The sequence below is a fragment of the Bos indicus x Bos taurus genome, chromosome 2 (genome assembly GCF_003369695.1).
Source record: "Bos indicus x Bos taurus breed Angus x Brahman F1 hybrid chromosome 2, Bos_hybrid_MaternalHap_v2.0, whole genome shotgun sequence".
NCBI classification, from domain to species: domain Eukaryota; kingdom Metazoa; phylum Chordata; class Mammalia; order Artiodactyla; family Bovidae; genus Bos; species Bos indicus x Bos taurus.
The window spans coordinates 129,295,449-129,529,311 of NC_040077.1; the positions used below are offsets into that span (position 1 = coordinate 129,295,449).

The 233,863-nt window shown below is 43.9% G+C and overlaps 4 protein-coding genes across 14 annotated transcripts; 3 read left to right on the plus strand and 1 right to left on the minus strand.

Moving 5' to 3' along the window:
* Positions 1-10,565: 10,565 nt before the first annotated feature.
* On the plus strand, positions 10,566-112,096 carry LUZP1 (leucine zipper protein 1). 8 transcript variants are annotated; one of them, XM_027520796.1, is made up of 5 exons: positions 10,566-10,657; positions 80,283-80,483; positions 82,751-82,854; positions 103,272-106,450; positions 108,108-112,096. In XM_027520796.1, exons 4-5 carry the CDS (start codon positions 103,391-103,393, stop codon positions 108,261-108,263), a joined length of 3,216 nt encoding a protein of 1,071 aa, XP_027376597.1. In that variant the 5' UTR covers positions 10,566-10,657; positions 80,283-80,483; positions 82,751-82,854; positions 103,272-103,390; the 3' UTR covers positions 108,264-112,096. The 8 variants fall into 8 exon arrangements, with proteins under 8 accessions (XP_027376597.1, XP_027376588.1, XP_027376616.1 ...); XM_027520787.1 differs by having other exon boundaries at positions 10,573-10,657; positions 80,279-80,483; XM_027520766.1 differs by lacking the exon at positions 10,566-10,657 and adding an exon at positions 17,478-17,575 and having other exon boundaries at positions 80,279-80,483.
* A 1,406-nt stretch (positions 112,097-113,502) lies between these two features.
* KDM1A (lysine demethylase 1A) lies at positions 113,503-179,512 on the minus strand. Of its 4 annotated transcripts, XM_027520850.1 has the most exons (21): positions 179,031-179,512; positions 168,382-168,547; positions 154,044-154,103; positions 147,194-147,327; positions 143,964-144,042; positions 143,225-143,317; positions 141,861-141,967; positions 140,238-140,319; positions 137,069-137,163; positions 130,735-130,746; positions 127,398-127,540; positions 126,930-127,020; positions 125,766-125,900; positions 125,002-125,075; positions 124,118-124,229; positions 119,894-120,026; positions 117,809-117,996; positions 117,364-117,478; positions 115,691-115,818; positions 114,878-115,024; positions 113,503-114,011 (listed from the first exon to the last, which is right to left on the minus strand). In XM_027520850.1, exons 1-21 carry the CDS (start codon positions 179,385-179,387, stop codon positions 113,826-113,828), a joined length of 2,637 nt encoding a protein of 878 aa, XP_027376651.1. In that variant the 5' UTR covers positions 179,388-179,512; the 3' UTR covers positions 113,503-113,825. The 4 variants fall into 4 exon arrangements, with proteins under 4 accessions (XP_027376651.1, XP_027376670.1, XP_027376660.1 ...); XM_027520869.1 differs by lacking the exon at positions 154,044-154,103; XM_027520859.1 differs by lacking the exon at positions 130,735-130,746.
* Positions 179,513-186,982: 7,470 nt separating this feature from the next.
* On the plus strand, positions 186,983-191,096 carry TEX46 (testis expressed 46). Its single transcript, XM_027554285.1, has 2 exons — positions 186,983-187,174; positions 189,477-191,096. The coding sequence occupies exons 1-2, from the start codon at positions 186,983-186,985 to the stop codon at positions 189,672-189,674; spliced, it is 390 nt and encodes a 129-aa protein (XP_027410086.1). The 3' UTR covers positions 189,675-191,096.
* Positions 191,097-204,327: 13,231 nt separating this feature from the next.
* On the plus strand, positions 204,328-222,380 carry LACTBL1 (lactamase beta like 1). The gene is made up of 8 exons (XM_027524326.1): positions 204,328-204,529; positions 204,971-205,042; positions 206,699-206,834; positions 209,314-209,423; positions 213,300-213,457; positions 214,922-215,160; positions 218,655-218,760; positions 220,267-222,380. The coding sequence occupies exons 2-8, from the start codon at positions 205,022-205,024 to the stop codon at positions 221,246-221,248; spliced, it is 1,752 nt and encodes a 583-aa protein (XP_027380127.1). The 5' UTR covers positions 204,328-204,529; positions 204,971-205,021; the 3' UTR covers positions 221,249-222,380.
* Positions 222,381-233,863: the final 11,483 nt, after the last annotated feature.

The following is a 233,863-nucleotide window of genomic DNA, read 5'->3' on the forward strand; positions in this document are numbered from 1 at the left end:
AGTTATAACTTAGAGTTCACACTCAACCCCAGTGCATGTGTCCAGGGCCAAAATGGCATGTGGTTGTGAGGGGAAGCACAGGCTTGAGAATCAGACAGATGGGGCCACATAAGCCAGCTCTTCCATGTACTTCTTTAATATCTATAGCATATTCAAAAGCAGAGACATTATTTTGCCAACAAAGGTTCGTCTAGTCAAGGCTATGGTTTTTCCTGTGGTCATGCATGGATGTGAGAGTTGGACTGTGAAGAAGGCTGAGCGCCGAAGAATTGATGCTTTTGAACTGTGGTGTTGGAGAAGACTCTTGAGAGTCCCTTGGACTGCAAGGAGATCCAACCAGTCCATTCTGAAGGAGATCAGCCCTGGGATTTCTTTGGAAGGAATGATGCTGAAGCTGAAACTCCAGTACTTTGGCCACCTCATGCGAAGAGTTGATTCATTGGAAAAGACCCTGATGCTGGGAGGGATTGGGGGCAGGAGGAGAAGGGGACGACAGAGGATAGATGGCTGGATGGCATCACTGACTCGATGGACGTGAGTCTGGGTGAACTCCAGGAGTTGGTGATGGACAGGGAGGCCTGGCGTGCTGTGATTCATGGGGTTGCAAAGAGTCGGACACGACTGAGCGACTGATCTGATCTGATCTGTACCTCAATTTGCTCTTCTGTATAACACAGATAACAATAATGCTGGCCTCATAGGGTGGTTGAGACCTGACATGGTGTCCAGGACTGTGCATTCAAAACCAGGCAGACTATTGGGACTTCCCTGGCGGCCCAGTGGCTAAAACTCTCCCAGTGCAGGCGGCCCGGGGTTCCATCCCTCATCAGGAAACTAACCCATATTCCTCAATAAAGAGTTTGTATGCCGCAACTAAAGATTACACATGCCACAACTTAAAAGATTCTGCACTTTGCACCTAAGACCCCGCACAGCCAAATAAATAAACATGTAAAACAAAGCAGCAGCAGGGAGAACACTGAATGAGGCTGGGCCATGGTTTACTCATGAGGAATTTTTGTTGAGCACCTGCTATGTTCCAGATGCTTTACATACATTTTCGTATTTAATCTTCACCTCAGCTCTGGGAGGAGTCTGTGTCTTTATCCCCCTTCCTACAGATGAGGAAATGGAGTTCAGAGCACTCGTGAGTCACATACCAGGCCGGGATTTATCCCGTTGTCCTGAGATATTACAAAGCCAATGCTCTTCCCCAGCGTCCCCTGCATTCTGCTCCCAGGGTCACAAAGAATCTCAAGAATCATAAACTCAAGGGACTAAGGCTCAGAATGGTTAAGTACTTTGCGCAGTCATAAGTGAGTGAAGCTGACCGGTGTGATACCACTAGAAGGTATGGGGATTCTGGTGACTGGAGCTCATATGCCCTGACTAAAGGTGGCAGCCACTACTCCTCTCCTACGAACTCTCCCAGGCAGAAATATACCAGCTCTATTGACTTTGAAGAGAGGAAGGAATTGGGATTTTCTATGCAATTCCCTTATTTTTAAATGTTGACAACTGGTTTAAAAACAAACCACTGTGCAACTATCCAGACCACAAATCAAATCTGAGAGCCCAATCTGGCCCCTGGGCCACCATTTGGCAACCTCCAATCCTCCCCCGGCCATTGGTTAATTTTGGACAGCCGTTGGATCGCTCACAGGGCTCATGGTTTATCTGGGGACCAAAGTGCATGAGCAGATTAGAAAGCCAGACAGCCTGTTCACCGCTGTACTGTCCCATAGCCCATCCTGTGTCTGCCCCCTCAGCTTCCTCAGATGCCAAACTCAAAACACAGGAAGGGCTGGCTTGTGGAGGAGGGGAAGGGACAGTGCCCTGTTTACATGCCCCTGGCAAGGAGCAGATGCAAGCGCTCCTCTAGGAGTCTTCAGTTCAGTTCAGTCACTCAGTCGTGTCCGACTCTCTGCAACCCCATGAACAGCAGCACGCCAGGCCTCCGTGTCCATCACCAACTCCTGGAGTCCACCCAAACCCATGTCCATTGAGTCGGTGATGCCATCCAACCATCTCATCCTCTGTCGTCCCCTTCTCCTCCTGCCCTCAATCTTTCCCAGCATCAGGGTCTTTTCAAATGAGTCAGCTCTTCACATGAGGTGGCCAAAGTATTGGAGTTTCAGCTTCAACATCAGTCCTTCCAATGAACACCCAGGACTTATCTCCTTTAGGATGGACTGGTTGAGTTTCCTTGCAGTCTGAGGGGCTCTCAAGAGTATTCTGCAACCATAGTTCAAAAGCATCAATTCTTCAGCACTCAGCTTTCTTTATAGTCCGACTCTCGCATCCATACATGACTACTGGAAAAACCATAGCCTTGACTAGACGGACCTTTGTTGACAAAGTAATGCCTCTGGAGTCTTAGGACAGTGCATTTACCTCCTTCCCCAAGGTCCCCTGCATTCTGCTCCCAGGGGCAAGGGCAGAGAATCCAGACCTGGAGAGTATCAGACGGGCAGGGACCTTCAAGGTCATCCAGGACAACCCCAATCAGAGTACTAACATCAAAGCAGCAGTGCACGTTTTGATTGCTTGACCTTCTTCATCCCCCAACAACTTGGTGAGGCAGGAACTACCTATCCCCATTCTGCAGCTGGGGAGACTGAGACTCAGAGTGGTGAAGTGATTTACACAGCAATTAAATGGCAAAGCCAGGATAGACATCTAGTCGGTGTGACCAAGAACCAGTACCGCTAACTACCAGCCTACACTGCCTCCCTGAGCCACAGTGCTGCTAGCTGCCTGACTCCTTCCCATTCCTACCAAGTTATCCTCGAGCCTCTGCTTACACGTCCAGTGACAGGGTGCTCACTCCCTCTCTGTGTTTTTAACCACAGCTATACTCACCCAGCACCAACTGGGTACTTGGCCTTGCGCTAGGCATTTAAAAAATATTTTGTATCATTCTCTCCTTGCAACAGTCCTGTGTACTCCACGTTATATCCATTTTACAGATGAGAGAACCAAGGCTTAACATGATGAAGAAACTTGTCCAAGGTCACAAACAGACAGCCAGTGGGAACCTACTGCATAGCACAGAGAGCTCATCCCGGCGCTCTGCAGTGATCTAGATGGATGGGGTGGGGCGGGGTGGGAGGGAGATCCAACGGTGAGGGGAATATATGTGTGTACGTAACTAATTCACCTTGTACAGCAGAGGCTGCCACAACCTTGTGGAGCAACTATAATCTCTTCTTTAAAAATAGCTAGTTAGGGACAGACTGGGATTCAAATTCAGGTCTGTTCTTTTTTTCTAGCTCAGACTGAAAACTTCTTTTGGTTAGGGGGGAGAAATATCTGTCCCCTTGAAGCAGCAGCCCTTGTTCCTAGTTCTCCCAGTTCTTTTCCCCAGATGCCCTCTCCAGATATTTGAAGGAAAACATGTGTGCCCCTTGAGTCTTTTTTAGACCAGAGTCAATATTCTGGTCCCTTCAACTGTTCCCCCATATAATGTGGCTTTGGGGGATCCCTCTTACAGCTATTATTTTGTTCATCCTCCCATGAATGAGTTATGCTTTCTCCATGTCATTTTCCAAGTTCTGATCCCAAATGGGACCTCAGACATGGGCAGAATGACTTTCACCTCCTTCGTTGCATATCGCTGTTGTTGTTTAGTGGCTAAGTCCTATCTGTCTCTTTTAAGTCCCACTCTTTCATGACCCCATGAACTCAGTGGGTCACCATTTCTTTCTCCAGGGGATCGTCCTGACCCAGGCATCAAACCTGCGTCTCCTGTGGCTCCTGCATTGGTAGGTGGGCTCTTTACCACTGAGCCACCAGGGAAGCCCCACATGGTATATGCAGTCTTTCTATGAATGCAGCCGCAAACCCAGGAACGCATCTAGGTATGAAGCACTGACCGGTGCGCTTGTGAACGAGAGGGAACAAGCCAGGAGCTTCCCTGACTTCCTGGAATTTACATTCTTCCCACTGAGCTAAAGAAGGAGGCAGAGTCACAGGTCACTTAGTGACATAATCCTAGAATATCAGGGCTGGTAGGGCCCAATCTCTTTAGGCCCCTTTTTATAAATGAAGATCCTGAACCCAGAGAGTGGAAGTGACAGGCCCAAGATTCCACAGTGAGATGGAATCAACGTCTGCCTTTCTCCGAATTTCAGGTCCAGGTGAGCCCTGGGTTCTTGGGGGGAATGTAGACTGAGATGAAAATGCTTTTACCCTGGAGAATTTGTTTAACGCCCTTCCATCCTCAGAGCAGAAATCACTCTATTCCAGGTATGACCACCAGGGGGCGGAAGGACACCAGAGAAACGCACAGAAATCGAAGGCGGGCGGGTGCCTTCCTCATTCAGAGCAATTTTCTTTGGCAGGAGGGAATAATGAGGTGGGAAGACTGCGTGCTCGGGGACAGCATCAGGCAACTGTGTACATTATGGACATACACAGCGGGTGAATTCTGTCTTCACCAAGGAGACCACATAAGGGTGTTGTTAAAGGCTTGGGCACAGGCATCATGGAGACTTGGAAGGAAATCGAGCGTCCCTTCGCTGCTTTATCATGTCACCTCCCAGACAGCCTCGGACACAGAGAATGGATGCAGGATAATGTCCTCGTTTTCCAGGGCTCTCCACAGCGCCTGAGTGGCCGGTGCTGTCTTCCCAACTGGTCCCTTTTCCAGGTCGATGGTTAGCAATTCCTCCTGGCAAAGACGTCTCGGTCCGAGGGCAGGCTGAAGGTGAGACGGACAGAATCGGACAGATGCCCAGCTCAGGCTGGCAGCTCGCTCACCTCGCGTCACACAGAACCGCAGGCGCAAAGGCCCGGGGGCTGGAAACCATGGATATTTGGGTCCATGGGGGCCAAGCATGCCTGAGAGCAAAGGGAGGGTTGGAGAGGTAGGCTGGACCTTGAGGGCCACAGCAAACAATTGACTTCAAACTTTATCCTGGGAGCAACAGGGAGCTACTGAAGGGTATTTAGCAGGGGAATGACTTGGTTAGATCAGTGTTGAAAACCATCACCAGAGCTGTGAGAGGAGGAAGGGAGGTGGGGGAGCCTTGAGACTGAAAAGGAGACCAACCGGGAGGCTGAGAGACGAGACTGGACGTGGTGATGATGTCGGTGGCTGGCTTTCCACCCACTCAGAACTTACAACCAGCTTGAGTCACTCCACTGACACTGCGTGTCTTACCCAGGAGATGGTTCTCACAGGGGAAGGGACTGCCCCGACAGGAGGAATACGTTGGTTCCTACAGCATGTGTTTCCCAGAAGATCCTTGAGAAAAACAAACAGCTTAGGTTCATGGGAGAGAGGAGATCCTGGCCCAGGGTGGAGGGGAGGGGCCGTGTTGCCTAGTGGCGAGAAGTACATGCTAGTGTCAGACGCAGCTCTCTCATGTCCCAGCCTTGCCACTTCTTAGCTCTGTGACCCTGGACAGATCACTTTGCTTCTCTGATCCTCAGTTTGAAAAGAAAGTGAAAGTGAAAGTGAAGTCGTGTCTGACTCTTTGCGACCCCGTGGACTGTAGTCTACCAGGCTCCTCCGTCCATGGGATTTTCCTGGCAAGAATACTGGAGTGAGTTGCCATTTCCTTCTCCAGGAGATCTTCCCAACCCAAGGATTAAACACGGGTCTCCTGCTTTGTAGGCAGACGCTTATAGTCTGAGCCCCCAGGGAAGTCCTTCAGTTTACTCATCCATAAAATGTGATTGTCGACACGGTTTACCCTTTGCAGCTGTTGTGGCGGTTAGGCAAGATAATATGTGAAGCACCTAACACGTGCTATGAGGGGTCAGTTCTCATTTCCCCTCAAAGACAGTCTTTCCTGTAGCATAGTAGTCATTCTGGGCTTTCCAGGTGGCCCAGTGGTAAAGAATCCGCCTGCAATCCAGGAGACGTGAGTTTGATCCTTGGGTTGGGAAGATGCCCTGGAGGAGGGCATGGCAACCCACTTTAAGATTCTTGTCTGGAGAGTCCCATGGACAGAGGAGCCTGGTGGGCTACAGTCCATGGAGTCACAAAGAGTTGGACACAACTGAGCAACGGAGCACACGGTAGTCATTCTGGCTCTGCAGTGCCTCACTGGGCAGAGGTGGCTCCAAAAACAGACCAGCTTGTGCTGCACAACACACCAAATTAGGCCAAGGGAATTCCAGCCACAAGCAAAAAAGTAATGCTTTGGTTAGCCCCAGGGACACATCCTGGGGGAAATGTACCAATTCTGTTTCAATTTTTTTAAAATTTTATATTTATTTATTTATTTTCATCACATGACATGTGGGATCTTAGTTTCCTGACCAGGGATAGAACCTGAGCCCCCTGTAGTGAAAACTCAGAGTCTTACCTGTTATGCTTTTTGAAGCATTAAAAATGATTCTCAGGCTTCCCTCATGGTCCAGTGTTTAAGATGCACCTTGAAATGCAAGGGACACCTGCAATTGCAAATTGTCTTTTGCAAATCACTGACCTGATTCTTCCAATCAGACTGTAGCAATAGCTAATTCTTATACAGAATTCACCACATGTGATAGGCCTGTTATGAAATCTGAATATGCTGTGGCTCATTTATCATAAGAGCGTGGTTTTATTTTATATCACCCCCATTTTTTTAAAAAAAAAAAAGGCTTACCCTCGTGGTCCAGTGTTTAAGAAGAGCCTTGAAATGCAAGGCACACCTGGTTGACCCCTGGTCCGGGAAGATCCCACATGCTGCGGAGCAACTAAGCCGTGTGTCACAACTATTGAGCCAGCGCTGTGGAGCCCGAGAGCCAAAACTACTGAGCCCACACACCGCAGCTACTGAAGCCTGTGTGCCTAGAGCCCGTGCTCCGCTACAAGAGCCATTGCAATGAGGAGCCCGCGCATAGCAACAAACAGTAGCCCCTGCTCCCCGAAGTCTGAGTGCAGTAACAAAGGCCTTCCATAGCCAATAAATAAATAAACAAATAAATAAACCTTAAAAAAAAAGATTCTCCTTACCCCAGGGGTCTCAGGTGAGGCTCCCTATTTAAATTTGGCAGTTTCTTCCCTATTTTGTGAGTGTCAGTGTAGCACAGTCTTCCCATAGTCCCAGTCATTGTGGCAATGGTTTTGCATCTATCCTTTCCCATAATCTTTGTAGCAACTCTCTTGCTGCTGTTAAGTCGCTTCAGTCGTGGCCGACTCTGTGCGACCCCATAGACGGAAGCCCACCAGGCTTCCCAGTCCCTGGGATTCTCCAGGCAAGAACACTGGAGTGGGTTGCCATTTCCTTCTCCAATGCATGAAAGTGAAAAGTGAAAGTGAAGTCGCTCAGTCGTGTCTGACTCTTAGCAACCCCATGGACTGCAGCCTACCAGGCTCCTCCATCCATAGGATTTTCCAGGCAAGAGTACTGGAGTGGGGTGCCATTGCCTTCTCTACTGTCTTGGGTAGATACTATTTCTTGTTGTCTCCGCTCTATAGATAAGAAACTGAGGCTTGAAAAGGTTGACAAACATACCTGAGTCTGTCTGATACCAGCCCCTTTGCTCGTCACCACAACACTTATCTGCCTTGGGGGCAGGTTATCCATAAAGCACCTAGGGCACCCCAACAATCTGCCCCCCCCCAGATTACCTAATGAATAGAATGCTAAGGCTTGTCTGGACCAAAAGCCAATAAGAGAAATGACTGTGTGATACAGGGCCCAGCAGTTGTTATAAATCTGATTAAGGCGTAGTTCATTGTATTAGTTGGGGTCCCTTATAGAATACATTCCTCTGAGAGTTTAGTAAAGGGAAAAAAATTGTCTTTTGCAAATCACTGACCTGATTCTTCCAATTAGACTGTAACAATAGCTAATTCTTATACAGAATTCACCACATGTAATAGGCCTGTTATGAGATCTGAATATGCCTTGGCTCCTGTATTATAAGGGTGGGGTTTTATTTTATATCATCCCCATTTTTTAAATTAAAAAAAAAAAGAAGCACACAGAAGTTAAGTAACTGCCTAAGTAAGTGGTAGAGCTGGGCTTCAAAGCAACACAATCTGGTTCTGGGGTTTGTGTGGCTAATCAAACATTTATTGCTTCCTATATAATTTGTAGCATCCTCTTTCTCTCTTTGCTTTGACTGCCAGGAAACTTGGAGCTGTGGCTTCTTTTTTGCTCTGTCACAGTTGCTATTCTTAGAAAACTTGACCTAGCATTTCTGCTATAATTAGTCAATGTTTCATTTTTCTTGCCTCCTTCTCCACTGGCCTTTGGTCCAGGCTTTCATTACTCCTTGATTCTTGCTCTTTAATTAACCATCAAATAGGCTTGTGGCTACAATGGAAACCATCTCAAAACCCTTGTGGGAATAGAAAGGATGAAGTGAATCAGTGAGATGAACAGAGACTATTTCTTGCCCAACTGATCCAGCTGGACACAGTCAGTACCAAATGGACGTCTTTAAGCAACTTTTCTATGACCAACACCTTGCTTTGTGAAGTGGAGGTCATAACAATGAACCCACGTTGGTCCCAGTGTTTGTTAAAGAGATGCTAACTGCTGAAATAGAGAAATCCTGAGAGATCAGTGTCTGAACACTAAGTAGAAGTTGGTTCAACGTGGTACCATTCAGTCAAGCGACTTGAGTGAAACCCGGGCTGACCAAGGTTCTCCTGTGTTCAACACGTGATTTCCCAAGTTCACCTGTGTTGGCATGCAGTTGGCGTGCGTGTGTGCTAAGTCAGTCGTGTCCAACTCTTTGAGACCCTATGGACTGTAGCCCGCCAGGCTCCTCTGTCCACAGGATTCTCCAGGCAAGAATACTGGAATGGGCTGCCACACCCTCCTCCAGGGGATCTTCCTGACTCAGGGATTGAACCTGTGTCTCCTGCATTGGCAGGCAGTTGCTATACCAGTAGCGCCACCTGGGAAGCCCATGCAGTTTGCAGACAGAGGGAAAAGACAGAGCTTTGAGAAAGCATACATAGTTTTTAAGTTGGATTTGGCCTGGACATGGCACACATCGTCCTGCCCATAGCCCACTGTCACATACTTAGTTGCAAGGGGTGCTGGAAAATGTAGTCTGGGCTGCTTTTCTCTGAAGCAACTCTACACATGGAAGAGGAACATCTTTGGTGAATAGCTGGTGTTGTTTCAGTTCACAAAGACTTAAAATTATTGAACCTTTATAAAATGGCTAAGAATACCACGTGGTGTATACTATGGTCATGAGAAGGGCAATGGTCTTCCTCTGTTTACAAGGAACCATGAGCAAAATGAAGTATTCACATTTTAGACCAAACATATTTGTTCAACAGAGGAAAGGATTATGGTGGGAGAGAGAGAGTTCGTCATGCTACGAACTATTGAAGCAGAGGCTGAATTTTCCCTATGATGAAGGGTCTAGAAGGAGTCAGATAAGATGCCTCCTACTAGTCCTGCTAACTTTGAGCTGCTCTACTAGGCTCCAGGGGGCTTCCTGGGTGGTGCAGTGGTAAAGAATCCGCCTGCCAATGCAGAGAGGCAAGAGATGCAGGTTTGATCCCTAGGTAGGGAAGATGGCAACCCATTCCAGTATTCTTGCCTGGAAAAATCCCATGGACAGAAGAGTCTGGTGGGCTATATAGTCCATGGGGTTGCAAAGAGTCGGACACGACTGAGCATGTATGCAACGCGCTAGGCTCCAGAGTCACCTCTGAGCACTTATTTTGTGTCAAGTTTCAAGTGGCGTTTGGGGGACCCAGAAACAAAGGAGACGGGGTTCTGACTCTCAGGTTACTCACTGTAATGAGTTGAAATAGGACATCTGGGAAGCAGGACAGTGGAATGGCTTGAGCTCCAGAAACAGGAGACTGGCATTGAACTCCTAGCTGTGTGACATTGCAGAAACCACTTGACCTCTCTGGTTCTCAGTTTCCTCATTTATAACATAGGGACAATAGTTATCTTCATACATTCTGAGCGCTCAGAGACACAGTTACTTTAGCGCATTTGTAGCATAGCACCTGGTAGGTAGTGAGCACTTCTTTATCTGTAGCAATATTTTTATGATGTCACTTCACTTTTCCAGCATTCGGTTTCTCATCCGTAGAATGAAATTAACCAACTTCCATCACGCGATTGGAATCTCGCTGGGCTGTGGGGTCTGGGGTCTGCCGTTTCTTCTTGCATCGTACTCATTATGTCAGGACGAGAAGATCATGGACCACAACCGGCATCGTCCTGGGACACAGCAGGAACCTGAGCGAACCAGGACGCGATTTCCTGGCTGCGCTCCCGGGAAGGACGTTTGTGCTGGGTCCCATCCCCCGGCCGGTCCGCCTCAGGAAACGCGGAGAGAAAGCCAGGAACCAGGCCTGCCGGGCCCCGCGGCCCCTCCGCGCCTCCCCCACTCGGCTGCCCCCGACTGCAGGAAGCCGGCCGGCGGGAACGCCCTGCCCGGCGGGTGGGAACGGCCTCGCCGGCTTCCCAGGCCCGCGGCGGCGTGGAGCTGTCACTGCGGTAGGCGCGCCGCCTCCCCCGCCGCTCGCGCTCCCGCTGCAGTCGGTCCATCAGGATCGCAGGCAAGCGCCGCAGCCCCGGTCACGGGCGCCCGAGCCCAGCGGCCTGGGTCCCGCGGGCGCCAGCGCCCACACGGCACAGAGCCCGCGCCGCGCGGGGCCGGACTGGGGAGGGAGAGGTGGCCGAGCCTCTCTTTGCGGAGTGAGACGCTGAGGCCCCAGGGTTTGTAGGTGAGTGGTCCAAGGTCACGGCTAGTAAGCTATAGGGCGGAATTCGACCCATGGGCTGCTTGAATCTAAAGTTTGTGTCTTTAGTCTGTGGACCTTGTTCAGGTTGGTGAGGGGCTCGGGAGGGTCCAGGTTTTATGGAGGCCCGAGAACAGGAGGCCTGATTCTGGGGGTAATTGATGACCTCATAGAGGTCTGTGAACGCCTGGATTTTGTGCAAAGCATGTTGTAGGTTGCATTTTTTTTTTTCCTCAAAGTGTCTGTGACTCCAAAACGGTCTTAGCTTTCTAAGGTGCAGGGGTTGATGCTGGGTTTTTGAGGGCCTGATCCTCCTCTATAGTCTTTGTAGCATCTTACGAATGTCTCTGCAGGGGAGGGGCTTGGGATCTCTAAAGGTTCCCAGGATCTTTCTCCTGGATCTTGAGAATCTTTTTATGGAGTTCCGGGGTCTGTCTCTGAATGTGAGGTCCCCATGGGGCCCTGGTGTCTTGTCTGAGGTTCTGAGAATCTCACTGTAAGGTTCCCATGGTGTGAGTTCTAAACCTGGGCCTCATGATGCCTATGAACCCCCTGAAATTGCAGGCAAGATTCTGTGGGTCTGTCTGTGTCCATGCAGTTCCTAGGAGAGGTTTCTTGGATTTCACCAGATTCTCTAAGAGGGCTCTGACCCCTCAATCTGGGGAAAATATTGCTTTGGAGTATCCTATGTTAGGCCTTGTTCCCTCTCCCTAGTAAGAGTCGGGAAAAAATAGGAGAGAGGAGATAAAAGGCGGTGTTGTCTAGCAGAGGAATATGTGTTTGGGAGTGAGGCCTTCTGGGTTAAAATCCCAGCTTGACCACTTACCAGCTGTGTGACCTTGACCAAATTTCTTAACCTCTCTGAGCCTCAAGTCCACCTCCTCTAGGAAACCTTCCCTGTGTCCAGAATTCAATTAAGTCCCCACTCCACATTCCCCAAGCTCTCACTGCACCTGGCCTGATACTCTGTGGGATTTAATGCAGTTGTTATGAAGTAATTAATTGTGCTTAATATTTTCTTGTCCCTCCACCCACCAGTCTTTTTTGTTTGTTTTGGTTTTTGAAACCTTTTTTTTGAGCACTGCTTAAAAAAAAAAAAACAACTTTTAATTTACTTATTTGGCTGCTTTGGGTCTTAGTTGCCATATAGGACATGTTTGTTGGATCATGCAGGATCTTTCACTGTGGCTCATGAATTCTCTAGCTGTGGCAGATGGGCTTCTGTAGTTGTGGCATGGGCTTAGTTGCTCTGTAGTATGTGGGATTTTTGTTCCCGGACCGGGGATTGAACCTGCAGCCCCTGCATTGCAAGGTGGATTCTTAACCACTGCACCACCAGGGAAGTCCCTTCATCAGTCCTAAGGTCCAAGAAGGCAGGGACCTTTGCTGTCTTACACATGTTAGGCTCTCAACCATTTGTTATGAAATAAAGAAAAGAATGAAGGAACCGAGGAAACACCAGACCCTGTCCTGGAGGCAGAAAGGGAACAGAAATGAATAAGCATCGTTTCCCTCCTTGAGAAGGTCCCAGGCTAGTGGCGGGAATAATATGCATTTATGTGAGGAAGACTGTCCTAAATGTGTTAACGGGGAGTAAAACATTCATGGGGATACACAGAAACAGGAATGTGCCAAGCGGAATCATTCCCAGAAGAGCTGATGTAACAACTTCTCTTTGTGATATAACTTCAGTTCAGTTCAGTCGCTCAGTCATGTCCGACTCTTTGCGACCCCATGAATCGCAGCACGCCAGGCCTCCCTGTCCATCACCAACTCCTGGAGTCCACCCAAACCCATGTCCATTGAGTCGGTGATGCCATCCAACCATCTCATCCTCTGTTGTCCCCTTCTCCTCCTGCCCTCAATCTTTCCCAGCATCAGGGTCTTTTCCAATGAGTCAGCTCTTTGCATGAGGTGGCCAAAGGATTGGAGTTTCAGCCTCAACATCAGTCCTTACAATGAACACCCAGGACTGATCTTTAGGATGGACTGGTTGGATTTCCTCGCAGTCCAAGGGACTCTCAAGAGCCTTCTCCAACACCACAGTTCAAAAGCATCAATTCTTCAGCACTCAGCTTTCTTTATAGTACAAATCTCACATCCATACATGACCACTGGAAAAACCATAGCCTGGAGTAGATGGACCTTTGTTGGCAAAGTAATGTCTCTGCTTTTTAATATGCTGTCTAGGTTGCTCATAACTTTCCTTCCAAGGAGTAAGCATCTTTTAATTTCATGGCTGCAATCACCATCTGCCAGTGATTTTGGAACCCAGAAAAGTAAAGTCAGCCACTGTTTCCACTGTTTCCCCATCTATCTGCCGTGAAGTGATGGGACTGGATGCCATGATCTTAGTTTTCTGAATGCTGAGCTTTAAGCCAACTTTTTCACTCTCCTCTTTCACTTTCATCAAGAGGCTCTTTAGTTCCTCTTCACCTTCTGCCATAAGGGTGGTGTCATCTGCATATCTGAGGTTATTGATATTTCTCCCCGCAATCTGGATTCCAGCTTGTGCTTCCTCCAGCCCAGCGTTTCTCATGATGTACTCTGCATAGAAGTTAAATAAGCAGGGTGACAATATACAGCCTTGACGTACTCCTTTTCCTATTTGGAACCAGTCTGTTGTTTCATGTCCAGTTCTAACTGTTGCTTCCTGACCTGCATACAGGTTTCTCAAGAGGCAGGTCAGGTGGTCTGGTATGCCCATCTCTTTCAGAATTTTCCATAGCTGATTGTGATCCACACAGTCAAAGGCTTTGGTATAGTCAATAAAGCAGAAATAGATGTTTTTCTGGAACTCTCTTGCTTTTTCGATGATCCATCGGATGTTGGCAAAAGCACTTAACTTACGTAAAATATCCAGGTATGCCCTAACTCCCGAGAGATGGGCAAACTGCTCCTGGAAGAGTTCACTGACTTGCCCGAAGTCACCCAGGCCACCACAGTGGCTCACTCACTTTGGAATTCAGTTCTCCTACTTTAGGAACTGGGTTTTAATGTTGTGAAGGTCTTCCTTTAGATTCCTGCAGATGTGAGACTTTGGGCAAGTTACTTTACTTCCTTGAGCCTTGTTTTTCTAATCTGCAAGGTGGGAATAATGACTTTCCTAACCTGTATGGTGCTTGGTTTATAGTAAAAGATCTATAGGTGTTTGTTGAGTGAATGTGTTCACTCAACAAATGCATGTGTTGATGCGTGGTCTGAAATGTGAGGAGACTTTCATTTGAGGGCTGCCAAATGAAAAAGCCTGCCATTTGAGGGCTGGTAGGAGAAACTGAGGGTGGTTTTATCCCTTTCCACCCTCACTTTCTATGATCCTGTGAGACTTAAGCACTGGCCTCAACCACATTGTTCGATGCATCGTTTGCAAACCAACAGAAGTGAAGGAACTTGGGCTTGGTTAGCTTTCTTCTTACATGCGTCTTTACTGCCTCTTTTCTGATGACCAAGTAATACATCCTCCTTGTAAAAATTTAAATTACACAAGGATATAATGAGAGAAATTAGACTGCAGACAGGTTTAGGCACTGTGGGTATAAGATGCTGACAGACTGTTATTCCTTGGGAAGTGGGAATGGGGCACAGGACAGGGAGCAAAAAAAAAAAAAAATTCTTCCTGCGTAAAGGTTTCTCCTCCTGGCCTTGCCGTGGTTCCTGGGAATTCTGTTCAGAGTCCTGCCTCTGACTATAGCATTGAAAAGTTCAACTGCAGCTAAGGGCTGGGGAGATGGAGAAGGTGAGAATTGTCTGGGCGGGGCTTTCCTTGGAATGCCATGAAGAATGAGGTGGAACCTGTAGAATTTTCTATGGCTTATGAAGAGTTGGCCCAGATGTCCATTGCTGAATACACCTTGTAGCTATGTCTTCATCCTTTTTCCCCTCTCTTAGCATTCAGTAGAGTCTTTTTTGAAAATTCCTGCTATATATACACACAGGCACAGATACAAAGAAAGCAAAGCAAAAAGCAAGGAGAAAAGGTGAAGATTTCTTATTGAGTTTTTTATATTCTCCATTAAAAAATTTCTTTCTTTTGTCTTTGGCTGAGTCCGGTCTCAGCTGTGGTGCCCCGGATCTTCTTTGCCACACAGACTCTGTAGCTGCGGCACACAGGCTTCAGGAGTTGTGGTGCATGGGCTTAGTTGCTACTTAGCATGTGAGATCTTAGTTCCGACCAGGGATCGAACCTGCATCGCCTGCATCAGAGGGCAGATTCTTAACCATTGGACCACCAAAGAAGTCCCCAATATTCTCCTTTTTAGTGCATGTACTAAGTATATAATTATAATTATGAGATCCTGCTACAGCTGTAATTCTGCAACTTTTGTTTGTTTAACAATATCCAGTAGTCACCTTTTATTGGTTATTCATGAAAATCTCCTCCATTCCTTTTACCAAATGAGCTTCTCATGGTCAGGACTGTTACTTCCAGTCCACATGCCAGCACATGAGAGGCCTTACCGGGAGGTCCTGCTGGAGTAGTAACAGCAGCCGCCATATCCTGACATGAACTAGATGCCAGGCTCTGAACTTAGCTCCTTCACACGTTATGCCATTTGATCCTCACAGCCCCTGTGCCACTGTATGAAATAGGTACTGTTATTATTCACATTTTTCAGATGATAAACTGAGGTGCAGACAATTGAAAGCCCAAGGTCACACAACTGGTAGGTGGTAGAATTGAGATTTGAATCCTGATCTGGCCTGTGCCAAGGCTCAAATGAATGAATAGGTGGCTGATGGGGTCATGGGTCCTGGAGAGAAAGTTCTATCTTCAGAACCTCCCCTGTATGTCCTGGGTTCTCACTTTCAAGTGTCTGCAATGCTTGGAATCAGCACATAGGAGGGACTTAGTCAAGGCCCTTTCTTTGCCGGCAGCAATCCTGTGGCTGTGCCTTCCTTTCATGGGAAGTGGCATTTTTCAATCTCTTATTCTAAAAATAAGCTGCAATTTGTTAGGAGCCCTTGAGGACCAGCCCAGGCAATTCAGAACAGCCATTTGCCTGTCAGCCTCGCAGGAAATTAATCAGAACCCCAAAGCCTTTTCCCTCTTCCCACAGGCCAGCACTCTGGAAACGCCCAGTGCCTTGCTACAGTTCTGCTAGAAGACTGTGGGGGTGTCAAGGGCAGTTTAACACAGATCCATCTCTCTGTAAGGAAAATGAGAGGAGAGAGGTATGAGGGAGAACCAGGTCAGCTCTGCTGCCAAAGATGAGAACTCGAAGGAGTCCCCAACCTGGATGGGTGCTGAGTGACAGAGACACCCCTGGGTATCAGCTGTGACTCTGCAGAATCCACCGGGGGTCTAGAAACTGGAGTTCCTATCCCAGTGGCCATGCTGGGGAGGGCCCCTCTCAGAGTGTCTATTTCTCTCTCAGCTCCTTAAAGTCTCCCACTATGAAATGATTGAGTGTATCATCACTAGGGATGCTATCTGGTGTTAGGAACTAGAAACAGTATTGCTGATAATAATAATAACAGCAACAATAATAAATAAGAATGGCAGCTACATCATTTGTGGAGCACCGTGGTTGGTGCTTTCCACACAGTGTCTTCTATGATTTTAAAACAAACAGCACAGTGACTGTCTTAATATGCCCATTTGACAGATGAGGAGAATGAGTTTCAAAGAGAGGTAGTATGGGCCAGAACATGGATATATCATCCCAAGGTTTTCTGACATCAGAATCTGAGCTCCACAAACTTATGTGTGGGTTCTGAGCTCAAGGAAGTGAGGAAGTGCTAAGAAACAAAGGGGAGGTCAGTTTGACATAAGTTAAAATGTGTTTGTGCCCACATAAGAGTTAACACAATGCCATGGGCATTCAGGGAAGGGAGAGTCAGCTTCTGGCTAGGGGAAACTAGGAGGAGTTGTAAACTGAGATGAGACAGTAAGGGCAGAGCATGAGCAATGGGCAGATATGGGAAAGCAGTGGGTGTGTGCTAGGGGAAGTTTGGATAAACTGTGTGTGTGTGTGTGTGTGTGTAAAGGTAGGAAGAGATCAGACCAGGCCAGGCATTTGGCCTTTATTCCATAGGCAATAAGGAGCTTACACAAGCGATGTCTCAAGAGACCAGCTATGCTGCTGCAGTCAGAGAGGAAGAGGGCCTCCGTGCATCTGTGTCCCGGCTTGTGAATGCAACTCTGTGCCAGTACGTGGGAGGGCACCAGCCAGGAGAGCGTCTAGAGCTGTGTCCTGTACCATGCTGGGGCTAGGTCTTGAACTCCCTTCTAAGGCCCCCCTCCCCACTTCTCTGGGCCCCCAGGGTGCTTTGCACATAGTATAGTTCCACAGGAAAGTCACAGTATTATTGGAGGGCCCTTTGAGACCATCTGGTCATGGCCCCCTCCCATTTTAAAGGCAACAGGAGGGAACGCAGACAGCAAAGGACTTCCCTAGGATCACACAAGGAATTAATAGCGGAGGTGGGGACTGGAACCCACCATGCCTTCTGAGTTCAAGCTGAGTTCCTTTTCTACATTTTGCTGAGTAATAGAAATAGTATTTGTTGAGAGATTACTCCATACCAGGCTCTGGGCTAAATACCTTTACATGGATTATCTCATTTAATCCCACAATCCCCTGAGAATGCCCCTCTTGAAAACAAGTCTTGTCTTCCATTTCGGTTTGCCACCGCGCCTAGCACAGGCGCTGGGCACTCTAGCTAGACCGGCAGTAGAAACTTGGAATAGTTCAAGTCCTAGAGAGGGGGGAAAAGGCAAGATGAAGGGGCGGGACCGTCGATCAGCCCCGCCCCTCAAAGAAGCCACGCCCTCCAGGACCCTGACGTCACAAGATAGTCCCGCCCCTCATTGTCAGTCCCGGGAGCCGGAGGAGGCGCCGGCCGCCGGGAGCTGAGCGCCGGATACCGTGGCGGGCGGGAGTGCGGGCCGGAGCCGCTGAGGTGAGGAGTCCGCGCTGAAGTGGCGGGAGGGCGGCGCGGGAGGCCGGGCGGCCGGGCTGGCGGGCGGAGAGAGGAGAGCGCTCAGAGGGGCGGCTTGCCCCGCCAAAGGGGGTCGGGGCACCCAGGGGTGACCGGGCAGAACCGGCGGGCGCACCCCGGCGAGGGCGGGCGCGGGTGAGGTGTGTGGAGTTGAAGTGGGGGGTAGAGTTTGAGCGGCATTTCGGAGAAAGAGCTCCGAAGGGGACATCTCTGGAGCCAGACCTTGAGAATTCTTTTAGAGTTGAGAGATTTTTTTTTTTCTTTTTTTTTCTCCTTTGGAGGGTGGGGGGGGGTGGAGGGAAGGTTCTGAGAGACTTCTTGGTGGGAGAGCGAGAATCTGAGGTTAAAAAAAAATGTTTGGGGCCAAGAGCTGAGGGGAACGTGTTTGAGGGGGCAGAGGAGGAGTTTGGGGGTCGAGTTTGGGAGTTGTGTGTGAGGGGGTGGTGGTGGTGGGGAGACGCGCGGGGCGCAGGGGCCCGGTGGGGGGCGGGGAGCGGCTGGGCCGGGAGGGGTAGGGGGGAGCCGGGACCGCCGGGGAGGGGGGCTGCGCGGGGCCCGCGGGCACCCGGGGAGGAAGGAAGTGATCTTACAGGAAGAGCCCGGGAGCTCCCGAGGAGGAGGAGGAGGAGGAGGAGGAGGAGGAGGAGAGATTTGGGAGCGCGCGGGCCGGCTTGCGGGCAGGGCTGCTGGGCCCGGCGGCGGGGGCGGGGGCGCGGGCCGGGCGGGGGAAGGGCTCCGCCGCAGCCGTCGGTCGGCCCGCAGCGCCGGCCCCGCGCGCCCCGGCCCGAAGCTGCTCTCGCGGCCAGACCGCTGGGCCGGGAAGGAATTCGAGGCATTCGCTTTGTTTAAGTTGCCAGTAGACAGTCCTCAGGACTAATTAATGGTGGAATCTGCTGGGGGACGCGGGCGAGCCGGGCCGGGGCTGCCCCTCGCCCGCCCGCCGGCCGGCCGGCCGCCGCGGTGAACTTTCCGCAGCGCGCGCGGCCCGCCTCTCCGCGCACTGCCCCCCCTCCAACCCCGCGCGGGGCGGGGAAGGAGCCATGGCTTCCCGGAGCGCAGGAATGAAGTGCGGTTTCTGGGGCCGGTGGCCTCGGGCGGCGAAGGCTGCTGAAGGAAGCTCGGCGTCCCCGGGGCGGCCGGGCTGGGGGTGTTCGGAGCCGGGAGTAGAGAGCTCCCTGGGGTGCCTGCGGTTTCTGTTAATAACCTTGGAGGAGGCTCTGCGAGCCGAGAAAGACCATCTTGCTTTGGAGCATCTGTTTCTTCATCGCGTCAGCCCCTTTCCTTACGCTGCAGAGCTTGTTGTGGCTTGTTTCGGAAATGCCGAGACCAGTGCTCACACTTGAAGGGTGGGAGAGGGGAAGAGAATAGGCAGCGCCCCCCCCCCCCCACCCCCTTCCAAAAAAAAAGAAAAAGAAAAAAAATTCCCTGCAGTGTGATCTCCAGAAAGCCACAGACACTGCAGATTCCCCGTCGCACCTCCACTGACATGAATGACCTTGAATGAAAGGAATTGTGCCTCTAGTGCTTTATCTGTCGAAGGAGAAAATACCCTCTGGACCTCCCTGCCTTTTAGGGATATTTCGAGAGGTGGGGTTTGTTCAGGGCATTTTACAGACTGCTGCACTTCTGGCCTAAGGAGTTGAACTGGTGTCAGTGCCAGGGGAATTCAGATCGCCTGTTAAGATTTTACTACCTAAGATTAGGGAGGGAGGTGTTTGGATTTTAGGGGGATGTTTCCCTTAGGAGGATCTGTACAGTATGTTCCAGATGATTTTCTGTTACTTTGTGTGCAGCCTTGGTGGCATTCATGTGGTTAAAATGAATAACCCCCATAGAAAAAATTCTTTTCTTGTTAGAAATAATTATTTTGCTCAGAATTCCCCTTGGGGCAGATGAAGGTTTTGCTCAATTTACTCAGAAGAATTTTCCAGGTTTCTAAAATTAAATCACTTCTAAACATAGTAACTGAAGTTTGAAGAACTGGAAATGGTGGGATGGGAGGAAAGTATGAACAAGGCAGAAAATAGGAATTGTAAATTAACTTTGATTAATAGATATTTTCTTACTCTTAAATAATTGAAGACCAAGAAAGGGAACTAATCATGTGCCCAGTAATTGTACTGGGTGATACTGGTCTCCTTTAGTTTTCACAACAATGCTGTGAGATGGTAGTTGGCATCCCTGTTTCACAGATGAGCAAACTGAAGCTGACTTTGCTAAGTGTGTGCGTATAACTAGTAAGAAGTGGAGCTGGAATTCAAACCCAAGTTTGTTTCTAAGGTCCACTGTGCATATTGGGAGTTGGAGTTGGGAGCCAGGAGCCTAGTTTCTAGGCCTTTGAGTCAGCTGCTGGGTCACCATGGATCCTAGAATGAGTCAATTAAGTCTATTCCCCGATAATACTGTCTTCTGGCAATGTTGTCAGTAAGTTTTGAGATATATCTTTTTTTTTTTGATAGAAAGATAAACATAAGGCTGTGGTGGTGATATATGCAGTAGGTGCTTAATTTTTTTCTTGTGATGGAAGCATTTGTATTAAAATAGCATAGATTTCATTGATGTGATGGAAGATGATGGATAGCTAATGGTCCTTCTGCTGTAGAGGCCATCATTAAGGTGACATTCATAATAAAAAATGGAGCCATTTTTCATGGAACATGGCTTTTGAGGACAGTATTAGTTTATGAGTAGAGCATACACATTACATACAGGTAGGACCCAGATAGTCAAGCTGAAAGATGTGATATAAACTTTGATGCACATAGTAGATGCTCAGTAAATATTTGCTGGATGAATGAATGCATGCATTCTCTTGTTAAAAAAAAAGTCAGCTTTATTGAGGTATAATTTACATACAATAAGATTCACCAGTTTGAAATGTACAGTTTAATGAGCTTTGATAAACACATACAGTTGCGTAATCACCAGGACCACCTTTGTTTGTTTAAACGGTGTGTTATCTCTTAGCTATTGGTTAGCAGAATGATCAGTTGGGAATGTTGTGAAGTTTCTATGTTTAGAATCAATACTGGTGAGATCAGAGTGAATACTAGAGAGTCAGCGTGCCAACTGTGTAGGAAACAGCGGGAACTCTAAGTGTTTAATGGTGAGGTGGATGAGAAGAGTGAGAGGCAGAGATGGGGACACTTGTCAGATCAGCAGAAAGATGAATTCATGAGGAACCAGGTTTTCATTACTTTTTAGGACGGGGGTATACTGTGGGGAAAATAAAAATTACCTGAAAATTTGTTAATGACTTGAACTTTTATTTTTGTATCTTTTTGGAAATGGTAGCTCTTGAAGTATGAAACTTAACATCTTTGGCTATACTTAAGGAGTACTTTACACATTACGGTTGTTCAAATAATTCTGAAGGGTGCGGATGCCATAAAATGATTAAAGGCCTTGCCCTTCCACCTGCGATAGAATATCCTTAGTGTTAATCTCTAACTTGTTTTAGCTAATTCCACAAAGGGAATACATTAGGTAGGAATTGCATCTTGCTGGGGAAACATAGAGTGTCTTTTTCTTCTCTTAAGTGTCTTTTTCTTCTCAAGTCACTGCACCTGTCCCAATCTGCTTTAGGACAAGTCTCTGTCTTAGAACAGAGAAGGCAATAGCACCCTACTCCAGAACTCTTGCCTGGAAAATCCCATGGATGGAGGAGCCTGGTAGGCTGCAGTCCATGGGGTCGCTAAGAGTTGTACACGACTGAGCGACTTCCCTTTCGCTTTTCACTTCCATGCATTGGAGAAGGAAATGGCAACCCACTCCAGTGTTCTTGCCTGGAGAATCCCAGGGACGGGGGAGCCTGGTGGGCTTCCGTCTATGGGGTCGCACAGAGTCGGACATGACCGAAGCGACTTAGCAGCAGCAGCAGCAGCTGTCTTAGAAAATGCTTGAAACCACTTTATCTGAAGTGCTAGAAGACACGTGTTTATCTTTGACCCCCCTTGTATTATTTTTTTTCCCCCACTGCACGGCATGGGAATGCAGGATATTAGTTCCCCAACCAGGGATTGAACCTGTGCCCCCTGCAGTGGAAGTGCAGAGTCTTAACCACTGGACTGCGAGGGAAGTTCCTTTCTTGTTTTTCCTTATCCATGCTGTTTCTCTATGTTGACTCTTATATAATTCTCTTCTCCCACCTTTGAATCTTGAGAATGGAAACCCATTTGACCCTCCATATACCATTGCTGCTGCTGCTTAGTCACTCAGCCATATACCATTAGGAAATGATAAATTAAAATACAGTCTACCAACTCCACATTTTAGGTGGTGATAGAAAATAATAACTATGAGGTGGTCATTATCCTCTGTACATGAGGGAGCTGAGCTCAGAGCAGGTACTGCCAGAGCTGGTGGGGGCAGACTTGATTTCAGCTCAGATATGATTGATGCTCAAGTTTAGAATCTTTCTGTTTCATCACACGGTTGGTTTGGAGTTGGGACAGCAAGAGAAGAGCTTGAAAATACCATATAAAAATAAAAGTTAAAAGATAACAAGCATTGCTAAACTTCTTAGGCATTGCTATTTTCATCTATTACTTTTTAATTTTTTTTAATTTCTAGAGGTACCTCCTTACATTCTAAGGAATTTATAGCTTATCTTTTATTGCATAACTCCCTTTCTGGACCTTATTCTTTATGAACATGGTACTTTGTATTCACTGGTTGCTTGACTTACCCTTTCCCCTGTATTATGTGTTTCTGAAAACTTCCACCAGGTTAATTTGTCAGTCAAGTCCTTCCAAGTATTTGCATGTGCTCCTCTGTTGCCATTTTATCTGGATAGAGTAATATTTTTAAAACATGTTACTAAAAACTTGCAAAAAAAATTGAAACATTATTACAAGTTTTGATTGAAGTATGTAGTATTTATATGTAGGAAAGTACATTTAAGAGTACAACTTGACGATTTTTTCACAAACTGAATATACTCATGTAACCAGCACGCAGATCAAGAAACAGTGTTACCGGGACCTAGAAGAAGCCCCTGTTGAGTTCCCTTCAGGTTCTTGCAGCCCTTCCACCCACCAAGGGTAATCAGCATCCTGATTTCTGTTAGATCCGGTTTTGTACTTTTGTGAAAATGGAATCGTACAGCATATACCCTTTTGGGTCTGCCTCCTTTTATTCAGCAGTATGTGAGTATGTAGAAACCTTTATTTGTTTATTTGGCTGTTCTGGGTCTTCATGTTGCTCAAGGGCTTTCGTAGTTGGGGTGAGCGGGGGTTCCTCTCTAGTTGTGGTGTGTGGGCTTCTCATTGCAGTGGTTTCTCTTGTTGCAGACCACAGACCCTAGAGCACACGGGCTTCAGTAGTAGTGGTAGGTGGGCTCAGTAGTTGTGTGGAACAGGCTTCGTTGCCCCTCAGCATGTGAAATCTTCCTAGACCAGGGATTGAACCCATGTCCCCTGCGTTGGCCAGCGGATTCTAAACCACTGGCACACAAGAGAAGTCCTGCAGAAACTTTTAATGGTTTTAACTTTCTTTGAGACTTAAATAAGATCCAAATTCGAACTTTCTCTTGGCCTGTAATGCTTTGTATAACCTGGCCCCTGGGTACCACTTCATCTTACGTTAGTTTCATGATCTGTTACGCTTCTCTCACACTAGCTGCTTATTTATTTTTAAACACAAGTTCTTTTCCTGTCTCAGGGCCTTTGTACATGGGGCTCTTTCTTTCTTGAACACTCTCTCCCCTGCACTTTGCCTGGCTGTCTCCTTCCAGCCTCAGCTTATGATTCAGAGATACTTTCCCTCATCATCTTATCTTGCTAGTCCTTTCTCGTTATTCCCTGTTACTGGCGTCTGTTGCCTCCCTTTATAACACCTGTTACAATTATAATGATATATCTGCTTGCCTGATCATTATCTGTCTTCCCCAGTAGACTTCACAGGGCCAGGAAACTCATCTGCTTTGTTCACCTAGTACGTAACACAGTGACTGACATGTAGTAAGTATTTAATAAATATTTAATGACCATATTCACAATTTAGCACATTTATTTCCACTATCTTTTGTCCTTTTCTCTCTTTTGCTGTTTACTTATTTCATTTTTCCATCCTTCAGGGCTCAGCTCAGTTCCTCATCTTTGAAGTCTGTCCTGACTTTGCAGTAGTGTTTCTTCTCCAAAATTTTGACATTTATTGCTGATACTCCTCAAGTTCTTAGTTAAGTCACACTAGCTTGTATCTCCTTAGTCAGGTCAGAAGCTTCTTACTTTCTCAAAAATCTTGTGGCTTGTAATGCTTGTACCCTTCGTGTTCTTGGTTAATCTGATTAGTTCATATCTTAATTAATTAATTTGATCATAAGGTTCTTGATCAGAAGCGGGGTTTGTCTTAACTGGTACTCACCTCAATTCCTTTCACTGAGTTTTGGACATACTAGACCCTCAGTAGAGTTTTAGGTGATTGATCATAATGATGCTTATGTATAGGTAACAGTTTAGTTGCTTAAGCTTATTAACATTTTAATGAGAATTCTGCTTTGTGTTTTCTCTAATCAAAAGGCTGAGATGCCCCAGTTGCTTCAGGTGAGAAGGTACACGAGTCCATTCATGGTGCAGCTCCTTCTTTGGAATCTCACTGGCAAAAAGTGTACAGTTTCTTCTTGGAGTGACCCTTAATCAAGTGTTTGTCTAATGCTCAGATTAAGCTCTTAACTGAAATGAGATATTGGGTATACACCTCATTTGAATTACTTTGTTGAATAACATTTTATTTTGATATCAACAAAGAAAAATGTAAGCCACTTAAATCTGTTTAAAGCCACCTTCTCTGACTTGCCAATAAGCTCTCTCAGTAGTTATTCTTTTTTATTAAAGGTAGAAAAATGGGGGACTTCCTTGTTGGTCCAGTGGTTAAGATGCTTCCAATTCAAGGGGATCCCACATGCTTCTCGGTGTGGCCAAAAAAAGAAAAAAAGGTAGAAGAATGTATGTATGAATTTCCTATGTATTTACTTTAAGCCAGTTTAAGTGCAAATTTGAATTAGTAGTAACTGGGAGAGTTTAATTTAATATAAGTGTAACACAATTGTGTGGTAAATATAAATCTGTTTTAAGAGATACCTACTATGTATTCTAAGTTTCTTTTCTTTTATTTTGGCTGCCTGTACGACTTTGGGGATTGACTAGGGATTGAGTTCAGGCCCTCAGCAGTGAAAGCACAGTCCTAAACCTGCTGGACCGCTTGGGGATTCCTGATACTATGTGTTTTAAAGCAGTGATCATTTGACTTTTCTGATGGAACTATATCAGAAGATTATAGGGTAGCTTAATAATTGTTTTTTTGGAGTTATTGGACAGAGATGTTTAGGAAGTTTTGAGACATTGGAGTGATTTTTTTAACTTTCATCATCTTCTCACTGTTGCACTATTCTTTGGCAATTTAGAAATATTTTATGAAATCAGTCTATTGATTGATTTCTATCAATCAATAGACTATAAAAGTCTATAAAATCAGTCTATTTTATCTTTTACTCCAATTAGGTCAAGATAATAAGTATGGGTGAAATGCATTTACATTTATCCATACTTCAAAACAGTAGTAAACTTCAGTAATCAGAAGTTTCTTTTGAAGTGTGAAGAAGCAAATGATAAACTGTGGTGAATTCATTAAAACATTTTTTTTTTCAGAATATATTACGAAGTTAGTATATATTCAACCTAATCTCCTACACTTTACACATTCACTGTAGAATTGTTTGTAATGTTGGCTTCTAAGCATCATGAGATCTCGAAGTACATTTCTGAATCATTAGATTTTATTCAAATAAAGCTTTATTAATGTGGTTTATTGTTTTCTGATTCTTTGACAGATTATTCATTTGTGTCTTATTTTCATACTTTGTTTTTGTTAAATAGCACCTTACCTTATAATAAGATTATGTAAAACTCTATGATTTCAGTTCTGTAGCCTCAGAAAGCCTTCATTTCCCTATTTTTAAGATGGTGAGAGTGGTTGTGAGGATTAAATAATTGAATGTATAAAAGTCTTTCCTGGTGGCTCAATGGTAAAGAATCCGCCTGCCAATGCAGGAGACACGGGTTTGATCCAGACCTGTGGGTTGAGAATATCCCTGGAGAAGGAGATAGCAACCCACTCCAGAATTCTTGCCTGGAAAATCCCATGGAGAGAGGATCCTGGTGAGCTGCAGTCCATGGGGTTGCAAAAGAGTTGAACACAGACTTAGTAACTAAACAAAACAAATGGATAAAAACACTTAGATCATAATGTTAGGGTGGGTCCCTCGTGGCTAAGATGGTAAAGAATCTGCCTGCAGTACAGGAGACCTGAGTTTGATTCCTGGGTTGGGAAGATCCCCTGGAGAACAGAATGGCAACCCACTCCAGAATTCTTGCCTGGAGAATTCCATGGACAGAGGAGCCTGGTGGGCTACAGTCCGAGGCAACTTAACACGCACGCAGTTTACCCAGACTGGTGTGAACCAAATTAAATTTTCAAGAGAAATGGATGTTAATAACCTTATTAAATGCTGTTCCTTCAGAGGCACTCAAGGGAGCAAATAAGGAAGCATGATAGTTTAATGGTTCAAACTGAAAAACTTTAGTCATTATCCACAGTACTATTTTCCTGCTTTACATAGATCCAGTACTAATTCAGATTTCTAGTTTTGTTACTATGTAGTTTTTTAAAAATATTAATTTTTATTTGTTTGGCTGCATTGGATCTTAGCTGTGGCATGTGGGATCTAATTCCCTGATCAGAGATTGAACCCGGGCTCCCTGCGTTGGGAGCATGGAGTCTTAGCCACTGGACCACCAGGAAGTCTGTCTGAAGGGTATGTGTAAGGGAGTATGACTGCTTTTTAAAAACAGTTTCCAAAATGAATAGTTATATATTTATTTTAATGGGATTTCCAAACTGAAATATTTGCTATACTTCTTTTGAACTTATCTATAGAACATATTTCATGTCTTAATCCTGTTAAGTCTTCGTTTGGGGGAATTATACTTAATTTTTGGAGATAAGTCTGGTGAATGAAGTGAGTAATCAACATTATGTTGGTTATAAATGAGATGTAATTCTCAAGGTGGAGACTAGGAATTTTTGCGTGTATGAGGCTTGTCTTTAAGAATCTTAGAAATGAAGTTTCAAAAAGGTTTTGAGCCTTGGCAGCACTGTTGAAAGCAAAACTTGCTTTCCAAGATGACTTGTATAATATTACTCATTTCGACCCTCTAAAAATAAAAATAATTACATGAACTTATTTAACTTGTATTATGATTGAGTGGAAACTCTCTCTAATGAAAGCATTATCTTATATTAATATTAACATGGTTTTATTTGTAGCCTTTTAAAAATTAATCTTTTTTTTTTTACTAAAAAACGTTTTTGAAAAGGGGGAAAAGGAACATTTTTAATGTGCTGAGAGTCAAATCAATATGGGAACAGATTTGAAATTACTTACAATAAAAAATTCTGAAAGAGATGGGCATACCAGACCACCTGACCTGCCTCTTGAGAAACCTGTACGCAGGTCAGGAAGCAACAGTTAGAACTGGACATGGAACAACAGACTGGTTACAAATAGGAAAAGGAGTACGTCAAGGCTGTATATTGTCACCCTGCTTATTTAACTTCTATGCAGAGTACATCGTGAGAAACGCTGGGCTGGAAGAAGCACAAGCTGGAATCCAGATTGCGGGGAGAAATATCAATAACCTCAGATATGCAGATGACACCACCCTTATGGCAGAAAGTGAAGAGGAACTAAAGAGCCTCTTGATGAAAGTGAAAGAGGAGAGTGAAAAAGTTGGCTTAAAGCTCAACATTCAGAAAGCTAAGATCATGGCATCCGGTCCCATCACTTCATGGGAAACAGTGGAAACAGTGTCAGACTGTATTTTTCTGGGTTCCAAAATCACTGGCAGATGGTGATTGCAGCCATGAAAGTAAAAGATGCTTACTCCTTGGAAGGAAAGTTACGACCAACCTAGATAGCATATTCAAAAGCAGAGACATTACTTTGTCAACAAAGGTCCGTCTAGTCAAGGCTATGGTTTTTCCAGTGGTCATGTACGGATGGGAGAGTTGGACTGTGAAGAAAGCTGAGTGCCAAAGAATTGATGCTTTTGAACTGTGGTGTTGGAGAAGACTCTTGAGAGTCCCTTGGACTGCAAGGAGATCCAGCCAGTCCGTTCTCAAGGAGATCAGTCCTAGGTGTTCTTTGGAAGGACTGATGCTGAAGCTGAAGCTCCAATACTTTGGCCACCTGATGTGAAGAGTTGACTCATTGGAAAAGACTCTGATGCTGGGAGGGATTGGGGGCAGGAGGAGAAGGGGACGACAGAGGATGAGATGGCTGGATGGCATCACCGACTCGATGGACATGAGTTTGGGTGAACTCTGGGAGTTGGTGATGGACAGGGAGGCCTGGCGTGCTGCGATTCATGGGGTCTCAAAGAATCGGACACGACTGAGCGACTGAACTGAACTGAACAATAAAAAAATGAAAGGTATTTTCCCACTTAGCAAGGCATTATTTGTATAGACTTTCTGCAGAGGCTAAAGAGTTCAGATAGAAAAATGACAGCATTTTCCTGTTTTTAAAAATGAAATCTCTACTTTCATCCAGTTTCAAGCATTTAACTGGAAAAGTTTAATGCTAAACAAGATAATAGAAGCAGTTTTTGACTCTTTAAACCTTGAAACAGATTTATCACAAATACCCTGTCTATTTCTAGTTACCTGGGATAATTTATCTGGTTTAGGCCATCTGAGTGATTTATATCTAATATCAATGAATCAGCAGCTATTTAAGTCTTATACGTGAAAATTTTTCTAAGGATTCTTTCTTACTGAGGACTAATAATAAAACCTTGCACTTGTTGACTGTCTTCCAGCCACTGTACTTAAGTGCTTTTAATGTCTTTATTTAATCTTCCTCTTAACAACCCTTTGGGGGTGGATCCTGTTAATTATCGCCATTTAATAGATGAAAAAGCCTTAAGATACGAGCTCAGTTTGCCCAAAGTCAACACAACTGGTGAATGCCAAGCTAGGTTTTGCCTCTGTCTTTGCTCTTGAAAATTACATTGCTTAAACCAGAAGACGAGATGATTTTATGAACTGTGTGCATTTCAGATCTTTATTCCCTGAGTAAATGAGGTCAGCTTTGACTTATGTTCCTTAGGATAGGAAGAATATCATTTTTAGGTCTTGATAAACTTAAAGATACAGTAAATGTCTTTAACATGAAAGACTGTTATGGAATATACAGAAGCTAATTAAAGATAGAAGATATAACCAATGTAGTCAGGCTGTTTGTGTAACAAAGTAATGGACCCTGGTAAGTTTATGTCAGGAATACCAATTTTAATGCTTTCTATCACAGCTGTCCTGGAGTGCAGTATGGGATGGTTTTAATATAATTTGATAAAATTATGTACCGCTTGCTGCTGCTGCTGCTAAATCGCTTCAGTCGTGTCCGACTCTGTGCGACCCCACAGACGGCAGCCCACCAGGCTCCCCCGTCCCTGGGATTCTCCAGGCAAGAACACTGGAGTGGGTTGCCATTTCCTTCTCCAATGCATGAAAGGGAAAAGGGAAAGTGACACGACTCTTAGCGACTGCATGGACTGCAGCCTACTAGACTCCTCCGTCCATGGGATTTTCCAGGCAAGAGTACTGGAGTGGGGTGCCAGTGCCTTCTCCAATGTACTTCTTAACATTTGCTAAATTTTTTTGAGGCGGGGGTAGGAACTTGAGGACTGGTGATTATGTTAGACATTTGTTTTTAAGTCTCCATCCCAAGGATCTTATAGTAGTATGTTGGAAAACTAGATGGGTGGGTAGTGAGGCAGTTAATGGAACAAGGAGAAATAAGGAAACAGGGATAAAATTTCAGATTATAAAGAGAGGTAAGAGGGGTGGGATCTGAGCAGAAATATTGGAAAATAGTAGTCGTTCTGCAATCCACAGGGATGCAGAGAACCTTTAGAGAAGAGGAATGGAGAGGAGACAAAGAACACAGGTTTCAGTTACATTTTTGGCCAGTTTCACATTAAATTTAAAAGCCAGGAATTTTGTGAATTTTATTCATTTTATAGTTCTGGTGTTATATTTGATCCAGGCCTAATTAATGTGGAGGAAACAAAAAGACAAAGGAAGTGCAGAATGTAGCCTGTGTTCTTAAGGAATTAAAAAATCTCATCGGGGAGACAGTATGTAGTTTTTAAAATAGTTCTGCAAGTCTTGGAGCATATATAAATGCCAAAATGGGGGATGTAGACTTGTGGTTCCAGAACTTGGGTTTCATAAAACCAGTCATATTTCAAAAGAGGTTTTTGTTTTCCAAGTAAGGACATGAAAATGAAAAACAATTTTCTCATCTAATACCACCATTTTGTAAAAGATGAAACATTTTAAAACAGAAATGAAAGGGCATCATCTCAGATGAAAGGAGTTTTTTATATTGAATAATTTAGCCTCATGAAAAGTTTACTTTGGTGGGTTTTGTGTGTGTGTGAAAATGCCATTGGGTCTATTGTACAACAGCACTGCTCTAGGAGGTCTGTTATGCTACTAACATATCAAAATGATAGGTCCTAGTTTACTGAGATGAGTCTGGGCTGAAGTAGTCAGTGAGCTTCATGGAGGCAGTTAGACTGGAGTTTACTGTGATGGAAGGGCTTCCCTGAAGCTTAGTTGGTAAAGAATCCTCCTGCAGTGCAGGAGACCCTGGTTCCATTCCTTGGTCATTAAGATCCCCTGGAGAAGGGATGGGCTACCCACTCCAGTATTCTGGCCTAGAGAATTCCAGATTGCAAAGAGTCAGACACGACTGAACGACTTTCACTTACAGTGATGGATGGATAGGATTTGAATAGGCAGAAAGGAAGGGGATAGGTTTCTAGGCCTCAGCAAAGCAAGAGCAAAGACACTGAGGTTGGAACAAACTTGTAATATTTATTGTTTGATCCTATAATAGAGTTTAGATTATGGACGGGGAGGAGATAAGATTAGTGAGGTAGTGCTCAGTCAGATTATGAACAGTCTTGACAGTTATACTGAGGTGTGGACTTATCTTGCCAACATTTGGGAATCATTGAAAGTTTTGAATAGGACCATGACTTGATAAACTTGGAATTATAGGCTGATTAATCAGGAGTGGCTTTCCTTGTGGCCCAGCTGGTAAAGAATCCGCCTGCAATTCAGGAGACCTGGGTTCAATCCCTGGGTTGGGAAGATCCCCTGGAGAAGGGAAAGGCTACCCACTCCAGTATTCTGTCCTGGAGATTTCCATGGACTCTACAGTCCTTGGGGTGGAAAGGAGTCAGACACAGTTGAGTGACTTTCACTTTCATTATGTAGATTGTTAGAAAGGAGGCTAGTTAAGAATTGTTTTAGAAATTCATCTGTGAACACTATTGAGACCTGAATTTTGGGAGTGAAAACTGAAAGAGGGGGATATGTTGGAGAGAAGTTTTGAAGAAGGAAGAGATAGGACTTACTGCTGATGTAGAGAAAGAAAGAAATGATAACTCTAAGATGTTAGGACTGGTAAAACTGAGGAACATTTGTGATGTTAACTGATGTTGGGGAAAGGGGCAGGATGTAGCCTTTTGCCTCGAGTTTTCTGCAGGCTACTTTACATCTATGTGTTTTTACAACTCCATTTATTTGAGATTTGTTGAAAATCTGATATTGCCCTGGGGTTGAATTGGAAGGTTTCCTCTATTATGGAAGTAGTAATTACTGGGGGTTGGGGGGAAGGTACGTTTCAAAACACTAAGTTCTTAGCTATGGACATTATACCCCCAAAATAACATCATCATTAGATTATCAAGTGCAACAGAATTTTTGGAACACATTTTTCCTTTAGAATTTTTAGAACAGAATTTGTCCTGTGTATATTAGCAGCGTAGCAATAAACTTGTTCACCTTGGATGGCTTACTTTATAATAATGTTAGTTGAAATAGTCTTCCAGTTTCTGTTGTAACAAGTTTTAGTAGAATGTATTACCTGATATTTCTTTAGCATCTGCTGTGTAACATACTTGCTGTCTAATTCTTTACAACTACCTCATGAAATAAGTACTGTTATTCTACTTTATAGAGGGGGAAACTGAAACTCATAAGGGCTTAAGAAATATCCCTGGGGGACTGGTAGGGTTAGGACTCTAGATCACCATGACAGAAAACACGTGTTTGTTCAGTTCAGTTCAGTTCAGTCGCTCAGTCGTGTCCGACTCCTTGTGACCCCATGGGCTGCAGCACACCAGGCCACCCTGTCCATCACCGACTTCCAGAGTTCATTCAGACTCATGTCCATTGAGTCGGTGATGCCATCCAACCATCTCATTCTCTGTCGTCTCCTACTCCTGCCTTCAATCTTTCCCACAATCAGGGTCTTTTCAAATGAATCAGTTCTTCACATGAGGTGGCCAAAGTATTGGAGTTTCAGCATCAGCATCAGTCCTTCCAGTGAATATTCAGGACTGAGTTCCTTTCAGATGTACTGGTTGGATCTCCTTATAGTCCAAGGGACTCTCAAGAGTCTTCTCCAACACCACAGTTCAAAAGCATCAATTCTTCGGCGCTCAGCTTTCTTTATAGTCCAACTCTCACATCCATACCATGACCACTGGAAAAACCATAGCTTTGACTTGATGGACCTTTGTTGACAAAGTAATGTCTGCTTTTTAATATGCTGTCTGGGTTGGAACTTTTCTTCCAAGGAGCAAGTGTCTTTCAATTTCATGGCTGCAGTCACCATCTACATTAATTTTGGAGCCTCCCAAAAATAAAGTCTGTCACTGTTTCCACTGTTTCCCCATCTATTTGCCATGAAGTGATGGGACCAGATGCCATGATCTTAGTTTTCTGAATGTTGAGCTTTAAGCTAACGTTTTCACTCTCTTTCACTTTCATCAACAGGCTCTTTAGTTTTTTACTTTTTGCCGTTTAAGTGTGGTGTCATCTGCATACGTGAGGTTATTGATGTTTCTCCTGGCAATCTTAATTCTAGCTTGTGCTTCTTCCAGCCCAGCATTTCTCATGATGTACTCTGCATATAAGTTAAATAAGCAGGGTGACAGTATACAGCCTTGATGTACTCCTTTCCTGATTTGGAACCAGTCTGTTGTTCCATGTCCAGTTCTAGATGTTGCTTCTTGACCCGCATACAGATTTCTCAGGAGGCAGGTCAGGTGGTCTGGTATTCTCATCTTTTTAAGAATTTTCCAGAGTTTGTTGTGGTTCACGTACTCAAAGGCTTTGGCATAGTCAATAAAGCAGAAGTAGATGTTTTCCTGGAACTCTCTTGCTTTTTCATTGATCCAGTGGATATTGGCAATTTGATGTCTGGTTCCTCTGCCTTTTCTAAATCCAGCTTGAACATATGGAAGTTCACAGTTCATGTACTGTTGAAGCCTGGCTTGGAGAATTTTGAGCATTACTTTGCTAGCATGTGAGATGAGTGCAGTTGTGCGGTAGTTTGAGCATTCTTTGGCATTGCCTTTCTCTGGGATTGGAGTGAAAACTGACCTTTTCCAGGCCTGTGGCTACTGCTGAGTTTTCCAAATTTGCTGGCATATTGAGTACAGCACTTGCACAGCATGATCTTTTAGGATTTGAAATAGCTCGACTGGAATTCCATCACCTCCACTAGCTGTGTTTGTAGTGATGCTTCCTAAGGCCCACTTGATTTTGCATTCCAGGATGTCTGGCTCTAGGTGAGTGATCATACCATTGTGGGTCATGAAGATATTTTTTGTATAGTTCTTCTGACTATTCTTGCCACCTCTTCTTAATATTTTCTGCTTCTGTTAGGTCCTTACCATTTCTGTACTTTATTGTGCCCATCTTTGCATGAAAAGTTCCCTTGGTTATCTCATTTTCTTGAAGAGCTCTCTAGTCTTTTCCATTCTAATGTTTTCTTCTACTTCTTTGTGTTAATCACTGAGGAAGGCTTTCTTATCTCTCCTTGCTACTCTTTCGAATTCTGCATTCAAGTGGGCGTATCTTTCCTTTCCTCCTTTGCCTTTCACTTTTCTTCTATTCACAGCTGTTTGTAAGGCCTCCTCAGACAACCATTTTGCCTTTTTGCATTTCTTTTTCTTGGGGATGGTCTTGATCCCTGCCTCCTGTACAGTATCAAGAACCTCCATCTGTAGTTCTTCAGGCAGTCTATCAGATCTCATCCCTTGAATCTATTTGTCACTTCCACTGTATAATCATAAGGGATTTGAATTTTAGGTCATAGATGAATGGTTTGCCCTACTTTCTTCAATTTAAATCTGAATTTGACAATAAGGAGTTCATGATCTGAGCCACAGTCAGCTCCCGGTCTTGGTTTTGCTGACTGCATAGAGCTTCTCTTTCTTTGGCTATGAAGAATATAATCAAATCAATCGGATTTCGGTATTTTGTGTCCTTTATACTATTCTGTTCTTGAATTAGACAGACCTCTTAAGAATAAAAATAAAGCATGGGTTGGTTGAGAGAATTGATTAGGTAGTGACTCAGATTAGTGAAGTGCTCCCCAGATTTAACTGTTGTTATCTACCCTTTTCCATCCTGTCTGTGTGGGTGGGGTGGGGTGGAGTCAGCTTAAAAGACCAAATAGGGTCTAGTCAATCATACTCACTTATATCTTGGATAATGTTCCTCAGGTCCTTTTGTAGAGTGCTTAGGAAATCCTTATTAAGAACAAATGTTCAATTCAGAAAACAAAAAAACCCCAAACTTTTGAAACAGTTCAGCAAATTGCTAATCTTGGCAAATGAAATAAAAGGAAGTTTCAGGGCCCAGCTTCTGGGAAAGTGGGACTGAAGATCATTCTACTTGGAAGCATAGTGAGCACCGGAGACACACTGTTAGTGATCCTCAGCTCTTTTTCGGTCTGTTCCTCTCTTCATTCCTCTGTCAAATGCAGCCATAAAATTCTTTAGCTTGCTCTTCTTCATGTTTGCCATTGATAATTATTCAAAAATTCTATTTTTACTGTCTCCTCAACATTATACATCTAAGCTTTATCCATTTACACCTCATTTCTGGTGTTCCTTTACGAGCTGCTTCTCCTGAGCCTGGTAAAACCTGTGCACAAATGTGAGCTGAGTCCTAGGCTCTTCTTCTTTTCTCCCAGTATTTCTCCATCTCCTAACCCATAACTGAAAACTCCTCTCTGATGAGAAGAGTTATTCCTATTTTTGCTGATTGAATACAGGGATAGATTACTATACGTATTTCTGGTTCTTCACTTTGCCATTATTTGTGGCTTTTGATTTTTCAAAGCCCCTACCGTCTGCTCTCTGCATTTTCATTGCATTTGTCTGGTGACTCTTAGGATCCACATGAATTACTTGTCCTCTCCATTCCAGTCCCTAGTATCCGCTTTGTTTAGTACCTCCCTCTTAGCAGTTACTCTCTTTCTCTTGTATTTTTAGCTTCACTGTTTAAAAACAAACAAACAGATGTTTATTTCTGGGTCTTTGCTGCGCCTGGGCTTTCTCTAGTTGTGAGTGGGTGTCCTCTTCACTGGGTGTGTGGGCTTCCCGCGGCAGTGGCTTCTCCTGTGGAGCGTGGGCTCCAGGGCACGTGTGGGCTCAGTAGTTGTGGCCCACGGCTTATTTGCCCCGTGGCATGTGGAATCTTCCCAGACCAGGGATCAGTCCCATGTCCTCTGCATTGGCAGTTGGATTCTTAACCTCTGGACCACCAGGGAAGTCTGGCTTCACTCTTTATTGAGTCTTTCCTTTCAGATTATAAATACACTGAGGTCTTTGCTATCCTAAAACAGAGAAATAAAAATCCCTTTGCCTTTCTGTGTCTTACAGTTACTGGGATTTTTTTCTTTCACTCTGAAACATCTTTAAAAAGGGGGCATTTTGTATGCAGCTTTTTCTTTTACGCTCATTTGCTTATTCTTTAACATCTTTCCTGTCTTGTTTCTGTCCCTAACGTTTTATTGTAAAGACCCTTTCAGAAGATCCATTGTCCTTGTATTCAGGCATTTTCATAACCTTAATCTCTTGATCCTTAATCTCTCTGCAGTATTTAAGATATTGATCATCTTCCTCCTTGAACCTCTGTTCTTTGATTCAGAGTTAAAAAAATGTGTTTGACCCCATCGAGCCTGGTAGGCCCGCTTTACTCAGAACTTGGCTGCTTGTTGAGGACTCTGGTGTTCATCTTGCAGCCTCTACTGACTAGCAGAGAAGGGGCGGAGCAGATTGGCACTGTGCACCTTACAGAGCTCTGTACCTTGTGGACTTTTAAATAAATAATTGATTTGACTTGCCAGTCATCCTGTCTCTTTCTCTTTCCCTGATTCTGCTTGCATGTAAAATGGATTCTAGTCTTGACTCTGGTTATACTATAATACCAAAACAAACATATCTCTTTTACAGCAGACTTTTGGAAAGAGTGGTATGGATTGAGGTCTCTGGTAAACTCATGTGAGATTTGAAATGCTCCAGAAAATTTGGGAAAATTGAATGAAAATTAATGAGATGAATGAGAAAAATTTTGTCTTCTTTCTTACTTGAGAATGATTTTCATGAAAAGTTATTTCTAGAAAAACAGATTGGCTTCTATCACAGCCAAAATAACTATACTGAGAATGTCAGTAGAGTTTCTAAGCCCTGCTTTTTAATATTTTCAGGAGAATTTGCTATAGTAACACTGTGCTGTTCTCTGGAGCTTATTAGGATTTTGACCTGACTTTGCCAAGACAGTTTCAGAAAGTTGCAGAAACAGCTGGGAAGGAGTAACCTGAGTACATATGGGTTAGCCTAACACAGTTAGAACTGGACATGGAACAACAGACTGGTTCCAAATAGGAAAAGGAGTACGTCAAGGCTGTATATTGTCACCCTGCTTATTTAACCTATGCAGAGTATATAATGAGAAACGCTGGGCTGGAAGAAGCACAAGCTGGAATCAAGATTGCCGGGAGAAATATCAATAACCTCAGATATGCAGATGACACCACCCTTATGGCAGAAAGTGAAGAGGAACTCAAAAGCCTCTTGATGAAAGTGAAAGAGGAGAGTGAAAAAGTTGGCTTAAAGCTCAACATTCTGAAAACTAAGATCCTGGCATCTGGTCCCATCACTTCTTGGGAAATAGATGGGGAAACACTGGAAACAGTGTCAGACTTTATTTTTTTGGGTTCCAAAATCACTGTAGATGGTGATTGCATCCATGAAATTAAAAGACGCTTACTCCTTGGAAGGAAAGTTATGACCAACCTAGATAGCATATTTAAAAGCAGAGACATTACTTTTTCAACAAAGGTCCGTCTAGTCAAGGCTATGGTTTTTCCAGTGGTCATGTATGGATGTGAGGGTTGGACTGTGAAGAAAGCTGAGCGCCGAAGAATTGATGCTTTTGAACTGTGGTGTTGGAGAAGACTCTTGAGAGTCCTTTGGACTGCAAGGAAATCCAACCAGTCCATTCTAAAGGAGATCAGTCCTGGGTGTTCATTGGAAGGACTGATGCTAAAGCTGAAACTCCAAAACTTTGGCCACCTCATGTGAAGAATTGACTCATTGGAAAAGACTCTGATGCTGGGAGGAATTGGGGGCAGGAAGAGAAGGGGACGACAGAGGATGAGATGGCTGGATGGCATCACCGACTCAATGGACATGAGTTTGGGTGAACTCTGGGAGATGGTGATGGACAGGGAGGCCTGGCGTGCTACGATTCATGGGGTTGCAAAGAGTCAGATACGACTGAGCGACTGAGCTGAACTGAACACAAATATAGTAGAGTAAATTTTTTGAGATGATATGATTTTTTTGAGAAGGAAACAGTACTGAGTAATGCCACTTTTTTTTTGTTTCTGCTATATTAAATGAACGTTGAAGCCTTGCATCCTGTTTGTTTGTATTTTTTTTTATCCTTAGAGGTTTTGAGTCATTCTGTTCTCTGATGTTTATCACCTTTTCCTGAGAGGAAATGGAATTATTTAGCCCAGAGAGATGATAAAGAACTTTGGACTGGGTCTGGAGGTTTTGGCTGAGTCTTTGTCATTATCTAGCTCTACAAATTTGAGCAAGTTACTTTATAGTTTGGACTTCAGATTTGTCAAATGAGAAGCTGGAATAATTAATTTCTAAGAAGATACTACCATTTAATTTGAGGAGTTTTGCAATATGTTGTTTGACATGTAAGAAATACAGTGTGGCATGGATTCTTTGTGGTAGGTATTATAGCTGTCTTACACACGAGGACCTTGAGGCACAGTTACGTAACTTGTCTGTGCTCCTCTTCAGAGTGACATATTGTCTGTGACCAGCTCCTGGGTCCTGCATAGCTGTCTCTGTTACATGTTAATTTTATAATGCATACGGATGATGGCATATGGTGCTGGGAACAAGGTAGAATTCAGGTATTTGTTGCATATTTGACTAGGTCATTGAGTTGCTTCCTTAAGCCATGTGTTATAATATTCTAACATACTTCTCATTACATATTACATTAGTATAGAAATATATACTCACAATTGTTATCCAGTACACCTCGGTTTGTAGTTCTACCATATTATATTTGCATAAACTTGGAAAAGAACTCCACTTCTGTGCCTCAGTTTACTCATCTAAAAAATGAGGTTAGTGTCATCTGCCTCATGACGTTGTGAGAAATAAAGGAGTTCACGCGAGGGGCTTAGACTGACACTAAGTAGACATACAGTAAGTGCTAGTTATTGTTATTATGCTTTTAACTTTTCCAAGGACTTTAAATAACGTTTCCTTCACACATTACTATGAAAGGGGTAAACATACGGAGTCAAGCATATTTAGTCATGTTTTACAAATAAGAAATTCATGAAGAAACTTGTGTAAGGATATGATAACAAAATTAAATGGAATAAAATTTAAAAGAGTATTTGACGAAGAAATTGGTTTGAAATGAGTGTCCCAATAGTCGCCTGTTTTATATAGGTTGGACAAATCTGAGGTGTTCGGAATGGGAAAGAAAATCATTCCCAGCTACTCTTTTTCCTTCTGGTCCTTGGCTGTCTTCCTGCTGTTAGAAGGGAGCTGAGGAGGATGTTGCTGCGTCATTCCTCGGTCCTAGTCTAGCCATCTAGCAAGCTGAGAAACTGTCTGATTTGCTGCGAACTGAGAAAACAGCTTACCTTTTCTATGAGGGAAAACAAGGTGAAATGAGTGGGAGTCGCCAGCAGGAGCTGCTGGCTGTGGTGAGTTGTTTTCACCGGCTTAACTCTTGCACTGCTTCAGCTTGATACCACATCCCACTCTTCTGTCTGCGTCAGTTTCCTGCTCTGGTTTAAATCTTAAGGGCGTCTGTGTTTCCCTTCCCTCCGCCTTACATGGCTTGTTATCTCTCAGCTGTCAGCACCTGATTTTGCTGCAGTGTGTACCACATGAGCTCTGCATTGCTGTAACCAGATCGTGGTCAGGCTTGCCCTTTCCATCTTTTTGATGAAAAGATTTCTTTGCATCTCTCACTCGGGTCTGCTGTAGTCTGCTGTAGCTTTGGAGCCTGTTTCCTACCTCTTGGAAAAATCGGAAGAGAAAAGAATTTTCGAGAAGTCACCTTGTTTGGTGGTGTTTCATGGCTAGGATTTCTCCTGTTAACCTTTACTTAGGTCTAATACAGAAATTGGGGGCAGGAGGAGAAGGGAACGACAGAGGATGAGACGGCTGGATGGCATCACCAACTCGATGGACATGAGTCTGAGTAAACTCCGGGAGTTGGTGATGGACAGGGAGGCCTGGTGTGCTGCAGTTCATGGGGTCTCAAAGAGTCGGACACGACTGAGTGACTGAACTGAATACAGAGAAACAGTGTTTTCAGCAGATGTATGTTGTGCTTGTTCATGTAAGAGACCACTGCTCCTAGTCACTGGAAGTACAGAGTATAAACATGGAAGCATATTGGATTAGACTGAATAATGATTAAGGATAGATGAAGCAGATGATCCGTGTATTGGAAAGATCCCCCTGGAGAAGGGCATGGCAACCCACTCCAGTATTCTTGCCTGGAGAACCCCATGGACAGAGGAGCCTGGTGGGCTGCAGTCCATAGGGTCGCAAAGAGTTAGACATGACTGAAGTGACTTAGCATGTATACATGCATAGATGAAGCAATATATCTAGAAAAAAAAAGCTTTAGGATCAAGCAGGCCTGGACTTAATTCCCAGTTCTGCCTTTTTATTACCAGTGCTACTCCAGGCAAATTGCTTTAACTCCTTGAATCTTAGTTTTCTTATATACAAAACAGAAATGCTAGTAATACGTGGTCCTGAGGGTTTCTTTTCCTTTAATTTATTTATTTGGCTGCACGGGGTCTTAGTTGTGGCACATGGGCTCTTCCATGTTTATTGCAGCATGCAAGATCTTCAGTTGCAGCATGTGGGATCAGATTCCCTGACCAGAGATCAAACCTGGCTCCCCTGCATTGGAGTGTGGAGTCTTAACCACTGGACCACCAGGGAAGTCCCCTTAGGGTTGTTTTCAGGATTAACTGAGAGAATGAATTTATGACACTGAGCAGAATGCATAGGTATAGTATTGTGAGCTGTTACTAACTTTCTGAAGTTGAGTTCCTCTTTGAAATCATTAGGACTTAGTTCAAGTTTGTTGTAAAGATTAAATGAGGACAGAAAGATAGATAGCTGACATAGATTTTACATGTGCAAGAAACAACTGAAATACTTACTATAGGCAGTATTTCTTTGGAAGAAACAAATTAAAATGCTGCCCAGGGCATACCAACACGAGTACCTAGTCAGTGCTACTTTAGCGGTCTGTTTAGGATTCTTTTGCTGTGCTGAGCTAAATATGTGCATTTCTAATGGTATTTTGCCCTTGATTCATTGTTTCCTCAGTTTGTCTCAAAGTCCAGTCCCTTCTTTTTTATACATAATCATATTCTACTCATTTTCAAAGATCAACTTAAATTTCACCTTTTGTTGTGGTTGTATCCTGTTGTGTTGTAATTATTTGCTTACCTTTGTTTGTATACTTACAGTCTTATGAATATCCTGAGAACAGGATATTTCTGAATTCCCACCTTTTTAAAAACATAATTTAAAAAATTTATTTATTTTTGGCTGCGCTGGTGCTTTGTTGCTGCGTGGGCTTTTCTCTGGTTGCATGAGTGGGGACTGGTCTTCATTGCATTGCTCGGGCTCTGCAGTGGCTTCTTCTGTTCCGAAGCACAGGCTTGAGGGCACCGAGTTTCAGTAGTTGTGGCAAGTAGGCTCGAGAGTTGTTCTTGGGCTCTAGCCCCAGAGGCTCAGTAGTTGTGGCCAATGGGCTGAGTTGCTCCGTGGCATCTGGAATCTTTCTGGATCAGGGATCGAACTCCAGTCTCTGCATTGGTGTGTGGATTCTTTACCACTGAGCCACCAGGGAAGCCCCTGAATTCTCGTTTACAACACATGCCTTGCTCAGTAACTACTGAGACTGATGCATTAACCTTGTGTTGGTATTTTTCTTTTCACAACCCAAGAGGGAATGAGTGGGGATTTCACTTTGATGTTTCTCTGTGTGTTTTAAAACAAAACAAAAACATATACTGATTTTATTCACAAACCATAAAATTCACCATTTGCAGGCACGCAATTCACTTGTTAAAAAAAAAGTATATTTACAGAGTTTGTGCAGTTGTCGTCACTATCTAATTTCAGAATATTTTCACCACTCCAAAAAGAAGCCCCATGCCCATTAGTAGTCACTGTCCATTCTTTTCTACCTCCAGTCTCTGGCAGCCATAATGTACTTTATATCTTTATGGATTTACCTGTTCTGGGCATTCCATACAAATGAAAACATACAACCTGTAGACTTTGTTTGTCTGGCTTCTTTTCACCTATCACAGTGTTTTCAAGGTTCATCTGTATTACAGCTTGTATCAGTGCTTCATTCATTTTTTTGGGCTGAATAGTATCCTGTTGTATAATATACCACATTTTGTTGATCTGTTCATCAGTTAGTAGACATTTGGATTGCCTTAACTTTTGGCTGTTACGAATGTTATTGTACAGGTTTCTATATGGATGTAAGTTGTCTTTTCTCTTCAGTGTATACCTAGTGTAGAATTGCTGGATCATATGGTGACAGTAGTTAACTTTCTGCAGAGCTACCAATCTCTTCACAGCACCTGCACCATTTTGCGTTCCCACCAATAATGTGCAAGGATTCCAGTTTCTCCACATTCTCGCAAGACTTGTTATTGTCCTCCTTTTTGATTGCTTATAGCTATATTAGTGGGTGTAAAGTGGTGTCTCATTGTGATTTTGATTTGCATTTCCTTAATGACTAATGATGTTGGAGCATCTTTTCATGTGCTTATTGGCTATTTGTTTATCTTTGGAGAAATGCCTGTGCAAATCCTTTGCCCGTTTTAAAATTTGTTGCCTTTTAATTGTTGAATTATAAGAGTTCTCTCTATACTTTGGGTACTAGTGTCTTATCACGTATTTGCAAGTATTCTCTGGGAGTTTTTGGATTTATTTGCCTAGAATTCTTTGCCCATCTCATACATACATATGATATAGTAGAACTAGAGGTCCTGAAAGAGCATATGCTGATTGAAGTGGTTGCCATACTACAGGTAGCACTGCAGTTAGGTAGTTTTAGAAGCCTTGGGTTACAGGAAAGATAGCATTTGACTGGGAACTGGGGAAATTTGGGTTTTAGTCTTGGCATTACCACACCCAGATAATATGACCTTGAGCACATCATGTAATTTTTCTGGGTCTCAGTTTTCTCATTTTAAGGTGGTTCAGATTAGATGATAGTTATTAATCAGTCCTGAATATTCATTGGAAGGACATGCTGAAGCTGAAACTCCAATACTTTGGCCCCCTGATGCGAAGACCTGACTCATTGGAAAAGACCCTGATGCTGGGAAAGATTGAGGGCAGGAGAAGGCGGGGACAACAGAGGATGAGATGGTTGGATGGCATCACCGACTCAGTGGACATGGGTTTGGGTGAACTCCGGGAGTTGGTGATGGGCAGGGAGGCCTGGTGTGCTGCGGTTCATGGGGTTGCAGAGAGTTGGACATGACTGAGCGACTGAACTGAGCTGAATTAAGGTCACCACTAAAGTTTGAGTTGATAAGGTCCTTGGGGGCACATGCATTGTAAGTCAAACTATATTCCATCTCACTTGTTCTTAAAAAGATCTACAAGTTTTTACATCCCTGTCCTGTTTTATGTTTTTAATGTCATATTTTATATCTTCATGTTTATCACTTCGTGTTTATTGTGGTAATAGTTGCTTTCTGCCACTTACCAGTGTGTTTTCAGTGAGACCTGCTCCACAGTTAGGTGAGTTTTTCATGTTTTCATGGGGGAGCTGAGCTCCACGTTGTCCTCCTCCACGTTGTCCTCTTCCACTGTCTTGATCTCCCTTTATCTCATTTGTTAACACATAACTCTTCTTCATGTTGTTACTTTTGCTGGAGAACTTTTTTTCTCTTTGATCAGGACCCTCTCTTTCTTTAAAATTAGTTATAATTAATTCTGACCACCTCCAGTCGTATTAATAAACCCTAGGTTTCGTTAAAGACTTTATAGCTTAAAAGAGACCTTCAGAGATTTTTTAATCCAGTGTTCTCTATTACAAATGAATTAGAGGTTCAAAAAAGTTAGGTTTATGGATTTAACATCCCATGTGCTGGGTATTTACTATGATCCTGGCTCAGGATGTTTGACTAGTTAGTGGCAGAATTGAGATGAGAATTGAGGTGTCCTGGACTCCAGTTCACTACTGTTTGTAGAATACTACTTTGTCATGGATAATTAAATTGGAATTTAGTTGAGATGTAGTATCAGGAATTTGTTAGTATTTCAACTAAATCTACAATAATTTGCCTCCGAATTCTGATTCCTAATTAATTTGGATCTTTCTGACCCAGGGATTGAAACCTGGTCTCCTGCAATGCAGGCAAATTCTTTACTGTCTGAGCCACCAGGGAAACCCAAATAATTTGTAGTATCAAATAGAACTGGCATATTTGTTACATATTTAAGATGCACATTGATGCATAGTTCTAATTTTTAATCATGACTGCTGGAAAAACCGTAGCTTTGACCATACAGACCTTTGTCGGTAAAGTGATGTCTCTACTTTTTAATACACTGTGTAGGTTTGTCATAGCTTTTCTTCCAAGGGGCAAGCATCTTTTAATTTCATGGCTGCAGGCACCATCTGCAGATTTTGAAGCCCAAGACAATAAAATCTGCCACTGCTGCCTCTTTTCCCCCTTCTATTTGCCATGAATTGATGGGACCAGATGCCATGATCTTCATTTTGTTTTTGTTTTTTGAATTTATTCATTCATTTTGGCTGTGCTGTGTCGTTTTGTTGTTGCACGGACTTTTCTCTAGTGAGTGGGCTTCCATTGCAGTGGCTTCTCTTGCAGTTTCGGCTCCCAGGCTCTAGAGCACAGGCTTAATAGTTATGGCATATGGGATCTTCCCAGATCAGGGATTGAACCTATGTCTCCTGCATTAGCAGACAGATTCTTTACCACTGAGCCATCAGGGAAGCCCCCATCTTCGTTTTTTAAATGTTGAGTTTTAAGCCAGCTTTTTCACTCTTCTCTTTCACCCTCATCAAGAGGCTTTTTAGTTCCTCTTTGCTTTCTGCCACTAGAGTGGTATCATCTGCATATCTGAGGTTCTCCTGGCATTCTTGATTCCAGCTTGTGATTTGTCCAGCCTGGCATTTCATATGATATGCTCTACCTTTAAGTTAAATAAGCAGGATGATAGTATACAGCCTTGACATACTACTTTCCCAATTTTGAACCAGTCTGTTGTGACTTTCACATAAGATTATTCCATATCTGGTTCTAACTGTTGCTTCTTGACCTGCATACAGGTTTCTCAGGAGACAGGTAAGGTGGTCTGGTATTCCCATCTCTTTAAGAATTTTCTAATTGTAATCCACACAGTCAAAGGCTTTAGTGTAATCAATGAAGTAGAAGTAGATATTTTTCTGGAATTCCCTTGCTCTCTCTGTGATCCAGTGAATGTTGGCAATTTGATCTCTGATTCCTTCCTCTATGTTTTCTGAATCCTTTCACGTCTGTAAAGTTCTCGGTTCATGTACTGTTGAAGTCTAACTTGAAGGATTTTGAGCATTACCTTGCTAGCATGTGAAATAAGTATACAATTGTATGGTAGTTTGAACATTCTTTGGCATTACCCTTCTTGGATTGGAATGAAAACTGATCTTTTCAAGGGCTGTGGCCATTCCTGAGTTTCCCAAATTTGCCAACATAATGAGGGTAGCACTTCAACAGGATCATCTTTTAGGATTTGAAATAACTGAGCTGCAATTCATCACCTCTGCTAGCTTTGTTCATAGTAATGCTTCCTAAGGCCCTCTTGAGTTCACACTCCAGGATGTCTGACTCTAGGTTAGTGACCACACCATCATGGTTATCCAGGTCATTAAGACCGTTTTTTTGATGTTCTTTATATTCTTGCAACCTCTTATCTCTTCTGTTAGGTCCTTAGTGTTTCTGTCCTTAATCATGCCCATCCTTGCATGAAATATTCCCTTGATATCTCCAATTTTCTTGAAGAGATTTCTGGTCTTTCCCATTCTATTGTTTTCCTCTATTTCTTTGTATTGTTCACTTAAGAAGTTTTTCTTATCTCTTCTTGCTATTGTCTGGAACTCTACATTCAGTTGGGTAGTTAGTATTATAAGTACTCATATATCTTTCCACCTACATTGGTGGTTCTGGAAGGGTTATTCACAGGTTGTCAGTAGGTACCCAAGACCCTTTAAGGGGATTTGCAAAATCAAACTACTTTCATAATACTAAGATATAATTTGCATTTTTCACTGTGGTGACATTTGTGCTGATGATGCAAAAACAGTCAGTGGTGGATAAAGCTGCTTGTGTATCAGCACAAATCAATGTAGCAGTATCAAATTGTAATAGTAATAATTGTGTTTGTAACATACTTGCTGTAAAACAAAAATGCTGGTTTCACTTAAGAATATCCTTGATGAAGCAGTAAAAATGATTAATCTTGAACTTTGAGTAAACATCTTTTTAATATTCTATGTGATGAAATGAGAAGTACTTCCTTGCATATCAAGATAGCGTGATTATTTGAGGAAAAATACTAGTATGAGTGTTTGAGTTGCAAGCTAAACTAACCTTTTTCATGAAACATCATTTTTACTTGAAATTGACAGATTAACTGGTTATTCAGATCTGGGTATTTGGCAGACATTTTCTTGGGAATGAATGAAATGATGCTTGTTGCTTCAAGGAAAATGACTGACTATCTGTTGTCAATGATAAGATCAGAACTTTCAAGCAAAAATTAGAATTGGCGTAACTTTTTTTGCCTTGGTGAGCTTGGCAGCTTCCCAGTCCTTAGTCTGTTCTCTTTCTTTGGCTGCTCTGTGGCTGTGAGTGGGCTTTCTCCAGTTGCACTGAGTGAGGGGCTGCTCTCTAGGTGCGTGTGCAGGCTTCTCAGTGAGCTGGCTTCTCTTGGTGCAGGGCACAGGCTCTCGGGTGCATGGGCTTCAGTACTGCGACATGCGGACTCAGTTGTGGCACATGGGCTTAGTTGCCCTGCAGGATGTGGAATCTTCCCAGACCAGGGATGGGACCCGTGTCCCCTGCACTAGAAGGGGGTTTTCAACTACTGGACCACCAGAGAAGTCCAGTGCTCAAGTCTCTTCTGATGAGATTGATGGTGATAATAACAAAAGTGATTTTTTTTTTTTTTTTTTTGATGTTGTACAATGAAATGTGCAAGAGATCTGCATATCTGTCAACTTAGTGAACCAGTATTTTCCAAATGATCAATGCATGGTTTTTTAAGATCATGCCTGGGTAAAAGATCCATTCAAACTGCAGGATAGACCAATGGATTTTAATGTAACAAAGTATGAATAGCTGATATATTTGGCTTCAGACTCTACACTGCAACTAATGTGTAAGAAAATACCACTTGTCAAGTGGTATTATCAAAGAAGAATTATCTCTAATCATCTTAAAAGACTTAAAATACTCAATTTACGGGTACATATTTTGTGAAATTGGATTTTCTTCATATACTTCAAACAAAATACCTTAAGACCTGAATGCAGAAGCAGATGAGAATGGAACAGACATTCAAAGAAATTTGCAAAAGTATAAAAGCCAATGTAACTCTTACTAAGTTTTTTGTTTTTGAAAAGTGTAGTTACTTTTCATAAAAATATCTTATTTGTGTTAACATATAATGAATGAGCTTGTTGTTACTTTAAAATTGACACATGTTTAAACACTGTCTCAGTTTTCATTTCTTAGACAGCAAATATACGTAGATATAACTCATATAAACAAAAGTCTTTTGGGGTCTTTGGCAGTCTTTTTAAGAGTGTAAATGAGTCCTGAGATAAAGAAGTTTGAGAACCACTAACTCAGATTCACAGTTAATATTTTGTTAACATTTGCTTTATTTGCTTTTTCCTGAAACACTTGAAAACAAGTACATCATGACTTACACCACCAAAATACTTCTGCATTCAACAATGTCTAATCATGATTAGTTCATGTTCAGATCTCTCCCTTGGTCCATAAATGTTCTTTGCAGCTTTCCCTCCCCTTCAGAATTCACTTTAAGAATTTCTTGTTACATTTATTGTTGTGTCTCTTAGTCTAGAGCAGAGATTAGCAAACTTCTGTAAAGGACCAGATGGTAAAATATTTTTTTTTTAATTTATTTAAAAATTTAAATTTTTTAGTGATTAAGTATTTTTTACTTTGTGGATCATACTGTCTCTTGCAAGAGAAAAACAGCCATAGACAAATGTGTAAATCAGTGGGTATGATCGTACTCCAATAAAACTTCAGTTTGAAGACCCTTAATCTAGAACAGCCCCACTCTTTTTTTTCCTGTATATGTCTTTAACAATGGTTTTCTTTTTTAATAGTAAAGGCCAGTTATAGTGTCCTGTAAATTGGATTTTTCTTATTGTTTTCTCATGCTTAAATTCAGGGTAAACATTTTTGGTGAGAAATATTACATGGATGATGCTGTCCATTTCCCCTTGCGTCATATTGGGAGGCACATTGATGATAAGTGTGATCTCGTCATTGTAAAGGGACCTACTTAATCCCCTTTGTAAGTAATCTGTGGGGTGACTTTGAGGCAATGTGAATATCTTTTCTTCTACCAAATAGTTTTAGGATCCACTGCTGAGGATTGCCTGAATCAGTCTTTTTGTTTTTGTCTTTTTGTTTCGTTGTTGTCATTTGTCTGTGCTGTTTGGCTGTGCTATCTTATCTTAGTTCTTTGAACAGGGATCGCACCTGGGTCACAGCAGTGAAAGCACTGAGTCCTAACCACTGAACTACCAGGGAATTCCCTGAATCAGTTATTACTATGGTGGTTGTGATTATAGTTCTTAATAACTGCTTAAGTAACAACAGCGATAAAGATCAAATTGTATTTTCAAAATTCTCATGAGCTTATTTAGAAAGCCCTATTCATGTATATTGTTCTTGTGGTTCTGTGGTTTAATTTCCCATCATAGACTATCTGTGGGAGAGTGAGGCTGAAAGATCGGGTTTGCATGTGTTTTGCTGAACAACTGCCTTCTAGAAACAGGATTTCAAAGTATCTTTTTTCTTCCAAGGCTGCTTAAGAAGAAGGGACTGGTCTAGTCTAGACTAGAAATTGTCTTTGCCTAGGGTAGTTTTTCCTTTCCCTTACCTCTTTTGTCATTACTTCTTGTGATGTAATGGTTGTGAATCGTATGGTACTCTCTGGACCAATTATATGTTAAAGCTTGTATTGAAAACCAGCCAGTAGTTATAGCTTAGAGAAATGCACATATTAATGTTTTAAGAGAAACATTTTTTCCCCATCAATTTATTAGGAAAAATCTCAAACTTAATGGAAAAGCTAGGCTTCTCTGGTGGCTCAGTAGTGAAGAATTTGCCTGCTAATGCAGGAGACATGGGTTCCATCCCTGGTCCAGGAAGATCCTACATGCTGGAGAGCAGCTAAGCCCATGCACCACAGCTACTTGAGCCTGTGCTCTGGAGCCTGGGAGCTGCAACTGCTGAAGCCCAAGTGCCCTGGAGCCCATGCTCAGCAGCAAGAGAAGCCACTGCCGTGAGTGAGAAGCCCTGTGCACCGCAGCGAGGAGTAGCCCTTGCTCACTGCAACTGGAAAACAACTCACGCAGCAATGAAGACCCAGCACAGCCAAAAATAAATAGATAAATAAGTAAAATTATATATATATAAAAGGAAAGCTAATACAATAGTCTTAAGTAATACTCATATCTTTTACTTGGATTCATTAATTAACTGTTGGTTTTATTATACCTGCTAAGTCGCTTCAGTCGTGTCCGACTCTGTGCGACCCCATACATGGCAGCCCACCAGGCTCCCCCATCCCTGGGATTCTCCAGGCAAGAACACTGGAGTGGGTTGCCATTTCCTTCTCCAATGCATGGAAGTGAAAAGTGAAAGTGAAGTCGCTGAGTCGTGTTCGACTCTTAGCGACCCAATGGACTGCAGCCCACCAGGCTCCTCTGTCCATGGGACCTTCCAGGCAAGAGTACTGGAGTAGGGTGCCATAGTAGTTGTGAATCTGTATATATATCCATTTTTTCCTTAATTACTTGATATCTGCAGATATGTAACTCTCTAGAATAAGGACACTTCACTCCATAGTCACCATACCATTATTACACCTAAAAAATTATGTTTCTAATGTGTAATATCAGTCCAAGTTCAAATGTACTAAGTTTATATGGTGTTTTGCAGGTAGCTGCAATAAGTTACATTTCATTGATCAAAAAAATGAGGTCATCTGACTGTCAGGGAGGGGATTCAGGTCTTTAGCTTATGATCAAGTATTGGATCATTGAGAACATCAGTCATGAACATGATAAATTAGGAAAGTAAGAAATTAGGATGATACCTCATCCTAATGCTGGTGCCTGGCTCATAGTAAGTACTTAAAATCTGTTGACTTAAAGATAAATGGAAGGGCGTGTGTACGCAATCATTTATTGAGTGATTCTAGTGCATTTAGTCCATTAGGTGCTGTGGGAGATAAAGACGTAGAAAACAGTATTCACACTGTTGAGAACTACAGTATTAGCTGAGAGGAAGCTCTCTAGTTTTTTTTTTTTTTTGGTTAATGTTTATTGACTGTTTTCCATGTGCTGGGTAGTTTTTTAGGCACTGGGATACAGTGGTGAACAAGACTGGCAAAGTTCTTGCCCTCGTGGAGTTTATATACTAGTTGGGAGAGATAAGCAGTAGACCTGTGTCATCGAAATAATTTCACATAGACATAAAGGAAAAGAAAATAGCTTGATACAGTAGGAAGTAATGGGAGGAAGGGAGTATACGTTTAACTAGGGTTGTCAGGAAGGCGTCCCGAGGAAATGACATTCGAACTGTGACTAGAATTGCAAGGAGGCAGCAGCCATGGGAATTTCTGGAATTAGAAGCAGAGGAAGCTGAAGGTACAAAGATCCTAAGGTTGTAATCGAGCTGGCCTTGGTGAGCAGCCAAGGAAGCCGGTGTGTAGGGAGCAGAGAGGGATCAGAGAGAGTGTTGGAAGAATATGATAGGAGATGAAGGCAATGACCACATTGTGTAGGGTTTTTATTTTAAGTGATAGGAAACCATTGAGAAATACAAATTGTACTGTTTAAAATAACTGAAAGATTTAGGTCATTGATAATGGCCTGATTTTAATATTAACTTGATATATCCTGAGGATACTGCCCTCTACTTTCCTTTATTGAAAAACTCTTACATTTATAACATGGTACTGGTGGAAATGCAAAGAAGCAATAAGTCCATACTGCATCTTAGTTGGACATTGTACTTACATTGTGGTTGGAGTAATAGGGTGTAAATGCAAAAAATATGTCTGTGTAGTGTATAAGAGAACAGTACATCTGTCATATATATGCTGAACAGCAGAAGGTGCTCAGGAAGGGAGGGGTTAAGGTACAGTGGGTGTGGGAGAGCTGCACTGAAGAGGTGGTATTGGATTTTTTCTTCAATAGATTTGACCCAGGTGGAGGTAATTCCAGGCAGGGGAAATGTCTGAGTAAAGATGTGATGTGAGCAATTGGTCCTTAGGAAATAATGAGTAGGTCACTCTTCTGGAGAAGGAAAAAGGTAGTGGCATGCTTAGGGCCTGGGATAACAGACTAAGGAATTTAGACTGTGATCTGTTGTTGTGGGCGTACCTCACAAATCTGATTTGTGCTTTAGTCACTTGTTTGCTGTTTATTCAACTAATATTTATGGTCTTCTGTTTGCACTTGTATTCTGTAAAATTGTAACAGCCTTGATCACTTGTAGATATAAAATTGAGTTGTGATTCTGGTACATAGATAGAGAAACATGCAGAAAAATGAATGAACCAGGGAAAAAATACTTTTAAGTGATCTTATTTCTATAGGCAAGTTTGATGGAGTGGGATTTGTATCACTAGTAAGTGCTGAAGAGTTAGTTATAGGATTTTATTGAGTGATGGATTGGGGGAAATGTTGGAACTATAAGAAGGCTGTGCCGATGTAAAAATATGTTGCAAGATTCCAAATCTCATTGTTATCTTTATATTCTGAATCTTGATAGAGCAATGGTTGTTAACATTTAAGGGGCTGAAAATAAGACAATGGTGAGCCTAATGATGAGACTTTCTTATCTTGTTCGTTATTTAAAATACAACCACAGGGGCTTCTCTGGTGGTCCAGTGGTTAAGAATCTGCCTTGCAATCAATGCAAGGGACACAGGTTCAAATCCTGGTTGGGAATTAAGAACCCACATGCAACTAAGTCTTCGTGACACAACTAGAGAGTCCGTGCACTGCAGTGGGAGATCCCGAATGACACGACAAAGATCCCACGGGCTGCAACTAAGACCCGACACAGCCAAATAAATAAATGTTAAAAAAATACAACCATGTGTAACAAACATGCAGTCCCAATAGCTCCTGATCTAATTGATTCCTTCCCTCTCCCTCCCCTTTTCCTTCTCCCTCTCCCCATATCTCCTACCCAAGCCCCACGGGCTTTAAAAAGGCATTTATCATTCCTTACCAATTGCATTGATGTCATTGATAAATGCACTTTATGGCATTAATTAGGACCATTGCTGTAGTCTCTTATTTAATATTATTGAGAGTCTTGTATATTTTCTTTTTAGCTTATGGAGCACTGAGCCAATATAGGCATATGCTGATAGTGTTTATTGGCTTTCCTAAGAATTATAGCTTTCATGGCTGGAAGAAATCATCTGGACTCTTTTTTCCACTGCATTTTATAGATCTGACAACTGTTGTTCCTTATCCGGAAGGAGGGAATTATTATTTGGATATAGAGGAGCCTGTCTCTCCCCTCCGTGCATTGTAATGAAGTCATTGTTGGTCCTTCTCAAAACATAGCAAGGTATTGATGTTCACATCCTAGTTCTCTGTTATTAAAATGGCAGCCGAAGAGATAAGACTTAGACATAAAAAGATTAACAGTGGGTAAGAGCCATGAAAGAGTTAGTTGCTCAGTCATGTCCAACTCTTTGCAATCCCATGGACTGTAGCCCACCAGGTTCTTCTGTCCATGGAATTCTGCAGGTAAGAATGCTGGAGTGGGTAGACATTCCCTTCTCCAGAGGATCTGTCCAACCTGGGGATTGAACCCGGTCTCCTGCATTGCAGGCAGATTCTTTACTGTCTGAGCCACCAGGAAAGCCCAAGACTTAGATATAAAAAGATTAATAATGGGTAAGCCATATCCTTTCTTTATTAAGGATAAACTAGTTGGAGTTTAGGACATTTACCTCTTTCTGCACTCCAGCTATAGTGGGACTTTTAATAATGCTGGCCTTATTGGTTAATAGTCTTATTTATATCAGGTGTTTATCCTGTCATCAGGTTCAAATTATACTAGTAATTATCTTTGTATAACATGTTTTATATATATATGTATAACATAATATGAAGCAGGGCAAAGGCTAAGAGAATTTTGCTAAGAGAACAAACTGGTCATTGTAAACACCCTCTTCGAACAACACAAGAGAAGACTCTACACATGGACATCACCAGATGGCCAATACGGAAATCAGATTAATTATATTCTTTACAGCCAAAGATGGAGTTCTGTACAGTCAGCAAAAACAAGACTGGGAGCTGACCGTGTCTCAGACCATAAACTCCTTATTGCCAAATTCAGACTTAAATTGAAGAAAGTAGGGAAAGCCACTAGAAAGCCACTGGAAAGCCATTCAGGTATGACCTAAATTAAATTCCTTACAATTATACAGTGGAAGTGACGAATAGATTCAAGGGATTAGATCTGATAGACAGAGTGCCTGAAGAACTATGGATGGAGGTTCCTGACGTTGTACAGGAGGCAGGGATCAAGACCATCCCCAAGGAAAAGAAATGCAAAAAGGCCAAATGGTTGTCTGAGGAGGCCTTACAAATAACTGAATAGAAGAGAAGCGAAAGGCAAAGAAGAAAAGGAAAGATATACCCAATTGAATGCAGAGTTCCAAAGAATAGCAAGGAGAGATAAGAAAGCCTTTCTCAGTGATCAATGTAAAGAAGTAGAGGAAAACATTAGAATGGGAAAGACTAGAGAACTCTTCAAGAAAATTAGAGATACTAAGGGAACATTTCATGCAAAGATGGGCACAATAAAGGACAGAAATGGTATGGATCTAACAGAAGCAGAAGATATTAAGAAGAGGTGGCAAGAATAGTCAGAAGAACTACAAGAAAGATCTTCAGGACCCAGATAATCACAATGGTGTGATCACTCACCTAGAGCCAGACATCCTGGAATGCAGTCAAGTGGTCCTTAGGAAGCATCACTACAAACAAAGCTAGTGGAGGTGATGGAATTCCAGTTGAACTATTTCAGATCCTAAAAGATGATGCTGTGAAAGTGCTGCACTCAATATGCTAGCAAATTTGGAAAACTCAGCAGTGGCCACAGGCCTGGAAAAGGTCAGTTTTCATTCCAATCCCAAAGATAGGCAATGCCAAAGAATTTTCAAACTACTGCACAATTGCAGTCATCTCACACACTAGCAAAGTAATGCTCAAAATTCTCTAAGCCAGGCTTCAGCAGTATGTGAACCATGAACTTCCAGATGTTCAAGCTGAATTTAGAAAAGGCAGGGAAACCAGAGAGCAAATTGCCAACATCCATCAGATCATCGAAAAAGCAAGAGAGTTTCAGAAAAACATCTACTTCTGCTTTATTGACTACGCCAAAGCCTTTGACTGTGTGGATCACAACAAACTGTGGAAAATTCTTAAACAGATGTGAATACCAGACCACCTGACCTGCCTCCTGAGAAATCTGTATGCAGGTCAGGAAGCAACAGAACTGGACATGGAACAACAGACTGGTTCCAGATTGGGAAAGGAGTACATCAAGGCTGTATATTGTCACCTTGCTTATTTAACTTATATGCAGAGTACGTCATGAGAAACGCTGGGCTGAATGAAGCACAAGCTGGAATTAAGATTGCCAGGAGAAATATCAATAACCTCAGATATGCAGATGACACCACCCTTATGGCAGAAAGCAAAGAATAACTAAAGAGCCTCTGGATGAAAGTGAAAGAGGAGAGTGAAAAAGTGAAAAAGCTGGCTTAAAACCCAACATTCAGAAAACAAAGATCATGGTATCTCGTTCCATCACTTCATGGCAAATGGATGGGGAAACAGTGTCAGACTTTATTTTTGGGGGCTCCAAAATCACTGCAGATGGTGATTGCAGCCATGAAATTAAAAGATGCTTGCTCCTTGGAAGAAAAGTTATGACAAGGCAGCATATTAAAAAGCAGAGACATGACTTTACTGACAAAAGTCCATCTAGTCAAAACTTCGGTTTGTCTAGTAGTCGTGTATGGTTGTGAGAGTTGGGCTGTAAAGAAATCTGAGTGCTGAAGAGTTGATGCTTTTGAACTGTGGTTTGGAGAAGACTCTTGAGAGTCCCTTGGACTGCAAGGAGATCCAATCAGTACATCCTAAAGGAGATCAGTCCTGAATATTCATTGGAAGGACTGATGGTGAAGCTGAAGCTCCAATACTTTGGCCACCTGATGTGAAGAGCTGACTCATTTGAAAAGACCCTGATGCCGGGAAAGACTGAAGGCAGGAGGAGAAGGGGACAACAGAGGATGAGATGTTTGGATGGCATCACCGACTCAATGAACATTGAGTAAACTCTGGGAGTTGTTTATGGTCAGGGAGGCCTGGCGTGCTGCAGTCCATGGGGTCGCAAAGAGTCAGACTCGACTGAGCAACTGAACTGAACATGTTACAGTTTTTGAAGTGTTTCTATAGGCGTTATCATGTTTTCATTTTAGGGCACCATTGTTGGAGGGGCAAGAGAATTTGGAAAGTGCACTGCTTCTGTGATTTCACTTGCTTTATATACATTTCTCCATAGTAATGAATTATGTTTTGATTCCATTTTGCAGTAAATCCAATATTTTTATTTATTTAAGTTATTTGCTGTACTGGGTCTTACTTGCAGCACTCGGGATCTTTGATTTTTGTTCAGCATGTTGGCTCTTTTAGTTGTGGTATGCAGAATCTTTAGTAACGGCGTGTGGGATCTAGTTCCTTGACCAAGAATCAAACCGAGGCCCCCTACATTGGGAACCTGAAGTCTTAGCCACTTGGCCACCAGGGAAGCCCCAACCCAATATTTTTTAAACCGAAAAAGCTGTATTTTCCATTCCATTTTTAAAAATTATTCAAAGGGAATTGAATGAACTTGATAATTTTGGTTTTTAAAAGCTGAAGGACTGAAGAATTTCTTAGGTGATTTTTTGAGTTTGAATTAAAATATCCTATTTAACACTCATGGATTCGGCAAATGTGTATCACATGTCTTTTATGTGCCAGGCTCAGTACAGGGCGAGGGAGATATTAGTGTGTGTGGGTTGTGGGGAGGGGTGTGGTGGGGCCTAAGAGTCAAAGTGTTAGAATGAAAAAAGCAAGAATTTACAGTCAAGCAGAGGGACTTCCCTTTTTGCTTATGGGTTTCATCCCTGGTTCCAAAAGACCCCACGTGCCTTTGGGCACCTAAGCCGGTGGGCCACAACTACTGAGCCTGCGCTCTAGAGCCTGTGAGCCATAACGAGAGAAGCCATCTCCTTGAGAAGCCGTGCATGGCAGTGAAGAAGCTACGCTTCCACTTGCTGCAGCTAGAGAAGGCCCACACACAGCAACGAAGACCCTGCACAGCCCAAAGTAAGAAATACAGTAAAAAGTTGGGTAGACCTGCATTCAAATCCCAGCCTGCTACTTATTAGTTGCAAATTGCTTAACTTTTTAGTTGCAAATTGCTTAACTTCTTGGAATATCCATTTTCTAGTCTATAAATTGAGGATAGTAAGACCTATTCTGTAGGGTTTTGGATTAGGGTGATGTTTATAGGGCATATAAAGTATGTGCTCTGTAGGATATTGTTGCACATAATGGACGAACGTGTGGTGAGAGCTGAGTTTTGACAGAAAGTGTTTGGCTGACTTAATGTAATAGAGTAAGGTGATTTTGGCTGCCAGCATACTATGTTCTGCTTTGTCGAAACTTGCAGCTTTCACGTTGGTGTTTGCCAGCACTGTGTTTGACTTCTCACATGACAGGAGTCAAGTCATTCCTATGGAGTGTAAGTCATTTGGAAACATCTGTAGCCTAGACCTTTGAAAACTCTATTGTAGTTTAGCTGGAAAAAAATCTCACATTACCATTGGGTAATGAAAGTCACATGATGGGGAGCCTCCCTGGGCTGACACCTAGATTCAGTTTTCTGAATGATGTAACCATTGAAAGGAAGAAGAATTATCACCCAGGCTGTAAAGTCCTGTGACCGTGAGTAAATCGAATAGGATGAAAGACCAAGAACCTGCTTTGTTTTCTGAAATGGTGCTGTTTTATAAACATTTATTGAGTACCTACTATATGCTAGGCACTGTTTTGGTGCAGGGAATACAGTGGAGGGGGGGGCACCCCCTTTTCTAATAGAGCTTACCTTCCAATGAGGAAGAGTGTAAATAAATGTTAAATATAAAGTGCAGTGAATCTTAGGTGATGCTAAGTACTGTCGAGAGAAATAAAGCAGGAGAAACAGGTTGCAGGTTAGAGAAGGGGTGCCTATTTTCAGATAGGATGTCTCTTTTTTAGAGACTTTTACAATTGATTTATTATTTATTTTGTTGGATCTTAGCTGTGACATGTGGGATATAGTTCCCTGACCAGGGATTGAACCAAGGCCCCCTGCAATGGGATTTCAGAGTCTGGACCGGCAGGGAAGTCCCAGGTTTAGATAGGGTGTCATGGAAGACTTCCTGGAGAGGTCTCAGAATGAAGCCAGTGAGTGACCCTCTACGATATGGAGCGAGGCTCTTTGATATAAGGAGTGGAAGTAGCACTGACTTGAGAAGTTGCTTTAGGAGCTCGAAGGTAAAATGACCTTAAGTGATTGAAATCAACCCGTATTTATTCTCAAGAACCTGTTCAAGGGAAGGAGCAGGTTCAGTTCTATTGAAAATCAGCCTGCATGCTGTCTTTGGAATATATATTGTAGGTTGTACCACTTAAAAAAATGTACACTTTGGTGTCTAGGAAACCTAACAATTCCTCCCACCGCCCCCCCCCCCAATAGTATTTTTAAAAGTATAGTGTTTGTATCATCTGAATCAGGATACAAATGGGAACAGACAATAGAAATTGGACCTCCACAACAGGTCCAATTAACCAGAGTTTATGTGGATGGTACTTGGGAATTTGCAATTTTAACAAGTAATTCCATATCCATACTGAAATTTGAAAATTACTGTTCGTTACCTTGTTGATAGGAATCATCTTTATTTCCGGCTTAGTGGGTGGGTAGGCAAGTCCTTGCTTAGTTAAGATTCATTACTTTTCATAATTTATGCTGGAGTTTCCGTTTCCTTTTATATTGATTTAATTCTTGTCAAATCTCTGGTAGACTATAACTTCCATATTAAGATATGTTGATGAGAGAGCAGAAAATGAAACTCTTTTCCTCTTTGCTTATATTTTTTGGCATTTTCACCATCAGCCACATTGCTGGGAAGGAGCACCCACTGAGCAAGGAGAACACTGAGTTGGCTATGTAGACTGATATGATTTAGAACAAAGCTTGCTTACACTCAATAGTGTTTTCAGTTTCTATTAATTGAACATTAGAGTTTTTACAATTTTATTTGGTTGTGTTGGGGCTTAGTTGCATCATGTAGGATCTTTCGTTGTGGTGCGTGGACTCTAGTTGTGGAATGTGGGCTTAGTTGCTCTGAGGCACGTGGGATCTTAGTTCCCTGTGCAGGGATCGAACCCATGTCCCCTGCATCACAAAGATTATTCTTAGCTGCTGGACCACTGGGGAAGTCCCTCTAATTATTTATTTGTGATTAAAGTTTTTTTAGAATTTCTTTCATAGGTCTTTAAATCTCTAATATGCAAAATGCTGAATGAAAGAGAAAAACAGAGTGAGGATATTGAGAAAGTGTTTAATACGTCTAATGGTAGACACTCAATAAATAGGGTTTCGCTGGTGGTTCAAACAGTAAAGAATCTGCCTGCGATGTGGGAGACCCAGGTTCTTTCCCTGGGTTAGGAAGATTCCCTGGAGAAGGAATGGCAACCCACTTCAGTATTTTTTCCTGGAGAATCCCTTGGACAGAGGACCCTGGCTGGCTACAGGCTTTTAGAAGTCGTCTTTTAAAAATATGCCCTCTTCCCCCAGAGGATTTTATTGTTCTGTTTAAGGGTTCTTGTAGCTGTTCCATCCCTGTGTTTGACTGATTTTTAAAAACATTGGTGTGGGTACCCGGCTGAGCCAGGTCTTGGTTGTGGCGTGTGGAATCATCAGTCTTCATCACAGCCCGCATGCTCTTTAGTTGCGCCACATGGGATCTAGGTCCCTGACCAGGGATCGAACCTGGCTCCCCTGCATTGGCGTGCTTAGCCACTGGACCACCAGGGAAGGCCCTTGGTTGATTTTTGACTTTGCCCATCCAGTGATGAGGAGGCCCTATTAGTGTGTGAATGGCAGTACATATTGTGGCTTTTAGTAAAAATTCCCCAGTGGCTCAGTGGTAAAGAATCCACCTGATGGTTCAGGAGATGCAGGAGACGCAGGTTTGATCCCTGGATTGGGAAGATCCCTTGAAAGAGGAATTGGCAATCCACTCCAGTATTCTTGCCTGGGAAATCCCATAGACAGGAGCTTGACAGGCTACAGTCCAAAGGGTTGCAAAGAGCTGGATGTGACTGAGCACAGAGCACAGAGCATGGAAATTTAATATTTAAGAGACAAGCTCTTAAAATTAAAGGCGTTTGGAGGAGCAGTAACTGGCCCTGCGAATTGTCCTGCTCCAGCAGCAGAGGAGAGTTCTCAGAGTTGGTCTCTGTTGGGCACCTTTTTTTTCCTTTCCTTCCCCGTAGCCACTTGACTCCCATAAACTCAGTCTTCAGCAGAGGTATGGTGTGGCGTAAGAGTCCTGAGTTGGGAGTCTGGACACCTAGGTCTTAGGTTCAACTTTGCTCCAAGCCTCTTATTTCCTTTCCTTTGGCCTTATTTTTCCCATTTTTAAAATGAAAATCAGGAAATTCCTTGGCAGTCCAGGAGTTAGGACTCTGCAATTCCACTGCAGGGGTCCGGGTTCCATTCCTGGTTGGGGAGCTAAGATCCTGCACGCCACACAGCACAGCCAAAAAATAAATAAAGTGAAAATCAGGACTGGATAATTGACCCCCAGAGGTCTTTCCAGCTCTGATAGTTCTTTGATTTCATGAATCCTAGAAGGGCCACAACTTGTACTTTGCTCTCACAACATAGGATTTTGCATTGGAACTTTACCACAGTGAAGGCTTTTTTTGTTTGTTTTTTTCAGGAATAATGTTTCTGAGAGTATACATTTTATAGATAAGCCAGTTTTTGTTTTGTTTTAAAGAGATATGTGCATGCTAAGTCGCTTAGGTCGTGTCCGATTCTTTTTGACCCCATGGACTGTAGCCCACCAGGCTGCTCTGTCCATGGGATTCTCCAGGCAAGAATACAGGAGTGGGTGGCTGTGCCCTCCTCCAAGGGATCTTCCCAACCCAGGGATCAAACTTGGCATCTCTTAACATTTACGCACTGGCAGGTGGGTTCTTTACCACTAGTGCCATCTGGGAAGAGATAGTAAAAGGTTAAAAATAGGAGTTAGAGGACTTCCCTGGTGGTCCAGTGGTTAAGGATCCACTTGCCAGTTCAGGGCACTCAGGTTCCATCCTTGATCCAGGAGGATCCCACGTGCCGTGGAGCAACTAAGCCCACATGCCACAACTACTGAGCTTGTGCTCTAGGCGTAGCTACTAAGCCCACATGCTGCAGCTGCTGAAGCCCGCGTGCCTAGAGCCAGAGCTCCACGAGAGAAGCCACCGCAGTAGGAAGCCTGAGCCCTGCGGTGAAGAGTAGCCCCACTTACTACAGCTAGAGAAAGCCCTCTCGCAGCAACAGAGACCCAACACAACCAAAAACAAATAAAAAAATAGAGAAGACTTAAAAGTTGGATCTTTGGAAAGTAACTGTCGTGCAACAACAGATGCTTTGTTAGGTCCATAGAGGGTGGCTGAGTATTGTGGCGTTCTCCTGATGCTATTGCAGGGAAAATGGGGCCATAAGGAAGTTCAAAGTCCATGTTAGTTTCCATCTCTAGAAAAGGCTTCCCTGATATCAGGGCTTCACGGATAGCTCAGCTGGTAAAGAATCCTCCTGCAATGCAGGAGTCCCCGATTTGATTCCTGGGTCAGGAAGATCCCCTGGAGAAGGGATAGGCTACCCACTCCAGTATTCTTGGGCTTCCCTGTAGCTCCACTGATAAAGAAGCCGCCTGCAATGCAGGAGACCTGGGTTCGATCCCTGGTTTGGGAAGATTCCCTGGAGAAGGGAAAGGCAACCCACTCCAGTATTCTGGCCTGGAAAATTCCATGGACTGTATGGTCCATGGGGTTACAAAGAGTCGGACATGACTGAGCAACTTTCACTTGGAAAAGGAGTGCTGGTTTATCTCCAGGACACGAGAGGAGGAGAGCTCCTGATGGTTCGAGCCCCTCTCTCGGCACTTTGTAGTTCCCTGGTAGCTCAGTTGGTAAAGATTCTGCCTGCAGTGCAGGGAACCTGGGCTTGATTTCTGGGTTGGAAAAATCCCCTGGAGAAGGAAGTGGCAATCCATTCTAGTATTCTTGCCTGGGAAATGCCATGGACAGAGGAGCCTGGCGGGCTACAGCCAGATGTGACTTAGCGACTAAACCACCACCACTCAGCACTTTATGACTAGAAAGTCTGTAGTTTAACCCTGACTTGTTTGGTTTAAGTTATGGAAGTTTGTTTCCCCTAAAAATGTCCCCTAAAAATTTCAACCTAGGACAGACTAATGGTTCTTGTGGGATACTCAGGGCTCTTTGGGTATGCATTTGTCCCCAGAGGAGTCTTGATGGCTATGTTGTCAGATGATAAGGTACAGCCTTACTCTGTGCTGGAAACCATTCACCCTTAAGCTTTATTTTTCTAAGTGGGTGGAGTTCCTTCCATTTCTGCCTGAATGAAAAGCATGTACCAACTTCCTGATCATGCCCTGTCTTGTCCTTCATTTTTTCTTTGCTTTTCATTACTAGCTGCAGCTCAGCCCATCGTCCATTTGTGGCTCAACACCAGGCAGGGGCCACAAAGCTTTGTACATGCTTGTTGTTAGAAAAGAAACTTTAAAAGCTTGAGTTGGAAAAAGGGTTTAGGTCTCTTGCTGCAGTCACAAGGTTAGGATGAAGAGAGAAGCTGGAGAACATGGGGAGACTTGGATCCAGTAAAACACTCTGGATGAAGGATTTGAGGACATGGAATTTTGGGTTGCTGACAGGGCAAAAATAGTTGAGGAATGCTCCCGATTTGATAAATAGGTTATTTTTAGTTTGCTGAAAAAGTAATTTAATCAGTGTAGTGGAATCTTGCAGTTGTGTTTGTAACCTAAACTAATCGGCTTAGGTTGTGCCAGAAAAGTGTCAGGTGGCAGGCTCATTTCCTCCTCACTTCTAGTGTTGCCAGGTTTAACTCCTACAGTCCTGTGTGTGGACTTCAGGACAGTGGTTGTTGGGTGGAACCAGGGGGAGGGACAGCTACTGCTGATCTAGCTGCTAGTAGAGGAGAGAGAATTGTGAGGTAGCTTCCTGCCCTAATGCAAGCTCCTGGGCTATGGAGTGTCTGCTGTGGGTGGCATGCAGTGCTTAAAACCAGTGATTCCTTGTGAGACCCCCAACTATGACTTTGGGTGGGACTGACTTAGAATCCAACTTGTTTTTTTCCCAATTTGGCATTCTGTTTCCATTTCTCTGGTTCTTGGTTACTTTATCCTGCTTTAAATTATTTTTAGTGGATTTTGAGCTCTCAGTTATCATTCACTCAGTTCATTGTTATCGAGTTCCCACTCAAATGTGTGCCTGGGTTCATTGCAGGTGCCGTGTCCTTTCGTGTTTGTTTTTTAGAGACTAGATTTTATTTGTTGTTCTGTTTAGAATGTCAACTTTCTAATTACTTAAAAGTATTTAATATCTTAAGTAATTTTAAAAAGTTTAAATTTTTAATTTTGGGAAAGGCAGTTTATGTAAATTACAAGGTCAGAAAAACATGGTCCACTTTTGGTTTGGGTACTGTGTGCTCATTTATAGGAGACAGACCTTCCTAACTGGAATAGGTGACCCTTGCTCTTGAAGAATTTGCTGTAGTGAGGAGAAAACGTAGACAGTACAAATTGTTGAAGAAAATATAAAAACAAGTACAGCCTAAATCCGCTGTGCATCGCTGCCTGGTGCTGCAGGGGTGTTGGCTAGTAGGTTCACACCTCCATGCGGAGCACGTTTTGCTCTTACCCCTTTAGCTTTACACACAAGGACATTAGCAAGAAGCTTTTGAGTATGGCTGTTTGTAGACATGAGATTTTTCTCCTTAGACTTGATTTATTTTTTCTTAAAACATAAAAATAATCCATATGACTGATTCTCATAAGGACAAGGAAAATTTAGAAGATAGTCAGCTCCATAAAGCAAAAGCAGCTAGGGGACTGATACCGCGCTCGTTTGGAGAGGCCCGGGGAGCAGAGTGGTGATGCTCCTGTTTTTCCTCCTTCCGGGCACTGAAGAAAGAGGCCACATAAGGCCTCTTTTGTTGATTTCAGTTTACCTTGGGTTAGAGAATTAAGATAAGAGCCTCAGTTTGCTCATTATAGTAAATGGATTTGATAATAACCTCCTTATAGACTTGTTATGAGGACTAATTGAGATTATGGAAGTGAAAGTACTTTGAACTATGAAATAAGGTATAAATATTAGAAATTATTAGGTATATTATTTGGGGGGGAGGAGGAGTCCTGGACTTTTGAGGCCTTCTGGTAGGACATTGCTAGGGAGCCTTTGGGTTATTTTAGAATCTGGACTTTCTTTAGTTGGTATCAATAAGGAAAATAATATTATTCAGTGTTTTTTGAAAGGGGTCTATATGCGGGAGATGAATCATTCTTATAAGTCTAGTGGTTACGATTCCTGGTTTTCATCCAGGTGGCCTGGGTTTGACTCCCAGTGTGGGAAGGAAGAACTTTTGGGGCTTGCCAGGTGTGCCAGCTATTGGTAAAATGCCTGCCAATGCAGGAGACATAAGAGACATGGGTTTGATCCCTGGGTTGGGAAGATCCTCTGGAGGAGGAAATGGCAACCCACTCCATTATTCTTGCTCAGAGAATCCCATGGACAGAGGAGCCTGGCGGGCTAGAGTCCATGGGGTTGCAGAGTCAGTCAGACGTGACAGATTCTGAGCTATATGAGTACATGTATACTTACAAGAACAAAAGTACAGGCACTCATAATTTGCAGCTATTTAACTATTGAACATTTAATGAATTATTATTGTTTGCCAGATTCTATGCATATGCTTCAATTCAGAAACAAAATATATAATCCTGGCCTTTCAAGAGCTCTAGGTTTGGTGGGAGGAGATAAACCCACCAGTAGGTAATTACAGTACAGAATGATAAGTGCTATGCTAGAGATAAACCTAGGGTCCTTCAAAAAGGCTTGTTCTTACTCGATCCCTCTCACCTTCCTCTCCAAACTGCTTAAAAATTTAAGAGATCTTAGCAGGGCCTCGGAGAAGGCAATGGCAACCCGCCCCAGTACTCTTGCCCGGAAACTCCCATGGACGGAGGAGCTTAGGCTGTAGTCCGTGGGGTCTCGAAGAGTTGGACACGACTGAGCGACTTCACTTTCACGCATCGGAGAAGGAAATGGCAACCCACTCCAGTGTTCTTGCCTGGAGAATCCCAGGGACGGGGGAGCCTGGTGGGCTGCCGTCTATGGGGTCGCACAGAGTCACAGGGTCGCCACGACTGAAGCGACTTAGCAGCAGCAGCAGCAGCAGCAGCAGCTCGGCCTAGAGTAAGGAAGCAGTTTGTGGAAGGCCACGGCCATAGCTAGTCAGAAATGAAGCTGGAACTAGAATCTGAGTTGTCAGGCTCACTATCTCTTTCAGCTGTATTTTTTTTTTTTAGCTCTGTCAACATTGACTTCGATTTTTCCTCCTTTGTTCTGAATTCTTACTTTTAAATTTCAAAAGTACCCCTCACCCACTCCCTGTACCACGATCTTTCCAAGCTTCAGTTTTTTTTTTGTTTTTTTTTTTATTACCTTTTCTCACAGTTACTATTGAAATAGAATTAGGAAGACCTGGGAGTCTTAAGTTTGAGCTTGTTCAGGTGGATCCCGTAGTTGGTGATTGACAGGGAGGCCTGGCATGCTGTAGTCCATGGGGTCGCAAGGAGTTGGACACGACTGAGTGACTGAATTGTTGAGGTAGAAGAATGTTTCTTACCATTGGTCGCACATTAGGATTGCTCTTAGAGCTTTTATAAAATACGACACCTAAGATTCTGGTTTTTACTCCAATATTTGTTTGTTATTGAATATATCTACGCTGAAGTACACAAAAATACTCAATGATTTTTGTATTTGTAAGCAGTCATGTAAGGACTACTCACATCAAGATATGCACTGGATCAAAATACACAACATTTTCAAAACTCCAGAAGGCTCCCTCATGCTTCTTCCTTATCAATTGAGTAGGTGAAGTGAAGTTGCTCAGTCGTGTCCAACTCTTTGCGACCCCATGGTCTGTAGTCCCCCAGGCTTCTCCGTCCATGGGATTCTCCAGGCAAGAATACTGGAGTGGGTTGCCATTTCCTTCTCCAGGGGATCTTCCCGACCCAGGGATCAAACCCAGGTCTCCTGCATTGCAGGCAGACGCTTTACCGTCTGAACTGAAGAGTTTAGAGGCTGTCAAATGGACATGACCTATAAAGGCAATTTTGATGGTTTTTACGTAGAAATGACCTCTAATGGAAGAGAACACAAATGGGAACTATTTGAGATACATTTCTATGTAAAATGTAGTTTACACATAATTCAGCATTTTAAATGAGCACTCTGCAACCGAGACCAAATATCAACAAATCTACATAGGAACAAATGTTACTCCTGCTTTTCTCTTCTATATCAAATGTCCTGAAGACTTTGTGTCTCTCTGGAGCGAGGCCGAGTTTCTGAAGGCACATTCCAGTATAAACATCATCGATGGGGTAGAGAAGGACCCGGTCAGTTACATTGTACAGTCTCAGGGCCAGGTGGCTGGAGTAGAGGAATCCGCCTCCTCCTATATAAGGCGGGTACATGCCAGTGTCAGCAACTTCTGGGATGTAGTACTTGAGTTTCTTATCCCGATGAGGTCCAGCATTATGAATCACGTCACCAATAAACAAATCTTTGGCTTTGTTCCTGGATAAGCTATTCAAGTAATTCAGGAGATGATGGGTGTTCACAAAAACATCATCATTGCCCTTGAACATGAACTCAGCATTCGGGCAGGAAGTGCTCACCCACCTAATGCTTCTTCCTTATCAATTACTGGCTGCCTAAGTAATCACTTCCCTGTGGCTCAGACGGTAAAGAATCTGCCTGCGATGCAGGAGACCTGGGTTCGATCCCTGGGTCAGGAAGATTCCCTTGAGAAGTAAAAGGCTACTCAACCCAGTATTCTTGCCTGGAGAATGCCATGGACAGAGAAACTTGGTGGGCTACAGTCCATGGGGCTGCAAAACGTAGGACATGACTGAGCGACTAACACGCTTTCAAGTAGTCACGTATTCTGACTTCTGTCATCATTGACTCTTTGCGACCCCATGAACCGCAGCACGCCAGGCCTCCCTGCCCATCACCAACTCCTGGAGTCCACCCAAACCCATGTCCATTGAGTAGGTGATGCCATCCAACCATCTCATCCTCTCTTGTCCCCTTCTCCTCCTGCCCTCAATCTTTCCCAGCGTCAGTCTTTTCAAATGAGTCAGCTCTTCACATCAGGTGGCCAAAATATTGGAGTTTCAAGCTTTAGCATCAGTCCTTCCAATGATCTCCTTTAGGAAGGACTGTTTGGATCTCCTTGCAGTGCAAGGGACTCTCAAGAGTCTTCTCCAACACCACAGTTCAAAAGCATCAATTCTTCTGTGCTCAGCTTTCTTTATAGTCCCTCTCACATCCATACATGACCACTGGAAAAACCGTAGCCTTGGCTAGACGGACCTTTGTTGACAGAGTAACGTCTCTGCTTTAAATATGATGTCTAGGTTGGTCATAACTTTCCTTCCAAGGAGTAAGCGTCTTTTAATTTCATGGCTGCAATCACCATCTGCAGTGATTTTGGAGCCCAAACAAATAAAGTCAGCCACTGTTTCCACTGTTTCCCCATCTGTTTGCCATGAAATGATGGGACCGGATGCCATGATCTTAGTTTTCTGAATGTTGAGCTTTAAGCCAACTTTTTCACTCTCCTCTTTCACTTTCATCAAGAGGCTCTTTAGTTCTTCTTCACTTTCTGCCATAAGGGTGGTGTCATCCGCGTATCTGAGGTTATTGATATTTCTCCCCACAATCTTGATTCCAGCTTGTGTTTCTTCCAGTCCAGCATTTCTCATGATGTACTCTGCATATAAGTTAAATAAGCAGGGTGACAATATACAGCCTTGATGTACTCCTTTTCCTATTTGGAACCAGTCTGTTGTTCCATGTCCAGTTCTAACTGTTGCTTCCTGATCTGCATACAGGTTTCTCAAGAGGCAGGTCAGATGGTCTGGTATTCCCATCTCTTTCAGAATTTTCCACAGTTTATTGTGATCCACACAGTCAAAGGCTTTGGCATAGTCAATAAAGCAGAAATAGATGTTTTTCTGGAACTCTCTTGCTTTTTCGACGATCCAGCGGATGTTGGCAATTTGATCTCTGGTTCCTCTGCCTTTTCTAAAACCATCTTGAACATCAGGAAGTTCACGGTTCATGTACTGCTAAAGCCTGGCTTGGAGAATTTTGAGCATTACTTTACTAGTGTCAATATGAACTTCAAAGATTGATTCTCCAACCTAAGAATCAGAGATTCTGACAAGAAAAAGCAGATATGATCTCTTCCTTGTTGAAGTTTTTTTGTGGGGAACTGTAGATCTGAGATTTTCTTTTTTAATTAGCTGAACAAAATTGAAGATTAGAAAATAGGTCATACCAGTTGAGATACTTGAGGTGTAATGAAAGAAAACTGTAAGGGATTAAAAAGTTAAATTTGCGCACAGCATAGGGAGCAAATGTTAAAATACTTATACTGGCCAGAGACTGATGTGCCCTAAGGGTGGACAAAGTAAAGTACAGCAGGTAATGGTTTCCTACATGAGGAAGCCCTAGGGTGGTTCCTCCTAGTTTTTGCCAGGTGGTTGGTTCAGTCACCAAGTTGTGTCTGACTCTCTGTAACCCCATGGACTTGCAGCACACCAGGCTTCCCTGTCCTTCACTATCTCCTGGAGTTTGCTCAAACTCATGTCCATTGAGTCAGTGATATCATCCAACCATCTCATCCTCTGTTACTCCCTTCTCCAGCCCTCAGTCTTTTGTAGCATCAGGGTTTTTTCTGGTGAGTCAGGTCTTTCTATCAGGTGGCCAAATTATTGGAGCTTCAGCTCCAGCATCAGTCCTTCTAGTGAATATTCAAGGTTGATTTCCTTTAGGATTGACTAGTTTGATCTCCGTGCAGTCCAAGGGACCAAGAGGCTTCTCCAGCACCACAGTTCAAACAGTTGTCTCAAGGACCTTCTAGCAATTAGCCATCACATGACTCCACCCACCAGGGCTGCGTTGTTTAAATTATTTTAACTAACTCTTCAGCTGTAGGTGCTCAGTGGAGTTTTTGTGGGAAAGTGATAATGTAGGTCACTGGCATGGACTGAAATGTTAAATCCAGTTCAGGAAACCTGGGGAAGGTTAGAGCATAGGGTTTGAGGTGCTGTGGCCCAGATTATTGAAACTAGGAGGACCCTTGGGTCTTGGATTTTACCCATCTCTGCCTCTTTCTTAGGCTTTTTGTTACAGAGAGTTTCAAACTTAAACAAAAGGAAACTTCATAACAAACTCCCATGTACCCACACAGCTGCAAGAGTTATAAACTTATGGCCATCTTGTTTCATTTTTATAATTTATACCCTCATCCACTTGACCCCATCCTGTATTATTTTGAAGCAAATTCCAGACATCATATCATTTCATCTGTAAGCATTTCGATGTGTATCTTTAAATAAAAGTTAACTTAAAAAAAAAGTAATCTGGGAATTCCCTGGTGGTCCAATGGTTAGAATTCCATACTCTCATTGACAAGGGCCTGGTTTCAGTCCCTGGTCTGGGCACTGAGACACACACCCCCGCCCGCCCCCCACCCAAACTGCACGGTGCAATCCAAAAAACAAACAAAAAAACCAACCAAGCAAACCCACATTTTTAATTTCATGTCAAAAAGTTAATAAGAATTCTTTAATATCATCGGATATCTAGTCATTCAACTTCTAATTATTTCATCAATGTAATGATTCTGTTTTGTTTTTTTTACAGTTTTAATGTGGTCCATACTTTGTGATTGATATGCCATTTAAGAATCTTTTAATCCATAGCTTCTCTCCACCCACCCACCCTGTTTTTGTTCTTTTTTTTTTAATACCAGAGTGTCTTTGCTATATGTTGCCACATAACACAATTCAACAGCATAAAACAATATGCATTTATTATATCACAACTTCTGTGGGTTAGGAGCCTGGGCAGGGCTTAGCTGGGTCCCCTGCTTCAGGATCTCATCCAGGGCTGCAGTCAGGGTGTCCTCCAGGGCTGCAGTCACCTCATCATGTGCCAGCTTCAAAGTTCTCTCAGTGGTCATTGGCAGGATTCAATTCATTTGGGGTGTGGGACTGAGGACCTCAGTTCCTTGTTGATTGGTGGGTGGTTATGAGCATTCTGAGTCGCTTCAGTTGTGTCTGACTTTTTGTGAGCCTATGAACTGTAGCCCACCAGGCTCCTCTGTCCAAGGGAGTCTCCAGGCAAGAATGCTGGAATGGATTGCCATTTCCTTCTCCAGGTGATCTTCCTGACCCAAGAATCAAACCTGGGTCTCATACATTGCAGGCAGACATTATACTTTCCACATGGGCCTCTCCAGGGTAGCAACTAGCTTCATCAGACAAGAGGTAGCAAGAGAGTGAGTGAAGAGTGAGAAGGAGAGCGAGACAGGCAGCAAGAAAGAATTTAGTCCTTTGTACCTAATCTCAGAAATGACGTCTCATAACTCTTGCCATATTCTGTTTATTAGAAGCAAGTCATTAGGTCCAGCCCACACTCAAGGGGAGGAGCCCCCACAGAACATGGATACTAGGAGGTAGAGATCACTGGGAGCCAATTTGGAAGATCACTTCCCTTCTAGAGATGAACTTAGAGTCTAGGTCTGCTGACTTTGCCTTTTGACCATGTTATTGATGCCACTGGGGAGAAAAAGTGCCTCTAACCCCTGCATTCCACTTCTATCCATGTAATAACTGTTATGCAATTTCCTTCTATGATAGTCTGATAAATGTCGTGTTTATTTATGTCAGTAACCATCGGCAGTTGTTAAAAATCACAAGTAGGATAGGTTGATTGGCTCAGAGGTTGATCAAGGTAAAAAATCTTAAGAAATGAACTAGTCACCAATTCTTAAGAAAATACTGACTGTGTTTCACATTGTACCAGGCTTAGGGAGCTACAAAAGGAATATGAAAGGATAAGATAGTATATACTTATTGTGTGGAATGGACAGTAAGTGCAAAAAATGAGAAATCAGCATGGAGTCAATTCAACCAGTACTTTTTGAGTTCTTTCTGTGTACAAAGCTCTATGTTAAGTGCTATGGGGAATGTTAAACTCAGTGAGACATCCTTCTGCTCTCTCCTTAGGAGATGATATAAGATAAAGCTATAATGCAAAGCAGACTGGAAATTGCTCAAGTAGAGAGATGAAGTGCTTTGAAAGATAGGATGGAGAGGCTTAGAATATCCAAGCCCTTTGAGATCAAGTCTAATGTCTTTACCTTTTTGGGGACATGGAGCAATTTAGTCAGAGAAGTTCAAGAAACCTTGCTAAGATAAGGAAATCATGTGGAATTAGAAAGAATATAGGTTTTTCAGGTGCCAGGGACAGAGGGACTTGGGTTGGAGATAGGTAGCCTTGGGTCATAGAACAGAGGACACCGGAACTGGGGACCTTGTCAGTCAAACTTACCCCTAACCTGGCCAAAGGTAAGCTCTACCTGCTTTGTGGACCTATCGTGTACCAGTAACCGCATGTTAGGTGTGCAGAGCACTGTCACACGCACTGTTGCGTGTGATACTGCCACTCTTGTAGGCATGGCAGATTGTTGTTTCTGTCTTAACAAATGAGGAAACTTTGAGTAAAGTTTTTCTGAGTAAGAAAATTAGAATAATTCTCTACAAGGGTCCAGAACTAATAAATTGGAGAAAGACTAGGACCTAGGATCCCATCACCCTCTGTACATCCCAGTGTGTGTATATGAGTGTTTTGTTTGTTTTTAATACTGAAGACATTGGCTTGAGACTTGTTGGCAGGCGTGACTTACTAAAAGAGCATGATACAGAGACATAGCCTCAACTGCAAGAAGGAGCTTGGAGGGGGTCATGGGAGACCCTGGCAGGGAGCCTGACCCGTTTCTTCTCACTCAGGGGTCCTCCCTGCCGTTTTAGATGCTGCTTGGTTCCACCTCTGGCCCCACCCACCCACCTTTTTTAGTACTACTTTAAAACTCTTTAGGTTGGAACTGGGCAAGTAAGTTTCTCAAGCTGCTTCTCCTTTTCTTGGTGCGCATAGACAGAGGAAAAGAGAAACTAAATGAACTTGGGCAGGGGATGTAAGGTTTAATCAGAATGGTAATGAGAAGAAAATTGAATTAACATTTGTAGCATGTATTTCGGAGAAGGCGAAGGTACCCCACTCCAGTACTCTTGCCTGGAAAATCCCGTGGATGGAGGAGCTTGGTAGGCTGCAGTCCATGGGGTTGCTAAGAGTCGGATACGACTGAGCATCTTCACTTTCATGCATTGAAGAAGGAAATGGCAACCCACTCCACTGTTCTTGCCTGGAGAATCCCAGGGACGGTGGGGGGCCTCATGGGCTGCCATCGATGGGGTCACACAGAGTCGGATACGACTAAAGTGACTTAGCAGCATGTATTTGATGCTAGGCCTGTGTGCTTAGGCACTTATATAACCCTTACAACAAACACTGCCATGAAGTTTGGATATTATCATTTCTGTATCCACCTGAAAACAACTGAGATCGTGAGATTTAGCCTCTGACCTGATAGGAGACTGAATTATAGTGGGAACCCAGATTCCCAGCTCCTAAGACTAAGTGTGCTCTTCCCATTATAGTGTGTTGCCTGGGGAGCAGGCAGGGTGGAGAGGGAGTGTGGAAGAAAGACAAAGGGAAGTGCTCTCGGGGCTGTAGAATGGAAACAGACTTCTTGTTGGGGTAGAAATAATGACCCCCAGTTGTGCCTTGAAGTTAAAATGGCAGCAGAAAACCTTTTAAACACAGGCCTTTCATAAGAAAGCCCAGTACGCTGTTCCTGACGGCACTTAGTAAAAGAGTATAGAAGCGCAGATGCGGTGCACACGTAAACGGAAACTCATGGGGACTGGGCGTTTAGGAGCCGGTCCCGAGGTCATTTAGGCGGCGTCCTGACTGGCCGTGAGGGCGTCAGACTTCTGGGTGACTGGCAGCGTGTGCATGCGGCGGTGCTGCTTGGATGAGTAACACAAGAGACAAAGCAACTCTTCAAACAGAAACAGAACAACTCTTCTTCCTCAGCCCCACATTCTCTGTAATCCATCATCTTTGCTTTCAAATAGCCAAACTTTTCAAAAAAAGTTGTCTATACTCACGGCCTGTCTCTACTCACTCAGCTCCAGTCTGGCTTCTGTGCTTATCATTTCAGTGCAACACCTCTTACTAAGGTCACTGATGTTCTCCATGAAGCTGAATTCAACACTTTCCGTCTTTAATTTTCTCAGTGAAGATGACACTGTTGACCACCTGGTTTTTTCAGAAACAAACCCTCTCTTCTCTTGGCTCCAGTGACGTACTGTCTTCCTTGTTGTTTTTGCAGGCGCATCCTCCATTCCTCAGCTATTAAATGCTCTGCTCTCCCAGGCCCTCCTCTCTCCTTGTAGTGGACACTCTCCCTGGGCGATATCATCTGCCCCATTGACTTTAGTCGCCACACCTCTCACACATGACTCATAAACGCATGTCTCCAGCCTAGATCACTTCCCTGTGCTGAAGACTCATCTATTTATTGTCAGTCAGTCTCTGTTCTAGACCTTGGGGATACTGTGAAGGGCAAACAGAAGGCGGTGGTAGGTGTGGGGAGGAAGAGACAAGCAATAAACAAATAGACAAAGTGTCAGACAGGGTTGAGTGTTAAGGTGAGCATAACTAGGGTGATAGGTTAGAGGGTGAGAGCTACTTTAAATCGGCTGGTCAAGTCTTCACAGAGGTGGTGAAATTTAAGCTGACTCTTCAGTGACTAAAAGGAGCCAGCTTACAAAGGGAAGGGAACAGTGCAGAGGCCCTAAGACAAGAATGAACAATGTGTGTGCAAGGAACAGGAAGTGAGGGGGAACCTGGTGGGAGATGAGGTCTGAGAGGAAGGGGCCAGATCATGTAGGGTCTTGTAGGCCATGATGAGGACTTTGGATTATACTAAGTGAAAGGGAAAGCCATTAGAGATTAGAGTCTTGATCTGATTAAATTTTTAGAAATTTAATTCACTATTATTTGGTGAATGGGGACAGCCGGTAGCAGGGAGACTTAAGGAAAGGCTATTGCAGTTGGTAGGGTCAGAGTCTAGGTGTTTGGACCAGAGTGCTTATTTGGAGTATAGAGGGCAGAGGGACAGACTCCAGAAAATCTCAGAGTTGATGGGACTTGGTGGTGGATTTGCATGTAGCACGTGAGGGAAAGAAGAATCCAGGATGATTCCAGGTGTTTGGCCTGGACAGTTGGGTGGATGGTGTGGCTGTGAACTGAGATGGGGAAAGAGGAATGGCGCTGGGGAGGGAAGAGTGGACAGTGAAGACCAACAAGAGTATAAGAAGCTTTTCACAAAAATGGCACCGAAGGTGAAGAAGGGAGCCCCTGCCCCTTCCAAAGCCAAAGCAAAGGCTGTTAAGGCCAAGAAAGCAGTGTTAAAAGGCATCTACAACCACAAAAATAGAAGATCCAGACGTTGCCCGCCTTCCAGTGGCCCAAAACACTGCAGCTAAGGAGGCAGCCCAGATATTCTTGGAAGAGCTGCCCCTTGGAGGAACAGACTTGACCACTCACTATGCCAGCATCAAATCCCCACCCCCACCCCCCCGGCCCCCAAATGAGCCATGAAGAAGACAAGACAGCAACACACTGGTGTTCACTGTGGATGTCGGGACCAACAAGTGCCAAACTCAACAGGCTGTGAGAAGCTCTAGAACACTGATGTGGCTAGGGTCAACACCCTGATCAGGCCTGATGGAGAGAAGCCATTTGTTTGATTGGCTTCTGACTATGGTGCTTTGGCTATTGCCAGCAAAATTGGGATCATCTAAACTGAGCTGGCTAATTCCACATATAAAAGTTTTCATTAAATTAAAAAAATACATGAGACTGTGGATTTGATGTTGATTAGATGTCTGGGTAGAGATGTCAGGTAACTTGTTGGATATGCTACTGGAGTTTGGGGCGGGGGTTGGTCACTGCTGAGGAAAGCTTTTGCAGCCATTGGGCTTCAAAAGTGCTGGGACTGAATGAGGTTACCCAAAGAAATGAGGTTACAGATAAAGAGGCCCAGGATTGACCCTTGTTGAGTAGAGGAGGAGCCAACAAAAATGAATTAACAGTGAGCCAGTGGAGTAGGAAGAAGCTCAGGAAAAGTATGATATCCTGGAATTAAGGAAGAAAGTGTTTTGATGGAGAAAGAGTGGTTATTTGTGTTAATGCTGTTTAGAGGTCAAAGAGATGGTCTAGAATTCGGCAACATTGAGGCCTTTGACCCTTATGAACAGTCTGGTTGCTGAGGATAGAAGACTGGAGTGAACTGAGAGGAGGAAAGAGGAGGAACAGAGAATGTAGACAACCTTTCAAGAGAAGAGACATTGGAGCTGGAGTGGCGGAGGAAGTGAGCTCGAGAGAGAGTTTATTCTTTTTTTTTTTGGTCTTGTTTTTTAAGATCAGAAATTCTAGAATCTTGCTTCTCAAATGTGGTCTCGGACCTGGAAGTGTGAAAGTAAAAGTGCTAGTCGCTTGGTTGTGTCGGACTCTTTGCGACCCCGTGGACTGCCAGGCTCCTCTGTCCGTGGGATTCTCCAGGGAAGAATACTGGGAGTAGGTTGCTATTTCCTTCTTCAGGGGATCTTCCCAACCCAGGGATCAAACGCAGGTCTCCTGCATTGCAGGCGGACTCGACCATCTGAGCCTCCAGGGAAGCCCATATGTGGTAGTACTGTGTATGATCTGTACATAGCTCACTTGACACATGACTCGCTATTTGAGTTCACCAGTACCCTTACTGGCCTACCATTGGAGAAGTCCACTGATCATGTGCTTGGATGTCACAGCAGTGTCACATTGCCGCACGAATGTCTACATACTTCCTCTCAATTGCTGTACCTATACTGGTACAGAAATAGTCAAATGGTTATTCCAGTAGTCATGTATGGATGTGAGAGTTGGACCATAACAAAGGCTGAGTGCCAGAGAATCAGTGCTTTTCAACTGTGGTGTTGGAGAGTCCCTTGGACTGCAAGATCAAAGTTGTCAATCCTAAAGGAAATCAATCCTGAATAAATATTAGAGGGACTGATGTTGAAGCTGAAGCTCCAGTACTTTGGCCACCTGATGCAAAGAGCTGACTCATTGGAAAAGACCCTGATGCTGGGAAAGATTGAAGGCAGAAGGAGAAGGGGACGATAGAGGACAGGATGGTTGGATGGCATCACCAACTCAGTGGACATGGGTTTGAGCAAGTTCTGGGAGATGGTGACGCTTGGTGTGCTGCAGTCATGGGGTTGCAAAGAGGTGGGCGTGACTGAATGAATGAACAGTGACATCATCCTGCTAACAGTTGGTGAGCCAGTGCCAAGTTTGTGGATCCGACTTCAAGTAGCTAATTTCTTGAGCTTGTTTGTATGCTGGTGGACGTGAATCTTTAAAGAGAGAAAACAATGATGTAAGAGGGAGTGGGGACAACTGTATATGAAGCTAAGAGGAAACTAGAGCCATAGTAGGTATGAAAGGTTGTACTTTATATACCAGTGGAGACTTCATTATCACAGTAGGAGAAGCAGAATGCTGGTGTGTGGTTAGATCTGAAGTTAGGAAAATCATGGTCTGACTGTTGCTTCTTGGTTTTGATACTGTTTCAGATTTGACTGGGGAACCACCTTGATATCAGCCTGTATTTAACAAAAGTTCCATTTCAGCAAGGATACATGCATATCAGATAAAGAACATAGTGAACTGGATACTACTGAATGTTTCCTCTTGGTGACAGGGTTATTAGCTGCTGGGGGCTGGAGGTTTATCGGGAGGGAAAAAAGATGTGAATCATCTTGGGGAGTAGAAAAGTGAACCTACTAAGGGAAATGTAGCAGGATTGCTGGCAGCTTTGAGAGAAAATTGTTGGAAATTTGTGGTGATCAGTTTAAAATCTTATCAGTCAATATGGTTATATTTTCTCTAGAGATACAAGTTAGGTTATAATTTAGATGCTTTGGTGTTGGCCTGGAGAGGTTGTTAGTTTGGTTTAACAAGGGCTGAAGTTTTACTGGTTGAATATGAAGAAGGAATGCATAGGACCAACCGTGAGGGAAGTGAGGGCACAACGGGGAGGGGTGTAATTCCGTTACGTTACTTAACCTTATATCAAGTCGTATCTGTTTAGTACTGATAATTGTCTGTTTCACAGAGTTGCTGTGAGGATTAACTTCGTTCATATAAATGGCCGCGAGCAGGGCCTGGAACATCGGGTGCGCTGGGGCGTCAGTGATGTGCCCTGTTACTGCTGCTTCTGGACCACAGGACCCGCCTCCTTTCTGATCTCTTGGCACCATCTTTACCTCCTTCCATCTGTTGTTCATACTGAAGTCAAAGTGATCTTCTTGAAATGTGTACACATTTCAAAAGTTATCTCTTTTTAACACTTAGATGACTTAAGCTCTTTGGATAAAGATGCAAACCCATAATTTGGGCTCCAGGGGCTACATGGTAGGACTCTCTCCAAATGTCTCCTGCCTCATTGCGTCTCTTGTAGTTAATGTTTCTCCCTTCTTTGGTTACATAGATTTACTTTAGTTCCGCTAGCTCACTGTGCTCCCTCTTCTACTTGGAACGTTCTCACCCTGATTGGAGCTTTTGTAGACCTAGGCCAGCGGGTCACTTTCTATTAATGGTATTTCATGTATTTTGTATTTTATATGATTCTTTAGTCCCTCCCACATGGTCTAGCAGTTAGGATTCTTGGTTTTTACCTAGGTGACCAGGGTTTGACTCCCAGTGTGGGAAGGAAGAACTTTCTGGGCTTCCCAGGTGGCGCTAGCGGTAAAGAATCTGCCTGTCATGACAGGAGTCATAAGAGACGCGAGTTTGATCCCTGGGTTGGGAAGATCTTCTGGAGGAGGGCATGGAAACCCATTCCAGTGTTCTTGTCTGAAGAATCCCATGGACAGAGGAGCCTGGTGAGCTACAGTCCATGGGTTGCAAAGTCCAGTCAGAACTTAGAAAAGTATCATATTAAACAGTAAATGCCTTGAAGACAATCTGTTTCTACTCACTGTTTTATTCCCAGTGCTTGCCCCAGAGCCTAATGCATTATCAATCAATATTTGAATGAATGAATGAATGAATGAACAAAGTACCCATCAACCTCATGAAGGTTTGTGACATTTGGACTGTGGATCAGGACTGACTTTTCTTTGGGTGAGATCCGAGAGCTGATTGCTTAGAGAGTTATAAAGGAGAGGAGAAAGTGTATTTTGGGACAGAAATAGCTAGGTGAGACTCCACTTATCAGTTACCACTTATTAGCTCCATGACTTCGAACCTTTAATTTCGTCTCATTTATAAAATAAGCATGATGGTATTTTCCTGATAGGGTTCCTGTGAGGATTAAATTAGGTGACAGAAGCATTGGGTTCCTTGCTTCTTAGGTTGGTTTCTGTGACTTGCTGTTTAACTACATTCACCGTTGTTGTTGTTTAGTTGCTCAGTCACGTCCAACTCTTTGTGACCCCATGGACTGTAGTCCGTCAGGCTCCTTCAGTCCATGGGGTTTCTCAGGCAAAAATACTGGTGTGGGTTGCCATTTCCTTCTCCAGGGGATCTTCCCGACCCAAGGATCAAACCTGCATCTCCTGCATTGGCAGGCAGGTTCTTTACCACTGAGCCACCAGGGAAGCCCATTTGCCATTACTTGTTACAGTCCTTATGGCTCCTTGATACCCTAATGATAGACTTCTAGAGGTTAAAGGCAGCCAGCATGTTCTTCTGAAGCAGTCAACTTTGTTAAAGCAGGTGACTAACCAACAATTTCAGGCATGTGGTTCGGTTGCTAAACCCCACAAACATGGGCTAATTGCAAGGAGGCCTAGTCTCAATTATAACCTACTAGTTAGGAAAGGAAGCAGAAGAGCCAGGTGGCATCCTCCAGGGCCTGCATTTAAACAGAAATGCTAATCGCAAGCTAGTCTTACCAGTTGTTTGTTAGTAATAAGTTCTTAAGAGCCTAAGCCCTTTCTTTTCAATTCCAGCCTGTATTTTTGACCCTTTGTTGGGCAAAGCTTCTTTAGTGAAGTGAAGAAAAGCCCTGTAGCTCAGAGGTGGGATGACTAGATACCAGTCCTGTCTCTGTTTCCTAAAAGGTCTCCTAAAAGGGTCACACGGCTCTCAGTCTGTTTGCTCATCTGTCATATGGAGGATAAGAGAGTATCTTCTTCTCATCTTAAGAGTTTCAGGAGTAATAAGTTATCCTGGGAGGAGCAGAAAAGGAAAGACATTATTCGAGCAGACATTATCCTCCATCAGAGATAAGTGTTGAAATCTCTGTTATTAACACAGTTTAAGAATTAATCACAGCACTTGAGAACAGAGCACTTGCACTGGACTCTGTTGCCTGCGGGTAGGTGGCCCAGGTAGGAGGGCAGGGCTTACGGAAACTGACAAGTCTTGCAGCTGAACTGCAACATGATGACCTCAGTGGGGTTCTGGCACGAGGCTGGCTGTCGCCAAGTTGCTCTCTTCAGCTCCCAACCGACCGCCGTTTGATTGGTCCCACCCCATCCTGCTAGGAGCCTGTTTCCTAGGTTGGATTTTTGTTGAAGAGACCACACAGGGCAGAGAAAGGTTAAAATCCCTCCTGACTTTTTTCACTAATAATCCTGAGAATGCCACCTCAGCAGTTATAGGGGAAAACATGACTATCTCCTGGCTTCTCAGTACAGACAGTGGAGCATTAGATTTGAATCTTAGGACTTTGAACAGTATGGTTGTCTCAGGTTTACATTTTTTCTCCTGCCTTCTCATTTTCCACCTTTATACTTTCTTTTTTGCTTATGTTTGAAAGGCCACAGGAGGTTAATTAGTTGATGGGGGTAACCTGGTCCAAAAGAATTGCAGGTAATGGTTTCTCTGTGATCCTTAGTCATTCTGGTTCTCTCTGATAACCTGTTTTTCTGATAACAGAAAGTAATCACCGCATACACTTAGGTGAAAGGCCTGAGAGTGAATTTTCTAGAGACTGTGGATGACCCATTTATTTCAGTTTGAATAATTTCTGTTGATCTACAAGTTTCATTGAGTCTTTTCTGTGTAATCTCCATTCTCTTCTTAAGCCCACTCATTCAGAGAACTTTAAAATTTCAGATCCTGCATTTCTATTCTAAAATTTCCTTCCCCCCTCCCTGTCCGCCCCCCCACCACCACCCCTCCCCCGCCACCACCAATTTCTCTGCTTTTAATAGCTGTTACAATAGCTGCTTTAATGTCCTTGTTTGATAATCCCAGCATCTGGGTCATCTTAGTGTTGCCTCTGTGGATTTGTTGTTGTTTCCTAACTCTTGCAGATGGTTTACTTCTTTCAGTTCTTCGTGTAATTCGGGCTTGTGTCCTTGGCATGGATGCGTGTGAATGCTATGTTATAGAGACTGTCCCCATTGCTGTGTTTGTTTCAGCAGGCAGGCGCCTTGGGCAGACTTCAGTTGCACGTTCCGTCTCATGTGCGGCGGGTGGCTGTGCACGGCTCAGTCCGGTCCTTTTGTCCTTAGCGGAGGTCCTTGGATTCTGCCCTGTGCAGCTGTGGTTCAGGGTCAGCTGGAGTCCGGGCAGAGCATCAAGCAGAACCTGGGCTCCATGTCTGGCTGTCTTCTTCTTGGTGTCTGCGGCTGCCCTGGTCTCCGTGTCCTCCGGTTCCCATGAACAGAAAGCCTTGGGTTTGATTTTTAATTGGAACTTCAGCTGGACAGCCCTCAAGTCAAAGCTCCAAAAGTGGGGAATTCATGCCCTGCCAGTCCTTATTAAAGTGTTTTGGGACAGAGGTGATACACATTTAAGAGAGTTTTGTTGTTGCGTGAAATGACTCACGTATTATAGGTCAGCAGCATTTCAGGTGGTGGTGCTTCTCCTGGCCCTTCAGTCCCTTCAGGCTTCTGATGCTGGCTGTACTGTGACAGCGGAAATAGTGCTGTAGGTCCGCACATTACAGCACCAGCTACATCTTCATGCATAAGCACAGGGCGAGTGGCCCACAGGCCGTCTCTTCACCCTGGTTTTGCCGCAGAAGGAGCAGTGTGCTTGGTGTGCTGGCTGGTTGCAACTTCACCATTCTCCTGACGGAGTTATTAATACTATAATGCGTCCTGTGTTTACCCACGATTCTGACCTTGATGCCTTTAGTCATGTCACCGCAACCTAGGTCTGAGCCCAAAGAGTAAGAGAACTTTACGTTCAGCAATCAAGTGAGGATGGACTGATGGTTTCCTTTCTGTGGCTTGTTAGTTATCTCAGGTGGACTCAATGTGTTCACTTCAGCCAGCTTTGCTGCCTTGGGCCAGTTTCTTCTCCTTTGCTGACTCCTTTTCTTCTCTGGGAGATGAGGCAGTTGGACTCCCTGATCTGTAAGTGTCCTTTTATCTCTTTTCCTAGACAGATAGCACATACACGCAGAACCACCACCATTAGCACCAACAGTAACAGCACAAAGCACCAGAAGAAATGCCTCGGGGAAGTGGCCTGGCAAGATCTGTCAGGGCGGAAAGGCTCTGAAGAGGCAGCGCTGAAGAGTTGGAGGATGTTTACAGTTATCCTTTGTTTCTGGGGACAGAGGACCAGTACACCGAGGATGGAAGAAGTAAGTGACATTCAGGAGCAAAGGAAAGAAATCATTTGCCCTTAGAAATAAGGAGAGAGTCTGTGTCAATGGAAAACAAATGAGGATCATCTGGAGTTCCTGTTTGCTTGCTTTTTGGCAGGGTATTCCATCCTGTTTTGAAGAGACGGGCTCCTAGGCTTTATTAATACGCCAGCAGGTTTGGCTGGAGGTGGGGGCAGCGGCTTCAGTAGAGGCGCTGCTGCCACTGTTAGGGCTGCAGAGACCATGGTGGTGACAGACCAGATTTATGTGGCCATTTCTTGGAGTTTAAAATGTTTATGTAGGAAAGGTTCTAGGCTATGCAAAGGAAGGGATGTGTATGTGTGTAAAAAGGGTGGAGGGGGCAGGACAGAAGGTCTGTGGGCCAGTCCTGCTGTTTGAATAGCAACCACACTTAATCTGCTTAGATTGATTCTTTTTTTGAAGCCCGCCCACCCAAGCCATCCTTCAGGTGCTGCCCTTAATACAGGTCCTTTTTCTTCTTCTTTTCTAGCTGTGTTCATTGCTTATCAATAATTCTCTCTTAGGTCTTATTGGCTTGAGACTTCAAGCCTTCATCTTTTTAAAGGCCATTTGGGAAAAGCTATCATTTTATTACTTCTCCATCTTTATTCTAGCCTTTCTCCCCAGGAGGATGGAGGTACAGGCAGATTCTGTATATTTGAATGTGTTATGGGGTTGGTAATAGAGGTATGGAAATTGGATTAAAGGGGACCTAGCAACAGAAGAAGGCAATGGCACCCCACTCCAGTACTCTTGCCTAGAAAATCCCATGGACGGAGGAGCCTGGTAGGCTGCAATCCACGGGGTCGCTAGAGTCGGGCACGACTGAACGACTTCACTTTTCTTTTCACTTTCATGCATTGGAGAAGGAAATGGCAACCCACTCCAGTGTTCTTGCCTGGAGAATCCCAGGGACGGGAAGCCTGGTGGGCTGCCGTCTAAGGGGTCGCACAGAGTTGGACACAACTAAAGCGACGCAGCAGTAGCAGCAGCAACCTTGCAGGGAGGTCACAGGGTGGTCTGTGGGGGTATGCAAGGGAGGGGTGGGCAGCTGTGATGAAAGGAGGTGCCATGGGTGCAGGACCACGTACGGAAACCTCTAAGCTTGCCACTAGCTTAGAAGCCATCTTTCCATTCTTTCTTAAGACCGGGATAGACAGATGTTTAACCCAGATCTTCCACCTTCATTTACTCTTCTCCAGAGTTGGGGTAAGATTCAGTGGGTTAGGAGGCTTTTCAACTCTCTTGTAGAAGGTTTGTTACAAAACTGGGGGTAAAGTTTGCAGGCAGAGAGGCTCTATTTTTTAAATTTTGTTTTATTTTCTATTTGGCTACTCTGGGTCTTGGCTGCTGCACGGACTTTCTCTAGTTGTGAGTAGGGGCAGCTCGCTAGTTTTGGTGCCCAGCCTTCTCCTTGCAGTGGCTTCTCTTCGTGGAACGTGGGCCCTAGGACACATGGGCTTCAGTAGCTCAGTGGGCGGGCTCAGTAGTTGCTGCGCATGGGCTTACTGGCCCCGAGGCACGTAGGATCAAGCCCATGTCCCCCGCATTGGCAGGCCGATTCTTAACCACTGGGCCACCAGGAAAGTTCAAGAGGCTCTCTTTTTGTTCTGATTGATATTGGCTGGTTCAGGGCTGTTTTGAGAACCAAGTCTAGAAGGTACTCCAATGAGAGTCAGCATGGTGACATGACTTTTGTAATTGGACAGTCTTGGATTTAAAGTCTCTGTCACTCACAACTAAGATGTTGGACAAGTCACTTGTCTTGTTGAAATTTAGATTCTTTGTCTATAAGGGAGTAACATTATTGTGGTATTGTCTGGTGTAAAACGTAAAACATATTGTCCAGGGTGTGGTGGATACTCCACAGATGTTTGGGTTTTTTTCCTTGCCCATATTCCAGAACATCTGATTTTTAGTGGAATCCCAGCTTCAGCCCTAAGCAGTTATGTGACTCACTCTTTCCAAGTTTAGTTTCCTTCCTTAAAATGAGGGCATTGAACTAGATTTCTGAGATCCCTTCTGGATGTAAGCTGTCATATGAATGTTTAGACCATTGGGGAATGTATAGGTTTGTTAATTTCAGGAATGACAGTGTAGTCTTGGGACCATGCCATCCGATAGGAAAGGGGAAGTTTCCAGAGCCAGATGCCCCCTCTTCCCTGAGGAGGGAGACAGGCTCAGCCCAGTCTTGTGCGATTCACATTTTACCTCTCTCTGCCTTCTATTTATATTCTCTCCAGGTCAAGAGGCAGCTTCCATTGCAGTATAGTGCGTGACCGTGTCCACGACAGCAAGCATCGGGAGCAGGCAGAAGCATTGACAGGAAACTTCAGTCCCCTAAATGGTAAGTGTGCCACAGTGTGCTCAGCCACACTGGGGCGAGGATGGTAAGTGTGACACAGTGTGCGCAGCCACGCGGGGCGAGGAGTAGTTTCTGTAGTCTCTACAGTTTTTCCACCATTGTGAGAGAGGGAGGTATTTATTGATGATCCCTTCTGAACCAGGTACTGTGCTAAGCACCTCACACGTTTTCTCACTCAGTCTACCAGCCAGTCTACCATTTACTGAACACTTACTATATGAAAGACATTATATCCCTTAATATTTACACCAAAGTGTGAGGTAAGTGTTGTTATTTTCACCACAAACAAATGAGCTTTGAGAGGTTTAAGTAACTTCTCTAAGTTCATACAAGTGGCCGATGGCAGAACTAGATTTTAAACCTGGTTGTTTTCATTTCACTAAGTTTCTCTTCTGAGCACGTCACTTTTTGGTTGAGGGAGTGACTGCCAGCTAGTTCCTTCCTAGCCCTTTCTGGATTCTGTGTCCAGTGTTTTATTAGTGGTGTTGAATAAGGAAGTGAGGGTACTGATGAAACAGAAGACGCTTGAGCAGAGTGGCCAGAGGACCTCATGGTCTTGGTCCCTATGGTAGCTGTCGACTCATTAGAGTGGGGTTCTCTGGAAGGTGGGGCAATGGGGCAACCAGAGGGTGAGTCTGGGAAATGGGTTCTACGCATAGGAGTGGCTGGACATAGGAAAGGAATCTTTCGTGAGACTTCTCAGTCTCACGGGAGCTCCTGGAAGCAGGCACAGTTATGGACAGGACAGGCTCTTCTTGAGAGAGTGGGGAACTTGAAGACAAATTCTTGATCTGTTAATTGGTTCAGGATTCTTGTTCTGTTCCTTTCCCTGGAGCATTTTTCCTACCTCAGGGAACTGGGTAGGTAATGAAATTCATTTTTGGTTGGGTGGAGTGGCAGTCAGTACTCATTTGTTCATTGATCTTTCTGAGGGTGCTTTAGTCTCTCTTTATTGGAGCACCCTTTTTTTTTTTAATATACTTGGTGAATTTGGGAGGGGGGAGTAATCATTTTCATCAATAAAATTTATTACACGTACCTCTCATACATACTTTGCCATATACTGCGCTTATGTCCTGAGGGTACCACTTACCGCATGCCTAGAGCTAAGTATTCAGCATTGAACAAAACAGAAAAAAATTCTTGTTCTCAGGGAATATACTCTAACGGGTCAAAACATTAAAAAAGTGAATAGTTAGATACAGTAAATAAGTAACACCTACATGTGACAGGTGCGCAGAAGAACAAGAGCGGGCTAAGGTGGCAGTTGGAACTGATGAGGAGCGGAGAGACTGTTACTTTCTGTCAGGTCATCTGGAAAGGTCTCTGATGAGGTGATACTTTAAGCCAAGATCTGAAAGAAGTGAGAAACACACCCAAGGAATTACATGGGAGAAGAGCATTCCAGGCGGAGGGAAGAGCAGATGGAGAAGCCCTGAGACACAAGCGTGAGTGTGCCTGTCGCAGGACCAGCGGGGCTGGAGAGGAGTATGGGAGAGCGTGTAGGGACCGGACAGAGCAGAGCTGGCTGCAGCTCACCCCGGGCCCGAGAGCTGGGGAAGGGCCTTTGCACTCAGGGCATTTTATTCTGAGATAGGAGCCACTGAGGAGTGGACAGCAGGAGAGAGACATGACTGGACTTGTTTGTTTTTTGTTTTTCTTTTTAATAAATGCTTATCTATTTGGCTGTGCCAGGTCTTAGTTGTAGCACTCAGGGTCTTTTTTGATTGTGAATGTAGGATCTTCAGTGGCGGCATGTGAGCTCTAGTTCCTGCATCAAACCTGGGCCCTCTGCATTGGGAGCGCAGAATCTTAGCCACTGGACAACCATGGAAGTCCTGACTTAGGTTTTAAAAGGCTTACTCTGTTTCCCGCTGGGGAATAGACTGTGGAGGATGGGGGGAAATGGGCAATGGCGGAAGCAAGGAGACAGGTAGAAAGCTTCTGCCTCTGTCAGTCGTCAGGACAGGGATGAGGGTGGCAGTGCTGCGTGGCCAGAAAGGAATGGATTCTGGATGTCGTTTGAAGGCAGAGTCAAGTTCTGACTGTCGCTGTAGATATGTTTGATTTATCTGGAGTTAACCCTTAGGTCACATGGGCTTGAGAGTATCATTAGAAACTTGACAGTGATCCCTGGTAGAATTCTAAAACAGATTAAGCAAAGGATAAGAGCAGAGAGAGGACCCTGCAAGTCACTAACTCATACGAACTGATAATTTTTTTTTTCCTTTAGGTTTTGCCATGATTTTGTGTAAGTTGTAAAATCAGCACAAGTTTTTTATTGAAGTATTAGGGGGGTGGGAAATCACACCATCCAGGGATAATTAACCATATATCCAGCACTTTGATGTATATCAGGGCAGTTCATTTTTTGAAAAGGCTCCTAGGCTGGACTGGGGGTTCAGAAATGTGCTAAAAACGTAATGTGTCTAAAGTGCTGAAATTAGGTATTTAACATTTTCTCATGTGACCCCAAGACAGAATTTGGGGCCAGCTTGCATGTAGGTGATGTGCAAGTACTGGTTAATAGATTGATGTTTATTTAGAGGGATTGTTTTTAATGGCGTTCTGGAGGGCTTTTCTTGGTTATATTTTATTTAACAATTTGAAAATCAATTTGGATGAAGATACAGAAAAGATGTACTTGTTAGATAAACAGTGAATGCTTATAAATTGGAAGGTGTAGAAAATATTTAGACAGTTGAAACTATTGATCGAAACTGACTTTCAGGTTGAAATTAAAAAAAAAAAGGTAAATAATGTAACTGTAAGATGGATCAGGTCAACCAGAGATATTAAATGGAAAACTCCAGAAATAAACGGAGACTTTCCTGATGGCTCAGCAGGTAAAGAATCTGCCTGCAGTGCAGGAGACGCCAGAGAAGCAGGGTTGATCCCTGGGTCAGGAAGATCCTCTGAAGGAGGTAATGGCAACCCATTCTGGTATTCTTGCCTGAAAAATTCCATGGACAGAGTGCCTGGTGGGCTATAGTCCAAAGGGTCACAAAGAGTTGGACACTGCACAGAAATAAAGAATTTATAACTTTGAGTTGCCTGCTGTTCTGAGTAATGTGAATGAATCCTTGACCCAGCCTTTATCCAGTTGACTCTTGAACAGTGCAGGCTTGAGCTGTATGGGTCCATTTTTATGTGGATGCTTTTCTATAGTAAATACTGCAGTACAGCATGGGCTGCAGTTGGTTGAATCCATAGACCCAGAACCCAGGATGCAGAGGAGCTGAATATATGGAGGGCCAACTGTAAGTTACACACAGATTTTTGAGTGCTTAGAAGGTCGTTGCACCTAACCCGTGTTGTTCCAGGGTCAAGTGTATAGCAAAGACATAGTACATATAGGGTTTGGTGCTGGGTGTGGTTTCAGGCGTCCACCAGGGGTCTTGAAACATATCACTTGTGCATAAGAGGGGAATTTTGTATCTACAAGTTTTAGGGCTGTGTACTTTTGTTGGAGGAGGGGCTGTCTGAACAGACTTCAGAAAACTGCAGTGAGAGATTACCAACTATCAGAATGGGGCAGGGGAGGCTTGGAAGAAAGAGGCAGAGGGAAAGGGGAGAATTCTACATGTGCTCCTCAAACATTACCACTCTAGCCTCTGCGCTTGCTGTGAGATTGCAGGGGCTTCTGTGCTGCGCCAGCGATGCCAGTTCACCTGCCCTGCTGCTCCCCTGCGCCTGGCATGTCAGTACTGCCGAGTCACTTAAAGTCCCCAAGTGCATCATTGTTTTACTCGCCTGCCCTCCCTCCCTTCCTCTCTGTAAATGATTGCTTTATACCTTTTTTGTACCGCTGTTCAAACTGCTAGAAAGACAGCAGTAAAGAAGAGGTCCACCCCCCAAAAAACCCCAAACCATGTTCCTGACCTCGTAGATCATACGATCTAGTAAAGAGACAGTAAGCAAATACACAAAGAATTAAGTGGTAAAATGTACTGAGAAGAAACAGGTAGAGTATCTTGCCATAGAGCTGTCTGAAGATGAAATGAGTTGCCTTGGGAGGAAATGAGTATCCTTCCTGTCATTAGAATTGTTTGAATAGGAGCTGAATGACTACTCGCTAGATAATTTCTTCATTGAGTGGGAGGTTGGATCAGATGATCTCTAAATCCTATCCAACCCGGAAAATGTCTATATGCTAGTTGGGCTCCCAACCCCAAGGTTTGCATGTCTAAAATATGCATATCTAAATCTAAAATCCAAAAATGCCTGTCTAAAATGAATTTATGATTCTGGGAAAAATAATTTATTAAGTTCAGTAATTAAAGAGAAACACTCAAGAAGTGATGGCGAGATGTGGATAGCCGAAAGTTTTAAGACGGGCAACTAGGAATTGTCAGGAGGAAGCTGCTTTAAAATAGTTCTCCCATTTTCCTTTAGATCAGGGACTTGCAAACTGGTCCACAGGCCCACTGCCTGTTTTTGTAGGTAAAGTTTAGTTGAAACACAGATTCATCATTTGCTTATGTACTGTGGATGGCTGCTTCACACTGCGATGGCAGTTGAGTAGTTGGACAGAGACCTTAGGGCTTACAAAGCCTAAAATACTTGTTGTCAAGCTAAGTCATATACTTATATGGATACCATCAAACTTGAAAGAAAAAATTTGCAGATCCTCTACTTTAAATGACTGTTGGGAACAGGAAGTGAATCATGGCAGCTGTGTTGGGGGAAAGGGCAGGCCAAGTTTGACTATGTACTATTTTAGACCTTCCTGGCCCACCAGGACAGGAAAAAGAGCCAGCTTCCAGAATGCTGGATAGAGCCCCTTGGAACTAGGTTCAAAACCTTTGGCAGAAAGGGGCTCATGAGAGACAGTTGGTGGGGCATCTTGCTAGTATGAGTTGGAGCTGAGGGAGACACTGGTGGGGAGGGGGAAGTTGGCATTAAAGAATGGTCTCCCTGTCCTGTTCCTCACTTTCCCATGATTTCTGAGGCTTAATATACATAATTTCCTTCCCAGACCCACACCCTTGGGCACAATTAATTGCTTCTTCTAAGCTCCCAGCACACTTATCAGGTGGTGAAATGTATTAAGTGGGGAAAAAAAAAAAAAAAAACAGGAAAAGAGAACAAGGATCCAGAAGAGTGGGTGCTGTGTTTTGTGAGATGGTCAGGGAGGCCTCTTTATTCTTGTTTTATAGTTAGGTCTAGTTTTCTGATTCCTTAAAGGCAGGGGTTGAGTTTTAACCATCTCTCTCTAGCACTTGGCTAGATGGTGGGTTCATCATGGATGTTCCATAGATGTCTCCAGAATAAATGAATTTTAACTGGAGACACATACTTGATGGGGAATGCAGTAGGACTGGAAGGAAAGGCATCTGTCTCTTCCCTTTGTGGATGGTCCTGGAAGAGTAAAGCATCTCTTTCTCTGGCTATTTGTAGGGCTGAAAGGTCAGAGATAAGTGACACTAACCCCATTTTCAGTCCATTTCCTTGTTTTCCCAGGGTGGAGGGCTGATGTTAGTGAGTTGCTCTTTTTAGGAGGATTCTTCCTAGTGAAATTTCAGCAATATGTGAACCGTGAACTTCCTGATGTTCAAGCTGGTTTTAGAAAAGGCAGAGGAACCAGAGATCAAATTGCCAACATCCGCTGGATCGTCGAAAAAGCAAGAGTTCCAGAAAAACATCTATTTCTGCTTTATTGACTATGCCAAAGCCTTTGACTGTGTGGATAACAATAAACTGTGGACAATTCTGAAAGAGATGGGAATACCAGAACACCTGATCTGCCTCTTGAGAAATTTGTATCAGGTCAGGAAGCAACAGTTAGAACTGGACATGGAACAACAGACTGGTTCCAAATAGGAAAAGGAGTTCGTCAAGGCTGTATATTGTCACCCTGTTTATTTAACTTATATGCAGAGTACATCATGAGAAACGCTGGACTGGAAGAAGCACAAGCTGGAATCAAGATTGCCGGGAGAAATATCAGTAACCTCAGATATGCAGATGACACCACCCTTATGGCAGAAAGTGAAGAGGAACTAAAAAGCCTCTTGATGAAAGTGAAAGTGAAGAGTGAAAAGGCTGGCTTAAAGCTCAACATTCAGAAAACTAAGATCATGGCATCCGGTCCCATCACTTCATTGGAAATAGATGGGGAAACAGTGGAAACAGTGTCAGACTTTTTTTTTCTGGGCTCCAAAAACACTACAGATGGTGATCGCAGCCATGAAATTAAAAGACGCTTACTCCTTGGAAGGAAAGTTATGACCAACCTAGATAGCATATTCAAAAGCAGAGACATTACTTTGCCAGCAAAGGTTCGTCTAGTCAAGGCTATGGTTTTTCCAGTGGTCATGTATGGATGTGAGAGTTGGACTGTGAAGAAGGCTGAGCGCCAAAGAATTGATGCTTTTGAACTGTGGTGTTGGAGAAGACTCTTGAGAGTCCCTTGGACTGCAAGGAGATCCAACCAGTCCATTCTGAAGGAGATCAGCCCTGGGATTTCTTTGGAAGGAATGATGCTGAAGCTGAAACTCCAGTACTTTGGCCACCTCATGTGAAGAGTTGACTCATTGGAAAAGACTCTGATGCTGGGAGGGATTGGGGGCAGGAGGAGAAGGGGATGACAGAGGATGAGATGGCTGGATGGCATCACTGACTCGATGGACGTGAGTCTGGGTGAACTCCAGGAGTTGGTGATGGACAGGGAGGCCTAGAATGCTTCGATTCATGGGGTCGCAAAGATTTGGACATGACTGAGTGACTGATCTGATCTGATCTGATGCATAGGACTTTCCCAAAGAGCTTTTGCTGACCTTAACCTTTGCTGTGAGGTAGGTGGGGTTGATAAGGCATGGAGAAGAAAAATGAGTCTGCCAAAGAGGGTAGCATTCTAAAAGGAATGTGGTCTTTGGAACTTGGGTTCACCATCTAGCTGTCCTGCTTACTAGCTGTGTGACCTTGGGCAGGTTTGAGGGTCCCTATTCCAAAAGGTTACTGTGTAAGCTGAGTGGTTAATGTTAGCTGCTGGGCTGTGTCCAACTCTTTGCAACCCCATAGACTGTAGCGGGCCAGGCTCTTCTGTCCACGGTATTCTTCAGGCAAGAATACTGGAGTGGGTTGCCATTCCCTTCTCCAGGGGATCTTCCAGACCCAGGGATTGACCCGGGGTCTCCAGCCCTGCACGCAGATTCTTTACCATCTGAGCCACAAGTAATAGTAATAGCTACTATTTGTTGTACTTGTGTGGGAGGCATTCTGCTAAGTGCTAAGTGCATTCCATGCCAGGGGATTACCATATTGTCTTTGGATGGATGAAAAAACATCAGAGAACTAATTTATTCAAGTAGATAGATTAGGGATTCCTAGAGAAAGCCTGTATGCTGCTGCTGCTGCTGCTAAGTCACTTCAGTTGTGTCTGACTCTCTGCGACCCCATTGACGGCAGCCCACCAGGCTCTGCCGTCCCTGGGATTCTCCAGGCGAGAACACTGGAGTGGGCTGCCATTTCCTTCTCCAATGCATGAAAGTGAAAAGTGAAAGTGAAGTCACTCAGTCATGTCTGAGTCTTAGTGACCCATATAGTAACTACTTAATATATAGTTGTGCTCAGTTTGAGACTGTCCTGTATTTGTTCCCTTTGTATCTGTTACTGGTCTGTATATAATCAGAACTCCTCACTTTGTAAAAATGCTGAAGAATTTGTAGGGAAGTGATTTAACCCAGTGCGAAGAGTTCTGGGTAGAGTCAGGAGACTAAAGTCCTTGATTTTGCTAAGTTGCTGGAGAGATCTCGAGTCTCAGTTCTTTCATTTTTAAAATTAGAGGATTAGGCCAAACAAGCAGTTTTATTTTAAATAAAAGAGGTAGAACTCTTTCGTTACAGTCATGTCGGGGAAGCCCAATATGTTAGGACCTTCCCTGATAGCTCAGTTGGTAAAGAGGAGTCTTACCAACTCCTACCATTGCGGGAGTCCTGCGATGCAGGAGACCCTGGTTTGATTCCTGGGTCTGGAAGATCTGCTGGAGAAGGGATAGGCTACCCACTCCAGTATTCTTGGGCTTCCCTGGTGGCTCAGCTGGTAAAGAATCTGCCTGCAATGTGGAAGACCTGGGTTCAATCCCTGGGTTGGGAAGATCCCCTGGAGAAGGAAAAGGCTACCCACTCCAGTATTCTGGCCTGGAGAATTGCACGGACTGTGTAGTCTATGGGGTTTCGAAGAGCCGGGCACAACTGAGCGACTTTCACTTTCACTTTCAATATGTTAAGAAACTAAAATCAGTTTCTTTGGTTGACAAGAGAGAGGGGCCCTGACAGCCTGCTCAGACCTTTGCCCACCCTTTTTCCCCAGGGTGGGAGTTGCCGAGTCCAGTTTGAAAGTCAATGGACTGAATGATATTTTAGCTGAATTTTGGCTCTGAAATCACTTTCTAAGGAGAGGAAGAAGATCCAAAGTATTTTTTGCTTCAACTTTCTCCAGTAGTGAGAGTCTGTGTGAATGGTGTGGTGTTCTGGTATTTATGTCCTATTTCCATGGCATAGACCTGAAAGCCAGATGGGTCATTGCCCAGCAGGGAGGAGTACTGTGCAGGTGGCTTGGGGCTTGGGAGGAGACCTTCCAGAGGATCACCACAGGACCTGATGTCTGTGCTGGCTGCGTCTGTTCTTGTCGGTTTTCTGCATTGTAATTCACGAGTAACTGACTCCTTGACATCATTTATTATTATTATTTTCTGTTAATGGTTATTGCCAAAGGACTGATCAGCTATTTAATAATTAGGGGGCACATTCAGCCATTCATTCATCAAATTTTAAGCATTAATTATGTGCTAGGCTTCTTGCTGGGTGCTGAGAATACAATGATGAATAAGGAACAAGTTGGAGAGATAAGATGAGTAAATAAAACCTGAATGCATTGTGGTGAGTGCTGTGGTGGGACCAGCACAGCAGACTAAAGTGCATGAAAGTGGTGCCCGATCTCGTTCAGGGTTTCAGGAAGGACATGCTCCAGGAGGAGGTGCCTACGGTGGGATTTGAAGCAAATAAGAAGGAATGATTACCAACCTAGTGAAGGCCTAGAGGTGAGATAGAGTGCACGGTTTGTGGAACTTGGAGAATGCAGAGCCTATGTGGAGTTTGAAGATGAGGCTGAAGTGATAGGCAAGGTGGATTGTGAAGGACCTCACATGCCATTTGGAGAAGGAAATGGCAACCCACTTCAGTATTCTTGCCTGGAGAATTCCATGGACAGGAGCCTGGCAGGCTGCAGCCCACGGGGTCACAAAGAGTTGGACGCAACTGAGCGATTCACTCACATGCCATGCTGGGGAGTTTGGGTTTGGGCTTTGCCCTGAGAGCAATAAGGCTGTTTAAAAGGACTTTGAGTAGTGGTGTGTGATAATTTTCTGTTGATGTTTGCTGTATAATCAGTGCCTGCTGCAGTCCATGGGGTCGCAAAGAGTTGGACACGACTGAGTGAACAACAGCCACAGCAGTGTGTGCTCAGCTGTGTAGTTGTGTCTGACTCTTTGCCGCCCCATGGACTGTAACCCACCAGGTTCCTCTGTCCTTGGGATTTTCCAGGCAAGAACACTGAAGCAGGTTGCCATTTCTGTTCCAGAGAATCTTCCCAACACCTGATATCAAACCCACAACTCTTGGGTCACCTTCATTGGCAGGCAGATTCTTTACCACTAGTGCCACCTGGGAAGCCCGACATATTCCATGGGTTTAGTTTCTTCATTCTTTGATTCATATCAGAGTCTTGAACAAAACATGTAGGTGGAATTAACACTAAATCCAAATGAATTTTAAAAATCAGTTATTCCTGGACTCTACTAATTCAGAATTCTAATTTATAGATGGGACTGTACTTAAGTTTAACATTTCCCTCTTCTGAGAAAGGGATTTGTTTATGAAAAATGTAGTATAAATTAGTATAAATAAGACATATTGAGGAGAATGTTTCAGTTTGGGATAAGCTGAACAGTTCCTCTCATGAAGTTCCTGTCTTTAAAGTATACAATTTAATGGCTGTCTATCATATTTATGAGGATAAGTTGTTTTAAAGCATTTTGTTGAAGCATCATATATCATTTGTCCTCCAATAACTGCTATGCCAATATAGATCCTTTGTATCTATTCACTTAAAAGTGATTTATGGCCCATACTTAGTTCAGTCCCCTGTCCCTCCACCCTTCGTATAAAATTGGTAGTTAAAAAATTCATAAAGCAATTATCTTTCAATTAAAAAATAAATTTTTAAAAATTGTAATTTTCTTTTTTTTTTTTTACTGTCGTTTAGTCTCTAAGTTGTGTTCAGCTCTTTTTCACTCCGTGGACTGCAGCATGCCAGGCTCCTGTTCTCCACTGTCTCCCAGAGCTTGCTCAAATTCATGTCCATTGAGTTGGTGATGCTATCCAACTATCTCAGCCTCTGCTGCCTCCCTTCTCTTTTTGTCTTCAGTCTTTCCCAGCATCAGGGTCAGTTCTTCGCATCAGGTGGCCAAAGTATTGGAGCTTCAGCATCAGTCCTTCCCATGAATATTCAGGATTGATTTCCTTTAGGATTGACTGGTTTGATCTCCTTGCAGTCCAAGGGACTCTCAAGAGTCTTCTCCAACACCACAGTTCAAAAGCATCAATTCTTCGGTGCTCAGCCTTCTTTATGGTCCAACTCTCACATCCATACATGACCACTGGAGAAACCATAGCTTTGACTACGCAGACCTTTGTCAGCAAAGTGATGTCTCTGCTTTTTAATACACTGTCTGGGTTTGTTAAAGCTTTCCTTCAAAGGAGCAAGCATCTTTTAATTTCATGGCTGCAGTCACCGTCTGCAGTAATTTTGGAGCCCAAGAAAATAAAGTCTGTCACTGCTTTTACTTTGTCCTCTTCTGTCTGCCCTGAAGTTACAGAACTGGATGCCATGATCTTAGTGTTTTTAATGTTGAGTTTCAAGCCAGCTTTTTTACTCTCTTGTTTTACCCTTATTAAGAGGCTTTGTGTGTGTTTTTTTTAACTGCTGTTGTTTAGTCTCTTAAAGTCATGTCTGAGTCTTTGAGACTTCAGGGATTGTAGCCTGCCAGGCTTCTCTATCCATGGGATTTCCCAGTCTAGAATACTGAAGTGGCCCAAAGATAATTTATAAGGTCCTGTAAGGTGGTCAGCCCTGCCTGCTTCCTGTTCATTCACAGTCTGCCATTCTTCCCATGTACATGTGGGATTTCTTCCCTCTCTTCTTCCACAGCAGTTTTAAAAAATAAAATACTGGAGTGGATTGTCATTTCCTTCTCTAGATCTTCCTGACCCAAGGATCGAACCTGCATCTCCTGCATTGGCAAGTGGCTTCTTTCTGCTGAGCCACCAGGGAAGTATGAAAACGACGTGTGTGTGTGTTTACATTAATGTACTTGGTTGTGCTCGGCTTTGGTTGCAGCATGTGGGATCTCCCATCTTCGTTGCTGTATGGGAGCTCTTTTGTTGTGGTACGTGGGGTCTAGTTCCCCGATCAGGGATTGAACCTGGGCCTCCTGCACTGGAGCTTGGAATCTCAGCCACTGGACCACTAGAGAGGTCCCCAAACAAGTGCTTTTGTATGTGGAAATGTTGATGGGAATAAGGAAAGAGGTTTCTTTCTTATAAAAGTACCACTGAAGGGGTGTTTTACTCTCCATTCTTGAGAATGAGGAAGCCTGTAAGCTTGGGGAAAGGAGAAGGGGAGACTGAAAGAACCAAAAGTGAGAAGACAAAGACAATATACAGGGGAGCCAAGTGGTGGAGAGGGAAGAATAATCCTGGAGTGGGCATGATCTGAGAGGCCCAGGGAGGGAGACCATTTCCAACACCTCTGACCTTAGTGTTTGCAAAAGCTGAACATGGGCTCCACCTGGTGGCTGTAGGCTTAAAGTATAATTAATGGGGGAGATCTTGGGGTTGGAGACAGGTAGTAACATTTGTCATCTCCTCAAATCCCTCTTGGGCTTCCTTGGTGGCTCAGATGGTAAAGAATCCACCTGCAAAGTGGGAGACCTTGGTTCAATCCCTTGTTTGGGAAGATCCCCTGGAGGAGGGCATGGCAACCCGCTCCAGTATTCTTGGCTGGAGAATCCATGGACAGAGTCTGGCGGGCTGCATGTCCAAGAGTCAGACATGACTCAAGTGACTTAGCATGCATTTTGTTGTTGTTAAGTTGCTCAGTCGTGTCTAACTCTTGGCAACACCATGGACTACAGCATGCCAGGCCTCCCTGTCCATCACCATCTCCCGGAGCTTGCTCAAACTCATGTCCATCGCGTCGGTGATGCCATCCAACCATCTCATCCTCTGTCGTCCCCTTCTCCTCCTGCCTTCAATCTTTTCCAGCATCAGGGTCTTTTCTAATGAGTCAGTTCTTCACATAAGGTGGCCAAAGTATCAGAGCTTCTAGCTTCAGCATCAGTCCTTGCAGTGAATATTCAGGACTGATTTCCTTTAGAATTGACTGGTTTGATCTTCTTGCAGTCCAAGGGACTCTCAAGAGTCTTCTGCAACACCACAGTTCAAAAATATCAGTTCTTTGGCGCTAAGCCTTCTTTATGGTCCAACTCTCACATCCATACATGTCTACTGGAAAAACCATAGCTTTGACTAGACAGACCTTTGTTGGCAAAGTAATGTCTCTGCTTTTGAATATGCTATCTAGGTTTGTCATAGCTTTTCTTCCAAGGAGCAGTGTCCTTTAATTTCATGGCTGTAGTCACCATCTGCAAGCTTCCCTGGTGGCTCAGAAGGTAAAGCGTCTGCCTGCAATGTGGGACACCTGGGTTCAGTCCCTGGGTTGGGAAGATCCCCTGGAGAAGGAAATGGCAACCCATTCCAGTACTCTCGCCTGGAAAATTCCATGGATGGAGGAGCCTGGTAGGCTACAGTCTATGGCGTTGCAAAGAGTTGAACACGACTGAGTGACTTCACTTTCAGTCACCATCTGCAGTGATTTCGGAGCCCAAGAAAATAAAGTCAGTCACTGTTTCCATGCAATGCAGGAGACCCCGGTTCAACTCCTAGGTTGGGAAGATCTGCTTGAGAAGGGATAGGCTACCCACTCTAGTGAATCCTTGAACATCCCTTGTAGCTCAGCTGGTAAAGAATCCACCTGCTTTGTGGGAGATCTGGGTTCGATCCTTGGGTTGGGAAGATCCCCTGGAGAAGGGAAAGGCTACTCACTCCAGTATTATGGCCTGGAGAAGTCCATGGATTGTATAGTCCATGGGGTTGTAAAGAGTCAGACATGACTGAGCAACTTTCACTTTCACTGTTTCCATTGTTTCCCCATCTATTTGCCATGAAGTGATGGGACCGGAAGCCACGATGTTAGTTTTTTGAAAGTTGACTTTTAAGCCAGCTTTTCACTCTCCTCTTTCACCTTCATCAAAAGGCTGTTTAGTTCCTCTGGACATGGAACAACAGACTGGTTCCAAATAGGAAAAGGAGTACGTCAAGGCTATATATTGTCACCCTGCTTATTTAACTTCTGTGCAGAGTACATCATGAGAAACTCTGGGCTGGAAGAAGCACAAGCTGGAATGAAGATTGCTTGGAGAAATATCAATAACCTCAGATATGAAGATGACACCACCCTTATGGCAGAAAGTGAAGAAGAACTAAAGAGCCTCTTGATGAAAGTGAAAGAGGAGAGTGAAAAAGCTGGCTTAAAGCTCAACATTCAGAAAACTAAGATCATGGCATCTGGTCCCATTACTTCATGGCAAATAGATGGGGAAACAGTGGAAACAGTGGCTGACTTTATTTCTCTGGGCTCCAAGATTGCTGCAGATGGTGATTGCAGCCATGAAATTAAAAGACGCTTATGCCTTGGAAGGAAAGTTATTACCAGCCTAGATAGCATATTAAAAAGCAGAGACATTACTTTGGCAACAAGGTCCGTCTAGTCAAGGCTATGGTTTTCCCAGTGGTCATGTATGGATGTGAAAGTTGGACTATAAAGAAAGCTAAGCGCTGAAGAATTGATGCTTTTGAACTGTGGTGTTGGAGAAGACTCTAGAGAGTCCCTTGGACTGCAAGGAGATCCAACCAGTCCATTCTAAAGGAGATCAGTCCTGGGTGTTCATTGGAAGTATTGATGTTGAAGCTGAAACTCCAATACTTTGGCCACCTGATGTGAAGAGTTGACTCATTTGAAAAGACCCTGATACTGGGAAAGATTGAGGGCAGGAGGAGAAGACAGAGGATGAGATGGTTGGATGGCATCACCAACTCAATGGACATGGGTTTGGGTGGGCTCTGGGAGTTGGTGATGGACAGGGAGGCCTGGCGCGCTGCGGTTCATGAGGTCGCAAAGAGACTCGACTGAGCAACTGAACTGAACTGAAGAATGTCTTTTAACATTTCTTGTAAGGTGGATCTACTGGCAACAGATCCCCTCAATTTTTATTCTTCCTCCAAAGTGTTTATTTCATCTTCATCACTGAAGGACGATTTTGTAGGGTACAGAAATCTAGATTGGTGGTGTTTTCTCTCAACATTTAAAACATTTTACTTTACACTCTTCTCACGGGGTTGATTTCTGAGAAGCCAGGTGTTACGTCTTATCTTTGTTTCTCTATAGGTTAGGTATTTTTTCTCTGAGTTCTTTCAGGATTTTTCCCATTTATCTTTGATTTTCTGCAGTGTGAATATGATATGCCTTGGTGCTTTCGTTTTAGTGTTTATCCTGGTTGGTGTTCTGAGCTTCCTGAATCTGTGGTTTGCTGTATGACCATTCTGGAAAGTGATGTCACTGTTGCTTCAGATTTTTCTTCTCTTCCTTTCTTCTTCTGGTAGTTCCATTACATTTGTGTTAAACTTCTTATAGCTATCCCACACTTATTTTTTTCCCCGTTTTTTTTTTTCGCCCCTCTGCTTTTCAGATTTAGAAGTTTCTACTGACGTGTCCTCAAGTGCAGAGACTGTTTACCAGCTGTGTCTAGTCTACTAATGAGACAGTCAAGGACGTTCTTCATTCTTTAGTGATTTTGACCTCTAACATTTCCTTTTGATGCTTTACTATAATTTCCATTTCTTTGCTTGCCTTACCCATGTGTTCTTGGATGTTGTCTACTTTTTCCATTAGAGTCTTTAGCATATTATAGTTTTGAATTTCTGTCTAATAATTCCAACAGCTTTGCCATATCTGAGTCTGGTTTTGATTGTTGCTCTGTTTCTTTAAAAACTGTATTTTTAGTTTTTAGTACACTTTGTAATTTTTGTTGAAAGCTGAACATGATGGGGAAAAAGCACTTAGGTGAGTAGGCCTTTAATGATGTGGTGGTCAGGTGTAGGGGACGTATTCTCTTGTTCCATGATTAGGTCTCAGTTTTCAGTGAGCCTGAGGCCTCCTGGCTGTGAATTTCACAAGTGCTTCTCATTGTCGGGTCTGCATGCCACCCCTCTCCCTACCCCACTCCCTAGGTAATACAGGGTGGCTGGAGTTGGGCATAGTCCTTCCTCCATGTAGAAGGTTAGAGGGAGCTGGAGTTAGGTATTTTCCTTCCCCCAGGTCAATTAGGTTTGGATAAGAGTCCAGTAGCTGTGACACTGGTTCCATAATGGTTAAATTTACCCTCCTCCAGCTGGCAGCACGAGGGGATTTTTTTTCTCCCATCTTTACTGTGGAACCTGGTACAGCTCCTGGAGGTACAGCTCACAAAGTGTGGTGCATCCCTCCCCACTGGGCACCACAACCCCCCCCCCCCAAAAAAAAAGAACTGAGACAAACTGCCTGTTGGTTTTGACTCCCAAAGCTGTCCACACTGAGCCTCCAGCAGACTCTCCGTGCAGTTTAGGTTTTCCTACTCTGTTACTAGTTCCCATGGAGGTTTCTACCTATGCATTTATGCTCCGGTAAACTGTGATTCTCTGTATCAGCTTGTCTGTCTAACTTGGGGGAAGCAGTTTTCTCTGAGACCTCAGTTCTCTGATGGATCTGAGAAGAGTTGTTGATGTTGTTTGTTCAGCTTTTTATTGTCAGGAAGAAGTGATGGTTTAAGAAGCTCCTTACATGCTGGGCCCAAAACTGAAATTCTACCCTACTTCTCTATGCTTTTTACTTCTTTTGTGCCTTAACGTTTTTAAAAAATATTTTTTGTCAAAAAATGCATAAAATGTGTCATCTTAACCATTTCTAAATGTACACTTTATTAGTGTTATGTATATATTCACATATATATTCAGCCGCGAAGAGATACCCCACGCCCAAGGTAAGAGAAACCCAAGTAAGATGGTAGGTGTTGCAAGAGGGCAAACACACTGAAACTATACTCACAGAAAACTAGTCAATCTAATCACACTAGGACCACAGCCTTGTCTAACTCAATGAAACTAAGCCACGCCCGTGGGGCAACCCAAGACGGGCGGGTCATGGTGGAGAGATTTGACAGAATGTGGTCCACTGGAGAAGGGAATGGCAAACCACTTCAGTATTCTTGCCTTGAGAACCCCATGAACAGTATGAAAAGGCAAAATGATAGGATACTGAAAGAGAAACTCCCCAGGTCAGTAGGTGCCCAATATGCTACTGGAGATCAGTGGAGAAATAACTCCAGAAAGAATGAAGGGATGGAGCCAAAGCAAAAACAATACCCAGCTGTGGATGTGACTGGTGATAGAAGCAAGGTCCGATGCTGTAAAGAGCAATATTGCATAGGAACCTGGAATGTCAGGTCCATGAATCAAGGCAAATTGGAAGTGATCAAACAAGAGATGGCAAGAGTGAATGTCGACATTCTAGGAATCAGCGAACTGAAATGGACTGGAATGGGTGAATTTAACTCAGATGACCATTATATCTACTACTGTGGGCAGGAATCCCTCAGAAAAAATGGAGTGGCCATCATGGTCAACAAGAGTCCAAAATGCAGTACTTGGATGCAATCTCAAAAACAACAGAATGATCTCTGTTCGTTTCCAAGGCAAACCATTCAGTATCACAGTAATCCAAGTCTATGCCCCAACCAGTAACGCTGAAGAAGCTGAAGTTGAACGGTTCTGTGAAGACCTACAAGACCTTTTAGAACTAACACCCAAAAAAGATGTCCTTTTCATTATAGGGGACTGGAATGCAAAAGTAGGAAGTCAAGAAACACCTGGAGTAACAGGCAAATTTGGCCTTGGAATACAGAATGAAGCAGGGCAAAGACTGATAGAGTTTTGCCAAGAAAATGCACTGGTCATAACAAACACCCTCTTCCAGCAACACAAGAGAAGACTCTATACATGGACATCACCAGATGGTAAACACCAAAATCAGATTGATTATATTCTTTGCAGCCAAAGATGGAGAAGCTCTATAGAGTCAGCAAAAACAAGACTGGGAGCTGACTGTGGCTCAGACCATGAACTCCTTATTGCCAAATTCAGACTTAAATTGAAGAAAGTAGGGAAAACCACTAGACCATTCAGGTATGACCTAAATCAAATCCCTTATGATTATACAGTGGAAGTGAGAAATAGATTTAAGGGCCTAGATCTGATAGATAGAGTGCCTGATGAACTATGGAATGAGGTTCATGACATTGTACAGGAGACAGGGATCAAGACCATTCCCATGGAAAAGAAATGCAAAAAAGCAAAATGGCTGTCTGGGGAGGCCTTACAAATAGCTGTGAAAAGAAGAGAAGCAAAAAGCAAAGGAGAAAAGGAAAGATATAAACATCTGAATGCAGAGTTCCAAAGAATAGCAAGAAGAGATAAGAAAGCCTTCTTCAGCGATCAATGCAAAGAAATAGAGGAAAACAACAGAATAGGAAAGACTAGGGATCTCTTCAAGAAAATCAGAGATACCAAAGGAACATTTCATACAAAGATGTGCTCGATAAAGGACAGAAATGGTATGGACCTAACAGAAGCAGAAGATATTAAGAAGAGATGGCAAGAATACACAGAAGAACTATACAGAAAAGATCTTCATGACCCAGATAATCACGATGGTGTGATCACTGACCTAGAGCCAGACATCCTGGGATGTGAAGTCAAGTGGGCCTTAGAAAGCATCACTACGAACAAAGCTAGTGGAGGTGATGGAATTCCACTTGAGCTACTCCAAATCCTGAAAGATGATGCTGTGAAAGTGCTGCACTCAATATGCCAGCAAATTTGGAAAACTCAGCAGTGGCCACAGGCCTGGAAAAGGTCAGTTTTCATTCCAATCCCAAAGAAAGGCAATGCCAAAGAATGCTCAAACTACCACACAATTGCACTCATCTCACACGCTAGTAAAGTAATGCTCAAAATTCTCCAAGCCAGGCTTCAGCAATATGTGAACCGTGAACTTCCTGATGTTCAAGCTGGTTTTAGAAAAGGCAGAGGAACCAGAGATCAAATTGCCAACATCCGCTGGATCATGGAAAAAGCAAGAGAGTTCCAGAAAAGCATCTATTTCTGCTTTATTGACTATGCCAAAGCCTTTGACTGTATGGATCACAATAAACTGTGGACAATTCTGAAAGAGATGGGAATACCAGAACACCTGATCTGCCTCTTGAGAAATTTGTATCAGGTTAGGAAGCAACAGTTAGAACTGGACATGGAACAAGAGACTGGTTCCAAATAGGAAAAGGAGTTTGTCAAGGCTGTATATTGTCACCCTGTTTATTTAACTTATATGCAGAGTACATCATGAGAAACGCTGGACTGGAAGAAACACAAGCTGGAATCAAGATTGCCGGGAGAAATATCAATAACCTCAGATATGCAGATGACACCACCCTTATGGCAGAAAGTAAAGAGGAACTCAAAAGTCTCTTGATGAGAGTGAAAGTGGAGAGTGAAAAAGTTGGCTTAAAGCTCAACGTTCAGAAAACTAAGATCATGGCATCTGGTCCCACCACTTCATGGGAAATAGATGGGGAAACAGTGGAAACAGTGTCAGACTGTATTTTTCTGGGCTCCAAAATCACTACAGATGGTGATTGCAGCCATGAAATTAAAAGACGTTTACTCCTTGGAAGGAAAGTTATGACCAAGCTAGATAGCATATTCAAAAGCAGAGACATTACTTTGCCAACAAAGGTTCGTCTAGTCAAGGCTGTAGTTTTTCCTGTGGTCATGTATGGATGTGAGAGTTGGACTGTGAAGAAGGCTGAGCGCCAAAGAATTGATGCTTTTGAACTGTGGGGTTGGAGAAGACTCTTGAGAGTCCCTTGGACTGCAAGGAGATCCAACCAGTCCATTCTGAAGGAGATCAGCCCTGGGATTTCTTTGGAAGGAATGATGCTGAAGCTGAAACTCCAGTACTTTGGCCACCTCATGAGAAGAGTTGATTCATTGGAAAAGACTCTGATGCTGGGAGGGATTGGGGGCAGGAGGAGAAGGGGACGACAGAGGATGAGATGGCTGGATGGCATCACTGACTCGATGGACGTGAGTCTGGGTGAACTCCGGGAGTTGGTGTTGGACAGGGAGGCCTGGTGTGCTGCGATTCATGGGGTCGCAAAGAGTCGGACACGACTGAGCGACTGATGTGATCTGATATATTCACATTGTTGTCCAGCCAATATCTGGAACATTTTTTATCTTGCAGAACTGAAACTTTATACCCATTGAACAAGTCCCTTTCCTCTTTCCCTCAGCCTCTGGCAGTCACCATTCTATTTCGTTTCTATGAATCTGACTATTCCAGTGAAGTGAAAGTGTTAGTTGCTTAGTCGTGTCTGGCTGTTTGCGACCCCACTAGGCTGCTCTGTCTATGGGATTCTCCAGGCAAGAACACTGGAGTGGGTTGCCATTTCCTTCTCCAGTGTATGAAAGTGAAAAGTGAAAGTCAAGTCGCTCAGTCATGTCCGACCCTCAGCGACCCCATGGACTGCAGCCTACCAGGCTCCTCCGTCCATGGGATTTTCCAGGCAGGAGTACTGGAGTGGGGTGCCATTTGCTTCTAGGCTACAGTTATTTTCTCTTATAAGTTTTTAAAGATACTATTATCGTGTCTTATTATCTTCTACTTGACACTGACTTAAAAGTTTCTGCTGAGAATCCAGTTCAGTTGTTATTTCTTTCTTCATAGAATATTTTCCCTTTTCTCCCCCCAACTTACTGCTTTTAAAAAGATCTGGTGGTATTCTGCCATATCCTTATGATGTATAAGTGCAGATTGTATTTTTATCCTTCTTGGGTTGGGAGTTTGCTTCCTGAATATGGAACAACTGGTCATGTGAACGAGGCATTTTTCTGTGTCTTTTTGCTATGCTGCCATTGGTGGCATTCTTCATTAGGGTGAAACTAGGCATCAGCCATCAAGAACCAGTGCTTTCCTGCAGGTTTAGTCAGATTTAGTCATTCAGTAAATTTGAATACTTACCATGTTCTAGGCTCAAGACTTACATATGGGAACTCTTGCAACTGGGAGCTGAGGTGGAGACTTTAGATTTGCCGCCTAACATGCTTTCTGCTTTTCTTCTGTAGACTGAGAATGGTCTCCAGCTGCCAAAGAAGATTGTGGATGCCAAGAGAAAGGTAACCGTTTCTCATCCCCTCGAGTGGAATTGGTTGCCTCTGGGAGCCCACATTGGCTGGCAGTAGACATGGCTGAGTTTACAAGCTACAAAGACACTGCTTCCAGCCGCCACCTGCGGTTCAAGTTACAGAGTCTAAGCCGCCGCCTTGATGAGTTGGAGGAAGCCACAAAAAACCTCCAGAAAGCAGAGGATGAGCTCCTGGACCTCCAGGACAAGGTGATTCAGGCGGAAGGCAGCAACTCCAGCATGTTAGCTGAGGTTGAAGTGCTGCGCCAGCGAGTGCTGAGAATTGAAGGCAAAGACGAGGAAATTAAGAAAGCAGAGGACCTCTGTCAGCTGATGAAGGAGAAGCTTGAAGAGGAGGAAAACCTCACCCGGGAGCTGAAATCTGAGATTGAGCGGCTTCAGAAACGGATGGCAGAACTGGAGAAGCTAGAGGAGGCCTTTAGCAGGAGTAAGAATGACTGTACCCAGCTCTGTCTGAGCCTGAACGAGGAGAGAAACCTGACGAAGAAAATCTCCTCTGAGCTGGAAATGCTCCGGATCAAAGTGAAAGAACTGGAGTCTTCCGAGGACCGGCTGGATAAAACTGAGCAGAGTTTAGTGTCGGAGTTAGAAAAGCTGAAATCACTAACTCTGAGCTTTGTAAGTGAGAGAAAGTACTTGAATGAAAAGGAGAAAGAAAACGAGAAACTGATAAAAGAACTTACTCAAAAATTGGAGCAGAACAAAAAAATGAACCGAGATTACACCAGGAATGCTTCGAATCTTCTGGAAAGGAACGACCTACGAATTGAGGATGGTATCTCTTCCCCACTGCCGTCCAAAGAATCAAGAAGGAAGGGCGCTCTGGACTATCTAAAGCTGGCAGAGAATGAAACAAGAAACAAGTCAGAAAACGAAAAGAACCGCAATCAGGAAGACAACAAAGTAAAAGACCTTACCCAAGAGATTGAGAAACTTAAGACACAAATCAAACATTTTGAATCCTTAGAGGAGGAGCTTAAGAAAATGAGGGCCAAAAATAATGATCTGCAGGATAATTACCTAAGTGAACAAAATAAAAACAAACTCTTAGCCAGCCAGCTGGAGGAGATAAAGCTACAAATCAAGAAACAAAAAGAATTAGAGAACGGGGAGGTGGAAGGGGAAGACGCTTTCCTGTCCGGCAGAGGCAGGCACGAGAGGACTAAGCTGAGAGGCCACGGGAGTGAGGCATCAGCGAAGCACATGGCCCGGGAACTGTCCCCCCAGCATAAGCGGGAAAGGCACTGCAACAGGGAACTGACCCTCAACAATGAAAACCCTCTGAAGAACAGGCAGGTCTCCTCTCCCAGCTTTACCAACAGGAGGACGGCCAAAGCTTCCCACGCAGGGGCAGGTGCCGACAGTGGGGCTCAGGAGACGAGGAGAACCGAAGACCGGTTCACGGCTGGCTCCTCGCAGAGCGAAGGGAAGAAGTCCAGGGAGCAGCCGCCGGTGCTCAGCCGCTACCCGCCCGCCGCTCAGGAGCACAGTAAGGTCTGGAAGGGCGCTCCCAAGCCAGGTACTGAGAGTGGGTTGAAGGGAAAAGTAGAGAAGGCAACGCGAACGTTTAGTGATAACACCCATGGATCTGTTTCCAATGACGTGTCGGGGAGAGGCGACAAGGCTTCTGAGACCTCCACTGAGGCCCCCTTTGGCAAGAGGGGGCAGGTGCCTGGCAGTGGAAGTCAAATAACTCAGGCTGCAGATGCTGGCAGTTCTAAAGCCGTTGGAGCCCTGGCCACATCTCGACGATCTTCCTCAGAAGGGCTTTCTAAGGGGAAAAAGGCCACCAGTGGCCTGGAGGCTGACACCAGTTTCCCCAGCTCCAAGACTCCACCTCTATCAAAGTATCCTTATAGCTCCAGAAGCCAAGAGAACATCCTTCAGGGCTTTTCAACCCCAAGTAAAGAAGGAGTTGAACAACCTGTGGCAGTTGTGATGGAAGACAGTAGTCAGCACGAGGCCCTGAGGTGTCGAGTCACCAAGTCCAGTGGCAGGGAGAAGCCAGACTCGGACGACGACATGGACATGGTGTCTCTTGTTACTGCCAAGTTGGTGAACACGACCATCACTCCAGAGCCAGAGCCCCCGCATCAGCCCCAGTCGAGAGAAAAGGCCAAATCCCGAGGAGCGGTTAGAGCCTCCCTGTTTGAGAACGATAAGGATATTGGAACAGAAAATGAATCTGGGAAAGCTGTCAGAGCCTCCGCCAATGCCATGGAGCTCCCAGAGGCCAATGGCTCCGGGGCAAAAAGCCAGCGGCCCTTCAGCCCCAGAGAGGCCTTGCGGTCTAGAGCCATCATCAAACCTGTCATCATTGATAAGGATGTGAAAAAAATCATGGGAGGATCTGGAACCGAGGCCGCACTGGAAAAACAGAAATCTGCTTCCAAACCAGGGCCAAACAAAGTGACCAGCAGCATAACTATCTACCCCTCGGACAGCGGCAGCCCGCGAGCCGCTCCGGGCGAGGCCGCGCGGGAGAGGCACACGTCCACAAGCAACATCCAGGTCGGGCTGCCGGAGCTCGCCTCGGTGAGCAACCACGTCAGCTCCCCCTTTGAGCTCTCCATTCACAAACATGACATCACCCTGCAGCTCAGCGAAGCGGAGAGAACGGGAGATGGGTCCCTGAAGAACAGGCCGGAAACTGTCGTCTCTCGGAGCAGCATTATAATCAAGCCATCGGATCCGGTGGAGAGGAACAGCCATGCACCCACAGTGGAGACAATCAGGTGGAAAAGCCATAGTGCCCCTTTGGAAGCAGGCTCTCCGGATGCCAGGCACATCACTGTGCGCAACGCCTGGAAGAGCAGGCGAGACTTGAACTCTTCAGAAGACTCCCCAGCTCGAGTAGGTAGACACGTGGAGTCTCCCAACCCCCACACCCAGAGATCGTCCTCAGACTGTTCAGACCCTGAACAGCCCGGCTCGTACCTTTCTGAGCAGGGCACTCGAAGGGGCGGAACCTCAGGGGAAGTGCCCGAGCTCGCCTCCAGAAGGACCCAGAGCAGCCTTGCTGTGTCGGAGGTGTTCACGCGGCGGAGTCGGGCAGGGGACGCCGTTCCGGCTGAGGCCTGGAACCACTTGGCAGGCACGGTAGGTCCCGCTTCTCCCCCTTGCCCCCTTCTCCTCCCACCTTCCCCCTTTCCTTCTGTGCTTTCTTCTTGGTTCTCCTCTGCCCCGGCCTGTGTGACTCGGGATGCTGGAGACTTTGGGGTTAGGAAACACTGAGCAAGACCTGAGTGGTCCAGAGGACTGCTGAACATAGGGCGGATTGGGCCGGAGAGAAGAGGGAAGTACCTTGAAGAAGGTATTTGGCAGAGAGCAGCATGAATTTCCAAAATCCTCTTCCCCAATTTGTCTTTTCCGTTTGCCTCCATACATGAAGGGTACAGGAAAGGAGAGATGTGGCCTGTTCACGCAGTTTGCTGGAGCAGCCAGAGGCGCCGGGCTCCTGGCCCCGCAGAGGAGCACGTGGGCTACAGGGAGGCGCTGGTGAAATGGGGAAAGCCCCGCGCCCTCTCTGTAGGCAGAGGCAGGCCGAGGCAGGGAGCTCTTTGGCTGCCTCTTCAGTTTAGACCACAGAGTTTTGCCAGCCGCTGGCATGTAGGGGCTGAGGAGAGCTAGGGCTTCCACTGGGCCTATGGTGATAAGCTTTATGCCCGAGCATCACTGTCCCCCGCATCTGTCTAGCCCATTACACCACCAGTCTGAGGGCAGGGTTGGTCGGCTCCATGTGGCCTGTTACTGAACACAGATCCAGAATCTCCCCTTACCTGAGGGTCAGAGCGCCAGATCAGCGTGTGGTGGGAACCCCCCGGGAGTCTTTCAGATGTGAGTCCTGTGATGAAGAAAGACATCTTCAACCCAAGATATTGTTCTGTTCGTTTAAAAGGTAGGGGGTGACTGTATTGAGTTTAAAAGCCCAGGCAGTCTTTACAGTACCGGACAAAGCCCTTCTCCACCCAGCGTCTCGTTCATTCTCTCCAACAGCCCTGGGGTGTGTGGAGGGCGATATTATTCCTCTGTTTTAGACACAGAAGCTGAGGGTCAGAGACACGAGGTGCCTCACCCGAGGCCACCCAGGTGGATTACTGGAAGAGCTGAGATCTGAATCCACGGTTCTGACCTCTAAACCCAGCGCTTGTTCACCTTGCCAGCTGGACCTTCTCACTCACACTTGCATTCTCTGATCTGCATTCACTTGGGTGGGAGGACCAACAAGAACATTCCAAAGGCAGAATTCTGCGAGGAGTGGAGATGGTTGGATGAAGCTAAGCTTTGGGTGTCTGAAAACCGTGGGTGAAGGGCATGTACGGGATACGGCAGGAAAGGCACGCGAGCCTTTGGTAGTTTGTGGGCGGCAAGTCGGATAAGAGCTGGCCATCTTCCTTCTCACACCTCCCTGCCTGTCCACTGAGCACTTGGCCCTGACCCTGAGAGGTAGGCAGCCTGCACGTGCAGCCCTCCAGGACTGCTGGCCCCTGTTGGGGGCACCGCCTCAGTGCCCCTGCTTCCGGCGCTGTCCATCATGGGGTTCCCTTCAGCTGTGGGCCTCCAGTCTACTTCGGGAGCCCTGAGCAGCTCGGAACTGGCACAGGAGCTTGTCTGCCGGCCTCCCCTTGCCAGCTCTGCTGCGGGCTTTCTGTACCCCATCTCCCCCCGCAGGGAAGGACCATGGGGCTGGGTGTGCGGGCGTCTTGATCCTCACTTGGGTTGTCCTGTGAGGCTGACTTTTGTCCTGTTGGCACAGGAGGAAGGGGATGACTGCACCCTCAGCGTCTACAGACGACTGCACAACTCCCTTGAGAGGTCTGAACTGTCCGTGACGCAGGGGCCACCAGAGCCTGGGCGCACGCGGGCTGAGCAGCGGCTGCGGCCCACCAGGCCCTGTGCGGAGGACAACTGAGCCGGCCGGGCGACGCCTGCCGTCCCCTCTGCCCCTGCTTCTCAGCTCATCCACCTTCCCGCCCTGAGGAGGAGCCAGGCCAGACCCCAGGCCTTGGCTGGGAGACTGCGGAGAGCCTGGGTGTGGCCCCTTGCTTGCCAGTTGGCCAGAGGGGATCAGAAACTACAAGCTGCGTGGCCACCTGGGCCCAGCCTTCCCTGATGCATGAGTTTTCTCTCCTTGTCCCCGTCCCCCAGGTAGGATGGGCCAGTCTGGCCCCCAAATGAGGAAAGACCTAGAAAACCCCTTGGATCCCCACCACACAACAGCAGCCAAATCTCTTCCCAGCTCCTCAGTGGGATCTGTGTCGTAGGGCAACCCCTTCTGTGTGGTTAACATTCTGATTCCTTAGTATCCTCACCGCATCCAAGCTCACTCATTTGCCCAAGGGGCCTGTGCACCCACCAGCCATCAGCTCCATCTGGGGGGCCTCCGTTTCTTCCCCTGTGGCATTCCTCAGACTTTTACAGCAAGAGAGATCTGTGTCGCCTCTAAGGGTTTACGGAACTACCCTTTAGGTTGATGTTTCTCTGACTTGTCCCCCTGGCTGACCATCGTTTTCCAGGGGCAGAGCACACGGGTACCCTACCTGCCTACTGGAATGGCATCATCCCTCGTCACCAACCCCGGCTCTCTGCTTACCTTCTAAGGCACCCGGGAGCGCACGAGCCTCGTGTCTCCTTCCCTGGGCACCACCGTGCTGCTGGCCCGGCCTGCTCTTCTGCGGCTGGAGACCTCAGGCTGACTGCGTCATCTCCTCTGGAGTATTCCCAGACTCCACTGGGCCAGACCCAGCATCCTCTAGAGGCCTCCTAGGAAGTGCCAGCGTGGGGGAGAGTGGACAGGAAGAAGCGATTTCCCTTCAGTCACTCTACAAAGCAATAGCTCCATGAAAAAGGCGTGACCTTTGTTCCTTCTCCTGGTCCCCCAAGGAGGAGGTATCACACTTTACCAGGCTGATGCATCCTACCAGAAGCGGGCCCCTGAGCACTGCAAACCAGCGATTGTCGTGACGACTTTGGAGGAAAGGTAAACATGCCCATCGAGAGCCCCAGGCTTACACGGTTCAGAAAGCAGCAAGCCTTTCAGGAAGCCATGGAAAGAAAAACGGAAAAAAAACCTGGTACATCCTTGTACCACTCCCCTGGGGAAGAACCATGTATTCTTCACACTGCTTTTTCTATAGCATTCTATCAGTTCAAAGCGATCCCTTTTCAAAGGCTACCTTTATGAAGCCGACACTTCCTTCGTAAGGAAAAATTGGATTGGAGTAGAAGTTGAGAAAGCTATTTTCTTCATGGCTTTGTACTTCCTCCTGTGTGACCTTGGGCAAATCATTGTCCTCTTGGGGCCTCAGTTTCCCTATCTATAAAATTAGTTCTTTAAAATGGATGGTCTCTAAGGGTCCTAAACGTGGCATTGTAAGTTTTGTTTCCACCCTGTAGGGGGTTAATTCTCACTGTTGGAAGGTATTGTCCAAATGGGTTTACATGTGTCCTTCCCACTGCCTATGTTTTTCTGGGCCTTATTCTTTCCAGTTTCCTGTGTTTTAATGTCGAGAGGATGAACTCAGAGAAGTTACCTTGGCCCTGTTTTTCCAGTCTGTAAAATGGAAGGGTTAGATTAGATGGTCTCTGTGGCCCTTCTCAACACCAACCTTGCCCAGTGCTGCACAGCAGGCCATGTGCTTTCCATGACATGAGCTGGTTTATCTCCGGTTCCAGTGCTTCTTGAATCTTCTCTGCCTCCACTCAGGGTGGGAACCAGCATTCACCCCTCCCTTGTCTGCATCAGGTTTGGTGATCCTGGAGGCGGCTTGGGGAGCACCTACCTGACTTTCACGGACAGGAGTGTTTTGCTCATACTTCATTTCCCGGAGGTTTGTCAATCCAAGGGTTGTAATGTGGTTTGCCTTTTCTCCTCATCGCTGCCTCAGATGCTCAAGATGCTGTTTTCAGAATCTCTTCCTGCTGCTTTTCCTGGGTCAAGGCTGCAACTCCTCACTTGTAGCCTCCCTGCCACTCTTCACTGGTCAGCAACCCTGAGAGTCCAGAGGAAACAGACCTCTGTGGTAGTCAACTGAGACTATAGATGTTAGGTCTGTGGCTCTTTACGGGTGGAAACAGGCACCAGACCATGCCGGCAAAGGTCTCGGCAGTAATTCTTGTCTCTTTGGGCGTCTGGAGCCCTGGATTCTGGTGCTGTAGCTCCTGGTGCCAAAGTCTGGATCTTTCCACAGTTCAGCAGCACCAGCATCTGCCACCGCCCAGAATGCTCTGTGGGAGAGGGACAGCCGTGGTGCCCTCTTGCTGGGGCTGCTGACTTAAACTCTGAGTGCAATAGGGTTTGATTGTACAGTTATTTCAGGATAAATAGTTTCCTTATTCTGCACACTTTCTAGAGCCCGCTGTAAAATATATTTTATTTTTAAATGTCCTCAACATTGCAGAAAATACTACTTGTAATAGCAAGTGAAGGCTAGAGGCGCAGTTCCTCTGCGCTTCAAATGGCTGGCAAGGCTGGCTCTCAGATTCCAAAGTTGGAAGGCCCATTTCCGAAAAGCAATCTAGGCGTGACTGTCTGGCCCCAGACCTCACCATCAGAGGTCCTGGAGGAAACTTCCAAGTGGGAGACCTAGGAGTTGAATAATTGTCTTATCAAGCCAAATATTCCCACTGTCCCAGCCAACACACCCACTTTGTACAACCAGTCTCTTCCACAGCCTGGCTCTGACTCGGACTTTTCCTGGCAGATGTGTGGTTGCGGGAGGCTCCTAGGAGGGTCGGGGAACCTGGCACTCCAAGAGCTGCTCGGCTGGAGGAAGGGGCGCTGGAGGCAGAGCTGGCTACACGCAAGGAGCTGGTCTCCGCCACCTGCTGCCGCCTGTCTCACCACTCGTGACATGCGGAACAACCAGAGAAAGAAAGGGTGGGGATGGTGGACAAGGAAGCCGTGGCTGTTCTGCTTTTGTGTGGCAAGCAAACAGTTACAGGGTGGGTTGAAGGGCTCTGCAGTGGGGCCAAGGACTCCAACCTCAGCCACAGGCGAGCTTGCACATAACATCATCCTCTCACGGGGGTGGGGGCGTCTGTACTGATCTTAGACTTGTCATCTCGGGGTAGTTTTACTTCTTTACATTCAGTGGGTTAGTGCCAAGTGCTCCCACTCCCCAGGAAAGGACTGGGGACCCCCTGTCCGGGTCCCCAGCTGCCTTTGTTGGTGTGGGCTTATTGTTAATCTGACAGGACTGCTTTGGAAGAGCTGCTTTTAGGGATTCCCTTTTAAGTACCCCAGGTTGGGAACAGGGTTCTCACAGCCAAGAGCATAGGAAAGGGGCCCTATTTTCCTGCTGCTTCACAGCTCAGAACATGTACTGAATGGAATGTATTTTTAAGAGAATAAAGTCTATTTTTTTTTTTTTTTTTTTGTATTTTAAAGATGGGAGGGCTAGGGAAGTAGCCCTCAAATAAACGGTTATTACCTTATAGGCCCCCTCGCTGGGGACACACCAGTGTGGCGGTCTACACCTACTCGCTCAGACAGGTCTTCTGGCCGCTCCCTTGCCCCTTGGAGGCTGGTGCAGCAGCTTCTCTTACATTCCTGCTCCAAGCACGGGACCGAGGAGGCCAGACCCTGTCACTGGAAACCAGGGCAAAGCCATGAGCAATGACTCAGGGCTCCTGGGGTGCATGTGTATAGTTGAAGCTGCCTGTCTGCATGTATCCTCTGGCTCTAATGCGGTCTGTTGGCTCTGCAGCACAATATGTAACCAATAAAGCTCCCTAGTTTCCACATGCTCTGTGTGAGTGTGCGTCAGTGATGCCATTCTCCTTGATGTCATCTGTGTACAACTGTTGCTATGCATTGGTGCACCTAGTATATTTCACTGTGTTTTACTGAAAATATTCAGCCAATTACAGATGTCATTAAGGACTGGAAACATAGCTGAGGCTATGGATGTTTCCTCAGACTCATGTAAGTGGAGTTAGAATCATAAAGCAGTTATTTCATTGCTGCATTTTACTTTTAGGCTTATCTGTCATCAGATACATACAAAACCACCATCTGTATCTCCCAGGCTGCCTGTGTCATTAAATAACACAAACTCTTTAAAAAGCATGTATCACTACATCAGACACCTAAGCCCCTGAGGTTCATGAACACAGATGTTGATGGCAAAGCTAGGGTTCAAATATAGGTTGTATTCCAAAGTCAGTATACTTTCTCCTCCATGTTCTCAGCTTTACGTCATGGTTACATCACTTGTCCTAATCCTGGTGTGCAAATTCTCCCATGGTTGTCATTCATTCCAACTAGGGAAAATGCCCTCTCCATCTCCACCTTCTAGTCAGACTATAATGTCCTTAAATCTTACTAAGGATAAAACCTCATTTAAACTATTCTTAGGAAAGAATTGACTAACAGGAGTAAAATCCAACTTACTGAAGCAGATTATGTACCTACACTTAACGGTAACATTGTTTGGAGCCCTTTGGAAGAAACAGGTGCAGTTCCTTCTTCGTAAAAACATTTTAACCTTACATGGCGAAGATGACTTTGCAAATGTGACTAAGCATTCTGACACAGGAGAGGTGATCTGGGTGGACCTTAAATTAGAAGTATCCTTATAAGAGGGAGACCAGAACAAGATAGCATGATGATGGAAGCAGAGATTGGGGTAATGTGTTTTTAAAATGGGGAAGGGGCCACAAGCCAAGGAATACAGTCAGTAGAAGCTGAAGGAGCAAGGAAATGGAATATCCCGACAGTCTGCGTAGCTGTTATCTAAACCCTTGATCTTAAACTTTTTTATCAGTACCTTGGAGAGACATGGAAAGTTAGCATATACCCATGGGAGGGAATCTAGGGGAATAAAGCCCGAATGGTCTGCCAGAGGCCTAGCCAAACTTTGTGTCAAGGCCTGTGTTTTATCTTGAAAATTCATTCAGCTTCCTAACACCCATATGCATGACCTGCAGGTTCATACCCCTGGCACAGGGTCACCCCACAGTCCCAGTGGGGGTGAGTCTAGCCCCACAGATAAGCATTTTGCTCCCATGTGAAACCCTAGGTCCTGTCTTCTGATCACACCAAACCACTTTCTCCTTTATCTCATTTTAACATGGATAAACTTGGCATTTTCAAAGGAGTAACAGCTTTAGAGAGAACTCTAACCCCAAGGGGAAACAAAAATCAGTCCTGATTTTCTATGAAGTTTTATTCTCAAAATATAAAAAACCACCACAGACAAAGAGACTAAGACGTTCTCTCCCAGTACTTGCTTCCCTCAGTCCTAATGAAGAACACAGACTCTCATACTAATGCAACAAGTGCCTCCCTGGCTCTAAAGTCACTTAGAGGAGGCAACCTCCTCGGCCACCTGACCATCATGGGCTTTGCTTTAGCAGCTGAACTGGAGCCCAGATGCGGGGTGAGTTTCTCAGTGGAATCTATATTGCTAGAAGAGCTTTGCTTATGCAGCCAAAGACACGCGCACAGGCTTCTTCCCTTAACACGTCTGTCTCACATGCTCGGGGACTGCTGTGCAGGGACGCCGGGTGTGGCCTGGCGAGGCAGGGTGTACATGGCCCCCAAGAACTGGTCTGCAATTCTTCCTGCTTCTCGCAGCCCACTCAGCAGAGCACCATGGACTGTGGCTGGGTAGTTACGGATTGTATGTTCTCCAGCAAAGAAGAGTCGTGGAATAGGCTATTTCAGGAAAAAAAGTTAGAGAAAATCAGCAGGCTGCAAGTATGCCTTATTATTGTATTTGAACTGCCAAACTCCTGTTGGCCTTTGAAGGCTCACTACCTCCGTTCCATTACTGGTCAATCATCCCACCAAAAAGGGTCTCTCCCTTCTTAGCAGGCAACTCCCCAAAGCACAGAGAGGTAGAGATGGGGCACTAAAACTCAGTGCAGCCTTATTCTAGGGTGATGCAGCTGGACTTATTTATCAGTTTAATCTGGGGAACACCCAGTTCTGGAGCTTCCTTTGCCTGAGGTAGCGTGTACTGGGGGCATGGTGTCCTGACTACTCTGTACCACAGAGAACACAGTACTTGTTCTTATTCTGGGACACCTGCCTCAGTCTAGAGCAGACCTCACTCGCCACAGGGTTCTGGGAAACCATGACTGTTCATAAAGACCTCAGGTTATTTCTCAGGGGCATCTCCTGGAGCCCCCTAAGTAACTGGGATGCTGCAACAATCCTATGAGCCAGTACAAAATGGGGCACAATTAAAGATTAAAACACACAATCTGAATGAGGAAAAAGTAACTGGTCTATACTTTGGACTCTTCCATTCTGAACAAAGACTAGACAAAGCCAATAAGTAACAAATCAGACACACAAAATATTTCTCCTCCCTTCCCCTCTGCTCTTGAAAGGTTTGAGAACAGATTAAAAATCTGAAGAAAATCTTTTTTTAAAAAATTAAAATCTTAAAAAAAAACAAAAAAAAAACACACACGAAAAAACAAAACAATCAAACCAGTAGCACTATTTTTACCCCGAAATCCTGGGATACTGGCCTATTTCCAAAGAAGCTCAGGTAGAGTTTGCCAGTTTCTCACCTGTGGGGCACCTGGAATTGAGGGGCCAGGAGTGATTGGCTGAGCCATTAAGTCATAGTCATTTCCAGATGATCCTGCGGCTACGTAAGAATAGGAGCCTCGGGCCCAGGGATCAGCACGCCAGCGAGATACCACAGTTTCCTTGGGCTAAAGAAAAAGATAAGAGTGGAAGTTATTACTGGACACCAAGGACAAATCATGCATTTCTGAAAGGTGGAAAAGCTGTGATGGGCTGGGATACAGTGAGACATGAGCGCTGGCCAAGTGATGAATGCTGCTGCTCGGAAACAAAACACAAATGCCTTCTTAGGCTGAGAGGAGGTTCCAGGCTGCCTTTGCTATGAATCCAGAGATCCACCTAGGGCTTGACCTGTATTCCCCTTTGATTCTAAAATTCACATGAAGCATTAATATGCCTCATCTCAAAGGAATCATAAGAGTGTTTCAATGGACTAAATAATAGGAAAGAAGTATCAAGATAATCTCTTAAAACTTCCTTAAGGGAGTTTGGCCACTTTAAAAGGTGGTTGGGGAAGTTGGGGGGCAGGTGAGGAGTGTGATTTCACACACAGAGACAACAGACAACACAAGTGAGCAAAGGCAGCACACAGCCTTCTCAATCCCCGGGCCCATGCACTGGGGGGCTTTTCTCAAAACTACTTGGGACATGAACTCTACACAGTAAACCCAGCACACACTTGATTGTGGCTGAAACTGCCCTGACCAAGAATCTATGCTGCAACTGGAGATCCATCAAACCCTGCTGTAGTCTTACGGCCCCAGATCCCTGACTGCCCCGCCCCGCTTACTCACCTGGGGCACCGCGCTGCTGCCAAAAATCCCCTTGAGAATGGCCAGGCATCGGCCAACAATCACATCATCACTTATGTTTTCCATGATGCCAGCAGCTTCTCCCGCCACGAGTGCCAACAGTATTGGAGCTGAAGAAACAAAGGACGATTCTAGAGTCCTACAGACTTTTTCCAAGTACTTCCTTGTCAGGTCCCACATTACTCGTGGCTGTTTGAAATATGACGGCCAACAGACTAGATATGCACCACGCATGTTTCTGAACTAGCAACTTGAATCCTGCCCCCTGAAGGGAGCTGTAAGTGAAATGTGACTCATGTACTTCACTGCATGTAACCTAGCAGAATACCGAAGTCCTGAAGATACACTTCAGACCCTGCTAACAAGTGGCCCTTTATTTAGGCACAGAATCCTTCAAGACATCTCCATGACCAGGGCTGCAGCCTCTTAGCTGTCGTCCGAGGCCTTCCATACTCACCATTACCCTTCCTCACCCATTTCATGGCCCAGTGTGCAACAGGCTATGCGATAGGCACAGTATTAGATGCTGGGGATATAAAAACTACAGACCCCAAAGAGCAACCAAAAAATCAGATATATAATTACGAACTATGATAAAAGCTACGAAAACACAGACTAGAGAGAAAAGAACACAGGACATCATTTACATTTGAGGCTGTGGGGACAGATGTATCCTGGAAGGTCTCTTTGAAAGAGTCATTTAGGTCAAGACTGAAGGCTGGGTTGAGTATGCCAGGCTGGCAAGAAAGAAAAGGAGAAAAAGAAAAGCAGCCCAGGCCCAGGCCCCAGTACAATGCAGAAGTAGCAGACAGGATGCTGCATTTCAGGGTTCCGGGGGAGCAGACAAGTGTGCCTGGAGGCTGGGGAAGGGATGGACAATGAGGAAGCTGATAGAAAAGAAGGGTTAGATTAACTACCCTTCATGCTGGCCATGAAAATGAAAACCATCAAAAGAAAGAAGCAGGCATAGCAGTCAGCGGTTACTGGTGACTGGACAGGTATGCACAGGTAAGAGTGGCTTGGACTGGGAGGTGGGCAGTTGAAAGAGAGAGCGTTCAGCGGTCGTTGGAAGCGCCGTGCCCAGGGAGCAAATGAAGGATGAAGGATGGCCACGTGCAGGATGCTTCGGTATCAGGCAGTAAGGAGTGATGGCAAGAACCAGGGTGGCAGTCAAACTGGGTAATCCGTGTGTCTGCACCGTCAAGGCCAGGCCTCCTGAAACTGCTGCACAGCATGTCTTACACCTTTTTCTTAGAATGAGGTAGTATCTAAATATACTTTTCTTTCTTTTTTTAAAAAAAGTTCTAAATAAAGCTAAGAGCAACCCAATTACATAAGAATATAAAACAAGAAGTGATCAAAGACTCGGGCAGGTCAGACACAAGCACCTGAGCATGAGGAGTTCACGTTTTCCTTCCCCAGAAGCTCTCCCGGGGCTGGCCCCTGGCTGAGCAGAGTCCTCCTTCCTACGTTTCCTCCTGCGGCGCCGGGGCTCGCACCCTCACTCCTCTCCTTACTGCCCCTTCCTGAGGCTGCCTACCTCCTTACTATGCATACTTCCCACTAAGCTGTGCACTCCTTGAAGGCGAGTATAATATTACTGATTCTCTGTTCCTATAATGATGTGAAAAAGATGAAAACTAGAAAGCGGTTACCTTTATAGAGGTTCCAGAAGAGGAAGAGTTCACCTCTGCTTGCAGTTGTGCTGCCAACATGGCCAAACAAATTGACGCTTGGGTCCCAGAACACCCGGTCAAAACACAACACGACCTGTGGGGAGAGGAGCACATGAGCTGGTGGCGGAACCCAGAGAACAGGGCTGTAAGCACAGCTGTGTCCCAAGAGGGAAGTACTTCTTCCTCAGAAAGTTTCCTCTACTCGACTCTCAATGTAAGTTTAGAAGTCCCTATTATAAATAACCACTCAGGAGGACCTTTAGCACTCGCTTCTCTAGGCCTGGGGTTGAGAAGTGACCTCAGAAGGCAGGCCTCGTGGATGCTTGGATATATAATTAGGACGTAAAGGGCATGAACAGACAGCCCTCACCCTGGCATCAGAGTGGTGCCTGCGCACTGGGAATGTAGAGAGGTGCCCAGTTACCTTGTTGAGGTTGCCAAACCCCATCCTTTGGACTGCAGATGTTTTCCACTCAGGAAGAGGCGGCACAAACTGAACAGCTGGTGGCTGCTGCTTCAAGACGCCCAAGGGAAGGGTACAGAGGACCGCGTCACACTTATAAATGAAGGTCTGGCTTGTGGATCGGGTATTCACAGCTATCACTTCGCAGCCTAGAGAGGTTGGAGGGAAAAGGCTTTCTTGGTGATAGGATGAGACTGACAAGGGCACTGAACATTTCGTGCACAGCAGACTCCACATGCTGCCTCAGGCGGCTCTTACTACCTGTCTATGACATCAGTTCTACTCATTTTTTACAAAAGAGAACTGAGGCAGAAGTGAAGTAACTTGTCTGAAGCCATATAGGTAACAAGTGCCAGGATTCAGACCCAACAGTCAACTTCAGAGTCCTCGAACTTCACCACCATACCACCCCCACACCTTCTTGACTGACCCTAGTGCTCTTCTGTACTAACAATACCTTATCATTTACCAAGTTTTATAAATTTAGACCAAAATTAAATAAGAGTAAAATGCCTATTCCAGCAGAAGCAATGCCTCTCCACTGCGGTTAGGGAGCTCCTGAGGACCAGGAGGCCAGTGGCGCCCGCAGACAGAAGACCGCTGTGCTGGCCTGGGGCGCAGCCTGCACCAGAGCTGCTGTGCTCGAGACGCACCAGGGTGTGGTGCTGAGCCTGCCAGGACGTGAGCGAGCTCAAGGCTGACCACAGAAAAGGTGCTGTAAGTCGGGTAGTGTAGTTTTCTCTCAATTGTGTTCCATTTTTTTCCTCAATGAATGCCTCTTCACATAATTTCCAAAAAATACACAAACAGCTCAAAATAAGAATGAGTGCTCCATACGCGCCCATCTTCTGTGGCTGCAGAATTAAGGGAAATGACACAAGAAACTAGTCTCACTATTCCCCACCTGCCTGAAAATGGCTATTTAAAGGCCGCAGATCTTAACACCATCAGCTAAAAGCTGCCTCTGAAGAAAAAATCAAATGGAAAATTGTTTCCTTTGTTGTTTAAAAAAAAAAAAAAAAATCTGTGGTGATCTTAGCAACTCTAGAAAAGGGGCCATGGAGGGCAAGATTGGTGGCCACATCTCCACTTGTCATGAGAGTCCATACAGAGGGGGATCAACAAGCTTTTCTAAGGTGTTCAAGTAAATTCCAAAAGTGGTTGGAATGACGGGTTCTCTGCACTCCAAATGAAATGTATCCTGAAAGCAGCAAAAATGAGCACAGAGACCACTGCCATAGGAATCAAAGGGCAGTTCAGGCTCCGAGGTCAACCTATCAGCAAAACTGCTCCCAAAACGAGAAACCAGCCTAAGCAGTTAGCCCACCTGAACAGGAAAAGCCAAAGACGAAGGTGCAGATGGTAAAATGCAACGGGTGGCTCTCAGTGGAGCCTCGGGGCCCAATTCCTGGTATTTAAGAATCTACTTAGCTAAATTAGACCCAAACTCACTGGATCTAAATACCAAACTAATTCAGCAAATCTTAAAGGAAATCAACCCTAAATATTTATTAGAAGGACTGATGCTAAAGGTTCTGAAGCTCTAATACTTTAGCCAACTGATGCAAAGAGCTGACGCACTGGAAAAGACCCTGATGATGGGAAAGACTGAGGGCAAAAGGAGAAGAGGGTGGCAGAGGATGAGACGGTTAGGTAGCATCATTGATTCAATGGCCAAGACCTTGAGCAGATGCAGGAGATGGTGGACAGAGAAGCCTGGAATGCTACAGTCCATGGGGTTGCAAACAGACATGACTTAGCAACTGAACAACGGTAACAAACAAATTCACGCTAACTGCTAATCCATTCAAACCAGAGACTCTGAAAACTGCCCCATTTTCTGCTTTGTACTATGATGGGGTCAGAACCTCTAAAGGCTCTAATGGCTCAATACTTTTGTAAATGAAAAAATTTTAATTCAGGAATCATAGCTTATAAAACATTCTATCAGGAAAAGTAACTAATGTTTTTTCAGTAGGTCAAACTCAACAGAAGACCAGTACTGCATTTCAGAGTAAGAGATTTATCTTACTAGTAGAGACTTACCTGAAGCTGTGTAGCGAACCTGCCGAACTGCAGTATTCAGTTTAATGTCCAGGCCTTCTGCTAAAGCCACAGGCACACACGAGTAGCCATTCCTCACCGTCAGGTGGCTGCCAGTAAACTCAAAGTCATCATCCTAAGGAGGACAGAAAAGGGCATTCTTTCACACTTTCTTAGTCTAACTGATGTCATTTGTACTGAGTCCTATAAAACAACACTGGAAAAACACAAGCTTGTGAAAAGTTAGTATTCTAAGACAGAAACTAAAGGACAATCCCTCAGTCTTCAACTACGGCTGCCCCAGGAAACTGAAGGGAAAAGGGAAAAAAAGCCAAAATGTCGCTTACGGCTAACTGTGGGCAGTGAAATTAGGGCATTTTCTTTTTTCCTGAGACAGACTTTCTAACATCAAAGCCCTACACCACCAAGCTCAGACTGTCCCTAGAGGGCAGGAGAGGGAAGAAAGCTGATTCAGTAAGTTCAGATGATTAGCTACCACAACAGTTATCATTTTCACCTGCACTACAGATTTGGCAGGACATTAGGATCACCATCCTAATTACATTTTCTGCTACATTAACAGCGAAATCAGTTTTCATGCCCTAAACGTACAAGTTTTAAAGTCGAGGAAAACTTCCAAAACTAAAGTTGGTCAAACTAGATGAAGGCAATACAGGATTATAAAGACTCGCTCAAGATAATCCATAGAGTGAAGAAGTCAAGATTTCACCTGGAAGAATTCCCAAAATGATTTCATGTCTCTGAATTTACTGAAAAATCTTCCAAACAGAAAAACTTTTGAAGGTTATTTGATATTTCTAATTTCATTAAACTTCTGGGAAAAACATACCACAGTTCTTAGGAATTAGATAAAAAAATATATTGGGTTGGCAGCAGAACACTCACTACTTAAGTGACTGACTCATCTGTTCTCCATATGGATCATCACCTACATTCAACTTGAAATTAATATATATCAAAACTTCAAATGATAGATCAGTGACTAGGATAGGAGTAATTCAGTATTTACATGAAAAACCATAAGGAAACTGGAAATTCTGCAAGATATGTACCACTAACAAGTCCAATCCTTACCATAACTCAAATTCTAAAGACTACGAGGACATGCTCTAAAGATGAGGAAGTCAAAACAATTTTACTAGGAAAATGCATAATGAAAATGAAAATATGTAGGTAAAATATAATATTTACTCCTATACAATCTTCATTTCAGTTCAGTTCAGTCGCTCAGTCGTGTCCAACTCTTTGCAACCCCATGAATTGCAGCACACCAGGCCTCCCTGTCCATCACCAACTCCCAGAGTTCACTCAGACTCACGTCCATCGATTCAGTGATGCCATCCAGCCATCTCATCCTCTGTCGTCCCCTTCTCCTCCTGCCCCCAATCCCTCCCAGCATCAGAGTCTTTTCCAATGAGTCAACTCTTCATATGAGGTGGCCAAAGTACTGGAGTTTCAGCTTTAGCATCATTCCTTCCAAAGAAGTCCCAAGGCTGATCTCCTTCAGAATGGACTGGTTGGATCTCCTTAAGTCTGGCCAAAGTCTCAGATTTAGAGACTGGTTCATTAACATCTAAGAAATGCTGTGATTTGTCACAAGTTCAAGACTAAATCACACTGAAAACACCTAAAAATAACTTAACAAAAGATGTGTAAGACTGGTACACTGAGAACTATACCTAAATAAATGGAGAGACAGACCATGTTCAAACATTTCAAGACTCACTATTGTTGAGATGACAATCGTAGAAGGTAATTTTTATAGAAACTGATATGCTGGTTCTAAAATTTTATAGAGGTGTCAACTTAAAAAATGTACAAGCTGCAAGTTTTATCTGAGGCAAAATGAGGATTATAGTCAGGGAGGCAGCACTTCAGACAGCTCTGAGAAACCGCTTCAGAGAGGCAGGGAGGAAAGCCGGCACACACTGATTCTGGTAATTGGGGAGCACATGCAATCAAAGCACGTATTTTTTACAGAAGGTTACTGCTGGTCTCGTTACTGCGAGTCCCAAGAAGCAGACATCACCATGAAGCATTCAGTACTCTTCAGATACGAGAAGATGCGAGTGTACGTACTTGCTCAGTTGTGTCTGACTCTCTAGGACCCCACAGACTGTAGCCCGCCAAGATCCTCTGTCCTGCCAGGGATTTTCCTGGCAAGAATACTGGAGTGGGTTGCCGTTTCCTCCTCCAGGGGACCTTCCTGACCCAGGGATTGAACCCACATCTACTGTGTCACCTGCACTGGCAGGCAGACTCTTTAGCTCTGAGCCATCTGGGAATCCCAGAGATACAAGAGGTAGGCTAATCAGCTCTGGAAAATATTAACTATCTGAAGACCTGTTCTGCCAGCTTTTCCCAGAGCACAGAGTGCCTCATTTCTGCTGTCTGCCCTAAACTCCTTTCAGAGGGTGTTGAAAATTAGCTGCAGCAGCACAAGATTTAATCCTTGTAGAGGCAGATGGCAAGTGCTGATTTGTAGTTGAGAGATCTGAACTAGTCAAAAACACTTTCAAAAGAGAACAAAGGTGAAGTTCTACTTGATTTCAAATTGTCCTATAAAGCAACCATGATAAGGACAGTGTGACAGTGGCACGGAGAGAGACAGTTGTTGAATGGAAGAACTGATTTTCAACAAATGTGACAAATGAAGAAAAAAGATGGTGCTAGATTAATAAGATAACCATATAGAAAACTATGAACTACGCTCACCTCTCACTATATACAAAAATTAACTGAAAATGAGTCATAGACCTAACATAAGAGCTAAATTCATAAAACTTTAGGAAGAAAATAGAGAATCTTTGCAGTCCTGGTTTAGACAAATATTTTTCAGGATACAAAAAGGACAAAGCCTAAAAGAAAGAGTCGACAAATAGGACTTTATAAAATTAAAAATATTTCTCTTTGAAAGATATCACTTAGAAAAGGAAAATGCAAGCTGCAGACTGGAAGAAAGAATTTTCAAACCATAAATCTGACAAAAGAATTATATCCAGGATTTTAAGAACATAATGAACTCTTACAAGAGAACAAACAACTAGATTTTTTAAAAGTAGGCAAGAGATCTAACAGCCTTTTCACCAAATAACTGACATATGAATGGCCAATAAGCACATAAAACGGAGAAGGCAATGGCAATCCACTCCAGTACTCTTGCCTGGAAACTCCCATGGATGGAGGAGCCTGGTAGGCTGCAGTCCATGGGGTCGCTGAGGGTTGGACACGACTGAACGACTTCACTTTCACTTTTCACTTTCATGCATTGGAGAAGGAAATGGCAACCCACTCCAGTGTTCTTGCCTGGAGAATCCCAGGGACGGGGGAGCCTGGTGGGCTGCTGTCTATGGGGTCGAGCAGAGTCGGACATGACTGAAGCGACTTAGCAGCAGTAAGCACATGAAAAGATGCTTCACTTTATTGGTCATCACAGAAGTGCAAATTAAAACCACAATGAAAAATTACTAACCAACCTTAAAAACAGTTAAAAAATTTAAAGCTGACAGAGTATCAAGTGCTGGTGAGGGTGTGGAACAACAGAACTTATGTACACTACTGTTGAGAATGTAGTTTCGAAAACACTTTAAAAATCTACTTCCCACAGTAAAAATTTTACTTCTAGATATTTACCCAAGAGAAAGACATGAATGTTCATAGTAGCTTCAAGTATTTATAGCCAAAAACAAAACAACCTAAATGTCTAAATATGTACCAGTGAATGGATACATTGCGGCATATCCATTCAATGGATATGATATTACTAAACAACAAAAGGAGCCAACTACGGAAACATACAACAACGAATCTCCAAATGTAAAGTCACACACAAAAGGCTACGGACAGTGCAATTATGTGCTGCATGGTTCAATTTACATGTAATTCTAGGAAAAGCAAAACTGTAACGACAGAAAGCAAATTGGTGGTTGTGCAGGGCCAGGAGCTGAAGGGCTGGGGACTGAATGCAAAGGGGTGAGAGAGAACTTTTCAGGATGACAGACACGTTCTATATCTTAAAATGTGGTGGTGGTTCATAACCATTTAAGTTTGGCAAAATATCAAACTGCTCACTTAAAATAGGTTTTATTGTATATACATTATAACTAACTAAAGCTGTTTAAAAACACACATCAGATAAATTAACAGTCTCTCTTAGGAGCCTCTCAGAGACATGTGCAACAAAATACATGGCAAAGGAGTTTTTACCTGATCCCAGTGCTTGAGGGAGAGTGTGGAGAGAGGCGTGGCATTAGCAAACTCCAGATTTGCAAAATGCCAATCAAGTATCTGTCTGTCTCTTGATGAGAGATATACATCACTGCAAAATGACAACGAAGGAGCTCAAGGTTACTAAAGGGCATTACTACCATTCTCAATGGGCTGATGTTGATGATATCAGTGGGACTATGCCTTATGTGAAGAAATTCTAAGTCAAAAACAGGATCTCATCTGTCTTATTAAACCCTTTATTGCTAGTGCCTAGGAGCAGTGCCAAGCTTCCTACATAAAGCAAAGGCCTAACTGTAATTCGGATAAAAAAATTAGTCTGGAAAAAAGTCTTCTTTATACTATTTACCTTGTATTATAAAAGCTTACTTGTATCCTTTTTTTGTGTGTTTTGTATTTTGAATAAAGCATTTTTTAAAAAAGCAAGACGGGTGGCATCCCTGACTGGAGAAAAGAGCAATGTATGTGGATGCCGGATGCCACATGGAGCACTTGTCACCATGTAAGGGTGCACTGTCAGAAATTAAGTGTAACACTTTTCTGATCCTCAGAATTTTGAAATTTAAAGCAATACCACTTTCTACCTCACTCAAAGACAATTTGCATTCAAATATCAAATCTTATGGGAAAAAGCTATCGTTTTAAGAAAGATACCTTGATTTAAGCATCTAGGACACTCTTACATATTACCATATAAGAACAGAGTATTAAGGACCCTGTTCTGCATGCACAGACACCTTCCATTCATGAAATAGTCTACAATGCATTCACTGAGCATACATAGGAGGCCAGGGTCTTTGTAATCTTCCTTCTAAATTTAATGGAGAGAAGAGTAAAAGCTATCTGTTGGAGCATTTATTTACCTTGGGGGATTGGCTTCCAACTCTTGAAGTTTTTCTTCTAGTTTTCCTTGTGTCTCAGCTAATTCATCATATTCCTGATGGAATTAAGAGAACCAGGTTGGTCAGGATGAGTCAGAGATGCACCTAGTTATTTGCAACACAGAGGGTTAGGCCTGCACCACGCCCCTGTTCAGGTCAATTACAAGAGTGCCTTCGCCCAAGGCTGGGTCACGATGCACGTAACAGGGGGGTGTGGTGGGGGAAGAGGATGAAGAAGAAACACACTAGTATGCTACACAGGAAGGATAAAAAAGAATAGTGACTGTCACTTCTCATGCATTTACTGTGTCTCTAGTATGAATAAGCCCTTCAGATCCCTCTACAAGTAAGGTAGTACTTAAGACCATGTCACAGATGAGGTGACTAAGGCGTCGAAAGTCACATGGCTAGGAGATTCTAAGTTAAGAGATTTCAACCAGACGGTCTGACTCCAATAACTCTGAAGTCCACCTTCATTAACATTACTCTAAACTGTCATGGATAAACTATCACGGAGGGCTAACCTGAGATGCAGGTAAGCTAAAGGATGATATTGTGAAAACAAGGTAGGAATTCTGCAGAAAAAGCAGACAAAACTAACCCATTAAGTCCCCAGGGCTCCTGTGTACCAAACCCTCTTCTTACTATTCTAGGCACCTGTCACTGGCTAATGGCCAAAATTTCCCAGATCTATATGATCACTTAGGATTCCAAATAAAATCAGGAGGCATGTATGTACATCATACCTTACACAGGGCAGTTAGATCCCTGTGTTTGCTTTTCACTAAGAACTCAGCAGTGATATCTCTGGGTGGTTTGACTTCAGATGCTTCTTTGTATTGCTGATGGAGTTCCTTAATTTTCTCTTTTAAATTTACCATCTAAGAGAGAAAAACACAAATTTGCCATTACAGACAGTGACATAATTCATCACCAAAGCATGTACTTTGGCTCCTCCCCTAAACTGCTGTTATACCAAAACAGGGTTACACTGCAACATGTATGGAATTAAGTACCTCTTCCAAATGATGATATTTAAAACAGGAAAAAATCCTACATGGCTCAACACAGAGGCATCAAATCACTATCAAACAGGCAGGATTGACTCTGTCTTCCAAAACAAATGGAAGAACCAGGAGTATCCCATTAATAAAAATAATGTCCCCCAAATAAAAATTAATTCAAAATTTAACTACCAGGTAAAAGAAACTGTCACCAATAAAACAGTTTTGGGAAACAAATTATCATGATTTGTCTTTTAAAAACGTAAAAGGTCAAATCATCACATCAAGAACCTTAAGGAACCATTCCCAATGTCAGTTCTTCCAGGTTTCTGAGGGGAAGGTTAAAGCCTGAGACTAGGAGCGCCACACCAGCTCTCGCCGTTGGTTCTCTGCCACTCTTCTCGCGTCCTCCACACCACAGTTCGTGAAGGAGGTGTGCCAGAGACCTCTTCATTTGACAAGATAAAGACATGAAGCACAGTCGAAGAGGGAGGCCAAGAGCCCAGCCAAAAGATGCACCCAGATTTTGCAATTATAAAGCCCCCAAGTTTGCAGCTGGCAGGATGCGGAGAAACAGTTTCCCAGTCTGGAGCTGGGGCTCTGGAAGGTGAAATACACAAGGGCCCCCTTATTCGTACCACTGAGGAATATCCTCATATTGGCACCTCAAGTGAAATCCTTAGGCCAACGAATTATGATCCTGGCTACTGACATGTTGTCTTCATCAGTGGGAACTTGACCCCAGCACAGCTGATCTCCCTTTTCATCCTAGACTCCAGCAGAGGGCACTAGACCAGCTTTGCAACAGTCAAAGGCAATCTGTTACAGCAAAGATCTGTTTCTCCCAGCAACAATTATCAATAATGTCATACTGAAAGACTGACAGATAAAAATACAGAATTTTACCTTATTAAGAAGTTCCTTCAGTTCCTCCTGAGTTTTCACTATCTTCTTCCAATGTTCAATCTGTTCATCTTTGACATGCTTTTCTTGTAACCTGAAGAGACAATATATGTGCTTTGCTCACACAGCTACCCGTGCTGTGTAAGACAGGTGCCCATCCACAACATTTGATGGTATCAAGGCCCACTAAAATTTCTAAGACTTTGGAATAAGGAAGTTGGCTGGTGGCAAATTATTTTGTAGGTTATTTAAGTACAATCAATTCAATACCATAAAAGATATGAATTTTACAATTGAGAGAGCCTTAAGGATCATGTATGGACTTATTTTAAAAAGCTTTATTTTTAGATTTAACTATCATATGAAAATAAGTGAAAACTAGCTCAAATAAGACTTGATGGAAACTTAAAATACTACCCAGCAATCTATAAACAAAATCCACAATACAATAAGCAGTATCAAAGTACTTACTGAATGACAACTTCCAATGCCTGGCCAAGGGACACAGGCTTATTATTGAGGACGTTGAAGTCCAGTTGATGACTAAGGTAAGATGTAGCTTCTAGCAACCGGTTAAACTCTTGCTCTACCATTTCATCTTTCTCTTTAGGAACCTGAAAATTCGAAGTAGGGCAGAGTTGGTCCTTACAAGACTAAACATAGCCATCCATGAAAACACAAATGCTCTACAGTTTAAAAGGTCAAAATATGTATCTCAAAGGAGAGGCCTTTGAGGACAATGATTCAAACTATCTTTTCTATGAAGTGGTCAATTCCATTAAATGAGATATGAAATGTTTCAGCCCAGATATTCCCTATTCTCATGATTTGGCCCTCAGAGCTGGAACTCCACCTCTATGAACAGCCACAGGATTCACACTGGTGGTGAGTGAAGTCATGTGGAGCACAAGGTGCCCTGGAGCTGACATGCACTGAGATAAGCCGGGCTGACATGCAGACAACACACTGGAAAAGTTCTGGAGAACAAAGACTGTCAACACACCCAAGCACCTTGTAAATAAGGGCAGGATGAAAAAAATAAGAACAACATGGTATCTGCTTCCCCTCTAAGATAACAATTTCAGATAGGGGTAGTGAAGACAGAAGTGAAATTCATGGCTATTAATAAGAACACAATAGCATCTTAATTCTCAGAGTACTAGTGTTTTATGGCACCAATTAAGTTCAAGGTTGAATGTCCAAAGCTCTTAAGACTACGAGTAACTGAGGTACCAAGTCTGGCTCACTATTGTGGGGGAAGAGAACAGATTGCAAAGCAGATCATTAAGCTGCAAGAACATGCTCCTAAATCCCTGCTGTGCCCCTGCATAGTGATGCCATCAGTTAGCTGACACAAATCCCTCTGCTAATACTCAATTCAGCCCCAAAGTAAACTGTATCTGCAGTTCCACTGCTGAATTCATGGGGACAGTGAGAAGAATAAAGTATGTCTAAAGAAAGCATCTCTTGCCATAATAAGTTAGGCATGGGAAATGGGTTTCCAAATTTGGAATTTGACTTTACAATCAACCTAAAATTGGTAATAAGGAACAAAATACGAAAGTCCTAATAATTACTAAGGTGAGGAAGAACAGAGGTAATTATTGTGGATCAGACCATCACAGTAAAACTCTCACTTCTCATCTGAAACACCTTCACTTGTGCCCTTCACAATTAAACAGATGGTTTCAAAGCACTAGCCTCTGCCCTCTCAATGATGAGCCAACACAAGTAACTCTATCAGATGAGCCGTGGTGTGGCAAAAAGAATATGGTGAGAAGTAGAATCTGCACCAAAACAAAGGGGAAAGGATGGCAATTCTCCTTCCAAACTGTAAATATGAAAGACACTATAACTGACTCAATCAAAATAATATTTTAAAGCATCAAGTTCTAAAAGATTACACATGGAAAACATCAGGAAATCTTTATGAATTAGAGAATCCCCCTGAGCCTGAGAAATAGATACCTGGGAGAATCTTCTGGTTTATGTTGAGAAACAAGGCTGTGAATCAGGCTCTGGAGCTTGGTACCATTTATGTATCAGGGTGGTACCTGGGACTTGGTGGATCAAACACACCTGACCTACCCCTTCAATCCCACAGCCAGAGGGGGGCTCTTGGTGACATCCCTACTTGCTCTGTTTTCACAGCTACCAGAGCTGATGGAAGTGATCTTGTTAGGAATTTCATTTACTGTCCCATCAGTTACTTTTCCTCACCGACATGATACAGTGAAGGTCAGTTCAGTTCAGTTACTCAGTCGTGTCCGACTCTGTGACCCCATGAATTGCAGCACGCCAGGCCTCTCTGCCCATCACCAACTCCTGGAGTTCACCTAAACTCATGTCCATCGAGTCGGTGATGCCATCCAGCCATCTCATCCTCTGTCGTCCCCTTCTCCTCCTGCCCCCAATCCCTTCCAGCATCAGAGTCTTTTCCAATGAATCAATTCTTCACATGAGGTGGCCAAAGTATTGGAGTTTCAGCTTCAGCATCAGTCCTTGCAAAGAACACCCAGGACTGATCTCCTTTAGGATGGACTGGTTGGATCTCCTTGCAGTCCAAGGGACTCTCAAGTCTTCTCAGTTCAAAAGCATCAATTCTTTGGCGCTCAGCTTTCTTCACAGTCCAACTCTCACATCCATACATGACCACTGGAAAAATCACAGCCTTGACTAGATGGACCTTTGTTAGCAAAGTAATGTCTCTGCTTTTGAATATGCTGTCTAGGTTGGTCATAACTTTCCTTCTAAGGAGTAAGCATCTTTTAATTTCATGGCTGCAATCACCATCTGGAGTGATTTTGGAGCCCCAAAAAATAAAGTCTGCCACTGTTTCCCCACCTATTTCCCATGAAGTGATGGGACCAGATGCCATGATCTTAGTTTTCTGAATGTTGAGCTTTAAGCCAATTTTTTACTCTCCTCTTTCACTTTCATTAAGAGGCTTTTTAGTTCCTCTTCACTTTCTGGCATAAGGGTGTATACAGGTCATATACAGAGAAGCTTAAAACAAAGCTGAAATTTTGCTTGGTGTTAATTCCCTCAATGATGTTACAAAAGATGATTCTAAAAACTCTAAATCTGGTGCTCCTTTAAAAAGGAATCAATTACATTTTCAATATGAAACCTCCATATTTATGAAATCCTAACTGATCACAGATGCAATGTGAAGGACTGCTCTTCCTGGAGTACAAATGGTGATACTTCTATACATGGCTTCTAAAATGCCTAGCAAGAGGATGCTATAGCAGCAAGGGGGGCCAGATCACATATGCCACTACAATAGGGCAGAATGTGCCAATACATATGTGTGCAAATGGTACTGATTAAAGCTCTTCCAGTGCCAACTATGTGGCTTGCTTTAGACAAGCTTTAATCTTTACAGCTAGAGTGACAGTCACATAGGGAAGTTCATACTGAAAAAGTACACAGCACTTCAAGGCTCAGTAACTGGGTTCCAGGGTGTGTGGTAGAGAAATATTTAAAGGGACACTGTCAAGGTTAGAGGGACCAAATTTGACCTTTTTTCTTCCCTCTGTTTGCTGAGCAGCCCACTTGATTCATTACACTTTCCCCTTTAGCCCACCCATGCCACCACAAAAAACTTGACTTTTTACATGCGCTTTTAATGACAAAAACTCAAATGGCACCAGTCCAACATATAGGCGCAACTCTACAACAACAAACCAGTGTGAATGTATGATGGAGAGGATCTCTGGAAGCGAAAGATTTAAGTTTCAAGCTTTTAATGGGTTATTGTAAACAGTGAGGAAAATGACTTGAAAAATTATGAAAAAAAAAATACCTTGACAGTGTCCTTTTAACCAGTGCAGCAGAGAGAGAAATAAACTGTAAATAACAGCCCAACAGCCACGTCAAGTTTAGTTTTGTGAGACAGCTGTAAAATCAAGGCTTTAAACACATAGCATGACAGAAGCATTGTTAGCTCAGAAGCTGCAACCACCAGAGAAATAAGGAACAGACTGTACAGAGACTAAAACGGGAGTCAAGGCAGAGAAATGGGCAAAAGAAAGGCACTTTTGGTGGTGGTGGAGGGTAGGGAGGTCAAGGGAGATGGTGCCAGAAAGCAGAGAATAAAGTAAAATTCAATAAAAGAGAAAAAGAAAAACACTGAACAGTAACAAGAACAACAGAATCAAACAAACAAACAGCAAACCAAAAGCTCACTGCCACGTCTGACCGACACCAGAATGACACGACTGCAGCCCTAGCGCGTCTCTCTGACTCAGGGGTCCAGTCAGCAGTAAGGCCCCATCCGTCATCTGCTAGTTAAGCAGTTATTGGAATGTTGGCAGTGAGACCACGGATACCTTTGATACCTGGACTGTCTTCCCATTAATTTAAAAATTCCACTTTGAAATTAAATAAATTATTTGGAAAAGAGTAAATAAAATATTTGTCCATTAGGAAATTAATACTGACTGGGAGAAAACCAAAATGTTTGATGTATTTAAACCTTAAATCTGTTTCTAAAATTAAGCTAATTACCTATGTTCCAGTTGACTCAGACAATGAAAGAATTTTAGCAACTGACTACCTTAAGCAGTCCTTAAATACCGTTTCACGTCATTTCTTTCCTTTTGGTGAGAACCCTTGAACTCCGTTAGTTTCACAAATAATTATGAAAGGATGTTGAAATATTGGCAGTCTTTAAATACAAGTCTCAATAATTTTAGTTTAGTTTGAGCATTCTATTCTAGACTCTTAGTTGCATTCTGAGAAAGGAACTCAGCAAATGACTACCAGAGTTATTAGCAAAATGTCTGCTGGCAGCTGGATTTCTCTATTACACCACAGTGAGAACACAAAACAACAAACCATGTATTCTTTTGGGAAAGAATCACTGATACAGTTTTCTAGCAAAGAATCAAACAAAAATGCTATCACTTGAAACAGATTTTGTGATTCTTCAAAACCATTTATTTCTCTACAAAAGTCTCCAAATAAATGGTTCCAGATGAAAAATTTGGTGAGTCTCACTCCTGTAAATGGATTATAATCCTGACTGTTTTGGTCCTGTAGATTATACGGAGCATCCCTGAACATGGTCATGGGTTGGGGAGACCATGTGACTGGCCCATGCAGAATAAATTTTGGGAAAGCCAAGCAACTTTTTGGACAGGGTCCCAGATTCTGCAAGAAGTCATCGCAAAGAAAAGATAGCTCTTAGTTCTATCTCTGGTTGCATTCTATCATTACAAGCTTGGTAGGTCTTCAAAAACACTGCCGATCTGTCACACTTCCAGTCTGCATAAGTTCTCTAGCAGCAGAGCAAAAATGGGGTTAAGGTACACCTAGGTTCCAGGTACTGAAAAGTTCTGACATTTAGCAAGAGAAATTCTCAGGAAAAAGTAACACCCTGAAAAAAGTTGTAATGGCCAAATCCGGCCAACAGAGGTTACAGTCAGTCTCCACCTCTCCCATCTCCATGCACTTCTGTAACTACAAAACGAAACACTGGTTCCTTTGGTAAATCGTGGAAGAACAAATTTACATCTGAGGGGTTTCCAACTCAGATTCTGAAATAGCTAAGGGAAATGAAAGATAGTTGTTGACCCCAAGGGAGAATAAGGCAAGGGGTATATCTGTAATCTAAATATTGGGTAGGCCAAAAAGTTCATTCAGGTTTTTTTGTAACACCATACAAAAACCCAAATGAACTTTTTGGCCAACTCAATAAAATTCAATGTGATTCTATAAACGGAGACTGCTGCCTCCCTCCCGTTCTCTCTTAAGAATAGGGGATGTAAATAACTGACCTTCCTAGAGCAGGGACTAAGCCATATGGAGACGGAACACATGGCATGTCTAAGGAGTACACTCTAGCAATTCCTAGCACATACGTGCTCAGTAAATTCTTGTTAAATGAATAAATTAATATAGTTTGGAAAAGTAAAGTCAGTATTGTAACTATATTTGAGGGAAAAATAACTATTTTGCAACTTCAAAAACATTAAAGAAGGGCATGAGATTTTTACATAAAAAGCGGAGACTGGCAGTCATGATTTTCAAGGGTAGAGAAAGACTGCCTTAAAGATACCAAAGATGTTTCCAAAAAGGATGAAAACTGAAAAGGCCAAGACACCTGTGTCAAAACTATAATAACCTAGACACCACTCTATATGAACACAACTGGATACCTGGTAAGTTACGATAGGTACTGAGTGTACCCAATCAGTGGTATTTATAAGAAGCCTGGTATGCATTACCCTTCAAGAGTTACCTTTCTTCCTCTGAGCCATTCCCAAGTAGAAAATCAGGATCTGTTTCTCCAAGTAGTTACTGAGCCTTTGGATCTCACTTGATAATAACAACACACACATACCCCTCTCTCTCACACTCATGACTCAAAAAGAGCTGAAAACAAAACAAGAATCTAAAGCCCCTGAGTTACTAGCTGGTGTATAGGAGATGCAGAAAACACTCAGCCATTTCTCTAGTCTCCCCCACAATCCAGGTTTTCAGACTTCCCACTGGTGACTCCCAAAATGCTACTGAAAACATGAATTACCCTATTTTCCAACCTTATCCATTCAAAACTAATTACAGCATAATTCAGAGTATGACTCCATCATCAATTAATAATGACAATGAGCAAGGCAGCTGCTTCATTAACTCTGACTGTTTTTATAGGCTTGGAAGATACTTCTATTAGTTCAACATCCTAGCTGCCAGTGTAAGACCAGAGAGAAGGGAGAGGCAAGCTCTTTCAGGGATTCTTGTGACTGTGATTAAAACAATAACAAGGTAATGTAACAAAAACTACTTACTACATGATGTTTTTCCTATAGCAGCAAAATGCCTGGATATGGTAATATGTTCCTAAGACAACACTGTTGTTTACTCACTAAGTCATGTCTGAGTCTTTGCAATCCCATGGACTATAGCCTGCAGGGTCCTTCTGTCCATGGGACTTCTCAGCCAAGAATACTGGAGTAGGTTCCCATTTCCTTCTCCAGGGGATCTTCACAACTCATAGATTGAGCTTACAACTCCTGCATTGTCAGGTGGGTTCTTTACCACTGAGTCACCAGGGAAGCCCTTAAGACAATATTACAAGTGGTATTTATAACTGAGTTTGCTGCTGCTCTTGTATAGGATGAAGTACTTAATTTTTGTGTACTAACAAAAGAACCATCTAATTACCCTCTTTTCTACTGATGCTATACAGAGAGAATAGAGCAACACATCCCGTTTTGTACAACAGTTTACTAAAGAAAAAGCAATGGCTGAGTGAGTATTCTAGGTGGGCCTCCTTAGAGTAACAATTAAAAAAAGTTCTTTTAATAAAAGAAGGAGACTCAGCTGATGCAGTCACACTGACAGAACTGCACACCTCTCCTGCCCCAACCTTCCCTGGGCTCTCAGCCAGGCAGAACGGCATTAGACACCAGAGGAAGTGGGATGGATTGGGACCCTGGAATTGACATATAGACACAACTATGTATAAAGTAGATAACTAGTTAGAACCAACTGTATAGCAAAGAGAACTCTACTCAGTGCTCTGTGGTGACCGAATTGGGAAGGAAATCCAAAAGAGGAGATACATGCACACATGTGGCCGATTCACCCTGCTGTACAGCAGAAACTAACACCACACTGTAAAGCAACTATATACCAATAAAACCTTTTTTTTTTAAGTTAAAAAAAAAAAAAAGCTAAAACACCAGACAAGAGACCTGACTCTACAATTTATTGACTATGGTGACGTCAGGCAAACACATGTGTGTGCTTTAGATTCTTCCCCTGCAAAGTGAGGAAAGGAAGCAACCGAGTGAGATTCCTTAGATTTCTAAAGCCATGAAACATATCTGACTATGAGTATAAATTAATCTGGCTATAAGCCAAAAGCCAGTCTGCTAGTCAATAGGTATCCATTCGTCCTCTGAACTAGATTACTGGGAACAGCAAGATACAGAAACATTAACAGGGCAAGCAGAACTCAAAGCTACAAAGAAATTCTTTCCTCAAATTTAGTAATGCCTGAAGAATCCTCCTTACCATTTAGCTGCATTACCAAATACAAACCAACCAAGAAAAATCCTGTAAAGATCAGAGCTGAATAACAACAAAATGCTGAAAACCACACACCAGCTTAACAACTGTTTACTAGAATGCTACTCAAAGAGCTGGTCCTGGTGAGATAAGGAGCTTATGCCAGAACATAAACTAAAGCAACATTTCTTTCACTGAGAAAACTCCTGCTACCAAAGCCATGTGAACTAACACTGTGGTTAAAAGGATGCAGTTTATTTACATTCTGGTACAAGATATTTCTCTCATCCCATATCAGTAACCAACAGTTCATGAATTGGCAGCTGGTTGTAGGCCATATTTGAGTGAATGTTGCTATACTATGGGCTTCCCTGGTGGCTCAGATGGTAAAGAATCTGCCTGTAGGAGACCTGTGTTTGATCCCTGGGTTGGGACGATTCCCCTGGAGAAGGGCATTTATTTGGAAACAAATGTTTTCTAGAATGTTTTACAGCTTATCTAATACCACAAAAGCAGACCATTCCTCTGGATATCTCTACTAGGGGAAAAAACCTCACATTTTACTGTTAGAAAGACTAAATGAACCTGTTCTACATTCGGGAAAATCAAAAAAAAAAGATAGTGTCTCAAAGACTAGTGATAATCTTTGGCTTGGATTCCATTACTTCTTGAGGATATAATATCAACTTCAAAGACCTTGCTTCCGCAATTCAATTCTCTATATTATTGTCTATCCACCTAAAACATCTATCTGGTCATGTCACTTCCTCCGCTCTCAACAAGACTGGATAGATGAAACTAGACTGGAAAAATGGGAGCCTTTTATAGTACTCTTTCTACATTTATATAAGTTTGAAAATTTGTGTACAAGTCCCACCTGACTGTAGGTCTTATATGGCAGGGACTGTCTTATTCATCTCTGCATTTTTTTTTTTTTAACAGATCTTTGCAAGTAATAGAAGTTTATAGAATTGCTGAATTAACGTCTACTTCATCTTTTTCTATTTTATTGTTAGAAGGCTGCTTGCCCTTTTCCCTCACCCCCAGAAAAGCCCTAGAAGTAAATTTGGATCCAGAACGGTGGGGATGGGAACCAAAGCATTCCCTGAAAGTCTGTACTTCTCTGATATGAACCCTATAAAAAAGTCTTTTCCTAAAGGTAGATAGTAAAAGGCGAGGATGTCCCACAGGACCTATGACAAAAAATTCTAGAGTTGGAATATTACCACTTTCAATAACAGTAGCTACACTGCCATATACATAGCAAACCTTTTCTTCCTTGAAATATAAAGGTGACAATGTGTTTATATTCTGAGAACTACAGTCTCTTTTACTCCTAACAGGGGAGCTGGCAAACTTCCACTGAAAACAAACTTTTGAGTTTCACAGACCCCTAAAAAATTAGAACTGACACATAACCTATCAGGCAGTTGTTAAAACACTCCCACTCTCCCATATTAAACATCACTTTCATGTTACTGCCATGCTAACTATAGGAAGCTCCTATCTGGGCTTCCCTGGTGCCCAGTGTATTCGATCCCTGAGTTGGGAAAATTTCTTGGAGAAGGAAATAGCAACCCACTCCAGTATTCCTGCCTGGGAAATTTCATGGACTGGTGGGCTACAGTCTCCTGGGTTGCAAAAAGTTGGATGTGACTTAGTGACTAAACAACAACAACAAATGCCTCTGATAAACAAATACTTTAACCTACCTAAGCATCAATTTAGTACTGCCATTCACTATTAGCCCATCAGAAACCTGATCCTATGAACATAAAACTGAAATCATGAAGAGCACACAAAGCTAAAGCACATGATGGGAGGCACAACACAAAGAAATGAAGAATCAGGTGGTCATTCTACAGGTCTCTTAGGGTATAGGTGGCCACAGCCAAATAAAAAAATTAATCACTTGGCTAGCCTAACTTTCATTAAGTATTTAAATACCTAAGCAGCTATTATAACTCCATCCTATATAGCTCAGAGTTAAGAATCTGAATAAAGCCACATTATTTCTACCCTCAGTTCATATTTGTATGTGTGCATGTTCATCCACATATTTTTCCAAAATTGCTTTCAACTGAACCAAAGAAATTGCATAAAGTTGTTTGCTGTCAACTTACAGCTTGTCCATTCGCTTCATAAAGTGGGCATTTTTGCTTGATCTTGGCCAGTTCCATATTTACTTGTTTGCTGACCACAGCCATGGGATTCCCTCCTAGAAAAAACTTCAACAATTAAATTCACATACTTTATGAAAAGGCAACAAAAACTTCAAAGAAAAAATATTTTTACTCAAATTTTAAAATATTAAAGCTTAGGGTATATGAATTAATACCAAAAAAATGCCCAAAGTAAAACAAACATATAAGCATAAAGAAGAAAGCAAAACAGTGTGTGCGTGTGTGCTCAGTCACTGAACCTATTACCAAAAATTAGTTAACATTACAGATCATGAACTCCTTATTGCCAAATTCAGACTTAAATTGAAGAAACTAGGGAAAACCACTAGACCATTCAGGTATGACCTAAATCAAATCCCTTATGACTATACAGTGGAAGTGAGAAACAGATTTAAGGGACCAGATCTGATAGAGTGCCTGATGAACTATGGACGGAGGTTCGTGACATTGTACAGGAGACAGGGATCAAGACCATCCCCATGGAAAAGAAATGCAAAAAAGCAAAATGGCTGTCTAGGGAGGCCTTACAAATAGCTGTGAAAAGAAGGGAAGTGAAAAGCAAAGGAAAAAAGGAAAGATATTCCCATCTGAATGCAGAGTTCCAAAGAATAGCAAGGAGAGATAAGAAAGCCTTTCTCAGCAATCAATGCAAATAAACAGAGGAAAACAACAGAATGGGAAAGACTAGAGATCTCTTCAAGAAAATCAGAGATACCAACGGAACATTTCATACAAAGATGAGCTCAATAAAGGACAGAAATGGTATGGACCTAACAGAAGCAGAAGATATTAAGAAGAGGTGGCAAGAATACACAGAAGAACTGTACAAAAAAAGATCTTCACGACCCAGATAATCACGATGGTGGGATTACTCACCTAGAGCCAGACATCCTGGAATGTGAAGTCAAGTGGGCCTTAGAAAGTATCACTATGAACAAAGCTAGTGGAGGTGATGGAATTCCAGTTGAGCTATTCCAAATCCTGAAAGATGATGCTGTGAAAGTGCTGCACTCAATATGCCAGCAAATCTGGAAAACTCAGCAGTGGCCACAGGCCTGGAAAAGGTCAGTTTTCATTCCAATCCCAAAGAAAGGCAATGCCAAAGAATGCTCAAACTACCGCACAGTTGCACTCATCTCACACGCTAGTAATGTAACGCTCAAAATTCTCTAAGCCAGGCTTCAGCAATACGTGAACCGTGAACTTCCAGATGTTCAAGCTGGTTTTAGAAAAGGCAGAGGAACCAGAGATCAAATTGCCAACATCTGCTGGATCATGGAAAAAGCAAGAGAGTTCCAGAAAAACACCTACTTTTGCTTTACTGACTATGCCAAAGCCTTTGACTGTGTGGATCACAATAAACTGTGGACAATTCTGAAAGAGATGGAAATACCAGACCACCTGACCTGCCTCTTGAGAAACCTATATGCAGGTCAGGAAGCAACAGTTAGAACTGGACATGGAACAACAGACTGGTTCCAAATAGGAAAAGGAGTACGTCAAGGCTGTACATTGTCACCCTGCTTATTTAACTTCTATGCAGAGTACATCATGAGAAACACTGGGCTAGAAGAAGCACAGCTGGAATTAACATTGCCAGGAGAAATATCAATAACCTCAGATATGCAGATGACACCACCCTTATGGCAGAAAGTGAAGAGGAACTCAAAAGCCTCTTGATAAAAATGAAAGAGGAGAGTGAAAAAGTTGGCTTAAAGCTCAACATTCAGAAAACGAAGATCATGGCTTCTGGTCCCATCACTTCATGGGAAACAGATGGGGAAACAGTGGAAACAGTGTCAGACTTTATTTTTGGGGGCTCCAAACTCACTGCAGATGGTGACTGCAGCCATGAAGTTAAAAGATGCTTACTCCTTGAAAGGAAAGTTATGACCAACCTAGATAGCATATTCAAAAGCAGAGATACTACTTTGCCAACAAAGGTCCGTCTAGTCAAGGCTGTAGTTTTTCCAGTGGTCATGTATGGATGTGAGAGTTGGACTGTGAATAAAGCTGAGCACCAAAAAACTGATGCTTTTGAACTGTGGAGTTGGAGAAGACTCTTGAGAGTCCCTTGGACTACAAGGAGATCCAACCAGTACATTCTAAAGGAAATCAGTCCTGGGTGTTCTTTGGAAGGACTGATGCTAAAGGTGAAACTCCAATACTTTGGCCACCTGATGCAAAGAGTTGACTCATTGGAAAAGACTCTGATGCTGGGAGGGATTGGGGGCAGGAGGAGAAGGGGACGACAGAGGATGAGATGGCTGGATGGCATCACTGACTCGATGGACGTTGAGTCTGAGTGAACTCCGGGAGTTGGTGACGGACAGAGAGGCCTGGCGTGCAGCGATTCATGGGGTCGCAGAGTCGGACAACGACTGAGCGAATGAACTGACAGATCCTTCTAGATTTTATGTGCGTAAGATTAGACATTACACACAAAAGGATCATAACACATGCACTGTTTTATAATCATTTTTCAACTTAGCAATAAATTGTGAACATAATTTCATGTTAATATGGAGCTACAAATTTTTAGCAGCTGGAGAGTTCTTACTGAATAACAATTTAATCTTCTAATCTGCAGTTTCTAACATTGTTACCCCATACTGAAAATGTTTTGAACACAATATGGTTCACTTGTCTATTTTCTTTAGGTTAATTTCCTAGAACTAGATTTGCCAGGGCAAAATCTACACACATTTTAAATTATGCACATACTGATATATCTTTTCAGAGAACTGTTTGCCAATTTACCTTTCACTAACACTGAGAACAGGCTTCCCAGCTTGTGTAGTGGTAAAGAATCCACCTTCCAGTGCAGGAGACACAAGAGACACAAGTCTGATCTCTGGGTGGGGAAGATCCCCTGGAGAAGGAAATGGCAACCCAGGCCACTATTCTTGCCTGGAAAACTCCATAGACAGAAGAACCTTCCAGGTTGTCACAAACAGTTGGACATGACTGAGCGACTGAGCACATACACGTAAGACTAAGAACAGAATCCAAACCAATGTATTTAAAAACTGAATCTATGACTTTATAAGATTAAACCATTTTATGAGTCTCAGACCCTGAAATCGTAGCACAAAACTAAACTACTTACCAAGACCTGTTACTACCATGGCTCCAAGGTCAGCTACATAGTTTCCTTTGCGAAATGTAGCAACTCGTCCACCCACACGATCCTGTTTTTTAAAAATTAAACGGCTAAAATTAATTCTAGTTTAATCATAATAACCTGGCAAAGTACCATCTCAGGCCTCTTTGATAACTTAAAAAGAAAAAGGTGTAGAGTTTACATGGGAGTATGATGTTAGCTCAAAGAGGAAATGAAGTTTAACTATTTGAGGGAATGGGAGATAATGACACATAAAAGGAACAGAATTAAGTGCTATGAGATAGGAAAAAATTTAATAGCCAGAAGATATCAGTTATAGGTACTATTTAGCTCTCAACCCCAATGTCTCTAATACCACTTATTGTACAGGCTGAGCAAGGGCCACCCACAAAGAAAATACCTGCACACAAATTTCAACACTTAAGGTCATTTTTCTACCACCGTGTTCTGACTCTTGTCCCCCAGTGTCAAAGTCAGGTGTGACTGATTTGATAGACAACTTCTCTGAGAAAGGCCTCTTCAATGTAGCCTCATGCCCAAGGGCAGTGTCTACTGAACATGAACCGTTGACAATACCTCTCATTTCTAAAAAGGCCCAAATGTTATCTTTGCTGACTGGAGATTTTCAAATATAGGGAAATCTTACTGAGCTGCAGCGAAACCTCAGTCATGAGTTACGTGAGTACTCTGTAAACTCCAGACCAACAAATGAAAAAAAGCAAAACAAGACAAAAACCTATACACATGGGTAGGAATCATAATGATCCTCCATTATTCTTTACTGTATTCTCAGTACATAGGATACACAGGCACACAGATATTTTCCAATTAAGGAATAAAATATTATTTTTAGTAAGACTATCACAAATTGTTTATTTTGATTTCCCCATACTATCTGAAAAGAACATTAAAAAAAATTAAATTTCGATTGTACTGCACAAAACATTTTGAAAGCTTTTATAAAATTTTAGATGATTTAGGTTATGTGAGAAGTGTTTTGTTGTTGCTATTTTAAGTGGCAGGAGCCCACAGAGGTCTTTAAGCCACTGAAAGATAATTAAATCTCAAACATTACTCATGAAAATGATTTGAACAGTGATGTCCTATTGGGATACTCTTTTTTTCTACTCTGTGCCATCATCCTCGTCCTCCTTCAGCTTCCATTCCTCTCTCTGGACTAATGGTAAAGAGCCAGAATCTTGGATTTACCAAGGCTGTAAAAGACAGCTGCTGCCTGAGAAGCAACTCCTCTCCCTTTACTATCGAACAGAATACAGCCACCACTAAAAGTAACTGCATTCTATAAAGGGTATTTCAACAAAGCCCACAAATTGAAAGTTGCTAATTGTAGGAAACAATGACCTGAAAATATACACTAGAGGGCTATATAGATTATATAAACTCTAAATACTCACTGAGCCCTTTTCAAAGTCTTATTGTCAAAAATGCTTTATTCGATGTAGTTATTAACACCATCAAAATACTTTTGAGTATTATTTAAATCAATTTGGTTTAGTTCAATTTGTATGATTCCTTAATTTACCACAGATAATTTCCTTACCATATTTTCATCAGGTTGGGCTTCTAAACCCAAACTAAAATTCTTACCCTGGCTTCCAGAAGTGTGACATCCATTCCAAAACTCTGTAACTGACGAGCTGCTGCCAAGCCTGAGACCCCAGAGCCTATGATGATTACCTTTCCTGTCTTCTTAGCTGAAAATAAAAAATGAACAAAAATTAAAACACTGTTACAGTTTTAATATTTTTATCATTTTTTATCAAGAAAATTTCTAAATTCTTTACGTTATGATGTCTCACAAATAATTTAGTTATTTTCAAAATAGGAAAACTATATGAATACAAATTAACAAATATCTGAGACTTATACTTTAACTCAATGTTTAAAATTTATAAATGGAATTCTTTACCTTAAAATTTACTTTCTCATTACTTCAGTCACATGCTTGCTTCAGTGTCTGTGATCCTTGGTAAACTTATTATGCATAATCTCCCACATTTACCTCACAATTATACTAGGACAATTTGAGCAGTCAACCAACTGATTCTTAAAGCTATTTTCTATAAGCTGTACTTCTGCAGTCCTTCCTTTTCTTAAAAATTATTAAAGCAGAGGGGACTTCTCTGGTGGTCCAGTGGTTGGAACTCTGTGTTCTCAATGCAGAGTTCGATGCCTGGTCAGGGAACTAGACCCCACGTGCCACAACTAAGAGTTCGAATGCTGCAACTGAAGATCCCATAGGCCACAACCAAGACTAGGCACAGCCAGATAAATATATACATTGTAAAAAATTATTAAAGCAAAAAAATAAATGTATTATAAACAGATGTGTGTGCTTAGTTGCTCAGTTGTGTCCGACTCTTTGAAACCCCATGGACTGTAGCTGCCAGGCTCCTCTGTCTATAGGGACCAGGCAAGAATACTAGAGTGGGTTGCCAGGGCCTCCTCCACAGGATTGTCCCAACCCAGGGATCGAACCCAGGTGTCCCACATTGCAGGCAGATTCTTTACCATCTGAGTCACCAGGGAAGTGCAAATAAACAGATAGATGTATTAATTCTCAGATTATCCCTATCTTCTGACTCCTGGCAGACATTATCCAGACACCATTAAAGGGGTAAACAGCATTAAAAAAAAATAAAAATGCAACCCTATCACTGCATTAAAGAACTGCTCAATGAGAGAAAACAAACCTCCCACTTTCATAACTGATTTTTCATTTTTAATAAACTATTTTTGTTTTTTCTTAAATTGGAAATTCATCTCTTTTACCAAGTATTTATCAAACCAGAAATTATAGGAAATTCATATTTATAAGGAGATTTTAGTTTAAATTTGACTTATAAGAAGATAAGCTTGGGAATATTCTGGCTCTAAATATGGATCAGAAATCAAAATAAAGCCTCCTGGAATCTAATCCAAAACAATGAAATTCATTGGCTAGTCCTTACTTGGGAGGGGCTTTATCCTCTTATAGATGCCGAAGTTGATAAGACCATGACGCTCTAAATAACTGTGAACTCGGTGGACAAGCACAGTATCACCTACAGAAAAATGAATTTAAATACATGTTTATCTTTTTAGCACTTTAAATGGAAAACTCTGATTCTTCTTTATTTCTCCATCATGAAGTCATTCTATTCATCTTTTCCATAAGCTTCAAGTCATATGACTCCTTTAGGAAAGTGATTTTGAGAACTGTTAAGTCTGTGTGGTAGTCCAAAAAGCCTATCACACAATCTTCAATTTTTAAGAATGACATTCCAATACAGATGAAATGAAGGACAAAACCAACCCTTTAAATAGCAGTAGTATGCTCATTTACTTTGGGAAAATCTTTACAACACCATTGGTGGCAAGTGGCAAATGAAAAAGCCAAATATACAGCCAATTGAATGCCACCAAAGTGCTCTGTGGATTAAAGCTGGAACACAGGTCTAGAGAGATTATTAGCAATTTCTTGAACTCATTCACCTGTCATCACAAATAAAAATTCAGAAGAACAATTACAAACACACAAAACAGTTTTGCTAAAAGGCTCACTTTTGCACAGCACAGGCGTGAAATAAAATGAATATATGTATGAAAATTAATTAACAAATTCAATATCAAGGAGCCATGAGCTTCTGCAAAAAAATATCAATTTTCACAATCCAGTTCAAGATCAGTCCTATGGAACATACTACTTACTGTTGTAAGGCGCTTCTAATTGTTGGAGAGTAGCTTCAAATGTCAGCTGAATCTTTGGATTATCCAACCACAACTGCAACTGTAATCGAATGACAGAAAATTGTATTACATACAAATAGACATACACTATTTGATTGCCTCAAATATGGGTTTTCCTTTCAATGAAACAGTAAGGGTTTTATTTCTGACAAAGAAACTAATGAAACACAAAACCATGGCAAATGAGGGAATAATTAAAGAAGCTGGGAAATATGTGGCCTACCAAGTAACTTGTCAAAATCATTCAGCTTGGGAGCAACAAGGATTTAAACCTGGATTAGATATCTCCAGAGATACTGAGTTGATACAAAATTAAATGATCATTTAGATATGTGGTGACGTGTGTGTGCAAAAGATAACTCCTCAGTTATTAGCCTGCACAACTAAATGAATTGGTATACCATTTACTGAATGAGGGACACTGAAATAAGAGATCATGAGTTGAGTTTAAAGACAATAAGAGGAGCTGAAAGACTGGCATCTAGATACACAGCTGGGGTTCAGAGAGTTGAGGTTTAGAGCCTCTTGCTTATGGGAATAACTGAAGTCAAGTGTGCAGAAGAAGGGTTCCTAGCAGGAAAGAACAGGGGAGAGAGGAGAGGACCTTAAGGACTTCCAACCAGTTCACATAGTTGGCCTGTTGTTAAGGACAACCCTACAAATCATTCAGAGAAGACAACAACCAGGGAAGCAACAGAAAAACTAGAATACTGTGTTAAGCTAAGGAAGCTGTGTATTTAAGAAAGGAGTCAATTATTTCTAATACTGCTGAAAAAGCAGTAAAATGAGGAATGACAAATATTAAGGTACAATCAATGGCCTCTAACATGAATTCTCTTCAAATTGAATACATACCTACAAAAGGCAAGACCAGCGGAATACTATCATATTTAAATCTTAGCTAAAAGTTAATAAATACTGCTCCATCAAATTTCAAAGGAGTTAATGTGTAAATAAATTCAGTTACAAAGAGATATGACCAAATTCATATGGACCCTCTGCTTTTCTCTGTGGCTACTGTCAAAAGGAAAATGGAATTCCTCAATCATGCCGTGGGCCCAAGCCCATCAAACTTCAACATAAGCCTTTTTCCTCCTTCCATCTTATAATACAAAGCTCACATCACAGGTTCTAGTTGAATAATTCTAAAATTGTGGTTTTAAAATCTGGAAGCAAAGGATGCAATTTAACATGAGACAAGTGACACAGTTCTTATAGGAAAGAATAACTTAAATTCTGTTTTATAGCCAGAGACCACAACTTTAAATCTGCGCTTAGTCCTTCCCCAAATCTGGACTTCTGTCACAGGGAATGAATCAGAGGAAACAGAGATCGCTATAAATCTACCACTGAAATTCAAGTAAAAGTGAAAACTTCCCTCAGGTGAAACAACAAAATGACAATTTTGTCTGAAATCTACTTAGAACAAATGTTAACAAGCTATACACAGAAGCTGATTCAATTATAAGACAAATCAGCCTCAAAAATGCACATTAGGACTTTTCCATTCACTTTTTTAAAAAATCACCCAATTTTTTCTTCACAAAAAGAACCTTTATTCACTACTACACAAACCTACCAATCACTCTAGCTAAATGGCATCTAACAATCCAAATTTAGCAGTAGTTCTACAATCTAATGGTCAAAATAAAGATGTTAGTGGTGAATAAAAAGACATCTCTGAGTATTTATTCAGCTATATCCAAAATAGCTGAAATTCAACATGAATTTCTTCTACTCTGTTTCACCGGAGTATAACTAATGGAGCTTCCCTGGTGGCTCGGCCAAGCAGGTAAAGAATCTGCCTGCATTGCAGCAGACCCTGGTTCAATCCCTGAGTCGGGAAGATTCCCTGGAGAAAAGAATGGCTCTTGCCTTGAGAATTCCAGTATTCTTGCCTTGAGAATTCCACGGACAGAGGAGCCTGGCAGGCTACGTCCATGGGGTCGCAAAGAGCTGGACATGACTGAAGTGACTAACATTTTCACTTTCAGAGTTTAACAAATATGTTCTGACAGTATACAGTTAAAGAATTTCTGATGGGACTTCCCTGGTGGTCCAGTGGCTAAGACTGTGTTCCCAAAGCAGGGTACCTGGGTTTGATTCCTAGTCAGGGAACTAGATCCCACAGGCCAACTAAGACCCCAGGGCAGCCAAATTAAAAAAAAAAAAAAAAAACAACTTCAGATGAATAAAGAATGTAAAAGAAAAATTCACAGAAGAAATATGAATGACTAACAAATATGAAAAAGCCATCAGTCTAAGTAATCAAAGAAATGGAAGATAAATGAAATGATCTTGGCCTACTACAGCAGCAAAGATTATCATCAATCAGACCATAAAATCTGCCTGCAATGAAGGAGACCTGAGTTCAGATCCCTGTGTTGAAAAGATCCCCTGAAGAAGGCAATGGCTACCCACTCCAGTATTCTTGCCTGGAAAATCCCATGGACAGAGGAGCCTGGTGGGTTACGGTCCATGGGGTCGCAAAGCGTTGGACATGACTGAACAATTAACACTTTCACTTTCACTCAATGAGGGCATTAACTGGGTCAGGTTCTCGGGGAAGTAATCTGACAACATGTATCAAATCTTAAAAAGTGTTCATACTTTTTGAGAAAGTAGTTTTCCTTCTAGAACTCTATCTAGAATTCTATCATAAGGAAATAATCAGAGATGAGAGTCAACAATGTATAAAGCTGTTCAGAGCTTCACTTTAATAAGTAAAATGGACATTTAACTGCCCAACAGTTAAAAGTATGACCCACCTATCAAATAAATATTACACAGATATTAAAAACAATCATTTAGCCAGAGGAAGATGATGACCCAGATGAGCAGAACAGAATAAGGGCTTCTCTTATGCTGAGAAGGAAAGACAAAGTGATTATTTTTAAGTATATTTTTAAAAAGCTTATAAAGATTCTTATTGTGTGTTTATAAGGCTACTGAAGAATGAAAAGAATCCAAAGAATGCATGGAAGGAGGATCTCAATTTTGTAAGAAAAATTATATACATTTAAAAAAATACCTAGAGGAAAAAACCTAATTTTTAACAGTGTTTATCTCTGGATAATAGTATTATAGATAACTTAAAAATTCTTTCCTCTCTACTTTCCCCCCTGTATTCTATATAAAATAATATGTACCTTTTAGAATTCAGGTGGGAAAAAACTAACAAGGAAACTTACTGTGCGATTTCTAATGAACAGAAAAACCTTCTGGGTCTGCTGTGGTCCACTGATGATATCCGGAAAACAGGCTGCTTCTTGAGAAGTCATCCGGTCATGAGGAAGTCTACTCTGGAAAGCTGCACCCTCCACACCTAGCAAAAAAAAGCAACGGGTTTCTGGGAAACGTGCAAGTGAATATAGAACTAGGGATAATGATTATGCCTCAAATTCCTTTTCTGCCTGAAGAACTTCTGTAGCGCTTTGGCTTGTTCACAGACTGATCTCACTTCCTTTTTAAAAAAAAAAAAACAAACTTTCAATTTGCTCAAAAGCTGAAACACCCTTAAAAAGTAGTCATTCTTTCGAGCTTAACATTCCTAAAATCAGTTTACTAATGAGAGAAACAATATACGTTAAAAAACGTAACAAGGCATTTAGAATCTTTTCTTCATCCACAAAAAGCTTTAAAATACTTGAGGACACTCTTAACTAAAATTAGCACTATTAACAGTATATAATAAAATTTAAAACTAAAGAACAAGAGTAAAGGAGAAAAGACTAACAAGAAAGCAAAAGAGGCTATGGAATGAAAAACACAATCACATACTTTTTTTAGGACAACAACAGGGAACATGAAGAGGATCTAACATTTAATAACGAACATATGGTCTCATCAACAGCACCATCCACTAGTTCTCATAATTCAACTGCTGGCAAGCAGTGAGAGAAACGAAGGCGACTACAATGAAGAGACAAAAGAAAGCAAGAAATCCATCTTTTCTGGTAGAAACACTATAAATGCCTTACTACTAACTGCAAGTAAAATATGTTACTGCATATACTATATTAGTCAGTTCAGTTCAGTCGCTCAGTCGTGTCCGACTCTTTGTGACCCCATGAATTGCAGAACGCCAGGCCTCCCTGTCTATCACCAACTCCTGGAGTTCACTCAGACTCACGTCCATCGAGTTGGTGATGCCATCCAGCCATTTCATCCTCTGTTGTCCCCTTCTCTTCCTGCCCCCAATCCCTCCCAGCATCAGAGTCTTTTCCAATGAGTCAACTCTTCGCATGAGGTGGCCAAAGTACTGGAATTTCAGCTTTAGCATCAGTCCTTCCAATGAACACCCAGGACTGATCTCCTTCAGAATGGACTGGTTGGCTCTCCTTGCAGTCCAAGGGACTCTCAAGAGTCTTCTCCAACTCCACAGTTCAAAAGCATCAATTCTTTGGTGCTCAGCCTTCTTCACAGTCCAACTCTTCACATCCATACATGACCACTGGAAAAACCACAGCCTTGACTAGACGGACCTTTGTTGGCAAAGTAATGAATGTCTCTGCTTTTGAATATGCTATCTAGGTTGGTCATAACTTTCCTTCCAAGGAGTAAGCGTCTTTTAATTTCATGGCTGCAGTCATTCATCTACAGTGATTTTGGAGCCTCAAAAAATAAAGTCTGACACTGTTTCCACTGTTTCCCCATCTGTTTCCCATGAAGTGATGGGACCAGATGCCATGATCTTACTTTTCTGAATGTTGAGCTTTAAGCCAACTTTTTCACTCTCCTCTTTCACTTTCATCAAGAGGCTTTTTAGTTCCTCTTCACCTTCTGCCATAAGGGTGGTGTCATCTGCATATCTGAGGTTATTGATATTTCTTCCAGCAATCTTGATTCCAGCTGGTGCTTCTTCCAGCCCAGCGTTTCTCATGATGTACTCTGCATAGAAGTTAAATAAGCAGGGTGACAATATACAGCCTTGACGTACTCCTTTTCCTATTTGGAACCAGTCTGTTGCTCCATGTCTAGTTCTAACTGTTGCTTCCTGACCTGCATATAGGTTTCTCAAGAGGCAGGTCAGGTGGTCTGGTATTCCCATCTCTTTCAGAATTGTCCACAGTTTATTGTGATCCACACAGTCAAAGGCTTTGGCATAGTCAATAAAGCAGAAATAAATGTTTTTATGGAACTCTCCTGCTTTTTCGACGATCCAGCGGATGTTGGCAATTTGATCTCCGGTTCTCTGCCTTTTCTAAAACCAGCTTGAACATCTGGAAGTTCACGGTTCACATATTGCTGAAGCCTGGCTTGGAGAATTTTGAGCATTACTTTACTAGCGTGTGAGATGAGTGCAATTGTGCGGTAGTTTAAGCATTCTTTGGCATTGCCTTTCTTTGGGACTGGAATGAAAACTGACCTTTTCCAGTCCTGTGGCCACTGCTGAGTTTTCCAAATTTGCTGGCATATTGAGCGCAGCACTTTCACTGCATCACCTTTCAGGATTTGGAATAGCTCAACTGGAATTCCATCACCTCCACTAGCTTTGTTCATAGTGATGCTTTCTAAGGCCCACTTGACTTCACATTCCAGGATGTCTGGCTCTAAGTCAGTGATAGTACTACATATACATATATATAATTTATTTAACAAGTATAAGTCTTAAATTGGGTATTAAATTGAAATTTTTATAAGCTGGGGGTTAAGTACATCTTTATAAGATGTCCTAAGAAATACATTTCATATATTTTACTTTTATTTCTAAGATGATCTTCCCCTGCTAGTCCAGGGGTTAGGATTTGGTGCTCTCTATCTAGGGTGATCTTATAAATATACACTTAACCATCAGCTTCTGCACATATCAAGACACAATTTAAAGAGTTTAAAAATTCAGTACCATTGAAGTAATTATGTAAGTAATAAAATAGGTACCAGATATCCATATTTAATCATTTAAAAGCACAAAAAAAACAAGAAGTTGAAAGCACTGATGATGGAAGCAACACTAAAGAAAAGGCATTGGTGAGATCAGGAGAACAAAGAGAAGAAAGCAGGCAAGGTGGGGCTCAGAGAACCACAGTTAAGCTACTGAGGCACTGTTTCCGTAAAGACATCTAAACATGATTTAGAAAAAACAATGATTAACAAGAGGATAAGCAAAAATGCCCAATGCTACTGTACATTAGGGAATGCTGTTCTTGGAGACAAACATTAAAACCCATTCATCCACAGTAAGTAATGAGGGCACAAATAATGTATTCACAACACTAGATCAAATTAACAATCCTCATAGTCAATGAATCACAACCTAAAATTAAAGACTCTCAGGGAAATTATTCTCTAAGAAAAAAACAAAGAATAACGGCCATACTGTGGAGGGTACAGCAGGAAATCAAGGCATGAAAAGAAGAAATGCTGACTATCAGAAGTAAACTGACAGTTTCTGTAAACTGAAAGTTTCCAATACTTTACAGCTTCCAAGTCCCCAGTCCTGTATTCCGAAATCATAATAAATAAACTAAACGAAAAATAAAGCCAAGTCTAAAAACATGTTACATTTATAAGAAATATTATCTACTCAATTACCCTGAGTATTTGAACCAAATATAGGTTATATCTTGGTATATTTCACGAGTGTATACTATTAACAAGAAAACCAATGAACTCTATAAACTTTACTTTTCCTTCCCCAAAACAGGTTAGTTTTCTTTCTTAGTTATATATCTTCTATACATATGTTTAATAAGTGGTCCCTGACTATCAATGCCATTGCAAAATACTACTGTCATGACAGCCAGAAAAACCATGTGTGGGGGGGGGGGGGGGATGGGCGGGGGGAGACCCACTAAATTTTACATTATATATGGTTTCTCATTCCAAGTGTTATCAACAGAAATCACTTTAATATAGTTGTCTAATTTGAGAAATCTGGAGAAAATGTAACAAGAAATTTTATATCAGTCATGAGTTTTAAATTATCTTTAACAAAAGGAATTAAAGAAGCCCAAAGTTGTAACATTAATGTACATGTGGAATAACAATATTCTCCATCCCTAACTTCTGCATAATAGCTAAAAAAAAAAACACCCAATTATTCTTAAAGTTAAAGTTTTAAAACATGAAAAACGGACTAAATTACTAAAAATCTCAGTAATTACTGCCTTCCTTCTAGCTTTTAAGGATGAGACTAGTATTTCAGAGAAGGAAACCATTATCAAAATCAAGATGAAAAGTACAAGATTTAAAAATCTAACTTTTCCCCAAAGAAACAAAAAATTTGGAAATTAAACTGCTCAGAAGCTAAATCAAAACATTCTTTCTTTTACAAATATTGCAAAATGAACAGACTGCTATCTCCTTTAACGGGGAGAATCTTACAGAATACAATTGTCTTTAACAATATCACTATTAAAAGTATCAGTAGTACACACAATTCACAAGTAATTTACACTTGGCTCTGGAATAGTTTTATACTTTGGTGTCTGTGTGTACTTAACAGAGCCTGGTATTCTGGAAATTCAGAATGTTTCAAAGACATTTTTAAAAGCCCCAAGGTTGCCTACATACCAGTCTTGCCCTCTGTTTGTCTTACCACTTCAACACAGGATATTTCCAGCATCACCTTTCAAAATGCAGTCATGCTAAAGCTTAACTGCCCTGTCTAAGGGTCTGACTGGCTCATACTTTCTCTGAAAACAAAGTAAAAGTAGTTACATATTTAAGGGAATGACTTAGACCTTTCTGGATCTATTAATTAGACAGAAAAAGGGAGGGGGAAAGTGAGGCTCTAGGACCTCCATTCCATGAAACCATTTCCCCCCAATTCTGTTAGAACACAGGCAGCATCTTGAATAAAGTAACAGAGATATGACAACAGAAAAGAAAAGAAGAACTCCATGAGAGTTTCTTGGCTTTCCCACCTTCATTAAAGTAGATAAAATTTACCTATAACTAGATTTCTAGCTAAAGGATGGAAACAAGAGCCTGCTAAGAAGTACATATGAACTTCCTAAAATTAGTAACTACAGAGGCACCACATGTTAGTGTTAGTCAGTCAGGTCTGACTCTTCAACCCCATGGACCGTAGCCCGCCAGGCTCCTGTGACCATGGGATTTTCCAGGCAAGAATACTGGAGTGGGTAGCCATGCCTTCTCCAGGGGATTTTCCTGACCCAGGGATCAAACCTGGGTCTCCTGCACTGCAGGCATATTCTTTACTGTCTGAGCCATCAGGGAAGCCCTGATGCACTATATCCAGTCTACTAATAGCTTAAAAATAAAAGAATAAAAAGACAGAAAAAGGAAGAAAAAGGAGAGCATTTCTTACACTTTAGATTTTTAATTTTTAGGGTAAATGCACACTTTAAATGATTCTATGAGGCAGAGTGTAAGGAACAGTATATGCATAAGAAACAAGACCCCTGGGTTCTCACTCCTCCACTGCTGGTATATTCCCGGCCGAGTCATTTAACTTTGTGTTTCAGGACCTAAATGATAAAACAGGGGTGATACAAATACCATATGTTTGAAGGCAGAAAACTAGGTAAGATGACCTCAAGTTCCCCACTAACTTTTAAGGTTTAGGATGTAAATACCAACTTGATGTGATTTTTTAAGGTCAAGATATGATATTGGTCCCAAGATACTCATGAAGGTCACATGGTTTTGTTAAGAGAAGAACACTGATTATTTATAAGCATACTTTTCTAACTCAGACTGATCATATCACAAATGCATGCTTCTGAACAAGCTGTACAAGATAAAGATCTAAAGAGACCTTGACGGGTTCAGAATAGTCACCACCATTCCTGGAAACACCTAAAGCTCATGTTCTACTAGTATTAAATTAGTAGCACCAGTTTTGTATGGAAGTCTGCTTTTACTTTCAGCAATACAACACACTGTTTTCTTAAGCGAAAGAGTAAATTTATTAATTATTCACGTAAAAACAAAAAGCAACAAGAAAACTCTATTTCTTCAAGATTAAAAGTTCTAAAAGCTATCCCTGCTCCTCGGCAGTTCCATGGAAGATCCAATCATGCATCATTTGATGAAAAGCATTGTTGAAGATTCATCTGCCAGATAAATGAGAATTTTAACTCCTCTAAGACAACCATGTACTGATTATCAAACTTCAATTCTTTGGACAGCATTTAAAGAAGTCTACTTCTAACATTCTGGATCCCCTAGATACTACCACTGAAGTATCTTTGATCCAAGAGAGTAAAATACAAATATTCCCTGGACCTGCTGTACACAAATTGTAATAATTTTGAAGTAGATTTAAGAGTTGAAAAGTGACAAACTCCAAAAATGATACCTATTCCAAGTCTATTAAAATGTACATGCAAAATAGTTTTGAGCACTGGCATATACAATAACATCCTTTAAGAGGTAAAGGATGAAATCCAGACAACTCTACTTTGGATTCCTGGAACAAACTTTAACTGTTCCAAATGGGCCCCTATAAATCATTTAACCCTTTACTTTTTCCTAAAAGTTAAAAATCTCATAGTTTGGTCTGAAAATAAAGAGCACTTTGAGCAGACTTTTTTAAAAAAATTAATTTTCATGTGAGAAACAAAATGTTTAAAACTGAAAAATTAACTATGTAATAATGTTAGTTGAAAAAACTGTATCCAATACCACTTAACAATCATTTCTAAAGAGTCACTTGCCCACATAATTCCTTTGACTAATCTTAGAATGCCTTTCCATCTTATTTTTCAGTCTATGGCTTCCCCTCTCTGTGTATTATTAAGTTATAGTTCTGTGTAAAGGTCCCATGATTCCTAAGCTGTGTTTTATATCATGTTTGCTGTTACTATAAAGTCTGCTGGGGAGAAAAGTACCCGCCATCTCCTCAAAAACATGAAGAAGAGTGGAGGGCTGAGATCGGCCTGAGGACTTCAAAAGATTTTGCTTGCCTTTGTTCTGGCTACACTTTCTATTATACTACTCTATCCTGTGGCTTATAGTTCTTCCCTTGCGCTTCTGGCTAAAATGTGGGTACCACAGCCAAAGACACTAGCAAGCATCAATCCCTGACTTGGCGGCTCTTGCTAAGTGGCAAGCATCTAATGCCACCCTCACCTGATGCTTGGCCGTCTCCATACCCTCCAGAACTGTCGTCTTGAAGTCCTCCTGCTTGCCCTGTGGAAGGAAAGAGGAGAACTCAGGGACCTTACTCCATAAATTGAGATAATATCTGGACATATAGTTGGGATAATATCTGGCCTAACAGTTGGTGACTCATGACTTCACCACCAACTAGTAAACCCATATTCAGAGAGCTCTTTCTTCTGGAATCAAGGCCCAGGGAATCACATTATAGTCTTCCAAATTCTGGTCAGGAAATGTCAACTTTGCATACTGATTCTTGTTGAAAGGTAGCAGAACAAAGTACATAGTATTTCTCATTGCTAAATCCTTGATGTCAGTCTTAACAGTTAAGACTGGATGGGGAAAAAGGGCTTCCAAATGTCTTACTACTTATTGCTAGACTGAGAGTGGGTGTGGTATGGGCTCTAGGATCTGGAGTTGCAACAATTTAGCATTCGCTCAATGTCTCTTAAACTTTACCTTTCTACCTAAAAAGTATATATATATACACACATATATATATAAGAAAATAAGCAAAAGATGTAATTTTAATGAGAAATTCTCCCCTTGACTTCAAAGAAAGGGTATTAACTACAAGATTCAGTTCCACAAGAAGTTTCATTCGCTATACATACTACACAGTGCCAGATGGGAACATGCCAGAGCTTCCTTAGAAAACTTTAAAACACAACATAAGACAGCTTGTAGTTATATGCCAAGTACTGGAGAGAGACACAAGGGGAAAGGCTGAAGCAGGGAAGATTGTGGGGGAGCATCTACCTCAAGCTACACAATAAGCCTGCTAAGAAATTTTCTGTATTAATTAATGTACAAATAGCTTCAAGAAAAGTATCACAGCTTGAAAGTTCAATCTGAGAAAGTTAGATCATCTTCAAGACTCTTCCAAAGTCAATCACCAAGACAGATGTAATGGTCATCTTAAGCTTCCAGCCACCTGATACACTATGGGAAAACCAGTGTGATCTTTGAAGATATGAGACACCATCCCCCAAAAATCTAAAACTTGACAAGCTTCATTCAACAGTTTAAAAAGAATCTCAACTAGAAAGCAGACTGAGTATTCCATCATTTGAGTTGAGAGAGCAGGAAAATACAACTAACATTACCCCCTTACTGTAAGAACGATCCTATGACTGTGGTAACACTTTCATCTTAAGTGTATGAAGGTATTCAGACATAAATGATTTTTTACAATGTTATAATATGCTGCTAGATGATCTGCTTTCAAAGGAGAATAGAATCTCATTCTAAAATTATTTCACATTGCTCTTGCATGAAGAGTGTCCTTTAGGTTCCAGAGGATTATGCTTCTCAGACAAGTTACAAGGTGTGTGATCTATTATTTACAGCCTTTGAAAAAGGGCTTATACGTATGAAGAGATAACTTCAATTATGAAATCCAATCTGTAAACCTATCTTGAAAATGCAAGCTCTACATTTAATATTTTAAAGTTTAAGTAAAAAAATGCTCATTCTTAATAAACACAGATTAATTAATTTAAAAAACTTTCAGAGTTGAAAAGTTTCTGAGTAAAAATTATTGTCATAATTTTGTTTGGTTCCAAAATAGAACCAAACTAGATCAGAAAATTAAACTATATTTTAGAAAAGAGAGGAAAGGGGCTCAAAACAATGAAATCATTTCCAAGAAGAACATTTAGGTATTAGAAATAATAATATAGCTCTTTCGCAAATTATGTTCCTGGATTAACAAAGAATGAAAATAACCATCTCTTGTCATGATGGCATCTGATCACTTCTTAATAAGTAAAAACAAAAAACACCTTCAAGCCTGCCATTAAGTATTAATTATTTTAATCCTTCCTATTTCTATGATTTTCCTTCTTCTCCCACTACATGTCATACAACATGCTATGTACTTTATTGACCAATTTTTTCTATCAATGGTACTTCATAGAAATATGGAGTTCTTACCCCTGACTTATGTACTCAGAAGGTCAACAAGGTAAGGCAATCTTTTTGGTCTTCTGGTTTTGAAGAGTAACTAACAAAATTCTTATAAAGACACTGTTTTCTTTTTTTTTTTTTGAGACTGTTCTTTGATTAAAAAAAAAATTGTAGGAGAAACAAGGAAAATATTCAATATCCTAGAAAGATTTTTAAAAGGTATCTCTTATAGCAGCAGTCAAAAAAAAAAAAAAAAGAAGTGAAACTCTGGGGTATTACTTAAGCAGAAAAACAGGAGAAAACCAAGCAGAAGGTGATATAAACATGTAAGAAATGATGAAAAACAAAAAGTGCTTTAAATTAGGTAAATGAACAATACATCTCTTGACAAACACTGATAACCTGTTTGAAAGTAAAGATAAGGTTGCTGTTTTCTCTCTAATCACAATATACTCATGAGTATTGTGATGGTGAATACTTCTCCAAGACAATGGAAAACAGCATCATCTTTATTAGTGGTATTCTAGGCCAATTCTTCATCTTCTTTTTTTTTTTTTTTTGCACTTTACTAGCTCTCAGATTCATTTTGCCAGAATGCTATATAATATTTAAAGCACAGAATCATGCAATACAATTGGCATAAGAAACAGTTTTATAATTACATATTAATTTCCTTTATTTTTTAACAGAGTATTAATCATTTCATTAAGAAAATACACACAAAAATGGGGCTTCCCTGGTGGCTCAGATGGTAAAAAAAAAAAAAAAAAAATCTGCCTGCAAAGTAGGAGGACCCAGGTTCAATCCCTGGGTCAGGAAGCTCCCCTAGAGAAGAAAATGGCAACCCACTCCAGTATTCTTGCCTGGAGAATTCCATGGACAGAGAAGCCTGGTGGTCTATAATCCAGGGGGTCTCAAAGAGTTGGACATGACTAAGTGACTAACACTTTCACACAGAAAAATGTTTGCAGCTAACTTTCCATCCAAGTAGCGTCTCTGACTAGAACACGTAAAATGCTGTATTCATTTGTTCTTTGGGTCTTTCGGGCCTAGAACTTTTCTTCTTACAGTGGTACAAAGACATGGAACATCAGGCAAATATGGTTTTTGTTTTCCATGAGCTCAAATCCAAAACAGAAGACAAAATACACAAAGCAACTTTTTAATATTAACTTAATTTGGCATTCCTGCATGAGAATACTTCCTGTTGTTTTTACCTCACTTCCCTCCACCACACACACACACAATTCTCAAGTCTGAAGCACAGACTCTTAACACAGTTTATTTGTGCATATTTTCTCCAAGTTGAAAATCTTTTCGGTTTATTTTACATAGCAGTCTTTCAGTCATCCTCTAGTAAATCTGCAAATATGTTAAGTTATTCTTGAAAAACAGTGAAGTATTTTAGTTATAGTCACACTACTGAGTATTTTTTCATCTTAATTCAAGCTCTCATCTTAATTCAAAACTGTTAATTTAAAATTCATACTCTTACAACATCTTCAGAGGAAGTCTGTTGCTTCCAAATATTTTCATTTAGCCAGGCATGGAAGTGAGAATTACTGGATTATTGTTCCCATTAACATACTAAACAACATATTCATCATATTTTGACTAGTTTCTTGGAAACACATTGATAATTTTTATAAACATTTTGACAAACTTCTAAATCTTAGAGGAAGCAATCGTTTTTAAACAGAAAATCAATTAATCAAAATTTTACAAAATTTACAGAATAAAAATGACTGCCAAGGATTGACTTCAATCAAACTAGCAAAGGAAAAAAAAAATTTTCAATAAACCATCTTTGAATACACAAGTGTCTACTATATTAACACTCAAGTTGAATTTCTTAATAACCTCACAAATTTAATGTTTACTGAAAACCCAAACAAAAACTGCCATGCACAAAATCAAAGGTAGAATAGTGTGTGTGTGTGTGTGTGTGTGTGTGTGTGTGCGCGCGCATGCGTGCACCCGCGCGGGCACAGGCACACTCAGTTGTATCCAACTCTTTGTGACCCCATGAACTGTAGCCTCCCAGCCTACTCCAGGGGATATCCTTGACCCAGGGATCTAACCTGAGTCTCTCCTGCCTCCTGCATAGGCAGGCAAATCCTTTACAACTACACTACCCGGGAAGACCTGAGTGCCTACTTTCAAACGGTTTATGATCTACTTGGGGAAAGATGAAAAAATACCCAGAAACTTTTATTTTTTAAGAGGAAACAAGTACAGACTTGGGGGAATCATTGAAGCTTTTCTGAACAAACCCAGAGAGATTTGGAGAGACTGGGGGTGGGGGGAGCAGTGAAACCACTGGCATGGGCCGAAACATTTACAAAAGCAAGGAGAAAAGCAGAGATATGGTATGTGCAAAGAACTGCACACAGCATGCTGCTTAATGAAGGAGATGATCTCAAAGAGCAGTGGGAAACACACAGGATAGGCAAAAATGTACCCACTTCAGGGCCAAAACTTAAACTTGGTCTTATTAGTAATGCAGGAGAACAGTATGATTTTTACCAAGAAAGCAATAAAACAGTGACATTTTAATTAAACTAATCTGGTCACTTTGTACCAGATAGATCAGAGGGTAAAGGTGATCTAGATGAAGGAGATTCAATAGAAAGACTACTGAAATAATTTGGATATGAAGCAAAATCCACTAAAATTAAAAGGGAGACAGTAAAAATGGATGAGGCATATAACAAGTTGAAGAAACTGTGCACAGGAAGACACGACTTTTCAAGAGATTTGATGAAAGAGATAAGGGAATTTCAAGATGACTGCAAGCTTCCAAAGTTCAGGAGAATGGACTTCAGTAATAATAAAATGTATAAACAGTAAATCTGGGAGACAGCTTAGTAAAATTAAATGGGCTCAGACAGTAAAGCGTCTGTCTACAATGCAGAAGACCCAGGCTCAATCTCTGGGTGGGGAAGATCTTCTGGAGAAGGAAATGGCAACCCACTCCAGTACTCTTGCCTGGAAAATCCCATGGATGGAGGAGCCTGGTAGCCTACAGTCCATGGGGTCGCAAAGAGTCGGATACGACTGAACGACTTCGCTTCACTCTAAAGATGGTGGGAAATTAAAGACTGGAGCTCACAAGTGAGAATGGGACTAAGAAATTTTAAATTAGCATGGAGGTAAAAGAGTCTGAAGCAGCTATATGTTAATCTCATAAGGAAAGACACAAAGAGGAACTGGTCCATGTAAATGACAAAAAAAAAAATTGAGAAAAATTGAGTTATTGGTGACCAGCACCAACCACTTCATGCTGCCTTTCTGTCCTTGCTTTAGTGAGAGGTGGCTTAAAAATGGTATATACTATTTTCTGCTAACTTTTCTACTATGATTTTCAGCAGAAGAATAAATGATCTATAGCAGCTGAAAGAAATGTAAGGGCTCAGAAAGGTAGATCTAAATTAGCCTAAAGGAGCCTCAGGGGTTCCTTTGAAGTACATCAAAGGTATTTAAAAACACCTTTTTCCAGGGGTCATGTATGGATGTGAGAGTTGGACTGTGAAGAAAGCTGAGCGCCGAAGAATTGATGCTTTTGAACTGTGGTGTTGGAGAAGACTCTTGAGAGTCCCTTGGACTGCAAGGAGATCCAACCAGTCCATCCTAAAGGAGATCAGTCCTGGGTGTTCTTGGAAGGACTGATGCTGAAGCTGAAACTAATACTTTGGGGTCTACCTCCTGCGAAGAGTTGACTCATTGGAAAAAGACTCTGATGCTGGGAGGGATTGGGGGCAGTAGGAAAAGGGGACAACAGAGGATGAGATGGCTGGATGGCATCACTGACTCGATGGACATGAGTTTAAGTGAACTCCGGGAGTTGGTGATGGACAGGGAGGCCTGCCGTGCTGCAATTCATGGGGTCGCTAAGAGCTGGACACGACTGAACGACTGAACTGAACTGAACTGAACAATGACCGATGGAGAAAGGAATGGCAATCCACTCCAGTATTCCTGCCTGGAGAATTCCATGGACAGAGAAGCCTGGTAGGCTACAGTCCGTGGGGTTGGACATGACTGAGCGACTAACACACACACAAAACACTGATCAATACTCTCCAACAAAATTAACCAAAACGAAATCTCCAATTAGAGCAGCAATTCTAGGGTTACACTGTTATTTAAATTAATGAACTAAGAATAGATAACCTTAAAGTCTGAAAAGCAAGAAAACTGCTGCCTGAGGTAGGAGCCTGCCTGGGATTTTTTCACTGTACTACTGGGAAAGGTGTAGCACAGATTTGCTCCAGAACTTAAACGTGGGATCAACTGAGAAGCTCAGCAGCAGGGATCCTACATAGAAGAAAGTAAAAGCCCTACAAGCTAGGGATGAAAGCAAAGCTTTTAGAAACCAATTGCAAGAACTGAGTTCTTCACATGTTATTTCCCTCCACATTGCATACAGCAGATTTTCCTTATTTTGTTGCAAAATCTTGGTTTGTAGTTTACTTTTCAAAATGTTGCAAGGAAAATCTACAATTTGGATGCTATGTTCCTCAACTACCAAGCTTAATCTATGTCCGAGTAGTTAAAAACAAAGCTTATTTTTATAGTTATTTACCTGCTTTTATAAAGGCCAATATGGAACTTTATTCTGGACCGGCCATTAAAAGAACCATTATACCTTTACACAACTGATAACCATGAATGTATTTCCCAATAGGAGAATTCCCTTTTCCTGCTCAGGTAGGTTTTTCAGAATTCTGGCTATCTGCACCTTCCTGGGTTATGATTAGATTAAATTATACTTCCATCTGAAGTATAATTTGAGTCTACGATACTATGAAAAACATACAACTTCTTAGAAATAAATTAATCATATGTACTCGTCTATCTTCAAATATCAGAAAATGCTAAAAAAAATAGCAAAAGTAAAAACAATCCTACTTTCAAATGTTTAAAACCTCTGTGATCAGCAAATATGGCAAAATTTAACATGTTATATCTCAATAGTTGATACATAGGTTTACATTGTCAAGATTTGCCATTCTTCTGATGATTTAACATATGAAAGCTTAAAGAATGATCTATCTTGCAAAGAAAGATCTATTCACATTACTGAAAATGGGCTTAAACACTTTCCAGTTTCCAAAAGTGACAGAATATATATGTCAACCTAATCCATAACCTCACCTGATTTTTTCCTGATTAAAATGCCAATCCAATGCAACTAGAGATTATCATACTAAGTGAAGCAAGTCAGAAAGACAAATACCATATGACATCACTTATATGTGTAATCTAAACTATAACACAAATGAACCTACCTATGGAACAGAATCGCAGACACTGAGAACAGTGTGGTTTTTGTGGCAGCCTTAGTGGTTGCCAAGGGAATGGGGTTTCAGGGCGGATGGACTCAGAGCTTGGGGTTAGCAGATGTAAGCTGTTATATACAGAATGGATAAACAATAAGGTCCTACCGTATAGCATAGAGAACTATATTCAATATCCTGTGATAAACCATAATGGAAAAGAATACTAAATAAAGAATATACATATAACTAAACATATATATATTTGTACGTATAACTCAATCACTTTGCTGCGCAGCAGTAATTAATACATTGTAAATCACCTATACTTCAATAAAAATACCTCCACCAATCCACTTTATTCCTGGTTCAACTCTGTGTTTAATAAATTCAAGATGTTTGTACACAAAAGTGGAGTGCATATGTTCTCATCTGATCCTCATATCAAGACCCATTTTGCAGATGACAAAATCCTCACAAACTATCCTGCTCTTCTATTATCCATGATCACACCAAATAAACCATGGCAGCAAAAAGAATACAAGGAGATTATAAAAATAAAGTTGTTCAACTAAACAAATTACTGTTTTGCATTAATAGAAAATAAAGCAAAATAATAAAATAAAATCAGTCATTAAGAAAAGCAGCACAATCTCTAAAAGACCAAATGTAACTTGGTAGCATCTCATTCAAAGGTTCTTATCAGCCAAAAGCAGTAAACAGTTAAAAATCAAGGCTCTCAAACTGCTTCATAAAAGCCTAATTTCATTCTTTTATGTTTAAAGTACAACTTCCAAAATCCAATTTTGGGAAAAACATCTGAAAACAACTTCTGAGATCTCATCAAACTTTGAATACACTTTTACTGTATTGTTTCTTCATTACTGTCGATTAATATATCTATAAACCTAAACTGGACTATGAATTTTTTGTAGGACTTAGTCTTCAGCCTTGAACCCTCAGAATCTAGCACCATGCCTGGAATAAAACATTATAGTTTTACAATTAGTGTATGTAAAATACAGAGAATGAGCAGTTGCACATTTGAGGGAATCTTATTTTGTGTAGAAAATGTCTCTGTAATACATTTTTCTCCTTTATACTACCAATCCCCTTCCTTGTTGGGTTTGTTTGTTTTTTAATTCTTCCAGTAAGTAAAGAAGAATCTGAAGACTTCCTTCCTTTCCACCCTTTCTGCCTCTCTCTCCAAATTCTTATTCTATAATGTAACACTTAAGGGTATTTTGCCATTGACAATAATACAGCTGTATCTCATATCAAGCTACAAATTATCTAAGAGTGGGGACCATGTATTGGATAGTAATATACACGTTGGTCCATTTTTAGTCATCTCTCAAAATATAAAAATTTCGTTGAATTGATCTAGATTACCTTTTCAGGCTGTGACATTTTCCCCCAAATCTCTAGTAAGTTATTCTGGAGCATAGTTCCAAATCAGAACACTGAAATGATGCTATACAAAAAAAAAAAAAAGGCAAGAAAATTAATCCTAGGTCTATTTTCTAAATGTATGCATCACACGTCATATGATAAGAAAAATCAAATGATTTCAGGCACTTAGTTGACACTACAGGCCAAAATGGCAACATATACAACTCTTCAGGAATGAATTTCCTAGCAACTTCTATTAAATCTATAAAAGAGGGTCTGTTGCTGGGTATGGGGGCTGTGCACTTGTAGGCATGGACAGAGAGAAGCCTGGGATAAGCCAGTAGAGAGCACTTATAGCACAAAAAACAAAAATATTCACCTGAACTCTGACCGTAACTATCCATGCTGCTGAATCCAGCACTTTTACTGATTGCAATCAGTGTGACTGCCTCACAGAGAAGATGCCAGGGCATGTTGTAAACAAAGAAGAACAAAAACCTAAGGACCATTTACAAACATTGGGACTGACCACTGATTTTTCCTTTTGAAGGAAGGTCCATCTTCAGCTCTTCTCTGGTCAAATTTAATTGTATCAAGGTCTAAAGCATGATCCAAAAGATTCTGTCTTTTGGATTTTTGCTGAACCAAATAAAGCAATTCACCAAATATTTGGTCATCAATCTTTTGTCATATGGATATTTTCATTATATTATTACTTGTGATCAAATTTCACTCAGTTTTAAGCTAAATTCGTCAACCCATAAAGATACATTTGGTATATTTTCTATAAATTTAGTGGGTTTTTTTGGGTATTTTTACTACTTAAGGTTACATCTCCTTTTGTGTGATTTTTAAAATATACTTTCAATCTACAGCATGATTATTACAAGATCAAGGTCCTCAAATTATTAAAACTACACAAAATTGTCATACCAGTCTCTCGTGTCTCAATGTTTTATAATTTGCTTAATAGCTTACATCTCTTTCAAACACACACACCACACACTTCCAAAATTACCAGGTACAATAAAGAGAAATACTTTCCTTCCTGTTCTTACCAGAATCCTTAAACAAGGAGGTAAAGTGATTCTTCCCAGTCATTTAGAGTAGTCACTGACCAGCAAACAATATCTAACAAAATTGATTTAAAGAGTTAAACAATGGTTAATGGAAGGAAGCCTTCGAGTTTCATTATAGAGTATTAGCGTAGCACTGAGTCTGGAAAAATGGTACCCAAAAGACACATGCACACACATACATATATTTTAAACATACTTCTGATGTTTCTATTGAGAAATTCATTACCGTGAAGAAATCTTAAGACAGGCAACTTAATAACATATTTTAAATTTCATTTTATTTTAGAATACGTTTCCATAAAAGGGTTTGGGTTTGGGGAATAAAAGTCTTAAGCTATATACAACTAAGCTACCTCTAACCTCAAGAGTTCAGAGTTCCTAAACAGTAATCTCAAACCAGAGTCCCTAAATAGTAATCCAATACAAAATTTAAATCCAGGAACTACTAGTGAGATTTTCCTGGAAAATTTCAATTGCTGAAAAGCAGTGAAGGGGAAAAAAATTATGTTTTTGTATGAAAATAAAAAACAAAGTGCTAGCAAATTAGTTAACATAGTAAAACCTCACTGAGGAATAATCTAAGGTACAGAGGGTAACAATTGATTCAAAAGGGGAAGAAATCTTTTCTCCAACAGAAAGCTACTTTAACAGAGGGGCAATTATTTTAAATCAGTATGTAAACTCCAACTGAGATTTCATTCTATTTTATCAAAGCTCTACTATTACATGACACCACTAATAACCAAACATGCAATGCCAAAGACAATCTGTTCAGGCTGAGTTGCCATGACTCCCCAAAACACAAACCACTTTTATCTTGATAGAAAAGGTTCTAGAAAACCAAATAAAACCATCATTTGTTAAAATATATTCAGAAGTGTACAGCAAATGTAAAAATAGATGGGAAATTTTTAAGAAAATAAATTAGGTGAATTTTAAATATAAGCAGCAATATTTAGTACAAAAAATACATTTACCCAAGTAACTACACGGAACTACATGCCACATTAAGTTATAATTAAAAACTGACAAATCTACAAACAATGTTTAACCCAGAACAGAAAGCTTTTTTCCCAAGTAAGTTCAAAGAGAAAAAAACCCAAACTTTTATTTTTTTGGTTGGGGGGAAGGGGCACATGGCACATGCTTGAGGAATCTTAGTTCCCTAGCCAGGGATCGAACACAGGCCCTGGCAGTGAAAGTGTGGGGTCCTAACCACTGGATTGCCAGGAAATTCCCAAAACCCAAACCTCTTATTTCTACAGAAATTCAACTTTGATATTGACAGCATTTTTCTTCTGATCAAGATCCAGTAAATTAAATTACTAAAAAGTCTAAAAATCATCTCTCCAATCCCAGTCTCTTTACTCCTTTACTTCCCCTTTAAATAGCAGATAGGTTGATTTTTCCAAAACATGTATTTTGGTAAACATCCTTTACTCAAAAGACCAGTGCTACTACCTCTGACCACATCCTCCCAGAGTTCAAAGGACATTAAGTTCAAATTCCTTAGCCTGGTACCCAAGGCTCCAACCTCCCTTTCTAGCCTCCTCTTAGAACTCTCCTAGAGGAATCTTCTCCAATCAAATCATTTGACCCACTGACTTCAGAATATCACATTGTGATTTCATAATTAACAAAATAGCTTATTCTAAAGATTAACACTATGGAAAGCAAAGCAAATTTTCTAAACATGTTTAAAAATTGGTAAGAATGAAATGTATTCAAACCTGCTATATTTTAAGAGACTAAGTTAACGTCTTGTTGTTGTTGTGCAGTAGCTAAGCTGTGTCCGACACTTGAGACCCCATGGACTGTAGCTCACCGGGCTCTTCTGTCCATGGGATTTCCCAGGCAAGAATACTGGAGTGGGCTGCCATTTCCTCCTCCAAGTTAATATCTAGTTATCACCTAAAATGACTGAAAAGATTTGGCACAGAACCAGACCTAGGGCTTCTCTGGGTGGCACAGTGGTTAAGAATCCACCTGCTAATGCAGGAGACACAAGTTTGGTCCCTGCTCTGGGAAGATCCCACATGCTGCATGGCAACTAAGCAGGCACACCACAACTACTCAGCCAGCGCTCCAGAGCCCAGGAGCCACAACTACAGAGCCCATGGGCCGCAACTACCGAAGTATGCCCTAAGCCTGTGCTCCGCAACAGAGAAGCCACCTCAATGACAAGCCCACGCATCACAGTGAAGGGCAGTCCCGCTTACCACAACTAGAAAAGATGGCACTCAGCAACAGAGACCCAGCACAGCTAAAGGTAAGTAAACAAATCTTCATATATAGATATATATATATACATACACATATAAAGAATCAAACCCACATTGTCTCTCAAGATTTTAAGATACCCATAGGACAAAGCCACCACTCATTCCTGAATGAAAACTTAAGTGACAGAACTAGTTCAGATAGGACACGAGATTTGGAAAACCTGGACAGTTTCTACGTATTTGAACTCCCCTGATAATATTTAATTATTCACCATGAGGACCCAAACTATTTCTAAATTCTGCAGGCCAGTAAGTTACCACTACTTTCCCAGGGAAAGTACTTTGCTAATTCACCTTACAATGTTTTAAAAAATTTAAGTTGTTTTAGAGGAAAGATAACTACTTTCATAAGCACAAATGGTTAGAAGTTTTGGCTGTAATCAACAAACTTCTGAGCACTGAAGATACCCTAAACTTGAGAAAATAGACTTTAACTTTCTCCAAATTATTAAACAGTTTAAAACTTGTTTAAACTAAACCACTGGATTAAAACGAACTAGAACATAAAGGCATAACAACAGTTCCACAGATCCTAAATCCCTTTGCTAAGATATTTACTTTTTGTAGAAACAGTACCTGACATTTATGGGAAAAGAAAGCAAAATAAAAAACCTCTTTTACAAGAAAGAAAACCCTAAGACTTGGTTTAAAATTTTCAGAGGATTAAGTGTGTATCAACTTAACCAGTAAATCAGCTTCTTCCTGGAGACACCGACAACCACACGAAAAAGAGAGGGAGGCAGTATCAGAGATATCAGATTATCTGATTATTACCACGTGTTGCATAAGCAAATCTACAGCAAAGGCAGAAGAAAAGAAAGGCAAGAATCAAAGAAAGTTATAGAAGAAAGGGGCAGAGTCAAAGGGAGAGTTGGGAGTAAGGACAGAAAGAAGGGGAGAGAGCTAAATGTAAAAGACTAGAAAGAAGAGGAAAAATAAATCAACAAAAAGAGAGGCAGTGTTGCTGAGGTACATTTGCCACAGGGACATTACTCCCATATGCCACTCCTAGGAAGTAATTGATAAGTCATTTTAAGAAAGTTTTAGGAAAACCATTCTTAGAAAATTTGATTCTTAAGAAGAATTAAACCCAGAATCTTTTTCTAAATGCACTCAAATTGTATACTTTCATTACACTTACTTACAATTATTATAAATTATAAATTTTTATTTTTGAATTTTAACCTCAGAAACTGTTTGATAAGTTCTAAGTTTAAATTAATATCTGATTTGTTACACTCTCAAGTGATACATCAGTATTAATCCCTTTAAAAAAAATACAGTAACTTCTGGGTATTTATATAACATAATAAAGGAGAAAAACAAAAACAACCACAAAAAAACTAAAAAAAATGATAAAATTTCTTAAAGATAGTATGTCTTAATCAGGGTACCTATGAAAGTGATGCAACATACAACAGATGGGATCTGAAACAAGTACTTTATTTTTAAAAGGTGCAGAACTAAAAGAATTGGTGAGGTGAATGGGCCTGGAGCTGATACTGGAAATACAGAAAATATTTTAAAGAGAAGAACTAGTAAAAATCCAAAGTCAAGAGGAGTTAATGAAATACCTTTAAAGGCAGAAGATATGAAATATTAACTAAGATTCTACTTTGGCTGGTCTTGCAAAACAAAAGGGCATTCCTGATTGGTCTGGGTATCTTCAGCAGGACTCATGAAGGGATGTTAGTGAGAATTTTTAAAGATGTTTATAGCTCTGAAAACAGTACCATAGACTCCAGCAATCTTTCCAGGTCACAGGAAGACTGTGACCTTAGAATCTCTTCATAGCCTTTTCTCACCACATTCTTTTGAGTACAGGGCTCAATAACTAAACGACAGGCATTCAGGCCTTTTCTTTTTGACTTTAGACTACATTTTACATTCGTTCACCAGAAAGACCCTCTTCAAAACTGATACACACCATGACAGTTTTATCAGAAAGTATCTAACCATAAAGTAAGTGGCACAATTTAGCTAGAATAATTTCTGAACCATTCTACCTCTAAATTCTGAATCAGAGTTACCAGTGAGAGGTTTGGTTCTTTGGGTTTGACTTTTGTATGTTTTCTCCAATTGTTCATTTTCTCCAACTTTCCAACTGCCTTACATAGCCATTATCCTTTTACCCTCCTTCTTTACTTTCCTCCTATATGTACAAATGCACACAAAAAGAATGTCAGTACCATTACGTATGTATATGTATGTGTGTAAACATGTATATGCACATATACACATACTAAAATACACACGGCCAATATCAGAGTATAAACCAAAGACATCAATAACATTGCAGAATAAGAGTAAATTCATTTATTCTTATTTCTAAGATAAAACAAAACTGTGGTTAGTTACTACAACTCACCAGATGGTTCCTCGGGCTCACTTTCATTTTCTTCCTCAGGTGGGGCTTGAGGGGGTGGTGGAGGAAGCTTCTTTTCCTTCTCCGCTTTAGCATTTCTCTCTTCTTCTGAATAATACTCGTCTTCTGAGAGGTTGGCCAAACTTTCATCCATCTCTCTATACTCTACCTATATGGAGATTATACCAGGGAAAGCTAAATACAGTGGACGTCTAAAGTCAGAAACTCAATTTGGAACTGTAAGTAAATGTGAATTGCTTTCTATCTTCAATTTTAAAAGGAAATAAGCAAATAACAAAGAACAGGTGAGCTCCTAACAGGTAACCGTTAAAACAAAATCACTCATGAAACAATCTTTTGTCAGTTCAGATTTAGCCCAAACTAACTTTCACATCATAGTACTGAAATTCAAATTAACGACTCTGAGGCTCTCTGCAACTACAAACTGTTTGTGCGTGCATTTGTATGTACATATATGTTATGTTCACATACTGCAAGTTTCAACAACAGACTAAAATAGTCCTCGGTCAGACAAAAATACAGTCAACTAGAATAACAAGTCCGTCCAATGCCAATGTGTACTTCTAACTACTGTTCCATAGGAAATAGGGAAAAATAGGAAAACAGCAAAAGAATTTCAGAAACCAAATCAGAGGTGCGGATGGTGGGCAGGGAATAAAAGCTGCAAATGGCAACAGTCAAAAACAATAAACAGGTACATATGCTTAAAGAAACAACACTGGTGACTCAAGAGAGTCGAATGATCACAGCAAAGAATCCATATGAACACAAACTAAGAAGTAAGTCATGGGGAAATGGAGACTACAAGCCTTACTACTAATTAACACTGGTTATAAAGAGGAAATCCAGTCACAAGTAGAAAGAGGAAGCAGTCCTACTGAATGTTTTATTGTGGGGTAGAGCAATTTAGGATAGCGAAGATTATTATCGATCTATCTCTCTGCTAAAATGTGTAATGTGATATTACAAACAGTCATCAACCTTGTTCAGCTCAGTCGCATCCAACTCTTTGTGACCCCATGGACTGCAGCACAACAGGCTTCTCTGTCCATCACCAACTCCCGGAGTTTGCTCAAACTCATGTCCATCAAGTCGGTGATGCCATCCAACCATCTCATCCTCTGTTGTTCCCTTCTCCTTCTGCCTTCAATCTTTCCCAGCATCAGGGTCTTTTCAGATGAGTCAGTTTAAGGTGGCCAAAGTACTGGAGTTTCAGCTTCAGCATCAGTCCTTCCCATGAATATTCAGGACTGATTTCCTTTAGGATGGACTGGTTTGATTTCCTTGCAGTCCAAGGGACTCTCAAGATTCTTCTCTAACACCACAGTTCAAAAGCACCAAATCTTTGGCGCTCAGCTTTCTTTATAGTCCAACTCTCACATCCATACATGACTACTGGAAAAACCATAGCTTTGAAAAAAGACTAAAATAGTCCTCAGTCAGACAAAAATATAGTCAACTAGAATAACAAGTCTTGTCTAATGCCAATCTGTACTTCCAATTACTATTCCATAGGAAACAGGAAAAACACCTTGGAACACTGTCAAATCATCATTTCGACTCCCATCCCAATAAAGATTTCAAGAAGCCACAGAAACAACAGCTCTCTATCCTGGATTCAATGAAAAGACAAAATGAATAAAATAAACAACTTACTGGCTGTGGAGACAGGGCAAGGACAACATGGCTTCCACATAAACACAGCTAACTTATTAGGCTTCTGAAATGCGAAATCTTGTGGATCAGAGAGAGTATAATCTATTTTAATTTTTAAATATCTCTGAAATAGCTCCAGATGGCTGGCTGCTATTATTTTTTTTTTAAATGACATGACCACAGATTTGGGGAGTCAGTAGCTAAGGGAGTAGACATAAGAGTTTTACTGAAAACATGGATTGGATTAGAAAATGGAAACAATTATGGATAAATTGAACAGTTTTGATGTGCTCCAAGAATCTTATTTAACACATGAATTTATCTATCAAACACTAAACATTGAGAACACGGCACAATGGAGAAAATGATTGTAAATGAGTCTCTCTGTCCTTAATAAGCTGAAACTCTAGTGGCAAACAAAATAAACTTGATCAGGTAAACATCTCATAGAGATTTTACAATAAAATCTCCCAGAAATGTAGATACTTGGCTTAAAGCTCAACATTCAGAAAACTAAGATCATGGCATCCACTTCCATCGCTTCATGACAAATAGATGGGGAAACAATGGAAACAGCGGCTGACTATTTTTCTGGGCTCCAAAATCACTGCAGATGGTGACTGCAGCCATGAAATTAAAAGACACATACTCCTTGGAAGGAAAGTTATAACCAACCTAGACAGCATATTAAAAAGCAGAGATATTACTTTGCCAACAAAGGTCCATCTAGTCAAGGCTATGGTTTTTCCAGTGGTCATGTATGGATGTGAGAGTTGGACTATAAAGAAAGCTGAGGGCTGAAGAATTGATGTTTTTGAACTGCGGTGTTGGATTCTTGAGAGTCTCTTGGACAACAAGGAGGTCCAACCAGTCCATCCTAAGGGAAATCAGTCCTGAGTGTTGAAGCTGACAATACTTTGGCCACCTGATGTAAAGAGCTGACTCATATGAAAAGACTCTGATGCTGGGAAAGATTGAGTGCAGGAGGAGAAGGGGATGACAGATGATGAGATGGTTGGATGGCATCACCGACTTGATGGACATGGGTTTGGGTGGACTCTGGGAGTTGGTGATGGATAGGGAGGCCTGGCATGCTGAGGTCCATAGGGTCGCAAAGAGTTGGACACCATTGACTGACTGAGCTGAACTGAAACTTTATCCTATTTGACTGAGATAAACTACAGAACAGACCTCAGGGTAATGGGTAAAGCAGCAAGGAGGGGAAAAAAGTTTCAGAGAGGGAAGGGGTTAGAAAATGTAATATATGTTTACAGTATGTAGCCTCCTTTCTCCTTTTACCCCTCAACAATGCTTGACCCCTCTGTCTCCAAAATTCAGCTCTTTAATCCCCCTGTGTATCAGTCCAAAACATTCAATGAATAATCACTTAACAAGGGCCTACTATGGAACTGGGCAATATGCAAATTCTGAGACAAAGACCAACAGTAAGATCCTCTCTACTGCAGTAGTTCAGCTTTTGCCTAAGACATCAAGCCCTTTGAAGGAAAAAAGAATACAAGATTAAAGTTAAGTTCTGATACTCTGGACACCTGATGTGAAAAACCAACTCACTGGAAAAGAGCCTGATGCTGGGAAAGACTGAGGGCAGGAGGATAAAGAGGGGACAGAGGATGAGGTGGTTGGATGGCATCACTGACTCAATGGACTTGAGTTTGAGAAAACTCTGGGAGATAATGAAGGACAGGGAAGCGGACACGACTGAGCAACTGGTCAACAACATAAAATTCTATTTTGTAAAAAAGGATTTTTCCACTTGCTAAAAAAAGTTTAAAAACCATCTGAAAGAATCATACAAACTCTAAAAAATAAAAACTGTCACCCTGAGAAAAAGAATGGATGCTGTGAACACAAACAATTGGGACTCATTTGTGTGCTGTGCTAAGTGGCTTCAGTTGTTTCTGACTCTGTGTGACTCCATGGAGTATAGCCTGCCAGGCTCCTCTGTTCACGGGATTCTCCAGGCAAGATTATTGGAGTGGGTTGCCATGCCCTCCTCCAGGGAATCTTCCCAACCCAGGGATCAAACCCGCATCTCTTAAGTTTTCTGCACTGGCAGTTTGGTTCTTTACCAGCGGCACCAACTCAAAAGACTGAATGCTCTGAACACAAAGGATTGGGAATCTTTTATCCTTAAGTAAAATTCTCTGCTTATTTAACTTGTATGTAGAGTACATTATGTGAAATGCTGGGCTGGATGAAGAACAAGCTGGAAACAAGGTTATTGGAAGAAATATCAATAACCTCAGATACGCAGATGACACCACCCTTATGGCAGAAAGCAAAGAGGAACTAAAGAGCTTCTTGATGAAGGTGAAAGAGGAGAGTGAAAAAACTGGCTTAAAACTCAACATTCAAAAAACTAAGATCATGGCATCTGATCCCATCACTTCATGGCAAATAGATGGGGAAACACTGGCAACAGTGACAGACTTTATTTTTCTGGGCTTCAAAATCACTGCAGATGGTGACTGCAGCCATGAAATTAAAAGATCCTTGCTCCCTGGAAGAAAAGCTGTGACAAAACCTAAACAGCATATTAAAAAGCAGAAACATTACTTTGGGGACAAAGGTCCATCTAGTCAAGGCTATGGTTTTTCCAGTAGGCATGTACGGATGTGAGAGTTGGACCATAAAAAAAGCTGAGCACCGAAGAATTGATGCTTTTGAACTCTGGTGTTGGAGAAGACTCCTGAGAGTCCCCTGGACTGCAAGGAGATCCAACCAGTCCATTCTAAAGGAAATCAGTCCTGTATACTCACTGGAGGGGCTAGGATGATGCTCCAATACTTTAGCCACTTGATGGGAAGTAGCCAACTCACTGGAAAATACAGATGCTGGGAAAGATCGAAGGCAGGAGGAGAAGGGGCCGACAGAAAAGGACAAGATGGTTGGATGACATCACCGACTCAGTGGACATGAGTTTGCACAAGCTCTGGGAATGGTGAAGGACAGGGAAGCCTGGCGTGCTGCAGTCCATGGGATCACAAAGAGTTGGACATGACTGAGAGACTGAACAACAACAGAACCTCAGAGGTTCTACAACTACTTATACTCAAGGACAAAAGATGCCCCAAGAGGCAGATATGAGTCAGAAGGGTACTTGTTTTTACCTGTACACCCATGACTCTCAAATTTACATCTCTAGTCTCTTCTCTCCTCCACACCCTCGCAACAGTGATTCATTCACTTCCCAATCACCTTAAAGCTCATCTTTTGTTTTAACAGTTTTTCCTTGTAATTCACCTAAGGACACAACTGCCAGATTAATTTTTCCAAATATGTTATATTTCACACAGTTTAACAGATGAATGCCCAAACTGTCATAGCAGCGTAAGAACTCTCTGGCTCTAGCTAGTCAAACTTACCTCTAATCATTTTCTAATATACTAGTCAAAATCATCCCTAAATTCCCTAAAAGCTACCCTCACCAAGGAACACCTCCTCTGCAAATCACTCCCTAAGTCTTCCACACTCACAAATATATCTTTCCCTTCTCTAAATTTTCATAGTACTTACCCTTCATAATCTAGCAATATTGTCTGGTAGAATTTTCTGTGATAATGGTAAAGTTGTGCATCTGTGCTTCCAATAAGGTAGCACTAACCGTGGCTACTGAGCACTTGTTATTGCTGTTTAGTTGCTTAGTAGTGTCTGACTTTCATGACCCCATAGAGTGTAGTGACCAGGCTCCTCTGTCCATGGGATTTCCCAGGCAAGAATACTGGAGTAGGTTGCCATTTCTTCTCCAGGGGATCTTTCTGACCCAGGGATCGAACCTGCACCTCCTACATTGGCAGGTAGGTTCTTTACCACTGAGCCACCAGGGAAGCCCCTCACCATGTGGCTACTTAGGATTAAATTAAAATTAAAAATTCAGTTTCCTCAATCTACTAGCCAGAGAAGGCAATGGCAACCCACTCCAGTGTTCTTGCCTGGAGAATCCCAGGGACGGGGGAGCCTAGTGGGCTGCCATCTATGGGGTCACACAGAGTTGGACACGACTAACGCGACTTAGCAGCAGCAGCAATCTACTAGCCACATGTTAAGCGCTCAATAGCCACAACTGCCCAGTGGCTACCATACTGCACAGTACAGATCTCTACAACCTAGACCCAACTCTATACAACACTCCGACTACAATCCCTCTAACTTATCTTGCTCCTAGAAAAATCTCATTTGCAATTAAATTCTTTTGCCCACTGTTTCCAACATTCAGTTGTCCACTCTGGATTTCCTGTCTGCTTTTCAGACCACTTCCTATTATATTCCAAGCATTTCTCACCTCCTTCTCTCAGCTCGTAGCACTTAATCACTGGGTGCCAGACACTGAAATAAGCATTTTGTTTACATTATACATAAACCTAATAATGTTATAGATAGATTTATTTTCCTGAGGAAAGGGAATCAATCACAGGAGGATGAGTTAATTCCAGAAGTTCATCCTTTTCCAGACTACTATAAAAAATTCTGTCCTTTCTCAAGGCTCAGCTCAAGGACGCCATTCCTTAAGCTGTGTGTTGTTCCCAAAGCCTCAGTCCAACCCAACAATTTCAAACCTTAGTTTGCCATAATGTTAGCACACACATTCAGAGGTAAATTTACTCTGAAACTAATGAAACCTGAGCATCAGGGAACTTCAGTTGCCTGGATTCCTTCCAATACAATACAATTGTGTAATTTCAATTACACAATTATATATACATTTACTTATTTATATAATTATATATTATGTATATATAATTTTTAAATCTCCCCAGAAAAACTGAATAAACTCCCATGCAAAAAATACAGATATATATCCCCTGGATAAACCTCAGAACTCTTGAAGCAAGGCCTATTTACACTGGACTCAGCTTACATTTTACCCCTTTTTGGACACTCTATCCCTTGAAGTCTGTTTTCTTTGGCTCCCAAGACTAGCTCTGAATACATAGGTCAGCTTCCCCAGTTCTTTACTTTCTAGGTGCTCTCCAAATACACACACAACTCATTTTTCTTTTGGGAGCTTCAGAGCTAATCACAAAGGAAAATTAAAACAAACACAGGAGAATTACAAGACAGAAGTCTTATAACATGACCCAAATTAATCTACAGATTCAATGTGATGCCAATCAGAATTTCACCTGCCTTTTTTGCAGAAATGACATATTGATCCTAAAATTTATATGGAAATGCAAGAGATAAAGAATGGCCAAAACAATCTTGAAAAAGAATAAAGTTGGAGAACTCATACTTCCTTATTTCAAAACATATTGTCAACCTACAGTAATCAGGTCAGTCTGTTGCTGGTGTAAGAACAGAAATATAGAACAATGGGATAGAAGTGAGAGTCCAAAAATAAACTCACACTTATAGTCAATCAACAACGGTGTCAACCATCCACAGGGAGACAGAATAGCTTCAACAAATTGTGTTGGGACAAATAGATATACACAGGCAAAAGAATGAAGTTGAACTTCTACCTAAAGCCATCTACAAAAATTAATTCCAAAATGATCATTGACCTAAAAGAGTTAAAAGTATAAAACTGTTAGAAGAAAACACAGGAGTAAATCTTTATGACACTGAATTAGGCAACAGTTCCTTAGATGGGACACTAGAAGCAAAAGGGACAAAAGAAAAAATGTTAATAAATTGGAAACCAAAATTAAAACTTTTGTAATCACCATATATACAGAACTCGAACTACTCAACAATAAAAATACAACACAATTTAAAGATGAGCCAAGGAGGGATTCCCTGGTGGCTCAGTGATAAAGAAGTGTTAGTCACTCAGTCACATCCAACTCTTAGTGACCCCATGGACTACAGTCCTGTCCAGGCTCCTCTGTCCATGGAACTCTCCAGGCAACAAAACTGGAGTAGGTTGTCTTTTCTTTCTCCAGGGGATCTTCCTGATCCAGCAAACCTGGGTCTCCTGCACTGCAGACAGATTCTTTATTGTCTGAGCCACCAGGAAGCTCTCAGCAGTAAAAAAAAAAAAAAAATCCACCTGCCAACACAGAATGCACGGGTTCAATCCCTAATCTAATCCTGGAAGATTCCACATGCCCTGGAACAACTAAGCCCTGGGCCACAACTACTGACCTGTGCTCTAGAGCCTGGGGGCCACAATTACTGAGCCCATGTGCCGAAGCTAATGAAGCCTGTGTGCCCTAGAGCCCATGCTCTGCAACAAGAGATGCTGCTGCAATGAGAAGCGTGTGCACCACAACTAGAGAGCAGCCCCGCTCAGTTCAGTTCAGCTGCTCAGTCGTGTCCGACTCTGCATCCCCATGGGCTGCACGACAGGCCTCCCTGTCCCTCACCAATTCCTGGAGTTTACTCAAACTCACGTCCATTGAGTTGGTGATGCCATCCAACCATCTCATCCTCTGTCGTTCCCTTCTTCTCCTGCTTTCAATATTTCCCAGCATCAGGGTCTTTTCAAATGAGTCAGTTCTTTGCATCAGGTAGCCCCCGCTAGCTGCAACTAGAGAAGAGCCCTTCCAACAATGAATACCCAACACAGCCAAAAATAAAGAAACAAACAGAAAAAGAGCCAATGATAGAAAGACAACTTTCACCAAAAAAGATATACAAATGGCCAATAAGTATATGGGAAAATACTCAAGTCAACATCTTTAGCTTACATATTAAAAAAACCACAATGAGATACCACTTCACACCCACTAGAATGGCTATAAATAAAAAGACAATATCAAGTGTAAACAGGATTGGAGAAATTAGGACTCTCAAATATCGATAGCTGGAATGTAAAATGATGAGGCTGCTATGGAAAACTGTTTGGCAGCTCCTCAAAAGGTTAACAACCCATGCTTGCTAAGTTGCATCCCATACAACCCATAAGTTCCACCCCTAGGTATCAAATCCAAGAGAACCAAAAACATTCACACAGGGCTTCCCTGGTGGTCCAGAAGTTAAGAATCCATCTGCCAATGCAGAGCACACAGGTTCAATCCCTGGTCCAGGAAGATCCCACATTCCTCGGAGCAACTAAGCCTGGAACCACACTACTGAGGCCGTACACCTAGAGACCATGCTCCAAGAGAGAAGCCACCACAATAAGAAGCCCAGGCACTGCCAACTAGAGAAAGCCCATGTGTGGCAACGAAGACCCAGCAGAGTCAAAAATAAACTAATTAAAAAAAAAATTCACAGAAAAAACTTCACAAATGTTCACAGCAGCAATACTCTTAATAGTCAAAAAGTGGAAACACCCCAAATGTCTATAAAATGATGAATGGATAAACAAAACGTGCTATACTCGTACACTGGAATATTATTTGGCCTGTGAACTATTAAGTTCTGAATGGAAGTACTACAACACGGATGAACTCTGAAAACATGGTAAAGCCAGACACAAAAGGCCAAATATGCCTCCATTTACATAAAATGTCCAGAAAACAGCAAATCCACAGTGACAGAAATTAGTTATTGCCAGGGGCTGGGGTTAAGGAGGAATGGGGAGTGCCTGCTAATGTTACAAGTGTCTTTAGGGGATGATGAAACATCCTAAAATTGACTGTTGTGTTGGTTGCCAACTTTGTGAATATGATAAAAATCACTGAATAGACTCAAAAATGGTGAATTTATTGTTTGTGAATTCCCTCAATAAATTTTTTTTTAATCTCATCTTCTGGTTTTCTGGCCACATTATCTGTTGAAATAGTAAAATCAAAACCCAATTGGGCTTCTGCCCTCTATTTCTTTTCAGAGCTGGAAGTTGCCAACCTGTGCTTTGGTTAAAACTTCCTCTCCCCTCAAGACATCCCTAGGGCAGGGTATTCTTGGTGAGAGAGCTCTCAAAACTGGGCAATCTATTCTGAGGGCTCTCAGTATAGGCAATACTCAAGAAGCTCCTCGTGCACACTGAACTGGCTCACCCATTTAAATTATAGATATCATAGGCATAAGCTACGATTTACATATTTAGTTACTTAGAACTATATATTTCCAGTTTTTTCAACTGTACCGTGAAATCCCAGAAAAGGCCCACGCCTGAAGTCTGCGCTCTCGCACTGCCCCAGTGCCCTGCTCACTGGTGTCCCATGTGGTCCTTTGTTTCAGAGGTTGATGATACCCTACCCTGTTCTAAGTGTAGGGTTTATATTCCAGTTCCACCACTTACTTAGCTTTCTGACTCTGGACAAGTTGCTTAAACTGGGAGTTTCAGCTTACTCATTCCTGAAATGAGGCTAGCAACACCTGCCAGTTACTATTATTTTAACAAACATAAAAATGCTGGTCACGCTTTGAACACAGCATCTGGCATCCAGAATTGTGAGGCAACTATTATCTGTATATACTGTCCTTGTAACAGTGCCTTGACTAATTGATATTAATCAGCTTCCTCATCTGTAAAAATCCACATCAAAAGATCACTGATAGAATGAAAAGGGGAAAACTCGCTAGCACCAAGCAAAGTGCTCAAAAAAAAAAAAAGTTCCTTCCCCCACCCTCCCGATCTCTCCGGCTAAGACAATTTCTTTACCATCATCCTACAGCCTCAACGTGCTCCCAGCTCAAACACATAAATATCGCCGAGCAGCTTCCAGACACATCTGTGGACAAACAGGGATGAATGTCCCCGACAAGGCCAACCACAACACCACGTCAGGGAGCCATTTTTCCCCCCCAGTCAAGAAAACGAAAAGGTAGACGAAAAGTATATGAGTGAAAAGACTCCCCTCCGAGATGCCCCTTTTCCTGGGACGGCCGGGTCCCTGCACAAAGACGCGTTCACCACAGGCAAACACCTTCCCTTCGCTCACCCCACCCAGTCAGCCAGCCGGGAGGTGGGTGGAGGTCGGCGACCGGAGGTCGGGGTGGGCGTGGGGCTCAAGGCCCAAGACCCGGGCTCGCGGAGGTGGGGGCGGGGTAACGCGGGCTGGACAAACTCAGGGGAGCTAGGCACCGGGATTCTGTGTCGAGGGTGGGGGGTCGGGCCTCACCTTCGCCCGCTTGCGCCGGCTGGTCCGTCGCCCCTCCGGCGTCTCTGCGATTCCCGTTTCCATGGGGGTCGCAGACCCAGGGACGGCGGTAGGCCCGGCTTGAGGCCCGGCGGACCCCGGCGGCTCGGCCAGGCCGCCGGGGGGCGAGGCCCGCGGGGGCTCCTTCTTGCGGGGAGTGCGCTCCCCAGCCGCCCCCGGCCCCGCCTCGCCAGGGCCGGACAGGCCCGCGGGCGGTGCGGCCACCTCAGAGCCGTTCTCCGCGCCACCCGCTACCCCCGCACCGGCCTCCGACCCGGCAGCCGCAGCCGCCGCCGCTGCCGCCGCCGCCGCCGCCGCCGCCTTCTTCCCAGACAACATGTCGGGCCGCCTGGCCGCTGACGGCCGTAGGGGCCGCCCGGTCTGTCGGTCCGTGGGTCCGAAGCCGCCTCGCCTCACTTCACACAGTCCGCGCGCTGCCAACCGCCGCCCCGTACGCACGCGCTGCGCGCGCTCCCGCCGCGCCCGGACAATAAGGCCCCGGACGCCCCCGGCCCCGCCCTCCCCGCTGCCATAGAGTGCCGTCCTAGAGGCTAGAGCGGCACCACGGCAAATTGCGCGAAGCTTTCCTAGAGCGTCTCCTTAGCTTTTGGGGATCTGTCCCGGGACGGTTCTCGTTCTAGGGCTTCTGGGCCAGACCGTACATCCGAGGGCAACCATTTCCTCCAGAGACTTGCATGTATTTATAAATTCATTCGTTCATTTACTCATTCATTAGTTCAACTAGTATTAATATGCTTACTACGCGACAAGAGTTTAATTATGAAGTTCTTGCTTTCAAAGAGTTTACAGTCTAGTGAGGGGAAGACACTGAAATGTAGCTGGTAGATCAACTTATTTACTAGTCATAATTGTCCTGCTTGGATGGACTGGCAAAATCTTGGAGAGCAAATGAATTTCATGGTAATAAAATGGACAAAAGTTAGGAAATCCACAGTGAGTCCAAATGGAATTGTCATTTCTTACTGGACTTTGCTCATAGTCTTCCTTCTATGTGGACCGCCCCCCCCCCCCCCCCCCCGCCCCGCCCCGCCCACATTTGCACTTTAGCACTTGCACCTCCTCACACTCCTATGCTCCCCATCCCCATTGCACAGGACAGCTTTCCACTCCAGGTTAATTCTAATGTCGGCCCAGATTGTTAGTTCAGTCTCTCAGTCGTGTGTGACTCTGTGACCCCATGGACTGCAGGCCTCCCTGTCCATCACCAACTCCAGGAGCTTGCTCAAACTCATGTCCATTGGCTCGGTGGTGCCATCCAACCATCCCATCCTCTGTCGTCCCCTTCTCTTCCTGCCTTCAATCTTTCCCAGCATCAAGATCTTTCCCAATGAGTCAGTTCTTCGTGTCAGGTGGCCAAAGTTGGAGCTTTGGCATCAGTCCTTCCAATGAATATTCAGGACTGATTTTCTTTAGGATGGACTGGTTGGATCTCCTTGCAGTCCAAGAGACTCTCACGAGTCTTCTCCAAAACCACAGTTTAAAAGCATCAGTTCTTCACCACTCAACTGTCTTTATGGTCCAACTCTCACATCCATACATGACTACTGGAAAAACCATAGCTTTGACTATATGGACCTTTATTGGTAAAGTAATGTCTCTGCTTTTTTAATATGCTGTTTGGTGGAGATCGTGTATTCTTTTAATTCTTCCAGGAATACTTCACTGACTTAACAATGAAATAGGCCTTGTGTTCTTCAAGCTTATTTCCATCAAGACACAGAGTTATCATTGCTTTTCTTATAAGTTTGTGTCTTCAAAGTATAATTTTCAAAAAATGATTCCACTTACATGATGTTCAAGAACTAGTCCAACTGACCTCTAGTGATAGAATCTAATCAGTGGTTGCCTGGGATGAGGGTGGGGTTTGACTTCAAAAGAGCCGTAAAGAATTTGCTGGCAGTGATGGAAATGGTTTATATCTTGACTGGAGTGTGTATGCATGAGTCAAAACTCATTGAATTATACATGTAAAATAGGTATATTTTATTTTATGTTGATTGTATGTTAAAGAAGTTGATTTTTTTTTTTTACTAAGTACATAGAAAAAAATCAACTTCAGGAAAATTAAGTTCAGGGAAACTAAAGCTTTGCCAGAAAGAAAATCATAGTACAGCACATGGTTCAGCCATGAGCGACACATGTCCAAAATAACATGAACAATGAAAATTATTTTAACCAAAGGGATAGAATTATATTGAGAGAATGGAGAAAGGAGAAAGTTTATGGAGGAGAGAGGGGGTGAGAGAGGTTATAGAAGAGTCAGAATGGGGGTGGAAAGCTAAATTCCCATCATCCATCATAAAATGATAGTATATAATGTTGAAACCGAGTAAGACCCTATGGTACTTGCCCTCCCTGTCCTCTACCTGCCTTTTATCTGTGGAAAATCTTTAGCCAAAGAACAAGTTTAATCAGAGAAGTGAGTAAATGCAGAAACAAAAGAAAATGGTCAAAAGAGACCAAATAACAATAGTGTAGTCATTAAGCAGAGTCAAGTACCTTTCAGTTCAGTTCAGTCGCTCAGTCGTATCCAACTCTTTGTGACCCCATGAATCGCAGCACACCAGGCCTCCCTGTCCATCACAAACTCCCGGAGTTCACCCAGACTCACGTCCATCGAGTCAGTGATGCCATCAGCCATCTCATCCTCTGTCGTCCCCTTCTTCTCCTGCCCCCAATCCGTCCCAGCATCAGAGTCTTTTCCAGTGAGTCAGCTCTTCGCATGAGGTGGCCAAAGTACTGGAGTTTCAGCTTCAGCATCATTCCTTCCAAAGAAATCCCAGGGCTGATCTCCTTCAGAATGGACTGGTTGGATCTCCTTGCAGTCCAACGGACTCTCAAGAGTCTTCTCCAACACCACAGTTGAAAAGCATCAAGTCTTCGGTGTTCAGCCTTCTTCACAGTCCAACTCTCACATCCATACATGACCACAGGAAAAACCATAGCCTTGACTAGACAGACCTTTGTTGGCAAAGTAATGTCTCTGCTTTTGAATATGCTATCTCGGTTGGTCATAACTTTCCTTCCAAGGAGTAAGCGTCTTTTAATTTCATGGCTGCAGTCACCATCTGCAGTGATTTTGGAGCCCAAAAAATAAAGTCTCACACTGTTTCCCCATCTATTTGCCATGAAGTAAGTACCTTTAGTTCCTTCCCAAAGGCTATAGATAATACTCTGAGGCCATATCCTGTGAGCTGTCTTAAAGATTCTGAAACTCCCACTAGGTGGAAGAAGTTAACTACATAATGACCAGATTATAACCATGACATAAGCTGCCACAGTTCTGAGAATTGGCCTCAAGGAAATGGGAACAAAACAACCATAGAACTGAAGACTAATTGTACTTAAAACAATCAAGATGAAACTGGTCACATCACCGATGATCAATTTCAAGATGACCGTCAGAGATGACTGTGCTATTTCTACATGTAGCCATCCCACTCAGGCTGGCATCAACCCCCCCACATTCCCCTCTTGCCAGCATCCAAAACTTTCCTTTCCAACCTGGCCTCTTTAATGGCTTTTGAGTGGCAAGCAGTCCAACCCCTACTATCATTTATAATGTCAAAACTGAGAAATTCTGAAATAACAGAATAAGCATACTATTGAGATGTCTTGTTGTTTTTCAGTTGCTCAGTCCTGTCCGACTCTTTGCGACCCTATGGACTGCAGCACGCCAGGCTTCCCTGTCTATCCCCAACTCCCAGAGTTTGCTCAAACTCATGTCCATTGAGTCGGCGATGCCATCCAGCCATCTCATCCTCTGTCGTCCCCTTCTCCTCCTGCTGTCCTTTCCAATGAGTTGGCTCTTCACATCAGATGGCCAAAGTTATTGAAGCCTCAGCTTCAGCATCAAGTCCTTCCAATGAATATTCTGGTTTGATTTCTTTTAGGATTAATTGGTTTGATCTCCTTGAAGTCCAAGGGACTCTCAAGAGTCTTCTCCAACACCACAGTTCAAAACCATCAATTCTTCGATGCTCAGCCTTCTTTATAGTCCAGCTCTCTTCCCAGGTGGTGCTAGTGGTAAACAACCCACCTGCCAGTTCAGGAGACCTGAGAGACTCGGGTTTGATCCTTGGGTGGGGAAGACCCCCAGGACAAGGAAATGGCAACCCACTCCAGTACTCTTGTCTGGAGAATCCCATGGACAGAGGAGCCTACAGTCCAAAGGGTCGAAAAGAGTCAGACACGACTGAAGCAGCTTAGCACACACGCACACTCCCATCCATACATGACTACTGAAAAAACCATAGCTTTGACTAGGTGGACCTTTGTCTCCAAAATAATGTTTCTTTTTTGAATATGCTGTCTAGGTTTGTCATAGCTTTTCTTCCAAGGAGCAAGCGTCTTTTAATTTCATGGCTGCAGTCACTGTCCACAGTGATTTTGGAGCCCAAGAAATGAAGTCTGTCATTGTTTCCACTTTTTCCTCACCTATTTGCCATGAAGTGATGGGATGCCGTGAAGTGATGAGACCAGATGCCATGATCTTAGTTTTCTGAATGCTGAGTTTTAAGTCAAGTTTTTTACTCTCCTCTTTCACTTTCATCAAGAGGCTCTTTAGTTCTTCTTCACTTTCTGCCATAAGGGTGGTGTCATCTGCATATCTGAGGTTACTGATCTTTCCCTCCTAGAATCTTGATTCCAGCTTGTGATTCATCCAGCCCAGCATTTCTCATGATGTACTCTGCATATAAGTTACTATTTAGATAAGGTATAAGGTGAAGTTGCTCAGTCGTGTCCAACTCTTTGGGACCCCACAGACTGTAGCCTACCAGGCTCTTCCATCCATGGGATTTTCCAGGCAAGAGTACTGGAGTGGGTTGCCATTTCTTTCTCCAGGGGATCTTCCTGACCCAGGGATCGAACCCAGGTCTCCTGCATCGTAGTGAGAGAGTCATTTCCTAGGCAGGTTGATAGGAAATCTAGGGGTCCCCAAGGAGAGAGGGGTCTGGAATTCTCAAGGAGGAAGAAAGGACAAACTTTTTTTCTTTCTCCACATTCCTTAGGATTATATAACAATAATGTATCCTGCCTGAGGACAGTCTCTGGATTAAGGACAGTCTTTGGATTAAACCTTCTGGCTAATTCTGTTATCTTAAAATGTAAATTATGGGAGTAGGTCTGATGAGGTCTTTACAACCTCCAGACATTCTTTGGATTCATTAGAGAGTATATAACTTCATTGTCAACACTAGCAAGCAGGTACTCTTTCTACCCCCTTCTGATGCCTATGTCAGAAGCTTTCTCTATCTCCTTTATACTTTAATAAAACTTTATTACACAAAAGCTCTGAGCGATCAAGCCTCGTCTCTGGCCCCGGATTGAATTCTTCTCCTCCGGGGGCCAAGAATCCCGGTATATTTGCGTGATTCAACAACAACCTTTCATCTTGGGGGCTCGTCCGGGATTCTTCTAATCCGGGGGCCAAGAATCCCGGTGTATTCGTGTGATTCAACAACAACCTTTCAGTAGACAGACGCTTTACCGTCTAAGCCACCAGGGAAGTCTACTATTTAGATATATCAAGATAAATACCACAAGAAACAGCTAAAAGAATTGGAATTGGTTGTTTGAGTTGTGGAATGTGAGAATGGGAAGGAGTGAGATAGGAGATGGAAACTTGTTTGTTTTAAACCCTATAGTTTTACCTGACTAGCTTGAAAGTTTAGTAACTTAGTCCCTGTAAACATTTATTTTTTTGGCCAGGCCAAGGGGCTTAGAGATCTTAGTTTCTCCACCAGGGATCAAACCTATGCCCCCTGCAGTGGAAGCACAGAGTCCTAATCACTGGACCACTAGGGAATCCCAGTCATTTGATAAAATTTAAAATTAGATTTTGCTAAAGTATCCAGTTGCAATACAGGAGACCTGGGTTTGATCCCTGGGTGGGGAAGATTCCCCTGGGGAAGGGAATGACAACCCTCTTCAGTATTCTTGCCTGGAGAATTCCATGGACGGAGGAACCTGGAAGACTACAGTCCACGGGGTTGCAGAGTCAGACACAACTGACTGACTAACACACACACAAAATTAGATTTTAAAATATGCATATCCTTGGACCCAGCAACCCTACTTTCCGAAAAACATTCTAGGAAAATGTTTAAGTATATGTACAAAGATTTAACTTCAATGTGTTTATCTCAGGTTCCTACAGGCCCAACAAGTGGCAACTAACTGAATATACTATTAGAATAATATAGTCATTAAAATTTACTTTCGAACATAAAGAACTCTCATACAAAATAGTGAGCATATGTCGAAGATGTATTTAACCAATTATTGAGAGGACCAGCAGGTTGATAAAGCTGGTTCAAAGGAAAATATAAGAAAATGATAACTAGTCACCGGTCATTAGAACACAGAATGCTGGAATAAGACTGTAAAGTTGAATAAGAAAAAAAAAAAAAAAAAAGTCCTACAAGGCTGTAAAACTGTAAACATTGAGGTTACTTTTTCTATCAGAATTCATTTGCATCTATTTACCAAAAAAATCATTTGCAAATTAGCCATTTTTTCCAGAAATAACTAACTCATTTTGAAATTGTAATTCATTTTAAATTAACTTTTAACAATTGGAATAAATTACACATAGCATAAAATTCACCATCTTAAGTGTTTTAAAGTGTACAGTTCACATGATTCTGCAAACAGTCTCAAGAACGCTTTTCATCTTATAAAACTTTGTACCCATTCAGCAAAACAACTCATCATTCCCCTCTGTCTGCCACCCCTGCCAACCACCAAACTTCTACCTCTGTCTCTATAAATTTTAAAAAAAAATTTTTTTGGCCGTGCCGGGTCTTTGTTGCTGCTCACCGTCTTTCTCAAGTTTCAGAGAGCAGGAGCTACTTCCTAGTTACAATGCATGGGCTTCTCATTGGGCGGTTTCTCTTGTTGTGGAGAACAGGCTTAGGTGTGAAGCCTCAGTGGACGTGGTGCATGGGCTTAGCTTCCCTGCAACATGAAGAATCTTCTCAGACCAATGATCGAACCCATGTCCCCTGCACTGGCAGGCAAATTCTTAACAACTGCTCCACCAGGGAAGTCCTATCTCTATAAATCTGATCACACTATTTAGCTCATAAGTGGAGTCAAACACCCTTTACTTTTTGCTGATTTCACTTAGCATAATGTTCTCAAAGTTCATCCATGTAGTAGCATGTATCAGAATTTCCTTCCTTTTTATCTAATCCTACTGTATTTATATACAACTTTTTTTATTATTATACCATAAATAAGTTTTATTTATCCATTAGTCTGTTGATGGATTTGGGGGTTGCTTCCACCTTTTAGCTATTATAAGTAATACTGGTATGAACGTAGGTATACAAATATCTCTGCCAGACCCTGGTTTCGATTCTTTGGGATATATCCAAGTGAAATTGCTGGAGCAACTTTTCCATCTGACTTTAAGAGTCAGGACCCTAATCAATATTAAATCCAATAAAGCAGCAAGTGACCAACAAGTGGGCCAGTTAGACAATATCCTGGTATGACTGCGAACAAGCCCGCAGAAATCTTTTTGCCTTATTTCCAAGGTTTGGATGATTTTTCTTTGCAGTCTCACTCTCTGTGAGGGGAGGGGCTCTGTGCTGCTCACCACTATATCCCCAGCGACTAGGCGGCCTGGAAGTACGGCTGAATGGCTGAGGTATCAGAGAGGCCCCCATCACTTGGCTGGTGTGCGGATGTCATGAGATGATGCTTGTAAACTGCCTGTCAAAGTCTGGCACATTGTGGCTACTTAAGACATAAGAGGGGTTAATATTATTGTTATGCGGCAGCTGGGGATAGGGGCCGGTTATGACTCAGAGTGGGGAGCAGCCATGACTCCTGTCATGGAGGGCAACTGTCCTTGATGGGGGGACTGAGGCAGGACCTCAGGGCCTGGGTGCTCTCAAGCCATAATGCTGGGGGACCTCATGTCTCTTTTTTGGAGTCTCCAAGGAATACTTGCTTCCTCAGGCACCATAGGAGCGTTGATGGCTTGGCTGATCAGCTATAAGCCAGCCTTGTTTGGTTTTCTATTCCTTCTGCTGTTGCTTAGCAACTGGCTGGTCAAGCATGAACTCAAACGTACTCTTCAAGAGCCCCAGCAGGTGAGCGAGAGGGACCTTAGCTTCCACTGAGGGTGATGGGAGAGTCACAGCTAGATTGTGGGGTGGGGAGACAGGTAAGGTGTCAGGAGAATTGGGCAAGACGGAGAAATCCGACTCTGGTCTAAGAGTCTTGCTCTGTAGCTCCCTCTTGGGTGATGGGAGACAAAAGCATTTTCTTCATGAAGCTTCAGTTGCCTCGACTGAAAACTAGGGCCCATCCCAGACTCCTCTACTTCATGTTTAATGACAACAGGCTTTGACAGCTAACAGCTACTGTATGTATTTTTAAATTATTTTTATTTTATTTGGTTCTACTGGGTCTTAGTTCTGGCATGTGGGATCCTTAGTTGTGGCATGCGATCTCTTAGTTTCAGCATGTGGGATCTAGTTCCCTGATCAGGGATGGAATTTGGGCCCCCTGCATTGGAAGCCGGAGAAGGCAATGGCACCCCACTCCAGTACTCTTGCCTGGAAAATCCCATGGATGGAGGAGCCGGTAGGCTGCAGTCCATGGGGTCGCTAAGAGTCGGACACGACTGAACGACTTCACTTTCACTTTTCACTTTCATGCATTGGAGAAGGAAATGGCAATCCACTCCAGTGTTCTTGCCTGGAGAATCCCAGGGACGGGGGAGCCTGGTGGGCTGCCGTCTCGGGTCGCACAGAGTCGGACACGACTGAATCGACTTAGCATCAGCAGCAGCAGCATTGGAAGCATGGAGTCTTAGCCACTGGACTACCAGGGAAGTCTCTAAGAACTACTTTAAAGGGGGGAAATTAAAATGGGTAAAGTTAAAAACATGTGTAACATAGATACGTCACTCAAACTGAATAATAAAGACAGCAGGAATATATCTAGATTATGACATATTTTATATGAAGTTAAAAAAAACATGCAAAACAATATCCTGCCTTGGGTATGGATGCCTGTGTACAGTGAAAGTACATTAAGGCAGGATTTCTCAACCTCTGCATGACTGATGTTTGGGGCTGGATAATTCTCCATGAAGAGGGGACTGTCTTGCACAATGCTGGAATTTTGTCAGTATCCCTCTACCCACAAGGTGGCAAGAGCACCCCTCACCTCTTTTGTGACAGCTAAAAAGTTCTCCGGACGTAGCCAGTTGTTCCCAGGAGAGGGCAGAATAGCCTCCCATTGAGAACTGGTATCAAATGGAGTAAAGAAATTCCTGGAAAAAATAAATACCAGATTCAGGATTACGGTTGAGATGAGGCTCAGGGATGGAAGGGAACACTGCCGCAGACGCCACAGGGGACCTCAGTCGCCTTTGTGATACTGTGTTTCTTAAGCTGGTATAGGAACATGGGTATTTGTTGTGATATTTACTTTTTCTACATGTCTGAAGTACTTGATTCTTAAATGGTTTTAAAGACCAGGAATTTGTAGTTGAATACTAAAAGAAAAAAAACATTGTATTCTTATCAACTGCATGCAGAGAGGGGCGGGACAGATAAAGATGACAGAGATCAGAGCAGTACATGAAACACTGAGGCTTGGAGGTTTTACCAGGCCCGACTAAATTCTCAGAGAGGCACGCTGGGACTTAAGAGAACGAACTTAAGGTGGCCGAGGGGAGGAAGGGTCGGGGAAGGGATGGTTTCGGAGTTTGGGATGGACGAGTACCCATTGCTATCCTTAAAATGGATAACCAACAAGGAACTAATAATAGCACAGGGGACTCCACTTATTTCTCAGGCAGCCTGGATGGGAGGGGATTTTAGGGGGAAATGGATGTGTGTATATGTATGGCTGAGTCCCTTTGCTGTCCACGTGAAACTATCACAGCATTGTTAATTGGCTCTACTCCAATACAAAATAAAAAGTTTTGTTTTTTTTTTTTAAGAGGCATGTTGGGAAAAGCACAGCTCTAGAGACAGACATGTTTGGGTTAAGGATTGTACGTCCTCTGTGAATACAGCTTAGCGGGCCATTTCGCTTATTCCTATGAACCAAAGGCAGCCCTAGGTCCTGGGAGTTTGGGGACTCTCATGCAGGCTGGGTGATGCTGAGAAAGGGCCATTTCCTCCCTCCGTTCTCTCACTCACGAGAGGAGGCAAAGAGGCAGGTCCTTAGATGCTGGTCATGAAATTGACCAAGATCATGTTTGTAACTCACCTGGCATGGGAAAGGATGACCCTTATTAACAAACTTTTCCTCTGTTTCTGGCCATGGGGAGTTTAGGAAGAGGCCGAGCAATCCAGGACTTGCGAAGCCAAAACCAACGGCAACAGCCTAAACACGAAAGAAGTGGAGAGGTTGCACGCCTGCTTTGCCCTCCAGGACAAGATCCTCGAACGGCTTATGTTCAGTGAAATGAAGCTGAAGGTCTTGGAAAATCAGATGTTCATCGTATGGAATAGGATGAATCACCACAAGCAGTCAAGCCGACGGCGGACTTTTCCAGGAGGAAAACACAGAATGCGGAGGCGGGAGTCTCTGTTCTCCATCCTCTCTGATTGCACTTCCAATTCCCCCTAATGAGGCCGCAGAGACTGCGGTGGGCTGGCCTCTTCTGATGTTATCTTTCCTCAGTAAAGCCCAATCAGAGACTACTGAATTTTCTTAGTGAATCACGGTGGACAGGACAATTGGAGGCAGAGAGATCGGTCGCCTCTAGAAAAGAAATCTGTACTCACCAGGGCAGCCAGATCGCACCTTATGACACCGCCTGCTGGGGGCTCTCAAATCCAGCCCTTCCTCTCTTTCCACCTTCACCCTGGTCCAGGGCCCTCTCTTCCTGTTCACCTTGAGTCTTATAACCGCCTCCCCAGTGTGGTCCCAGCCTCCAGTCACCCCTCCCGCTGGGCTCAGAGGCCACAGCCAGCCCTGCCAAGCACAGCTCTAAGACTGTTCACTACCTTTTCTTGGGCCAATGCCTGGCCACAGTTGACAGAACTCCTCACCACGGTGTTCAGGCCCCCCATGATCTGACCCCCTTCCCAGCTTTCTTTCGCAGTTTCTCCCTTTTGCCTGCTTTTTCCCCTATACCAGAGTATTCTAAGCATCAATCACTGGTATGCTACCTTTGTATTTTTGCCAGAGCTGTAAGCCACCTGAATGTTGACATCAATATTGTCCCTTTGAATCAACTGTTTTTCCCTTAATAAATTTGCCTGTAAAGGGAAATAATAATACAAATAAATAATCTATAAATTAAAAAACAGTACCATTTGCTTGAAATAGAACCTATCAAAATAAAGACGATAAAAAGAGAACGATGTTATGAAGTTCCATCCAGAGAGCTTAGTTGTCCACTTGGAAGGCCTGAATCAGTAAAATTTGGGTTAAAAAGGGAGTTTAGCGAGTGTTAGCGCTTGAGAGATATGCAGCCCTCAGCTGAGACGGTTCTCCACAAAGGAGAATTAGGAAGGAAGTCTCTACCTTGCTGTGGGATCCGGGGTGACTTAATGCCCTGTGGGTATCTCACTTAAAATCATCTCTCTGGAACTTCCCTGGTGCTCCAGTGGCTAAGACTCCATGCTCCCAGTGCAGGGGACCCGGGTTCAATCCCTGGTCAGGAAACTAGACCCCACTTGTTATGACTAAGAGATCACATGCTGCAGTGAAAATCAAAGATCCTGTGTGTCACAACCAAGACCTGGCACAGCCAAATAAATAAATATTAAAAACGTTGTTGGTAAAAATAAATCAATGCAATAAGTCATCTCTCTCCCCAAAAGTTTCTTGTACTCGCCTCAGTTGCGGTTGACCAGCCATCCCCCAAATGCAGTCACATCTTTGCTCACGTGGTTTCTTCCCCTGGAATCCCTTATCTTCCCTTTTCTGCTATTACAATTCTATGCTTCTTCCACAGTCGCCACCTGCAGAAAGCTTCCCTCAACCGAGCTGTAATGAATCTCTTTCCTTAGTCTTCTTATGGCAATTAAAAAAAATTCTTAAAACATTATTTTCGGCTGTGCTGGGTCTTCTTTGCTTTCTCTAGTTGCGGCAAGCGGGAGCAGCAGTGGGCAGGCTTCTCATCGTGGAGGCTTCTTTTGTTGCAGAGCACAGGCTGTAGGGGCACAGGCTTTAGTAGCTGTGGGTCATGGGCTCAGGAGTTGCTGCTCAGGAGTTGTGGCACACAGGCCCAGTTGCTCTGCATCATGTGGGATCCTCCCGGGCCAGGAATTGAACCTGCGTCACCTACATTGGCAGGTGGATTCTTTACCACTGAGCCACCAGGGAAGCCTCTCTTACAGCATTTTATCTGTAATGCTACCATTCAGTTCAGTTCAGTTCAGTCACTCAGTCATGTCCGACTCTTTGCGACCCCATGGACTGCAGCATGCCAGGCCTTCCTGTCCATCACCAAATCCCAGAGTTTACCCAAACTCATGTCCATTGAGTCAGTGATGCCATCCAACCATCTCATCTTCTGTCATCCCCTTCTCCTCCCGCCTCCAGTCTTTTCCAGCATCAGGTCTTTTCAAATGAGTCAGTTCTTCGAATGAGGTAGCCAAAGTATTGTAATTTCAGCTTCAACATCAGTTCTTACAATGAACACTCAGGACTGATCTCCTTTAGGGTGGACTGGTTGGATCTCCTTGCAGTCCAAGGAACTCTCAAGAGTCTTCTCCAACACCACAGTTCAAAAGCATCAATTCTTCAGCACTCAGCTTTCTTTATAGTCCAACTCTCACATCCATACATGACTACTGGAAAAACCATAGCCTTGACTAGATGGACCTTTGTTGGCAAAGTAATGTCTCTGCTGTTTAATATGCTGTCTAGGTTGGTCATAACTTTCCTTCCAAGGAGTAAGCGTCTTTTAATTTCATGGCTGCAATCACCATCTGCCAGTGATTTTGGAGCCCAGAAAAATACAGTCTGACACTGTTTCTCCATCTATTCGCCATGAAGCGATGGGACCGGATGCCATGGTCTTAGTTTTCTGAATGTTGAGCTTTAAGCCAACTTTTTCACTCTCCTCTTTCACTTTTATCAAGAGGCTCTTTAGTTCTTCATTTGCTGCCATAAGGGTGGTGTCATCTGCATATCTGAGGTTATTGATATTTCTCCCGGCAATCTTGATTTCAGCTTGTGCTTCTTCCAGCCCAGCGTTTCTCATGATGTACTCTGCATATAAGTTAAATAAGCAGGGTGACAATATACAGCCTTGATGTACTCCTTTTCCTATTTGGAACCAGTCTGTTGTTCCATGTCCAGTTCTAACTGTTGCTTCCTGACTTGCATTCAGATTTCTCAAGAGGCAGAGCAGGTGGTCTGGTATTCCCATCTCTTTCAGAATTGTCCACAGTTGATTGTGATCCACACAGTCAAAGGCTTTGGCATAGTCAATAAAGCAGAAGTAAATGTTTTTCTGAAACTCTCTTGCTTTTTTGATGATCCAGTGGATGTTGGCAATTTGATCTCTGGTTCCTCTGCCTTTTCTAAACCAGCTTGAACATCTGGAATTTCATGGTTCACGTACTGCTGAAGCCTAGCTTGGAGGATTTTGAGCATTACTTTACTAGCGTGTGAGATGAGTGCAATTGTGCGGTAGTTTGAGCATTCTGTGCATTTCCTTTCTTTGGGATTGGAATGAAAACTGATCTTTTCCAGTCCTGTGACCACTGCTGAGTTTTCCAAATTTGCTGGCATATTGAGTGCAGCACTTTCACAGCATCACCTTTTAGGATTTGAAATAGCTCAACTGGAATTCCATCACCTCCACTAGCTTTGTTCATAGTGATGCTTCCTAAGGCTCACTTGACTTCAGATTCCAGGATGTCTGGTTCTAGGTTGAGTGATCACTCCATCGTGATCATCTGGGTCATGAAGATCTTTTCTGTACAGTTCTTCTGTGTATTCTTGCCACCTCTTCTTAATATCTTCTGCTTCTGTTAGGTCCCTACCATTTCTGTCCTTTATTGAGCCCATCTTTGCATGAAATGTTCCCTTGGTATCTCTAATTTTCTTGACGAGATCTCTATCATAGAATGGATCACAACCTGCTCATACAGATGGCTGTACTTCCCCAGCACTCTTCAACTGGATTATGGACTCTTTGAAGGCAAGCACAGTACTTGTATATCTTGTATACCCACCCATAGCACCTAACACCATGGCTAACATACAGTCAGCGCTCAATATATAACAAGTATGACTGTTGATCACAGCCGTGCATGTCCTGACATTTTCTTTGCCCTTTTCATTTTGTGATGACTTTCCTATATGCTGTTTTGTTTAAGAGCAGGATCCCTGGAGCTAAACTCCCTGGTGTCAGATCCCAACTCGAGCAACTCTTCGCTGTGTGATTCCAGATGACGAGTAAGTTAAGTGCTGTACTTCAGTTTCCTCGGCTGTGAGATGGCCTCATCAGTTGTCGTGAGGATTAGATACATTATCACAGGTCTTTGCTCAAATGACCCCTTCCTCGTGAGGACTAGGCCACCCGATCTAAAATCACACCCTCCCTGTGTGTCGGCATCTCCCACTTGCCCCTGCAGGTCCACTCTCCATCCTGCTGCCTTTTCTGCCAGGGAGCCAGCCTGCATCGTCAGGTTCCTTTGCTCCTTGTCTTCCAGTTGAGTTCGGCCGAGAGGGAAGCCTGCAGAGGATGCGAGGGAAGGAGGGGGTTGGGGTGCTTATTGCCTCATGTGGTTGCCTTGGGCTGGTTTAGGGCTGGCTGGGTAATCACAGAGGAGGCTCTCTCAAGACCTTCTTCCCATTCCCTTCCAGTCCAAGGGCAATAGTGCCCCCTAGTTACCGCCCAGGGGTACTGCACTGCCTCGTAGGTACCAGCCCAGGGGTACAGCACCCCCTCGTAGGTTCTCTATGGCCTGTTCACGTCTTTGTGAATAGTCCATTTTACACAGCTTCATGGCCCATTGCTAATGGTTTTGCTGTAGGGCCAAGTCTTTGAGCCACCCAGAACTGGACCGTTAGGAGAATGTCCATATGGTAACCCTTGTTGTGGAGATCGATTCAACAATGCAACAATAAACTCAATCTAATATTACCACATGAATGAACCTACAGTAAGGCTCTGCATCTTAAAGAGAGCATCTGGAATGAAAATGCTGATTAAAAGACTCTGTGGCCATGGGGACTTCCCTGGTGGTTCAGTGACTGAGAATCCGACTTTTATCCAGGGGATGCAGGTTCTATCCCTGGTCTGGGAATCAAGATCTCACATGCCTTGGAGCAACAAGGTGTATGCGCTGCACGTGAAACGGAGCAACAGCCGATGGCCCTTGCCTCTCCCACCGTGTCCCCTGCCTGCCTTTTGTCTGTGGAAAACTCTAGTCAAAGAACAAGTTTAATCAGACAAGTGAGAAATGTGGAAAGAAAGAAAACAGTCAAAGGAGACTAAATAATAATAATAATAATGTAGTCATTAAGTATAGTCAAGAACCTTTAGTTCTATCTCAAAGGCTGTAGATGCTATTCTGAGCCATATCTTGTGAGCCGTCTTATCGATACTAAAACACCAGGTGAAGAAGTTAACTGCACGATGACCAGACTGTACTCAGGACATAAGCTGCCATAATTCTGAGAACTGACCACAAAGAAATGGGAACAAATGGCCCCTGGAACCGAAGATTGACTGTACTTAAAGCAACCAAGATGAGGCTGGTCAGACCAGTGATGACCAGTTTGAAGGTGACGGTCAGCTGACTGTGCTGTTCCTGCACGTAGCCCCTCCCCCTCACTCTGTCTATGAAAGCTCTCACTCCCTACGTGTTGGAGCAGTTGGGGGTGGTGGGGGGTGGCGGAAGACTTTAGACAGATATCCGCCCCCCTCCCCCCTCAGTTGCTGGCATCTGAAATAAGGCAAGCTTTCCTTTCCACCCGCCTGGCCTATTTATTGGCTTTTGAGCAGCTGGACCCACACACTTCTTTCGGTAACACACGTAGAGTCCATATGCCACAAGGAAGATCCTGAATGATGAAACAAAAATTCCATGTGCTGCAACTAAGATCCAACAAAGCCAAATAAATAAATAAATGTTAAAAAAAAAAAAAAAAAAAAAGATTGTGTGGCTATCACATCCGCTTTGGTGCACTAGATCCACACTTGGACCTGCCATAACAGTGAAGCCACTATTATAGGTCTGGGAGGGCCCGTCGAGGATCTGTCTGACTTATGAAGTCACTCGTGCTCAGGGAATATGCATTACTTGCCAGGAACGTTGACCTGTGGCTCCAGGGGGCACAGTGGCCTCCGGATCTGACCAAATGGCAAAGGGGTTGTCTTGGGTTCTGACCACCGTGAACGTGGTTTAGGTGTATGGAGTGGCTGTTCTCTTCCACCAAGCTGGCAGCAGCGAGACTCTCAGGACCCTGATGAGTACCTTAGTCACGTGCAGGACTTCCCTGCTATGATACAGTCTGCTGATGAAATGATCTCGATGGCACTCCTTCCAGCTGTCCACACGAAATTCACTTGCTCTTCCACACTTGCTACCTGCAGGTGGGGGGTATGAATGAGGCTTGGCAAGGCTGGTTTGGGGAGCAATGACAGTAGCCATCCTCTCAAGATCCTCGGTGGGCACTGAGGAGGTGGACAAACCCCCCTGATGGGTCAGGCAAGTGTGACGACTCCTGGGTGCTTATGGAAGTAAAGGTTCCGGGAAAGGACAGATCGACTACCTCATCCCAGGCACACGACAAACTCTGGCAAATCTAGGAAGAATATACACAGTGAGCTCAGGAAATAGACCGGGGTAGAGGGCTAAATACCCTCTCTCCTCTTCTTCCAGACCTGAACAGACAATGCTAAACAGCCTCAATCAGCTGCCCGTGCCAGGGCCAGGGCATTAATCTGTCACAGTAATAGACCATTCCTACCTGCTCTCACCGTGCTCAATTATGGGAAACCTTATCGGTGTCTCACTCTTTGACGATGGCAAGGGGCCCTGCTCCCAGCAGCCCACAGCCTACTAGTACCTGCTGTACCTGGGGCCTTTACAACCATGTTCTCATCCTCCTCGTGGATGATTTTTTAAAAATTATTTATTTGGCTGCTGCTGCAGCTAAGTTGCTTCAGTCGTGTCCGACTCTGTGCGACCCCATAGATGGCAGCCCACCAGGCTTCCCCATCCCTGGGATTCTCCAGGCAAGAACACTGGGGTGGGTTGCCATTTCCTTCTTCAATGTGTGAAAGTGAAAAGTGAAAGTGAAGTCACTCAGTCGTGTCCAACTCTTAGTGACCCCATGGACTGCAGCCCACCAGGCTCCTCTGTCCATGGGATTTTCCAGGCAAGAGTATTTGGCTGCACCAGATCGTATTTGCAGCATGCAGGATCTTTAGCTGAGGCATGTGGGATCTAGTTTCCTGACCAGGGATCAAACCCAGGCCCCCTGCATTGGGAGCTCGGAGACTTAGCCACTGGGCCACCAGGGAAGTCCCCCATGGATGATGCTGAGGCCTGCCAGAAGAATATTGAGCCGTGGTGCCCTTTGTAACCCCTAAACTGTCCTGCATTCTGGATATCGGTCCTTCCTTGCTTTCTCCTTGGACCTAATGGCACCTGCATACAAACTTTCATGATCACACAAGACTGGTGGGCAAGGCAACATTTTCCAGCACCAACCTCAGTGCCACTGACACAGCATGTTCCCGGATATTAAGTACATGGCTTTCACCATTTTATGCAGGTTTCCCTCCCATCAGTTCAGTTCAGTCGTGTCCGACTCTTTGCGACCCCATGAATGGCAGCACGCCAGGCCTCCCTGTCCATCACAAACTCAAGGAGTTCACTCAGACTCACGTCCATCGAGTCAGTGATGCCATCCAGCCATCTCATCCTCTGCCGTCCCCTTCTCCTCCTGCCCCCAATCCCTCCCAGCATCAGAGTCTTTTCCAGTGAGTCAATTCTTCGCATCAGGTGGCCAAAGTACTGGAGTTTCAGCTTCAGCATCATTCCCTCCAAAGAAATCCCAGGGCTGATCTTCAGAATGGACTGGTTGGATCTCCTTGCAGTCCAAGGGACTCTCAAGAGTCTTCTCCAACACCACAGTTCAAAAGCATCAATTCTTCAGCGCTCAACCTTCTTCACAGTCCAACTCTCACATCCATACATGACCACTGGAAAAACCATAGCCTTGACTAGATGGACCTTTGTTGGCAAAGTAACGTCTCTGCTTTTGAATGTGCTATCTAGGTTGATCATAACTTTCCTTCCAAGGAGTAAGCGTCTTTTAATTTCATGGCTACAGTCACCATCTGCAGTGATTTTGGAGCCCAATGATCCACAACCTCTCTGGAAGAAAGTCACCCTGGGGACAGCCAGGGCTCTCACTGTCAAGGTTATCATCACTCCATAGCTCAGGATCTAACCACACAGCTTTGGACGATTTGCTGGCCAGCTAGGGGAGTAACCACACCGGCCAACATCTCCTGCTGTTTCTGGGTTAACACTTTGAGCCAAGTCAAGAAGCCCATGCAGTGACTGTGGCAGCAAGCCCAATGTCCCCAGGCTACTTCTCCATCTGAACCTGGGGCTTTCTCTCTAGACTTGGCATGGACTCCATGGCCAGATGGCTCAGGCCTCTGTGATGGGCTTTGCACGATTACTGCTCCAGGCCTCCCTCCAGCATTAATCCATCATTGCCTGTTTGGAAGTGACTTATCAGCTCAGTTGAATCTACTCTTGTTTTTTTTTTTTTTGGTAATATGTATTTATGTGTTTGGCTGCACTGGGTCCCAGTTACGGCAACCAGAATCTTCAGTTTCAGCTTAAATTGCAACATGGACACTCTCATTTATGGCATGTGGGATCTAGTTCCCTGACCGGGGATTGAGCCTGGACTCCCTGCACTGGGAGAGCAAACTCTTAGCTACTGGTCCATCATCGAAGTCCCTATACTTATTGATTTCTACTCCCATTTGGTAGGCTTATGTTTCATGAGCCCCTAGGCCAGAGGATGGGCCTTGGAAAAACAATTTGGACTGTACTAGAAGACCCTAGTGGCACACTCCAAGTTTCTAGCAGCAGATGGGCTCCAGAGGGGCCTCCCTTCCCAAAGCAGAAATGATTCCACACAGTCTCTACTTCCCACGGGCGGCTCCTACCCTCAGCACCGCAAACAATTCCCCTGGGGTCTGAGCTCAGATCATGTTTTTTTTACTTGCAAGACTAATCTTTCATTTGCCAAAAATAATGTAGAGTAGGGGATGGGGGTGAGGGGTCCATCTCCCGCAGCACACTCTAGGAGGTTTCCAGCTATATCTCGTCCCCCATGTCTCTCTCCACAAAGACAAGAGGTTGGACTGATGACCCAATGCCTCCAAGTTTCCCCAGTAAAGCCGGATTTGCCTCTGTGCTGTGTGACTTCACTTTCACTACTCACATCTCCTGGACCTTGGGGCTCAGTCTTCAGATCGTTTCTTTACTCCTTCTCACTCTCTTGGTGGTTTTAAATATCATTTTACTGGGACTTCTCTGTGGGCTAGTGGCTAAGACTCCACGCCCCCAATGCAGGGAGCCCGGGTTCAATCTCTGGTCAGGGAGCTAGATCTCATACACCGCAACTAAGACCCGTTGCAGCCAAATAAATAAATATCATCTACTGGTACATGTCAGTGACTTTCTAAACTGTATCTTTGATACAGACCTCTAAGTCCCAGACTCTAATGTTGAACTGCCTGCTTCTACACCTTCACTCGGACATCTCAAAATCCAGAGTCCATCCTGAACTCTGCCTCCTCTTAAACGCTCTACCATGTGCGGGCTTCCCCATCTCATCGTAAAAGTCAGCCCTCCGCTTCCAGTTACTCAGGCTGAAAAGTTTGGAGCTGGTCCTGACTCCTCTCTCCTTCTCTCACATCCAGCTCTAATTCATCAGCGAGTGCTATTGGCTCTACCTTCCAAGCGGTTTAACTCCTGGGTTGGGAAGGTCCGTTGGAGATAGGTTACCCACTCCAGTTTTCTCAGGCTTGGTGGCTCAGCTGGTAAAGAATCTGCCTGCAATGCGAGAGACCTGGGTTTGATCCCTGGGTTGGGAAGATCCCCTGGAGAAGGGAAAGGCTACCCACTCCAGTATTCTGACCTAGAGAATTCCGTGGACTGTATAGTCCACGGGGTCGCAAAGAGTCGGACATGACTGAGTGACTTTCACTTTCATTTTCCAAGCATATCTAGAGTCTCTATTCTCACCGCCTCCCCTGCAGCTCCATGCCACCACCATCTCTCATCTGAATGAGACCACGGTCTTCCTGCCCCTGCCCTTCCCCTCTAGTCCTCTCTCAACACAGAAGCCGGAATACTTGCTTCCTTAAAATTGTGTCAGGTTGGAATTCCCTGATGGCACAGTGGATAATAATCCACCTCCCAATGCAGGGGACACAGGCACGACCCCTGGTCCAGGAAGATCCCAGACACTGCGGGCAACTAGGTTGGTGTGCCGCAGTTACTGAGCCCACGCTCTAGAGCCTGTGAGCTGCAGTTTCTGAGCCTGTGTGCCGCAGCTGCTGAAGCCCGTGCCCCACAGCAAAGAGGAGTGCCCGATCTACGCAACTACACAACAAAGACTCAGCGTAGCCGAAAATAAACGCTTTTGAAAAAAGTGCCAGGTCACGCCCTTCTGCTCCAAACTTTGCAATGACTCCCATCTCACTCAGAGTGAGAATCACAGTCCCTCCCGCGGCCTGTGAGGTTCCCTATAACCTCGCCCTCCTCTATCTTTCTGACCTCACCTCTACTCTGTGCCTCACTTAACCTGCTCAGCCACTGGCCTCTTTGCTGTTCTGCACACTCTTACTAAGGCTCTGCCATGGCCTCTCTTCCTGTTGTCAATAGGCCCTTACTCCCCTTCCGTGACTTGCCAAATGTTTCTTTCTCAAGGAGGCCATCCTGACTGCCCAGTTTAATACTACAATCTACCCCCTTTTACTAGGTTCTACTTACTTTTTCATAGCATGCATCACTTAAAAAAAATTATTTATTTGTCTGCACTGGCTCTTAGTTGCAGCATGTGGGATCTAGTTCCCTGACCAGGGATTGAGCCTGGGCCCCCTCCCCTGCATTGGGAGTGCGGAGTCTGAGCCACTGGAGCACCAGAGAAGTCCTGCGTTTATCACTTTCTAATATACTGTTTAATATGCTGCCCCTACTAGAATAAAGGGAAAGGAATAGGAGAGAGTAAGAACAGAAAAAAGGGGGGAGAAGGAGAGTGGAGAAAAGGAAAGAGAGAAGAGACCCTAGGGACCGTGAGGGGAGCCCCCCGTCTGATGGTAACGAGTGGTTATCATTTTCCGAGCATGTGCTATGTGCAGCACAGAACCGTGTGCTGTCTGCATGTCGTATGTAATCCTCAACTGGACCACGAAGGACTAGGTTCTATTCCATTACCTGGTTTTACAGATATGCTCACTGAGATCCAAGAGTAGCCAAGGAATCTGACCAAGGTGACATAAATGATAAGTGGTGGAGCTGGGATCTGAGCCCCCAGCAGTCTAATGCAAGGGTCCACTGGGCAGGTTTTTAGACTGCACGTTGAGAATTTTTATTTTTCCAGAGAGCAGTGGGCAGCCATGAAAAGTTATTTAAGCAAAGGACTAATATGATCTCTCATCTATAAAGAGGATGAATGCCCCGGGTTGTTGTGGAGATTATCTTGGTTCATGGATGGGAAGCCGGTGGACAAATGCCGAGAGAGATGCGGGGCACCCAGGTTGGGCTGGAAGAGTTAACAGGTGGTCATCTGCTGCCACCATGTGGTCATCTTGCTGTATGACATGATATGGATTCTGGTCTGGCTAAATTTGGTAGAGGTGGCCTGGTCTGGGTGGAGAAACTGCTTTAAGGCTGGGGCAAAGGGCAAGGGAACAGAACTCTGGACAAATACGTATGCAGGTTAGGAAACAATAGTTAAAACTGGATATGGAACAACACACTGGTTCCAAATAGGAAAAGGAGTACGTCAAGGCTGTATATTGTCACCCTGATCATTTAACTTCTATGCAGAGTATATCATGAGAAATGCTGGGCTGGAGGAAGCACAAGCTGGAATCAAGATTGCTAGAAGAAATATCATTAATCTCAGATATGCAGACGACACCACCCTTGTGGCAGAAAGTGAAGAGGAACTAAAAAGCCTCTTGATGAAAGTGAAAGAGGAGAGTGAAAAACTTGGCTTAAAACTCAACATTCAGAAATCAAAGATCATGGCATTGGGTCCCATCACTTCATGGCAAATAAATGGAGAAACAGTGGAAACAGTGGCTGACTTTGGTTTTTTGGGCTCCCAAATCACTGCAGATGGTGATTGCAGCCATGAAATTAAAAGATGCTTGCTCCTTGGAGGAAATTTATGACCAACCTAGACAGCATATTAAAAGCAGAGACATTATTTTGTCAACCAAGTTCTGTCTAGTCAAGGCTACAGTTTTTCCAGTAGTCATGTATGGATGTGAGAGCTGGACTATAAAGAAAGCTGAGCGCCGAAGAATGATGCTTTTGATCTGTGGTGTTGGAGAAGACTCTTGAGAGTCCCTTGGACTGCAAGGAGATCCAGCCAGTCCATCCTAGAGGAGATCAGTCCTGAATATTCATTGTAAGAACTGATGCTGAAGCTGAAACTCCAATACTTTGGTCACCTGATGCGAAGAACTGAGTCATTGGAAAAGACCCTGATTCTGGGAAAGATTGAAGGTTGGAGGAGAAGGGGATGACAGAGGATGAGATGGTTGGATGGCATCACCGATTCAATGGGCATGAGTTTTGAGTTAACTCCAGGAGTTGGTGATGGACAGGAAGGCCTGGGGTGCTGCACTCTGTGGGATCCGCAAAGAATTGGACACGATTGAGCGACTGAACTGAACTAAAAGGGCAAGGGAAGAGCTCCCAGAGAGGAGCTGGTGTCCTGGGGGTGAGGGTCTTTATCAGCAGAAATGCAGAACTCTGGAGTGGATTAAAGTGAAGTGAAGTGAAAGTCGCTCAGGTGTGTATGACTCTTTTTGATCCCATGGACTATACAGTCCATGGAATTCTCCAGGCCAGAATACTGAAGTGAGTAGCCTTTCCCTTCTCCAGGGGATCTTCCCAACCCAGGGATCAAACCCAGGTTTCCCACATTGCAGGTGTGTTCTTTACCGGCTGAGCTGCAAGAGAAGTCCAAGAATACTGGATTAACTAAGATATTGAGCCCTGGTTTGCCGGCGCAAACCAGAATGAGAAGTGATCCTTCCCTGCGTGTGTGCCAAGTCGATTCAGTTGTGTCCGACTCTGTGAGACCCTCTGGCCTGTAGCTCACCAAGTTCCTTTGTTCGTGGGATTTTCCAGGCAAGACTGCTGGGTTGCCATGACCTCCTATAGGGGATCTTCCCAACCCTGGAATCGAACCCACATCTCTTACATCTCCTGCATTGGGAGGTGGGTTCTTTACCACTAGGGCCACCTGTGAAGCCCAGATCCTTACCCTAGAAAACCTCATAGTCTGATGGGGAGATAGCATGGGAGAGGCATTAGTGTCTGGGAAACAGCGAAGACTCCTGGGTTCGAATCCCAGTCCTGCCATTTCCTGCAGACTTCACTTCTCAGAGCTTCATTTTCCTCACTGGGGAATAAAACCTGCCTTGTGGGATTGCTGTGAGGACCACGGATGTAACACAGAAAACACTAAGCACCTGTGTGTCTAGCCTGCTCAGAGCCTCAATAAAGACGAAAAAAGCAGCCAGGTACAAGGGGAAAGAAATCCTGAGTCCCAGGTCCCTTGCTGTCACTGAGTTCTCTATGTGACCTTAGCAAGTCAGCTCCCTCCCTGCTCATTGTCTGTTTCACCAGCCATACAACGTGGAGCTTGGACAAGATTAACTCAGATCTCTTCTCACTCTAATTTATCAAGCCCTTTTTCTGGGTCAGCCCAGAATTCTAGTCGCCAAAGAGGAAGATTCAGAAGGCTTGCCTCCACCCATTCACATACTTGATCTTGAGCATTGGCCGAACAGAAGAATTCAAGTCCTGTCCAGTCGTGGGGTGATTGGGAGGCAATTATGATGTTCTATTGAGATACTGATGTGAAAGCTGGTGCAATCCATGAACTGCAGAGGAGCCTTGCTCCTCAAAGTGTGGTCCACGGACCAGCAGCAATGTCATCTGGGAGTTTGTTAGAGATGGAGATCCTTAGGTCCCACCCCCACCCACTGACTCAGCACCTGCAGTTTAACTGGATTCCCTACCTGCATCTAGAATGAATTGGAAAGTGCTCTGGGGTAATGGTTCTCAACCTTGACCACACAGCAGAATCAATGAGGATTTTTCAAAAACTGTGATGCCTGGGCTGTATCCCTGGGGACCTGTGGGGGGTGGGACCCAGACACTGGTGGTTTTTATAAGCTCTCCAAGTAATTCCAATGTGCAGCCATATCTAGTGTAAAGAAGGCAAACGCATTCTCTCTTTTGTGTCAACTAAAATCAACAGTAGCAACTTTCTGGAATATTCACTGGGGAAGATCTATGTCTGCCACAGGTGCTGAGTAGGAAGTGTGGCATAAAAGCCAAGTTATAAAAAGAAAGTAACTTTGACGGAACCCTTCCTAGGGGCCAGGTTCTGGGCTACCTCCTTTGCACACACATATTACAGTTTAATCCTCACAATAACATAGACATCATACCCATTTTATAGATGGAAAAACAAAGAGGGCCCCAAGGTAGTTACAGAACTGGGATTTGAACAGAGTTATGTGAACATGTATGGACTTCGCAGGTGACTCAGCCATAAAGAATCCACCTGCCATTGCAGGAGGTGAGATTCGACCCCTGGGTTGAGAATATCTCCTAAAGAAGGAAATGACAACCCACTCCAATATTCTTACCTGGAAAATCCCATGGACAGAGGAGCCCGGTGCTACAGTCCATGGGGTGGCCAAGAGTCAGACATAACTGAGCAACTGAGCACACATACACACAAATGAATATGTAACAGCGAGGCTGACCCCAGTGGTCTTCAAACTGTGTTCCTCGGAGCCCAAGGTTCCTCAGAGGTCGCTGGAGGGGCTGGTGTGGGTGATGGCAGTTCTGGGAGGCCCTAGGGTCGAGTCGAGGCTGTTTCCTGGCAGTTCCCATCGGCTTTCCTCCCTACACGGGGCTGGGCAGACACTCCTCTTGGAGAGAGCATTCCTGGGCCCGGAGCATTTCGGGTCACGTGGTGCCACGCAGTCTCCCTGACAGATGTGCCCCCCTCCCCGCTGCTCGGGGACCCCAGAAACTAATCCCCTTGGCGTGTGACACACGGAGGGATTAGTGCCGGGAAATCGGAGCCACATCTGGCAGCCTCCGGGGAGCCGGCAGGGAGCTTATGCAGGGCCACCCTCGTACCCAGGAACACGGGGGCTCCGGGAGGCGCAGGTCGGAGCTGCCCCGTCCTCCTGAGCCTGCCAGGAGAGGGTGAGTCGGGGGCAAGCCCCAAGGGCTCTGACAAGGCTTGTTTCTGAGGCTTGAAGCGGGAGGAGGAGCTGGAGGTAGAGACAGTGGCAGGGAGAGCGACCGACTGTCCCGGATCCCCCCGGACGGAAGGGGTTTGGGGCTTTCGTGCTGAAATCAGGACAGACGGGGCAGGCCTAGGCAACCAGGGTTTTCCCTGAGTTTGTTTCCCCTTGCCTTTGAAGCGGAGCTTCATAAAATGGGGACGCAGTCCTTGCCCTGGAAAGCCTCGTAGTGTTGGTGGGCGGGGGAGACAACGTGGGAGAAGTATTCATGTCTGGAAACCGCGAGGGCTCCTGGGTCTTCATCTTCCCTCCTCGTCTTCTGGCATTCCTCCGGCTCCCTCTTCTTTTTCAGCCTCTAGGAACTCTCTTCTCTCCACTGACTCAATTTCCCCACTCACAGGGTCTCCTGGACTATAGATCTGACTCCTCAAGGGCTGGAATCTTTGACGCCATGGAGAGACTGAAGAACCAGGTGAGGCATAGCCCCACAAAACCTTGCTCATAAATCACCCCTACATCACCTTCCTTGTCATCACTCACATTTCTAGAGTTTGCACGGCAGGCCGGGAACCGTTTCACATGTTTTCTGGGTATTAACTTATCAAATTCTCAAAACAAACCAGAAATGGAGCCTCCTATTTTTCCTGTCTCAGGGGCCCTGGCTGGAGTGTCCCCAACTCAGTCCCAACCACCTGTTCAATGAAACTTTCCTCCTGCTCCCACCCTGAGGCCGAGCTCAGCGGCATCTCAGAGCCCCCAGAGCCCTGTGGCATGATCTGTTTACATCTCTTTCCCAGAGGAATGATTATAACAACATCAGCTACGACGTTTACCATTTTTTAGACGAGTCCTTTCCTTCCTGTAACTGCAGTTTGCCCACCTGGAATTAAGAAGTTTCAACGAATGCTTGCGAAGGCTCGTCAAGAACTTTGGTTGAGTAGCTCTGCACCTAGCTGTGTGACTCTGGGCAAGTCACTTAACTTCTCTGAGCCTCATCTGTGATGTCAGGGCACTAAGGGCATCTGCCTCAACAGGGCAGTGCGATATGCCTCTGAAAAGGCTTGGCACAGTGCCTGCAGCACTAACTGGAAGTGTTTCCAGGAGACTAAGTTTGCCTTGAGGGACATGTAGCTCTTCCTGGGGCCTGGTCACTGCACACAGTGACTCCTTAGATTCCTTCCCACCTCCCCACCAGGCCTCTTCCTCACCCTCTGTGTGTCTTCAGGCCTTGGTCTCATCTTACAACCCCTGTGTCCTGCCCTCGCCCACCTCCCAAGCATGTCTCGGCCCCCACGCTTGTCTGAGGGGAAGGCCCCTGTTTCTCTGACCCTCACCCTTCCTTGAGCTCTCCAGGCAGGTCCCTTTTCACTGCAACGTTTTAAAAAATATTTATTTCTATTTATTTGGCTGCACTGGGTCTCAGTTGCAGCACACAGGTTCTTTCAGTTGCGGCATGTGGGATTTAGTTCCCCAACTAGGGATCGAACCCTATCGCACTGATAATCGTAGAACAACTGCTGTCCTAGAGAGAGAGCTGGATTTGCACTGCAGTGGAGGCTTAGGCTGAGTGCCCTTGGAGGGACCTGGGTGAAGAGAGCTGGGGAAGGCTTCATGGAGGAGGTGGCATTTCAGCTGGTCTTAGATATCTCGCTAAATACATAGGAGAGAGGGGGCATGCCCAGCAGAGGAAACAGTCGAGGCACAGGCATGGAGGTCTGTGGGGCAGAACTGTCGGAGGGGCCGAACTGGGGAGGTGCTTGGTTTTACAGGTGCGAAACTCACCCCAAGCTGTAGGCTCACCTGATGTCTGGGTGGACCTAAGGTATAGGACTCATTTGAAAAGACCCTGATGCTGGGAAAGATTGAGGGCAGGAGGAGAAGGGGACGACAGAGGATGAGATAGCTGGATGGTATCACTGACTCAATGGACGTAAGTTTCGGTAGACTCTGGGAGTTGGTGATGGACAGGGAGGCCTGGCGCGCTGTGGTTCACAGGGTTGCAAAGAGTCGGACATGACTGAGCAACTGAACTGAACTGAAGGCATAGGAAGGGCCAGGCCGGGGGAGTCCCTCTCTCCTCCCTGTTGCTGACCCCCTGTGTGGGCCTGATTTGCCCTTCCCCTTCCAGGCTGGCCGGCAGCTCAGTCTGCTGAAGGTGAAGAAGAAGTGGCTCTTGCCGGCTTCCTGCAGCTTTTTCTTCGTCCTCTCTGCGCTCATGACTGGCTGCTTCCTTTGGCAGTATTACCTCCCCAAGCTGAAGAGCGGTGAGTGCCAAGCCTCCTTGAGTTGCTCCCCGTCCCTGGAGGTCCCTGTGGGCTTTGGGCTGCCACTGCTGATCTGAGGGAGGACCACAGATTCAGACTCAGGAGCTCTGGCCTCCATGCGGACTCTAGCGCTCATGAACTGTGCACCTTTGGGCCGGTCTTGTGCTCCTTCTGTGCCTCGATGCCCTTCTGTGTAACCTGAGGATCCTAATGCCCCTGGGGTTTTCTTAAACCACCGACTCTGGGGGGCTGCATAAAACTCAGGGTCCGCCCTCCCATAAAGTGTAGTTTCTCTTGCTCTGCCTTTAGCCCCCAGGGTGGAATCTCCAGGCTCTACCTCCCTTTAAAGGCACTCCTCCAGCTTCAGCTAAGACCCTGGGAGGAACATGTGCCGGTGTACGGGGACAGCAGCTGCCATTTCTTGACTCTGCATCCTGGGCTGGTTAAGGCTCAGCAAATGAACCTCCAGGGCAGGTAACACCCTGGCCCTCTGTTGCTATAGCAACCCCTGGGCCCATCGGCCTGCTGGGATCCCGGATGGTCCAGAGTCCCAGGTCTCTGCTGCAGCTGGGGAGAATGTCTCTCTCTGTTTCTCTGAGTCATCCTGTGTTACAGATGCCAATGGCTCAACAAGGTGGCCTGGGCTCCCAGAATCCTGCAGATTTTTGCAGAAATGCCTCCTTTTATTTTCCTGCCAGCTTCTTCCTCTCCCAGCCAACCCTTTCTTTCTAGAGTAAATTCCTTTATCAAGGGCTTCTTAGTCCCTCTAGCAAACAGTCCCCGAGTGGGTAGGTTGGCCTGTTCTCCAGGGCCGTGCTTCTCAAACTATCAAACTACCAATCTGTGGCAGACCAGCCTTATGAAATAAATTAAAAAATGAATTATATTAGGGAAATAAGTGAAAAAGAAAGACTGCAAAATAGAAGCCCAGGTTTTCAGTAATTAGTTTCAACATTCACAAGATTACTCTGAGAAACTGCTATAAAAGTTTCTAAATGTTTTCTTTCCAATTTTGTATGTAATTTGTCACAAATGGGAAACAGTTTATGGAACTCTCCTGGGTCCACTAACTACAGTGATCTGCGTCCTCATCCTCACATAGGCATCACCTGAGAGGTTGTTATTAATAACAATGTGGATGAAGTTGTTGAGAGATCTTCTGAGGGTTTGTGATTTTCCTGCTTGGGACCCTGTCATCTGATGCTGGGTAACAAACCACCTAAACCCACTGGCTTCAAACAGAGTGATTGATCATTTCTCATGATTCTATGGGCTGGCTGGCAGTTCTCCTGCTGGTCTAACCTGGGTTCTCCAATGCAAGCAAGTTCTGTGGACCTCTCCCCCATGTGGATTTTCCCTCTCAAGGTCGCTATCCCAGGCTTGTCCACGAGAGGGAAGTGTTCCAAAGCAGCAAAGGCGGATTAAGGTCTAGCTTTGGGAGGTGCACAATCAATTCAACCTCATTCTTTCGGCCAAAACAAGTCACGCAGCCCCTCTGATTCAGGAAGTGGGAGGGTCTCAAGAGCTTGTGGCCACAGTGAACCTCCATCAGGGAGCCTTCTCCCAGTTCTGGGTGGTCTTGGGAGGCAGTGGAAGGTTTATTTAAGTGAACCTTTTTTATTTTTGAAGCACCTCACCAGACACAAGACCTGCTGGCACATTTTTTAAAAAATAATTTTTATTGTTTTTGGCTGCGTTACACAGTCTACAGAATCTTCGTTCCCCAATCAGGGCTCGAACCTGCGCCCCCTGCAGTGGAAGTGCAAGCTTAACCACTGGACCACCAGGGAAGTCCCTGGAAGGTTTAGGAAAAGGTGGTTCTTATACTCTTGGGGGGTTCTCACAATCTTAGCACCCCACACCGTCCTTAAAGGATGCGGGGAGGTCTGGGGGCCGTAGAGATGGTCTCAAGCCTGAATCCTGTCCTGCCAACTTCCATACCTTCCCTCTGAGGGTGTAAGGAAGCATACGCCAGGACAAAAGCAGAATGGGACTCAAACCCAGATGCCCGGATGCACTGCTCTGGGGATGGAATGAGTCCAGGTAGTTTAAGCCTGGAGCCTCAGCAGGGACCTGAATCCACTTCTCCATTCAGATATATAATCAGAGCTGCAGAAAGGGGAACAGATAGAGATGTTGCTATGGCTGCCCCTCAGAGGTGGGACCTAAGTATACAGAGGGAGGAGGCTGGACATATGAGACAGAAGGGCTGCCAATGGGCACCTGTGGCCTGACTTGTCTCTCGAAGGCCAAGCCGCAGGTGGTGAGTGTGGGACTGTGCTGTCTCCTCCCAGGCAGGCTCTGCCCTTTGCTCTTGACTGCCCAGTGCTGGTACCTTGTGGTGAGGGGGTGCCAGCTTGGAGGGCTGGCCCTAGGGCATGAGCCTGCCTGACACTTGCTGCCACCTTCCCCTCTCCTCAACGATGACCCCTAGACTCCTGATCTCTGTCCTTCACTCATTTTGTGATGTTCCCTCCAGGTTCCTTGGGACCAGAGGTGACCTCTGCCCCCGTGAGGATGTGTCCCCAGCACCCTGAGCCTGTGCCCCTGGCCCACCCCCTCCCCGTGTTGAAGGAGGCCCTGGAAAAGGTCAGTGATGGCCCAGGAGAGAACTGACCGTGTGGGCTAGGCCAGGCTGGGGAGGGAGGGCACACCCTCTGCACTGGGGTTGCATCCATTATTCAACATACAATTCTCGAGCACTCGTTCTGTCCTACATACCAGTGTTATGGCAGAAAGAAGACACTGTCCTGCTCTGAAGGAGCTACTAGTCTGGAGTGAGGAGAACAGTCAATATAATAAACATTTATCACAAGAGCAAGAGTGAGGACAGGGCAAGTTTAGGGGTCACAGGACTTGGAGTCACAGAAGGCTTCTGGAGGAAGTGGTGTCTAAACTGAGAGCTGAGCAGGTAGGAGATACCCAGAGGATATGTGTGTATATAGTAAGGGAGCTTGGGGGTGTGAAGGGTGTGCTCCAGATAGAGGGAACAGCATGTGCAAAGGCCCAGAGGCAGCAGAATCAGTATGAGACACATGTAGAGAATTACGAGGAAATTCAGTTTATTGGGGGCCATACATGGCGGTGGAGAAAGATGAGGTGGGGAGGATCACAGAGCCATTGTAATATGATTAAAGACGCTCCATGAAATTAAAAGACGCTTGCTCCTTGGAAAAAAAGCTATGACAAACCTGCTGCTGCTGCTAAGTCGCTTCAGTCGTGTCCAACTCTGTGCGACCCCACAGACGGCAGCCCACCAGGCTCCCCTGTCCCTGGGATTCTCCAGGCAAGAACACTGGAGTGGGTTGCCATTTCCTTCTCCAATGCATGAAAGTGAAAAGTGGAAGTGAAGTTGCTCAGTCGTGTCTGACTCTTCTCGACCCCATGGACTGAAGCCTACCAGGCTCCTCCATCCATGGGATTTTCTAGGCAAAAGTACTGGAGTGGGGTGCCATTGCCTTCTCCGATGACAAACCTAGACAGTGTATTAAAAAGTAGAGACGTCGCTTTGCCGACAAAGGTCCATCTAGTCAAAGCTATGGCTTTTCCAGTAGTCATGTATAGATGTGAGAGTTGGACCATAAAGAAGTCTGAGCACCAAAGAATTGATGCTTTCTAATTGTGGGGCTGGAAAAGACTCTTGAGAGTTCCTTGGACTGCAAGGAGATCAAACCAGTCGGTCCTAAAGGAAATCAACCCTGAATTCTCATTGGAAGGACTGATGCTGAAGCTGAAGCTACAATATTTTGGCCACCTGATGTGAAGAGCCAACTCATTGGAAAAGACCTTGATGCTGGGAAAGATGGAAGGCAAAAGGAGAAGGGGGTGGCAGAGGATGAGATAGATAGCATCACCGACTCAATAGACATGAATTTGAGCAAACTCTGGGAGATAGTGAAGGACAGGGGAGCCTGGTGTGCTGCAGTCCTTGGGGTCGTAAAGAGTTGGACACAACTCAGCAACTGAACAAGAACAAGAACAACCCCACATTACACTTACCATTGCAGGATGGCCGACACTAGAGGGCGCTGTCAGTCAGGTCTAGTCTGTGCCTTCGAGACCCCACTCACTGGGGTCACACATCTTCAAGCAGTCAGTTCAGTTGCTCAGTCGTGTCCACTCTTTGTGACCCCATGGACTGCAGCACGCCAGGCCTCCCTGTCCATCACCAACTCCCGGAGCTTGCTCAAACTCATGTCCATCCAGTCGGTGATGCCATCCAACTATCTCATCCTCTGTCGTCCCCTTTTCCTCCTGCCCTTCATTCTTTCCCAGCATCAGGGTATTTTCCAATGAGTCAGCATTTCGCATCAGGTGGCCAAAGTATTGGAGCTTCAGCTTCAGCATCATCCTTCTGACGAATATTCAGGAGTGATTTCCTTTACGATTGACTAGTTTGATCTCACCTTAACAGACATAAAGATCAGAAAGTGGAATCTAGAAAAATGATACAGACGAACTAATTTGCAAAGCAGAAATAGAGACATAGACTTTGAGTACAAACCAAACATGTGGATACCAAGGAGGATAAAGGGGATGGGATGAACAGGGAGACTGGCATTGGCATGTATACTCTACTATGTGTAAAATAGATAAGTAGTGAAAACCTACTGTATAGCACAGGGAACTCTACTCAGTGCTCTGCGGTGACCTAAATGGGAAGGAAATGCAAAAAAGAGGGAGTATATGTACACATATGGAGAAGGACATGGCAACCCACTCCAGTGTTCTTGCCTGGAGAATCCCAGGGACGGGGGAGCCTGGTGGGCTGCCGTCTATGGGGTCACACAGAGTCGGACACGACTGAAGTGACTTAGCAGCAGCAGCATGTATAGGTATGGCTGATTCACTTTGCTGTACTGCAGAAACTAACCCAACATTGTAAAGCAACTATACCCTAATAAATTTTTTTTTAAAAAAGGAGTGTATATGCAGCAGTCTGGGGGTGGCGGCAATGGGGAAGGGTTTGAAATTCGGTCTGTGGGACAGATGAAGGAAAGGAGGGTGACGTGTTCATGTAAGAGCAGGCGTGGGCCAGCGCGGAGAGACACAATCCCTGCCTGCAAATACACAAGAAGCTTTCGTGAGGGAGACAGAGCAGAAGGCTGCTATTTGCCTCCCAGGGGTGATACTAATTAGAAACAATACAGCAACAATAATAACTGTAGCTGCCTTCTCCTGAGAACCTGGCAAACGCCTTGCAGCATGCTAACTTCCCTTTGTGTTATCTCCTTGTGAAGCCCTAGCCAAAGAGGAGGAAACTGCGGCAAAGTTAGCACAGGTGGAGTTCCCGGGTGGTCCAGTGGTTAAGAATCCGCCTGCCAATGCAGGAGACGTGGTCCAGGAAGACCCCACAGGCCCGGGAGCAACAGAGCCCATGTACCTAGAGCCCATCCTCCCCAACTAGAGAGGCCGCCGCAGCGAGAAGCCAGAGCACCGCAACTAGAGAAAGCCCTCCCGACCACAGGGACCCAGTGCAGCCAAAAATACATAAATTAGAGGAAAAGTTAGTCCAGGGGTGGAAACTACAGGTAGACTGAACTCAGTTCAGGAGATGTCAGATCTCTTGGCCAGGAGATGCTGGAATGAGCATGGGGTTCCAATCCCGATTTCCCCCAGCCATGAGCCACTGGGGCAAGTCGCTTCATATCTCAGATTTTCTCACCTGTAAAGTGGGGCGGAAATCAGCACTGACTTACTGTGAGGATTAAGCGAGACAAGGTATGAACATCATTTTGTATTGTGTCTTGACACATTCTAAATGTCCAATAAGTGTTAGCAGTTAATCATCATTAAACTTCATCACCGAAAATAATGAAGTATTAATATTTCCAACAAATGTTCAAAGAGAGCATTAGGGGCCCTCTACAAATACTGAATTCGCCAATGCTAGGGGTCAGACGAGGCTTTTGCTGTTGTTTAGTTGCTGAGTTGTATCCGACTCCTTGTGACTCCATGGACTGCTCTGTCCATGGGATTTCCCAAGAATACTGGAGTGGGTTGCCATTTTCTTCTCCAGGGGATCTTTCTGACCCAGGGCTCGAACCCACATCTCCTGCACTGCAGGCAGATTCTTTACTGCTGAGCCACCAGGGAAAGCCCTGGATGAGGCCTACTGAAGGCTTTCTAGGGCATCAGACAAGGGTTTGGTTAGATCAGTGGTCTTAACCCCTCCTTCCTCTTATATATTTCCAAGGAAATGTTTCTTTGAACGAAAATGTTATGAGGAAACTTTACATACAAAACAGATTCCAGGGGATCTGCTCTGATTTCAGCTGAGTGGTGGCCAACCCCACGGGACATAGTTTGACAGCCTGAGGTCTGGAGGCTCACTGGGGCTCCCTTCCAGCCACTGGCAGGGAGAACAGAGGGGAGCGAGACAGGGCGTGCTGTGTACAGGGGGTGGAAGGGCCCGGTGGGGAGAAGGACACGTGTGCTCTAAGCCGCCCGCTCCTCTCTCCCCAGGTGGGCCGGATCCTCCGCCAGGCCCTGTCTGCCCCGGGCCTGGCTGCCATGTCTGCAGTTGTCATCCACAATGACACCGTGCTCTGGACTGGGAACTTTGGGAAGAAGAATGGTTCAGACCCAGCTTCTGGGCCCCCCAACGAGTACACCATGTACCGGTCAGCTGGGGGACCACCAGGGTCTGTGGCGGGGCCGAGGGATGGGACGACGAGGGGCACTTGGGAGGCAGGAGGACTCATGAGAATTATGACTGGGTGAGGGGGCGCGGATCTGAGCTACCAGGGCCCTTTCTTAAGCCTTGGCAATTTCATAGATGAGGAGACTGAGGTCCAGAGTGGACCAGTGAGTGCCTAACATCACACCACAGGGTAACAGGTCAGGAAGGAATCCCTTCTGGAGAGTCCTTAGCCCCAAAGCTCCCAAACTAGAAAAGACCCCCTTGTGTTCCACCCTACCCCACTCTATGCGACACAAAGGAGCTGTAACCAGTTCCTGGGTCCTCCAGCCAGGTTTCCGACAGCCAGCAGCAGTGGCCCGGATGGAAGCAACATGGGACACACCCTCAGTCTCCCCCCCACCCAGTGCTGCCTGTGGGATCCTCGGCCCTCACGGTGTGAAGTGAATACATTCGCTGCCAGGGATACTTGTGAGGGTTCCAGGGGTTCCAGTCAGGCTGCAGCTGCTATGTGCCAGCCAGGGGGCAACAATTATATTTGCTATCACCTACTGAGGGCTTCTCTGTAGCTTAGTGATAAAGAATCTGCTTGCCAAGCAGAAGACATGGGTTTGGTCCCTGGGTCAGGAAGATCCCATTGAGAAGGAAATGGCAATCCACTCCAGTATTCTTGTCTGGGAAATCCCACGGACACAGGAGCCTAGTGGGTTACAGTCCATAGCGTCGCAGGTCGGACACGACTGAGCGACTAGACAAAAAGAAATCACCTACTGGGCACTTACTACCTGCCAGGTATGTTGCTAAGTACCTTGCATGCATAATCTTGTTCAAACCTTTCTAAAATCCATGAAACAAGACAATGAAATTACATCTCAGAAAAGTCTAGTATTTTTTTCTAAGGCAACTCAGCTGGCGAGAGACAGAGGTATGATCCCAACCCGGGTCTGTCCCAGAGTGGGGAGTTCCTGGTGAGGGCCTGGTGTCGGGGAGATGCTCATGGTGTCCATCTGGCCCTGCCTCATTGCCTGTGCTATGTTCTCAAGCATCTCGATGGCATTCCACAGAGGCTTGTGGATTTCCACCTGAGACGGTGAATAAGAGTGGGCTCAGTGCTTTCCTGGGCTTGTCAGCTGGCTCAGTGGGTAAAGAATCTGGCTGCAACGCAGGAGATGCAGAAGACACACGTTTGATCCCTGGGTCAGGAAGATCCCCTGGTGGAGGGCATGGCAACCCACCCCAGTATTCTTGCCTGGAGAATCCCATGGAGAGAGGAGCCTGGCAGGCTACAGCCCATGGGGTCACAAAGAGATGCGACTGAAGCGGCTGAGCTCACATACACACAACGCTTTCCTGATTATACCAGAAAGTCGGAGGCTGCGGGTACAGGGTGGAGGTGGGTTGTGGAGCCAATGATGCCCACTGAACCCTTGTGCCTCTCATTGTCCAGAATCTCCAGTGTCTCCAAGATCTTTCCTGTCCTGATGCTGTACCGCCTATGGGAAGAGGGCATCGTGGCCTCTCTAGATGACCCTCTGGAGCGGTATGCCAGCGCTTTCACCATTAACAACCCATTGGGTATGGCATCAGCCTCCCAACAAAGGAGTCTGGTGGATGGGCTGGAGGAGGTGGGCCCAGCCCCAAGGCCTTCACCCGTCACCCTCCGAAGGATGGCCAGCCAGCTGTCAGGTGAGTGGCTCTGAACTTGATCTGCTGCTGCTGCTGCTAAGTCACTTCAGTAGTGTCTGACTCTGTGTGACCACATAGATGGCAGCCCACCAGGCTCCCCCGTCCCTGGGATTCTCCAGGCAAGAACACTGGAGTGGGTTGCCATTTCCTTCTCCCATGCATAAAAGTGAAAAGTGAAAATGAAGTCGCTTAGTTGTGTCTGACTCTTCGCGACCCCGTGGACTACAGCCTACCAGGCTCCTCCGTCCATGGGATTTTCCAGGCAAGAGTACTGGAGCAGAGTTGCCATTGCCTTTTCCAATGATCTAGCTTAGCCCAAACCATTTCAGGTGGGGGCACCAAGAAGCATGTTCTCACCCAGCCAGGCTGGGCCCACTCTCTGCTCTGTTTCCACGTGTAATGTACATATCATACAACATATATACATATACACATATATTATGTGTGTGTGTCTATGTATATATATGAATGTGCATCACGTATCTTTGGAAGGAAAGTAGAAATTAAACCATTGGTTTGCCTCCAGGGAGAGGAACTTGGTGGCTGGGGAGAAGAGGCGGGGGGGGGGGACATTTTTCATTGTATACCCTTTGGTGTCTTTGGGATTTTGAATCATGTAAATGAATTATTTATTAAAAACTACATAAAATGAATAATGATAAAAGATGTCCTAACAAGACAAGATGAAGTCTCTACGGTGGAAGGGCAAGGGCAGGCTGGGATGCTCGAAGACAAAAGCCAGTGGATAGGAATTGGGGAGGAATGGGTGGGAGGGAGTCTGTGATCTGTGGCGACTGCCCCAGCCAAGGGGAGAAGGCAGGCACCACTTAAACCACCCCAAAATGCCTTCTATTGTTCAAATTTTTAGGCATCAACCCATCTAGATGGTGGGAATGCATCACAAGTGCCTACTAGTTCATCATTTGACAAAGTGTGTTCAGGCCTGAGGTCTCAATCTATGGACATGGCTGGTTTTCATTCCCATTAGCAGAGGGTGAACCTGAGGCTCAGTCAGAGAATGGAACCTCCTGAAATTGCCTAGGCAGGAGAGGATCGGGGAGGGTGGCCCAGTGGCTAAGGGGACAAGCACTGAAATTCCAACTCTGCCTCCTAGCTGTGTGATCTAGGGCAAGTCATGTAACCTCTCTGAGCCTTGTTTTTCTCCTCTGTAAAATGACTAGTTCGTGCTATTTTGGGGAATTAAGTGTGCTAATGAATGTCAAGCACTTAGCTGACAGCAGGTACTTTTCAAAGTAGCTCTGGTTATTACAGTCAGGGGTAAACCTAGGTTTATTGGGGCCTGATGCAATTTGGGGGTCCTTTTAAAAAATATTCCTGATAGCTCAGTTGGTAAAGAATCTGCCTGCAATGCAGGAGACTCCGGTTCGATTCCTGGGTCAAGAAGATCTGCTGGAGAAGGGATAGGCTACCCACTCCAGTAAGCTTGGGCTTCCCCTGAGGCTCGGCTGGTAAAGAATCTGCCCGCAATGCGGGAGACCTGGGTTCGATCCCTGGGTTGGGAAGATCCCCTGGAGAAGGACAAGTCTAACCCAATTCCAGTATTCTGGCCTGGAGAAATCCCTGGACTGTATAGTCCATGTGGTCATGAAGAGTGGGACACAACTGAGCGACTTTCACTTTCACAATATTATAAATTCAAACTTAGATACAGGCCTTGGAAGGGGTCAGGCTTTTGCTCCATGAACCTCCTGTTAAATCCACGCCTGGTTATAACCCGAACCTAGGGCTCCCTCTAGGGGTACATTGTGGACTCTTCATCTATAGCCAAGGAACCGAGCACAGGGCTCCATGTTTGCGGTCATTTTAAAAACGCCCTACATGTCTTTTCTCAGTCCCGAAGGGACCAGCTGACCACAGGGCTGCCTGGATAACTTACAGGCTCCCAGTGTCTTTTATGATTGACCTTCACCCTAGTCTGGAGCTTTCTTCCATTCTGAGCTTTTCAGGCATTCTTAGTCAGGCCCTGCAACAACTCCCAGGGAGATCAAGGCAGGTGCTTCAGCCCACTTTACAGTGAGCAAATAGAGGCTCAGAGAGGTAAAGCGCACGGTTTGTGGTCACACAGCAAGAAGTGCTAGAGTCAGCATTTAAACCCAGGACTTGGGACTTCAGCCCCCAGTTGTTCAGGCCAAAAGCCTGGGAGTTAGTTATCCCTGGAACCTCTCACTCTCATACCCTCTATATCCCTTCCAGTACCAAATTCTGTTGGCTCCACTATCAAAATATGTTCAGAACCCAACCCCTACTCACTCGCCCAATCCACCATCATTTAAACATGGACTTTTGCAAGTCTCCTTACATGTTTCTCTGTTTGCCATTGCCCACCCGCCTCCGCCCCCCAGAGTCTGCTGTCACATAGCAGTCAAGCTACCCATAGATGTCAGATTATATCATTGCTCTGCTCAAACGCTTTAGCCCCGTCCCAATTAGAGAAGAGACCAAGTCCTTCTAGTATCCTATAGCACCCTACAGGTCTGGTGCCTGCACCTCCAATCTCTCTTATCTCCAAAGCCTCCCTTTTTCTCACTCCTCTCCAGCCACACTGGCTGTTTCCTGCTGATCCTCAAACATTCCCACCTCAGGGCCTTTGCATCTGCCGTTCCCTCTGCCTGAGACATTCTTTCCTCATGAAGTGTGTGAGACCTCTTCCAGGTCTCACCTGCTCAAGGGTTGCTTTCCCTGTGATGCCTTCCTCTGACCACTTTGTATAAAATAACAACCCCTCCTTTCACACATGTAATTATTTCCTCCATAGCACGAGTATTATTTGCTAGTCTGTCTCCTCTGCTAGAATGCAGACTCCGCATGGGCAGGGACTTTGTGTGGCTCACCCGAGTCCCAGCACCCAGAACAGCCTTTGGCACCGAGCAGATGCTTGAACACTATTGCTGAGTGAATGGATGGGAAGAATCCTAATCCTGCGAGCCTTCCCGTATTGTCACATCCAAAATAGAAAACCCCAAGTGGTCAGAGGAGTCAGTTCCACAAGACATATTTGGGCAGCAACGTCAAACACTTTAAGGAATCAAAGGTCTACGGTTGATGACAATCATGCTCAGCATTTTATTTCACTGAAGCCTTACACCAGCCCCGTGATGGGAATTATTTCCGTTCTGTTACAGATGAGGGGACTCTGGCTCAGAGAGGTTAAGTGGCTTGCCCAACAAAACACTGGCAGGGGACTTCCCTGGTGGTCCAGTGGTTAAGACTCCATACTTGCATTGCAGGGGCATAGGTTCGATCCCTGGTTGGGGAACTAAGGATCCCACATGCTGCATAGTGCAGAAACAACAACAACAACCCAAAGGACACAAAACACGGGCAGGATTAGAGTCCATGCTAGAGGCTTTTTTTTTTAAAGCTAATTTTATCGTTATCTTTCAACCCATGGAAGGTGGGGGAGGGGTGCACCCAGGGCCCCCCCTATCCCACCCTCAGCTGACCCAGCAAATCTGACCGTGGTTCCTCCCTAGGGCTGCCCCGAAGGCTCCGCTCCACTTCGCTGTTGTGGAGGGGCAGCACCCAGGAGGCCCTGAGCCTGCTCAAGGACGATGTGCTGGTGGCGGATCCAGGAACCAGGTGAGGGGTGAGCCCTGATGCCCCGCCAATGCCAGGAACCTTACAAGGGCACACACTCGTCCTGGGAGACAGCCCGTGTAACCATATCCTAGATGGTCAGAGCCAGGAAAGACCTCAGGGATGACTGACAACTCCTGTTCCACATTTGGGGAGACTGAGGTCCATGGACGGATGGCAGAGCAAGGCAGTGGGGGAGCCGGGCCCAGATCCAGCTCTGTTTGAATCTCAAATTCTTTCAATGAATCAACTCAACATTTATTGAGCACCAACTCTGTGCTTAGAATGTGCAAACCTGAGAAACAGCAGCGAACGGATCCACTTGGTGCCTCCTCATGGAGTTTGCATTTTTGCCAGTGAACATTCTTATTGCTAAACAGATAAACAACATAAATACAGCTTTTTCCAAGTGCTGGAAAATAAACGGGATGCTGATGGGATAGGGAGTGGAAAGCTGGGATAGCCACTGAACACAGAAGCTGGGCTCCTGGAGCAGTGGGGCTGTGAGCTGGACAGAGGACAGGGGGCACTCGCCTGCCTCAGATGCCCCCTTCTGGACCCTGGGCAAGTGCCCTTTTTCCAAATTTGCCCCTCTGCTTCTCCAAATCCTGAACCTCAGGGCACACCTCTCTTACGGAAGAAAGGATCTAAGACTTAGCCGTCTGTAGGCTAGAGTCCTCCTTCCAGCTCTGACACTAACTTCCTGAGCAACCTTGGAGGAAGCATCTGCTTCTGTGAACTTCACTTCTCTTATCTGCAAAAAAAAAAGAGCCTGGACTAGAGTTCAGGAATGTCTAATAGTATCTGTGCATTTTCACCCATTCCTGTGCCTTCCTGAGGCACTGTTTTAGAGATTCTGAAACAGCATCTGCTCTGGGAAAGAAAGTGACGTGAAGTCGTTCAGTCGTGTCCGACTCTTTGTGACCCCATGAACTGTAGCCCACCAGGCTCCTCCGTCCCTGGGATTTTCCAGACAAGGATACTGGAGTGGGTTGCCCTTTGGGAAAGAAAAGCGACTCCCTATTGATTATTGGTGTCTGCCATGGCTGGGAAGAAGGCGGTGAGATCTTGCCCCCTAGTTGCTATCCTTGAGCTACATGATCACTATCGTTACTTGCGCCACCCAATCCCAGCAATCCGAGGCTCATTTTCCTGATAAAGTAAATTATACTAATGTGTAAAGTAGATTTGTTTTACCACTTTCCCAGGTGCACTGCTAAGCCTAGGTCTCTGCCAATCTGCTGTGTGACCCTGGGCAATTCTCTGCCTCTCTCTGGGCCTTCCTCTTTCTGGAAGGAAGAATAAATACTGAGCTGTATTCAATGATCTCTGAAGTCTCTGCTAGGTCTGACCATCTCCGATGCCGTGAAGCGGGTTCCTTTCCTGTCCACCCGATGAAATGAAACTTGGAAGGCTTTTCAGACAATCCGAGCAGGTGGGAAGGGGTTATCTGGGGCCTGACGATGCCCATCCTAGGCTGCAGGCCAGCTTCCACCCTTCCTCTTCCAGGTGCCACTATAGCACGCTGGCCTTCTCGCTTCTGGCCCACGTCCTGGCAGCCCACACCGTCCAGGGTGACTACCAGCGCTGGATCTTGGAGAAGGTGCTGGAGCCATTGGGAATGGCAGACACGGGCTTCGACCTGACGCCTCCTGTGCGTGCCCGGTTGGCAGTGGGCTTTTATGGCAGTGGGCGGCTGGCACCTCTGTACGACCTGGGCTGGTACCGGCCGTCGGGCCAGATGTACTCCACCACCGCTGACCTGGCCAAGCTGGCCATGGTGCTCCTGGGAGGTGGGCCCCAGCGGCTCCTACGGCCAGACGCGTCCAAGACGCTGCTGGCGCCACTGCTGGCCTGCCCGGGCGCCTACTTCGCCAACGAGACGGGCACGCCATGGGAGTTCCACGCGCAGCGCGGCTACCGCGTGGTGCGCAAGGACGGCGAGCTGGACGGCTACGCTGCCACCTTCTCCCTGGTGCCGCCGCTGCGCCTGGGTCTCACGCTGCTCCTGGCCGGGCCGCGGCCGCCCGGGCCTGACCTCGTGGCGCAGGCCTACGACGTGCTGCTGCCGGCCATGGAGAGGGCCCTGCGGGGGGCCGAGCTCAGCCCGGCGCCGCCGCCCAGCACGCGCCCCTTCACCGGCTACTTCACCTTCTCTAACTTGACCTTCTACGACGTGCGCCCCGGGCCGGCGGGCGAGCTGCGCCTGCGCCAGTTCGGGCCCCGCGTGGAGGCGCTGGTGCCCGCCGCGTTCCGCACGCTCACGCTGCGCCACGTGCGCGGCCGCGTCTTCCAGCTGCACGTGGCCCGCGAGTTCCCGTGCGCCCTGCCGCTCGGCGACTCCTGGCTGTCCCTGGAGGCCCAGCACGGGCAGCTGGTCAACTTCTACCCCTTGGACCGCCACGGGCTGTCCCCGGGCTTCGACGTGCCGGGCCTCAACACGTACAGGGTGTTGCGGCTGTCGCACAAGCCGGTATTCAAGACCCAGTGACCCTGGACTCCGTTTTCCCTGCTGTTGCCTCCCAGCTGTCCAACCTAGTTTTGCAAAGTAAGGCTGCATGAAGGTTTGCTGGAGAACCCGAGGAGTTGGCAGCGTGGGGTAGGGCAGTGCCCCTCAACGTTGTGGTTCGTGGACCACCGCCGCTCGCCAGCTGTTAAGTTATCCGTGGGAGAGGAAGAGTTAGGTAAGCATTTAGAAACTGTAATAGCGAGTTGACAGAGTACTTTTGTGTGTGTGTGGAATCTGAGACAGAGTATCATTGTATCTTTTAAAAATCAACCTTATAGAGTTATACTTTTATGTAAAAGGAAATGAACACATTACCAGGGCACAGTTTGATTTTGACGGATATGTATACCCTTCCCCACAGTCAAGATAATAGAAAATTTTCATCACTCGCCCAAACATCCCTCCTGCTGCTTTGCAGCCAGCTTCCTTCCCTGCTCCCAGCCCTGGGCAACTACTGATCGACTCTGTCACTTTACATTAGTTTTAGCCTGGAATTTCGTGTAAGTGGAATCGCAGAGGGTACTCTTTCGTGTCTGCCTGCTTTCGCTCAGCAGGATGTGTTCGAGGTTCATTCATGTCTTTGTGTATATCAATATTTTGCTTTTTTCATTGCTGAATGGTGTTGGGTTGTACAGATACGCCACAATTGGTTTATCCTTTCATCTTTCGATGGGTATTTGGGTTGTTTCTAGATTGGGGCTTTATGAAACAGCATTCCTGTATAAGTCTGTTTTTGTGAATACATGGTTTCGTATCTCTTGGGTAAATACCTAGGTGTGACTGCCATGCAGTTTTATAAAGCACTGGTACCGTTTTATGTTCCCACCGGCGATGTCTCCACATCTTTGCTACCACTTAGCACTGTCAGCCTTTTCAGTCTTAGTCACGCTAGTGGTAGTAGCTGTGAAGTCTTCTCTCACCGTAGTTTTAATTGCATTGTATTTATCACATTGTAAAAGTTCTCTAAATGTTGTGGATAGAAGTCCTTTGTCAGATACAAATATTGCAAAGATTTTCTCCCAGTCTTTGGCTTGCGTTTTCCTTTTCCTAATGATGTCTTTTGAAGAGCAGAAGTTATAAAATTTTAATAAATTTTATGCCTGATGAATCTGAATGCATACAGAATCTGGGCTTGCCTTTCCTTTTAACAATTAAGCATTTACTTTTGAGAAAATTGTAGAGTCACACGCAGTTGTAAGAAATAATCAGCGTACTCTTCACCCAGTTTTCTCCCATGGAAACATCTGGCATAACTAGGGTTCAGTATCACATGCAAGGTATTGACATTGATGCCATCAAGATACAGAGCCTTTCCATCAGCTCAAGAATCCCTCCTGTTGCCGTTTCTGCTCACATCCACTTGTTTACCAGTGCACCCTGCCCTTAACGCCTGGCGACCCCGGCAACATTTCTGTAATTTTGTCACCTCAGGAATATTATATAACAGGAAATAGAGATGCAGAGGTAGAGAATGGAAGTGTGGACCCAGCAGGGGAAGGAGAGAGTGGGACAAACTGAGAGAGGGGCATTGACATAGATACACCACCGTGTATGAACTAGCTGGTGGGAAGCTGCTGCTTACAGCACAGGGAGCTCTGCTCAGTGCTCTGTGATGACCTAGAGGGTGGGATGGGGGTGGGGTGATGGAAGGGAGGCTCAAGAGAGAGGGGAGGGGTGGGATGGGGGGGTGATGGAAGGGAGGCTCAGGAGAGAGGGGAGGGGTGGGATGGGGGGGTGATGGAAGGGAGGCTCAAGAGAGAGGGGGTCTATGTAGACTTACAGCTCACTCACATTGTTGTACAGCAGAAACTAACGCAACACAGTAAGGCAATTGTCCTCCAATTAAAAATTTTAACAAGGAATATTATATAAATGGAGCGATGGAAGAAATTTTCACATACTGAGGAATGGGGAAGTCATTCTACTTCTATTACCTGGTTTAGCTTGAACTTTGTGCTAACTAGAACAGGTTGCCTTGTGGCCTAACATACACTGTTGCTTTTCTCTAAGCGGTGAAGAAAAGGGTGCATTGTCTAGACCTTAAGAACGTCCCGTTTGGGGACTTCCTGGGTGGTCCAGTGGTTAAGAATCTGCCTTCCAGTGCAAGAGACCTGGGTTTGATCCCTGGTGGAGGAGCTAAGATCTCACACGTCGTGGGGCAACTAGAGAGCCTGAGTGCTACAATGAAGACCTAGCAAAGCCAAAATAGTAAGTAAATAAATGAAAGTTTAAAAAATGTCTGTCTTGAAGACATATTTGCCTCCCTTCCTGGAATGTCAGTGCCACTAGTACTTTAGCAAGTCTCCCTCCCTCGGTGCCCAGGCCATACTGACCTGCTCTTTGTGTGCAAATCTGTATTTTGGGGGATACTTTGAAGGAAGGTACCCCTGTCATGCTTGATGTTCTTTGTTCCGACAAGAAAAAAAAGTGGTGCTGAAAACATGCTTCTCTGGAGCAGTTTCTCAGATCTGTGAGGCTGTCTCCTGGGCTTTGGTTCTCAGTTTGACTTGATTAAAACTCTCCTTTACTCTTATTACATGTTGGTTATTGATTATTTCCACAGAGACGAGTCATACAGTATGTAGTCTTTGGGGATTCTTTTTCACACTCAGCCCAATTCTCTGGAGATTCATTCAAACTGTTGCAAGTGTCAAAAGTTTGTTTGTTTGTGTCGCAGAGCGGTGCTTGCATAGAATAGGTGCACCGCAGTTTATTTAACCATTCACTTGGTGAAGGACGTCTGGGTTGTTTCCAGTTTTAATCTATTAGGAATAAAGCTGCTTGGAACATTCGTTTACATGTATTTGTCTGCATGTAAGTCTATTTCTCTGGCATAAATGCCCAGGAGGGCAACTGAAGGTTGAATGATGCCTTTTTTTTTTTTTTTTTTAATTGCCAAAGTGTTCTCCAGAGTGGTTGTACCATTTTATATTCTGGCCAGCACTGGATGAGTGATCTGGTTTCTGCACATTTTGGCTTGCATTGGTATTGTCTCTATTTTAACTTATATTTAAAAAATTTTTATTTATTTATTTTTGGCTGTACTGGGTTTCCTTTGGCTGTGCCTGGGCTTTCTCTAGTTGCGGCGAGTGGGGGCTGACTCTCTAGTTGTGGTGCACAGGGCTTCTCATTGCCATGGCTTCTCTTTCTTGTTGGTGAGCACAGGCTCCAGGGCGCATGGGCTTCAGTAGTTGTGATGCAGGGGCTTAGTTGTTCCACGGCATGTGGGGTCTTCCTGGACCAGGGATCGAACCTGTGTCCCCTGCATTGACAGGTGGATTCTTAACCACCGAACCACCAGGGAAGTCCCTCTGCTGTTGATTTTTAATTTGATTCCACTTTGGTCAGAGAGCACACTTGGTATGATTTCAGTTTTTTTTTTTTAAACATTTGTTGAGTTTTTTTGTGTGTGTGGCTCAGGATGTAGTCTCTTTTGATAGCTGTTCCAAGTGCACTTGAAAAGGATGTGTATTCTGCTGTTGCGGGTGGAATGTTATATAGAGGTCAGTTAGACCTGTTGGTGGTGTTGAGTTCTCTGCCCTCACTGATTTTCCATCTAGCTGTTCTGTCCATTGTTGAGAGAGGGAAATTGAAGTCTCCAATTACAATGGTGAATTTGTCTATTTCTCTTTTCGATTTGTGATTTTTCATTTTGCATAGTTTTGCAGCTTTTCATGTGTGCTCATTAGCTTGAATGCTACATGCGGATTAGATCACAGTTTTTACAACTTTTTTGACCTACACCCTCAATGGAAAATAGATTTTATTTCCGCACATACACAATAATATAACTGAAATAATTTTAATGCAACAATGTTTACTCTTGTCACATGCAGCTGGAGTTTAATCTTTTCGGTTCTTTTATTTTTTCTTAAGACTTAATTTTTTAGAGGAGCAAAATTGAGAGGGAGAAACAGAGATTTCCCATTTACTTCCCGCCCCTACTCATGCATAGCCTCTTCCATGATCAACATCCCCAGCCAGAGTGCTCCATTTGTGAACAATTGATGAACCTACCTTGGTACGTCATTGTCACCCAAAGTCCATTTTCCCTCTTGGTATTGTACGTTCTGTGGGTAAAGTCACATATATAATGACAGCCATCCATCATTACAGTGTTGTACAGAGTATCTTCCCTGCCCTAACATTCCTCTGTGCTTCGCCCATTCGTTCCTCCCTTGTCGTAAATCCTGGCAGCCACTTACCTTTTTACTGTCTCCATAGTTTTTCCTTTTCCGAACATAATACATTTGGAATCTTATAGCGTGTAGCTATTTCAGATTGGTTTCTTTCACGTAGTAATACACATTTAAGTTTCTCCCATGTCTTTTTTGCAGCTCAGTAGATGTTTTTTAAAGCACTGAGTAATATCCCATTGTTTGGGTGTACCACAGTTTATCCACTCATCTAATGAGGACGTCTTGCTTGCTTCCAGGTTTTGGCGATTTTGAATGAAGCTGCTATAAAAATCCATGTGCATGTTTTTGCGTGGACATGTTTTTAACTCATTTGGGTAAATACCAAAGAGCGCAGTTGCTGGACTGTATGGTAGGAGTATGTTTAGTTTTGTAAGAGACTGCTCAGCTGTCTTCCAGAATGGCTGTGCCACTTTGCAGTCTCACCAGCAGTGAATGAGAGTTCCTGTGGCTCCCCGTCCTTGTCAGCATCTGATGATGTTAGCGTTCTAGATTCTGGCCTTTCTAATAGATAACCACTATATGGTGCTATCTCATTGTCATTTTAATTTGCATTTCCCTGATAACATATGATGTCATCTTTTCATATGCTTACTTGCTATCTGTATACTTTCTTTGATGAGGTGTCTGTTAAAAGTCTTTGGCCCATTTTTTTAATTGGGTTGTTTCTTTTCTTATTGTTGAGTTTTAACGGTTTTTGTGTATTTTAGGTAACAGTCCTCTATCAGATGTGTCTTTTGCAAATATTTCCCCCAGTCTGTGGCTTGCATTCTCATTTTCTTGACATTGTGTTTTGCAGAGCAGAAGTTTTAAATGTTAATGAAGTCTAGCTTATCAGTTATTCCTTTCATGGATTGTGCCTTTGGTGTTGTATCAAGAAAGTCATCACCGTATCCAAGGTCATTTAGGTTTTCTCCTATATAATTTTCTAGGAGTTTTCTAATCTTGCATTTTACATTTAAGTTTGTGATCCATTTTGAGTTATTTTTTTGTGAAATAAGTAAGGTCTGTGTCTAGATTCTTTTTTTTTGGATGTGGGTATCCAGCTGTTCCAACATCATTTGTTGAAAAGACTGTCTTCATTGCATTTCCTTTGCTTCTTTGTCAAAGATCCACTGACTGTGTGTATGTGGGTTTGTTTCTTGGCTCTTTATTCTATTCCACTAATCTGTTTGTCTGTCCCTTTGCCGGCACCACACTGCGTCTGGGTGACTGTAGCTTTGCATTAAGTCTTGAAGCTGGGCAGGGTCAGTCCCCCCACTTTGTCTCTCTCCTTCAATATTGAGTTGGCTATTGAGGAGTTTTTGCCTCTCCATGTAAACTTTAGAATCGGTTTGTTGATAGCCACAAAATAATGTGCCAGGATTTTGATTAGATTGCATTGAATCTATAGACTAAGTTGGGAATCCTGTTATTTATGTATTTATTGGCCACACTGGGTCTTCACTGTGGCATGTGGGCTCTCTAGTTGCAGTTTGAGGCTGAGTTACTCCGAGGCTTGTGGGATCTTAGTTCTCTGCCCAGGGATTGAACCTGTGTCTCCTCCATTAGAAGGCATATTCTTCACCACTGGACCACTAGAGAAGTCCTAAATCCTGTCATTTTAAATTGTTACATTAATAAAAAAAAGTCAGGTTAGCAAATAAAAGATGAGCACGAATCCCTTGCTGTTCTTTTTATTGGAAGCTGAGATCTGTCTCTGCTTCTTGTATCCAGGTGGGCCCTGGGACTGCTTAACCCAGAAGAGTGTAAGAGAGGTGATGAAATTCCAGTTTCTGGACCAAGGCTTGAGACACCAACAGCTTCCTCTTCCTCTCTTGGACACTCTCTCTTGGGGCCTTGAGCTTTTAAAGTCTGACTAGGACTTGCCATACTGGGGGCTACATGTAGACACGTAGGGTTTAGAGTCCCAGAAGAGCTCAGACTTCCAGCCAAGCCCAGGCTCCCAGCCATCCCTGCCAGGACTCCAAAAGAGCTGTGAGTGAATCTGTTTTAGATGTCCAAATTGGCAGATCCACCTGCTGAATACCCCTGCATGAGTCCCTTTTATGCTGTGTGACACCAGCAAAGCCCTGACTGAATTCCTGACTCACAAAATGAATAACTGATTGAATCCATAATACTACAATAAAATAATATTCACCAGTGAATTGTTAATTAAAAATCAAATAATTATTTTAAGTGACTAAGTTTTGGAGCCCTCTGTTGCACAGCAAGAGGTACCTGAAACAGTGAGTCATGAGGCACCCAAGGGAAACTGAATCATGGCCATGGTTTGAAAACGCACTGATACAAACTGCACAGAGCCTTTGTACTCCTCTGTCTGTTTTTGTGGACATGAGTGTGGGGCTGGATAATATATTAAAAATTAACTTATGTTTGTGCTCATCATGTTTTTCTCTCCAGTTTTCAAAAGGAATCCAGAGATTTAGTATTTTTCTTCTCTCTCTGGGACTTTTGGTAAGTGAAAACCAGAAGATGCTTAAAGGCACAGCCTGTGCCAGGTGGGGTGGGAAGTGAGCATCTCTGGGAGGAGAGATGGAGGACATCCCAAGCCTGGAGAGAGTCCTCAGCCATTATCTCATCGTGAGTGAGATGAGTTTCTAGTAGTTTCTGAACATCTTTCAGCTGTCATTCTTGTTTTGAAAACATCCAATTCCAATCTTTTTTTTTTTTTTAAGATTTATTTATTTATTGATTGGCTGTGATGGGTCTTGGTTGCTGCATGCAGGCTCTCCCTAGTTGCAGCAAGCAGGTGCTGCTCTTCGTGGTGCGCTGGCTTCTCACGGTGGTGGTTCTCTTGTGGAGCACAGGCTCTTGAGCACTCGCTCAGTAGCAGCGGCACATGGGCTTAGATACTGTGCAGCATGTGGGATCTTTCGGAACTAGGGATAGTACCTGTGATCCCTCCATTGCAAGGCGGACTCTTAACCACTGGACCACCGGAGAAGCTCCAAATCCAATCTTTAAAACAGAAGCAGAATTATTCTGGAGGAGGTGGAGTTGGGAGGCAAAGCTTAGGTCCTCGCTTTTTTCCTGTACGTGGTCCACTGGGTACCTCCTTGGAACCCAGGATTGTGAGGTACAGTGTTTAAGTCTCCTTCCGTGGTGAGGAACTGGGGCCTATGCATGTCTGTTTCCTTTGGTTTTCACATGACTGCCCCTTCTCATTCCTTAGCTCTTTACTCAGATTCTCCCCTTTCCCTGCTGCTCTGTCTAAAGTCTGTCACCCTCTTGGGCTGGTGTCACGGAGATCTGCTGGTTTCCTTCTCAGGACTTGTGACAATTTGCCTTTATTCCATTTATTTGCTTCAGTAAGGGCCGCAGAGTTTATGAAGGCAGGGGCCTTGTCTCTCCTGCTTCTGGGTGTAACCTGTGCCCAGCACAGTGCCTGGTGTAAAAATACACTCAGAAACTGTCTTCCGACAGAAGAATGAGGCTCAGAGGGTCAGCAACTTGCCGAGGTCACTCGGGCATGTAGGGCAGAGCCAGGATGAAGGTCAAGTCATCCGACATCTTCCATCATCAGTCTGGCTACAGTGACCTCTGTGGGCAGCTGAGGGGGGATCAGGACTGGTCAGGCACATGAAGGGCTGGTTGCAGAGAACCATGAACCTCTCAGAATAACCCAGAGTGACTGCGGGTAATATGGTGGGGTTTCCCTTCCAGCAAGCTCAAGACTCATGAAGGGAAGACCCAAGCCAGGGCCTCTGGTTGTGGGCCTCAGGCTGGGGAGGCTAGGCCACAGCTTTCTTGCCTACAGGAGAAGAAAGAGGGAAGAGGGGAAGAGCCCAGGGTCTCAGGGAAGAAGCCCGAACAAACTCCTTCTTGACGATTAAATTGATCAGCTGTTCCTCCAAGCCTAATGGAATTAAAAAGAACAGTTGGAAGAGGGCAATGCTGGAAACCCAAGGTAAGACCCTTCAGGATGGAATCGCAGGCTTAGGGTTGATCAGGGGGCTCCCTGGTATCCACCCTCACACCATTTAAGGAAACTGGGAGAGAAGGCAGGCAGCAGTTAGATAATGGTCCTGGCAACCCTGAGGGTAGAGATCAGATAGCCCATGGACTCCAGGAAGTGAAGTGACTTGCCCAAGGTCAGAAATGTATCAGTGGGGCTCCACCGAGTCTCTGCAGGGGCCACAGCTCTTCCTACCACTTAGATATGAACCAAGGGTGAGCTTTTGGGGGGCAGGTCACTCGAATACTTGCTAGCTGGGCTGGGTATCTCTCACCCTCCCCTGGATCCGAGGGCTCCTTCTTCGGCATCAGAGGCTCCGGGGTTTAGTGTTCCTGGAATGGAAGGAAGGGTCCAGTCTCAGGATTGATATTGAGGAGAGGGGAGGAGGAAGAAGAAATTCTGTAAATTGTGCTGAAGTGCCAGAGGGATGCAGAAAAGAGCTGGCGGAGAAGATGCCAGGTCTTCTCAAGGAGGGAGTTTGAAAGTCAGTTTTAGTGTAAAATATACCTGAGTGCTACCCCACCAAGCTGCATTCATCTTGACCTTGAGCAGTTAAGACACCCCTGTCTCTGTGAGCCTCAATTTCCACTGTTGTAAAACAGGAAGAAGGCCCTGGGTAGTGCCGGAGCTAGTTCCCACCAGCTGGCAAGAGCCAGCTGTTACGTTTTCAGGAATTTTGTGAAGCTGTTGTTAGATGCCATCATTAAAAAATGAAATTATATAAATTTACAATAGCATAAAATGTATTCAATACACTCAAATCACTTTTCTAGCTATTTTATTGTGTGTACTGTTATCTGTGTTCTTGAGCTTGTTTATATCTGTCGTATCTGAATTTTGGGAACATTGTGTAACCATGTGTTGATGAGCTCTGTTCTCTGCCAGGGCAATCTGCAACCCAGAAGAGGGCCCTCCGCAGAACTACGGCCGTGCAGGCACCCTCATCTTGGACCTGCAGCCTCCGCAGCTGTGAGAAACACATTTCTGTTATTTAAAAGCCAAAAAAAAAAAAAGATATGCTGCCCAGCATCTCTTCCAAAGTCTGTTGTTTGGTGACTCACACTTTGAAATAAACCTTGTTGGCCATTTATACTGTGGAAAATGGCCGTTACTACACATCAGGGCTTGATTTATTTATCGTTTGTTGATTGTCTAGGCCTAAGAAAGTAATGGATGACATGTTAATGCAGATTAAGTTGAAAAATGTGACATGGTGAATAATAGCACAAAAAAACTGAAGAAATATTCTTGCAGTATTTGAAAACTATTACCTGATTCAGCAGAGAAGTCGCCCATGTCCTTGTGGAGCAAGCAAAGTTCTAACATAAGCCTTTGTTGTTTCACTTAAAGAAAGGAAACATAGTTGATTTTCAATGTTATATTGTTTTCAGGTGTGGAAGGTAGTGATTTCATGTTTTTATAGGTTAAATGAAGTCGCTCAGTTGTGTCCAACTCTTTACGACCCCATGGACTGTAGCCTACCAGGCTCCTCCATCCATGGGATTTTCCAGGCAAGAGTACTGAAGTGGGTTGCCATTTCCTTCTCCAGGGGATCTTCCCGACTCAGGGATCAAACCCGGGTCTCCTGCATTGCAGGCAGACGATTTACCCTCTGAGCCACCAGGGAAGCCCTGTTTATAGGTTATGCTCCATTTAATGTTGTTATACAATGTTGGTTATACTCTCTGTGCTGTATATTATTTCCTTGTATCTTGTTTATTTTATAAGGTCTGTATAGTCAGAGTTGTGGTTTTTCTAGTAGTCATGTATGGATGTGAGAGTTGGATCATAAAGAAGGCAGGGCACTAAAGAATTGATGCTTTCTAATTGTGGTACTGAGAAGACTCCTGTATGCTCCCCTTGTGCTCCATGGTAAAGAATCCACCTGCGATGCAGGAGACCTGGGTTCAATTCCTAGGATGGGAAGATCCCCTGGAGAAGGGAATGGCTACCCACTCCAATATTCTTGCCTGGAGGATTCTATGGACAGAGGAGCCTGGTGGGCTACAGTCCATGGGATCACAAAGAGTCAGACAGGACTGGGCGGCTGACAATTTCACTTCACTTTCAAAAGACTCTTGAGAACCTCTTGGACTGCAGTGAGATCAAACCAGTCCATCCCAAAGGAAATCAACCCTGAATATTCATTGGAAGGACTGATGCTGAAGCTGAAACGCCTATACTTTGGCCACTTGATGGGAAGAACTGACTCATTGGAAAAGACCCTGATGCTGGGAAAGATGGAAGGCAAAAGGAGAAGGGAGTGGAAGAGGATGAGATGGTCAGACAGCATCACCGACTCAACCGACCTGAATTTGAGCAAACTCCGGGAGATAGCGGAGGACAGAGGAGCCTGGTGGGCTGCACTCTGTGAGGTCGCAAACAGTCAGGCGGTATTTGGTGACCGCCACCACCACCAGTCTTCTTTGTTTTACCCCGGCGGTTCGTGCCTCTTCATCTGCTTCTGCTGTCTGTCCCCCTGCCCCTCTGTCCTGTCATCTCACTCTTGTCTCACCTGTGGACTCAAATGGAAGTGTCAGCCAGCATTTGTGAAGTATGCTTGGCAAGTTGGTTGGCACACACTAAATAGCGCACCCCTGGTAATGAGCATCTCTGATGGTGGTGGGCATTCGGGGATAAAATGTGGGTGGTGGTGCCAAGGGGTAGCAGTCTCCATCAGCTGCCTCCTCCCTGAGCCATTCCCAGTACACTTGAAAGCTACAGATAAACAGCAAGGTGGTTGGGTAATTACAGCCTCCAGAAAAATTTCCTAGTTCCTCATCTCAGCCAGATTGACTGCTCCTGGGTCCTTACTGTAGAGACATTCTTAGGTCAGCAGCCTGGACCTGAGACACAGTATTATCATTAAGTCAGGAGTAGGGAGTTGGGAGCTCAACATTCAGAAAACTAAGATCGTGGTATCTGGTCCCGCCACTTTATGGCAAATAGATGGGGAAACAATGAAAACAGTGACAGACTTTATTTTGGTGGGTTCCGAAATCACGGCAGATGGTGACTGTAGCCATGAAACTAAAAGATGCTTGCTCCTTGGAAGAAAAGCTATGACCAACCTAGATAGCATATTAAAAAGCAGAGACATTACTTTGCCAACAAAGGTCTGTCTAGTCAAAGCTACGGTTTTTCCAGTAGTCATGTATGGATGTGAGAATTGGACTATAAAGAAAGCTGAGCGCCGAAGAATTAATGCTTTTGAACTGTAGTGTTGGAGAAGACTCTTGAGAGTCCCTTGGGCAGCAACCAGTCCATCCTAAAGGAAATCAGTCCTGAATATTCATTGGAAGGACTGATGCTGAAGCTGAAACTCCAATAGTTTGGCCACTTGATGAAGAACTGACTCATTGGAAAAGACCCTGATGCTGGGAAAGATTGAAGGCAGGAGGAGAAGGGGATGACAACAGGATGAGATGGTTGGATGGCATCACTGACTCAATGGACATGAGTTTGAGTAAGCTCCAGGAGTTGGTGATAGACAGGGATGCCTGGCATGCTGCAGTCCATAGGGTCACAAAGATCGGGAACTGAGTGACTAAACTGAACTGAGGGAGTTGAGAAGGGGCACCTAGGTAAGGCAGCTGGTAAAGGGATAACCTTTGGTTCAGCTTCTCTGCCTCCTGCCCTGTCGCTGTGCTTCTGGGTCCGCACCCACTGGCCTGGACCTTCCCCAGGGTGGGGAGCAGAGGGCTCATCACCCCCCGCCTTCCAGCCCAGAATGCCAAGCTTGCTCTGGGGCTGTCTGACCTGTTACTAACCTCAGCCCCCAGGGGGCAGCGTGGCTCCATGGAGGGAAGGCCTGGCTCAGTCTTCAGTTCCTCCTCCTGGCCTCATCCCACGAGGTCTGGCACGGCTGCTCCCGGGGGCAGTAAGGGGAGGAACTACTTACTGAGCCTCTGCTGTGTGCCAGGCTCTCTGCCTGGGCACTCTGGCGCCTGGTAACTACTTAACCCTCACAAAGGTCTTGCAAGGTGGAGTCTGTTAGGCTCTCCCTGCCTGAATGTCATGCCATCGAGGAGACCTCCCCCCATCCAACCCTCTGATGTCTGTCCCCTCGTGTTTACAGCCCCGTTTCAGCCTCAGCCCTGCTCTCCCTCTAAACACCAGGTTGTTACCCAGATGCTGGTGAACTTCTCCAAGTGTGCTCCCAGGGACGCTGGTCCCATGAGATGCTCCTGCCGCAGTGGGAAACCCTGCAGATGATAACAGCTTCTTAGAGATTCGCCCCTGGGTCAGGACGATCCCCTGGAGCAGGAAATGGCAACCCACTCCAGTATTCTTGCCTGGAGAATCCCATGGACTGGGGAGCCTGGTGGGCTACAGTCCCTGGGATCGCAAAGAGTCAGACACGAGTGAGCACATGCACACACATTGTGCTTTTGGCACATTTAAGGCTCTACAATGTCCCCAAGTAAAGAGGTCTGATCA

What these genes read in the sequence shown, in the direction of transcription:
- LUZP1 (XM_027520796.1), top strand. Translation starts at nt 103,391, where the DNA reads ATGGCTGAGTTTACAAGCTACAAAGACACTGCTTCCAGCCGCCACCTG. An exon ending in GGAACCACTTGGCAGGCACG is followed by an intron (nt 106,451 to 108,107) that starts GTAGGTCCCGCT and finishes CTGTTGGCACAG; the next exon opens with GAGGAAGGGGATGACTGCAC.
- LACTBL1 (XM_027524326.1), top strand. Translation starts at nt 205,022, where the DNA reads ATGGAGAGACTGAAGAACCAG. An exon ending in TGGAGAGACTGAAGAACCAG is followed by an intron (nt 205,043 to 206,698) that starts GTGAGGCATAGC and finishes TTCCCCTTCCAG; the next exon opens with GCTGGCCGGCAGCTCAGTCT. An exon ending in GATGGCCAGCCAGCTGTCAG is followed by an intron (nt 215,161 to 218,654) that starts GTGAGTGGCTCT and finishes GTTCCTCCCTAG; the next exon opens with GGCTGCCCCGAAGGCTCCGC.
- KDM1A (XM_027520850.1), bottom strand. Translation starts at nt 179,387, where the DNA reads ATGTTGTCTGGGAAGAAGGCGGCGGCGGCGGCGGCGGCGGCAGCGGCG. An exon ending in ATTAGAAGCGCCTTACAACA is followed by an intron (nt 143,318 to 143,963) that starts GTAAGTAGTATG and finishes ATTTTTCTGTAG; the next exon opens with GTGATACTGTGCTTGTCCAC. An exon ending in GCATTGGAAGTTGTCATTCA is followed by an intron (nt 127,021 to 127,397) that starts GTAAGTACTTTG and finishes TTGTCTCTTCAG; the next exon opens with GTTACAAGAAAAGCATGTCA.
- TEX46 (XM_027554285.1), top strand. Translation starts at nt 186,983, where the DNA reads ATGCTGGGGGACCTCATGTCTCTTTTTTGGAGTCTCCAAGGAATACTT. An exon ending in CTCTTCAAGAGCCCCAGCAG is followed by an intron (nt 187,175 to 189,476) that starts GTGAGCGAGAGG and finishes TTTGCCCTCCAG; the next exon opens with GACAAGATCCTCGAACGGCT.